Source organism: Paralichthys olivaceus, chromosome 17, assembly GCF_024713975.1.
Source record: "Paralichthys olivaceus isolate ysfri-2021 chromosome 17, ASM2471397v2, whole genome shotgun sequence".
NCBI lineage: Eukaryota > Metazoa > Chordata > Actinopteri > Pleuronectiformes > Paralichthyidae > Paralichthys > Paralichthys olivaceus.
Window position 1 is genome coordinate 12,255,323 of NC_091109.1, and position 240,796 is coordinate 12,496,118.

The 240,796-nt window shown below is 42.3% G+C and overlaps 5 protein-coding genes and 1 long non-coding RNA gene across 22 annotated transcripts; 2 read left to right on the forward strand and 4 right to left on the reverse strand.

The window, feature by feature from the left end:
- Positions 1-2,674: 2,674 nt before the first annotated feature.
- zeb1b (zinc finger E-box binding homeobox 1b) lies at positions 2,675-51,634 on the forward strand. Of its 4 annotated transcripts, none has more exons than XM_069511982.1 (8): positions 2,675-2,801; positions 36,518-36,673; positions 41,908-42,069; positions 43,206-43,408; positions 44,006-44,111; positions 44,560-46,247; positions 47,644-47,824; positions 48,561-51,634. In XM_069511982.1, the coding sequence occupies exons 3-8, from the start codon at positions 41,970-41,972 to the stop codon at positions 49,307-49,309; spliced, it is 3,027 nt and encodes a 1,008-aa protein (XP_069368083.1). In that variant the 5' UTR covers positions 2,675-2,801; positions 36,518-36,673; positions 41,908-41,969; the 3' UTR covers positions 49,310-51,634. The 4 variants fall into 4 exon arrangements, with proteins under 4 accessions (XP_069368083.1, XP_069368081.1, XP_069368082.1 ...); XM_069511980.1 differs by lacking the exon at positions 2,675-2,801 and adding an exon at positions 2,839-2,978; XM_069511983.1 differs by lacking the exon at positions 2,675-2,801 and adding an exon at positions 3,020-4,011.
- Positions 51,635-69,532: 17,898 nt separating this feature from the next.
- Positions 69,533-121,611, reverse strand: arhgap12b (Rho GTPase activating protein 12b). 7 transcript variants are annotated; one of them, XM_069512776.1, is made up of 19 exons: positions 121,447-121,611; positions 116,638-117,407; positions 81,508-81,780; positions 80,138-80,278; positions 79,943-80,023; positions 79,390-79,512; positions 78,212-78,286; positions 77,551-77,612; positions 77,378-77,459; positions 77,011-77,133; positions 75,376-75,477; positions 75,199-75,297; positions 74,932-75,034; positions 74,330-74,449; positions 74,128-74,226; positions 73,150-73,227; positions 72,910-73,044; positions 72,631-72,736; positions 69,533-71,163 (listed from the first exon to the last, which is right to left on the reverse strand). In XM_069512776.1, exons 2-19 carry the CDS (start codon positions 117,313-117,315, stop codon positions 70,989-70,991), a joined length of 2,655 nt encoding a protein of 884 aa, XP_069368877.1. In that variant the 5' UTR covers positions 117,316-117,407; positions 121,447-121,611; the 3' UTR covers positions 69,533-70,988. The 7 variants fall into 7 exon arrangements, with proteins under 7 accessions (XP_069368877.1, XP_069368876.1, XP_069368878.1 ...); XM_069512775.1 differs by having other exon boundaries at positions 75,376-75,480; XM_069512777.1 differs by lacking the exon at positions 78,212-78,286 and having other exon boundaries at positions 75,376-75,480.
- Positions 121,612-124,128: 2,517 nt separating this feature from the next.
- Positions 124,129-143,514, reverse strand: LOC109629457 (kinesin-1 heavy chain). 2 transcript variants are annotated; one of them, XM_020087177.2, is made up of 26 exons: positions 143,224-143,514; positions 138,389-138,476; positions 137,662-137,735; positions 137,467-137,571; positions 137,333-137,381; positions 137,183-137,238; positions 136,663-136,750; positions 136,261-136,385; positions 135,956-136,060; positions 135,556-135,701; positions 134,599-134,747; positions 133,158-133,357; positions 131,595-131,663; positions 131,069-131,275; positions 130,841-130,984; positions 129,655-129,843; positions 129,301-129,418; positions 128,577-128,632; positions 128,289-128,398; positions 128,105-128,206; positions 127,948-128,008; positions 127,669-127,740; positions 126,469-126,573; positions 126,154-126,361; positions 125,206-125,317; positions 124,129-125,097 (listed from the first exon to the last, which is right to left on the reverse strand). In XM_020087177.2, exons 1-26 carry the CDS (start codon positions 143,347-143,349, stop codon positions 125,091-125,093), a joined length of 2,871 nt encoding a protein of 956 aa, XP_019942736.1. In that variant the 5' UTR covers positions 143,350-143,514; the 3' UTR covers positions 124,129-125,090. The 2 variants fall into 2 exon arrangements, with proteins under 2 accessions (XP_019942736.1, XP_019942735.1); XM_020087176.2 differs by having other exon boundaries at positions 128,577-128,647.
- Positions 143,515-151,704: 8,190 nt separating this feature from the next.
- Positions 151,705-180,114, reverse strand: gfod1 (glucose-fructose oxidoreductase domain containing 1). Its single transcript, XM_020087196.2, has 3 exons — positions 179,862-180,114; positions 152,987-153,180; positions 151,705-152,734 (listed from the first exon to the last, which is right to left on the reverse strand). Exons 1-3 carry the CDS (start codon positions 180,112-180,114, stop codon positions 151,994-151,996), a joined length of 1,188 nt encoding a protein of 395 aa, XP_019942755.1. The 3' UTR covers positions 151,705-151,993.
- Positions 180,115-180,646: 532 nt separating this feature from the next.
- Positions 180,647-183,527, forward strand: LOC138405222 (uncharacterized). The gene is made up of 2 exons (XR_011238890.1): positions 180,647-181,981; positions 182,194-183,527. It is a non-coding gene; the product is annotated as an uncharacterized lncRNA (long non-coding RNA).
- A 372-nt stretch (positions 183,528-183,899) lies between these two features.
- Positions 183,900-240,512, reverse strand: slc12a7b (solute carrier family 12 member 7b). 7 transcript variants are annotated; one of them, XM_069512039.1, is made up of 26 exons: positions 240,161-240,512; positions 207,320-207,414; positions 206,464-206,595; positions 205,053-205,199; positions 201,277-201,331; positions 200,865-200,995; positions 200,500-200,741; positions 200,070-200,281; positions 198,884-199,051; positions 198,612-198,710; positions 198,260-198,317; positions 197,664-197,838; positions 197,445-197,563; positions 197,202-197,300; positions 196,784-196,903; positions 196,285-196,389; positions 195,609-195,777; positions 194,760-194,955; positions 193,883-194,052; positions 193,671-193,802; positions 193,434-193,541; positions 192,925-193,041; positions 190,356-190,531; positions 188,631-188,645; positions 187,364-187,497; positions 183,900-186,910 (listed from the first exon to the last, which is right to left on the reverse strand). In XM_069512039.1, exons 1-26 carry the CDS (start codon positions 240,390-240,392, stop codon positions 186,819-186,821), a joined length of 3,498 nt encoding a protein of 1,165 aa, XP_069368140.1. In that variant the 5' UTR covers positions 240,393-240,512; the 3' UTR covers positions 183,900-186,818. The 7 variants fall into 7 exon arrangements, with proteins under 7 accessions (XP_069368140.1, XP_069368142.1, XP_069368145.1 ...); XM_069512041.1 differs by lacking the exon at positions 240,161-240,512 and adding an exon at positions 224,770-225,207; XM_069512044.1 differs by lacking the exon at positions 240,161-240,512 and adding an exon at positions 215,851-216,013.
- Between the last annotated feature and the right edge of the window lie 284 nt (positions 240,513-240,796).

Genomic DNA, 240,796 nt, shown 5'->3' on the forward strand with positions numbered 1-240,796 from the left:
CAATACTCATTTTCAGGGAGCAGCATGATCCCTTAATGTAGTGCAGGATGGCTGCTTATCCCTCACTCTCCCCCCCGCCGCCAATCCTCTGTTTCAACTCCCCATAGGAAGAGCAGGAGTCAGCCTTTCATTTTATGGCCCACTTTAGTTAAGACAATATCTCAGTTTTATCGCTGAGATCATTATTCAGGTGAATAGCACCTGTATGTTGTCTTCGGGGGGCCTTTATGATAAAACCTCTTTATTAGCTGAGGTATAAGCTTTAGGGTGAGGTGGGTGTTTTTATCAAATCAGATTAATGCCTTGTAATGGACCTCTGACCCAGCTTTCATCCAAATTATGGAGAGGTCACTGAGAAGTGTGCATGTATCAAACAACTTAAGCCGCCCTGTGTATTTCACATTTACCAGTGCATGAATTTCCTTCAGTACAAAATACACATTCATTTGCCAGAGAAAATAAATCACAATTTTAAACTCAGTTGCTTTAAAACACATCAGAGATGTTTTCAGACTATTTCGTATAAGCCGTGCTCGTGTAATTGTTCTTCTTTTTCTTCCGCAGACCCTGAAAAATGACTTCATGCTAATGGTGGCGTGATCCAAGGAAAATGGGAAAGATTGGACTTTTCCATTGGATAACAAGCATCCCGTTTTTCCAGGCTCGGTGTGCAGGGAACGTTGCTATAACCGCATGGTTAGCTGAGCGTCTCATCATTGATCTCTGCTGATGCAGACTGTTTCTGGGGCCTTTTTCATCAGGGAAGGCAAAGAGAAGCTGTGGAGCCCTCCTCTAATGGCAGAAGAGGCCACCTGGAGCAAGTTTGGAGGTGGTGTTTATGCTAAAGCTATTACTCTCTGTCTGGGCAGCCTGCCCTGAGACTGGACTGCTCTGCTGCTACTGAATTATTCACCACACAGATCTGCCACTCTACGTATACAAGCTGTCACATGTAGCTGAATGATAAGCTGATCGTCCCGCAATGAGGAGCTTGTTACCTGGAGTGTGAAAATGCTTTACAGGCAGATTGATATCAAAGTAACATGCTTGTGACATAGAAAAATGTTTGTGGTTAAATTATGAAATCTTGGAGGTGCATTCCAAATATATCATAGAAAGACAGAAGTCAAAGTGGTAACTTCTGCTTGCTCCTTAAATCACTTTCAGTGATTACACAATGTCCCGGCCCCATAAAACAGTCTTTCTTGACAATACAGGACACCCTACTTGAGGAAAAACTGGGTTACAGTCTGGCTGCCACAATAGATCGAACGATGACAACATCTCACATACCAGAGGTCCAGGCAACAGAAACCTTATAGTCATCTGCTTCAAGAATAGCCACAGCCTTGCAGCAACTGCTGCTCCTCTGACCTATAATTGCAAGTCATGGGACCTGAAGCATTATTTCATTCTGCGCTGAGTTTATAAACTTCTTCATCTCTCTTGTCACCACATCTTTCCAGAAGAATTCACCTCAAACTTGTGATCGCACATTTTCTCTTTCCGATTCACACAGAGCTCTCTGTGATAAGTAGAGTAGGTGTGTGTGTGTGTGTGTGTGTGTGTGTGTGTGTGTGTGTGTGTGTGTGTGTGTAGCTGAGGTTGAGGTCTGATTGGACACAGTCTGAACCTGCTGATTGTGCTGGCATGTCTGCGTCCTCTTCATCACGGCTGCAGTGAGCTCGGCTCAGGAGAACAGCAGGGTCTTTCTTTAGGTGGAGGATTGAATCAGTGATGACAGTCCCATGACCTCTTCCTCTGTGTAACACACACACACACTGTCTGCTGTGCTGCTGTCCTACTGTGCTACACACACCCACACACAGGAGCACACACACACACACACACACACACACACAACATGTAAACAACAGGTCTGTAGGTCAAAGTTGCAAAATATCATATTTGAAGGGGTTTATCATATTGTGATGTGCACTGACCACGTTGAAGAAGAAGAATTTCCAACCAATTGTGTTTAAGAGGGAAAGAATATTTTAACCATCCCTAAAAACATACTTTCACTAATCGACTTACTTTATTGTTTTGTTTTGGTATTACTTATGTTTCTTTCATCCTTTCCTTTTTCCAATAGTTTTAATAAAGTTCTATTGCTTCACCTTCTGTCTGATTTAATAATTTGTATTGTATCATTTAGTGTCTTTTGATTTTAAATGACACCGATTGATTTGCTTCTTGCTTTTAGTATTTTGTTTTCTTGTTTTTACGTCGTCTTTGTGACGCACTAGTGCTATTTTTATTTATTTATATAAATCTATACAAACCCGGTTTTTATTTCTACATATGTTTATCTTTTATTTCATTTTAGTCTTACTTGATTTTTATATTACTATGTTTATACCTGCTTTTGCTATTTCACCTCTTTCTCGGGAGCTCTGTGACATTTGAATTTCCCTACGGGGATTAATAAAGTACTTCTTCTGATTATCATCATCATTATTATAATTATTAGTATTGTGGTGATTATTATTAATATTTTCAAAATGACATTCCCCACATTGTGATCAGGTAAATAAACAGAATCAAGTGAAGCTGGTAGTTTGATGTGTTGTTAACAATAACCAGCTAAAACATATGCACCTTTAATTATTACATGGAGAATAAAACATGTTCTGGTGGAACAAACACAGGACACGTTGCTAACAGGCTGATCAGGTACAGCAGCAACACGCAGCCATCATCCCTCTCACTTCCAGGATCCAGGATGAGCGCTGCTGGCAGCCGCGTGGGTCGGGGAGGTGCGGGAAGGTGATGTCGTAAAGCGGAGTGTCGTAAACCAGGTGCGGAGAAGGGGAGGTGAAGGGGGAGGGAGGCAGGGAGGTAGAGAGAAGAGGGGGGGGGGGAGAGGGGTGAGAGAGGAGGTGACTCTCCGGCAGCATTTAGACACAACGAAAGGATCATGGCGGATGGCCCCAGGTGTAAGCGCAGAAAGCAGGCGAACCCGAGGAGGAACAGCGGTGAGTACCAAAAAAAAAAAAAAAAAAAAAAAACTACTTCCACGAAGGAGCCGCTGTCCCCGGGACGCGGTCCCTGGGACCACCGGTGAATTTCAGCGAAAAGTTTGGCCGCGGGAGAGTCGAGTTTCCAGTCGCAGAAAGTGCTGTGGAAGTAGTGAGCGCCTGTGCGGTGCACCGTTATACCTGCTGTCGCGTCTCTCCCTCCGCCTAGCGGTCCTCTGCACCGGGGACCGTTATACGCACCTCACCCCTCTATCCCCGGACCTGCTTCTGCCTCCACTTCATCTTTATTCACCCTCACACACTTTAAACCTCTTTATCCAGCCCGCTTCCATTGATTTACTCACATTATGTCCACTTTTTGTGGTTTCAAGCCCACCACCGAACTCGGACCTGTTTCGTGGGGGAAACGAGGCTCCCTGGTTGTTGTTGCGGACCTCGACGGACTGGTTGTTTGGAACACTTTGACTCGGACCAACATTAGATGTTATTGTGCTTTAGTCAGACGAGGTGGTGGGGATCATCGGTGTGGTTTTTGGAGGAGATGTTAAACTATTGTTCGGCTTCTTGCTTGTGCTCAGTGGCAGCAGGTAGCGACGGGACACTGTTGCTGAGCGCCGTCTAAACCTGTTTTCCTGTTTTAATTCTCGGCTTCGTGTTCGTTTCACGCGGACGACGACATTGTCACGGTGTTTTGAGGCGGAGGGCAGATACGAGTTGTTGTGTTGATCGCGTCCGGCGCGACTCCCCTCGTCGTCGCCCTCGTAAACTTATTGTGACAGTGTTCCGGCTCCGTGTCGCTGCACGGTGTCCGGGGTTGAGCGGCTGAACCTCGGGGTGTGTGTGTGTGTGTGTCGGTGAGGTGTCGGTGGGGAGCTCAGCAGAAACATGGATGTGCTCGCGGAGGTTCCGGGGGAACGAGGGGCATCTCACGCGCTGTTTGTGTGAGCAGGGCGAGCGCGTGCAGCCCATATAAGGACAGCGGATCCTCTCCTGTCGCGCGCTGGGAATCCTGATTTCTCGCTGGACCGAGGTCGCGATCGAACCTCAAACACTCACCTTTTCTTTTCTTTTTTTTTTTTCTTATTATTTGTATTTCATTGTACCATCCATCTTAACTTAAGCAGTAGAATTGTTTTTACATTGTCTTTGAAGCGTTTTAATTATTTGTTATATTCGGGGTTTCACGCACCTTATTTTGCCGTGAAAATATTGTTTACGTGGTTCCAAAGCCAGTAAGATTATATCTTCTGCTCCGGATACTTTTTTTTCCACATTCCTCTTGTTTGAAAACGCTCACTTGGCTTGAGGACTTTGATGTTCAAATGACTTTTAAGAGTTGTTGGTACCGCATTTTCTTGAATTTAACCTATTTTTTAAATTAATTATAGGCGAATTTATTATTTATTATTATATCGAAGAACTGAGCCTGCCCTGACAAAATGCGCTGTCCATCAAACTCAGCCACGCACGTGTGTTTGTGCCTCCCCGTGTTGCTTTAAGGAACTGGGGCAATGCTGGGAATTCGTTGTTATTCTGTTGAAAAAAACTATACTGTAGAATTAAAAAAGGGAAGGAGCGGATCGTTTCCCTAGTGCTAAAAACAGTAAGATCCGTGGGAGGCACAATGCGACCAAATGTGTCTTCTGGTTGAGATTTAAGTGTCATGTGAATTTTCTGTGAGTGATTTGAAGAGTGACATGTTATTTTCCTTTCTTTTTTTGATGGGTTGCAATCAATGATTTCGTTTCTGTCATTCTGTGCGTTTTCGTCCCTGGAGTGCGTGTGCGCTGCTTCACATGCACAAGGTGTGGACACACCTCAGCTAACGGTCCTGCTGTCAAGGTGTGACTGTTTCTCTGCCTTGTTGGAAAAAAAGAAGTCTTGTTTACTAATCTGGAAGCTCATCAGGATGTCTACTTTAAAAATGTAGATTTTTTTTCCCCTCTTCAACTTAACAGACTTTTACTAAACTTTTGTCACAAATGACTCGCCCCTATTGATATTCAAAGTCACATCTGTAACTAAACAGATGTTTTCCCTTTTCACTTAAGCTCCATTTGCTTCTAAGGGCAGTGAAGTTGTGCTTTGAAGTCCTGAGTCTGACAAAGCAGCTGATCTTTCATGTAAATCAACTTCTGCATGTTTTGAGAGCTCCTCTCTAACATTAAATTGAAGGGCTGGTGTTGCATGTCCTCACAGCCTTGGTTTTTGTCACAAATCACTCACTACTTGTAAATGGTGAAAAAAAACTTTACCTAGCCAGGGTTAGGGCTCTGTATAATTTATGGAGCCCTCAGGTTGTGTCCAGCCTGTTATGGCCAGTGGCTTCGCCATGTCCCGGGCTCGCAGGGGGAGCTGACATCAAGGTGAGCTCCATTCCCCGCTGTAAACAGAGAGGTGCTAACAGCCCGCAGGATGACAGGTGTTTGCAATCGGTGTGATACTAAGGCTTCCTTTGACGCTTCTACCCAGTCAGCTCCCCTTAGGAATAGCAGCCGTTCCTTGCAACGGTAATTTAACACAGCAATTTGGGAATAGAGGAATGCACCCGGTATTAACATTCTTTGCAAAAATAAACAAGACTGTCCTGGGACAGCTTTGTACCCGAGCTCTGGAGCTGGAGTCAGTGTTTTCCGGTCAGTGTTAGGAGACACTTTTGAAACAAGCGCTCATACAGGCAGCAAGGATTTCACAAAATGTCATTTTTCTCATCAACATAATCTGACTTTTCTCTTTTCTTTCTCCCTCCATACCCCCCTTCTCTGTCTCTATTTCATATTCACAGCTGCAGCTTAATGAATCATGCATCAAATAAGGAAAATTAGGTTGTGGGCTTGGCACTTGGCAACAACTCATGTAATGTTAAAGGGCATGTTTATTGGCCTGGTAAAACTATACTATTCTAAACTTAGTGCCCCTGGTCTCACTCACCCTGTCTAGAAACTACAAAATATGACCACATGTGGTAAGAGTAAACTAATAATGTTGGGATAGCTACAGTTTGTTTGGTGGAACAAGCCATGTTTTTAGTTACAGGAGGAGGTGGGAATTGTCTCGGCTGGTCCACATGCCACTTCAGTTCTTTAAAAGACATCTGTTTACATTTAAAAGGTCCTCCCCCTGTTGTGTGAAGAGTTTAGCAGAGGAGGAAATTTTTCATTTATCTCACTGCTTTTCACAAACTTCCTCAGCAGCTTCATTTGAAAGTGCCAAGTAAGAAGAAAATCCCCCCGCCTCCGCTCTCTCTCTCTTTCTCTCTCTCTCTCTTTCCTCCATCAGTCTCTTCTCTCTCACTCCTCCTTCCAGAGCCAGCCCTTTATTTCGGGGGGTTAAGACACAGTAGCCAGGGGTGCCTTTGATTGCCCCCTGACCTAGGCACCCATGCGTGCTGAGAGTATGACTTCACTTTCCCCCCCTGTGCCATTGTGAGGCTTCCAGCATGTCCAATTGTGTTTGTGTTTAAGCCTGTTCAATAAAAGGGGAAGAGAGGAGCTGGGGAGAGGGGGGTGTAGCTTTTTCTCCGCTCCCTTCTTCTCTCCACCCATTCCTCTCTGACCCCTGAAATGTTCCTCCATGTTCCCTGTGGAGTCGGAAAGGGGGAGGGATGGAGGGAGTTGGTGCGAAGTGGCTGAGGTGACTGAAGAATTTTACAACAGGTGACAACTGTGGGACTGGTGCTGGTGGATGAAAGCCTGACACACATGGCAGCTATCTCACAGACCTGTATGGACCTAAGGGTCAGAGAAGGTGTATGGTATGCTGCAGACATACATCAGCCAAAATAGCCCATAAAGAATTTTAGACGCTGTACAGGTGAAGTTTACAACCTTTGTTTTTATCACTCGCGTGGAAAAAAGTTCTGCACTCGGCTGAGCCTCATCCCACCACATGTCCATGGGGGTGGGAAACAACCTGTCCTCATCTGACCATCAAAATTATGTGATGTACACCCACACTCCCACCTCTGTTAAGGCAGCTTAATGATTAGCTGCTCCCATGGAGGCTGAGAGCATTAGCCTATAAAAAGGTAAAGAAGGGGTTTTAAACCCAGAGTCAGTTTCAGTAACCCCCTTAACTGCGCTTGGATGTGCTTTATTGGGGTTTGTGTGGCTGAATGCTTAAATGAACCATTGTGTGTTCAGGCTTTAGTGAGAAAGCCTGAGGAGAAAGAGCCTAGTTACCTTTGCAGTTTGCCTGCTCTACCTCATACACTTTCAGTGGCAGAAGAAAAGGCCCATTCAGCGGGCCCGGCATGGGGAGGGAGAGCCCTTTTCACACTCGGCTTGTGGGAAACTTCTCCTCCATACTGTGCATGCCATTTGCATATGACCCATTCTTTTCCCAAAGGTCCTTGCGAGGGAGGAATCCGTGGAACGTTCGCAGAATTCATCAAATCCCTCTCTCACGCGGCCCTCGGGCTCTCAAGAGCCTGCGTCGCAGCACTCTGTGTGACATTTTTGTCTTAGAAATGTAGCTTACATCTGCGTCACGCTCGCTCGCCACAACGTTAATACTGATGCATCCCCGTGGCATTTCTGTCCCGTGTATTTTAAAGTGGCAATGTGCGCTATACCCAGCGTGCTGTTTTTAATGTCAGGCTGAGGGCTTAATTTGGCACAGCAGGCAGGAGTTTCCCTGAATCCCCAGCTTGGGCCATGAGGGGTCCATCTGCATGACAGGACAATGTGATTGGGTGTGCGTGCCTGGAGGCTTCCCCAGCCAATGATGACGCAGCCATCCATAGATCGCCGACACTGTCTCTGAATGGACAGACATATCTGGAGTGGCTGGGTTTGTGGGGTGAATAAAAGGGTGTGGGGGGGGGGGGGGGGGGGGGGGGGGGGGGGGGTGACCCGGGGATGAGGCGGTGGGAGCTTGTAGCGATGTGTCAGCTCAGTGAACTGAACAAAAACCAAACCGTTGCTCTGCAGCAAAACGTGGCCCCCCCGGAGTAGCAGCCCGCGCCGCTTCTTGTCTGCACGAGAGATCGTTTTGCTACTGAAGTAACTAGAGCCGCTGGCGTCATGTGACACAACGCGCTTGTTTTTCCTGAGTGAGTTGTGTTTGTATGACGGCCTTGAACTTAAACACTGATACTGAAACAGACAATGGTGTAGGCAGGTATCTGTTGAGGAGAGTGTAGGGAGGAGAGCTCAGTTGAGTGTGTCGTGTAAACTAACTGAGCAGAAAAGCCTCCTCTGCCCTCCACTACTGACTCCAAAGCACTGAGTCATGGGCAGACAGGTGCTTTTGCAAGATGACATCAACCTTATGAACTCGCCTCCTTTTCTTTTCTTTTCTTTTCTTCTCTTCTTGCTCTCCCTACAGGTGTGGGGGTGAGATATAATATTCTCTAGTAGTGTGTATACTAGAGGGAGAAATTACCTCTAAATTGCCGCCCTGGTGCAGGTAAATGTTGTGTTCACTGTGCCCAGCGCTGTCTGTTGATGTGTGTTTTTAATCATGTATTTGGTGGCTGCTCTTCAGGCCCACAGTGAGTCCCTTTGGGTCTGTCTCCCCCCTCCTTACTCCCCCATCATCACCACTGCCTCCTCTTCTCTCCCTTCCCGCCCATCTATCCCCTCCCCTCCTCTTCTCAGTGGAGCAGTTAATGAAAAAGACTGGACTGACAGAATAAGCAGAAGGCGGGCCCAGTGAGGGGCTTGTGTTTGTGGCAAAAACTCAGACTACTGCTGTAGCGTCTCCTCAGACCACCTGACTGTCAGTTAGTCATCCTTTTATTTTGTCGTCTTCTTATTTGACATGCTGTAAATGTTGTAGGTCTAGTACCTTTTCAACGTGCTTGAACTTATTATAGTCCCACAGTGTTTCTGTCTACAGGGATGAAATTAGATGACATCAGATGAGGAGTAATCCGCTGCCATGTATTGTGCTTTGAACACAGCCGAGTGGCTGGCTTTTTGCCAGACCGTTATGATGATCATATTGATTTTCCTCTCCATAGCACACAGAACTGATAATGGCCCTCCTGAGGGGGCATGCATTCATATTCACACACTGATTCCAGCCGTCCCGAGGGCCACGGTGACTAACAAATCGAGTGGCCCTCCGTCCCCAAAGCATGTGGGTTGAGCTAGCTAAGCTAGGCTAGCCCTGTGACAGCTCCTGCAAAAAAAAAAAAAAACCTTAGTCACCCTGTTTGTTAGTCCAAAAGAAGGCCGGCCGCTATGCTGAATGTCATCATGGATAAACATCCACACTGGATTAATGAGAGGAGAATGGCCAGGCTGAAAACAGAGGGAGGGCAGAAGAGGGGGGGGCATGGAGCATCCACATCGCCCCATTTAACCCATAGACATTATTTTAACCCAAGGGGGAAACCAAGCTCAGACACATTCATTGTATGTTACAGAAGAAGGTGCTACATTATGTCCTTTGGACAGAAAATTACAAACATTTATGTGTAACCTGGATTGAACTGATCATGCATCTTTACAACAGTACACAGATCAAAATATAGGGATAAGGTGTTTTTCTTTCTGTTCTGAGGGTAATTTTAGTATAGGAATGTGCTGTGTTTCCTAACCATGTTAGTGTTTTGTTTTATTCTGTTAAGTCTGAAATCATGTGGTTTGATCAAGTTCCTCCCTAAAGAGACTCAACATGCCTGGCCACTGTTTGAGAAATACCTGTCAGTGAATGAACACTTTATTACACATAGTTAGTGTCACATTAAACCTTTTAGATTTGATGGTCTTTACAATAGAGTTATGGGTTGGGATTGTATTCTTGCTCTTTGTGACCAACCTATAGATTTATGCCCTGTCCACATTAATACAGATATTTTGTAAAACAAATGATTTTCTCTACATCTGGGCCTGTCATCGCTGAAACAAAGATTTTACGAAAGCTTTTTTCGAACGCTTCAGTTTCGGTGTATCTATGTGTAAATGTAAAACAGAGCATTTGGGAAACAGTGACATCACAGCTATACTTCACCCATGCTTACTGAAGCTTAGAGTTTATCACAGCGCTTTGAGCCGTGTGCCAGAAAAGTCTTGGATAAGTTGACAAAACAGAGACAAAAGTAAAGATATAAAGATAAAAATATATATGTAAAAAAAAACTGAGCTGCTATTGTTTTGTTTTTGAACCACCAAAGAAGAATAAGCTCACTGAGCATGCTCACAACTTTATTATTATTTGGTATTTGAAGGATAATTGATGGAAACTTTATCGCAACGTACTGGCCCGGCATGCTTGTTTGAGCATTTGTAGTAATTTTTTCATTCTTTTAAGGACGGAGATATTTTGTAAAACAAAGGTCTTGTTTTTATATAAAAAATATATACCCCAAACTATATAGCCCTAAACCACCACAGGAAAAGAGCCTCTAGAACAAAGTACATTGTGCAGTTTTTTTTCACTCGTGGTCTCTGTCACTCTGAGAACTGGAATCAAGCCAATGACTTTTGACCGGTCTCAGCCCACCTGTCCTGGCTCAGCTCCACTGCAGCCAATGTTCAGGTGTTTACAGTTAAAACATACAGGGCCTCCCCAAGCATGTTCCGTTAATTAGTGTGTGTGTGTGTGTGTGTGTGTGTGTGTGTGTGTGTGTGTGTGTGTGTGTGTGTGTGTGTGTGTGTGTGTGTTTGTGTGTGTGTGTGTGAAATGTGTGTGTAATGTGCGTGGTGTGTAGCGAAGAGAAAGGAGTAGATACCCTCGGATCTCCATAACCAGGCGATCATACATCTGTCTTCTTACTCATGCTGACAGGATCCCCTACCCCCCTCTCTTGTAACACTGGTGCCTGGAGCTTTGGCCCCGCAACTCAATGAAGCGTGCCCTTTAATTGATCATGTTCGAATTGAACAACATCATTAATTAGCACTTGCTCATCACTTGTTTGTTTGTTTGTTTTGTCCTACTGCTCCCATCAAAACGCCCATCATTAGCTATGTGACGTGTCAGCTCGCATGCCAGTGCTCTTACACCATCGACGATCTTTCTCATAAAGCGCCTCGCTCTTCGGCCCCTTCCAGAGTCCCATGTATTCTTTCCTCTCTGCTCTTGTCTTTCTCTCTCTCATTCCTCTCTCTGGCAGCTGCTTTGGCTCTGATTCTCCAACACCAGCAGGTGCTGTAGGCATGCAGAAACTCGGCTATACAGCACTCATAAATAACACCTGACAAAAGTATGAGAGAGCCAGAAGTACAGGCAGAGTGAGCCAGGGAGGCAGAGATTGAACGTTTCCTCTGGCAGAAGAACAGGGTGTGGCTCACGGTCAAAGGCTGGCCTTCTCAAGAAGGACATGTTCAGAATAGAAAGAGAAAATGTGAGTGCTGAGAAAAGAGGGGGAATTTCAGTTTCTTCTTTTTTGAAGGTGAATGTCTCTTTTTCTTCTAAAGTCGGCGTGCTTTCCTCAATGCCAACTTTCAATAAACCCCTTTCATGCAAATTTCTGGTAAATGGATCTTTTTAAACACAAGGCCAGCACTAAGTGACTGGTTAAGGAGGAACTTGAAGTTGAAGGAAGGGAGTGTTATCTTCTTTGTAATTAGGATGTAAGAGCTTGGAACAATGTTAATCGAGCTCTAAAAGCAAATGAAGAGGTCAGGAGAGAATTTATATGCACACTTTTATAATCATCATCAGTAATGAACCAGCACTCGGAATAAATGAACCCATAAATCAAGGATTATTAATGAACACAGCTCAAAATAAAACCCATGCTGTCTCTTTGTCATTTTATGGTTGTCAAATCCACTAGTGGCAGGCGCACATCCTGTCTCATCAGAAGCTATCGATCAGCTACTCTGGGCGAAGGTTAGTTTGTCATTTTCTCTTGCCTCACCGGGAACAAAACCAGGAAGTGTGTGAGAGATTACGGCCCAGGATGCAACCTGAAAGCCCCTTTATCTCTGTGAAAACAAGAGGCTTCCTGCGGCCCTGCTCCCATCCAGGCCACCCCCACCTCCTCGTTCACCCGCCCCGGCCCCCCAGCACCTGTGGCAGCCTATTTAAGGCTCCTCATCAGGGGCTACAGAGACCACAAACCGGGGAAGAAAACATGAAAGCCTGGAGAAAAAATCGTTGCAAAGATGCAGTCCCAACTGTTTCACACAGCACAAAGTGCAAAGAAATATAGCGTTCCTTTTCAGACACATTCAGAAAGCGTTTGCCCAGGTTGAGCCCAAGAATGAATGGTCCCTTTTTTGTGCTATGCACCTCACTATCCAGCACAGAATTGGAAATAGGGTCAAGGAACACTGTTTAGCTGCTTTCAGACATGCAATCAACACTGAAAGGGACTGCATGTGAGAACACAAATGTAGGGGGAGAGGCTCTGGACACATTCTGAGTTTCTCCTGCAGTAGGAGATCTTCCGGCGTATTAACTTTAAGTGATTGGGCATGTTGAGTACATTTTCTAACACGTGACGCACAAAAAACTGAAAAAAAAAAAAAGAATAAAAAGTGGTGCCACACACATAGAGGACAAAGAGAAAGATGTCAAGAAAGCTGTGGGTGTCAATGTGCTTTAAACAAAAGTTTGTGGTATCAGCAGAAGTTATATGTTATATCCAGCCTCTGCCTGCTGCGCCACCCCTCACATGAATGCTAAGGAGAGTTGTTGTGAATGCATCTGAGGAGAATCTCCTGCTGGAAAAGGAGGCGAAAGGCAAAGCAATTCTGCGTACTTTCTCTAGAGTGCCTTCTTAGTGGCTATCAATGTTTCCAGTCCCCTCTGCCTTGCCCTTAAAGTGCCCAGAGCATAGAGTGCCTGGGCACAGTATGACACACAGGCCCTTAGACAAGGCCCTGTTTGTCTTTGTTACTCATCTGAGGAACTTTTTGACTTAAATTTGACACATTTGTGTGTCTCTTTTGTTCAGCTTTAGTGAAGCAGTTATATCCTCTGAAAGATAACTCCTGTTAGTCATTTTACCTCATCTATTTCTGATGTATAATTGTATATTAAAGCTTGTTGGTCACAGAATGCTGCATTGTTAATCAAAACCTCCGTCTTAGAAACCCCTCGATGCTCTTTTGAGTTGCTGCTACAGCTGGCAAGGGTGGTTTGTCTTGACAGTGGTCTGCGTTGAATTTCAATGACCCCCACCCCCCACCCTATCCACCCGGTCTTATTATGCCATCACTGCTAACTGGCCCCTATTCACTGCAGTGTCCTGACTTCCCAGAGGGACCTAGATAAACAAGGGCTATTCAGTCACTGAAAAGCTCGCCCCACCTCCACCCCTGCCAGCCCTGGGCTGTCCTTGTTTTGGTGCCAGGCTGCAGCGCGTCTCGCGCGCCACCAATGCCAGCAGCAGCGGGCACCGTGCCATCAATTCTTCAGCGACACACAGCACACTTTTAGAGGGATTAAACTCAGACTTAACTCTGATAACTGATAAATGGCCTCTGTGAACGCAAAGCATGAATGAGGAGGAAGGCTGATTTGGTGCAAGGAAGCAGTGGATACGTGTCTTTCTGTGTGGGTGTGAATGTTTTCTGCTTTACTTTACTTTTTACTTTAAATGTACTGTGTGTTTGAGAGAGAGGGAGCAGTTATCTGTAGGTGTGGTGTGGTGTGATGTTGTAGGCCGAGCTGACTTCCTGTTGTTACAGTCCATCAGGGAGATCAGGGGTGGGGGATGCTCCCATGAGATTACCGCATGAGAGTCACATGGCCTGGCTGCAATGCATTGAAAGACCATGTTATTTGTGTTTCTGTGTGGCTCAGTGTGTTAAGTGTAGTTAGTGAGTGCATTCCTGACCTCCACCTGAAATCTGACCTGACTATGAACTGTCTCTGAAATTTTTTTTCTGTTTTTTAATTTTCTGTGCCTCCCTCCATCCTTCCTTCCTTCTAATCAACCTCAGAAAAAAAAACCACCTCTCCACAGGGTGCCTCTCATTCTCTCCTTCTCTCCTGACCAGATGTTTAAAAGCTGTTTGTTTGTTTACCCAATGGAAGTCACGTTGATTGATGGCTACCATAAAACTGCCTGCACACTGATGACACATGCCTCAGTATTAGAGTAAAATAATTTGCAAGTGAGAATTCTACAAATGGACCAGTTTAATTCCATCACTAGTTGACCACAGCTGGTATAGTTAAAAGGATTTCAGTTGTCACTGTGCTCCTTGAGACTGAGGACCATTGATAGGCAGAAGGGACATAGTCCTGTAGGATGTTATAGCCCTCCTGTCCTGGATAGCTCCATCACTACCCGGCCGGCCAGCTAATTTAAAGCAGTGCCCTTCTAATCGAATGGCTGTCTGATAAATCTATTGAATCAGGACAGATGTCCGCCGGGGTGTGGAAGTGACACAGCGTCTAGACGGGCTGAGAGGTGAGGAGACGACTCCAACGTGAGTCAGATCCAAAGGAATCTCACCTTCTTAGCTCTCCTTCACTCCGGCCAGTCCAGTCCGCTGACATGGAGCAGCATTTTTAACCAAATCTGTTCCTCCAGAGTGTCCTGCAAGCACACTCCAGGAGGATAGGGAGGATTTCTCAGGGCATTGTAGATTATTACAGACACACGCAGACAATGATTCTGAGGTACACTCAGAAACAACATTAGAGTTGATTGAAAAATGCATTATGGTAACAAGCAAGCAGGTTTACATTTGGGTCACCTTTCATCTTGCAATCCTCTTTGGAATGAACAGAAGCCTAGGCTGGAATCCCATATAATAATTGTATTGCCCTTTGACAGATAACATTGATGTAAAGCTGTTTATTGTTTATGATGAGTCGTTTGAATCCCAGCATGCTCTTCCCCTTGTCCTTGGGGAGCTTATCCCTCAGGCAGGGCTGACTGTGTTTTTATTAAAACCCAGGTTTAAATGGACCAGGTCCTCTGATCGACAAGCAGATTAACCAACTAATAAAACATACATCATGATATATAGAGAGGCCCCCTCTGAGACTCTGGCTATTAATATACAAAAATGGAGGATTACTGTCTGCTTGCCTCCATGGTCATGGAGAGGGGATTAGGGTGCTGGTCCAGACAGATTGGATTTAATGTGTGTGTAAAACTAAATTACAAAGCCCCTGTGTATGTAGACCGATCTCTGTTCTTTGGCTGGGACGTCATCACATACTGTTGTGTAAGTGGATCTGTCATGTCCATTAAAGTTGTGGGTCAGGTCCAACTTGTTAAGAGACAGAAACATTTTGTTTTTTATATTTATTATTTTATCCTCAGTTATTTACGCATCAAATCATCTCATTACTCATCTGTAATTCTACATTATACACCTTATTTTCTGTATCATGTGTCGCTCGATCAAATTCATTTAATTGCCTCTTTTTCACAGTTGTGTCCTTCCCTGATATTTTGTATGTTTTGATGACTCAACAAAATAGAGAGTTACTCTTTAGCCCCTGTTCCACTGATCAAAGGTAGTACCTGAACCTGTACCAGAACTGTACCTGTCCTTGTATGTGGCAAGACTTGTTTGTCCTAAAACGTTGCACATTAATGTCCCTGTACCTGTGTGTCCCTTCATGGTTAAAGGTGCCATTAACTCTTGTAAATCAGTGAGAGTGGTTATGGGTAAAGATTCAGTGACATTAAAGGCTGAAAGAGATCATTCATGACTAAAATAAAACAGGAGAAGTCCGGCAAAGATTTTCACAAACTAACACACACACACACACACACACACACACACACACACCTAACTCTCTTAACTTGCAATCAACAATTTCATAGTTTACAGCATGGTCGACACTGAAAAATTAGTCCCAGTCTGGCATACATATTGTTCACTCCAGTAAGTAATATGACTCCATTTCAGTTTGACACACTGTTGAATTGACAAATTACAAGATAAAGCACGAAAATATTGTTCCTTCAAAAGCATGGTATATTCATATTTTGACATGGACCATCAGATTATCTCATTTTGCAGTAATAAGTCTTTACCTCAGAACTGGGGAGCTGAGGAGTCAAAACCTACGTGTGTTGTAAAAGTAAAGATAAACTTTATGAGACTTGAAAACATTTGTTTAAAGTCTCATCTTCGTTTCCCTGAATCCCTAGTCCATTTCACAAATGTAGCTCTAAGGGAATCCATGATGAACACAGGGAAAGAGCATAGGTACTATTGAAAATGGGATACAAGTGATTATTGACTGTGACTATAATCATTAAAAAGTAAAAACATGTAGCACCCTATCCCACAGATGTCCTCGAGATAGCAGTGGGTGTATGTCCTTTACCTGTTTTAACATGCGGCCCACACAAGAAACACACGTACACACACACCCTAGGCTGTTTATCCCCAAGGGCGCCAAGCTAAAGGAGAGAGAGCCCCTTAATCATGTTCCTGTCCCACATCCTCGTTATCAGCCACGATTAATGAGCTCTCCATTAATGAAAAAAAAAAACAGGAGGTGCCAGCCCCTCCTGTAGGAGAGAGAGGGGGTGAGGATGTGTGTGTGAGAGACAGAGAGAGAGAGAGAGGGCCTGATAGTAAATGCTCCCCAGGTGCAATGACATCACCCTCTAAGGTAGATATGATGGCTGTCACAGCTTGCTTTTGTTAGGGGTGACAGGGTTTGTGTGTTTGTTTAAAGTGTGTGAACGTGCTCTTCTGTGTGTTTGTGTGTGTATGCGGCCTCACATTCAATATTATGTTTTGATTGTTGAAACTCAACCTCTTGGGTCTAATCCATTTTGCCTTTGTATATCTGTCTTCGCTTTTTGTCTACGGCGTGAGGAGGGCAGGAGTAAGGGAGGGAGGCAAGGGATAAGGAGCGCTTGATGAGACAGTAAAGGAGGAGAAGAAGGAGGAGGGGGGAGAGGGCGGCAGGTGCAACGGACACCCGGCACAATCACCGGCGCTCGGCAAAAACAGCGACAGGAAATCAAGGTTGTCTTGGCAACCTGGCACTATCGATTAAGCTTGGCTGTCTCCGGGCTCACATCAGAGTCCCAGTGGAGATGGTGCTGCGTTGGGTTTCAGGATAGAAAGAGGGGGAGGAGTTGATGGTGGACAAAGAGGGGAGGAAAAGAAGTAGCAGGTGAGGAGAGGAGGGTTGGACGATGATGAGTACAGGTGATTGCATCTCGCTCAGAAGCGTCTCGCTCACATTGTGGCTCCGCTCTGTTTTTCCTGACCTGGCCTTACGCCTCGATGTTGCTCTGAATCTCATCTAGATTAACAAATCCAGAATACCTCTCATCACTAAGTCATTTCCATTGTTGAGGCCTTCTCAGAAACATTTAACACGCCTGTGTCCCTTCATCTCCTCCTGCCTCGTTTGTACACTCTCCCGTGTCTGCCTCTATATATGGGTCTATGCGAGCTCAGTTCTCTCTGTGTTTCCAGGCCATTAGTTCACATTGTGCAGTTTGATTTAAGGACCCTGTGGCACACATGAGGAGTTTACTTTTCCATCTCCACAGGGCAAGCATGTTACTGTGCAAACCCTCCACTTGCTCACAGTGATTTCACCAGCATCGTATACTGAGGTGGTGATGTTGCATAAGCCCTGTGCAGAGGTGATCGATACACAGTATAGACTTGTACAGAAGAGTATTTTTGGACGATACCGCACTCAGTTGTTGTATTTTAGTGAAGCTGTTTCCTTCGCTGTCTTTCTTTCGCGCTCCTGACAGAAGGTGAAATCACCCAAATCCCAAGCAGATGTGTCCTCTCTCTGTCTCTCTCCCACTCTTTCTGTGTCTCCCCCCTGTCTCTCTCCAGACCCTTTCACACTGGACGAAAACACCCACTCACATCTGGCTTTTGTCTTCAGTGTGAAAGGGTACAATTGGCTTTCATTCCCGGGTCATGACTGTAGTAGGCAGTAGGTATTTATCAGCCCCAGTTGGCAGTGATAAACGTGACACCCAGGTGGACATGCTCACTTTCATCCCTTCTCCGCACTATTGCGTCTTTCACACAAACATTCTAAACCTTAGCTGCCCATTTACCGACAGACTCCCACACTTACAGGTGCACCAAACTTTGGATTTAAACATGAAGGATCCATTTTACTAGTCTGCACAACAGCTAGCAGCTCACTATAAAATAAAAACTACCAATCCTCTATTTATCATTATTTACCTTTTTTCTTTTATTTTACTTTTCATGTCAAAACTGTCCCGTCATCCAAAAGAATTGTATTTTTCCACCTTCTGTACTTGTTAGATTGCTGATTTACCGCCATCTTCTCTATGGAGAGACAACAGTACAGAACTTGTCCTGTTTCCATCCCTCCCTCTCACTTCCTCCTGCCCCCCATGGTCAGTTAAATACAGAGCAGTCCTCTGTCCTGCCATCATGTGAGTTTTACAGCCTATTTAACCCATGGTCTTCTGGTGAGCCAGGCTCGACATTGTTCCGCACAGTGTGTCATTTGGTGTGCTCAGCATCTCATTTGTGCTCTGCTCTGTCCCTTAAATTAATAGTTTTGGTGAATAAATGCTTTTTTGGCTTCTTCTTCTTCTGGCTGACTGTGTGATGAGAATATCAACACCATCATGTCTGTCTGCAAAATCTGAGGCTACAATCTACTGGCTGCAGGTTTCTAGTCCTCAAACTAAGCTAAGCTAACTGCCTGCTGGCTGTAACTTCATATGTACTGTACACACATAAGAGTAATATCAATATTCTCATCTAATTTTTGGCACAAAAGTGAAATAAACATATAGCCCAAAATGTCAAACTATACAGTCAGTATCATAACTTATCAAAGGTTGTTATTCTATATAGACTGAAAATTATTGTGACTTGTGAATTTTGGTATAATGACTAAACTCCTCAGATCTTGAATATTTAAATCATATCAACAAGGTAAACAACTCTACTGTCAATTGACACTTATTCAAATCGTAAAATTATCCCTGTCCTTGTCCTGGTTCACTAACACACAAACAAATTGTTTGACAATTGCTCCCAAAACAAATCTTTCATTATATGCAAACTTGAATACTTAAGCCCTGTAGTAACCCGTAGTATCAAAGCAATTATACATGCAGGTGAGTTAGACACTAAAGTTAGTAAAATTGAGTCTGAGTTTATACTTAAATGAATTACATCAGATGCAATGAGTGCAACACACAGTGGTTTAGAATAGAGCTGAACACAACACAACTGTATGTAGTCTAGAGTAATGCCTTACAAGACTGTACGGGCGCCCAACATCCCCCCTTCCCTCTCATCTCTCTTTATTTGGGGCTATTCTGGGCTGGACTAATGTGGCGGCGATGCTGCGTGCTGAGTGAGTCAGCGGTCATTAGGGCGTGCAGACAGCACTCCGCCGGAGGCCACAGGAGCCAGTCAGTCTAATGATGAGGCCAGTGAAGTGCCGGGGACCTGAGCGCTCAGGACGTCCTATAGCTCCATCCAATTAGCCTTTTCTGGCCCCGCCCATTGTCACCGTTACTTAGCCCGAGCAGGACAACTGAGGGCGCACACCCCATTTATCTGTGTTTCCATCTGCTAAGGCAGAGCGACAGAGTTTCTGATTGATGCAGTACTGGTGATATGATAAGTTTTTCATCTTGCATGCTTGCACTTTATTCAAACTATTTTATTTCACATTTATATGTGCATTAGCTTTTGTAAGCCAGAGCAAAGAGCCCAAAGTCTTGACCGTACGCCTGTATGTGTCAGTCACTACTATCTGTAGTAGCTGTCGTATAACTGACAGAGCGAGAGACAGGGAGAGAGAGAGAGAGGCTCAGTCACAGTACTCAGATCCAGTCATCCTCCCCTGGGAGAGGCTGACTGAACAGGAATGTAAACATGGCAGCTAAATAAACTGCTGCGTGGGGCACAGAGAGAGAGAGAGAAGACAGGGAGGACAGAGAGAGAGAGAGAGAGAGAGAGAGAGAGCTTTTTAGAGGTGACGGGATCACTCAGACAGAAGGGCAGACATTACAGGGTAGATCTTTGCAGTTTGATATGAAATACATCTGAGGGTAAATGGTCTGGATCAGGACAAATGCCATAAAGCACATTTTCTTTGACCATTAGTTGGCAGCCGCTGTAATCAAAGAATTTAACCTGGGAGGGGAGATTACATGGAGGCTCACAAGGACAGCTCAGCATTCCTCTCCCTCCCCTCCTTTTAACACCTTATCTCAACCTCTCACTCTAAAATAAGATGCACTCACACCATGTCACATGGCACCAGCCATCACCCACAGCTCCTCAAATACTCCCTGGACTTTGAAAGCTTAAAAGTGTTCACAGTGCTCTGCAGGTTTTTTGGTGTGGAAAAAGAGTAAAATGATTGTACTGCAGTGTATCTCCATCGTCTTTATGTGTTTGGTTAGCTCTTGAAAAGCTGTCTATGCTGATGGTACACAGCAAAAGATTAGTGTTGTTGTTGTTGGCCTACTGAACATATAGTCTTCTTTCCACTGGTCCCAGTTCATGCATCTTGAAAAGCACCTCTACATCTGTGGCTTGTTCAGGCGCCCTTCTGCTCCACCCCAAGTAGACATGTAATCCTTCAAGCTTGTTTTGATGTGGTGACGTGACTGTTGAGCACAGGTGCTGCCGGCTGCTGCCATGAGGTCTTTCTGGTTGCTATAACCCAGGGCAGGTGGCAGCCATTACGGCTCTGTCTGAGGTAGCAGCCTGGCACCATTGCCGTTCCCACAGTGGGTTCTGCTTTCTCATTCTACAGTGGCTACCAATGGTTTCGACAGAGTAGTTGATTAAGATGAGCTGGCCTGGCGCAGTGTCACAATCATCTATCCCTTCTCAACCTTCCCTCCAAAGTTACCAGGACTTTCACAACGGCACTGCTTTTCATCCCTCCTTCTAGGTCCCTGCTCTTCCCTGCTTTGCTTTTTTTCTTTTTTCAAGTGCCTTTCATTTTTTTCTAAGGTCGATCAAAGAGAAGAGGTCTACAGAGGTGTTTGGAACCCGACTCAGTGTCAACAAGTAGCTTTCACTGCTTTCTCAGAGTCCATACCTAGTTTGCTTGAATTTTCTGTGTAGAAAATCCCCCCAACAGCTTCTGAATTCTTTATGTTTGGTTACAGGTCATCCTCTTAGAAGTTTCAGATTTTTTATGCTACAATGAGAATTGTGAAAAAAGTTGAATCATTATCAATCTATGGCAGAGCAGATTAGATGATGCCAGGCTTCCTAATAGGAACCATTGACATTATACTTCAGAATACAAATCTATTCTAACACTTGCTAGCTCAACAGCCCATCCTGCTATTCTACCTGATGTCTTCATTATCCTCTCTCTACCATCACTACCCTCCCTTCCATCCCTGCCTTGAACGCTGGGCGCTGGGCCAGAGGTGCTAAACAGCATCTTAACCTGGTGTCTGAGCTTCGACTCATCCTTTATTCATTCCCATTAAAGGAGCATGAGAGTTGTTCTCTCCCTGTAGCTGCTGCTGTTTCCCCCTCCATTAGAAAGACAAACGGCTGCAGCGCAAGTGTACCTACCTAGTCCCCCATACATAACTAATGGGTGGGTGTGAATGAAATATGCATGCAGGGTCTCTCCTGATACACGTAAGACAGACAATATGGCGATGCAATATGAAGACACAACAGTGCAGATGTATAGGATTTGTGTTACAAAAACTCTAACAGTGAGCCCTCAACCCACTCTGTATTGAATTCAGAATCATGTCATCTGATTAGTCTACATTTGTAATTGTTTTCATGTTTATTAAATTCGTTCCCATGCTGGTTTTCAAAGTGAAAAAAACAAATCCTCATTTGAGAGAACTGGCATTCATATTGGCATATAAAAAACTGAGGAACAAAAACATAAAAGCAATACTACACACAGTCACATAGAGCACACACATACCTACAGGAGTGCCATTTAGCAGGCAATGTGCCAGAAATACTCTCCAGGATGTAAGCCTTTAGGTAGAGTACACATACACACACACAAAAACACACACAGGCCAAACAATATCAGCATCTCCCACCTTCACAACGTGGTTTCACTGTGAGGAGTCTGGTCGTGTAAAAGGAAAATAAAGGAGAGATAAAGAGCGGACAACAGACGATCGGAGGAGAGGAGTGAGATAAAGGTTAAGAATGGAGATGAAAATTGAGAAAAGTGCTACGCCAGCGACTCTGGCAGAGAGATGGACAGGAGTGAGATTTTCTGCCGGCTGGTGGGATTTTGAGGGAGTAGGGAGGGGTTGTGGTGCTGGTGTTGTGCTGGGCAGGTTGGAATATCAGCATTTCCAGTGGACTGTCTACCGCACCCTTTCTCTTTCTCTCCTAACCCTCTCAGCATTGCATAGGCTACATCTCAATCAATTAATGTAAATTGTACAATTGGTCAGAGACCTCTGGAACAATGATCATTGACATCCTATAGGAATTGGAGTTGGGCGGGGTGCTGGGTGAGCACCTGAGTAGTAATCCTGCCAATTAGCTTGGAAGGATCCATTTAAAGTGAGCAGAGGCATTACAGACGGGTGGAGAAGGTCAGGATTTTCCCTTTAATCCTCACACTTCTGATGGCTGAAGAGAGTGACGGGCCCAAGAGGCTGCAAACTGTACAACTATCACAGCACGTTTGGAAGAGGGGGGAAGGTTGGGGTATTTCATTAATTTCATTAACAAAGCAGTTGCCTATCCATTGCAGCAGTGCATGGACTGATTTGATGGTAATCTATAATCTGTAGGCTTTGGTGCCACTGCTGTGCTTATCAGCCAGGTTTGTTTGGCCAGGCTCAGAACGTTGGTTTTAACAGGATGACAACGTTGCACGATTAACCTTCGGTGGTGTTCAGTGCTGCGCTTTTTATCATTGCTGTTGTTTTTGTTTATGCATGAATGGGTTGATAGTGTTGGGGGGGTGCCTGTTCTCTGGCATTTCAGTGCGAGTATGTGTTTTTCTTAGTAGAATAGAAAATGCTGTTATACAACAGAAAATTGTTCATTGTAATGACTCATTTAGGTGTGATCTGTTCCCATATTTTCCTTTAGTGCAGGATATCCAGTCTGTGCTGGCAATTCAGTGTTAAACACTAAGCGATCAGCCTTCTATACATTGTACATGAGAATGCATTGTTGATTTCATTTGCCTTTTAAATATTCTAACCCCATCTCTCTTTATCTACCCTGTAATCTGGTCTGTGCTAGAGCTGTTGTGTATTCTCTTTAATGGTATTATTAATCCATATTTGTTGGTGCTTCCACCATGTCACTGTGTGCTTGCTGGAAATGCAGCAGACAGTGGAGCTGTTGGTGGTGACATGTACAGCTCACATGGCGCCAGCTGCTTTTATTGGACAATAATGGGAGGCTGCCATGGATGACTTACAGGGACGCAGCCGCAACCCTCCATATGGAGGGGGTTTTATTTGAAGACAAGACGCTTGGTGCACATGTGGAAAGTTTTGCTATAGCACAAGTGAACCATCGTATGATGTATTTTCTGGCCTCAGAGGCTTCACACAGCAACACCTATAGCTGTGTGGGTGCGGTTTTTGGGTGGATGAATGATTGCCACATGATTTCTACAACATGCATCATAGGTGATGTGAGCCACTGTGGAACATTAGTAGTAATACATTTGTTGTACTTTATGTGGTCATGTACTGTTGTTTTGTAGTATACATCTTGTGTTATGAGGAGCTGATGCTAATGATGTTTGCTTCTCCGTATCGGAACAGGAAGTCAGGTTACTGCTTGTTTCGAATGGACAATAAGGCAGCTTGTATATAAGTCAGCCCTCATTAGTTCATTATGTGGTTGTGGGATGTGTGAGCTAATGAAGTAACAATGTTATCAGATTGACCAAGTTCAGTGTTGAGGGGTAGTAAGGGAGTACTAGGGAAATTCTTGAAAATTGAAAGATTGCATAAAGGGATTACTTCACTCTGAAATGTAGTTGTCGTTTACTTATCAAATTTTCATCTAGTTAGAAAATACTTGCTTTGCAAGGGTCTACCTATCAAAAAAACCACAGAGCAGAGTCCATGTAATTCAACATTAATAATGTCTCATATATTTTTGGAAATTTGTTTCTGTCCAATGTTTATGCCCACTTAAATGTCTGAGACTTTTGGTATGCCAGCTAGCCTTCTAGCTTTGTGCAGCCCTGCAGATTAACATCATTGTTTTTTATATCCTTTTCAACCATTTGATGCTGTAGGAAAAAAGAGAAGCTAAAAACTGCATTGTATGATGATATTTTTATTTGAAGAGAATTAGTTGCAAAGTGAAAAGGAAAATGTTCTATTTAACAATGAATCCAGATATTTTTATTTATGCTGTTAAAAAATGTCAAGGATAAATTGGGTCTTCATCCTTTTTGTAAGACTAAACATTACCATTAGAGAGACCTGTGGATTTTGGCTATATGAGGTGGCAGTATTGTGTGAATGCCATATTCATTCACCATTGTAAAAACAATCAATGTAAAAAATACATAATCTAATAAAAAAAAGGATGTAAAAATAGTGTACTGTAGAATTAATATGCTATACTTTTACTCGGTAAAATGTTGGTCTGTGATGTACTCCACATACACATTCATTTATTTTCAGAAAAATACATAGAAAGAGTAAATGATTAACGTGTGGACCAGGTGACCACATAGATCAATCTCTGCTGGTCATATGGTCTCACCTGTTGGTCATCTGCTGTTTTTGCTTGGGTCACATGCTGTCTGGCATGACACACAGCCAGTCTAGCTTCCTCTAAAGGAGTCACCATCCTGTCTCCTCTGGCAGGTACTGGAAGTGTTGTGTCAGCTCTATGATGGCCTCCTCAACTTCCTCCTTCTCATAAGTTAAAACTTCCCCTTGTGTGCAAGAAAACACATGAGCAGGTTGGTTGCTGTGGAAAAACATATCAACGATTGTGGTTTAGTAATAAGGTGACAAATGGAAATTCTGGCTTAATTTTAAACAGGACAAATGCTAGTACCTCGACAACATGAGTATTTCATGTTGATGTGCAGAGCCAGTTTCTCTCTCTGTTCTCGCTCTCTACTTTCTCCCTCCCTCTCTCTGTTCATGTCCAGTTGGGGCACCTGGGAGGAAGCAGCTGTAGGTGGTGATTACAGTTTAGAGACTCCAAAATAACCTCTCCTCCTCCCTGCTCACTCTCTCCCTCAGTTCTCTCCTCCTCAGCCACCCTCTCCCGACCTTTTCTCTGAATCACCCCACCGTCCTAAAAACAAATATGAGAAGTGCAGAATACAAAAAGGAACGCAAAAGAAAAACAGCCCAAATGCTCTAAATTACCTCAATTCTGAGCTGCTAGTCTCACAGGGGCTTCATTAATGTCTGTCCCTATGTGTGTTTGTTGCCATGTAAATAAAGTGACTAGTACACGCCACCCGGCTCATCAATATGAGCAACGGTGGGCTCAGCTCATACAGATGAACACGGCATGAATAATATTAACTGAGCATTGCTGCATATGACCACCCCTCTCTCCACCCACATCAAATGTGTGTGTGCATGTGTTTACTGTGCTAAAGCTCCCATCAATCACACGCCCAGGACCTTTCAACAAGCCACACACACACACACACACACACTCTAAGGTACAAACACATACTCCTGCTGAGTTTATTAAAAGCCAGTGTGTTATCACTGATCTGTCTGACAACAGCTGTACACCAGAGCACAGACACACAGACAGACAGACACACATGCACAAACAGGCAGCTCTAACACAACCCATCAGCACAAGCCACACTCATGTCAGTGGTGTGACAAGAAGAGCTAGTCCTTGGACAGAACTGTCTTTCTTTCCTCTTCCTCTCGGCTACAGAGAACATCTCCACAGTTGAACAGGAAGGTCAGTGTGCAGGGTCACGCGCTGCCCAGTGGAATTCCCCCTGAACTGCAGGGAGCTTACAAGAGCAAAACATATCTCTGTTTGACCCAGTTCAGATACTGTCAGTGTCAGAAAAAACTAAGCACAAGCTCCTCTTCTATCCACGCTGATTTTCCCTCAGACAATCTTTGCTCGAGCAGAATCCTAACCTGACATCTGCACTGCTCTGGTGAGTAATGCAATGGACAGGTCACAAACTGCAAATGGTGATATCAGCCCTGATGTTTGCTGCCCTTAAGCAGGGGTTAGATCTATTGGGTGTCCTTGGTAAAACTCTGCCTGTGTGTTATTTAGCAAATCGCTGAATCCCCATGAATGTGGCCTTCCTGGAGGAAGTCATTGCTCCATGGAACTCCCATAGGGAGTGGTGTTATGTAATAAAACTCATAAAAAAAACTGAGGTCACAAGGACAGGTCACTTCAACAGAAAGTGATTGTTAGGCTCCTCTGATAGACAGCCATTATCATTATAGTTGTAGGTTTTGCTTCGATCAGACAGAGGTCTGTGTTTCTGCAACATGGGTGTAGGTGACTCTATCCCAGAAAACATCTGGCTCTTCCCTGTTGAATGACTTCACATCATGGCTGACATCACATGGGATAGTCCCAAGAGTCCAGTCCAATGATTGCAGTGTGCTTGGGTAATATAGGTCCCCACCCTTTTGCGTACAAGAAAAACCCTGGACTTAGTTGCTACCCCCTGAGGCTTAAGGATGAAGCTAGCATCTGACCAGAGTGGGAAAGATCATGAAGAAGCTGAATGAAGAACAAGACAGCTGTATGGAGCTTGCATGCCATCAGAAAGAAACAGCGTTGTTTGGCTGGCAGTTGCAGTAGTCCCACAATTCAAATGCACTCAGTCTCAGAGTCTGGTTGACCTACTTTTGTTCCGTTTCCACGCTCAAAAGCAACAGCTCATTTTTCTTCTGTTTATGGTTTAATTTGTTTTGTCTCTTTATTTACACATATAAAGATGCAGTATGTAATTGGCAAGTGAAGGAGAAATGCCTAAAAACCCTCCAGGGGACTTGAAAAGTGACATTCTCAAGGCAGAAAACTGAAGTAATGTAATACAAATTGTGAATACATGTGTGAATAAGTTTTGACAGTGAAAAAAACAGAGACAGAGATTAGCTTAGCATCTGGCTACATACAAGTACCACAAACAATATCATTCACAGGCCCAGAAAGAAATAAGAACATACACAAAGAATGACAAGAAAAAACCCTAAGTGAGTCTAGTCCAACGCTGGAATATACTATGTGAGGTGATATAACAGAGTACATAAGAGTCCCACAGCAGCACAGTTTGACTCACTGTAGGCCCATTACTGTAGATGGCAGAGGGGAGTGAGAGATCTGAACACATCGATTCCCCCGGCTGGCCTGTCGATATGCCCCTTCGAATTCTGACACAGCGAACTAATGGTCTCTGGGGTTAGTGGCAACCAGACACACGCCCACGCACCGTTCCAGCACCTCTGGGTGTAATGGACAAAAAAGGGCCCGTCAATATATCAATACATGATGACCTGCATTTACCTGCTGCCTCAGCCGTTTCACCAATCAGCTCCATGGTTGAGAGGGTACATTAACAATGGTGCTTACTCAATCTGCGATTTTTCATTTGTCCGCCCCTGCTCCACAAACCAAAGTTTACATGTAGATATATTAAGTACAGTCACAGTATTGAGCTGGGAGGCAGTGGACTACTTTGACCCCCTCAAACACAGTGAGGCCTTGCAACACATACCGATCCGCCACCAGAATAAAACAAAGATAACTGGTTTTAATGTTATGATTGGTCTATACAAACGCACACGGGTCGTTCTCGCCTGGTTTAGCATGACAGATGTCCGTAACTGTCCATGTGACACACCGTCTGTAGTCCACCCTCATGGTCATTTAACAGCAGGGTAATGGTGTGAGCAGTGCTGGTTGACTGCTCCTCGGCTCTGGCCGCCCTGGAGGCTCATGTAGTGGGGAGCAGGGGGCTAAACCCTTCCTGATCACAAGGGGGAAAGGCCACTCTGCCCTGGGGAGAGAGGAAAGGACGATAAGGTGAGGAGTGGGGGTTATGACAAAAGAGCTTTTTGTAGATGTACGTTTACGGCATTAACCCCTTTCTCCTCCCCGTTTCACATGAATAACAAGAAACCACTGTGACATCTGAGCAATAGCCTAAGGCGGTGTGTTTGATTGTGTGTGTGTGTGTGTGAGAGACAGGCGCTGTTCAGGACATTTGGCCTCAGGAGTCTTGTGACAGAGCTGACATTCTGGAGAATGAGAGTGTGGTCAGCTGTTGTCAAAATGCCACAAAGAGCAGGATTTTTGACAAAAAAGACCTCTCGCTGCACTTTTTCATGTTAGTGTCAGAATAAGTGAAGCCACAGTAGGTTGTCAACATGGATCTCGGGCCACGGCTTCACTGAGGTGTGCTGACCTGCTGATTACGATACTGTAAACGCAACTGTTGTACAAATTTGATGTAACCAAAAAAAGGGCCACTTCTTCTGGACTTTGTACTGTCTGTGTATCTGTATACAAGTGTGTGCAAACTGTGTCTGTATGTGTATGGGTGTGTTTGATTTGTACAGCCTGTCCCCAATGGCCTGTCCCCTCAATGAGACATCTGTCAAGAAGAGCCACAGATTCAACACCTGACCTTTACTGAAATGCAGGCAACCACAGAATGCACACACACTAACATAAATGTTGTCCATTGCCCTCTCTTTTTAGTTCGTCTTTCTTCCCTCATCTCACCCCCTTTCCCTTTTTGTCTCTTCATTTTTTATTATTCACTCAATTTTCCACCCTTGCTTCAACCTTTTATGACTCCCTTTCCCAGCCTCCACTTCTCCTCTGTGCTCTCTCTGACTTTTTCTCTCTCAGTCAGTCTGACACTTTGTGACACTCCCTCCCTGGGGCAGCCATCATTTCAGATGAGCATCGTATGTGACAGGCCAGCTTTGTCTTTTTAAGCCATTAGCGGTTCCTCTCCTCCCACCCTGCCATCCTTCCTCTCTGTTTACCTTTCCTGCAACATTTTGTGATTGTGCGCACACATCCCTTGTTGCTGACTGGCAATCTTTGTTTTAATCTACATAACAAACACAGTCTCGACTAGAGGGAGGAACTGATGAGTAAAATGTTTCACTCTTCTTAATAACCTGATGTTAGATTTACTGATTCTAGTCTGTGCTAAGGTACACTTACAGGTACATAAGATCTAATAAGATTTTCCAGTTGGAGAATTGTTTTGCAGTATGTGTCCCTCCCTCTTCATAGGCCAGTGTAATTCTCCCTGCTCTGTACTCCCCCACAGTAAACTGTCAAGCCTAATACAGGCAGGAATGTCCAGTCACCTGCTCCTAAAATGCAACAGCCCTGTGCTACACTAACCTAATATAGACCTGCACTACTCAAGCAGGTTGGATAACACCGTTATTGCTCATTGCATATATTTAAACACACACCTCAGTGTGCCCCAGCTCAGCTGTTAGGCCACAGTCCTTCTGTGTGGAAACTAAAAACTAAAAGCCAGGCCATTCTATGATATTATTAAATTGTAGACATTGATTGAATTATATCAGATTGAAAATATGCTCAGATAACAAAAAAATGTGGATTAGGTGTTTATTGCATTTACTATATATTTGTGTAATAGTTAATGTACAAAAAACACAATATATTTATGATCCCAACATTGAATTTTAAATGATCCCTTACAGATAAAACCATGCGGTACTAACTGGAACAAATGGTAGCATTTCAGGCGTGTTAAGCATAACTTGGAAGTACTCAGCCATCTGACCCATGTGTATCTATGACAGCGTTTGGATCAAGCTGTGAAATTGGACTCTGTTGTCTGACAACACATAGAACAGGCTCAACTGTTTGGCCTGCCTCTTGTTGATCATAAATGATTAGAACACCTCTGGATGCATTCGCCTGTTGTGCGGCCTTAATGCATGAGCGGATGATTTTCACGGGGCTCAGACAGTATCTGCTGACCCAGTCGTGTTCCCGTCATTAGCGTTGAAGCAGCTGGATAAAAAGTAACCAAGGCATGTAATGAAGTTTGATGCTGCTGATGTAACCGGCTACATTTACACAGGCTGAATACCTTTAGTCAGTTGCTCTAATAATATCCTCAAAGAGTCTCCTCTAAAAATGTCAGTCCTAGACACAAACTGGCAAAATCAAAGGGAAGAAGACCATTATTCCACTGTGCAGCTTTCACAACCCATCAGTCTGTAACTGCAGCCTGAATGGAGTCTGACAGCAGAGGTGGCAGGGACATTTCATTTTGCCTGAAACACTCCAACGAGTCTTGACGGAGGCTAATGTAACATTAGCCAGTTTGCGTTTGTTTGGCTGCCTGGTGATACAGAGGTGATGCTCTTCACTTTACCCAGGTGTGATGCTAATGCTTTTCTGCAAGGCATAAATATTTGTGTTGCTGTTTCGGTGTTGTGTCTGTGTTCGAGGTCATTTTTATTGCAGTCACCAGTGAATGTGTGGCATTGTGTGGTATCACTTGAGTTGCTTTCATACATGTACACTTTAATAAAGCTCACTCGTAGGAACTGTATGTTTCAAAACAAATGTAAAATCCCTTGAACCGGACATTAAACAGACCATTATCATGTCTAATGTTTGAATTGGAGAGCGTGCTCTACCGAAGTGCCACACCTTGCCAAAATCGATTAGAATACCTCCAGTAGGTGACGACAACTCTCCAGACCTCATTCTCTGGACATTGTCTGGACTTAGTATGTGAACACGGTTTGGGTTTAAAGGTCTAATGGCTGATAGTCCACTGACAGGAACAAGGCGGAAAACACACTGTGACGGATGAACCGTAAAAAGCATAAAAATGGAGCAGAGAGGTAAACGAGAGAGCAGAAGGAAGGTGTTGCCATAAGCGTGACTGCAGGTTTTCTGGGCTTTACAGAATCAACAGCAGATGTTTCCTCTCCTCACCTCTCTTGTTTTTTTCTTACCCTGTGCACCCACCTCTTCCCCACCTTCTCTTGCCTGCCTATATTGTGCATGGCCAGATCAGTGTGCTGGGTGGGCATTCTCTCACTAGAGACCTGCTGAGTGTTTGAGAGCTGGAGCAGGCCTCCTCACTGATGGAGGGAGACTGATGGTACAGAGATACTCTAAGTAGGTAGCATGTGTCGGTGGGAGCTTTGTTGGGTAGCCTCCATTATTTGGAATGTTTTTTCTTAGGTGAATGTTTTACTCATCTAATAGTTCATCACAAACTTCTGTGATGGATACGCAGCCAGGGTCACGCCCCCTCTCATAATGATTGAAAGCCTTCTAAATACTAAGCATGCGTTTTTACGACATACAGGACACACATACAAACTCTTCACTCTCACTTAGGTGTACCACTACCAGAGTTATTATCTTGCTGTCTCACCTCCAACATAAACATGGGTGACTAGTGTAAACCTGGTGGCCAAGGCATTGCTCTGTGCGTGTGTGTGTGTGTGTGTGTGTGAGTGAGTGTGTGGTGTGATCACACCCTCCGGTCCCTACCAGCCCACCCTGCCTTATTTAGAAGAGCTGAGAGGAGCCAGAAGCAGCAACACTCAGAGGACACCCGGTGTAACAGAATGTGTGTGGCTCATCACCATCCTCATTACCCCTGGAGAGAAATACTATTGCCTGCTACTACCATTTGTACCTGGAACAACCTGTGACTAGAAATGCAGTCTATTATCAGGCTGTCATTTTGGCACAGCAGCACTATTAGGTCTAACTAAGAGTAATACAAATAATGTTCTTTTTGGAAAAGGAGCATTCCACAATCTCTAAGGTGCAGTTAAATCTTTTTTTGTGTGTTGCTTTTCCTAACACTCATTAACACCCACGACTTCCTTTACACTTCCAAGTGTCATCATGCAGATTAAGAGAACAAAAGTCCTTATTAGCAATACTGTTATCATGGAAAGTGCTCATCAGATGGGAGATGAGTGACCCGCAGAGGCCTATTAGCTCACATGCTAAAACCTTGATCAGCATCATTAGGAAGACAAGAGCCCATTGTCTCCGAGCTCACCTCTGAAATGGTTCCTGTGAAGAGCTGTGCTCCACAGGTTGTTGAAGTGCTTTGCTTTTGATGGAATAATCTAACCAATTGTCTGCATTATCCCTGTATTGTTATTTTACAGTTGAATTTCCTGCTCTAATCAATTAATGAAACATTTTACATTAACTGCACATAAAGGAATAATTCTCAGCACTGCCGGGTGCTATTTTTTATTTTTTTTGTCAAGTCCACAGTATGTGCAGTGGGTCTGCTTTTTTGGCCTCCCAGCCTAATGACTAAGAGTCACTTGATGTTGTTTGGGGAGCTAAATGTTGTGCTGTGTATCTGTGGAGGATATGACGTATTCCTAAATGCGACTGGCCTGCTATGGTATTGTTTGCAGACAATTCTAATGGAGAGACTGTGCATTAGCCACTAAGCAAGGATAGGAAACAGACTCTCTGGACCCCTTGTGCCCTCAACAGTTAACTGAGCGTGTGATCCCTTACTGTTGTGTCCACATTTATATGTCTTAACTGCTAGAACCAAACAGTCTTTGTCTGTTCTAAATGGTTTCGCAAGTTGGAGGCAGCCTGCGAACAGGCAAACCATGAAAAATCCCCAATTCTTTTGTTTTGTTATTGGCACTTGAGTTGACCTTCCTGACTCTGTGGGAGGAAGGCTGTTGTTTTAACAAAACCAGCAGCGTTTACCTCAGAGCTGAATGAGGCGCCTCACCTTGAGACGGCATACTTGAGGTTTTGAATGGCACAGCTTTGTTTTACTTTGGTTCAAGCTGGGTTTTTTTTGTAGTGGTTGGCTTCCCTGAGAAAATGGCATTGCAGAGCCGCAAGGGCAGACTCTGTGACGGCAGGGTCTGTACTCTTTGAGGATGCCTGTGGTAGTTTCACCAGGGCCTGCCTGGCTCCAAGCTCCGAATGAGATAAGTGGCGTACCTCAACGAGGGAGCCTTGTACCAAGGCTAAATATAGAGACACAAGAGAGGTAGAAGGGCAGACAAAGAGTTGCTGCTGCTCATGGTGAGTCAATCTGTCTAATCACAAGCAGAACAACAGCAGACCTGGAATATGTGTTAGTCAGTTGACTAAAATTAGTAGCAGGGAGAGAGCACATCCTTTTGATCTGTCTCTTTAAGAGACAAACTCAGAGAAAAAGTGTTTTGGTTGTACATTCCACACATACCACCTACATGTTTTGGTATGGTGCGGAAGTTCTGCACCCAAGATGTATAGGTCCTGAGTCCCATACAGATGTCCTTATAGTTTATGAATCAAGATAAAAGCTTACTTAAGATGGTTATATGTTTTTTTCAAAACATATAGCCTTTACATATCAAACTTTACATATGTGACCGTGTCCCCATCCAAAGTAACTCCAAGCACAGAGATATAGCTCCCTCCCACAGAGGTTGAAATGCTGCCATTCCTGGCTGGCATGTCTCAGTGTAGGAGAGGACAAACTAGGCAATCTGGTGTTTGTTAAAGTTGATTTTAAATTCCTGAAAAGTCTCTTATTTAATCAGATCAATCAGGCCAAGATCAAACTGCAAGTGTCTAAAATAAGTGTCAACACGTTTACACAATAACAGGACGGAGTCTACAAAATGATCCCCTTCCAACAGGATAATGTTGGGTCTGTTTTGGGAGTAACCCACCCAGTCACCCATTCCTTTGCTTGTAATTGATACAACATGGCAGGTGTCACAACAACACAACCCTGTCTGCAGCAGGCATTTTTAAGTGCTTGCTTGCCAGCTTGTGTGCAGGCATCAATAATTCTGTCAGGATTAGAAATGTGGGTAATTTAAATCAAGACATGATACAATATTTTGAGATTATTGAGTTTGCATTTATTGCAAGAATCTTCCAGATGCACTGGATGTTAACTGTTGTTAACTGTGTGTGAACATGCGATCTATGACCAGAGGTAAAACTAAGTTAAAGCCATAGCCATGGTTACAAGCTATTATTTTTTCTCAGGTGCTCAGCTCCCTGTAACCTATGTAGGAAAGCAAACTTTTAGAAGTAAGCACTTCACCTCATCCACCTAGCAATGCTTTCTCTCTCAGATGCGTAGGAGTCATCCTCCTGTTGTGTGCTAACATGCTAGCGCTAATGAGGCCAGCTGTCCAAACGCTCAGCCGGTCAGCCAGAAGGGACTGCAGCCTTTGTTGATGCTAGGTGTTACATCTCCTGTTGGAACACACACTTTTGTTTCAACACCGCCAACCATTTGGCACAGGAAGACCATCTCTGTTCGCTCCCCACACCACGCTCCATCCTTTTACTCTTTCTCTCACCCTATTTGCTGTACTTTGCAGCTCCCGTTTATATTATCCCGCTCGCCGTTACCACCTCCTGTCTGTGCACACCACGCATTGATTTTCTCTCCACAGCTTTATGGTTGATCATTTTCTCTTGACACCATCCGTGGAGAGTGTTGCCTTTGTAATCGCTGACCTCAGCTCCACACCTGAGTAGCTGTGGCCCTAAACAGCCTCTCAGACCTGTCCTGAAGTACCTTCTGTGTGAGAATGAAGAGTTGCACCCTGTTTGGGCAGCTGAATGGACAATATATCACCTGGCACAGTTGCTCTGACAGAAAAGAAAGGTGGGAATAGGGAAAAAGAGGTAATGTAAGGGAGACAGGCAAGAAGGGAGAAGCATGAAATGTATACAGCCTTGAATTGTGATTTAATTTAATTAATAACCTGCTTAACTGAATCCCATCTTTGTGACTCTCAGGGCTTCACTCCTACTAGCTTGCCGGTTTGAATTTATATACTATAGCATGTAGCGTGGAGATAATCCAGGTACAAGGGATGTGTGTCATCTTAAAAACTACAATGCTGTGGCACCAGCACATCATGGTTAAGAGAAAGAAAATGTGGAGTGAGAAATAGTGTGGAGAGAGGAAAGAGGATGTGAATGAAAAAGCTCTCCCGACGAACACCGATAGGATTTTGCAGCTGCAGCACAGCGGCGTTGACCCTGCGAACGACTCGCCAAATAAGAAAGCTTCTCCCTCCTCCACCACCTTTCATCCATCCACCCCCACACCTCCTTCCTCCTGCCTCCCCCTCAGCCTGAACCCTGCTTGTCTTCGGGGTCTGTGTGAATTCCAACCGGTTGTAGTGACCCGCACTATGCAGAGAGAAAGGGAGCGACCTCAGCAAAACAATTCTCATTGATTGAAACAGAGGATCATGATTCTCCCGAGAAGAATATTAGCAGCCACTTCAGAAAGAGGTGGGCGAGTGGGGTTGGGGTGAGGAGAAGATAGAGAGATTGAGAAAATGTTCAGGTGCTTTGTACTGGCACGGTATATTCAGCGAGTGAATGCAGTTGGTGTGTGCATATGTGTGAGTGCTGTGTGTGTGATGTGAGATGAAGTAGCCGGAGAGGTAGTTTCAGTGCTGCAGTCCGGGCCCTCTGCTGACTGGGCTGCTCTCACAGGAGAATTGATTTGGCCTCCGAGAGGATCTGTATCTCTCTCAGCGGAACAGAGGGATGGATGGTAGAGAGAGAAATGGAAGAAGAGTGGGTGGAAGTAACACAGGTGGAATTGAGAGACAGAGGAACAGGGTGGAAATGAGAACACACACACACACACACACACACACACACACACACACACACACACACACACACACACACACACACACACACACATCTGAAGAACACAGTTGGTCAGGAAAATTTACTCCCCATAATAACCCTCTCTGTTGGGGTGGCTGTCTCTGATTCTCCTGGCTCCTCCAGCCCATAACACAACCGACCAGGTCACACCGACTCCCACACAGCACACACACCACTTCTGCTTGCAATCTAATGATCTCACACTGGTACTGTCTGTGTGTCCGCAAGTGTTTCAAGTGTGAATTTTCTCTGTTTCTCTGCAACACAGAGCGTGTTGTTCAAGAGCTTGTTATCCCCCTGGTATGGGGACATAGTGATCAGTGTGTCTGTGTGTCAGTCCATCTGTAATCATTTCGTAGGTGGAGCTGAAAAGTTTTTATAAAATTTTTATTTACTTTATCAGGTGGTGAAGTTGATGCTTTAGGTTTCATGAAAATGTGTGTTTTCATTGGAACGAGTTTGACTTGTTTACAGAGTATGGATTAAAAGGCATAAACTTGTTATCGCAGGCATTACTCAATATTTACATCTGGGTGGGTGCTCTGGGCATTTGTCCTCTCTTTATGACTCTTGTTTTTACTTTAGTTTCCAGTCTTTCTTTGGTTTACATTTGCATAATTTTATCTACATTAAGGCGTCAATAATCACCATTTGCATTATTCTTTAATAGCCCCTATTAACACCCTGAGTCCCCACTTTAACAACCCACTTTCCCCACAGGGATCATTTAAGTTTCATCTAATCAACTGAAGTTGGGCCATGATCTATTTAATTGGTGTTTCCAGCTAACTACACCCTCTTCCTTCAACCATTCCCTCTAATAGTTTTGACATTTACTGTATATTTAACCTTTACAACTCTCGGCCTTTCACATTCAGTACTCATAATCAAGGAGCTCACACAGTACCCCTACCATTATCTTTATTAAGGATAGAAATACTAAAAGTGTAGCCTGTTCACTCTCCCTTTAAGACTAATTAAAGAGTTGACACAATCAGACAAGTCATTCTAACCTCTGTCCCCCGTGTTCCCTTTGCGCAGTGACTAACTACAGTAATGTGGTGGAGGCCGGCTCAGAGTCGGACGATGAGGACAAGCTGCACATTGTGGAGGAGGAAAGTAGCCTGGCGGATGGGGCCGACTGCGACAGCACCCTGCCAGATGATGAGCTCCCCAGGGACCACTGCTGGGACCGAGGTGAGACTCATAGGGTGCATTATAATTATCGCACATCCATGCTTAAGCATGCAAACACACATCACCAACTTCACACTCACCACTTCAGATGTACTGCTGTGAAATTGTAGGACAACAGCGCTTAATACACTGTAGCTGCCTTCAGACATGCACTGAACTCCAGATTCCTGATATTATCCAGAAGGGCTTTTTGTGCCGAGTCAGTTGCTGCAGACATTCTCTCGAGTTTCTCCCACCAGCCCCCTAGTAAAAACGCTGGATAATGCCCACAGTGAGCCCATATGAGAAAACAGCAGAAGATTCTCCACAGGATTCACTGAGAGCAAGTTAGTGTGTTGATGACGTTTCTAACACACGGCAGAGGCAAGTGAAAAAAATAAAAAGAATACAAATATCTCAGAATGACTCAAATGTGAAGACATTTGAGTCACATACAGCTAGCATCTGAAAATGACTTATTTGTGAGAATTTTCTTTTACTGAGAGTTGGTCAATTCAGAAAGGCAGAATGACTAGTATCCACTAACCCTAACCCACTAGTATCATCAAAACTACACTTGTAGATTTAAATCATTAAGTCTCGTTCCTGGGTCAGTCCTGTCATCACGAGGCCGACAAAGGTTTGTTGAAAATGATAGCTACTCCTACTTTCTCAGAATAAGAACAGTAGTTACAGATGCATCCAGCACATAAAAGCATATTTTATCTTTTTGTTACGACATCAATTGTCTGATCTCATTTTGGTCTCAGATGACGTGATGTGGGGCTAAGTTAAAAAATGTCTCAATGACATCTGTGCGCCGTTAAGTACCAGGCTTTGTCTCATTGTGAAGCGCGGAGTGTGAGGAAGCAGGTACTACATGTGGTGGATTTCTAACCAAGGCAGGAAGCGTGATATTAAACAAAGACAATGCCAACAGAGGGAGAGACCTTCAAGCACAGAAAACAGCCTTGCGAGCACAGAACAAGTGGAGAGGTTTACAGCACTGGTGGGCATTGGAGGGGCCTCAGTGAACTTCTTTTTACCTCAAACCATGAGGAAGTGACATCACAGGCAGCTGACGTCCACAGGAAGGGCTGACACACACACATGCACACATACACAAACTCCTCCAAACAACAATTACAGGTGCTGAAGGATGTTGCTGTTTCAAGCTGGGCTCAAGGCTTCCATGCTGTGCTCCTGACCTGATACTGCATGTGTGTATATAAATATGCGTCAGTGGACTTGTGAGGCTGTGCCAAGTACAGTATGTGCAACAATGTGACAAGCCCATATGTAATTAAACACGTTGATGTGATATTCAATCACAAGAATATTTATTGTAGAGTGTTGCATCTTGCAGTTTTTGGCTGAATTTCTCACGGGTGAGACTGAGGGGGAGCGTTGATTTAGCAATCGGCCAACTTAGCCTTAGCAACCTATCAATGTAATTTAGGGAGGGACTTTTTAGAAATTCTTCTTCCATGAGTTTACCTCAGTTTCAGCTCAGTTGGTTTTAGTTGCATGGTTTCTGACCTGTACACGGTGTAGCCACCTATTCCCCTGACTATTCCGTCATTTTCATCACTGCTCTCAAGCCGCACCTCTGTGCTTAAAGGGAAAGTTGTAGGAAGAATAATGTCATTGGTTTTGGCCGGGGTTCGTGAACATTAAACACTTCAAAAACATAAGTTACACTGTAACAGCTCAGCAAGCTGGCTCTGCTCCACAGTTCTGCCTGATCAGGCATATTTTCTTTTGCCTTCACTCACATACACACGCAAACACATGCGAGTACACACACACACAGACACACACACACACACACACACACGCCTCTCTTCATCCTCTCTAGCCCTCATCTCATACATCAAGCAACATCTATGCTGTCACTCTAGATGGGTCTGATGAAACAAGCCGAAAGCCACAGTCCTTTAAACAAACACACTTCTCTCATCTCTCATCCCTTCATCCCTCCCTTTGCTGGTTTCACTCCTGAGAACAGAGAATTCTCTGGTTCAGCCTTGAAAAATGACCACCACCCACTAATCTTCTCCTCAGCGTAGCCCAGTTTGCTTCAAATTAAAGCCTTGACACCCCGTCTCCTGAGACTGCTGCACTCCAAAACCAAACAGCGTTTTTTTCCAGCCCTTTGCCATCTCTATTTTCCTGCAATCCTTTTCTTTTTTTGCATTCCCATTCTCTCTCTCTCTCTCTCTCACTGTGTCTCTTGTTCTGAATCATCCCTCTTGATTATAAGGTATCATGGGCCCCCTGCTAGCTGTCATTACTCATTCACTCTTAAATGATTATGTAGCAGTGGAGCAGCACAGTGCTGGTGCGGTACACTGCAGCCTGCTCTCCTCTAAGAACAGGCCGACTAACTCCAGGGAGGAGAAGGTAAAGAGAGAGAGTTAACTTGGGAGGGCCTCTGCTCTACATTTGATAAGTTGTAGAGCATGATTACATCTCAGAGAATAGGCAGGGTGAAGTTGGAGAGCTTGGATATCATGATGCACTTAGTGACAAAGACCAGGTTTAACTGCATGGAACTATAGCCTAAAGCTGCAAGAAGATGAATTCTGAGAGTGTTTGTTGGGCACTCATGCTGCTATGCATAATTCCCACTAGCAGTGATGTTACAAGGCTTTCAGGCGCGATGACACTCTTTCGCAGTTGGCCTGACACTATGTCCCCTAGAACACACAGGAACACCTACATTCCTATGTGCTATATGTCATTATGTGATGTTAAAACAGAGACACCCTTCTCAGAGAGCTATTAAGAAACACAAGTGGAGACTGAGCAGAAATGTGTCATAGCACTAAGCCAAGGTGGAGCAAATCATCCAACATTTGGAAATACCGCTTGTCTTTCCATTAACTTATCTCCTCAGTTTAACGTCTTAAACTTAACTAGCAATGGTGGAATTTTTCCAGCGGTTTGTGAAAATCCTTATCAGTCATATGTCTCTCCCTGTGCAAGATAGAATCACTTGGGTCTGGTCTGGATGCACGACCACAGGAAGCAGTGGGGGCAGAGGTGAGCCAGGCCAGGAAATGCATCATGGGATAGCGCTGTATCATGTTGCAGAGATGTGGGCAGAGAATGATGAGAAAGGAGTGTGGGAAAGAGGAGAGAGTAGGTGGTCTGCTTATTTTGTTCTAAGACATACTGTAGTCAGGTTATGCTAGGTTTTTTTGGATTTTCAGAACTGCAACAGAATGTCCCGCTACAGCCTCATGGGGCCGGAGTTCTGTGGCTGCTTTCCACTTGTGCAGTGGTGCATTCACATCCCTGCGTCAGCACATAAATGGCCTGTGTGATGTTTCATGTCAGGGGAGCAGACTGATAACACAGAGCCGCCCCAGAGAGGCTGTGAACCCCTCTGGCCTCGCTCTGCACTAAACAAAAGGACGAGAGAGCCAAACACACACAGACACACACACACACACACACACACACAGGCTGAGAGAAAACAACAGCTTGTCATACCTTTGCACCACAGGCCCTCAACTGGGACTCCACTTCACACACTTGGTCAACATTTAGTTGCCTGGAGGTGTGATTGTGTGTTTGATGCTGCCTTTTAGCAGCAGATGGGAGCTTAACACAGCTGGATCAGCACTTTCCTGCCTACTACACATATTTTACAATTTTTCTAAATTTCTAAAGTATCACCCTCATATCTGTCCGTTAAATTCAGTGGGTGGTTAACGTTGCTTAGCATTAGGACTGGAAACAAGGGGAGCTACATAGCGTGTAGGTGTATGTTTTAATTTACAGTCACAATGTTGGGTTATTTATTTCCAGTTAATAAAAATGTGGCAAACATGTCCAGGGGTGTTTAATTTATGCGGTTGAGGTCGTGGGAGAAAAGCTGTGTGATATGTCGGGGTTAGCAGCACTTAATGTGTTCCTGACCCTCCACTGTGGGATGAGAATTCCTCATTTTGACTTTCTCAGCACCTGCTGTTGGGTCCTGCTCGACACACACATGCACACACATGCACACACACACATACACATTCTCCAGCAGACAACCTCCTCCTGGATTATCTCTTATGTGTTTGTGTCAGGGTGGGAGGTTTCTATGAATGGTCTTCAATAACCATAGCAACAAATGACTCTCCTATTGTTTTCTGGCGTTATTAAGGTGCACCAGAGGAAGCCAGAGCAGGGCTGTACGTAACACTACTGGCATTCCCTGTGCGTCCGTGAGTCATGAGGCGCTACACCTGTTCCCATCTCCGCGGAAAACGCAGCTGGCCCTTTGGTCTTTCAAAGCACACAATTCACAAAACACAATCCTCAAATCTCCACTTGCAGTGGGAGCGCTTAAATCAATCCATAAAACATCTGCCTTATAAACACCTCCACAGTATCCTCAGTAGCCCATCTTTGCTTTTAGCTGATAGCTCACCCTTGTAATTATTCTCTGTAATGATACACGCAGGCACACTAACATATCCATAGAGGCATAATGCTCGGTTTAATCGCAGACACACTATACCTGGTTTCCGGCCTCCACATCAGGAAACGATGGGTGAGCAGAGACGGAGAGAGGGAAGGAAGCATTCGTTTCATCCTCTACGTTGTCCTCAGGTTACACATCCTACAAGCCACTGCCTGGTAATTAGTGCTCGTTAGACGTTAGCTAGCCGTGCTTATGTGATGTGGAGGAGGAACGCGCTGAGCTCCCACATGCAGGTTTTTATTTGCTTGGATTTGAAGCACAGTCTGAAGGCCAGTGTGTGTGTGTGTTTGTGAACATGTGTATGCATCCTTTCCTGTGCGATTCTATCTGCCACAATACATCAGGACAAGATTCATCACCTAATTATCAGCCCCAGTGTCAACAAGTACCTTACCTAACACTGTGAATAGCGGTTTGCCATTCAGTTCTTACAAAGAGCTTGACGCTCATGCAGTAGCCTGTGGCCTTTGATGCTAATTAGTTTTCTCATCCTATTATGAACAACAGCGTACACTTTTTTTCTCCCCGTGCCACATGCCTCATTCCATGCTGGTGAACATGTCATGATCAAGGGCTTGGACTGGAAGATCCAGTTCAGCTATAATGACACTCACTGTGACATTATTAGATTATTGCATTTCATACATAAAGGTTAAAGTTTCATATGCATAGCCTGCAACAATGCGGAGAGCATGTCAGCCATGAAATAACAGGGTAATCAATAATACCTTTTTGCAGGCCTGACTCTTATCAGTGTGTGTTTTTTGTCTCGCAGTGAAGGAGGATTGTGTGTCAGACGGTGAAGACAATGTGAGCACGGATGCCCTGGTGGAGGAGATGCTCCAGCAAGGAGACACAGCCGTCATCTACCCAGAAGCCCCGGAAGATGAGCCGCAACGACAGGGCACGCCTGATGCCAGTGTCCACGATGAGAATGGTAAAAGACAAAAGAGATTTTTCTCATCAACATAATTTTGGACCCCAGAATTACTTGTATTTGTTGTTTTTATTAATTGGTTTGTTAGCGTACACAGCATTGTTTTGTCCCTAAATCACACTAAATTACACACCAGTACTTCTTCTTCTTCTTGTTTGGTTTATTGGCGAGTGGCAACCAACATCAAGGTGTATTACCGCCATGCACTCTGTGTTTCAATATTCTACTTCATACAAACCAGCACTTCCACCCGTGATCTCATAGTCAATGAGCTGTCACACGATTACTGCACCTACCCAGTAATTACGCCCCCTGGAGATGGCTCTACCTGCTCCCTGTCTCACCTCAGGTGTTAACTCCATCCCATTAACGCCACTTTCCAACTTCATTACACACTCTGCAATTTGTTAAGTGCAGCACACTGGGCTCTTTTATGGCTCCCGGGCTTTTGCCTTTTACCTGCGAACACAGACTAGGGAAAAAAGAGAGGGAGGGGAGGAAGGAAAGGGGGGGGGAAGAGGAACAGCAACACCTGAGTAAATTTGTCACGTCTGTGCGAGCTCTGACTCACGGCTACCTGGCCAGTAATGTGTGTGCATTCCCATCCCTGGGCCCTCACCTGTCCCACAGGAGAACTTAATACATCACCTGTTAACACAGTAATGCTTTACCTGTGTGGGAGCCAGGCTACTGAGACCCTCTGTTCACCAGTATGGATCCAGACAGGTGGAAGTTGTTTACCAAGCTCACTTTTTCCAACATGCATGGGTGTTTTAAAAAAAAAAAAAAACTTCAATTGCACAATAGGTGTTCAGATGGTGGAATTTCAGGTGTGAAAGCTGTAGCTGCTAAGCAAATAATAAAAAAATTTAAAAAATAAAACAGTCCTTTAAAAGTGGAAGGTGTTACAATGGATCAGTAATCAGCCTCTTCCCGTTTGGTTACCTGGGTGCTGTTTACCTGAGAGGGAGGAACTTTCAGTGATTGGTGAAATCACACAGGAGTGTTATTGCAGCAGCCCATATGGAACATCAAAGAGTCCTGGCTGTTGACCATGTGTCTGTAACCCTTTCCTGTCCTCCCCACTTCCTTCTCTCACATGTCGTGACAATCGCTCCTCTTTTTTTTCCATCCAGGAACTCCTGATTCCTTCTCTCAGCTGCTCACCTGCCCTTACTGCACTCGCGGCTACAAGCGTTACAGCTCCCTGAAGGAGCACATCAAATATCGACACGAGAAGACAGAGGAGAGCTTCAACTGCCCCGAGTGCAGCTACAGCTTCGCTTATCGTGCGCAACTGGAGAGGCATATGACAGTCCACAAGGGCGGACGGGATCAGGTAAAAACTTTACACTTTACTCATGTCTGGATACTGATGATGCAATCACTGGTTAGACAGAAAAATCTCCCATCATGTTATCATGTAATCTTAAATGATGTAATTTTTATTCTGCTCTCAGTGTTTAACGTTGTAAGGGAACATTTGATTTAAATACTTAATGCAGCCAGATGAATCCTCTTTTAAGAACAATCAACTACTCTGGTACTATTACTACTTCTACTAATAAAGTGTACACATGAACATAAATATTTTAAAAGATTGACTGAAACCAAGCTGTAGTTTAATGTTTGTGCGTTATTATTAATTTGCTACAGTCTACACTTTACATTTACCTTTTCAGATTAGATGACTTGTGATTCATTTCAGTAGCACTCTACTTTTGCGTACTACACTAATCATGACAAAGTGATTCTAAATTACACAACCTGACATGGAAGCCTAGTCCTTCTTCTTTAGCCGCCCGCTTCCAAACATGATAAATAAACATGAACTTTTGCCCTCGATTGATTAATGACATTGTGACATGAATTAGTGGCAGTTCAAAGGTTGTGTTTTCATTGTGTATCTCACTGAGTGACCCCTCTCGTCTGACAGAGACACATCACGCAGTCGGGCGGCAATCGTAAATTCAAGTGCACTGAATGTGGCAAAGCATTTAAATACAAGCATCATCTGAAGGAGCACCTACGCATCCACAGCGGTGAGTGGACAACCCATGCTGTTACGATGGCAGCAGTGTGTGTGTGTTAAAGGGCGTGTCCGTGCACTTGAGCAGGTCTAGTGTACATGTCTTTGCCATGAGTCTCTCATGGCCACAGATGTTTCTGTTTCCATTGAAATCGTATTTATGTTTTATTTATGTTTGAGCCAATTCCATGTATTACATATCCATTGTGTTTCGGTCCATTGTGTGCTCTTCCTTAATGTGCCATAATTGTGTTTCTTTTTGCATTATGGGACAGCAATTAGAGAAGGGTTCCCAATGGTGCCATTACATCAGCGTTTGAGCATCGTTGAAACGCATTAGAGCTTTTTCCTGCCATAGTGCTCATAGCCTAGCTTGCTCATTTAGGTTCATTCACTAATGGAAACATGCCTCCCCTCCCCCTCTTTCTCTCTCTGTTCTACACATTGTGGTTTTTATTCAGGAGAAAAACCCTATGAGTGCTCCAACTGCAAGAAGAGGTTCTCCCACTCAGGTTCATACAGCTCCCACATCAGCAGTAAGAAGTGCATCAGCGTCATCTCAGTTAACGGCAGACCACGCTTGGGGAACACCAAAACCCAGACCCAAGGTCCATCACCAGTGCTGCCCACATCGCCCTCAGTCCTTCGCACGCAGATCAGGGAGAAGCTGGAGCACAGCAAGCCCCTGCAGGAGCAGCTGCCCCTCAACCAGATCAAGACTGAACCTGTGGACTACGAGTACAAGCCGACAATGATCACGTCCCCGACTGCCATGAATGGTGGGGTTTTCAACGGAGGTGCTGCTGCTCCTCTGGGCACAGTGCAGGCCGTAGTCCTGCCGACTGTGGGGCTGGTGTCGCCCATCAGCATCAACCTGGCAGACCTGCAGAATGCTCTCAAAGTGGCAGTGGACAGCAATGTCATTCGTCAGGTGCTGGAAAACAATGCCAAAAGCCAGGGGCAGTTGAACTCGGGGTTAACCACTGGAATACTCCACCCTCAGCAGCAGCAACTCATCTCAGCCATTAGTCTGCCTATTGTGGGTCAGGATGGAAATACAAAAATCATCATCAACTACAGCTTGGACCAGGGCCAGCTCACAGCCCAAAACCTGAAGAAAGAGCCTGGGCCAGACTCACCAGCTCACACCACAACTGACACTTTCAAGTCCCAGAAACTCCCAGAAGATCTTACGATCAGAGGCACCAGGTCCATTGAGACAAAAGAAAAAGAGGAAAAGACCACTAAAACCTGTCTCCTGTGTGATAACTGTCCCGGTGGGCTGGAAGCCCTCCATGCCCTCAAGCACTGCAAGAAGGATTGTCTCAGGCTGAATGGAGCAGGCCTGGGAAAGTCTGAGTCTGCTGTTGCTGCCCTGCTGTCAGAGGGAGGACTCTGCAACCAGCCCAAGAACCTCTTGTCCCTGCTCAAGGCCTACTTTGCTTTAAATGCAGAGCCCACCAAGGATGAGCTGGCCAAGATCTCTGACTCAGTGAGCCTTCCAGTCCATGTGGTTAAGAAGTGGTTTGACAAAATGCAGGAGGGTCAAATATCACTGGGTGCCCCGACACCTCCCTCAGAGGAAGAGGATACCTGTGAAGCCAATGGTGTGGTGTCTCTGGTCCCAGGCAAGGACAAATCCACTATGAGTCCTGCTGTGGGCCAGGACAGCCCTACAGAAGCCACCCCAGCAGAAATAAATGGTGATCACAGCTTGCCAGCATCATCACTAAACGTGAGAGCTGGCGGTCCAGTACCAGCCCAGACCCCTCAGAGCACAGATGGACCCCTAGACCTATCGCTGCCAAAGCCCTCCAGAGAGGAAGCAGAGAGAGTGGTGGCTAAAGCCAGCATGTACCCTTCTCCCTCCTCTTGCTTGACAAATGAGGAAGAACCCCTAAACTTAACTTGCACAAAGAAAGAGGCATCACCACTCTCAACCATGGGTACCAGTCCCATCGCACTGTACGCCAGCCAGCCAAGTGCCAAACCCCTCGACATTGTGACCACCATGCAATGCCTCAGGGCTCTAGCCACCAATAACAAACAGACTATCCTGATCCCCCAGCTGGCTTACACCTATACCACTACAGCAAACAGCCCTGCAGGAACAGAGATGCACGAAACCATCCACCTCAACGGAGTGAAGGTGTGCAACCGTTTATATTTCAATCTAGCAACAATTAAGCTTCCCTGTTCTGTTAAAATCATAGTTTGATATTTTGGAAAGCAATAGTTTTGTCTTTCAAGCAAACATATAAGATGATATGTAGTACCACTCTCACATATGCTTATAAAGCTACTGTCGGACACTTCGCACAGACTGGAGAAAACTTAGCCAGGCCACTGATTTAATTAACTTGTGACAAAGACAGTAGAAACAAACCGACAGAGAATACATAGGAGAACAGGGAAGAGGTAAAGTGGCAAAGTACTGACTCAAAAACAAAGATTCACAGGTAGTTAGTCTGAGTCAGGCAAACAAACACAGGCAAGGAGCAGGCAAAAATCCAAAGATCAAAAAGTCTTGTGGGGTTCATGAGATAAGAGAAGGCTACACTGGGGAAAACATGAGAGAACTAGTGTGCAATGAGGCTACAATGACAATGTGGCAACTAGGATTAAAGAATCCAGAGTATATAAGGGGTTTCTTGGAAACAACAGGAAGCGTTAGTGTCCTGACAAAATAAAGAATGACTTGAAAAACCGAGATGACATTACCTGACATTTGTCTTCTTTTGGAAAAAAGACACAGAATAAAAGCAACATATTTTAATATAACAAATCACATTAGCTTCAGTGTCTAATCCAGTAGCCGCTTTGAGAAGCCAGTGGATTGGAATCCCACTCTGTAGTCCAGATTATTACCTCTCATTGTTCAAAACCACTACAACATTATGAATAGTGTGAAAGCCTTCAAAATTCTCAATCAATAACTCATATACAGAAATGTCAGAATTCAGCTCTTTGTAAAAATAATAGCCCTTAATAGTTCTTCATTGTGCGGACACCTAATGGGCCCCTAAAGATGGATGTAGATCTCACTGTGTGTGAGTGATCTTCCTGGGCTGTCGCCCAGAGGACATGAGGCTGCACTTTACTGCAGCGCCCCTATTGATCTGCTGGAATCTGTTTAAACGCCACACCTCCGCCTGCCCCATTGATTTATTGTTGTTGTATTATACTTTTGTGTTAAGTGGATTGGCATAGACCTGCCTTGTAAAAAAGAGCCTTGTGTATATATATCTGCTTCTTAATAATGCCTCACATCCTCGTTCACTGTATCAGTGCATGTGTTTTAGCAGCCAGGGACAGGAGAGAGCTGCAGGTACACTCATAAGTGAACAGTGTGGTTGTTTCAGGCAAAAGAAAAGATTGGTTAAGTGTCCACAGAGACTGATGAGTAGGGTATGACACGGCATCAAGCACACGAACACTGCTCACTGGTATTCTCTGTTTTGAGTCATTCATTGTTTTTTTGCTGCGAAACAAACCTCCCTTTGAATTCCAACCAATGTATTAACACGATTTCTCATATTCTCTAGGAGGAGAGACAGGACACATGCTCGGAGGGCGTATCTACTGTGGAGGAGCAGAATGACTCAGACTCAGGTCCTCAGAGGAAGAAGATGAAGAAGACGGAGAGCGGCATGTACGCCTGCGACCTGTGCGACAAGATCTTCCAGAAGAGCAGCTCGCTGCTGAGACACAAATATGAACACACAGGTGAATACAGATTCTTCACACAAAAAACACACAAAACACAAGCACCAGTCACAGATGGAGCATGAATAATAATAAAAATAACAAAAAATAAATAAAAGGAAAGGGAACTTGTCTCACCATCACTCACTTTTTTGGATCCTGGGAAAGATGAGTCAGAGTGCGAGCAAAGGGGGATTTTGCGCTGCAGCATAAAGAGGGGTGGACAGCTCCATTCCAGCAGGTATTACTCAACATGCGTAGAAGAGGTCTGAGAATTTCTTTCAGCCAAGTCCCCACCTCTGCACTGCCAGCTCCTCATGTGAAGCACCAAATGTTGTAAGAGGCGAGCTCTGGTAGTGATTTGGATTGCTCTAAGATGATGATGCCGTGGCCAAGCTCAGGTCAATGCTCTCAGAGGCATTGTAGCTTTTTTTCTTTATTACTCTGATACCTGGCTTGAAAGCATTGTTCTCAGCTCCAAATGACCTCAGCCTAGGTGTAAGTGGCCTGGATAAAGTTTCCTTGAAGGTTTTTAAGCACAATTGTTGTGATTTAGTTGTATTGTTTTGATATGTTTTCCTTGGATACATTAACGTTATGGCAGCTTTGGCATTGTTCATGCGACAGTGTGGGGGTTTTTAGTGATTGTTCTGTTTATTGTTTCCCTCCAAAGTCTTTTTTTTTTTTTTTTTACTCGAGGGAATTGTCATTTATCGTAAATATGTTGACTCATATTATTTTTGGTCTTTCTGTGCAGGGAAGCGACCTCACGAGTGCGGCATCTGCAGCAAGGCTTTCAAACACAAACACCACTTGATTGAACACATGCGGCTACACTCGGGGGAGAAGCCGTACCAGTGCGACAAATGCGGCAAGCGCTTCTCCCACTCGGGCTCCTACTCCCAGCACATGAACCACCGCTACTCCTACTGCAAGAAGGAGACGCAGAGCCAAGGAGGAGACAGGGAGAGCCCCGAGGAGGATGGCGAGGCCCCGGCCGAGATGGAGGCCCTGAACCACGTGCAGATGCAGCACATGGCCCCTCTCCAGCTGGATTTGGATGAGCGAGGAAGCAGCACAAGAGAAGACGAGGAGAGCGAGGAAGAGGAGGAGGAGGAGGAGGAAGGTGTGGTAGACATGGATGACATCCAGGTAGTGCAGATAGGAGAGGAGGAGGAAGAGGAAGAGCAAGGGCAAGGGAATGAGGAGGAGATGGAGAGAGTAATGGTGGGAGAAGAAGGAGAAGAAGAAGAAGAAGAGAAATCAGAGATAGAAATGAAACCTGAGGAAGTGGAGGCTGACACGAGGCAGGAGGAGCTCACAGGCACTCAGGAAGAGGAGGAAGTCAAGATGGAGGAAGAGGAGGTGATGGATACAGAAGGAGGGGTGATGGAGGAGGGGAATGCAGAGGAAGAGGTCAGAGAGGAGAGCGGAGTCGAAACAAACAGGAACACGGGTTCTGAAGACGAGAACCAGACGCCGCAGGAGGAAGGAGATACTGACTAAAAGAGGAACCAGACTCCTCCATGAAACACAATCAGATTCCTCCTCTCCTCGTGCAGAGGAAGAACGCAGGAGATGATGTCTGGTCACTCTGACAGTTTGTTTCAGTTCACTACTGTGTAGAAATCCAGGTGTGCCTGAAAAAAATACTAGTGACTTTTCCACAGGAGAGCAATTTCTCACTGTTAGAAAAATCCATTTGTAAAGAAAAAGATGAAGACGAACACAAATTTTAACAAAGGAAATGCATTATACAGACTTTGGAAGCTAGAGCCGACATGTTTTAGATAATGTTTTATTACTAAAACACCTTGGGTCATTTCTTTTTATCAGTGTTACTAATTTTATCACTCATATTTTAACCTTTAAAAGCTGTACAGTTGGGAGATATTTCTATACCTTTTTATTGCCAATGAACAAAAAAAAGTCAGTATTTTATTAAGTTGGAAGGAAAATGAGAAAAATCCTGTGCACTACAAGTGGCTTGGTTTACCTTTGGATTAAGCAGTTGAGTTGTGTTGTCTACCCTTCAGTATTACCGCACTAGATATACCACATCATCCCGCTAGCAGATGTTAGCATTATTTTTCTTCTTTTCTTTTTTTGTGTTATTTAGATCAGATTGTGAGCCTTAAGAAGAAAAACAATGGAAGATGGACGGGTCTTTTCACTTTAGTTCCTTTTAGGACGTTTAGACACATTGTTGTCAAAATATCTATCAGTGTTTTGCAGGAATAGTTTGACATATTGGGAAATATGCTTATCTGCTTTGTTCGTGAGAGTGAGATGTGAAGATTGATACCAATCTCATGCCTGTTCGGTAAATGACCTGTCAAGAAACTTAGCATACTGTAGCATGAAGACCAGAACATGCAGGAAATATGATATTTCCTGCCTGATTAGGAAAAGTAGCTAGTGATGGAATCTAGTTAGTTTGTTTCCTGCTGTTTACAGCATTTATTCTAACTTAAACAAGCCACCCCCTGGCTGTACCTTGGTATTTACCGAGCAGATATGGCCGTGGTATCTTGTTGTCTCAGGTCTTAACATGAAAGCAAATGAGCGTAACATCCGTCATGTCAAGCTATTTTTTTAAATGTTCAGAGTGAGCAGAAAGGAGATGTAGAAAACTGTCTGACCCTTTCTTTACCCCTCCCTATAACCCCCTACCCAACACCCACCTGAGGCTTATGCAAAAAAGAATCAAACTAAAACAAGAGAAACATGCAAATCAGAAGTGCCACAGAATATCGCTGTCGAAGCTTCGCAGGTATGATCAGACCTGAGCCAGCAGAATCTAGCCGACCACAGAATCATGTACCATAGACTCTAGATGACTCGTTTTTACTTCTACGCAGAGCGACTACATGAATTACGATGCACATGTTTTCAAACGGATGATGATGATGAAGTATGATTTCCACTTGTTAACTGTGTCCTGCCTTTTTCAAAGCTTATTCAGTGCACTTGTTTAACACACCACGAAACGCTCAAATGTCTCTTCAGGTAACAAAATGTAGGCAAATCCCAGGAGTTTAATTCAACAAAGTTTTTACCTGTCAGTATTATTTTTGTCTCTTATGTTGTTTTATGTTCTGTTCTGTTCAGTGTGTGTACTGTATGTTTCCAGCAATGGCAGTATTATCCCCACCCCCCAATGAGATGGGTATTTCTGTTTAGTCCTAGAGAACTTTTATATTTATGTGTCTTATTTTTTATATTTCTTTATGGTTATTTATTACACTATGTAGTGTACAATACTGTAGTTTGTATTAATACGATAATATATTTTAGTATGGAAAAAAAATGATTCAAAGGCAACTACAGCTACACGCCTGGAAAACGAGACTCCGGCATACTGAAGTATGTTTTACGAACAAACAAAATTATGTTTTTCCTCGGGAAAAAGAAACCCGCACCCTGCAAGCCTGAAAATTGGAACCTGTGACCTCTCTGCATCCATTCTCATGTTAGTTTAGTTTTCTTTCCCCCTCTCTAATATAATGCTACTGAACTTTTGAGAAAAAAAACTAATTGTATGTCTAATAGCATGAGTGTGTGCTGTTGTATTGAAGGATGATGCTTAACCACACAAACTGTCCTTTTGCCAAGCCAAAATAATAATGACGTATGTTCTTATGTTTTTATTTGTGCCAATTTGTTACTTTATATGTCAGTGTCAAGACCACACCCACTTTTATATGCCCCCGCGCCCCTTTTAACACCCTCATCTTTTTTTATAATGATTGTTTTTTTTGTTTTTGTTTTCATTTTAGTTCATTTTTTATGACTCCCCATCTCACAATAAAATACATCAATTACAAGCTGCTCAGTTTGTGATGCTATTTTTATTAAGAGATTTTAAAGTCATATAATATTAGGTTGTTCACATTGTAACATTCAAGTAAATATTATAGTAAAACATTTTAGCCAGGGGCCATTTATAAAAAACAGAACGGGACGAGATTGGGATCAAACTGCCGACCTTCTGATAAGTGAACAACCCTCTCTTCCTCATGAGGTACAGCTATAAGTGTGTAACAGGTACACAGACACTACAGGGTCCGAACTGGGCTCTAAACAAAAGCAGTGTCACCGTTATACTGTAAATGCCTTTGGCTGCAAAGGACCAACTAAAGGTATAAATATTTGTTCATGAATGGTCCTTAAAACAAATACATTCAGTTCCTGTACAGTCTAATACAATCCAGTTCAACTGCTCTGCCATGATACTTAATTACATTTATCATGTATTTGTTCTGTACTTGAGTACATTTGTTTTCAGGTACTTGTACTCCACCACATATATCTGCAATTATCTGCACTTTCTGCTCCACTGCATTTTCACAATGCACCGTGTTACATGTTTACATTGTTTTTTTTTTAAATAAATAGTTCTACATCTAATAAATAACAAGAAGGAAATTGGTTCCCTGATCCAATCAGAGTGGGCCTGTAACTTTAGACCCCGCCTCCTGCAGCAGCAGCATCACTGGTGAAGAAACACCACAGAGTCTCAGCCATAATGATAATAATGATAAAGAGTTTGATTAGGGAGTGGGCTACTTTTACTTGTAATACTTTTATTTAAAAGCAAGTACTTAGTTTTACTCAAGCAGAGAAGTTAATATTGTACTTGTACTTTTACCTGAGTTAATTTTGTCTGTGTATTTGTACTTTTACTTAAGTAAAATATTTGAGTACTTCATCCACCACTGATTTCAATGATTCTAGCTCTCAGGACATAGAGGAGTGTATTTCATGTATTTAGATCGTTTGATCATTTACAGCGACCCTTCAGAAAGATGTGCTAAGCTAACTAGTTGCTGGCTGTGCGTCTCTGCCCACGTGTGAGCGCTCTCACCTGTTTCTAACCTTCTGTCGAAAAGCATATAAACATTTTTATGACCCCAAACTGTCGAGCTGCTCTTTAGAATTAAACTGTGTTACATGATGAATATAATGAATAAAGCAGCAGTTATCAGTTAGTCCAGTGTGCCGGGTAGCAGCCCAGCCCAAGGTCAGCCCTATTGATCCAGATTAGGTTTCAAGAAGGGTCGACCCGCCTCCTGCCTCCGCAGCCACGGCCCCTCCAGCGCCATGAATTAGTAATGGAATGGACTAAAAATCCATAGTGTGTTGAGCAGTTGAAAATGATACAATATTTGATAGTTCTCTCTCTCTCTCTCTCTCTCTCTTTTCTTTGTTTAGTCTTTCTTCAAACTCTGCGTCCTGAGGGCGGAGGTAAGACGTGGCGGGGGTGGAGCTGGATTGATGCTTTATAGGACAGCTCACACTGTAACATTACTGTGTCAAACCGTCCAGCAGCATCTTGTAATTGTGCCTATTATAAATGTCGTTAACAGTGGTCACAGCAGCTCACTCTGAGACTCTGGAAAGGTCAGGACGGTGAGTGTAGCCCGTGGCTGCGCGTTCAGGATGCACGGCCGTTTTACAGGCTTTCAGTCCAATCCTGGACCTACAGCCAAGATATTGCCATATGTTCTGCTGGGCTCAGCATTTCAAAGGAAAATTGAAAAGCTATAACTGCTAAGAGGATATGGAGTGCTCTTGCCAATAATGGTGCAAAAGCCTGATGAAGTATCGTGGCTGCCGGGACTCTGACACCAAGCCAAGCCCAGGGGGCTGCAGCTCCCCGGGGAAATTTAGAGAAAAGCCTGGAGGAGGAGGAAAGAAAAGCCAGCGCTCAGGAAATAGCAGTCACTTAAATATCATGTTCATTTACTCAACCACTAAATAGCAGAACGTACACTGAGACAGCGTGAGTGTGTGTGAGTGTGTGTGTGTGTGTGTGTGTGTGTGTGTATGTGTGTGTGTGAAGGGGGCAGGTTAATGTGCCACTTCATGTGACAAATTGCTGTTTCAGAGCCCCATTTTTAACACACTGGTCAACATAAGCTCATACATAAGTGAAAATCTATTCATGCACTGAAAACCATTGTGAACGTGTTTGTGGTCTGTGCACACTCACAGATCTGTCAACCCAACACTCAACATTCAAACCACAACACAACGAGACACAACAACGTTTTTCTAACCCTAACTTGCAGCATCTGTTATTCTCTATGGAGATTTAAATGTGGTGCATCATGGGACATGGTCTACACTTATCAGCAAATAATCCACTTGTTGGTCAAATAATTGAAGCAATGTATTCGGCTCTTGTTTGTACAAGAATCAACATGTATGTAACACAATGTAAGATTAAAATAACAAAGCATGACACAACAATATAACAGCAAAGCAACAAGTTATGTAGCAGATTATAACAACAGCTGATGCATTGTGAATACACATTCAATGACAGAGCATGAACACATCTTATTAATAATAATAATAATAAATAAAACATATTTGAACCTGATTCTATATCACAGACTTTTTCATAGCTTTGGTTCAGTTTCACTCATAAATGTTTATGGTTATTTGTGACCTCAAAAAATCGATGGGTTATTGTCACTGTTGCATTTTAAGATGTTTTATCTAGAAGATAAAAATGTGCACCTAGGTCTGTATTTGAAATAATTTATTAGACGATTACGATAAAATCATGATTGAGTGTATTTCATAGTTTCCTTTGTCTGTATCAACCACAATGTTGCTGTTTTTTATTCCGGACACAAAAACTTAAGCTGGAATGCAACATACAACAGTAATGTCAATACATTGCATCATTTGCGCAGTGATGAAAAGACAGGAAGTTGCAATCAATTTTCCAATTGGCCACATCTTTGAGCTGTGAGATCAGAGCGAAAGCCAACATAAAATACTGGACACACATATGTTAAATACTATATTCTACCATAAGTATATAATACATGGAATGTGTGTGTCAACCTCAGGAAGCATTGGACTGCAGCCAGTAAAACCTTCCCAGGCCTCTGTCACCTATGAACAGTGACTCTTTGCCTTTTGTCATCTTGGTTTTTGTTTTAAATGACAATCAGCAACACACAAACACAAGTGTGCGTCCGATAGCACCGATCAAAGACTATGAGGTCACCGATAGAGGGGGGCAGTGGGAGCATCTGTGTGTGTGTGTGTGTGTGTGTGTGTGTGTGTGTGTGTGTGTGTGTGTGTGTGTGTGTGTGTGTGTGTGTGTGTGTGTGTGTGTGTGTGTGTGTGTGGAGATGAAAGGGTTGATTGGATTGTCATTGTGCTGTATTTAGCTCATACCTGAAACATCTCCCTGGAGAATTACCCTTCAGCTACAGTAATATGAAACCAATCGTTAACCATGTCGAGATTCACCGAGGTTTTAGGTGTCCTTGTTGAGCAGCGAGTCATTACCATGAATCCTGGTCACCTTTTTACCAATCAGCCTAATCACAATCCAACATTTGACACACACACACAGACACACACGCACGCAGAAACACACACACACACACACACACCTTTCCTTCCAGCTGAATCCTATTACAGTGTTTCTCAGAGATAAGCCCTGGTGAAATCTATCTATAAATGAAATTTATGCATCATCGTTTAAGCTTGTAATTGCTTAGAGACTCTATTCATTTTATTAGACAGCATATCTTCTCTGTGGCTCAGCTGGCTGTGTGTTGGGAACTGTGTTATTTTGTGCTCTTTTGTGCAGTTTGGGTCGCTTTGTAACGAGGACAATGAGTTGATAGGTTTACACGCACTCATTCTCAAATCTCCTATGTTCTCTCCCTTTTTTACTCTCTCTCTCTCTCTCTCTCTCACACACACATTTAGTATTAATGTTGTAGCAGTTTCGTGCTTTCTTTTCAGGGTGAGGTTCAGGGCTGACTTTCACCACTTCCCCTCCTCGTTACCACATCAGGACTCGAGTTGCGCAAGAAAAACACCAGCACAACCACAATCACTTCACAACCCCTGCCTCTACACACACACACACGCACACACACACACACACACACACACACAAAAGTCCCAACCAGTCAGTTGCAGGTATGGCCGGCCCTCCCACACTGCTGGGACAATATGGAGCGGCTCTCAGTCATGACTAGAATAACAAGGAGCTGCACAGAATTCAATTAAATGGTTTGCTCTTTGGAAAGCTACCGCCCACCTGCCTGCACACACACACACACACACACACGCGCTGCACTATGCTGTAAGTAACACACCTCTACCCAACTACCCACTCTTGTGTGCTTTGGTCCTCCCACACACACAGGAAAGCATGCATGAAACACACACTCACGCAAATATCCATTTCTCCACTCCCCTGAGTCTCCGCTGTTGTGTGTGTGTGTGTGTGTGTGTGTGTGTGTGTGTGTGTGTGTGTGTGTGTGTGTACTGTGTAATCCCATTGTCCCGTCCTCCTCAGAGAAGCCTGGACCTTCAAGTGTCGCCTTCAAAAGTAGCCGTCTGATTGGCTGCTGGAGGTCAGCGGATAAGCCCATAAAAAGGCGTGACATCTCTTTACACTCCTCTAAATGTTCACCTCTTCGTCCTTACAGAGCCCGGACGCTACAAGGACTCCATCTCTCCGCCTTTGTGTCACACACACTCACTGATGTCTGAGGAAGCAAATGATACGAATACTCTCTTTAATGCAACGGAATAAATGATCACTTCAGAGAAGGTGATTCCTCTTTATGGTTTTCAGACAGATGATGAGATGATTCCTCATCTGTTCAGAAACTGAAGAATGTAGATTCACCTCTTTTCTCTCCTGTCTTTTTTCGTTTTCAAAAATCCTCCTCCTGTTAAAAAAAAAATCCATCCATCATCTATACCCTTGATCCTTTGACGGTCGAGGGGGCTGGAGCCAATCCCAGCTGACATTGGGTGAGAGGCGGGTACATTCTGGACAGGTCTGAGACAAAAAAATAATTCACAGCCATATTCACACCAGTCTCCAATCAACCTTACCCAAATCTGCATGTCTTTGGCCTGTGGGAGGAAGCATGGGAGAAAGCTCTGCATAGAAAGCCTCCTGCAAGCCGGGATTCAAACCAAGAACCTTCTTGCTGTGAGGCACCGAAACCATCCAGTCAGTTTCCAGAAGCTTTTATATTTGCCACTTTAACAGCTGGGGTCAGAGAGGTGCTTCTTTTTGTTGAGTGTTTCCTGCAGCTGTGGTTTGATTGAAAGAGGCAAATGCTTGTGTTGCAGAAGCAATGGTCGCCATGGCTGAACAGACACAACCTGTCAAAACCAAGGGTCACCAAAATTAGTACCGTGATAACTGTTTATTGAAATGCTCTCCTCAAAGCCCGAACGTGAGAGTCCTGACGTGCATTGGTTCCCTTCAGGGACAGGTGGCTCTTTTCATTTACACTCGTAGTTCGAAGCATTTCAAGTACAACGGTAAATATTCAGACTGTGTTAAAGCTGCCGCCCAAACAGAGGTTGGATTAGCCAATTAGCTCGATGAGCAGGGCTGAGCCATGTGTGGTTGAGATTTGGGACATCAACCATGACGCTGTTTGCTACAGAGATCTGCAGAGACGTTCTCCCTTGTCTTATTGCAGCTTCATAATTCCTGCATTAGAAAAACATGAACTCGTGTCAGTGACATCGGCTTCAAATCATTTTCAAGCTCTCAGTGTCGGTCATAAGTCCAAACTGAAATATCTATTTAATGGCAAACCATGAATTATAAACACAGAATTAGTGAGTACAATTAACTATTTTCTCCACCAGACTTTTCCCCTCCAGAGAGAAATCAGCTTTTAGACCATCAGATAGAAAACTCAAGGACACACTCATGTTGAATAATAAATGAAAAATTGATTTTAAAAAAACTGTTAATACAAATGAATGAATAAATCATGGATAATATAAAAATCAAAGGAGACTTTCACCGCGCCGTGTCTGCAGACATACTGTTGTCATAGCAGGAGAAAAGAAAAGTCCCTGAGCAAACATCCAGACGAGGTACAGAGCTGTGAATCACTCAGCACACGACAGCTGAACTCAGACGGGTCGGCTCTGAGCCCTCTCACATCCAGGTCGTCTAGATGCAGACTCTGCCCGTCTCTTTTCTCCATCGCTTTGTTCATCTCCGTCCTCAACCATCGCTCTTACTGAGAATGTGTCCAGTATCTCCGTCCCGCCACGCTCAACCTTTGCCAGGTGTACATGCCTCGCTAGAGATGACCTTTAACCTTGGCCTTTGTCTGACTCCGCTGGGAGTCGGCGTGTGTGCGTGTGTGCGTGTTTCATGGAGGGCGTGAAAAGGGGTTAAAAGACGTGTTCTGTGCTTAACAACCTCCATCATCACACCTCCTTCCCACCGGTACCTGAGCGTCTTTATCCCATTTATGTGTCACACGCTAGGATCACTCACACACCTCACAGCCTTTCCTCATTCTCTCCTCCTCACGCTCATGTCAGCCTCACATGTGCTGTCTCTGTTTCTCCTCCAGTTAATTGGGCTGAGCAGCTCGGGCAGCACCTGTTGTTTTAAATTCAACAGATTATCTACAGGTTTAGTCTTCCTCGGCTGTTGTGTCTGAGACATGAGCTCCAGAGATTTTAACGCTGTGGACTTAAAGGGGCAAAATAATCTGATGTGGTAGTAGATTTACTTAGTTACAGTACATATTTCATGTATCTGTGATTAGATAGATTTATTTCCAGGTACTTTTCCCTTTTATTCCCATTCGTATAACTGCAAATATGTATACTTTCTTCTTCACTACACCTCACAGTGCAGAGAGTTACATGTTCACATTGTTATTTATATTTTTTAAAGAAAATCAATAATGAGAGGGGAATTTTTACAGTGAGCCAATCAGGCAGGTAATATTAGATCTTAATATTTGTGTGTGTGTGTGTGTGTGTGTGTTTGGTACCTCAGAGCAGCTGATGTCTCCACTCACTGGGCAGCAGATGATTACTCACCCAAGACACATGGTCTCCTTACTTTATCCAAACACGGTCCCACGCATGCAAGAGAAGAAACACATGTTAGTCCTAAAAACGTCTGCACTGGATTAAATGCGGTGTTAGTTGTTTGTGAGAGATGGACATACATCGACAAGTTCAAACTAAAAGCCAATAATTACAGCTTGGCAACTCATGCACCAAAATACGGGCGAACTTTCCGAATTGTTGTTCCAACTTGAGGTGAAGTTCACATGAATTTTCCCAGCCAGCAACTCATTTCCACGATTGTTCCACCCGATGAACACACTATTACTCCAGTGACATTAAACCCAGACTTCCTGTGAGTAATTTCTTTTAGCAGGATTCAAACTCATGCTCAATGTTCCTGAGCCACATCGTGTTGACCCTGCACCATATTAGATGAAAGTGACGTTCACAGAGACTATTTGAACTCATCACTTCTAGCAGTAGCAAAAAAATTGAGATTTTTGAAAAAGATGTGAGAGCGACGCCGTCTCGCAGCATCACATTAACACTCCTGTGCCGGCAAAGCAGCTTTTAGTCTAAACCTGTGACTTATTTAAGACAAACATGAGCTTGGTTCACCCACTATCAACTAACTCTGTCTTTGTGCTGTTTGGATGGTGGGCAGGTTTGCAATATTTCCAGCAGCACAGAGATGAGAGCTGAAAGTGAAACTGAACCATATATATATATGTATATATATTTATATATATATATATATATATATACACACACATATCACAAAACAGGGATGGATATAAACAATATCATATATAAACAATAAGTACATAGTTGTGTATTTCTATGAACAGTATATTGCATTGAGACCAAGACTTTGCACAGTATATTTGATTTCTTTTTGAATATGAAGATGTCCAGAGAGTTTGTTGATGATAAAAGAGCCGACCACAGTGTTGATGTGCTGTAAATAAAATCACATGATCCCTGCAGCGGAATATAATACGTAACTTCCTGACTCTATCTGCTGCTCCACCCCTCACTTGAATAACGTGCAGAACCTCTCGCTGCGTTGTGCAATTGTGAAAGACAAACTAAACATTAAACTGTGGATAAAGTCCAGACCCAGACTTCATCCACAGGTCATGTCTGGAAATGGCATGTGATCCATGCACATTAAATATCATTTGACCCAGTGTTCTCTGAAAATATAGATTAATGTGCATATGAACCTTTTTTAATCTGCATTTACAAGTTTTCAGGGCCTGTTCTCGGAGCTTGGGCTGCACCCCCCTCCTTTTCTTCTTAGGCAACTTGAGTCACTTGTATTTTTAAAGTGTTTATTTTCGAAATAATCGGAAGATTTCCAGTGATGCACAACATCCTGAAATACACGTTCACATCTCACTTGGAGCCATCATCACTTTGCTGCAGGGATGCCAGGGTGGCTCATCTCACTGTTTTCCTTTAAGCTGAAGTCAAAAGCGCCAGTGATGATGTTTAGTGTGTAAACGAGCAGATTGTGACAGTGACTGTTGTGATTCAAATACAGAAGCAACACTAATTCCTGACATTATTAATCACACGCACACACTTTCATTTGCTTTCCTTATCGTAACCTTTAAAATGACCCTAGAAATGAGGCTCGCAGTCGGAGGAAGAGCGATAGAGGGAAATGAGGAGAAGAAGGGGGGGGTGAATAAAATGAGATGATGAGGAGGGGTCCTAATCAGTGCGGGCAGCTTCCATTCCCTCCTTCTGTCTCTGTCTGTTGCCATTTCCTCAAGCTCTTTTCATTAAGACACCGGAGGCCTCGCTTTTCTGTGCCGGCGTCCGTCACCACCTCTGACCTTTTGGACCATGAGACTTGTGTGTGTGTGTGTGTGTGTGTGTGTGTGTGTGTGTGTGTGTGTGTGTGTGTGTGTGTGTGTGTTTCCAGTTTGGATGGAAGTCCACAACCCCCCCCTTCACCAACCCACCCTCCCATGCCCCGTCCAGCCTTCTGTCCCCGTCATCATTCATGGGGTGAGTGCTGGGGGGAGATGGCGGCACTGTGGGCCCCAGGGAACCGTTTGGGAGTAAGTGAGTGAGTGAGGGGGTGTGTGTGTGTGTGTGTGCGTGCGTGCGTGGGAGCAATGAAGGGTGGGAGGGGGTGAGTGAGTGAGGAAATAAAGATATAAAATCCCTGTGTCTCTGTGTGTGTGTGTGAGATGAGTCTGTAATCCAACCTGTCTCTCCTGATGCCCTCCTCCTCCCTCCTAAAGAAGGAGAACAGGTTGGAGGGCCCGTCTCTCTGTGCCAGATGGCTCCACATTGACAAATCAATTAGGCTCCACCTCATCACCAGGGGAACTGGGGCTACAGACCCGGACGCCTCCACCCCCCCACCACCCTGGGGTCCTCCTCGGTCGACCACTCCTCCGTCTCCCCTCGCCTTAATCACCCCTGTGATCCCCAGAAAGCTTAGCCTGGGTAAAAGAGGGCAAGAGCAAAACAGATAAAACAAAGAGGCTGGCAGCACATGAATCACCTAGCATCAATATGGATGACTTCCATGCTAATGCAGGGGGGACCGGAGAGGAGCAGTGGCAAAAGCTTGATTCTGTGTGTATATATGTGTGTGTGTGTGTGTGTGTGTGTGTGTGTGTGTGTGTGTGTGTGTTTACAAGCTCAGTCAGAGCAGATTTGCCATGTGCTGAAGAGCCAAGTGTCTCAAGTTGTTTTTCTTTCCCCGTGTGGAGGTGGGAGAGGAGGGGGAGGAAGATGAGGAGGAGGGAGGGATGGAGGGAGGGTGGACGTTTTAGGGGAATCTAATCCAAAGAGAATAAACAGCGCAGCCTGGAGCAGGTATATGCATCTGGGTCGCACACACACACACACACAGGAGGGGCAATCCATGTTCTTCACTACACCCTAGTGGGAGAGGAGGGACACTGCAGGGGGAAGGATGGACAGAGGGGGTGGGGGGGTCCCTCAAGGTTCTGCTTTAAGGTGCATTTCACGAACAGATCTGAAACAAAAATCCATTAAAATGTCAAAGATTTATATAAATGCAAAGAGAGGCAAAGGTCAAGGACCATCCTTCACCCCTGTCATTAATGTGAGATGCTCTTAAAAGCCATAAAAGAGTCTGCAGTTGGACATTGACTTTGCGATACTTGTCAAAAATACTTATTGGGTTTAAAGTACAATTTTTTTTACTATTATAAGCAATCTAAATTATAAAAACATTATATTATTATTTTGAAATTCCAACTAGAAAGAATACATTATTTGTGAGTAAAGCACTTGAGGAAAAAGGCCCATTAATAAGATTTCATTTACAAGTGTCAACAGATGTAGAGTTGTGTAAATCTACAGTCATTTCCATGTTGAATAAATCTGGCAAGTATTTTAATGCGACGCACATTTTGTTTTTATGCACAAAGTGATGACTCAGCTTCCTGATTATGAAAATTTAGTAAGAAAGTACTTCCTTAAGTTTAGCCGAGCAGCTTTTCCGAGGCTGCAGGATATCTGGTATTGTCTCCTAGAACAGAAAAGTCCATTATTTCATAATGTGGATTACTGACACTAAATCTTAACATGGAAGGAGGAGACTTCATTAAAACCTTTGGTAATGATTGATAACCTGCATTTACTCAGGCAACTTGGGGGCTGATTGTCAGTGTATTTGGTGAACATAGTAACAAACGGTTGCCTGTTTAACTCTGCATCTAACCAGAGCAACACAAATGTTCATTTGGAGTCAGGACTTAATGCCACATCGTGAATATTAGTCCTCTTATTTTACTGAGCAGAATATCTGGTTCTTTGGCTGCTGACTGTTGCATTTTATCATCAGTTGTACATTTTTGTGTCTGCTGTCCAGGTGTTCAGCAGGTACAATACAGATGCTTTAACAAAAGTGTTTTTGTTGAAAATATTTGCAGACTGTAAAAGAGAAAATAAGAAAAGAGCCACAGACCTGAGGGGGAAACATCGAATAGTGCAGCTTTTAAAGTTTGTTCAATTTTCCATCCTGCTTGTGCACGAGGTAGTGAAGAGGAGGACGGTGAGTCTGGGAGGTCAAAGGTCACAAGAGCAACAAGAAATAGATGTGATTCTGAGAGCGCTGGCAAATTTGACCAATTTTCTCCTCTCCAAACGCTCTGAGTCGAGGCCCCTGAGCTTGCTGATGTAGGAGAGGAAGGTGGGAGGCAGGTTTTCACGTGTTGGGAGGGGCGGCGGCGTGATTGAGAGGTGTGTGGGTGCCCTCCTGGCTCGACTCAATCCCTGCGTCCCTTTACTCATCCGATCCGGGGGCAGCGACAAGAGAGAAAGTGAGAGCTGATGCCGAGACCCCTGGGGAGAGATTAGCGCTGACAGCACAACAAAGAAGAATTATGCCAGGGGGCCCTCGGCTCTTCGACAAATTCAAATGTAATGTATGGCTTTAACTGCGCCAAGGAGGATCAACATAATATATGATCGACCCACTTTGCGGTGCGCTCCGCTGGCAGTGATGTAAAAGCGATTTATGCCCGTAAAAATGTGCAGGCTAATTAAGTAAGACGTTGGCACAGGAGCAAATCAAATGAGCTTATGAGAGAGCTGGCAAAGACGAGCGTCCCTCCCTCTGAAAGGTTTACCTGCGCTAACAGAAAGAAAACTTCCACTGGTTCGCTCACTGCAACTTTTCTCTCTCCATCAGAAGCAGAAACGCTCACGATGGAGAGTCCTCCGATCAGACGTGGACGTCCACGCTGTGAGGCCTGTTGATCCTTTAATTAAATTCTTGTTTGTGATTTGTTTAGTGGCAGTGCAAGGGGGGGGGGGGGGCCCGGGGGCTTCTGTAATTACGCAGGGGCCTCTCCTCCAATCAGACAGCGGTGAAAAGGCTGTGGATGAAATGTCCTAATTACAGCCTCGACGGAGAGAAGGGCTCCACCGGGGGAATACGTTCTGCTGTCAGTGAACAGATTCTGGAGCCAACGGTGTTAATGAGAGAGAGGAAAAAACAGACAACCCCCCCCCCCCTTTTCAAATTAATCAGAGCACCTAGTTCTTCCTGTCTCACTGTCAGCTCTTATCATGGTCGACCTCATCCTCACATCTTCATCCAGGACGGAGGAACATAGTATCCTCTCTTCTTTTTCACGTGTCCATTTTCTGAGTGTAATCATCACTTAATGGCCCCCAAACCCCCCCCCCCCCCCCCTCCTGTACAAGCCACTAACACATAATCTCTGCGTCTCCGAGGGGGGAAGAGTGTGTCGGAGCAAGGTTTTAAGGAGGAGCAGTCATCCAGCTAGGCCCATTTCTCTAATGAGCTGCTGAACAGGCCATGTCAGAGACCTACAGAGGGTAACTGCTCTACTACCTCAGGCCCACGGTGGGTTACAACCCCCCCACCACCACCATGGAGGAGGCAGACAGCCAAGGGGAAGATTTTAGAACCACCAGTTAACCAAAGAACGTGTTTTTGTCTGCAATGTATTTTTTTTCTTTTTCTCCCTGCAGCAACAGTAGGAGTTTCCCGTTGATTGAAACCCCCGCTGCATGCATACAACATGCCACTGTTGTCTCGCCTGTGCTCGCTCTCTATCTGCGGTTAATTTCCCCAGACCCCCATATCAGCTGCTGCAGGTAGACCTCGGAGAGGTGTAACGCAGGGCCTCATCTCAATCCTCCCTCCCCCCACGGCCGGCTCGCTTCAACACTCAATCACAGCAGGAGGAAACGCTCATAGGTGTGCAAGGTTGTCGAGTCTTTTGTAGCAGGTGAAGCCGACTCTGACTGTAGAGGTGAGTGTGTGTGTGTGTGTCCGTGGGTAAAGTAAATAACTATTCTGGAGAGAGGCCTCTACCTGTCATGGGGCACTGATACTGTCTTGCCTTGTATTTATTGCCTACTTAATGGACTTGATTGTATTACTGAAGGTAAGAAGGGGGGAGAGGGAAAAAAATCCATTGCCAGCTCGAAGGTGCTTTCAGCATCCTGCAATTACCTTATGTAAATCCTGGCCTGGAATGTTGATCCACCGCTATTTAAAATGCATTGAATTTCCATGGAAAATGATCCACTCCTGCTGCCTGAAGCTCATTAATAACAACGACGAGCCGCGCTGACATTTGGAATACTTACACGCTTACTTAGCATCGCCACGCGTGTGAGAACACAGCCGCGCGCTTCAGCTATGACAGCACGTTGGGAAAAAAAAAAAAAAGGATAGCTTTGAATTAGAGTGCACGGGCAAATAAGTTATTTCTGCAACAGTAGACATTTCTTCTTCTTCGTGCACATGACGTGCTTGTAAGTGCTCACTCGTCTTTGATCGTGCAGACAGAGCTGAGCAGCAGGTGTACATGCTCCATGTGTTTGCCCTGGATTCTAACATTTACAGTGACATGCTTGTTCCATATTGTTACAGTCAGATCTAATGACAAAAATAGGTATTCCCATTTAAGTGTAGTGGTGTGAAAAGTTGCAGTTAGTTTAGTTTTTGGCCTGTAAGATGCTGGAGACTGAGGGGGCTGCAGCGCCCCTACTGGTAAAAGGCTGTAACTAAAAAAAAGTTGACTAAACAAATCAATTAAATGTGTAGAGTAGCATATATAGCAGTCACTGTAATATTTCTTTAATTCAACATTATCTTTAATATTTGATTTTATTTCTGTGTAGCCTTTCTCATGCACACCGAAATGCTTAGATACTGTTTGTTTCAAAAACTGATGCATTTAATTGCAGTAAACCCGCGTGTGCTGCCTGTTGCAGTGTAAAATGTCTTACAGCTGGTATAAATTCATGAATGCTAATATAGAGACATTCTCTGCACCCGACTCACGGACTTCCATCGTCCCGTGTATTTGTCCACACAATATGCATTAGAGACGCCTGTTCCCTAAAATACAGACTCTGTCCTTACGTTGTATTTGTAGCTCTGTGTTAAACCTGTGGTCTAAAGGCCTATAGCGCTCTGACATCACTCTGGTATGTGACTGATGTTCGGCAGGACCCAGGGGAACATGGGTCCTCCTGTCAGTCCAGCTGTTCAGGTTGGACGTTGGGTGGGTGGGGGTTGCAGGCAGGGGGCTGCTGCTGCTGTATATTACACTGTAAAATGTGGTTAATGTGTCAAATTAAAAGTCACACACATCTCCCTATTATAATTGATTTAATAGCATCTCTCACACAGCAGAGAATTTTTGATAGTAGAGCTTCTCATCTACTGATTCCACAAATGTCTGTCATGGACAGTTCATCCTATCCACTTCATACTTGATGTGTGTGTTATTACTCTCCTGAGGAATTACAGTGTTAAATTGTGTTACCTTCAATATAAATAAAAACTATATGAACAGACCAGCACTGTGCACCAGTCAGTGGGGGCGGGGCAGTGTCCCTTCAGACTGTGGACCGAGTCTTCTTCCAAGTCCTTGAATGAACTAAAGCAGGTCGGCAACTGTGTCAAACCATCGATGCCAGATCATTTCGATAATCAGATTATTTCATTTTGGAACATCAGACTGAGACGGACATTCACAGGCGTCGTGGGATATGATGTCATGAATCACTTTGTTTGAAAATTTGTCTCTAAATTAAAAGCACAATGTTCGTTTTGCTTTGATCGAGCTGAGTTACAGAGCTTTTATTTTGAAAAGTTGTTAACTTGCTGAAGAGCTTGTCTAGACTTCTGAAATAGCCGACATGCAATGCATGAAAAAATCACAGTGTTTCAGTGAATCATTCAAACTTACATATGAACCGCACACGTGAACATTTAAAAATGCAAATTCTGTTTCATTTAATGGAAAATATTCGAATCTTCACCGCAGATAAACTAGGTAGGATGAACACAAAGTGTTTTAACTTCACTCTGTATAACAGACAGTTTGTAAAAAGATGCACACAAACAAAAAGCAGTGACAGTATATTGTAGAACTGTTTGAGGATGAAAAGGAATAATTCTGAAGTAGCTGCAGAGCATCGACACAGGACAAGAGACCAAAACATTTAAAACGGGCACGGCACTTTTTCAAACTAAATAATCACAAAAAATTGTTCTCTGTTTAAAACGGCTCTAACAACCATGATGAAACATAAATGTCCACGTGTGCGGTTTCTCTCGGCGTCCTGATGCTTTTTCAGCATCTTTACGCTCAGTGTTTTTTAATTTTACAGCCCACAAATTTTAATATTTCCCTCAGACTCACCACCATCATCCTCGTTCCCAGCAGCACAAAGCAGCTGCTTTCAGTGAGAAGACACTGTGCGCTACCTGACCAGCAAAGTTACAGCAACTCGCCAGTGAACGTATAGTGAAGCATTTAATAGCTAAAGAAGATGCTCATGTTGCTGTGGAACTGCTGGATGTGCAAAGTGTCAATTATGTGCTATAACTTTTACCATCACGGTTTTATAATCTCAAACTAATAGCAGCGTCCTTGGGTTCAGCAGCCATTTGCTCGCTGAGCTATGAGTAAAAAGCAGCGGGTAAAGTACAGAGGTCTTTACCACAGAGTGGCAAAAACCTCCCAACCATTTTGTTCCTCAACCAGCCACTTTGCCGACAGCCCACCTGCAAATGAAGCGAGGTTGGGGTGGAGGGGAGAAGCACTGAAGATCCATTAATCTTTCATGCTCCATAATGGCTTGTTCACATTACCTGCCCACACCTCAGCCTCCACGGAGCAGCCAGGGCCAGCGCCGAGCAGATCAGGCCCTGAAAAACCACAGCGAGCATATGGAGCACTTCAAACACTCAGAGCCTCCCCGGCCCTGAGCTGTGGTCGCACCTATGAATTATAGAAATGATCTAATTGTTTTCTCATTTGGAAATTCTGGGGGCCCACCCCTCCGCGTCTCACTTTTAACGGCCTGCGGTTTCCAGCGGGGCACATGATTCACTGCTGCCCACCTCCAGCACATTTGTTGAATCCACGGTGGTCCGTCCAATGAAAACAGAGGCATGGCAGAGGTGTAAGTCAAACCTGTTGCAATGAAATAATACGCAGGCGAGAGAGGAAGGGGGTACACCGGACTTCAAAGGGCAGTGGCTGTGATCAGAGGAAGGTCACGTGTGGCGATAAACACACTCCACTGAGAAGCTACTTTTTTTTAGACGGCTAAAGATCGTACACACCTATCAGAGACGTGTTTATATGTGTAGGATCGAAATGAAACTGAGGAATCCTGCACACTTTGTAAATCACAGTACCCACTTTATTAAAGAGTTACTGCACACGCATGTATTTTTAAGCTGTAAACTAAATTAAATGACTGTTTCTTGATGGAATGCATTAATGCTGGTTTTAAAAATCACATTTATTATGAAATTTATAGTTTAAAAAGGGACAATGCTCATTCAGGACATCTCTACGTCCTTACATGACATCACATCTGCACACTTCAGTCAGGCAACAAAAAACAAGTCTTAAAAAGTGGAAATTCTACTCACCACTATGCTGTTGGAGGGGGGGGCTGACGTGTTTGAGTCCACAGATATGTGTCCTCTGTTATCTTTCTCCGGAGCCACGTTCGAGGACATTCAGGCTAAAAACATGGTGGAAATTACGCAGTTTCGAGTAAAACATGACTTTGGACCGTGGGAGGAAGATGGAGTATCCACAGAAAACCACGCAGACACAAGTAGAACATGCAAACACAAAAAGTCCCTGGTCGCCAGGCAGGTTCAAACCCACAACCCTCCTGCTGTGAGGCGATGGTTCTTACAAACTGAAGTACTGACAATGTGTTTTGTGCATTTTCCAGAGGGACATTGTTGCAAGGAAGACGAGCTGAGAGCAGATTAAACTGCAGATTCTAAAATCATCTATCAGTAGTTTTTCTGAGGAGGTGCAGGGGGGTGTGGCCATGATACACTTATGTCACATTATTCCTTTGTTCCATTTGTTTTAATTCACACAATTTGAAGTCTTTCATAAAAAACTGGACTGACTATGAAAAGTAAAATACTCATCAGATACAATCATTCATGACTTCTGAGGTTCAACCTAAAAATCAAAAGTAAAAAAGACAAAATGAGGCAGAATTCTGAGAAACCAGAAAATCGAAATTATGACAAAAAAGCAACACAACTTTTCAAAATGTTTAAGATGATATTAATTTCAAAAGACTTTAAATATACACTTATATTTCATCAACTCATTCTTTTAAACGTTATCAATCTTAGAATTGTGTGAACTGACTGTTTTATACATATGATATAATATAGTTATTTTAATCATTTGTCTTTCATACATATATATCCAGATTCAGAGGAAACCTAAAGTAGAGGACATATAAGACACGACAAAACACACACACACACACACACACTCTGCAGGAACATAAAGAGGAAGCTGAATGTAATCTTCCTCTCAGCGTGGCCCAGTGAGCAGCCTTGCTCAGCACTCGCTCCACCTCGTGCTTCTTAATCAAAACTGGCACTGTGGCAATTACCTAATTAGACATCAATTAATCCACACCCTTCAGGTCCGCAGCCGCGTCTGACCTGCGGAGCGACGACAGAAACGCCTTCGAAGAACAGAGGAGTCCCATTAATGGAGGCCGAGCAGCAGAGGTGGTGCCGCATTCGAGAAAAAAATCTCCAGAAATATACTGCAATTCATTTCATAATTAACAGGTAGAGATATAATTGATTGAGATGTGAAAGCTTAATCACTCAATTCAATAAGCAGGATATCAGTGTTGAGTAGATTAATTCAATTATGTAATTAAAGCCGAGGGAGAGGTGAAGCTTTAGAGTAGATTGAAGGTTAAATCGCAGACTCGCTGTTCCTTCTGTCGTCTCGGCCCAACATTCAAGTACACACACACACACACACACACACACACACACACACACACACACACACACACACACACACACAGAACATACTGACGAGTCCCACATTTAGTTTGTCTTTTTTATTAGACATAGCAATTTCACAAACAGCAGTTAGCCTGATAATTACATTCAAAATGTGCAGCTGACCATGCGCAAACACTCCAGATACGCCTCCAAACAAAAGTAACAGTCGATCATCGTGTGTTTGTTTTCTCATGTTTTCATTCCAAAATCTAAAGAAAATCATCGTTCACTGGTTCACCATCAAGGCATACACACTTCAGTCACTAGAACACATTTTAACAACTATTTTCTGTCACTGTACATAAGCTCTGAAAGCTTCTTAAAGGCTCTTCTCATTCTAACACACTCGCGTACGTCGACCTTTAGAACATGTTCTCGTCCCCGGTTCCCTTCTCTGAATACTCTTTAATATTAGCAACGGTGAGGAGAGGGGTCGTACGAGTCGGACACACTTCACGTGAAATGGTAAACGCAGCAGAAATCTGCGTTATCGTTTCCCAGTAATGACTTCGGTTGTTTCCCATCAGCACAGGACACCAACACTGAGGTTTCATTAAAAGAGCACGCACGACGACCCCCGGGCAGTTAAACGGAAACTTGACCAAAAGCACGTTAAGACTACACGACACACAGTTTGTACAAAGTGGCAAAGACGAGGATGCTTCTGCTCAGGTTTTATTCCATTTAGGTTAATTCACTCACACACACACACACACACACATACACACACAAACGGAGGCTCTGTTCTCCGTCATTCAAGTCATGGGACGCTTGTGTCACAGGGTCAATGGTTAACACTGGTTGAAAAGGGGAAGTGGAGGTGAGAGGAGGAGGGGTCAATGGTGTTAAGGTTGTGGGGGACACGATCTGTAACTCCAGTTCATCCAAGTGCCAAAACACAGTCCGTTTACATAACACTGATTTATTTTTTCCCACCTGCTCCAAAACCATGGAGGGGTTTTTACACATCACAGATAAAAAGCTCCACGACACACGAGACGCATCCAGCTCAGATCCATCTCCACAGGCGTGAGGGGGGGGTCAGCGCGTTACCGCAGTGACCCGCTAAAGTCCGGTTGAAGGAGCGCCACTGGCTCCAGTTTGAAGTTCTGAATTACTGGCCTCAGGGATCCAGTGTACGCCAAAAAACACCTGAATACTCAAATCCACCAAATCACACGGACGTGTCACACATCACCACGGCATCGCTACAAAACACTGTCCGTCGTCCAAACCGCCCGCTCGCAGCGGCTGCAGGAATCGGGTGATATTTGTTCACCTTTATTTTTTTTCTTTAAATTCATCTCTAGAACTCCAGTAAGTGCAACACCTCTGTAAACTGTCCCGTCAGTGAGTGTAAATTGATTATTTTCTCCCGACTTGCTTGGTCCACATCGTTGTTCAGTTCAGCCACAGAAAAGAGGGAATAAAGGAAAAGAAGTCACTGTTTGAAAAAAAAAAAAAAAAGCCCAGCATCCTCTCCTGAGCGGGACGCCTCTACCTCCCGAAGATGCTCTCGTACTCGAGCAGTATGAGCTCCACTATCTGGTTCTGGTAGACCATGTGGACCGCGATGTTGCCCGTCTCGGTCTCGGGCCGGAGCAGCGTGGGTCCGAACACGATGGCCACGCTCGGGGTGGTCATGCGGTTGGCCTCTCCGTGGTCAATCACCCTGAGGAGGGGGGGTAGGAACACAAGAGGAGATTTAACGATGGAACACGTCATGATTGGTTTTAGGCGAGAGCAGCGAGCAGCTGCGGGGTTTCATTTTGAAATATTAAAAAAAGAAAAGCAACATTTGGGTGTTTACACACATCTGTAGGGCTTTCGATGGAGCGCTGAGGCGAGCCACACGACACAAGCTGTAACTGCACCCAACGCTCCAGGCAAGAGCATAATAGCCTTTTTAAATAGAATCTACATCCCTGCATGCAGACGCACAAAACAATAACATATTCATAGAGGGGAGGGGGAAAAAAGCAGATTAAATCCGCCCGCTGATATATGTACACTTCCATACACTGAACATCATGCTATAAATTTCCTCAAGAAACACCACTTCATAGGTGCTGAATTACAGCAAACACGGTGCCATATAAATGCAAATTGGAAAACCCAGGCAAATGTCATTGTGAACATATGATATTGCCGCTGGCTGGAGTGGGCTAAGAATGCACGTTAAACCTGGCTGAGGTCTGTGTTTGTGAGGTCTGTGTTTGCCCACAGGCTGATCAGGGTGAGGAAAGGTAAACACGCAGAGGAGAAACTCAGCACGGGAGTCAAACAGGAGTCTGAAGGAATACAGTCGTCCGCAGTGCCATTTGAGATCCGTGCACATGAAACTCATTTAAGTCAGTGTAAGGAGAGAGTTGATGCCAGCAGGCAGGCATGTTGTTGAGGAGGAGCAGACACAGGTAGAGCAAGAGGAGCAGTTAAAGAAAGTGTCGGAGAATCAAAACGTGAGCTGATCACACGCTCGTGAGCTTGTGGTTACAGCACATCTACACCAGTGTTGTTTCTTGTTTCAGCATCACGTCGTCTTTCCGAGTCTTCTCCAGCTTCTTTTACGGGTATGACAACTCGTTTTCATGCCCAGATATTCGTATTATTTTTGGTTTGTCCGTCATGTGTTGGATACGTCATCAGCAGACTCTGGATAATCTCCTGCGGGATTGTCACATGGGCTCATTCCAACATTCCTGCCAGCAGCCAAGTAAAAACTGAGGCGATTGTCCGTTCAGCCCCTTTGAATAATGTGTTTGTGTTTTGCCTGAAATATTTTATTCTTTATTATATTGATATTACTTTATTTTACATTTTCTTTGGTGATGATTTTACTGATTAATAGTTTGGTTATCTGTTCTTCTTTAGTGATTAGATGGATGTGTTGACTGATCAGCCAATATTATTAAATCATATCATTGTACACTTTAAAGTCACATATTTGACATTGGTCTCAGATGTTTGGACCCCACTCTATATACATTAAACCTTTTGAATGTTATATCTGTATAAATACATATTCTAATAATTTTAATAACTAGAAGATTATAGAGAAGAATAATAATTTATTATTAATTTATGTAAATAATATCTACATGATTCTATAAACTGAAGAAATGAGTGTTGGTGTTCTTACCTGCGCAGGTGCTTGAAGAGGTTTTGCATTGTGTCGTGGTTTGGTTTTGGCAAGTTCTTGATCAAGTCTTTTATTGAATTCACTCTCTGTTTGTAGTCGGAACATTCTGAGGCAGAAACACAGCAGGTCAGTGAGAGCGTGTGGACAGAGCGCCATCTAGTGGCCAAATCAAGAACTAAAATCATGCATCTGTGAGCTGAAAAGTTATTTTAATGTGTATCTTTATCAGCGAATGTCTTGTCACAGTGAAAATGAACAGCAGTGAATGTCGTTACTCACTGATGGCATCCACAAAGTCATCGAAGGATCCATATGTGAAGAGCGGCTCGGGAAGCTCCCTGAAGAACATCTTGAGAGCTCCGGTGGTGACGTGGATGTCTTCCCACTTACTGTCGTCCAGATCCACCTTCTCATCTGATGGACGGAGGGAGAGAAGGAGAGACGACAAGGTTTCAGTAAAACAAACCTCCTGACAGGTGACACGTGGAGGTGGGGCTGGGATTGAAAGTGGAATCGTACCGTGATTCACAGCAAAGCGAAGCTTCTGTATCACTGCCAGGTTCCCACTGACTCTGTATAAGCCGTCAACATTGAGACCTGCAGGACGAGAACGATTGGAAAGATGGAACAGTGAGTTTGAATGAGAGGAAATGAGGAAACAAACAGTTCCAACAATGACTGACTGATCAAACTCTTTACATTCTGCTGTTACACATGAACACACTAACAGTTCTGCACCAGTGCTCTCTACTCAAAGTTTTATGGAACATGTGGAAAGACAAAATTCATTAACCTGCGACACTATATAAATATTTAAGGCCATATTTAAGATATGTATGTCTAATAGAAACAGCAAAGAACTCTGTAAAAACCCAGGATTTCATTCATTGTGCAGAATCAGCTAACTGAACGTTAAGATCATCATACATGTTTCAGGGGTTGGACTTGATTTATACCTTTGATATGAACTGGTTCACATTCAGCTGAAAATGGTGCGAGGTAGAATGAGCTGAAAGGTTTTATATATATATATATATATGTATTATTGCCATTATTGTTTGCATTTGTATTTATTTTCTTTTACACTTATATTTATTTGATAGTTTCTATCAGCATGAATGCATCTTTGCGATTGTGCCTGAATATCCTTGTTTTTAAAGTTGTGATATAAATTAAGTTATTCTCATTATTGTTATCATCATGCTCTAAAACAAACATCTACACAGTAAAGTTACGACAGAAGCTTAATTACTGAATTTAGTCTGAATCACTGCTGTAATGTGATTGGTTAGATTATTGTACTAAATGAAACTTTGTAAAATATAAATACATACATATATATAATATAAATTCAGCTCTTTCGAACAGACGAATGTTCAGCTGTATATTCATTTTGAAACCCGGTGCCCATGACTTTTCCCTAATCATTACAAGCACAGTTTTGAATGACAATCAATGAAATGGTTATGGATGTAGTCAGACAGCTGCTGCTCATACCTGTGTTCTCCACATGGTCGATGCACATTTTAACAAAGTTGGGCACTGATGTGTTCTCCCGCTGGCACAGGCTGGTCAGACTGCAGCCAAACACCTGATCTGTGAATTGGCAAAAACACCTTGTTGGTCTAAAATGACATTTTTCAAACAGTGCACATGTGTCAAGAATTGAGCTGCAGAGTTTGTGCTGAATCCTGAATACCTTTAATGTATCCTTTGTCTCTGACGGCCTGATATGTGGGTCGACGCGTGAGGAACTTCTTGAGCTTCAACCTGGTTTTCTTCTGGTCTGATGAGTCCATGCTCAAAGACGTCTTCATCACTGAGGGAGCACACAGAGGATATGAGGGGAATTCTTTCAGACCCTGACAGCAAACAGAGTTATGTTGGAGAGACATTCAGGCCACATCCACATAACTACGACTTCATTCTAAAACTAAATGATTTAGCGGCTACATTAAACAATTGTGAAAAGTAAAATCAGGGATTTCTTTTATTGAACTGAAGATGACATTGTTAATTTTCATTATCATTGCTTGATTAGTACCAATCAGGAAAAGGATGCGGGTGATAGCATGATCATTTCAAAACATCTTAGCTTTTGTCGATCCCAAATAAAAAGGCAACCCTGGAGTTTAAACATGCAGCGTCAGAGTTGTCAAAGTAAAAAGGGGTCTACAGCATATGTATCTGTTTTAAGGGCAAGAAAACAGTGGACGGCTGTGTAAACGTAGCACCAGTGATGCGTTTTAAAAGCAAAACGTGGAAGTGGCCTCGTGTCGAAGCAGTGTCAGGGACTCGCACCTCTGTTCTTCTTAGAGTCCCGATGGTCTTTCTCCTTGTCCTGTTTCTCAGTTCCAGGAGACTCAGGCATGTCCTCCTCAATGGCTTCATCTGACTCCCAGGCCTGGACAGGATGAGACACACGAATGTACTGTTTCAGAGACTTCACAGAGACTGAGCTCTGGTAGGAACACAACATCTGTATTAAATCATGGGGACATCGTAGACTGTAGCTGAGTGTTTTCAGGTGTTTCTCCAATCAATGAAAATAAAGAAGTGTCCCCTCACATGTGTGTTGATGGTCTCTGTTAGGGCCCGGAACCAGTCATTGATCACGCTGTCGATCTCGGACTGGATCAGCAGCTCTGTCCCCTGACGGGTCTTCAGCTGGGAGAGGACAAGTCAGCATTACCCCAGATGGTCACTCTAAACAGTAAAGGTTGATCTAAACGTGACAGCAAGTACCTCAATGACATGTTTCTTGCTGGACTTGTCTTTGGACGCCCAGTCCACAGACCCTCCTCGCAAATCCACGGTAAACTCCGGCTTGGATTGGTTGCTGCCAAACTTCTGGAATCAAGGCAAAACAGTATGAGGGACCATGTGTAACACAGATATCATTTAACAAAGGCACGTTTTCAGGCAGACTTTCAGGAATCTAGACAACATGTTCACGTTAAACACAAGTAATCAGTTTAATTTCAAAATGTTTCAGTCCTTTTAAAAGCACAGACTCTGAATCTACTGCAACAAACTCATGTTTACTTATCTAAAAAGTTAGAAGTTGTTATTGTCACACACATAAATCAACAGGTTAGATTATTATAAGACTTTTAAACATAAAATTGAAGCCATTCAATGACTAAAATTCTGTGTTTTTGCCAGAATAATATCATGTGATGCAAATCGGTTAAAAAAATATGAATGGTCAGCATTTGTTTGTTATTATGCAGGTTTACACAAAAAGTACAGAACCTGGTGGAAGGATGCAGTATGGATCAGGAGAGAACCCAGAAAATGTTGGTACGGATCACAGGATGGATTCAGGACTTTTCTTTTTTCATTTTATTTAAATTTGCAAGATAAGGGTGTTAGACAAGTGGAGATGTTCACTGTCTGAGTACCCTGCTAGTTGCTTAATGTCATCAAAAGTGCAACTGACTGCAGGAGTGAACTCTGACCTCAGATCAGCCTCAAAACTGAATTTTAGAAAAATCTAAATTGGCATGTTTTGCAACACACAACACAGAGAGAAGTGTGCCGGTGGCCTGGGTGATGAAAATACTGACCATGGAGCACACTGTTCACAGTTTGAGTTTGGATCTTGCTAAATGTCATTTCCCATCTTTCTCACCGTGATATCCCTCTCATACCATCTCTCTAATAAAGGCATTAAACACAGAGACCTCGTTATTTATTTCATTATCAAATTCTCCCTAACAAGCCTCTGGGGGCTGGACTGTTGTCTGTGTTGTTTCACAGACTTTAGAAACACTCAGCTGGTTGTTGGGTCTGTGAGTAGTGAGAGAACGTGTCTGTAAGATTGTCTAGCTTCTGTCTGAGTCTAATAATAAACTAGTTCATTAACAAACGGAACTCCTCGTCTATGAATCACAACATCATCATCAGTTGGCTGTTTCTACATCCTGCAGATAGATTGAGTTCACCTCAATGTCCTACTTTCACTCTGCTATGGTTTCTACCAAATCAAGAGGATAATATCTGGCCCTTTAGCTGCTAAAGGCTTTACTGTGTTCACCAGCTAGGGTCTAATCGTGTCTCTTTGCTATTTGGTGCTGGGGGGGGGAGTGAACAGTGGGTTTATCACATCGGCTTTGAAACTGCAAGTAGCTGCGTGGTGTGGAAACATTGAGCTGAAAGACGCTGGGGTGGAGGGATAGAGCTGAGGGGAACAGCGGAGCCCAGAGATGAATCAGAACCTTTTTTTAGATTACACAGTCATTTTAAATATTGATTAGTGCAGCTAAATCAAGCTTCACACACAAACATCAGTGTTTCAGTCAGTCAGAGCAGGCTTGAGTGAAAGAATGAGAAACAGGCAGGAGCAGCAACACATGCAGAGAGACAGAGAGGACATACAGCGGCAGCCTGCACAGGCCTACAGTTCACATAGGAGACAGCAGGACGGGGCTTGACTGAGCGCTTCCAGTTGCTAAGGAGAGTGAGGAGCAGCTCTGGGATGGAGCCACTGCGGTAGTAAGACTTCAGAGAGGAGGAGAGGAGAGGGAGACGGTGGAAGAGGAGGAAGATAAGGGAGAGGACGAGAGGACAGCACGAAAAGAGAGGAGAGGAGAGTAAAGGAGAAGGAGGAGATATGAGAGAAAAAAATCAGAGGATGACAAACTTGACAGCACAGTGGGCAATGACAACAGGTGACCATGTAGAAATAAGGAAGAGAGAAATAACAGAGATGAAACTTTCTCTCGGGGGCTGATGGGATACCTACCCAGCTCGTGCTGCCCCCCTGACCCTTGGCAAAGAGCAGAGAGTGACCCTGCAGCACTGTCCATGATGACGTCCAGTTTTTCCTGTTGGTCACAATAAAAAAAAAAAAAGTCAATATGTTATTTTAGAAAAGACTAAAGTTTATCAGGTCTTTTAAAAAGATTAAATCTCTACCTGACTTTCTTTCCATTTTCTGTGATTTTGGTGACATTGAGGACGCCACACTTCTCTGAGGGCTGAGGAGGAAGACACATGTGGATAAGAACCTGCTGGAACACATGCACTAAAACACACAACACACACGCTGAAGCTTGAGAAGCAAATGGGCAGGTTGGACGCTGCGCAGCTTGAAGTTATGTCCTAATATCCCCAGCAGAGGGCACTGTACAACTGCAGCATGTGAGCCGGTTCAAATATCACGGTGCACCTAAAGTCCAGTGACAGGTGATATAGTTTTATCTCGAACGGACAGATAAATAACTGCAGCACACAATTTACTAAATATTAATATGCGTCTATAACGTCTCCAAGATGGAGAGAACTCAGCTAATCACATTGTATTTTCACCTTGAAATGTCATATATTATATTATTTATCATGTGGGAACAAGTCATCCTGCTCGCACAAGATAAATATCACCTCTCGAGACTTTTAAGTGTAGATTTTTCCGTTGTCTTGGATGTGATGCAGTTAGCTGTGGAATGTAGCATGCAGTCAATGACAGAAACCAAATGAAAAGGTGAAGAAGACGAGGGATGAGAGCTGCTGTATTTGGATGCAGGTGGAAGCCGGGTGATGAAGATGGGTGCAGTGCAGTGCAAGCTGGGATACTAACGGTTGAGGGGTGTTTAGGAGATGAGGGGCAGGAGTCAGAATCTGGAGAGCTCTGCTTGGGCACCGGAGCACACTCCTACCGATAAGAGGCACAACATGATGAGTTCCTAATAGCAGCTGACTACAGGTAACATGGAGACGGTCAGTGTGATGGTGATGAGGAGAGAGGATCAAGAGTCTACAGTGGAATCACAGGGTTGAGCTCGGTGTTAGTTCAGGTAAGTAAAACATTAAGATTGAGGTTAAGGCAGGTTAAGATTTCAGATGTCAACAACATGCTTTAGAGCTTCTGAGGAAAACGTGTTGATTCAGAGAAGGAGCTTCACTCCAAGATGCTGAATTCTCTCTGTTTATCTGCAGCTTTAAGTACGATCGTTACATGGATTTGATCCTTTCCTGATGATTTCGCTTACAAAGCATATCTAACGCAGAGTTTTACTGGACATGCTGACATTGAATCAAAATCATCTGCTGATTGGAGGAGAGAGGGCAGATGCGACTTTGATACCAACTTTATCTCTGTAAAGAGAGAGACGGAATCTCCTCTTCTCAGAAGAGAAATGCCAGAGTTTGAATGAGAGCTGCAACAAAACCACCACAGAGTCAACCTCCGATACCTCTTAATACCTTTGTTTGAGTCATTTCTACCGTTCTATTACTCTAACATAGTGCTGTTCAGTATCGTGCTGTGATGGATAACTTACAAAAACAATCAAAACAATTGCACAATTTATTAATTAGCTTGTGTCAAAGGCACAGAAGCAGAAAGACAAGTTTGCAAAAAGTGTTTTTGACCTGACACACTGCGTATTCTTTTTCTGATAATGTCTTTTTTTGACCCCGTCAGCATAATAAGATAATCACAATAAGGGCGGAGCACTTTGTGGATGTTGTAAATGGTTTACCTTACGATGAACTGACAGGAAGTAGAGAACTTAAATTACAGTTACAAAATGTATTTTCACCAAATAACACACAAAACAACCTGATTGTCTTTTGTCAAGACATTTAAAGATTTTCCTTTGATGAGCTTGAAATGTAATTAGACCTCAGGGATTAAACTCACTGTAAATACGACAGGTAACATAAATAAAACCCAGAAAGCTTGTCAGACCAATGATTAAAAAGTCTGTGTGACCACGTGATTATTTGATAATCGGGGTCTTCACAGTGTCCTACCTTGTCGTTGAGGTCTAACACATAGGTGCTGTGTCTCCACTTGGTGAGGACGATGGGCTCCTGCTGCTTCCTCTCCAGACTGCGACTCTTGGGAACCTCGCTGGACTGAGGGGAGACGTTGTACTGCAGAGACAGAGAGGAGAGTCTAAAGCTGAGCGGTCATTCTAACAGACTCCAAAATGTCCGTTCTCTCCTCATACCTCTCCTTTTACCCTCCACAGCACCATCGGGCACAAACTTCTCTCACAAACCCTGCATAGTCCTCTCAAGTCACCAGTGAGGTTCAATGGACGTATCCATGTTCATGCCACTGTCTGTTCACTCTGAGAACGGAGCGATCTATTCTCATCGGATCTAAAGCCTCCAGATTACAGAGGGAGTGAGCCGGTAATAGTTTGTCACCCAGAGTTCAGCACATACTTGGCTCCTGTGTGAGCTCCTCAGACTCTCATCCATTTACATTAACAGGACTACATTAACAGGTTTGGAGGGGGAGGGGGTAGTGGCGGCGTTGGGTGAAGCCCTGACAGGTAGAATTCATATGATCTCTTACCTTGGGCAGCTCCCACTCTGACCTGGATCCATCAGCGCTGTAGTAGTAAGGTCGGCCTTGTTCATCCACATGTTTTATCCACTGTCAACATAAACACCAGTCAGCAAACAAAAGCAAAAAAAGAAATCATATTTGACGTGATGTCTGAAGAAGTAGAGGACAACTCTCTGAGGTACAATCAGAAACATGCTGCACCTTCTCCTGCGTGTATTCGGACACGTAGAGTGTGTGTCCGTGTTCGTCCAGCTCCTCAGACCAGCCTCTAGGGGGCGACCCGTACTGGCTGTCGGACTGACTGGAGTGGGTGCTGTGACAGTTTTCTTCTGAGGACAGCAGCTGCGGAGGACGAACAGAGACAGAGGGCTTAGTGGTAACAGTTTTAAATGAAACATTACAAAACCAAAACTGCACAAGAAGAAATAAACCAGAGAGATGAGATTCATCCACATTACACCTTCATTTGTAGTAAGTAAAGTGATAAATACTGTACTATTCCAAATTTTATCCAACTTCTTCTATGCATTGTGTTATAATGTATTTTATAGTCTAACCTATAATATTTTCTGTTTCTATTCATTGATATTTTCGTGGTCAGTACATATTTCTATTCTTGGCCCTGGCGACTGTAACAAAACCACATTTCCCCATAACCCTGACCCTAAACTCAACCTAATTCTAACACTAACAGTAAATCTTAACATTCAAACAGCCTGTTGATAGTGGGTCAGCCAAAATGTCCTCACACACATGCTATCTACATTAGGCTTTGCATTGACTTCCATTCAGTGTGGACAGTTTAACCATTATCCTGAACCTTAACTGGGACCTCAGAAACAACATTCTGCCTCATTAGGACCGGGCCACGGTCCCTGTGAGGCCTACTGGTGTGATGTAACACAATGAGTATACGCACGCACACACAGAAAAAAACTGCCATTGCACATCAATACAAGAAATACAAGCCGGATTAAAATACTGCTGATGTTACAGTGCCAATACTAGTAAAATGGGGTATTGCACTTTTTTAATAGCAGGGTATTGCAATGATTTTCCAGTATGGTTATGTGGTGCAATATTAACACACAGATTAAATGATTGTAAAACTGTTCTGTGTCTGTCTGGTTTCATTTAATTACAAATTCAAATTTAATTATATTCACATTGATGTGACGATTCATTTTCTTTTGACCGACTCGTAAATTCAGCAGTGATTATAATCCAATAATACCAGAGAGATATAATTAGCCGTCCTTAATCTCTCTCCCATGATACTGCAACAAACAAATCACCACACGGAGGCAGTGTTATATAGTGAGACAGGAGCTATCAGGAAACCATGACTTCCTATGAAATCAGCTATTGTTGTCCTTCCTTCAGTAGCAACAACACTCTGAGATCCACCACAGCCTGTTTATTGAACCCACACTGCCACACAGTCCATTTACTGACTGTTTCTGTCCGTTTGAACACAGGATTCAACTCAGCTTTTCCTCCCATTCAATTGAAATACCTGAATCCAGGGTTCCAGCAGGTGATCACACCTACTTGGTTTAAACATCCCTCACCTCATTCTCCACCATGCCCTGGCTGTCCCCTCGGATACTGCTGGTGCTGCCGCTGGTGTCCCTGGTGCGCGGGGGCTTCCAGGTCCGCTCCCCAGTGGCTCGGTTGTAGTAGAAATGCCTGCCGCTCAGATCCTTGTGGGTCTCCCAGTCGCCCAGGATGTGGAGGGGTGAGCCAGAGGGGATGGGCGGCAGGCTGGACTGCGAGATCTTCAGCTCCTGGAGGTTGGTGTAGACCGGAGAGTCAGACCGGCCCTGACCTGTAGGTGAAGTTGTCTGGAGGAGGAAGAGAAGAAGGAAGAGGTGGTCAGATGTGATTGACAACTCTACTCTGGATTACATTTTTTTTCCTGAACATTTTACTGTTTCCCGCTTTTCAGTTGTCACTCCTGACTTCTCCAGAAACTAAATGAATGATAATTTATAGATATTCCAGGAATTCCATAATAATGAGCCCTGAAAACATTCCTGACTCCGCTGAGACGCCCAGTTCGGCACATCCTGGATTGAACCATGGAATGTAGCAGGCTGAGCTGTTTGTTGCAGCAAAGTTAAAATAACACACATTCAGCTAGAAAGACCCAGATCTGATGCACATTATCCCAACATCTACTGGGTATGAAGGTGATGCAGTGAGTTATGAGCATCTCTGACAGTTTGCATGGAGAGAATGAAGTTTCTGATCCAACCAGATGTGGTTAGCAGACACCTCTAAACTGCAGCAGTTTAATTTTATTGAGGTGCTTAAACCAGATGGAACATAGTTGCATAATCTGCTATGAACAGAAAGGGTGTTTATTTATACAAGACATGAAAACTTGATTTAGCAAGGGCTAAACAAGAAGAGGAAATGGAAAGATACCATAGTGATCGTTTGTATTACTGTATGTACAGTATACAACTTATTTTTAGTTTGAATTATTTTCCATGGCTCCGTGGGTCGATAAGAAATACACCCTTAAGACACATTCCATTGGTTTTTCATATGACCCTATCAGCCACATTTCATTAATATCTGTGGTGAGCAGCCAAAAAGTGTGATCATTTGACACAGAATGACCCCGATGTGTTGAACTGGTTTCTATGAACACAGCAAGACATCCTGGAGATGAGCACACTTGGTGATTAAGATCTTACAACAGTTGTAAATAAGGTTAAATTCATCCTCAGATTTTTTTGTTGAAAGGTCAGATTCCTAAAAATGTTCTTACTTCAAGGTAAGGTTGGGATCGAAACTGTGCATCCACAAATTATGTGTAGTAAAGCTATTTCTGATAATGCTTCTGAGCTGGGACCTGGTCTTTTCTAACATTTGGGTAGAGACAAACAGTGACAAGACAGATTCAACATTTGTTCAAGAACATTTTGAAAGGAAATAATGACTGATGTTATCACTTTTTTCTGAGAACAAGAGATTGACTGGTTAAATAAGATATAAATGCAGGAAAAACTGCACATGATGTACAGCAAATGCAAGTTACACATTTCTGATTTTCATGAGTTCCACTGACATTGTCAGTGATTCTTATTATGTTCTTTTCAAAGCCTTATGAAAAAGAAATGCATTTGAGGTTTGAGTATAAACGTCATCGTAGATAACTATAAATAAAAAGCAAATACAACACAGAACCTGAATTGAGAAAATTGACACAAACATAAATGCACATGTTTTCTGCAATGTATATTATGCAAAACTCAAGTTTGCATTTCAGCAAACATAAACATGGATACCAGTATGACTGATATATTGGTCAGACTCCATTTCTAATATAATTGATTTACTGCAATTACTACTATTATTGACAGCAACCGCAGTCAATAACCAGACACTGCTTGAGTTAATTAAGCTGTTAGACTCAGCACCATCTTTTACAACACGTTTCTACCAGAGAGCATGTCCTGGTTTTCTCTGAGACATAAGATTATTTCATGTTTTGAATTATTTAACTGTTCATTTCATCAATTTGTTGTTTTGCTAATTATGAATGACTTTGTAACAATGTATAGACAAGTGTTAAATAAAAAGTATCGTGATTAATCATCTTTAATGACAAATGTGGTCCCACGGTGCTGACGCACACATGGTTCAATCAGTCTTTTTAAGTCTTTGAAAACTTGGCAGCATCTGAAGGTCACTGCACAAAAGCCAGAAGGCTATGTTTCCATGGCTACAGCTCAGAGCGTTTAAGGCAGCCCTGAATGCTTCTGTAAAATATTTTGGGTTTTGGAACAGTGCTGCGTCTCTGAGCCTGATGCCAGCTTTGTCTCTCTCTAGAAAAAGATCCAGCAGCAAAACGTTCTGTAAGAGACAGAGCGGATAAAAGTCCAAACAGAAAAGAATTAGACATCAGAGACCGTGCCGGCACCAGACCCCTCCCTCTGTTTGTTACAGGTGAGGAATGCGGGGGGAGGCGTGCTTCAGTCAGAGGGTTTGGACCATGTTCAGGACACAGATGGGACTTCCTGCCGCTCTTGGAATAACAAGAGTATTTTTCACATAAATTATTATTTAATATCCTGCGCACAGAGAAAAGGTTTCAGAGGCGTCCTGCTGTTTTCAGTTAGATTTACCCGCTGCTTCTCTGTTTCAGTCCAACACATATAATGCTCGAGCATGGAGGCAAACCACTGAGAGATGATGGTTTGGCTGAACTCAGGTTCAGGTTTATCAGTTCCAACCAGGATGGAGGCAGCATGCTGCAGTTTTAATTGGGTTTTTAGGGAATAACGTGGTGATAATGAAGATGAGTGAGAGTGGTCTGAGAGTGAGACTGGGGTCAAACAGATTCAAAACCAAACTGCATCCGGTGAAAAGATAATTAACAAGCTTTAATGTCCTCTCTGACAGAGACGGAACCAAAACATTCTCCTGCTGTCTCCACTTTCCTTCAGTCATTTAACACTGATTTTAGACAGAGACGAGTGTGTACACTGACTGTTACTGTGCACAAGAACAGGTCCACAATCATTTCACTGCTTATTGTTACTGCTGCCTGTGTAACATGATTATGAATCTATTTGTACTTTGATGGTGCTGCACAGGGGACTGCACGAGACAGATTTAAGAAAGATTAGTCAAAACTGAAGCAGCAGAGGTTGATGCATCTTCAATTTTTTGAGCCCAGAAAGACACAGTTTCTATATTAACACACATTATCAAACTGAAAAATATGCCAGTGTCAGTGACCGACCAAGTATATTGCACCAATTTACAAACTCAGATAGCAATCTGTAGTGTGAATCCCTCAACCAAGGCCCAACAGCACCATTTCAATTCACTAGATCAAGATCCAAACCAAACTGCACACACTCAGTCCCATAAACATGTCATTTTTTCATCAAGATCCCCAAATTGCTCTCTCTCAAAAATAATGCATCCCTCCACCAAGTTTCGTTGTAATCGGTCCAGTTGTTTTTTTTATAAGCAAGATTACGCAAAATCTAACTAACAAATGAACAGGGCTGAGAACATAAAGTATCCTGCTTGGAAAATGAAATGAGTTGGGCTCTTCCCCCGTGCAGTATCTTTACAATATAAAGAAAATAAAGAATAAAATGCTATTTAAAAACACGCAAAAACTCTCAGAATAGAAGTGATGCAAAAATGAACTGCCTTGTACAATGTGTGAAGTCTAAACACATGCCTGGAATAGCAAAGCCACTTTTCTAAATGTGTCACTGAACCCTACATCAAGTGTTTTACTGGCACACTGCAGACACATTGTACCTGCAGCTTTCAGAGCAGGCAAAGTTTAGTTAGGACCTCAACAATGCTACCTGGATTCCAATTTAACAGTTTTAAGGGAACAAACCTGGCTCGAACAGTTACAGGACATGAAATCCATCTGTGTTGGCAAAGCAGACACCCTGTTCTATAACAATCTAAGCGTGGACACAGTGCAAAGATACCTGACACGGTAAAAATAACACTTTCATCACTTCTTTTGTAGAAAAACAAAGTAAAATCCACCTATTTTCACGTCCATTCTAACAATCTAATTTCAGCTCGCTATCTGTCGTGTCACCTTCTTTCCGTGGCTGCACACAAACACCTCGTCGTCATCCTCTCTGGCTCTCTGGTGACCTCTGAATATACTGAATGCACGATGCATGGCGATGCACCGTGGCAATCAAGTGTGATGGGATGCACACAGGCTTTACCTCCAAAACACAAACGCACACACTCAAACAGACACACTCCGTTTTTCCTCTCTGCTCGTCTATGTGTCCAGTTGAAGGCAGGAGGTAATTTGAGACCGAGGCAAAGGGGAACAGGATCTTTCTGCCTCACAAACACACAAACACGTCTGACACAACAGGAAGCAGTAGAGAAAAAGTCACAGCTTCCTCTATCGGAGGATGTTTGAGTCAAACTGTGCACTGACAGACGGACAGTGGCAGTTCACACTTTTTCACCACAGGCCAGGCTCTATATTTAACCTGATTGGGACAATGTGACTGTGTGTGTCGGGGAAAGATAATATCCCTGACCAGTGCTGTGTGACGGCCTCGTCCTGCACTCCTCTTTCACCTGAACAAATGAGGAGACGACCAACAGAGTGATAGCAAGGATGCTCATTTTTAAGGGCAAGGGAAGACATCGAGACAGAGCATCATGAAGAAAAAGCAAGGAGACGAGGAAGGGATGTAGAACAAAATAAAGAAGAACTAAAAAGTAAAAGTTGCATACCGGCAGTTATATATTTGAGATTGTCTACTTCAGTTTTCACTCAGGCTTTGTTGATGTTGTAATGCAGTCAAGATCCTTCCTCATACTTGGAATGGACTATTTTTTTTGGTTATGTGGTTTATCACTATGAAGTGTTATTGTCATTTGTAAACATTGGTGTTTTTTTCTAGGCCAATTTAAAAAATAATGTAATCTTTTATTTTTGCACAGAATTGTATTTCAGTAAGTGAAGGCTTTCAGGAGTCAGATGAGGGGGTGTGGAGAACAACAAAGTCTGAATAAAAGCAGGTTGTGCTGGATGAATTAGTCCAACACATGACTTGTGCTCAAGAGACACGGATATCACCAGATGTGTTGTGGGGTCTCTCTACCTCTGGTCTTCAGCGAGTTTTAGATCGACGGGCTGCTTTTACATTTAGGCTCGTTGTCCTGTAGAACAACTACATGTTTTATCATGACTGATGCATTTGGCTGAATCTGAGCACAGACTCCTGTATCTCTCTGCTTTCATCCTTCTGCTTCTGTCAAATCATCAACAACCATAACAGAACCTCCAGCATGTTTGACAGATAACGGCTTTGTGTCATGAGCTCTTCCTTTTTCTTTCCATTTCAATGACTTGACACGATGTTGATTTTTCTTTCATAAGTTCAAATAACTTGTTTCCAGAACTGCTCCTGTTTCTGTTGTTGTGAGCTGCAGCCTGTCATTCTGTTTTTGAGGTTTACCAGTGGTTTGCATCCTGTGGTGAATCCTCTGAGAATGAAATTTGTCCGCCTACGTCCTGGAGAGCATCCTTGCCTTACTGTGCAGTCACACAAAAGCTCGGTTAGAGCAGCTAAAAGAAAAAGATCTATACAGAACAGAAATAAACATGAATCTAAGTAGTGTGTGACAGTCAAGACTTAATCCTGGTGCTTGTGTTTGTGTTATGAAGCCATATGACATGCATAACATTTAACTAATTGACCTCAAATAATAAAACAATCTGTTATTCCATTAATTGGGAATTGCAACTAGCAGTGCAGGTGTATATAATAATTCATATTTAGTAAATAATCAATATTCCTGGCCCATGCACTCAAATAATAAGTAGCATCATTAAAAATCTCCAATGACAAATTCGACATTTACATCTGTTCCCACAATGCACTTGTAATCTCAACGAGTGCCTGATTGTAAATCTCTCCTCACTGTATCTCCATGGGCGGTTTGCTGACCAGTTAGAAGTCAATGAGATGTGACAGAGAGCTGAGAGGCAGGGGATCGAGACCCCGGGTCTCTGAAAGGTAATTAAAAATAGAAAGAACCTGGGGGGCAGGAGGGATCGCTCACAGAGTCTGGGGGGAGGGAGGTATAAATGAAGGATGGATGGAGAGAGTGAGAGAGAGAGGGAAGGAGTGAGGCGAGATCTGTTGAATAAAGAACAGTCACAACAGCAACAGTTGTCATCTCTATGCACAGCCATGATAAATGAGTTTCAGACTGCAGGCCACTACAGCACAGAATCCCCACTAACTGCATTATGCATTCTGGAGAGTGTGGGCTCGCCCTGCATGGAAATGTGAGATTAATTCAAGTCAGTGGTCTAATGGAGAATGTGACGGCAGAGCAGAACAGACGCTCACAGTAAACAGAAAAGAACCAATGAGAATTGGTTTGCTAATGGGGCCCAATGAGATTATGCTCAGCAACATGGAACACATGTTAATGCGGCCTGTATATTTATCACCATGTTGGGAATACCACTATGTTTCATACACCCCCTCCTCTTGTTCAGTCTAACCACCCTCCTATCCCACTGTGGTTGTACCTGTGCCTCACAGCGCGCCGTAAATTAAACCATAAATTATTCTGCCTGTAAAGAAGTGCAGGTCAGAGTGAGGGCAGCCGGGAGGTGGGTCTGTAATTTGGCCTTACTTCCACTAGGTGTCTCCCTTGGGTTGGGAGGGAGCAGGGGGGAGCTGGTGAGTGGGTGGGAGTCTCCATCAAATGTATCTGGCCATGAGGAAAGTAGCGTGAGGGGGAGGGGTTTCACTTGGTGCACACATGGCAACCCACTCTGCAGCATCTCCATGCTGCATTTTAAAGCACTGTCAGTGTCTGTGCAGCAGAATTTACAAAGCCATGCTGCATACACTCTACACAGAGGCAGGTCAGATGCTTTATTATCATTTCTTTCAATGTTGGTCAGAGCTGTGATTCAGTCACCTTGCTGCAGCGGCTTCACAAACTGCAGATTCTCATACTGCTGCTGCTGCTGGTGCCAGGATAAAGAGAGAAAGTAGACAAAGAAAGTGGAGCACATTACATCAGGTCTCTAGACCTCACACTGGCAGCCGGTGTATCACGTATTACTGCGAGTACATAAATCATGAAAAAGCATTAGAACAAAGATTTATGGCTGGCCTGGATATGAAACTGCCACACCTGAAAGTCAGTGTGTTCGAAACATCAGGTCATAGATGTATCGTGCTCTGTAACGTGTTTAAATAGGGACATAGGTGCACACACTGGAGAGTCTCTTCTTGAAGGAATTCATATGTGGTGCACAAATGAAAAGTGACAGGGCATGAGAGAGAAGCTCACACCCACCCGACTATCAAACCTTCACACACTCGACACTCGCTGCACAGCAAGGCTTTGATTGAAAGGGGTCTCAGAAGCCATTAGGTCCTGTTTAGACCAGCACTACTGGTGTAATGTAAACATTCAACCCACACATTCATCAGAATTGATCTACTTGCAGCAATGATCCAGTAAAATGTTTTGGTCACAATGCTGTGATGTGATTTCTCCGTTTATTCCGGCTTCATTCTGTTAATATGTATCTTCCTTGTGGAACAAGTTAACAGAGTACTGATACCTTTAATCAAACATTTGTGGGGTTTTTCTGTATCAGATGACCTCTGTATCTGCACATTGCCAAAACTACAACAATCTAGTATAACAACCATCTATCCGTCCCTCCCTCACTCCCTTTATTCATCCATCTATCATTATGCTATAAAGCGGGGTTGTACAGGCACAGGTCAGTCCATCACAGGGCCGACATACAGGGACAAACATCTAATAGAACCATCCTGCTCAGTGTTTTCTATACGTGTTCAATACGTTGCTTTTAAATTGCAATGCATTATATAGATGGGTGGTTATCCACACAACTTAATCAATTACAGTGTCTCTACATTTTTTTCATGACTTTGACAACTTCCCTTTAATTCATTTCCCTTAGCATCTTTGTAATTCCTTTCAAAGTTTAGATGCTTGTTTTGTTTGTGAAATACACCTGATTTTATCTATGTACCTAATTTAAAGCAGAATTAAACCAGGAGAAATGTATGATTTCCTCTAACATCACAACAGCTTGATTGCAAGAGTAATTACTCAATGTTTAGTGTAAAAGGTCTTTCTATCTTCCACTTCACACCGTGTCTTCATCAATGTCACACCTCAGAGTGTGTGTGCATTACCCTGACAACTTCATTACATAATGTGATTGTGTAATTGAATTAGAAAAGGAAGTGTGGTGGGGCGGAGGCTAGGTGGTGGCATAGTGATAGAAGGAGCTGCATCCGTGACCATGGTGACACCAAGCCAATCAGGCGGACACGCAGAGGAGTGTTTGAGGATAGGTTGCGGGGTGAGAGAGGTAAGGGTGATAAGGGTGAGCACACCGCCTCCACGCCAATGCATCAGTCCACTGCCGCTCCCTCTGTTCTTTTTGTCCTCGGTCCTCTCATCTTTCCCCACCTCCTTCATCTCTCACATCTGATCCCCCAATCTCTGACCCTCTGCTCTCTGTGCGCATGCACACACGCATGTGCACACGCACACTAAGACACACCCCTTTTCCTCCACTGCATCTGATAACCATGCACCATACCTCCTCTGTCTCTCTGCCCCCTTCTAGGCTCAGCCAACGCCCCACTGCCCCCTTCCATCACCCACTCCCTCGATCCTCCTGGAGGTATGATGCTGATGATGATGGTTGTGTCCATATGACCAGATTAACCTACATTTCCACCTCACTGGGCGTCAGTCAGACCATATTCGCCCACTCCCCCATCATCACATTTGTGGCATTTCACAAACCAAAGCCCCCCGCTCCCTGTTCACGAGCAGACACTTTCACAGAGCAGAAAACATGGCACATACACACATAACAAGAAAAGATGCTTAGAAACACACAGCCACAGATCCTCACTTCTCTTAGCAACCACTTCCAGCTGCAGCCTTGCACTGCAGTTCAGAGAGACATTCTGGTAAAAAAGACCAGATATGCTGCTTGAAAAATAAAAACACTGAATAGCAAGAGTGGGTGAAAAAAAAAATGTTAATGGAATTCAAATATTGACTTCAGCCGACGATGCGACTGCACACATCCACAAGTCAGCAGAACATGGCCAGGGGTTTGTGAGGGAAGGCATAAATCTGAGAAACCTTGGGATGAAAGTGAGTCAGCATCTTTTTCGCTTGTCGGGATGACGACAGCTACTTTCATTTCATGGATCAGAGGACTCGACGAGGCTCGCAACCTAAACGAGACGCGAGCAATTAACCTTTCGGTCCTGAGCTGATGGTGATCGGCTAAAATGTCAGCTCGTGTCTGTGGAAATACACCCTGTTTCTGATAAAGCTCTCGTAGGCTTGGTGGAGAATAACTGGTCTAGTATAGAAATTGCTGCTGACAAAGAAAATTGCATTTTACCAGATTAAAGCCCACTAATGTGTAATTGTAAAACAAGCTGCAATCGACAGATGATTGAGTTCTTGTGTCAATGCACATCATCTAATGCTTTTACAAGCTCAGAGGACCGCTCATTCAATATCTCTGTTTTCATATCTTCTGTGTGAGTAATAGAAGAGATTTGCCACACACTGCTTTCCCAAATCAGATTTCCCTCTTGAAATGTTAATGAGCGAGAGGAAGAGGGCGGATTTTGAGGACGGAGGAAGCCTGCAGCCATGTTCGGTCTCGTGTGCATATGGGGAGAGACGCTGTCAAGTACCAGTCTGCAGCACTAGACCGCACATTCTGCAGTACAAGTGTTTTAGTAAGTGAGCATAACTAGAGCAAGGGGATCAAACAATTCATATCTGGGACAACACGCCCATGGTTATTTTATAGGCACCCAATAGATCACAGGGTTTAGCTTCTATTTGGGGCCAAACTGGAGTTGGACCGTGAAAGCAAACACTGACGGGCCAGACTAGACATCTCCTTTTTCGTTCTGTTCATCTCTCCAAAGCCTATGGACACATTCCTGGAGTGTGTGTGTGTGTCTCAAATATCACCAGGTTAGTGAAGCACAGGAGCATGCAGCTGCTGGAGTGTGTACGTGAGGATACACACTTGCATGAAACAGAATTGAAGATAGTGTTTCTGCATATGCTGTTTACTAGTGTCAGCGTGCGTGATATGATTTGTAGATCAAGCTGCTCGAGGCCGACACCACCTGCGTCCCTGCAGCACCTGGGCCTGCTTTGTCCCTGGTGCGCGCTCCATAGTTTTTACATTTTTCCCCATCAGATCTGTTCAGCCTGGTCACACCACAAAGTGAGACAGGGAAATTAATAACAGGGCTAGCTGGTGAACTGCTGTGGCTGCTATAGTTCTGCCTTGATTCATTATATTATTACATTTACAGTATTTTAACAGTGATTTCTTCAACTTCATTACAAAAGTACCTCATTTAACTAACAGTAGACTCAGCCTTTAACCTACTGACCTCTTAAGTGTTAATCCTCATGGCAGAGTTTTCCTAGAAGATGACCAAACCAAGGGGCCAATAAACTGACTGAAGTGTATTGGACATTATTTTTGGAAGAATGACATGTCCAATGTCAAATAAGAAATACAAGTTTATAATACAGTTTCCCATTAGGACCTGTATTGTAACAGTGGAACCTAAAATAATAATAAATAATATATAATAAATGATAACCCCAATATTCATTGATTGCAATAGTATTGAACCTGTAAAGACTGCTGGCTATTGGTAAATCTCAAGACTAGAAGAACTTGTCCAAAGTTGACCTTGATGCAAAATCTCATTCAAGCAAATCCACTGATCACAATTATTCCATTTGAATAAACTAAATGTGTCATCGAAGGTCACCATTTTAAAAGGCTGTGTAGTCAGAGTAGTCTGGGAAAGAGAGAACATGAGGAGGTAGGTGAAATACAAAGAGAATGCATGGTGGGGACATATGTATGCAATGCAGTGGCTCCTATATCTCCCTCTTCTGGGCTGGGTCAAAGGCCACAGATCCACACAGCAGGAGTGACTCCCAGACCCCTAGCAGTCTGTCCAGCCTGGATGCTGTTTTCTCACCCATTCTCCTCCTTCTATTCATCCTGGGCCAAAATTTGACTCAGATACACTACTTTCTCTAAAGGCTGTGCTACACAGCGTCTGTGTTCTACGATCACAGTGCGAGACTAACAGTCAGACTTGTGGGACAGCATGTCAGAGCTGCACTGCAATCTGTTACCCACACAACCATCCAATAAAAAAGGAAAAACAGGATGTGATGGATTCTGCGTGCGCTCCGAAGAGAGGAGACAGAACGGGAAGGGGCCCAATAAATGAATTCTGGCTGCAAAAGTCAAATGACCTGCCAGCTCCCTGACAGCATCAATTTGTTCTGTTTAGTCGCAGACAGGTTTTGGGGGGAAAAAATATTGATGACGCGTCATAAGAAAATTCAATTTCTTTCATGGAACCAGCAGTGCCAGATTACTCTCTTATTACTTATTTCAAGTGCCTGTACAAAGAGTCTTTATGTTCAAACTCGCTGCCATCGGGTTTTCTCCCGCTGCACGTCCAGAACAAACACGGGGTCTGTTCTGTACTCACACCATTAAACATTACATTCTGATGCTTCGGACAATTAAAACGTGGTGCCAGTGCAGACTGTTTTCATGTCGAGACTATATGAATGCTCACAAACTGCATAATTCCAATAACATCTCTGAAGAGGAACACCAACACTATGGACTCTATGCAACATTTATGGGGACCGATACATCCAATCATCCTCTACACTTTGAAATAACAGAGCAGCAGAACATGTCACTGTATTTGAGGGAGTGCTCTGTATCCAGAGTTTGTATTTCTCTATATTTCTTGGCAGCAGGGTGCACATGGCTGAAATACAGACTTAGCAGCATTCTTCTGTGTCCGACAGCTGACAGCTAAACCCCCAGTTAATGACTAATCCTGTAATATCTTCAGCGTGATTGGTTCAAGCTAATTACACAAGCTCACTTTCCTGGCTGCTGAATGGCTGGTCGGACAGGGTGGGGCACAGATAAAGGCAGTGTGAACCTGTAGAGAGGAGGTCATGATGGTATGAAGCTGAAATTATTAGTCAGTTAAATTACTTTTATTTTATTTTTTAATTCAATACTTCAGTCTGGGAACTTGTGATCACATTTTTTGGATTTGGTATAGAAATCAAAACTCAAAATAATAATAATGACTAAATTAATCAACAGTGGAAATTCCTGTGATTGCAACCCTAAAGATGGATAAAATAAATAATTATTTGACTTATATTGATCTGATTGCATTTCAAGACAGAACAGGAAAAAAAAGTCTTTTTAAAACTGGCATAACTTTGGTAACTCAAAGGGCACCCTATATCGCCATTTTAAAGAGAGTAAAAAAAATGTGATGTCATGGAAATCGGTTGAGTAACTTTAAAGTAATCCTGCTAAAAAACAGACAGATGGACAAACAGATGACGATGAAAACATTGCAGAGGGAACAAAGTTATCATTTCTTAATTCGGGCAACACAGCACAGGCACCTTAAATCAGAACAGCAATGTTTAGGTCCTCACACTAATGATTCCAGAAAACTCTGTCTGTCAGTGGAAGGCATATCGTTCATCTTATCAGCTTGTCACGTGTATTGTTAATGGCCAGAAGAAGTGCATTGTCAAATTTGATGCAACTTGGAAAGGTGACACATATGCCAGCAACACCTACTGATTCTCCATAGGGTTCTGCGCACTGAGCTGAGCTGAGTGTCAGGTCTGTCCTTACTGCAGCTCAATTACTGTAGTTCATTAACAGTTTCAGAAAGAAAGCTGCACCCATTATTACAACAGCCCATTCCAAACCGGCAGGTTTAGAACAGGCACTGCAAATTGGCCTCATCGTGCCTGATATGATGAATATCCAACGAAGAAGAGGTTGGTTCTCTCTGCTTCTGAGAAGCAACACTGGAAAAGCAACAGAGAAAACTAGTCTATTGGTTTCAACACAACTGTGTGTTTTTGGTGTAATGTTACCACACTGGATACAATACAGCTTATATGATGCTTTACCCATTACGAGCCAACACAAACTTCATCATAAAAACAAATTTGGAACCAGCTAATTAAAGCAAAAACCCAGTGGTGCACTCTGTCTGTAGCATGGCTTGGGAGAGAGCTGGCTGTGGTTTATAGCAGGTTATTAATATTCCTTCAAATCTTCCTGCTAATCTGCTCTGTTTATGTGGAAACACACAGAGACACAGAGGGTTTCTGAGAGCTGGAGCAGGCAGGAGGAGGAGGAGGAGGAGAGGGGAGCCCTGATTCCCTCAGCTCCAACAGACACTCCCCTCATTTTAAATAGGGTGATAACATCTAAAATAATGATGGGAGCAAAACATTTAAAACAGGTGAAATTACAGAGCATTCAAAACTTCTGAATAGGGGATTGTTCTATTTTCAAGTAAAAATACACAGGAACATAAAACAATGAACTATTTCAAGTGCTAATCAGACTTCACAGAGCTCCCTCAGGAGACACAAACAACCTTATACAACTATTCTTTACAGTATTCAGTATAGTGCTCCCCCATCATCATAAACATGAGGTCCCCTGTCCTCCCCAGGCTGAGCCCAGAGCTCTGTGTACAAACTTAAACCAGTTAATTTGATTAAACAAGCCAGCGTACATGTTTTAATTGCAGTAGCATCTGCTTGTCTAACTGTACATGTCTCCATGCATGTCAACAAGCATGTTTTCATTTCTGATTGAGTTGAGCGGAGCATGAATCAGGAGGCACTTCCACTGGCAGCACACCCCTGCACACTTTCTCTTCCGGCTGCCCTGTGAGCCCAGTCTTTGTTGTTCTGAAACATCAATGAGATTTCTCATGAGCCTTTGCGGTTGTGAGACACGGGGAGAGATTATGAGCATCCACACAGCCCTTTGTGCCACATATTTGTAACACACTCTAACACATTCTGCACATGTTTAAAGAAACCACCATAAGTACATAAGCCTCATGTAAAGGAAAAAAATCACAGTGGACAAAGTCCCTCAGGACGTCCTGTTTAGGTGGATTAGGTTTCAGAAGAAGCAGATTACAGGCAAACATAAGAGTTTCTCTGATGAATGAATGGCTGCTGTAAACAATCTGCTATTATCATTTCATCCCATGCTTTACTTTCAGCATAGGGACGGGTGTTTTATCATCAGTGGCTGAATAAACTCAAATTCATCAAGCTCCTGCCTACATATCCTGAGCAGTTGAGAAGAAGAAAACAGGATGTTCCCAACGTGATTACACTGTTCAGACGTGGTAACATCCATCATAAGAGTTTAGTCAGTTTGAGTTTACACATGTGTCTGATGACAATGTTTGTGTGTGTCTGCGTCAGCATGAGAGAGAAAAAGAGCAGAGTAAGGACAGACTAAATTAATTAATGTGTGTTGCTTTGTAGAAAACGTTAACCAATTTAAGAAGAAACAAAGTTAAAGTGGATTGAGTCTAAGATAAAACATCCATTCCCCTCTTCCTTCCTTATCACAGGACTCAGAAACCTTCCCACTGCCCACACACATCAGCACGTCAAGCTGTGACAAAAACAGATCAAGTTACTGCCTTCACAGTACAAATGCCAAAATAGAGCTGACTGCAGCAGAGCTGAGATATATACATGTTAGATAATAGGGACAAACTCCCAACATATCAAAGTTATATTACAGATCCCTAAAGCCTTCACCTCCACTGCTACGTCATAATACGGACAACACAGACTCTGTCAAACAACTTAGTGACACTAAAGGATTACCATGAGAGTATTGCTGCAATATAGAGTGAATGGTTTATGATGTAGGTCTAAATATAAGTAGATAAACAATGATTCACTTCAGTAGCATCATCCTAACAATAATACATGGGCCTTAAATCATGACAGAGAGACACTTTGTTTAAAGGCAACAATAAGAAACTTACTTCCATTCCTCCAATAAAGCATTTACAATGTCACCCCACAATGCAATCATACTGCATTATAAATGCAAAAAATGGCCATTGGCAAACTCTACAGCTCACAGTGATGATATTAAATAACCATGTCGGAAATCTCAGCCAACTGGTCTTATAGAGTTAGGTCAAGGTCACACACACACAAATGTAGCAGTGCCCATTAACAGCTCCCCTTGCACTTCCAGAATTTGATGGGGCAAATAAAACATTGGCTTCCTGTGGCGAACCAAATCCGCAGCACGGCTTTACATGGAGTTCAACTTTAATGAACGTAAATCAGTAACGTCACCACCTCAACCAATAGCAACAATGTTTGTGTGGTCGACCCCACATGGCTGCCATTGGCGTTGAACCCTGCTCTATATTAGAGCTGAGCAATAAAATTATATATATCGTGTGATGATGGACAATATCTTTTGTTTATATGTCACTTCCTGTCTGTCTGCTGCACACGGCTGCTCCACCTCTCCCCTGAATAACGCAGAGGATTTGCTGCTGTTGTAAACATGTCTGTGCAGAAAAGATCTCCTGCTGCATTGTGATGTATGAAAGGCAAACTCTGGGTAATATCCGACTCAATTCTCTGGACATTCTGAGTATAAAGAAACAATATGTATCATTATGTGGATATGAAATGATCTCAATCGGGATATGAGATTTTAGATATCTCAGTATGACTCATATAATATTGCCATATTGACTGTATAAGATATGACAACCCTGGTATAACAATAGTTTGTTTAGTTTGTCCCAAAGTCATAGCACTTATAGTTGAAATACCATTAAAAAAAGAGGACAGTATACAAATTGATACCATAGCAGTCCAGGGAAGAAGGTGTCTAATTTAATTGTTTTTAAAGTGATTCTGGGCCTTGGTCGATTTTAGTCTGATGACTCCACAGATTGAGGCTGGTTGATGGGCATGACGAGGCAGACCAGGGGGCCCGGTGGCCGTTGGCTTAAGGTCTATTGATGTTGCGCCCTATGAAGTGGAGAGACAGCGCGGGACACTAGAGCTCTTGGTACAGAGGAAAACAATGGTCAGTAAGTCTTCAGTCACTACAGCTGAGCAGCTGACTTGGACAAGAGAGGTGGAGGAGAAAGAAAGGGAGGGCTGGGGATGGAGGGGGGCTACGAGAGGTGTGAAGTGTCACACGGTTGACCCCTTTAAAAGGGAGTGGGTAGAAACAATGCGACACAGAAAGAAAGACAGGAGGGACCATGCAGAACAACAGAAAATAATGAAACCATAGTACTTAGACTGAAAGCTGAGGTTACCGTGGAGACTCGGGTGTAGAGGGGAGTTAAGCCTTATTGGAGAATAAGGGAAATGGCTGAACATTTTCTCTCTCTCCAGTGTCCTTACAGAGGGACATGTGTGTTGGTGACAGGGCTGAGAAAAGAGATTTAACCTGTTCTATGTTGAAGAAAAACTTTAGTGGTGAACAGATATGAGTGCACGTGTGCTTTGTGCAACATGAAAACACCACCTCATCTCTGTTCACAGACAGAACCTATTCTTGTCAGCGGACCATTCAGGTTGAGATGAATCTGCCCTGCAGTTAAGCGAAGGTCGGAGCCTCTTTGTATTCTCTCTCTGAAGCAGCTAGACTCCTTTTGATGCTGTAAGAGGAGACTGACAACAACCATCAACCTCTCCGCTCTTATGTAACCCTCAAACTTTCACAACAGAGAGCGAAGGTTTGTCATTAGTCCTGAGGGAAATCTACTCTTACAACAGAGTTGAGTGAAATATATTCTACTGGATCTTATCAAAGAGTTTCTACAAATCGAGGGCCCTAGTGTTAAAGCATAGTTTAAGCACCTGAACATGGGAAGCATTTGAAACCTTTACTTTAGAGTACCCTACCGATTTCACATTGCACTTATACATAATGCTTCTGCAGGATTCTCTATGGATAGTTCAAAAACACAATCAAAATTCATGCAGCTGACCCTGAGAATCCTAATTTGTATATAAATGGAAATCAATATCCAATCGAGTTATCGGTTGACGATAAAAAATAAAAATCAGCCAAAATTTCACAGACAAACCTATTATCATTTATATCTGCCTTATGATTTAAATATTTATAACCTCTTGCTGACCTAATTTAATTAATGCTAATGCTTTTCCCTTTGTATGCATTCAAACTCTTGGGTTTCCTCTATGTGCTGTATTACCCTGCCTCATCTCCTTATTAACTCCCCCACTGACCTACGCTCACATTACACTTAACACAATAAACACCAATCAGAAGAGTTTATCAGACAAATATTTAAACACGTAGAGAAAAAAAGTCCAAAAATAATTGTTCATTAAGCTTAATCAAGAACAATCAAGCCTTAATTACATTTCTTATAATTACATATCATTGGGGTTTGAAAATGTACCAGCAGAGAATCAGAACATTTTTACTGTGTAATAGTTTTATTGGCCCAAATCCCTGTCTAATGGAAACACATCTCTATACATTTAAAGAATTTGATCAGTCTAGTAGAGTAAAAACTACAATATTGCATGAGATTAAAGTACTCAAGCAAAAGATGGAAGTACTTTCAAAGTACTGAAAGAAAGAGAAATTTGAAAGCAGCTAACCTTCTGCACAAATAATAATCACATTGACAACACACAGTCGTGCTGCTCTGCAGTCACTACCATGACACCTGCTCTACTTTTCCCTCAGCCAAGTAGCCTAAGCCTGAACACTTCCACTCACATTCACTTTAAGTCGTCAGCTACTCACAATGTAATGTGGGGTCCTCAGGTATGAAAACATGGTCCAAAAACAAGAGTTGAGTCCAGTCGGGGCTGAGGGGGGTGGGGGTCCCAGGAGTTTTGCGGATGTGGTAACAGTTGGAGCTGTGGTAACAGTTGGAGCTACAGTAACAGCCTCACTGTGTCCAGACTGTCGTCACACAGAACAAGAGGCCTCCGCTGCCTCAGATTAAAGGATCTTAAGAGATCTATTTAGAGCTCTGGTGCTCTCCTTAAATAGGAGCACTCATTAGCTGTATGACCTGAGCCACTCAGAAACACAGGGAATGAGAGAGAGAGAGAGAGATGAAAGGAGGAAGCATGACAGAAAATATAGATGCAGATGAAGGAAGGGGAAGGCATGCAAAAGGGAGAGAGACAGAGTGGATTGCTTGACGGGTGGCCACGCTCAAAGGTCACCCTTCAGGCCATAAAAGGTCAGAGTTTGCGATCCCGGGGTCATTAACTCTCTGGTTCACACGCTCCAGTTACACAGACAGACGCTGCGGTGAAACTCAAACTGTTCTGAATGAGGCCGAGAAGAAAGCAAAAAAACAACGATGGCTTGATCCCAGCAGCGTCTGAGCAACATGGAAACAGCTCAACAAAAGCCATTTGAAACCCAATTTTACTCAGCAGATAACACCCAACAACATGCGATCATCAAACTGGCAAAACCCACTGTGTTTGCTCTGCTTTGTCGAGCGTTGGAAGAAGATTATCGAGATTAGATTTTGGAGTTGGGGCAAATCTGGGTCCCAGCTGTGTGGGAAAACATGGTGATCGCAGATGATTCTGGTGCCCCCAGTCAATTCTCCACCACAGTCTGTCAATAGAAAGGTCAGCCAACCTAGATGAGGATGATGACAGATTAGAGCCATTATCTACCTCGTTAGTCAGGCAGCAGATTGGTGGGAGGAGCTTCCCGTCCAGTGAAAATTGCTATTTTGTTGTGACAAGCCAGGTGAGAGAAGAGCTCAGTGAGAGTGTGTGTCAGCGGTGTTTAATGTTGTTAGAACCATAAAATGGTGTGAAGCTGACATAGACACTGATACAACAAATGCACACACAAACATTATCACCGCGCTGATTAAGGCGTAGTAGATGAGGGCTTTGGGTTGAACATCAATATCGTTATGCACCATCATATTTTTGTGATAAAATTATGTATTATACATGTCTTAGGCAGATGTGTTGAGAAAAAATTAAACACTGTTGCACTTGAGAAATAAAGGTTATTGGTATTATGTATTGTTTGTTCAGGTGCCAGCTGCTAAAACCAGCACTGAAATACAGAACGATTAATGCCATACCAACTTTCACTATCAACTAATATATCAGCTATTATTTTGGATTTAATACAGAGATGACAAGAGATTGCCAACATGCAAATCATTTAAATTTCCATAGTCTAGAGTGACATCAAATTGTTTTGACCAGCAAAGTCCAAAACTCAAAGGTGCTTAATTTTTACTGCCATGAAACCTGCAAAATAAGTAACTATTTTTTAGATTAATTAATAGCATAGGTTAGTTGTAGCCCTGCAGGGAGGTAGGCAGAATTCAAATAGCTGGTGTGTAGTTTAGTGCACTGCTGTGATAAAGGCAAGTTACTCTTTAACCACTTAACTTTTCAACATGACACTGTTCAAACATGGCAGATGCACTTATCTTAATCAAGTCAATGTTCAAAATACTGTTTGTTTAGTTCTAAAGGGAAGAAGTAAACAAGCCACGAGAAAAAAAGGAGGAATTCATTTTTCTCTCCAGAGTCTGATCCATGCTGGCCTTTTAAAGCCAAAACACAGATTTAGTGTAAGTGTAAAAATCTGACAAAAATATCCATGATGACATATTTTTTTCCATTTGTGCAGTAATTTATATTTTTTCAGGTAACGCATATGCTGATTATAGCTTGGTGTCTGCGTCATGCAAATTAATTATCACTTGATGGATAAGAACCTTCACATCTACAGTGCCTCAAACTTCTGCACAGTACTATATCTGCCATGGCCGATATTGGCCAACATTTGACCATTTTGATTTGTCATTGTAGTTCACCTAGTTTCTATTTAAAATTATGTCATTTTAAACGTGAGCGTGTTTTAGGGAATGGCATGGAAATTAAAAAATTAAGATTAAGTTAAGACTTAACTTTAAAAAAACAAAACATTAGATAACCTGAGATTCTCAGAGGACTTGCTCAGATCAAAATATCACAGAAAGGCTTAATCGACAAAAGTTTAAATAGAATTCCAAATGGTTTTCAAATTCTGCTCCGGAAAAGAAATGATTACAGACGCACAAAGGCACTGTCAGACTGATGGACACACTGATCACTGTATCTCTTCTATTATTACAAACAAAGGCTTACACAAGCATGCTGATGCCTCCGTGCACCTCTTCAAATCAATAACAAAACCTTGATTACACCATCAGGCTGTTTACAAGAGCTGTTGATTAATCAAGTGATACAGTGTAACAGTTGCAGATGACTCAGCCTATTAACTTAAAATCTCCACAGATAAAGTTCTACTGTTTAGCCGTCATTAACAGGACAAACCTGTAACCATCACCTGACCTGGACAAACAGATCAACTGGTTTTCATTTAGTTCCAGAATAAACCTGGAAAAAAAACTTGGAGATGAGTTTTTATTATCTTCTTAACTGTACATACATCTCCATTTTATTTCTGCACAGTCGGCCCATGGCAGAGACAAGGACAAGTGTGTCGTGCTTAAACAGATGATGACTTATTACCGGTAAGAACAGAGCGGGTGCACCTTGGAGCCGCTGAGCGCGCCGGTTACGGCACATCAGGGTATTAACCCCGGTGAATCAGGTTAATTGAAAATCAAACACTCAGCGAGGAGTGCTTTTTATCTCACAATGCTGTTTCAGATTTGGTGTGGCAGCAAAAGGAGGATTGAGGTGTGAGTCAGTGTGTAGCCTGCTTTTTGTGTCGCTGTGTGTCTAACATTTGCACCATGCTGCATAAAAATTTGTGTTTACAATCATGAACCTGATTTCTAATGCTCTAAATTTAATGATCCTTCACTCCAGGATGTGACCCAGATAAGTGCAACCCTGACGCCTCGCAGGTTCAAGCAGCATAATTCCACACATCTCCTCCTCTGCCACAACATCACCTTTTACCCTTCTGTGGAATGCTACAGGGTGCTTCTGCAAGAGGTGTGAGTGAGTGTGTGAGTGTGTGTGTGAGTGAGTGAGTGTGTGAGTGTGTGTGTGTGTGTGTGGGCATGCATATTAGCTTGTGATCACTGGCTGAATTATTCAGGCCACCGGTTGGTATCACACTCTCCAGAAGGTGCGGTGGAGCTGAGTGGAGGGGTGGTGTGTGGCACTTGAACACACGACAGCCACCCACAACGGAAATGGAAACTTCCTCCCAAATGAAACCCTCAAACCAGCTGGCTGTGGTGAATACACACACACACACACACAGACACACACAGACACACACAGACAGACACAGACAGACACACACAGACACACACACTCAGAGAGCGTGAGAGGAAGTGTTTGATGTGCTTCAGCTTAGGGTGAGAGACAGGTTTCTAGGAAACTGGGTGATCTGATGAATTTGTGCATCAACATGTGGGTTCAAATTCAATTGTTATTGAAATGCCTCAAGAGGATTAAAAGTAAAGCACCTTTGTTTTACTGATCACAATACTTTCAGAGAGGAGGCAATAAATGTATTTTTTAAATTAGCTCCGATTATGACACATAAAAGTGGGCTGTCTGCTGGGGGGGGCAGACAGCGACAGCACATCTAGGCTGGGAGAGACTGACAGCGGGAACACCACACAGCGGGGGTTGGCTGCATTCACAGCTCATCTACAATAAGGAAATGGAATTATCTGAGTGAGAGAAACCCAGTGGACAGCAGGTGGTAAAGACAACTCATTCAGTTCCTCTGCCTCGGGGCACAGCACAGGAGGAGACTTCCACAAGGAAATTGACAACAACAAACAGATTTCTATTTTCTTGTCATGATTTTTTTTTTTATTATTAACAAATCAGCATGTGACGTTTTTAGAAATCATTGCAAACTGAAGCCTAAGCCAGGACAAATTATGTAGATAGGATGCAATTAGTGTTGGAACAGGGAATAATTAAATAATGACTACAGTGGCTGTTCTGTCATGGCAAGAGGGGACTTATATTTAAGATAATAGTGTAACTCAGATTAAGATATTCTGGCAAAGCCGCATCTGGGTGAGTTTTAAAAGGCTGGTCGATAAAACAAGTAATTAAAAAAAAACAGGTCTTCCTGGGCTCTGGGACATTGTAATCAGCATGTTTTAGTATCTTCTGACATTTTAATCAACTAGTCTAAAAAATCATTAATGTTACACCTAATGACCAATCAATTATTTCCTCTATAGTTTGTTTTGTCCAAAAACTGTGAAGATGGCTGATATAATTCCCTAGAGCCGGAGCAAAAATATTTGGTTTACTGGTCAAAGATGACAAAAGAAAAGCAGCATGATTCCCATAGTGTCAACTTGTCGTGAGAAACAACCCGACCCTTTTGGCAATACATTTCACCCTGTATTAAAAGTCTGAACTTAAAGGTATCCAGTAAAGTACTTTTCAACACTAGCAGCAAACCTTTGGAGCTATGTTTTCACAAGTGGGTCTTCTGGGTAAGGAGAGTGTATTTTTTCAAGTCCACCACCTCCTCAACAGTGTGTTTTTTTGCTGCTCTCAGAGGGGCAGTCACGAGATATGATACAAATTCCTGAGGCAGATTTGACACTGCTCTACTAATCCGCAGTTGATTTCAGAGTAAATAGGAACGCTTTAAATAGAAAACTCTTGTATGTTATGGAAAATATTATAAACTCTATTTATACAGCATATAGACTCTTGTCATTGTAGATCAATGAATAATGATTACTTCATATGTTGACGTGGAACAGAAACATAGGAAAGTGGGCTACTAGGATACACAGAATTTAAAGGGCATATTTAAATCTCCAGCCAATGTACCCATTGGCCCACTTACCATGACTCAGGGTGTTCGACTGGGTGTGTGCATGTTGGGGGTGGAGATACCGTGACAGAAAGATGCATTGTGTCTTGTTCGTGCGGGTCATGGGTCACTCAGCCCACTACCCAGAGACTGCCAAGCCAGCCCGCCCTTCTCTGTGCCCCTTTCCCTCTCTTTATGCCTGCAGAGAAAAGTTCCAGCAGCAGACCAGCCACTGTAAAGCCATTGTCGTGTACAGTCCCTGTCAGAGAGAGGGGCTGCCTTGTCATCTATACTGCCCAGTCACATGCTTGGGGTCTTTAGAAAAATGAACTGCATCATCAGCTGGCCACTGGTCAGTAGGTCACATTCAAAACATGACCACATACTGAACCCTGGACTGCCAGCCACCTCCTGATTTACATGTCAAAATATTCCTGGGAAAAACCGGCTGCTGTCATGCTCAACCGTTTCTAGAAGCAACTTTTAATTTCAGATTTGACAGAATCCTACTCCACATAATTGGATTCAGAAAAAGGAACTTATTGGCTTAAAAAATAGAAGGTAAAAACATTGTATGCATTGATTTTTTTCATGGGAAACACACTTAAGATCCAGGTGAGTCCCCTCACAAACCCAACTGTGACATTCAGCCACTCGTTCCCAGCCTGTAATATCACCAAATGGACAGCCTTGTTCTCTTCCGTCCTCTGGGTGACTCATAAAAGATTTGGTTGGGTAATTGATCGTCACAGAGCTGCTTCTGTAGAAAGCAATTCAATTTCGACTGGGCATGTCTTGCCACATTAGTGAGAATGGTTCTATTGTTTTGTCAAGCCAGCAATGGCACGTAAAGGCAACTCTGTCCGCCAAATCGTCCGTGTTCCATTCACAGAATGTATACCGGGTAGGGCAGTGACAACCGCACTTGGTAACCTTGAGCCACGAGGTGGTCCTCTCCTGCTAAGTGGAGCTGACAGGGATCTAGAGCAACGGTGCCAATTGGTTGGGTGGGAGTAGCAAACAGGGTCAGTGAGTTTGATTTAGGGTAACACAAAGGGACATTGGATCATGGCCCAGGTGGGCACAAAGAAGTTCAGAGGAGCTAGGATGAAAAACCATTTCATGTTCGAGATAGGAATCTAGAAGTGCAGCCTTTTAATGAGCACATGATTTGAAAATGTTTGCTGGTGGTAAAAAAAAAAAACTGCAAATGTGTGACAACTCCTTTACATCATAATGTTAATGACTGACAGACAACTGAAGTGAGATTTGTTGCATCATTAGATGCACACGCCTGTCTATAACAAAATGCTCATTTTTGTGTTTTAAAGTTTTTAATTCAGTTACATGCACTGTAAATAAGCATAAGCTTTACCCCTTTATAAAATCAGTCCAATGAAAATGTATTAGTCCCACAGCTATACTGATTTTGATTAAATTCTGAATAAGAATTTAAGGATTTTTGTGCTAAGTGGCTTTCTTCAAACACAGGCAGCTAAACCAATCAGAAACAACACAACCCACAAGGCACTGGAGTGATTGCAGCCTGATTTGAAAATGTCGCCATGGTTGCAAACACCCACTTATTTCAGCGCAAAAGTGGTTCAAGAGGCTGGGGACAGGCTGACAGATCAATAACAAATCTGTCTGCTGGCCACTGGGAGGGGGTCCTGCCCAAGGCCACAGAGCAGCCACACCACCCCCAACTCTAAGAAAGACTGATTAGTCTCCTTTCAGTTATCACTGTGGGCTTTGAGTGAGAGACACAAGAAAGAAGAGGGATTTTGTGAATTAGGTAACAATGAAGACATGGATCTAAATAGCAAATAACCTCTCGATCACCCTTAATTGTGTTAGGAAATCAAGAGCATAGCACAAGTGATGGACAGAGCAGATTTAATCCCCCCCAGCAACAATCAGGGTCAATACCCATATCACAGTACTATTGTACTATCATTGTTCAATAAGATAAGACTTTTTGGGACATGATGGTGCTGGATGAGCATGATTTTTGGTGTATGTGTTTGTGCGCAGTTGGGGGGTTGGGGTGGAGGGGGTTTAACCCAGGAATGTACTGTTCACAACCCCTTAATCCAGATATGTAAGAAGATTGCATTCTAGTAGTGTCGAGGCGGAGGTGGCCTGTCCAGGCTTGGACTGACCTGTAAGCCCCTCTGTCCCACAGTTGCCTGTGCATGAAGCTTATCCAGTGGAGCCCGTAACACTTTTTAGATGATTATGGCACTCTAGCTTTGTCTGTGTCTGTGGTAAATCCGCACGCTGTTCTAGAAGCAGTCATCTCACCAGAAAAAAAACAAGATACATTGTACATGTCGATGTATTGGACCCTGGCTTATTCGCTAATGCACACAAACAATAGACTCTCATACAAAACAGTAGGAATTAAGATCTCACCACTAAGACAACTGGTAACTGGTCGCAACCAAACCAAACCACTGGTCGCTTTTGAAAATCAAAGCAAAATAACAGCATTTCTTTCATTATGTTATGTTTTCACCTGACTCTCACATACTGAATGAATCTACATGTTCACAATGGGAATGAGGTCAATGGCCACTCAGGATAGACACACTACACTGACTGAGAGCCGGATCTGTGCACTTGTAACAAGGAAATAAAGTGGAAAACTGTATACAGACATTAATGAGGTATGCTTGTCCAGGCAGATGGTTTGTCAGACTAGGGTCAATCATGTGAGAATTTAGCTGTAATTAAATGAATTGAAATTATACACTTCAATTCAATATGAGTGTGTGTGTGTGTGTGTGTGTGTGTGTGTGTATAAGAGTGGAGGACAACATCAGCACTCATTTTACCAACAGCACATTTGTTTTACTTTTGTGCACTTAAGATAATGCTGACCTGAACAAGGTCAATTTCGAATTTCACGAAGCAATATGTTCAAAAGGCAATGGTGGAAAAAGATATAGAAAGTAGTCTCCTGAAGAATGGTTCCCTAGTTACAGTGCCACTTTTTTTAATACTCCAGGAGTTTACTTTTCCCTCAAGCTCCTAATTGCTCCTCTGCTTTAGCCAGTGTACATTATTGAAACTATGTAATCCCTCCTTGTCAATTAACTATACAAAAAGATGATCAAAACAGCCAATTGTGTTGCTGGGCCACCAGAGCATGAACACTGAGACATTTGTTACTGCTGGCATATCCATTTCATTAAAAGACACGGGGAGTGTCTCACTGCCAATCACACACGAGGGCACTGAAAGGCTGCTGGCCTTGGACGACTCTTCAGAGAACACAGATCAGCCTCCTGGTGTCTGTTATATTGGTGAGCTATTTCTGCCTCGCTATGAGGATATGTAAAGGAGCAGGTATTGTATCGTCAAAAGACAAGTAGCCCCTCTGATTAAAATTACAGGGTGTCAGTTAATACTGTGTTAACATAGGATTTGTTGTTTCAAATGACTGTTTGGGTGCAGAGCAGTAACGCTTGCAGAAGGATCCAGACTGATCCACAGTGGAACAGTGTGTACTCTCTTTGTATTCCCCTTTGTTTGTCAGTAGCATCTCTGTTCAGCGACAGCTGTTGGTGGAAAGTTCTGAGCACAAAAACACAGTTTCTGGAAGTCAAGTGAAAAAACATTATGAAAAAGATCATGGAGCTGTTTTAAGACTACAGAGGCAGGAACAATCTACAACCTCTTACTGATATGTCATCACGATGATACAGAAATTGGTTCGACAAATGTCTGTTACTGCACTGATAAAAAACTGAGTTGCACAATCAGACCACATCTCAGAAACTGTGTTCACCTTTAGCAGGAACCAGCATGATGGTGACAGACCAATTCCAATCTTCCTTTCACATTAAATCACCTCTGGCGTAAACAGCCACAAGCAGAGCCATTTCAGCTCTGACTGATGTGCAGCTCATCCTCAGTCTCCTTGGCAGCCACGCCATGTAATTAACGATAGAAATGGCATGTGACAGAGACAATACATGCTCCCTGATGCTCAAAGACACCTACGCTCTGATGCTTCCACCAGTCCACCCACACACTGGCAACCAGCAGCAGCTGTACCTCTCCTGAGGAAAGTGGTGAACAGCAGCAAAACACTGGCTGGCTCACAAATGTTGGATTTGATCTGGAATAATGTGCTGGATTGGTTTACTAAATCAAAGAGACACACAAGCTGTTGGACTAAAAGACAAAGCACGAGTCAAAGAGCAGCAAAAAACACATGTATGAGGGCAAGAGGGCGACAAGAAGGTGGAGGACTACACAAGATACAGTTTTATCATCAACCAGATCAGATTTGTCCCCATTATGAACTCAGTTACATTAATTATCCTTCCCAAGGTGGACTGGTTTCTCTGATTTTTAATGCAAAGTCTTTTATCAAATCATTTGTGTTCAGTTCTGTATTCTGGATAGAAAATAGGTATATAACAGAAGACACACAGCATGGGAAGTATTTTGAGACGAATCCTGATCTTTGAAATCACGAGTTGCTGTAATTTTCAAGTCGCCGAGCAGGCAAAGCAGTGGGGAAATAAAACACTCTGACATGCCAAAGTGGATTCAGAGGTAGTAGGAGAAATCGCTAACAGGTCCCATTATATGCAGAAAAAGCACTGTATGGTGCAGCTGGGCCAAAAAACACTTTTATGCCCAAGAAAGTGATATCTGAATGACTTCAGTGTCATCTTGCTAATAGCCACATACTGTACATCTGACATAGCTTTGTAAATGATACCAAGGAAAGTGGTTCCCCAGACCATATTACTTTTCCTCTGAGGGTTGAGTGTAATGCATAGCTGCTTGACCTGTCCGCTTCCCCAAAGCAGGAGCCCGCTGTAAGGAAAATGACTAGCAGCTGTTTCAAAGGCTCCAGACACAGCCAGCATCAGTTATGTAACCGTGCACAGAGCACAGTGCCCTGAACATCATCACTTGTATGCAAACATGGACCTCTGTGGATAACACAGCGAGGGGCGGTCAAGTTACTTGCTAAATAAATCCCAAACAAGAACACCCACACGTGCCCGACACCATATCAAATACATAATAGTGCACACAACAGTTGGAGCTGTCAGTCTAAATTTTTCAAGGCAAAATGTCCCAGGCAGAAGGGGCCTCTCTAGTAGTCAGAGAAACAACACTGGAAGCAAAAAATGTTCCAGGCAGCCAGGGCAGGGAAAGAGCCAGAGCTGGAGAGGAAAGCGAAGAGAGGAAACGCAATAAAATAAATCAAAAGCAGCGAGGCGTTCTTACCTTCTCTGGGTACATGCTGTCTCAGTGCACAGAGCTACAGTAGAGAGCCAGGCCCAGAGAGAGGGACCGTGAGCGACAGGGGAGGGACTGAATAAACCTTAGTGAGCAGCGAGTGGAGAGAAGAAGAGGGAGACCAAATTAAATAGGTGATGTAGCCCTGTCATCCACTCTGATAATAAACGCTGTTACACAGGCTGACAGGCAGAGCCGCTTCACGGAGGCTGGAGCGGAGCGAACTACAACCAATGGGGTAAGAACAGACAGGAAGCCTTGAATGACAAAATCTCTTCTGCATTCTTAACTTTCAGAAATGTTGCTGCAGTTTAGACTTTTGCAGACCAGTTACGTTCACGCAAAATCACAATATATTGCAAAATTGGTGAGACATGGTGATGTAATGACTACTTGTAGGCCCAGGACACTCACCAGGACATTTACCAACCAATTAAAGCGGATATCATCTGATGACAAATTAGCCTCTGCCAATATTTAGGGGCTTCCCGTGCAGACAGTGGATATACAGGCAAAGACTGCGGGTCAAACATATCTCCACACAAAATATAAACAGCAATAGTTTTTGTCTGTGTTTTAGGTCCAGACAACATTTCTCCATCAACAGCAATCTGCATATGGGTGCAGATAAATAAATTAGAAAAACGATAGCCTATGCATTTCAGTGAATGTGTTATGCCGCATTTGCTCTCCACATGGACCATTTAACTGCGGACAGCCAAAACCTGCTCAAATGTCACTGGTCAAACTAGAAACGGATACCAGCTGGCTTCCTGCCCCAAACTCCTGTCCCTCGCCTACAGATTCTGCATCTACTGTTTATAGAGATTACTCACCAACCTGCATATCCGCACTGATCACCTCCATACTTGTTGCCATTTTTCTCAAGCATTTTTTTAGTCCCTTTTATTCATGAATCAAACTATTTGCACAGAATGATTGATGCTACTTTTCCCTCATGCAAAGCTCTGATTTGTTGGAAACATACATAACTGAGTACAGACCTATATAAATCACTGAACAAATAGGAGATATGTGGGCAGTGATTCATTGGTCTGGAGACATGCTTTAGCACAGCATTTCTTTTGGCTGGTTTTGTTTATTGTAAAATGAATAGAAGGAGGAAAGAACTACGCAGCAAAGTTATATCAAACTGGACAGAGCAACAGTTCATTGTATCTCCTTTTTTTTTGCTCTTGGAATCTCTCCATTCTCTCAAAGGTCATCATGCAAACTTGACTGTCACTGGCTGCTTCCATTTTAAATTACTCGGATTAGAAAAACCATTCAATCTGTCTCACCCTTAGCCTGTACTTCATGGAAAGATTTACAAAAGGTGAAATCCTGCACCTTACACAACAGACACGACTCCCCTCAACTCTGAGCCTAAGCTCTTGTGGTCTTCTTGAACGCTCAGCCCCTAAGGGCTTGTGGGCTTAATCCTCTTGTTGTATCACAGAGGCAAGGATCATGCTGGATGTGGGGGAGAACAGAAATGGTGGTCACGGGCTGAAGTGCAGACCAGGAGCTCTTGGTTTCCTCGCTGTTGTCCTGCCCTTCACTGAGACCACATCTGACAGCCTGAGTCAATTGAAAGGCTGAAGAGAAAGCAAGGTGTTCAAGAGAGGAATGCGAGACTGACAGCAGAAAAGGAAGCAACAGAGACAGTGCGAGCGCAAAAAAGTAGAAGAGAAACTAAAAGGCCCAGACAGAGGAAGGAGAGAAGTAGAAAGAACGCAGACAGGCAGTCAAGCAAAGACGCAGCCTCTCACATGAACACAGCGCATGCACTACTTGCTCAAGCTTAATATTAGATTACTGAAAAGTCCAATGCTTCACTTTTGAGGGTTAGGCAGACCTTCAATGACTTAGCTTGCTTGTATGAGAGTGTGTAGGCACTGAGGCAGGAATGTCAAGTATGCACTGGAAAACAAGCAGGGGCCTCCTTTTCAGCTGGTCCGGGAGTAAGTCTCTCGGCACAGCTCCATATTATGGGCCGGCGCAAGTGGGAGATGGCTACACTTTGCAGCACTGCTCGCACTCTTATTTGGTGGTATTTACGATGTCATTATGTAATAAGACCACGTCCTTTCTTGTTCTCAACTAAGTGGATTTGAGTTTATTTGGAAAATGGCTGTAGAGAATACTCTGCAGCCAATGTTAGACTCTGCAGGCAAAGAATCCATTTAGCGCAACATATAATTAGCAGGTTACTGTGGCATGGGGGTGTTTAGGAACAGGTCGTTTCTGTACAGTAAACAGAAAAGCTTCCCAGGACCCTCAAGAGGGACAGAAGGCTTTAAAACCAGTCACCACACATGCCCTATACACCAAACACAAATTGCTACATGTGAGACAAATTCACTGGATAGAAAATGATCCGATGCAAAGCCCCAAAATTGTAGATACTAAAGAAGTAAATTGATCAAACCTTTCTGGTTGTGGATACATTTCGCAAGGGCACTTGGGAGAACCAACCACCCCCACAGAGCTGCCTATTTAAATACTCTGCTAAGCCACTGATACACATTCTCAGCCTTTGCTCTGTTGCACAAGTCGGCAAACAGACAAGCACAACGGAGCCAAAGACTGCGTATGTAATTCGCAAAGGGAAAAGAAAAACACAATGCACAGTCCGTCTACATCTCAACAGATGTTCACACATTCGTGACATCCAGTTTTAATGCCCTCCTCCATCTTTAATGGTGACCTTGTAATGTTCCTCTTTCAAGTCATTCATCTTGATGTGGCAGTCATTGGGAGGTTTACGGCTCACTGGCTAAGAATAATCTCCAGATTCACCCAAACATGAAAACATATCTGTCTGGCCTCCTGTCCCTGGGTCTTTGCCATTGCATAGGGGGCTGTAGTGACTCTGTCAGGGCCCAGGACCCAAGCACTTTGTCCCTGTCTCCCTATATGTAAAACCCCCTCCTTCTCTCCCTCCTCCACCTCCGGGCACTGACAGCTTAAGACCACACAACAGGCTGGAGGCAGACAGACTCAGCCGCTTCCTTTTGTTTTTAAACCTTCTAAGCATCCAGATACATGTCCAGATACATTTACAAGCCAGTTATGTCACTGTGGCTATATGAATCCTTGAAGTGGAACTCAGAGGAGATTTCTGTCAAACAAGACGCTAGAAGACGGCTTATTTCAGCGGAGTGACTGATCCAGCTTGAAATCTCAGGGAATCAGTGGTTTTATTATTGACACAGAGCACTGTATGATACAGACTACCAGGAGTTACTCAACAACTGAATGTGTCAGAGCTTCGTAAGAAAGAAGAGGGTCCTGCAGTAGTTGATACCTTGTTTTTGCAGTGAGATTGTGTGAGATAGTGTAAAGATTGGAGCGTAGGAGGGGCCTCTATTCGTCTTTCTAATCAGACAGTGAGTGAGAACTGGGCATCCCACGGTGGAAACCCACAGACACAAACACTTCATGCCGTCACATCTCCCCCTCAGTGACGGTGACACAACTCGCAGAGAAGGAAAACAACAATCTGGCCTCTCACACAATCCCACAGGGCAGCCGTCATCCGCTCTTTGGACTTTAGAAAAAAAAGGAGCCCATCAAAAGCCTTTAAACCAATTCTGAAGAAGATATGAGTAAAAGTATTCCAGAATAAACCAACTCAAAATAACCTCCTATGTGGTGATAGAGACTGTGTGGTCATGTTTTTCTGTTGTGTTTTTAAACAGGCAACGCAGCCTGGGATAAACCCAATATGTTTATATGAAAAACAGGCTTTAAATCATATGTTGTGCCACATTCTTTTAACAAAAACAAACATCCTATCGCCTGCTTCTTGAAAAGTGAGGAAAACAATCCTTTGAGAGCATAGGAGCTGTGCCTTTATAAGACCAGGGATGGGGGAGAGCAAGTGGTGACTACACAGGGTTCAGGACAGGAGGACAGCTGTGTGCCCGCAAACGCCGCCAACCCCTCATGGTGCTGAGGAGGTGAGGTGTGGACCCTCAGTCTCTGTCAGAGCCCCAGAGATAAGCAAATTACAAATAGAAAGCAAGGCGAGACAAGGAACCACTACTGACCTTATTAATATTCCCTATTGAGATCCAGATGAAGATTCTTCATTAATGTCATTACAAAAATAATACACGTTTTGGTAAATGGTTATGGAAGGAGGTATTTATGTAGAGCTTTAACACATACTAAAAGCACTTAACAGTACAAGTCAAATTTACACACATTCATGTAGCACTTTTCACCTTTCCATCACACATCAGTCACAGCTGTCACGGCAATTCAGGGTTCAGTGCTTTACGCTGAACCCTGAATCTAATACCCTTTTTCACATTTCTGATACTGATTCCCATAAGGACTTTGTGTATAACATATACAGAGTGCTGATCCGATACCATTGCATTAAAAAGAAAAATGTATATAATTTATTTTAACTATTCTATACTGACCCTGTATGGAAAGTGATTACTGCCATCATTGTTTAATAGCCTGGCTAAGGTTAACTCCACGTGTGATGGTTCTTCAAAAGCTTTGAGATTGCTTTTGTTGTAATAGGTAAAACTACAGCTACCCCTCCAAATTTTATTTTTGCATTCGGTTCACGTCACCTTTTAAACTTTCCAGCGTGAAATATTGCTAAATTGCTGACATTTAACTAGCTCTGGCAAACGCTACACTACTGGAAAATACTTATTTTTCACAGCTCTAAAAACAGTATGTGCCAGTGGCAGTGCAGCGCAACTGCTGCTTTGGAGAGCGGAGAAGAAGCAAAGAAGTGATTTACAGGAAAATATTGTTTTATCTACTTAATATACTTTAAAGACGTCGTATTGGATCAGTACATAGATTTGCATGCTCGCTGATGCCCGACTCGCCATTTTTTGGCAGTATCAGAGGCATTTCCAGTGCTGGTATCAGAACATCTCTACTTCAGTGTCTTTATGATAAGAAACTAGATTTGTATAACACTTTAGCCTGTTCTGATGTTTTCCTGTAGAATATAACCATCATCAATATTTCATTTCCAGTGAAGACTGCTGTTTAAATTTGTACTGTTTCATTTTCTCATTTTTAGTTTAGCAAATTTTTCTGACTGTAAAATGTCTTGGTTAGAACATATCTGGGTCACAATTATTTCATTACCAAACTGATCAAACAAATCTCAGCTGTTATGCTGTCATCCATTTGTCAAACTCTTACTTTTGAAGCAGCCTCAAAAACATGCATCAGTCGGGCTAACTCATAACAATACCGCCTTGTCACAGAATGATCCTCCCTCTTTCTCTCTAAGGCCCAGTTTGCCTGCGCACAAGCAATGACAGGAAGTGGTGGAAGTAGGGGAGTTGAAAGAATTGGGTTTTCTGCGGGGTCATTCACTTGCCTGGCAACAAGCCAAACAGGACAAACTAACAGAGCACCACAAAGGAGCAAAAAGAGCGAGGGAGAGGGTTCCACCTGCCGCAGCGACCACAGCCAGCGCTGAGCTTCACGGGGAGTTTTGGCTGAATCCTGTCTGCTGTCTGAGTCTTATCCGCCCTGCCAGCACTACTGTAGGCTCACAAAAAAACACTCCACAGAGCTTCCCATACAAATGCAAATGGCTGAGAGTGAAATGTGTGTTTATTTTGGCTTATGTGATTTGACAAGCATGAAATTATTTCAAAAAGGTTGGAGAAGGCAAGCAGCAACACAGAAAACAACCCTTCTCTTGCCTTGATAGGGCCTTTAGGGATATGTCAGTTCTGACCCACAAACCATTTAGAGGTCGCACATGTGGGGCCTCTGAAGTTAGCTTCTATTTTCACCCTCTTTTCCTTCACATGGCGCATTGCACATGGCATTCACACACGCTCACGCAGTGGTCCCCACTGCAGGGCAACTGGGGGGCTTCAGACTGATCCTCAGCAGATATGACCTAGTTTCTATTCAAGCCTGTGTCTCTTTGTTCACTCCATGGTGGAGGAGGCTGTTGCAGCCTGTGGAACAAAGAACACAAGCAGCACTTGGAGCCTTCAAACAAGTCGACCCTGCCTAGATACAGCACATCCTCCCAAAAATTGCTCATGAGCGCGATCCTGCTTGGACTCCCACTGTCTGGAAATCTCCTTTTTCTACTTTGATCTACCTCCTCTGCAGACGAGGAAGGATGAGACCCAGTTCCTGCAGTTTTCACCCATTCTCTCTCTCTTTCAGGGTGATGGGACATACCACGGAAGTGAGGGGGGGCTTGAGTTGTCAGTGTGAGGGCTGGAGGGACGAGGCGAAGAAGGAAGAATCAGGATGTTTGGGTGTCTGAATCAGGAAGGGGCCCCACATAGAGCATTGTCACTTTATACAAATAGCAGAAATAAAATCCTTCTCAAAGCTTTATTTTTGGTGTTATACATTTGCACACATTCCTGGACAACATCAGCAAGTTTAAAAAATAAAGTGACAGCTACAAACCCACACAACCTGGTAGCTGTGTTTGGCATTTCCTTGTATTAAATGTACCTGAAGACTCCCATTTACAGAGCCCTTCATTTACCAGTGGAGCTGTGAACGCACCATTTAGTCTTTAATAACCCGACTGCAACAGCCGTTCTCCCCAAAAATGCACATCTGTACAAGCCAGACAAATTGTGCTTCAAGGGCAACAGTAGAAGATTTTAATAAGCACCTGCAACTGTTGCAGCTTTTTTCATCAAACGTGGCAAATGAGGCACAAAATGGTTTTAGGCAGACTTGTGTTGGAGCTGATGGATGGATGTAGGTCTGCAAAGAAATTGTGAGAGAAGACAAATGTGATTTCTGAACAGCCCATATGGCAAAAACTGATTGGGACAAGGGCAGTTATCTGCAGCTGGCCCCAGAGAAAAGAGTGAAATAAGCAGAGGGTGGGAAATAAAGCAGGAGCGAATGGAAGAAAGGGAAAGGAACCAAGGTCATGACTGAGAACACAAAGGCAGACAAAACTAGTGGTGCTCAAGGGAGTAAGTAGTCTACAGAAAGTAAAGGAGCTACTTGCATTGTGTTTGCTGCCCTTACTAACTTTGGCACAGACTGATTTCTGCGTAGATTATTTCCTCAAACTACCAAAGAACGCAAATAACAAATATAAATGCGTCAAATGAAGCAGATCTGAAGGGAAGCCATTTTAAAAAAGACTTACCTGCATGTGTTCTGTTGAGCTGCTGCTCAGCTCATCCCCAGACTCGGAGTCGTTACGGAACTTGCTCAGCCCCTCTCCCGGCAGGTCGCTTGGTGGGGAGGTCTTTTCACCGTCTGGACTTCTGTTGTGGTTGTTCCCCACTTTGAGCGGAGGCGAGTCAGCCCGTGTCCGTGGCAACGTGGCATTGTTGCCGTGGTGATGGTTATTGTTGTTGTGAAGAAGTACTAGTTCAGCTACCACCTTGCAATGAAGGGGACTCCCCAGGTTCTGGTTAGCATCCTTGGGCAGAGCTGGTGGCGTGACGCGATCAGAGGATGGCGACGGGGTGGATGAAGGTGACGGACGTCCAAAGCTGGACATTTCCGGTTGGGGTCTGTTGAGATTTTCATTGGACGCCCGGCAAATATCCAAAACTGTGGGCTTGGCCCTCAAGCTGGGCTTCTGAGGGGGCATGAGCGCCCGACGCACCTCCCGGACGTACTGCGCCGGCACATAAAAGGTCTTTGTGCCTTCCTCTTTCTTCACCTGCCACCAGTCCTCATTGGTCTTCTTCACCAGCATGTAGCACTCCCCCTGGCGGATAGCCACCATCTTGTCTTTGGCCTTGTACTCGTAGTCATACTCCACCTCGATGTAGACCTGGCCTGGGGGAATAGGCAGTCCCTCTCTGTCAGCCATGACTGCCGGAACAAGCGCTTGAACTCTGACCTCAACTGCTCAGCGACCCAGGCCTGGAGGGCTCCTCATGTCTGACTGGGGGAACTGCTAGGCTGCAGGAGAGAAGACAGGTAAGAACAGAGGGTGTTAGAATTTCTCATTGTTTGTCAGACTGAAGTCAGGTTCACAAACTAATGTTGAAATGTTTAATTTGCATCTCTTTTAATGTGCCACATGCTTGTTAATTGCATTTTAATTTAAAAAAACAACTTGATCAAAATAATAAACAGAGGAACCACACAGATTATACATTTATCAGGACCTGCAGAGAGAAGAGGGACAGAGACAGAATCTGCAGTCACCAATGTCAACGCCGCTCAAAGCAAGTAAAATAATTGTTTCTTTGCAGTGACAGTGAAGTGCACTAAAACAAGTGAACAAACAAACAAACATGTATAAGAAGTTACACTGATTCTAATTTGTTTTTAATGAAGGCTGAACCAGCTGCCACACTAGTGACTACAATTACAACTGCCACTTCAGAACAGAAAGGTCTACATGTGGTTACTGACAGTCTCCTAAATATGCCAGATTTTTTCCCCTCATCAAAATCCATGAATTTTTCCAAGAAAATGTCAAATACATCTCTCATCCACTCATTATTGAGCGTTCTTGCATACAAAAAAAACAAACCAACTAAGAAACAGACAGGGTGAAAACATAACCTTGCATGGCGGTGGTTAAAACCCTACTAATGACAGAACATATTCAAAGAACACAACCCCTGGATGAGACCGCAAGCTATATTTTAAAGCTCTATAACATGCTCAGACACATGAACCTACGCCCACCAAACCACAGAAACATGCTCCCAGCTCACCTTATTACTCATCTGATCACCTCAACCACAAAAGGGCTTCCGCCGTTATACCCCCACATTATGGACATGAATCCACTTCCAGACAGACATACTCTATTGGTGAGTAGTCAGTTGAAGAACACCACAGGGCGACTCCTCCCTCCGATCAACCACAACCCACAGTCAACTCTGATTGTTCTGGGAACCTACACCACTGCTAAGGATATCCAGCCTGGTAACCTGATCACCCTCTGCGGCGCTAGGGGTGATGACAACATGACCCCCACACACTGATCCTGCGTGCGATCCAGTCACCACAATGACTCCCTTGAGCTTACATTCCCTCAGACGCTGCGACCAAAAATAAAGCGCGTCGCTTCATAGAGTCCAGTTCTGCCGTTTGACCCCACTACTCATTAATGCAGTTACGAGACACAGTCAGAGGGCTTTTTAAAGATCGGGGGTGATCTTCTCGATATTTCATACACAGTGTGTGTGAGACAGAAGACAGCTGGGCCCCTCTCCATTCCTGCAGAGTTTGTTTTGGGATGAGGCCTGTCATTGATCCGTCTGTCAGAGAGTATCCCTTCATCAGTTAACCTAAATAAATACCAGGGTGCTCCCACTGCAGAGGGGCTGCCACTGAGCGGCGTCTCCCTTCAGATCAAATTCTCCGTCTTCCCCCCTGAAATAGCAGCCGCCGTGGACTTGCATCCTGGAAGAGCAGGTGCTTTTAGTGAAGCATGAGAACGCGGTACTGAATCTATAAGGGGTCCATCCTTATGTAAAGGAATACGTACACACTCTCAGACTGGCAGCTACACACCCAGAATAAGTTTACGGTGGCGAGAGCCGTCTGAGCCAGGGTGGGAGCCCATGTGAGAAGCAGCGTGTTCATAATGGGCTTGAATAGTTTGTGTTTAATCTGTTTTTAACTCCATGAATCACACACATGCAGTGTTACATCGTGCCTGAGGTTTTAATGTGTGTGGCGGATGGCAGCCCCGTCTGGGCCTGTCCCAGTACGAGCTTCAGCCATGATGTCAACAAACGCACACAGGCCTTTATGAATGACTGTCTGTTTTCGTGAGCGTACGAGGAATCGCTATCATCAGAGGTGCCAGGGATGTAGTCAGGACTCTGTCAGGGCTTCAAGTCACGCACATGATAACAGCGCTATCAATGATGCTGCACGACAGCAGCAGTCGTGACCTCCCCCCAGCAAGTTCACAGTGTCACTGCCTGTTGAACACATAAATAAAGACTGTGCTTCTGTGATTTCAGCTGTGAACCGTTGTCTCTGTAAAAGCATAAAACCTGTGATAAATGACATCGTGTGAGACAGTCACATTGTTTATCTGTGCAAATCTGTTGAGATTACCAGACTCGCCAATCCTCTTCATACCATTAGCGTCTTTTTTAAGATTAAGGCTCCCAGACAGATACCAGGACAGCCAGAGACAGTTCATAGACAGCTTCACAAAGTGTTGACAAAAGAAAAAGTAAGCATGAAACAAGAAAATGTGGATTTAGTTTAAATGTCTTTTTAGAGGTGCATTACAGCCAAGAGAAACATCAGTGACCAGGCAGTAGCTGGGAATCAAGCAAGACATCAGTCACCTTGGCAGCGGCCCCACGACTGAGTCACAAAGACAAAACTGCTGTTTCTCTTATTAAAAGTGACTCCTCAGACACATTACGACTCCGCTGTCCCCACTCTCTGATTCATCTGCTGCAGAGTTTCTGCCACACTTCTGACCAGAGAGAGTAAATCTTACCGCAAAGGAGTCCTCGTCAACCGAAGTGAGGTCTCAGAGGAGAGCGGCAGCTGACTTGTTGCTCCTTTGAGACTCTAAGGGTGTCGCTCATGTGTAGAAACAAGTTGTCTCAGCTCAGCAGTGAACAGCTACTGCATGTCTGTCTGTGTGGACCAAAGCTATGATGTCATACTTTTATATTTGGGAATGGATTGGTGGTGTGGGGCCCAAGGGCTCCTTGAGATATTTAATATCATGAACTCACAACGCGTGTTAATGCTGTAACACTCCAGATTTCATAATAATTCCCACCCTATAATTAACCTTTAATTAATTTGCTAACTATTTAAATGTCACTGCTTCATGCCAATGATTATCTTCTGACTATATATGTTTCTGTTGCTATATCAATACTGTTACATTGAATGCAAAGCAACTGGATTCAGTTTGATCTGTAGGCAGATATGCGGCTCTATAGAAAACACCAGCCAGTGAGAAAAATGGATTCCAGATGTGATTGCCTGCCACAGAAATCTGGTAAAACTATTCCACTAAATATGTGTGATGCCACAGTGGAATACCTGCAACGTGTTGAAATCAGACCCGTTAAGTTATCATGTGGATATATTTGCAATACTGGATGGATGGCAACGCACTCATCAATCTGGTCAGTAGCTTGAAGAAAAGCAAAGCACACATCAACACAGAGATCACGACCCCAGCTTTTGTCTGCGTACATCTGCAGAGCAGCCTGAGACTCGGACTGCCTTTGTCCCTGTGCTCCATTCAAAACAGATGTGGCCGAGCAGCATCCACTCCAACATGTGCTTCTGCTGCATTTCAATCCATCTGCGCCTCGCACACGCTGCTGCTGCATCTGTGCACCCGCACTGCATGCACACACTGCCCCCCTCATTGCGCACCGTGCCCCTGGAAACAAACCGTGCACAGAACGTGGGGGTCTGTGCGGACACAGCGCGGCATGCCTGGGGCGGATGGCGGCGGTGGAGGAGAGGGGAGAGGGGAGGGCATAGGTGGGGGGCAGGGTCCCTTCCAGCCCCACACACTAGACTGCTGCAGGAATACAACACAAAGGACTTTAACCCATCTGCGACAAAGGGTTCACCGCCGAGGATCTCCAGAAGGAGCGAGGGGAGGGTAGAGACCTGCCGGGCCAGCCCGGAGGAAGACCCCCTCTGGGCGGCGACACACAGCCGAACACACCGCGAGGGGAAATAAAAGCTCCGCGAAACTGAGCCACACACACACACTGATGCTTATCACGTGGAGTGTTTGTCCACACGACACGCCAGATAATAAACACACGAGGGAAACAACAACAACAACACACTCCTGTTGAAATGTTGGTTATTTCCCCGGAGGAGGAAGAAAAAGCAGCAGGTTCACTCGGAGACAAACCGTCCGACCTGCGGCAGCGTGCATAGCAACAAAGTAAGTCCGACACAAGCCAGCAGCCTCCCGCCGAGCAGGGGAGGGAGAGAGGCGCCAGCAGAAAACACACGGGACGGTACCGACCTTTAAAAAGACTCCAGCGGCGAGCGGCTGGTTCCTGTGACCACCGGACACACGGACAGCGCTAACTTTTACTGCCCGCTTCAGTGCGTGCAGCTCGGGCTTCAGTCCTCAGCAGACCCGCTCCTCCTCCCTGGGCTGTCAAGTTCCTGTGTGGCGACACCACACACATCCGGTCATTACTTTCAAAGTAAAGCGTGTGACCATGCCATTAAATCATCTAAAAAAAAAAGGAGTCATTTTATTTGGGCTGATCGTAAAATTTAATTGAGCAGAAAAAATCATTATCACATTTTCTTATGCTTTCGACTTTGATTATTGTCTTTAAGCACAGATGGTTGAATGGACGTCTTTGGGTCAAAATGTGTTTGTGGGCTATTACATGTTTTAATTAAAATAAAAGCATGCAAAGTGTATCATTAGTATTATTTTATAATTATTATTATCATTATTATTCATTGTAGTAGCATTGTTGTTATTATTATCATTATTTTTATTGCAGTGTGAAGAGTCTGCAGCCGATATCTGAGCCAAATGCAAAATCTTGTTTCTGGAATCCTGTTATATATTTGCTTGTTGTGTGTTGTTGGAATGACCCACTCCTCTACAAGGATTTCGGCTATGGCAAATAAAGATAGATATATAGTTAGAGAGATAGAGAGAGAGATTTGGAAATTATCGTGATACAGCAGCAAGCCAAGCGCATTGCACATATAAAGAATTAAAATAGCTCAAAATAGAACATAATTAATATCAAAAATGTACTTAAAACTGCAAATACTCCCTATGTAAATGATACACAATAAAGTACTAGAATACACAGTAAAGTACTTAATATAATAGAACAACATATAAGCCTAAAAACAAGAGACTAAATACAAGAAACTATGAACAAGAAACGTGTTCAAAGTTGCATACACAACTTTGATTGAATATATTCAAACATATCATTAATGCGAGCAACATCTTCATAAACTGTTGCTTCATTGTCAAGAATTTCAATTCATGCACTCACAATATTTCCACATTTTGCCCTCATATATCCAATATGTTTGTTATTGTGAAGGAGTGGCCCGACCTATTTCCGGCTGTAGTCCGTGTATTTCTATTCCGGCTGTCGCAGTAGTGCTCTGCAGACTGTCGCTCTCAGCCCCGCATCTACTGTCTGTCACTGCTGATAGACGGCGCCCAGTGCCGCGTGCACGTCGCTCCCGCACACATCCTCACTGTGCGGTGCGTTTCTATCCCCTGTCCGCTAACACCCATGGTCCTTTGATCCCACAGTCCTTTCAAAGACATCACCTGGAATAGTTTAAATTATTCCACTTGTTTTGTCTAAGCCCCCTTTATTATGCAAATACTATTATTTGTCACGATTGTTATGTTCGTCTGGTCAAAGCCACACAACATAATTGGGCTCTGTAGGATAAACATGCAAAGGTAGCCCCCCCACCCTCACTTCCACCCCTTAGCCGAGCTCCTCTTTAGGCAATTACAGCATCCAGCATGCAGCATCATGAATGATTTAGTGCTCGGATGTTCCAGGAACACAGCGGCGCGTCTTCAGCGGCGCAGACTCCGAGGACTACACAGGAGCACATTAAATGAAGCCTATGGCAATAAGATAGTGAGTTTACATTATTTCAGAATAATGCATGAACAGCAACACAACACAAGAATCTGATCACATCACTTCTTTATTCTGCATTAGCAGAGGGTGTGTGCGTAAAAGCGCGTCCTGCTGGTGCGAGGAGGGAAGTGACAAACAGGAGAGTGGGTTTCATTAAGTCTGGACACGTCATGTGCATGTTTTGACATATGTTAAAAAGATAAGAAAGATGAAACAACCTGCACAGATTATTATCTACATTAATTCATCCATTTATTACTCATTGGCAGCTTTAAATTGAGAGTGTTAGGCTTTTTGTATCTATTTTCTAAAACATCTAAAAATGTCCACCAACATTTAAACTAGAATGTCACTTTGTAGAGCACATACCTCTGCCATGGCCCAACAGTCTCCTTATGAAACCACATTTAAATTCACTAGACCCAGATTTTTTATTTGGATCTGCACCACATTGCACAGACTCATAAAGATCAGTCCTTTAAATATGACTGTTTCCATCCAGATCCATGCATTAATCTCAAGGGAAGTCAACAAAAACAGCTTAATATGTCACAGAAAGTGATTCCTGGATCCACCTCCTGATCTGCATCAGCACCAGTTAATGGGTTCTTCCCTGACCAATACCACATCCTTCCACCAAGTTGCATGGTAATCCGTTGTGTTGTTTTTGTGTTAACTTCCTCATAATCTCTTCCTTGGAAGAGGTGAAAATATGTATTTACTATGTACAGTATCCGCCATCTATTTACTGTTTGTTTGTATATTGATGGAGACTCCTCCCAGTCTCTGAACTCCTTTATCTGCAAGCCACCTGGGAACATGCGAGTCCTCACCAGACACAATGGGCCTTTTTCACGAAGGACATTTTCATTGTTCTGGTACTGCCATGGTTTACTGGGACACTTGGACAGAATAAAGTCATTGTTAGGGCAGTATATGGTGTTTCTACCACTAAAAGTTGAACTGCCTGCTGTAAAAAAGGTCTCTCATGTTCACAAGAGCTCTCTGATTGGACTGCAACTTCACACATGACAAAAGAGATACCCATGTCACAATCAGCTTTCAAGTTTCAATTTATTGTGTCTAGAATAAAAAAAATTGACAACCTAAGTTTTCCATAGGTCTGCTGGGAGTATGTGGAACACACAGCATCATAAGCATGAAAAAGTTTGATTTCAGCAAAACATCAACTGCCTTTTGAAGTTTAAAGAACAAAAACAGCTGATCCGAGACCTTTGCACTTGGTTACAGTTATTTAGACAGAGCTGTGAGTTTTACATGTGAAAATGAATCATCCTCTTCTTCTAAATCATAATTCATGCTTTACCAAACAAACTAAACATATAACCCTTTGCCTGCAGTCTTATAAATAACACTTGTATATAACTACACCCTGTGCCTCTCTCACCCTGAGCCAAAGACGTGAGTGTTGTTCCAGTGATGAATAATAATTGGGAAGCTGATGAGTTAGTGGCTTTTTTAAACGGTTGCAAACACAGGAAAACAGTCAAGTACAAAGAAGGGAGAAGGCAGAGAATACTGAAACAGTTGTCAGGTGTACAGTCTCTCTCAGCTCCTTTTGATCTGACAGAAACCAGGACGTGGTAAATACATCAGTGGCTGAAACCGATCATTTTAGTTATCCGCACAAAACAACAATTTATATGCAGAACGGTGTCACTAAGAGAGATGGGTTCTTTTTAATCTGCAACTATTTTTGGCCCAGTCAACCCGTTCACAATCTAAAGTGGAAGGAACCCCAGAGAAAAGAAAGGAAAGAGAATAGGACCAGTCCTCTCTCTCCCTCTCTCTCTCTACTGTACAGTATGATAGCATCTTCTTTAAGTAAAGTGTTTGTACAGTTGAAGGCTTTGATTAGAGGACAGGTCATATGTAGATCAGTGTACACTATATACACGCACTTTTAATTTGGAAGAATTGTGCAGTGATTCCAGGTGGAAGATCAGTGTTGTGGTCCTTGGCTTCATGTTGTTGGAGAGGGGGTCCATCAGCGTCCTCAGCAGCTGTAGAGGAAAACACAAGGAAAAAAGGTTGGAAGTCTTATCTGTCTATATCAGCTGCTATAAACGTGGAACTGAGTAATCATGGATAATGATGCATTCTTCTCTCGCCTGTTGTTACTGCCTCCTTTGATGCCGGTGGGCTGGTTGTTCTGGATGAGGTTGGCCCTGTTGACGCTGGGGATCAGGGGAGCACTCAGCTGACCTGGTCTGATGGGCTTGGCTGGGTTGGACACAGAGAAGGAAATGTGGGTCACATGCGGAGCAAAGGTTGAGCTGTGGCCATCTGGTTGAAGGCTGTTCAGAGTTTTTATTAGATTTTCTCATATTCAGGTTTGTCTAAAGATATAGATCAGAATTTCAGGGGGGAAAACTTTTATATTTGTCGTCTTCCTGAAAGCAAAATGAAACACTTGGACCACTCTCAGAGCTGTGTCAGGTGGGGGTTAATCTAGTTTAGTCTGGAAACAAAGGGACTCAGAGATAAAAGTGTGTAGAATTTAGTGACATCTAGTGTTGAAGTTGCATGTTGCAGCTGAATAGCCCTCACCTCACCCTCCCCTTCCAAACATGAGAGAATCTGTGGTAACATGGCAACCTCCATTGAGAGGACCCTCTCCCAACGTAAATATATATTATTTAAATATAAAGGGCACTTTATAGGGTACAGAAAACAACAATTGGTACAACGTAGATGATCACACACTAATGAAAACATCCCTGTTATTATTTATATCCAATTTATGCCACTAAATCTGACACACTGGACCTTTGAGTGGTGAAGGGTCATGACCTGTCAATAGCTGTTTTGACTGTGACAAGCGAGCATATAAGTATAATTGCCAAAATGTCAAAAAATGTAACAAAAAATTGGCTTTAATGTAAGATTTAAAACTTGTCTGTGGGCTTAGAATATAATCCACCTTTAACTCTTTAAATTTACTTTAGAGTTTTATTTACAATAATCGACTTGCACGTGATTGCTGAACTCATTTCGGGTGTTTTTAGTCTTTAGTCTAAAAAATCGAGTGTCTTCTTTGTGTATGTGTGTCCACCAACCGATTGAAGCTCTCCTGCCCATGTTTTTGGGCTTGACAGTGTCCTTGATGCGCTCCATTTCCTGCTCGTAGCGCTTTCGGTCGCGGGCTGCATTCTCTTTGGCCTCTTTCAGGGCAGTCTCCAGGGCTTTGACCCGCTCAGCTGTGGCTCGCAGGCGCTTCTCCATCTTGGGGATCTCACAGCGAAGGTCGGCATTGTCCCGCACCAGCTACAGAGACACGAACAGACGACAGAAGGAGTGAGACCAGAGGATGAACACACAGAAAATCGAGACTCAGAAGCTGGTGAAAGTCTTTCTAGGATGACTTTTCTTACCTGCTTGTGAACTTTGGTTAGCTGCTCAAGGTTGTTCTCCAGGAAAGAGATCTTCTGTTTCTGGGCAGTGCTGACTTCTGCCTCATCTGAGTCATTGTGAGCATTCTGCCCAAGCACAACAAATAATAAAAATATAGAAAATATTTCATTCAACATAGAATACGACATCAGATAAAATAAAATGTGCACATTTTCTAAGATAAATAAATGTGAGTTTAGAAGTTTGCAGCTGCTAAATGTTCAGATATTAAATATTAAAAACCCTAAAGTCAACACTTGCCCTCCCTTGATTTATTTATAATCTACTTGGTTTCTGAAATTATTTTCAAACTATTTCCTTTGCTAAGCAAAACCATACAAAGCTGCTTACATTATCATTATCACCCTCCAGATAAAACGTGACAAATAAATCAACACATGTAAAAGATACAAAATTACACTTGTGTGTGTAGAAACAAACAAACAGTAGAAGAATGCATTAATTGGAAATTCAAAATCCATAGTAAATATTTGCAAATGTTTGGCATACCTCATATAGAGTGTATACATGTCAAGACCACACTCCTGCTAATGGGTTTAGATTTTCTTGAACAAATCAGATTTTGTTATGATGGCACTGATTCATTATTCCACATATTTTTGTTTCCCCTGCACTGGCAATTTGTTGGAGTTAAAATATTGCTGAATATTTACAGTTTTTCATCCGGTGTCTAAAAAGCATGAGGCCAGAAAGCTCTGATCCAAAGAACCTCTTGAATGTCTAATGTGATGGTAGGTATCAGATGAATCCATTTCCACAGAATGGAACAGGAACAGGAATCCTCCACGACTTCCAGGAAACTCTGCTCTGCCTTTGTTTATCTCGTCGAGCCCCGGCCTGAGGTGTGGATTCGAGCGCTGCACCGACGACCTGGGTCCCTAATTTATCGCTGCTACCTTTGAAGAATCAGATGGCCTACTTATCGCAGTCACGTTCTGTTGTGTTCCCCGGGTACATTAAAATTTCATCATGGTGCAAATTAAATGGAGTGCAGTCAGTGCATGAGCAAAATGTGGGGCTGTGTGTTTCATTCCAGGTAAAGTCGTGTTCTCGGGAACCACAGCTCCTGTGATATTATTATACCAGATTAAATCTCACACAGAAGCAGATCACAGGAGAATGAGTGATAATGTGTCGTGGAAACTTTGAGGACATTTTACCTTTTTGACTCTAGTGGACAAGTCTTGGACAAAAAGCCTCCTCAGGTTGTGAAGTGTCTGCAGCTCCCGAGCCTGTGAAAAATGGCAATATCCAGAGAAAAATGGGACACTGGTTTTGGATCAAGAAGTTGCAATTGAATTTTGAAAATGTCACATTATCAATTCTGAAATTTAAAAAAATGACATTTTGATTAATTTAAACTCACCTCCATTGTCTCTCCCATAAAATCAAAATCTTAGATAATAATATAGATCTGAATGAACATGCCAGTAACTGACCACAGTCTCCTCTAGTCCCTTCAGGTCCTGTCTGGCCTGCTCCTGTCTGTCCTGCAACGCCCTGCAGGATGTAACATGCATGTTATTTAATGCATACAGTGTATACAGTAATCGGAAACATATTGCGAAGCAAATAGAATGAACGTAGAGCCGTTACGTGAGTTCTTGCAGTTGGCGGCTCTTCTCCTGGTCGACACCTTTGAGCTTCTCGTGCTCCACTCTCAGCCTCTCCTGCTCCAGCATGATCTTCTGGTTCAGACTGCACAGAGGGCAGGGACACTATCAGCACTGAGCCATTGGTCACATTTAGGAAGCACACATATTGTGATGGGGTGTCTTACTCCTGCAGCTCTGTGATGACCTTCTCCTTGGTGTCCAGCTCATCTCTCAGGTTGCTGATCTGCCTCTGGTGGGTCTCTCTGTGGGACTGGATCTGCTTCTCCACAGCTTCCTGAAGAAAAGCAACCGGACAACTTGTATCAATCTCAACTTGGCAAAATACTTCACAATCATCTTCTTCTCATTAATTTATTTTCCTCTAAGGAAAACTGGTATTCCATACAGCCTCAGCAATGGTTTTTAGCTTATGACCATAGATGAGGGTCGGAACAGCGACAGCTCAGACATACCTTGACTTCATTAGCAGACTGAACCTCGTTCTCCTTCTCCATGGTGTTGACTTTCTCTGGAGGGAGAAATTCTGTGAAAGTTAATGTTAATGATGGGTTACAGGTCTTTGGTGAAAGAGCGAATGGCAAATCAAGCTACTGATTCACTGCTACACATTGACCCCATGGATCTCACCTACTGGAGTCAATTGCATTTTCACAAAATAAACCCCCACAAGCCTGGATAACACACCATGGCTCTGCCCAGGTGGTGTTTTAATAACACTTGTGTATTCAAGTACCCAGACACACATGAGGATGTTTAATACTAATTCACACAAAACCATATCTATATTTATACAAGTGTACAAGTAATAGTGTAAATAGTGGCTGCAGCATATGCATCGTCTGTCTGATGCTTTTCATTTCTCAACAGTTACAAACAGTGTTTTTTATTATTATATTATTACCAGGTTGACACCAAAGAGATCAGGTCGGGGAAACATAGCCGTGATGGCACTACTCTGTGGTGGCTGTGATAAGGGAAGTCAGAGAGGGTGGGGCAGGAGCTTGTGCAGAATCAGAAGTCAGAGGCCAAAGGGTTGGTGCTCGAGCAACACCTGGGGTGTATCTGTGCATGTGCCTTATCCACCATATCATTTTAATATGGCATATTTTTAGCATGTAAACAAATCTAGTAAATCCCAGTAATAATCAGGTACAGACCACAGTGAGCTGTTCTCACCTTGAGCTTTGATCCTGACTATTTCCTCATTGAGAGAGTCCACAGTTTCCTCCAGCTGTCTTTTCTTCTGCTCCACATTCAGGAGGCAGTCTGTCAGGGACTTGATTTTCGCCTCATACTGGACACCAGCAGGGGAAAGACAGAGATGAGAGAACGTGTGTTTAAAATCACAAACTCTGTGTCAGCTCTTTTTAAACCCAGAACAAACACGGTTGGAACTGCAGAGACCCATCATCTTGTTAAGCTGCTGTTGCATTGATAACCAATGGTCTGGCACTTTAGTGAGCTGCCACGCTTGTCTCCATGGTGACAGTATCCGTGATGGCAGAGGCAGCAGCGAGCAGCAGCAGTTACCTGGGAGATGCGGAGCTGGCAGGCAGTCAGCTCCTGCTCCGTCTGGTCCATCTTCTGGGTGCTCTCGGCCTGGGAGCTCTCCAGGAGTTTCCTGCGTTTCACCATCATCTTCACCTCTGACTTCATCTTGCTGATGTAGAGACGCACCATAGTGAACTCTTCATCAATGTGGCCGCTGCTCTCTTGTTGCTGAGGGGTCAGAAAACACACTTGCTAGAGCCCGAGAAGTTCTACACCATGTATCTGCTCCGTGTGTGTTTCTGTTCAGTGTCACATTTTGGAAATCAGCTCTTATAAAGGCAGAATTAAATTTGTATAACAGTTGCATTTATAAAAGCTGGACCATATGTTTATACAATAGGTACTTGACCCTTTAAGGTATGGAATCTAAAATAGACTGGGTTCTATTGAAAGCCAGAGAAAAACTACAACCTCTACAACATTAACCTGCTTTCAAACTCTTTTCTCCAGCTAATGGGTTTACTCACTTATACTAGATATTGGCATGACCATAGATCAAGTGCTGTAGTTGTTATACGAGATAATTGAGAGAAAGATATTTCAATAAATGTATGTTTGTCATTCATCAAATAAAAACACTGAACTTTTCTGATTTTTCTGCTTTTCCTGATTTCACATCTTTGTAAATTCAATATATTTGGGTTTTGGCCTTTTGGTCGCACAATAACAATAATCTGAAAACTTTGAGCTCTGGGGAATATCATGAGAGCCGTTCTTAAAAATGCACTGATATTTTATAGACTCAGAATTGTCTGTGACATAAAAAGTTACTGGACAAAGCAAATGATTAATCCTGGAGCTAAAACCAAGCAATCAATTGATCAACAATTCAATAATTGATGGCTATTTCTTTTCTTTATTTAATTTATTAATCCTTTTTGTTATTTGAGGCAAAAATGTAAAAGATCACCTGGTCTCAGCTTCCTTATTGTGAGAACCTGATGTAACATCCCTCCCTTTGCTTCAGTTCAGATTGCAAACAGACTTAGGGGGATGTTAAATAAACAATAAACTGGACTCTAATAGAGGCAGCAGACGACTGAACTACTCTGGCAAACACGCTGGCATCTGTCAGTGGGATTAATGTGTAACTTTGGTTTAAAACAGGCCACCGAGCCTCTGGCAAAGTACAACAGGACTGTGGGTCGGGGCAAAGACTGGAAACCTTAATGTCGTTGCTTCCCACAGCGATGCCGATCTCCGCCAGGTCTTTGAGTAACGACGACATCATCTCAGTGACCCTCTTCTTCTGGTGGTTGGTCATCTCCTTCAGCTTCTGCAGCTCAGAGTCGATGGAGGTCAAGGAGCTCTGGAGGAGGGTGATAACACAAGCTTACAAAGTGACGACGCGTGGAATTATCATTTTCGTGGTGTCAGATGAGTTCGAAAGTACCGATTTCTGGTTCAGCTCCTCACTGAGGGCCTCAAACTCTTTCGCTTTGTCCTCGACTTCCTGACTCTTCTGGTCATAGTTGACGGCCAGCTCCTCCAGGGCCTGCAGCACCTCCTTCACCTCCTCCTTCGAGGCTTCGTTCTCTGCCAGAAGCCGGTTTAGCTCAGTCTGCAGGGTGTCGTGGTCGCGTTGGGAGGAATTTAAGAGCTGCAGGGGCGGACATGGAGAGAAAACAATATTCAGTTACATTTGGTTTAGTGTCTTTGAGTCTAAAATTCATGATAACAGAATCTACTGAATATATTTCTGTCCAGCTAAAGAACCTCATGTGCTCAATCTGCATGAGGTTGCTGTGCTCGCTAAGCGGGAGTTACAGTGTGACCTCTCCTGCAGGGCGACTAATGGCCTGCTAGGAGATTTTAGACTGGGTTCATCACAACAGGAACGTCTGCAGAGCTGAGGCACAGTGGGAGAGGCGGGAGGGGATGGGATGGGACAGGAAGGGGGAAAGGGGGTGTAGTGTCACCTCCTCCTGCTCCAACATCTGCTCCTTCAGTGTCTCCACCAACTGAGACTGCTGGTTAATCTCATCGTCCTGCGGGGAGAGAGGGGGAGAGAGAAACATATTACACTATATATACACTATTCAAACATTTTTCCTTTTTCGCCTGGACTACTGCAACACACTTTATTCAGGATTGCCGAAAGAGAAATAGGTTTTAGCGTCTTTACACAGGATTCCACTTTCACTGACGATTGATTTGAAAATGATTTCACTTGTTTTTAAATCTCTTACTGGTACAGCACCCTAATACATCTCTGATTGTTTATCCGAGTATGTTCCTTACTGTTCCCTAAGGTCTTCTACTGCTGGGATAGTAAATATCCCCGAAAAAAAGAAGTAAAAAAAGTTTAGTGAAGCAGTTTTCTGTTGCTAGGCACCAAAGATCTGGAACAAACTCCCACCACACATCACATAAGCTACTTCTGTTGATAGTTTTAAGAAACAACTCAAGACCTCATATCTATTTCTATGATCTTGCTTATAATTATTTTTGATCCTTTGTTTTAACACCATATTCTTTATTTTTCATTTCTGTTTTTACCTTTTTTTTACTGCTAACATGTTCTTATTGATTTATCTTATTTATGTCTTTGATTTTAATGTAAAGCATCCTGAGCTGAATGTTATGTATAAAAGGTGCTGTATAAATAAAATGTCTAATTTAATATTATTATTATTTCACCCATTTCTTTTCACTGCAACCAATCTTTAACAGCAGAAATCTATGCCACCTGCTGGTCAAAAGAAATACTACAAGTGAGAAGAACCCGATGGAAGGACAATACACACTTGAAGCTCAGAGTGAAAGTATGAGCTGAATCCTTAAAAATACAGCTAATAATATAAGAGACAATATTCAAAAGATAATAATACATTTGAATTTGTTGCCAGTATTTTTTTGTGCTCACATTTTTTATTTAATTGGATTTCTAAAAAATCAGAACCAATTATAATATATATTGATGAATAATTATTGGTTCCTATTTGCACATTTTTAATAGATAACATACACAGAAAATAAATCATTTCTAATTATTTATAGCAATAGTATGGCATACATTTGGGATCATCTTTTCTTGCTTTTTTGGACTGTTCATTTTTCATATTTTAAAGCAGGTTGTAGTATAAAACTCACTAAGTATTAGAAAAAAACACACATACCAGATGTTTGGTATGAACCTAAATAACAAACATATCCTTAAAAACAACAGAATAAAGGCTAAAACCTCTGTGTGTGTACAACAGCATGTCACAATTGTACCATTTAAATCAGTGTTAAAGTACAATTTCTTTTCAAATTGTTTTTAGACGCTGTCACGAGATTCATGACTCAAGTAGGACGGGATGTGGACTGATGTGTTGGGCAGTTCTAGAAACATTACTCTTACCTGAGATTAATGACAATTATCTGCTCTGACCAATCAAACAACACAACAGGCATGAACACTGCAGTGGAAGCTTTTTGTGCACGTACCAGTGTGCACCAAAGGTTTTCTGTTGACAGACACTTTGATCCTTCCTCACCTTGTCGTCCAGCTCTTTGTAGAGTTTGGCCATTTCTGCCTCGCACTTCTCTTTCTCTGGGCCGGAGAGTGTGACCCCGGGCAGTGTGCTGAGGGCAGGAGTGGGTGCTGTCTTATCATTGTTGAGGGCAGTGTCTATGGCCAGGACCTCTGCTTTGGCCTTCTCTTTATCAAACTGTTCATCCATTGGCACACTCTCTCCTGCAATGGGAGACAGAAAACAGAGACCATCAGCTCCCGTCCTCTCTGCTCGTCCTTTTGTTATTTTTACAAACTCGTGTGACAACTTCTTCACCTGTTTGCTGAAGCTGTTGATAGTGATAAAAATAAAATGTTTAAAAGTGCAGCACAGGCATGACCACGCATATTTTCTAAAACACAATTCCTATTACACTGTCAATATGCAAACAAAGAATTCTTTCATCAAGTCTTTTTCAGTCAAGACAACAGTGAGTGATTCAGCTCTAACAAACAAGAGATTGAGTTTAATTTTTTTGACTGAGTTTGTGTTGTTTAAGCTTTTTCATCTCAAAGGCTTTTGAAATCTTGAGACTGTGGAATCCCCTCTCCCATTCTTGATAAAAGATGCCCCCTCACCCAGCTTTATTTAGTTTCCCTCAGTTTCTCTAGGCCTGTGAAATAGCAATTGTTATTTCTTCCGGCAGACAATTGGACAAAGATAGCCTCATATTGCTGTTTGACACCAAACACACAAAGAAGGTCTGTGCTGATGTATTTATTCCTTTCTGACTCTGTGGAAGTGTGAAAAGCTGTAAATCTCTGCACCGTCTCTTGGACGTCCCACTCCAGCTGCTTATCGCTCCCCCTACCACTCGTCTCTGTTCTTCCAAATAACATATTCACAAGGGTTGTCCCCTTACAGCCTGAAAATGGCTTAAATGTAACTCTACACATTCCTCACAGCGCAACTGCAATTGGCATTTGATCACTTCAGTTTTAAGGTGGAAATGCTGCTATACTACTTGATATGAAAACTTGAATGCTTATTTAACTAAAAATATGTCTTTCTATCATCTCATAATAAACCTGATTTTCACTGGAGAGGCACACACATTTAGGGTATTCTATGTGACCTCCTTTTAAAAAGTATTTACTAAGTTAATATTGTTTAAATTTCATAGTTTTGAAACTGTCTGGTCAAATCCAAACCATTACAAACCAAAGTTCTGATCATTTGTCTTACTCATTTCATTTAGACTCCTGCACTATATGAAATTTAAAAACCTGTATCTCAGGACACACGTTTCTTTGCCTTTGGTTGGAACGTTGCACTGCAGGGGAAAAGCTCGACCAAGGACAAAATATGGGCTGCTGTATGAATAAATAGGCCACATTGAAGACATATTATGCTATGGCTACAAATGTGTGTCACACAAATAACAGAGATTACGTTCCCACGTGTGTTGGAGAGTTGATGTCACCTTTCCTCCAGCGGTTGAGCTCGTTCTCCAGCCAGTTGACTGTGTTTTTCAGCGTCTTGTTCTTCTCCTTCTCTTTCTCCCACTTGCTCTTCCACTGCTCTGCGGTCAGCTCCACGTTCAGAGTCACTGTGTTCTTTATGGTCTTTGCCCTGGTGAGGGAGAGGTGAGAAAAACACAGCGACGAGCCACATTTATGTTGGTTTCACTGCAGGCCAGAGTGACAGGCTGAGGTGGCACAGTATTTGTTTGTCCTCACAATGCCATCTTTATCATTCGATAATAGAATATACTGCCGAAGATGTAAATCATTTCTTATTTAGAGGCACTCTGACTAGTACTAAACACTCTGACATTTCAGGAAATATATGTTTTGGCTCAGTACCACTTTCATATCTGTGCACTAAATATGAAGCTGCAGTGAGCAGCTGGTTAGCTTAACAAAAAAAGAGGAGAAGCTGGGGCTGGCTAGCCTTTATAAGAGCTTAGTGGCCCATCTTTCTTTATAGAGACTTTATAGAGACCTATCCCCAGGACTCACTGTTGCAGCAACACAAACATGATCCCTCACTGGCTTCCTATGCATGAACATGTGGAAACCTCTGCAGTGGTGGACAGGTTTTTTTTTGTCCGAGTGCGTTATTTATTATTTCAAGAAAATGCTCCTGCGATTGGTAAAATGTTTTTAATTTTGTCTTTTATAATTTCCCTAACTGCTACAATTCCCATCTTCTCCATTCTATTTTAAATTATAGTATTATTTGTTTTTGCCTTTATTGAAAGAAGATACTTTAAGGGAAAGAAAGCCACACAACAAAGGGCTGCAAGACAGAATAATGCTCTATATATCCTACGAGGAGCAATATTGTGGCAGCTTCAAATCATATATATATATATATATATATATATATATATTAATTTTGAGTGTCCTCTCTAAGAGAGATGTACAAACATGTGTACCTTTGTCCAAACTGCAGTGTAGACTTGGTCTCTGCATCATTGAAGGAGGAGGGCGAGCAGCAGATGACCATGGTGGTCCGACAGTTCCCTCCTAAAGAGTCCTGCAGGATTCTGGTCATCTTACTGTCTCTATACGGTACATAGGCCTGACAGAAGACATAGATTGAAATACACAGGGTCCACATTGTGTTTCTGAGATAGTAATTAACAACTTTTAGTTCTTCATAGTTTCATTTTAGTAACAGTGGTTTGTCACAGCATGGCAGCATTTCCGAAGCCATATTTTTTAGATCATACTTTACTATACGATTGAAAAATACATACGTATGTATAAATACACATAAGACACTTGAAGACACTAAAAACCAAAACACCCCCTAGTCAGTGTTGATTGTCTCACCGAGCCCTCTGCCAGAGCTGAGATGACAATCCCCAGTGAAGACAGAGACTTGTTGATCATCTTGGCTTCATCCAGCACGGTGCCCTCTGCCCCGGTTTTACCCACCTTTGAAACACACAAACACGGGAGAGCTCTCATCGCAATGCTCGAACCAGGAAATCACAAAGAGCCATAACTCTCCATGCAGCCAAGTTACTGTATATAGTGAAGATGATGGAGAGGTGTAAATGAAAGAAAGTAAACTATGAAGGGGTGATTAAACGTGTGTTTGTGAGAGAGAGAGAGAGAGAGAGAGGAGGTCATACTTTTTCACTCCCAGCCAAATCGACGAGGTAGAGTTTTCCGGTCATCTTCTGTTCAGTCGCAGAGTTTTCCTGCTTGATGTTGATGAGGAAGATGCTGTGACTTCTGGAACTGTGCTCATTCATGTCTGAGACACACACACACACACACAACAATTAGTCAAGAATAATTAGGCTCAGTTTATCTTGGGACCTAGCTTCCAGGATTAGAGAGAGAAAATCTATCGGCATGACGTAGTGTGTATTATAAACTATGCCTAATTTCACCTCTGGGGTTCCTTTTAGTGGTTGTGTGGAGTACAGATATTTCTTTGGCTGATGGGAGTCTGGCTGCAGTCAGGAGACTCGGTGGGATCGAACACATGAGAGGCCGCAGCACTGAAGGCGCTTAGTGTATGAACTCACTTGTGACAGCCACGTGTCTGTTGTTTTTGCCTTCATCTATGGCGTCCATGACCTCGTCAGGACTGCACACAAAACGCTCAGTACACCCCTGGGGACACACGCACATCACAAGGAAATGCTGTGTTTAACTGCCCAACAGCAGCACGGCCTTACAGAGAGACAGTTATTAGCAGAGGAGGAGACCATGACATACTCTATCAGATGGAAACTTTTCTTAATTCTTTTACATCTCTTCATTCCTCCATCTAACTATGCACACAAATATCGTTGAATAAAACAATGTTACATTCCATTAAACAATCATTTGTAATGAGAAGACTCAGTACAGTACAGACTGTGCACCCTCATCTTCCTGCAGATCACAGTCGTGTCATTGTTCTCATCTGAGCTGCTTTATGCCAATCGTATCTAATGCATTACAACAGGCTGGGACTAACTTTGTGACTGTGGCATTATGGAACAAACACTATTTTGCACTTAAAAATAAAACTGCTAAAAATGAAATCTCCACGTGTCTCACCTTGACATAGGGCACCCTGTTTTTATCCTCATGCACAGAAAGGTTGATCTTTGACACTGTGGAGGAAAAGGAAAGGAAAGAATATGTCTGAATGAATTATGTTTATTTCAGGATCCCAATGATGAAAGACCACAAGGATGGATTACATACCGTCCAACAGGTCTTTGATTTTATCAAGATAAACTTCAAAATATGAAACCTGTGAAGCAAAGGTCCCTAATGAGACTTAACCACATTATGACATGTGCTCGCTGTCATTTAAGAGCATCTAAAGTAAAACATACTTTGATATGAAACTCCAGGTTCTCATCCATGGAATAAATGTGGTTGAAAATGTCCTGAACAATTCTGGGTATGATTCCCATCATTTCTGGGTCATGGAGTTTTCCCTTTAGGAGACATTTTGTAAAAAGGAGTATTAATGAAACAGTAAAGAATCTCACACACACTATAATCTAAATTTGATAGTTTTATATTACCTCCATTGTGTGTGTTTTGCCAGACGATGTCTGCCCATAGGCAAATATTGTCCCGTTGTATCCTTCCAGAACATCTGCGCACACAAGACAAAGAAATATCACATTTAGTGTATTTCAGGGGATTTAGTGACTTCAGGCTCTATTTTTAAGATGTAAGGGTAGGAACCATGTTGTATGTGCATTTAAGGCATCCACTGTTGTTATTCTAGAAACAAAGTTGTAGCTCTAGTTTCCATGTGGTTCAAAAGGGTTGTAGTTTCTTTATTATTGATTGATTATAGATGGTGTCTGACGTCAGCGTGTTTAAGCATCTACTTCCCTTTAAATGGAAACAATGAACGAACCATTTCACTGTGTTGATTTTGATGTCACTGTAATATTATGGTATGACTATCAGCATCCCCAACTACAGGCCCACCACTCTGTAACAGTTCAAATGCACCCAATCAACGTCATCAGAGTCAAAGACTACAAGCAATCCTGTGAGCCACTAGGATGTTTCTTCTTCTACTGTACTTCCTGCAATTGGTCCAAAAGTCCAAACTATTCTTAAAAGTGTTTTCACAGTGCAAATGAATTGAACCAGGCTTCAGTTTGATCCAGACTGAGACCACTTCAGTTGGTCTGGACATTGATCGGGGGCACCTTTCACACCTAATTTGGACTAAACTGAAAAGTCTGACCGTCTGGACCACACGAGGCCCCTTAGTCTACCGTGTATTCTTACCTTTGACAATCTTCTGAGCCCAAGCATTGTAGAACTGCTCCTGAGATGTGGTGGACTGGAATACACGATCAAAGTAGAACGGTTTACCCTGTGGAGAAAAGGGGGCAGCAATAAGCACCAGTTCACAACATCAACAATTTCCCATTGCAATGCGGCAAAAGGCAAAAATATGTAGATATTCAGCTTTTGTTTACTTGACAGTTGTCAGCACGTGACAGTTCAGTTATCCACTAAAAGTGAAAAGTAATTAAGATGTCAGTTTGGTAATCCATGCATACAGATTAATAAACTGCAAGGGTTTGGTTTGGACCCTGGGCACAGAAAGACGTGTTCCAGACGACCTGAGAGGTCTGGGTGGTTCAAAACGAAACAGGGGATCAGAAATATGTTTTGGCCCTAAACTTCTCTGTGCTTTATAAAATAACAGCAGGATTTTGAAGTCAATTATTTGACAGACAGAGAGCCAGTGTAAAGATTTCAGAACTGACCCTCTGACTTTCATAATAAAAGATGTGGGGGATTAGACAGCGTTATGTAAAAGATTTGGTTAAACAGTGTGTGGCCACAAAATGAAAGCAGTGAAGAAATACGACACAATACAAGAAACACAGCTCTCATTCTGTGAAAATAACATTTTATTAATAACTGCAAAACTAAAACACAAACTCAGCTGACTGATACTGATACAACACTAGTCACGACACACTTGAGCGGAGTTTGCACATGTTAGTGAAGATTTCCAAACAGAGCGAACACATAAAAATCAAAATGGAAACACACAAGAGTCAAATCAGCTAGCTTCCAATCTACATATGAAAGTCACATTCAGATAAAGCATGCAAATCAATGAAGTCAGCTGACCTGATAACATACACAGCCAATGGTTTGTCTGCTGCTGGAACAAACAAGTCAATGTGTTCACTTTAATAGAACAACAGTTCATTTCCTCAGTGTCTCTAAGTAGCTTTGATCTTGGTAGAGTAGACAATCCATCCGATTTGGATTTCTTAACTCCTATATATAGGAGTTTAGGAATTTCCTATTTGACCCAAACCAAGAGGGCAATAGCTAAAGGTCAAGCAGTGGCCATAATAAAGACAGTACAACTAAGACTGAGACAACCAATCTCTATCAGTGAGACCAAAGAGTCACCTGACTGCTCACTACCGACACACAACAGCTCAAGGTACTACTCTTTCATTATGGATGATATTTCCCTCTCCTGTTACTCACTGACACTGAACACAAGCACAGGAATGAGGAGGACCCTGTGATTCTCAGAGAAGCTCAGAACTCACTCGTTGGCTCTGTTGACTTTGAGGAAAGTGGTGCTAATTTCGAAGCTTCATAAAAACTTTAATCGCAATAGTCCATATTCACGGGCTCCTCTAGGAGCGACCTAAAAATGGTACACATAAGAGAGGAGAATGCCAAAGCTTGCAGGTTTACTTAAGCTGCTTTCAGATGCTGAACTCCGACTGAGAGCCTCTGGAGATTCATAAAAACTGAGCAAACCTTATAGAAAGCTCCGGACAAAGATGGCAGTCAGGCCTCGAGTTAGTTGATTTATGGGGAAACCTAATTAAATGAATACATAATACTACATAGACTAAATAAAGTTATCTGTCAAGAGAGAGGTGTTTGTATTGGATACATGATCCGCATATTAATATGGGAGAACCAGAAATTGCAGATTGAAAGTGAATATATGCAAGTTTACCTATCTCTAAAATGTTGTAATTACTCATTCCAATTGGAAATGAGTCCTTGTGTAATCCTTTTATTATTTTAATTATTAACTCTTATTAATATTATCGTTTGATCTTTTTCATCATTGTTTGGATGACATCTTTATCTTTCTTGCTAGATTTTAGTTTTGAGGGAAAACATTACAAAATCTGAACATGGCATGAGAAATGAAAGCTCCTGCTCTATAATAGGATATTTTCTGCGCAAATGTGAACATTATTGCTTTTGTTGAAGGTAGAAACATATACAGGACAGCTGATCTAATGCCGTCTCAGATACAAGCTGCACTCACAGAACAGAGCACCGCCACATCCACATTACTCCTCGTGAAGCAACTGATTATCAGTAGGCCTATGACTTGGAGTCAGTCGCTTCAAACAAAGCAGCCATTCATCCTTTCCATTATCGACGGTCACAAACATCAGGGGTTATAATTTGCCAGGAGTGATATTTTTCATCTACAGCCATAATAATTACCAGGAAAAAGGCCTGTGAACACTTTCCATTATGTTCTTTGAATAAACAGACCTGGCACCACAGAAACTTCTCAGAGAAAAAAGGGTGAGAATTAAAAATCTTGAAGCACATATCTTATAATTGAAAACTTGCATTGGGTTAAAGTGTGAGAGGGGGGATGTAGGAGGGTTAAGAGGGGAGAGAGGGTGTTTCTCCTCTTTCCTGTTCACCTTCCCTCTCTCTCTGCCTCTTGTCTCTTCTTTTTCTTTCCTCTTTTTCTCCCACTCCCATTCTTCCCTCATGGTCTTTCTCCTCCCTCTCCTCCTTGTCCTCTTTTTTGCCTCTTTCTTCTTCTTCTTTTGCCGTCTTTTTCATCTTCACCTCCTCTTTGTCCTGTAATGCGTGAGATCCTGGAGACAGAGAGACCATATTTATACAAAATTAAATCTGAAACAAAACAAGCTCTCCTCCTTTCCTGTCAGCTCACACCTCCACTGATCTTGCAGGGCTTTGAGTTTTGTTTTCCTCCTCTGCCTCACTCTGGATGATCCCTCTTTCCCCTCATCAGATGACTGGTTGATTCACATAGGTGTTTACATTTCTTGAAAGTAGCTGACCTCTTGCTCCTCTAGGTCCTTCATCAGTGTCTTCCTCCCCCTCTTATTTTTTTCCTGCTCCGAACTCAACTATTCGCTGCCACTCCTTCATGAAATTTCATTTCATATTTTGTATTTTAAGAGTGCAGGACTCCAGCTGGACTGTCCTGGTTCAGACCATGTTCACCAGCCTCTTGTCCAGATGACTAAAAGACATACATTTACATAAATTAGTTAGAAACACAGTCTGATTCAAACTTTGGATATATATACACCTTTTATACTTATTCACATAGTTAATCTGTTCTTGTTGCATGATGTGATACATAGTCAAAAGTACTGCTACATATGTGAACATATATGTACGCAGTCTGTAGTGATGATGTTAACGGGACCTACTCATATGACTTAGCAGCCTGTGGATTGATTTCTTTGTAAAGTACTGGGGATGAATTTTCCAGGAAAATCCAAAGGATGAGATGTTCACGCTGACTCCCGCGTGCCTCGGCTAAATGGCTGTCTTCAGGGCCAACTGTGTTTCAGCATTAGTACAGTTAGTTTAGGATTATCGTCTGTTCAGTACTCATCTATTATGCTGAAACATAAATAACCCCAGTTACTTCATTCGGCAAAATGGTTCTAACTGCACTTCACTTAACGGCCACTGGAGTAATTAGTAACTTTCTGGCTAGAATCGTTACGAATGTTACGGAAACACAGCACAATTAAAAAAGTCTACTCCTGGTTACTGTATGTGTCCGACACACAATAAGCACACGACAGCAGCAGAAATGAAAACCATAAAAACAAACCTGGCCAATCATTAAAACGTAAAACAGGAAAAGAAAATCTTATATCAATCTCATGTTTAGGCCGTTTATGACATGCAGTTTTTTTTAAACTCACCCACTCTCAAGAAAATATTGAGAAGTTGTGTGAGGAACATTTTCATAAGGGAAGTAGCCTATTCTAGATAAGAGAAAAGCTGAAAAAGGTTGTGTGTGGTGCTGAGGAAAGCTTACCTGTTTAATGGAGAGGCTGCAGCGTCGTCCTTGTTGAAAGCCTGCTGAAGATTTGGCTGCAACTAGCCTCAGAAGTCGTTGCTCTGTTTCCAGCAAGAGATGTTTCTCTGTGGTGCTACACAGAGCCCCAAAATGAGAGGGGCCCCTTGAAAAGACTGGATAAACCAAGCTGGATAAAACAAATGTCTAAGGTCCTATTCGTCTACCCCAGTGTTTTCATTTGTTTTTCATATCTCTGTATTAGCAACAGTCAATATGTTTAAGGGTGGTATAAGAGTTTTAATCCTCCATACAAAGTGGCACCCCCCACTTTGTATGTCATTGGTGATGTATCATACATGGGTGTTTTGTTTTTGATACGAAAATGAGCTGAAATATGCTGAGATTATGCAAACATTCTGACGCAACAGTACAGATGCACAAGTTTCGGCGTTGATCCAATTGCAAGTGAGGTGCAACAGGCTCTGCTTTTCAGTCTCCTTTACAATTTTAACAAGATTGCAATATTGTAACATCATGCAAATATAAATAATAACAGCTTCAGAAATAGAATCAGGTCTGACAATATAAAGCTGGTGATCTTATATGAGCACGGTACTGCTGATAACACCCAGAAGTCTGTGCGTAAAAGCGCAAAAGAAACCCAGGTGAGCATCTTTACGCACGGCTTAAACAAGCACAATGAAAATCTCATGAGCATGAGCTACATCTCAATGAAGGAACAGAAGTCTGTCTAAAACACGTTGTATTATGGATGAATATTATAGCGATTTAAAAAGATCACAGAAGAGGAACTGATTGTGTCATCAGTCGCCACTTTTGCATGCAGATTTCTATCTTTAAGTGATTCCAGGTGGTAAGAAAACGTGTTAAATCTTATTCCTCTCGGTTATTGTTGATTTGTAACGTATTGATAACATTCGGTGAGAGTGAGTTACACTAAAAAAGTGGAACAAGTACAGGCCCGTGTGTCCAGTCCATCCTCTGCCGGTGAAAGGTGCCACACACTCACCGCGATCTGCACGCAGTCGTCGCCCACAAACTTCGGGATGTACTTGTCTCCCCGGGCCACCTCCGAGCTGTTGAGCGGCCTGAAGCGACACACCACCTTGATAGTACACTGCGCAGGGTCCGCCATCTCCGCCGCTGCGTGTGGATGGATGCAGCGCTGCGCGCTCCGGCTGCAGTCACACTGAGAGAAGCGGCTGCAGCCACAGGGAGGCCGCGCCCCTCACATTCACACTGACTGAACCTCGGTCTCTGGACTGATCACAGCTGCTGGATCTCGTGGGTTCAGTTGACTCTGGGAAAAAGTTTTTTAATTGAATTAATTTAAAATAATTTTTTTTCACAGGGCAACACATAAGCTATAATAATAGATAACTTCTAGAGACTATATGTTATATTTAGATAACATGCGCCTTATATTTCCATTATATTTATATGTGAAACCATGCTATGCCATGTCTTGTTATGCCATTTAATGATGTGTTATCTTGTTATGCTATGGTATGCCATGCCATGGAATGCATGGATAAGAAAACACAACAGTGAGTGTTATATGGCATGTAGGTTATAGTCATCTTATAATGTTTAGATATACATCTGCTGCAGTCAGACAAACGCAGCTATAAATAGAAATGATTTAGTTCTGTGGCTGCTCTCTCTGGAGCAGGTCACTCAGACCCAATGCAGAATGATCAGTGAAGACAAAATCCACCCCAGAGTGAGAACTTCAGGCTTTTAAAAGGAATCAGAGCTGGTTATGTGAACTTCATGCAGTCTTATTCTCAAGACTCGACCACTCCTTTCCTTTCTCTCTGGGAAAAATCAAAAGTCTTTCTCTCTCCTCCAACTTGTTCAGAACGTAGCAGTTAGGGTTCTTTCTGTTTTTAATAGCCAGCATCACATCACCCCAATCCTGGACTCTCTCTGTTGGCCTCCTCCTTTGGTTTTGAATGAGTGAATGTTCATCTTTGGGTGAACTATCCCTTTAACATCTGAAGTTTGTCAAAGAGCACCTTGACACTGCACATCATTGTTGGGAAAGACCACACAGCACTAAAAAGCTGAAGCTCAGCAGAAATGGAGGGAGATGCAGGAGGAAGCTGCTAAGACCATATACGTTATTGTAAAGCTGTTACTAAAATCCACCTCTGGTCCAGTCAGAGACCAGATTTCAGCCAAAGATGCAGAGGAAAGACCTTAAGAAAGGCGGTAAGTTCAGATGAAGGTCAGGTCACATTTTATGAGCAGTTAATGCAGAGATGCAGATAAGTCCGCATTCCTTTTCTTACCCTTGTACAAGGACGTAAAATTCTGATTAGTATTTTTAAGGTTTTTGACGTCAGGTCCAGGAGAAAGATTATTCAATATGAAAAGGGACAAAACATGTGACCACCACAACCAAAAATGGACCAAATATAACTGACCTTAAAGAGAGGAAAATAATTAATTTTCTAATTGTCTCATTTTTTTCCATTTGACCCAGCTCCTCCAGTTTGGGAAAGATACTGAATCCCAAAGTGCCCCTGAAACAAAGGTTTAAAATGATACAATGGCTTATTGGGCTGTGACACATACAATAACAAAAATCACAAATCTGGAACACTTGACACTTCCCTGTGGAGATTGACGTCACACAGCCTCACTGTGTGTGTCTTTCATTTTCTCTTTTTATTCTCAGAAATGATTTGCTCCACATCTGAAATGAACATGGAAATATTTGGGATTACACAAGAAAAAGAAGTGATAATCTTTCGTTACAATTAGTAGAATAATAACCAACAAACAGGAAAACAGGAATTTTTTGCAGGATCCCAAAGTATCTGTAGCAAATGGAAGAGGAGGAACCATCAAGGACAAGCCAACACACGACATGTACCACCAACAGATAGAAGACGTGGATGATTGGCTGGAAAAGGCTACTCACAAACCAAGTGAGCTTTGCTTCATCACTGAAATGCTTCATCACGTCAGATATGTTCCATCCTGTCTGTTGGATTTAAATCATTGTGAGATTTTTGTGGGTAAACCTCCAGTTAAGTCCACCAAAGTTTCATGCTGGGACTTTTCTACAGGGTTCTTCTCTGCAGATGCTGAAATCTGGAAAGTTATGGATCTTGGAATGATTCAAGCCAAAATGCTGTGGTCCAAAACTTGTAGCAAACTGCTGGTATTGCAGGAATTTTGAAGTTTTACATGGGCGATTGGGCTTTCTTGTGTTCCATGAGGAGGTTTGGACCCTCTGGTGTGTTGGAACATAGGTGTGGGACCCCCTGCTGGTCAGTTGGAGCTGGGGAGGCCTCTTGCATGGGAGGTGGGGCATCTTTAGGGGCCACAGTTCCCTATGGGGACCTGTAAAGGTCCTGACGATTGGTGAGACAGGGTTTCCTCAGTTTTTGTTTTCTGTGTTTTTTTTATTTGTTCTTCTTAGTTCTGTATGCGTGTGTGTGTATGTGTGTGTGTGTGTCTACACAGAGATGTGATGCACTGTGTGCTACATTTTGTCATTGACAGTTTTTACATAAACAAAGTCTGATTGATTGACTGATGAATTGAAAAGTGATGAATTGACAATGATGTATGCAATGGAGGGTTAACTGTATTTTACAGCATTTACAGCGGCCAGCAGGGGGCAGCAAATGTTCTGAGTATGCTCTGCAGCTTTGGTGGAGATGATGGGACTTTGCATGATTTTCCAGTTTGCCACAATATTACTTTTATAACAGTAAACACAAAGTCTGAGCAATAATTATAGATTCAATTAAATCTTAAATCCTTCAGTTGAGATGTAAATTCTGCAAAAGATACAACATAAACAAAGAAATGAGAGTTGTTATGGATATGTCTGTATTTTTATTCTTAAGAAACTGCAGCATTAGACAAGTTCTGAAGCAGTAAACCATGTTGTTACACACACACACACACACACACACACAGAGAGACACACACACACATGCACCATCATCCACACACATTCAGTCAATGAGACATGAGTCACACAGTCAATCAGAAAAAGGAGTTGGAATGGAGGGCTCATTGAACGGATGTGCACCATCACACTGTACAGCACGCCGGAAACTTGAGGGCCCTCCTAAAAATGGCATATCATCCTGAACGGATAGAAAATATAAATTATTCCTACAGTTAAGTACATTCTCTAGATTAAGAGCCATAAATATGCGTTTGAGAGCTCAACTTACAGTATGTACAGAGGTCCATGCTTCCACAGTATACACACATAACAATTAATATTAGGTATAGTCACATTACAGCATCAAGATGGATTTTTCTTTTCTCTAAACAAGCAGAGGGTTCAGGAAGACAGGGCAGAGTCAGCATTTACAAACCAGCTCACGAAAGGCATCTGAATCTGTCCGTTACTCTTTTTGATTAAAAAGAGGAGAGGAATCAAGGGAGGAGAGGAATTGAAAGGAAAGGAACGCAAAGGAAAGAGAAAAGAGGAGAGATGAAAAGATGTATTGTGGTGGGGGGGCCCCAGGCTTCAACCTGACTCCCGATAGAGAGAGAGAGAAAGAGACTGAAGGACTGAAATCAAGAGTCACAATGTGAAAAATGTGAAATGACAAATCATGAAAAAAGACATCAACAACTGCCAGCCCCCCCAACCCCAACTCACTTTGAGCAGTCAGTCAGAGAAAGAGGGGGGGAGAGATGGAGGGAGGGTGTGAAAGAAAATGTGTGGGGGGGGTAATGTTTTACTGTGTGAGGGGGAAAAAAAAAGAAACTAAGTCAGGTCCTATAGCTCTGGCAATGTGGCTTGCGGTTGCTAAGTAACGGTCTCTGAGGGCAGAGGAAGCGACTCTTTGAGGTCGCTCGGCTCTGAAAATGAAGGACCCCCCCCCCCGAGCCCACCTCCACCCTCCTCCTCTCCCTCAGCGAGCGAAGGCCTGAGTGTTGGCGAATGACAGAGATTGGTGACTGTAGCAAAGATGGAACTTTTTCTGACACACGTCCTCAACAGGCCACAGACACTGAGCTGAAATGTAAACTGAACAGTTCTCGGCAACATGATTCCAAACAAAGGATCAATTCCTCTTTCCCAGGCCTTTACGTCAGTGGTGAAACATCCAACATCATGTTCAACACATCAGCTTTGACCTGTGATAACGTTTTCATTGAGCGTAAAAGAATATCCAACGATTCAATATTTAAAAAGAAGACATGAGACAATCAGTCAGGAAATAATTATCAAAAACAAATATTTGATAATTTAAAATGCATCAGATCCTCATATACTGTACAGTAACAGCTCGATAGATAGTTTCTATATTTAGTGCTTCAGATTTCTCCTCATCGGTTATTAGAGCGCTGCCCTTTGCGCTTCCATTAGTGTGAATCTGGGTAGATGGTTCAGGCATGAGCAGCAAATGGTTGTAAGTATGTCCGATGTGTGACGTGGGAACAATTCCCTCCTGCATCACTATAATCATCAGCATCACAGTGACTCCAGGATCCATTAGATTCCTGCACTTCTGAGTTTCAATATTTTTCTGGTTCCATATTTTTGCTGACCACCTGCACTGACTGAAGTGAAGAGCTTGGTGTTGATGATACAGTGACCACAGAGGGGCAGCTGGGTGACGATGAGTCTGCTGAGCTGTTAAACCGAGTCTCCATGGAGGACGATGAGTTTGTGGATAAACCTCCAGTTACCACAAACTGAAAGTAAATCAGAAGTGATTTAGTCAGTGATATGAGCAGCTGCAGGTTCTTTACTTCTTCTTAACCCCGCGACTCTGAATAAAGTTAATTTAATGTCAGCACGAGACCCGAGCTGAAACATAATGGTTCTTTTGTGTGTGGAATCTCACACTCATGCGCTGAAAGCTGTGCAGTCCTGGGTAATAAAGGGGTTTAAGCTGCTAAGATGCTGTGGTCTAAAAACAGATGATCAATTAAGACACAAATGGGAAAAAACTTTTAGCAGGTACTGAAAACGAACTGTAATTAACCCTCTATTGCATAGTGTTGGCAAAAACGTTCTGTCTTTAAATTTTACTGATAGGCAGCAATATGAAAAAAATGTAATTTGTTTTTGCTGAAGAAAATCATGTCCTGTGTCATACAATCTAAATAACAATTAACAATGAATTATAAAGAAATATTGGGTACTGCATTTGGCTAAACATAAATTGGATTTATCATATTGCTACTTGGTATTATGGTACTTTCCACAACAGTGCATTATTGCAGAATAGCAACGTATTTTTTAAATTATTTTATTTCCATTAGTTAAACATTTTTAAGAAATAAAAAAATATAGTGGGTTAGTAAGTAAAAATCCATGCAATAGAGGGTTATGGTATGACCCTTTAGTCCCAACATTTATAATAAAACCAGTTTCTGAATGAGATTTTCTTCAACCGCCTGTCTAACGTCCCATATAATCTGTTGTCTCTGGGTAAAGGAAATCATTCACCTCCAAATCAGACACAGACGACAGGACGATAAACCAGAAAGTTATAAAGTGTTAACAGGTTTCACGGGGCAAAGAAAACGTATGATGCCTAAATATTAGAACCGTAGTGTTAAATACTTTTTTCTGTATATTTCCTACACAGTGCCTGGCTATCCAGAGTCTGCTCTGAGCTGCAAGTTTAAATCATGACAAAAATTTTTACCTTCTCACTCACATGTCTCCAATCTGATTACGACAGAATGGAGTCATGAAAATAATAAAAATGATGATGATGAAGTAAACCCACGAATTCCACGAGACAGTTCTTAATTGAAATCAGGTGTTTGTATTTTGAGCCTCGTTATCTGACAAAGGGGGAAAGTCTATATGCAGATTTGATAAGGTGCTCAGTTCACAAGGGTCAATAAAATAACTTGAGCAATCTTAAAGAGAGATAGCTTATCAGTTGGACTCAGAGCTTTTCCAGGCAGACTGGTTGTGGACGCTCTTTTTTCCCCCCTGAACACACCAGTGTTGTGTGTAGCTCACCCCACCACAGCGTGAACTGTAATGAGCCCTGACCTTAAAGTACAGCGTGACGCATCGAATCAAATCACAGAGAAAAAAATGGGTCAAACGCTGCTGTTAGATACTCTGACCTCTGAACAGCTACAACCACCAGCTTTATTTCACAGAGAGAGCACTGGAGGACAGTGTAGTGAGGCTGGATTGGTATAAAGTACGACACGTCGCTGATCTTGAATTCAAACATAAAGCTTCCCGTGTGTGGAAAACATCAGGATTTGGATAAATAATTCATAAATGGGGGAAACTATGAAGCCCAATGCTCCGAGGGCCTCAGTCTGCAAAAAACACAGCAGCAAAAACAAAGAATAAATACCTTAACACTCATCGAAAACATCTTCCAGTTCCTTGTTTTTTACAAAATAAAATACATACAGTACTTGTTTTATTTCTTAAGACAAACACAGATCGTTTCATAATATTTTCACATGGTCATGTTCAGTAGTCGTTACATAGATAGTATCTCAGCACAGCTTAAGAGCTTGAAACCGCACATAGGGACAGAGATGCATAAAAAAAAATTCAAAAAAATCAATCTTTTGGCTTTTGTAGGTCAGTGTTGCTCGTTCGCCTGTATGGAGTGAGGCCAAACCTCAAGTCAAAATAAATACTTTCTGACAGTTAACACAATGAGAAGTTGGATTTTCGGCAAATGATAAATTATCACAATATTCATTTTACACAATATCCTGATATATGATATAATACACACGTTTTGTTCTAAACTTTGCTTTGCCTCTGAGGGGTGGAAGGATAAATCTGGTGTTATTCCTTGTATATATATTTACTTATTGTCAAGAAATCCCATGAAAAGACAAAAAACAACAATACTATACTCATGATGTAGGCAAAACCTGATGTTTATCATCTGTGCCATAGAGCTACGATATTTGAGTCAATCATATGTATATATCTGATACCTCTTTAACACTATAATTAGCAGGAGTACGTGGTTTTATTTTAAATGTAGGTAAACCTGCTACAAAAAGGCAATGGACTCCTCTCCCATTTGCCACTAAAGGAGTTTCCCTTTCTGTTTTTTTGAATGTGCAATGTCACAAATGCACCGAAATGCCACATTATGACGTTCACCCAGGTGTTTCCATCACTTCGGACCAGAGCTGATAAAAACCTTTGTCTACTGCAGAGTCATGTGACCTATGACTCAACACTGATTGTATCCATTCCCACTGCAGACAAAAGCCAGGTGCTGGTCGGTGTTAGTGGGTTTTTTGAACTGTACACTGGCCTAAAACTGCGAGTGTGTGTATTAAACAAATGAGGCTGGAAATGAGGCTCTTAAGTTAAAGATAATATCAGTCAATGATGTTAAAATGCTACTTTAAGCTCAGGGTAACTGCATAGTCAAGTGATAACCTCCAGTTCTCTAGCAACACCTTTCACATAACATAAGTCATTTGAGCCATTGTTCTTTAAAAAATACTGATTAGTGTAGCTTTATAGATCATCTTCATAAACCAATGGTCTTAAATTGTGAAGTCAGAAAGTACTAAGAAACAAATTCACTTTTTTTTCATGGGATCGTCTGACATTTAAACTCCAACTCTCCACTATCTACCACTGCTCAATGACATTCCACTGCACACTGACAAATCTGTGTAACTGTGCATGTTGAAGAGGCTTAATAAAGCATGTCACATAATGACATTAGCTTCCAGCAACAGTGACCCACTGTATTGCAATATGCAGATAAAACCCCCTACGTATTTACTTGCAACTTACTGCAAGACTTTATCATTACCCACATTTAGAGACTATTATGAACTAACAGGTCTCACAGATGTCAGTGTATTTTATGGCTATGCTTTATGAGGACAGAAAAAGCACGGTATAAACCTTTGGCCACCCATACAGGACTCGCAAACTGATGCACAGGCTACTGTAACTGCATAAAGCGTTTAGTGCATCCTAACCCCTGACTCCAGGCTGGAAGATAAAAGTATGTCTGCTGCCGACTTCAGCCTGAATATATTGCATACATGAACCAGAGGGTCAAACCCTCTGAAATCCCACCAGCCAAACTATTGATTTTTTTCCTCTGTTGTTTCACACATACGGAGGAAGCACACAGAGCAGACAGAGACCGCAGCTATCAAGCACACAGTTGTTTTTTTTTTTTTTTTAAAACATCCACTTGGTAAAACTAGCAAGTTTTTCAGATTTATAGCAACAATAAAGCGGTACAGTTTCAACAGTGAGGACTGTCGTTCTTCCTCGGCTGTCCTCATTCGGACCCACAGTGAAAGGTGTTGACTTCCAGACACATACACGTAGAGGAGGAGCATAGACGAGAGGTGCAATACCCTCACGTCCAAGCAGAACACAGAAGCTTTAGTTCCACTCCCACATCAGCCTCCGCTGTGGGACTGTATCTCGTCTTTCTGTTGAATGAATCAGTTTGATTTACAGGTGCATCCCCCTCTGAAAGGGCACAAGTCATCCGTCAAAAGAAACAGGAAAGACTTCCTCATAAATAAAGGTTTAATTACTAATCACATTGCTTTTCCTCTCCTGTAGAGGCAAAGTGACAGGAAGCCATAACTCTCTGGGTAATAGTGGGGAAAACCTCTGGGTCTGTAACAGCAACAATACAGACATGACATCTTAAAAAAAAAAAAACATACTCCGGGAGCTGTATGAAAAAAGTTCCAACAATATCAAGACCCTTCTAGCACCACCTCCAGATTTAAAGATAACACAGGATAACACAGGCAGTCAGCCACCTTTACTATATTAGCACATCAGCTGGATGCTAACAGTAGAGGGACATCCTGCTCCGCCGCATGGCCTCACTAATTAAATATGCCGGGCTGACCTCTGGTTCTTCCGTCATCACCACAATGTTCTGCCACTCTCCACACTGGTTGGATTTCTTGATGGTGTCCACCACACAAAGAGCGTACAGGCAGTCCTCAAAGGTGGCGGCCATTGTCAGAGGCCTCCCGTCCCACGTCCGCCGGTCATCCTGGTCCTCAAAGGCCTGCCGCACGGCCTGGATCATGCGGATCGTCCCGGTGAGATACGGTGAGGGAATGTCACTGAAGGCCTTCTCTGGCAAAGAAGCCTTCTCAAGAGGTGTGGTGTCTTTGAGCAGCAGCTCAGGGCCACCACCGAACCCTTCACCCCCACTGTTCTTCTGTCCGTACAGGTCCGTCCCTGTGACTGTTAACCGCCCGACTGTACCCACAACGATCACCTCCTGGCGAAACTCCCCAGGTACATTGAAGTTGAGCGTGACCGTGCAGCAGGCACCTCCTTCCAGCACCATCTGGAATGTGCAGAAGTCATCACTGGTGATCTGACGGATGCCCTGGATGTGGTCTGTCTGTTTGACGAAGGTCTTTAGGAAGCCGTGGACTTTGGCTGCACGCTGGCCCGTCAGAAATGTAAGCAGGTCGATGATGTAACTGCCCACCGAGTGCAAGCCGCCACCTCCCATCAGATCATCGCAGCTCCAGTTGTATTTCTTCCCCAGGAGACTGCCACTGTGGACCTTTAGGGCAAAAATAAGAAATTAGAAAGTTATTTTGCTAACAAAGTAGGTATTTTTGTTAGGACAACAAAAACACAACAATTTGGGTGGTGTCAGAAAGTGCCTTTAAGCAAGATGCAGACTCCTTGTCATTTGTATAGCGCCTGTTGTAACTCAGACTAACCTCTAAATAATGTATCCAATTCTTGTTGTCATTATAAATTGCAAGAAATCAACTGAAAATCTAAAAACAAGAATTCATTTTCGTCTCACCTGGGCCTCACAGACCAGAAGCTCCCCAATGTACCCTTCTTCCAAGAGTTCCTTCATTCGAACAAAGGCTGGCAAGAAACGCAGAACATTTCCCATGATGCTCAGTAACTTGGGATAGTACTGGGCAGCTGACATCATTCTGAAGGCATCCAGAGGCGTGGCGGTCCTGTCGCAGATGACGTTCTTTCCAATACCTTGAAAAGAGAGTAGAGAAAATTGGGAGTGAGTCACGTTTTTTGGCTCATTTGCTGTAGAATTTCATTGTTCCAGCAGCAGTTTCCCTTCATACTGGCGATGGTAAGATGAAGGGCAAATTTGAGGAACATGAGAGGAAGAGGAAGAAGGAGAAGTAATGTGGTCAGCTTTAGCAACACACAGACATAATATCCTCTGGAGCTTGAAAACATCCCCTGAAGAAACAATGCAGCACTTCAAAATGTGGCAACTCCCATAATAGCTGAGTCAAGAATCCTGAATTCTTGCCACTGGGTCATGGGCACTAAATGACAAAAGGATTCACAACATATGTTCACTGTATATAAAGCATTGCCCACAGACTAACAGGGAAGATACTTTCCTATAAGAGGGAAATGTGTAGAATTTAGTGGTGAAGTTGCATGTGGCAGCTGAATACCCCTAACCTCACCCTCCCCACCCAAACATGAGAGAGAACCCGCGGTGAACTTCAGTTGTCATCAAAACTCAAAAGGTTTTTAGTTGGACTACTGTAAAAAACATGGCGGCCTCCGTAGAGAGGACCCTCTCCCGATGTAAATATTAAGTATTTAACTGTAAATGTCCCATTGTAGGGTAAAGAACTCAATTCATACAATTTAGATGAAACACACTACTGAAAACATCACTAGCATTCATTTTATATTCAAAATCATATCAGAGTGCGAGCGCAGGGTTGTTAGGGAAAGTGACACAAAGTTCTGCTCTCCAACAGAAAGACCAGGAAGGGTTAGGGAAAAAAAATATATATACTGATGTTGCTGCTTCTCTTCTGAAGTTTCATGATACCAACACTCCCACTAGTCTCCAAATTAAAAATACAGACACATAAAACAATAACCACAATACAAGATCTTGAGAAAACCTGAATCCCTGAGTGCAGCTTTAATGTTGGCAGGCGTGCAAGCTGTTGCAGTCATAACTGTGCGGTGTGTGTGGTGTAAGACTGCACAGCTCAGGGAGCTTTAGACAGGCTTCACTGGTATTACCACCGGCCTGATGAAAGGCTGATAAACAGACGGGCGCAGAAGGCGCAGGAGAGATAGGGAAGGGAAGGAGAGGAAAAGTCTGCAGACGCTGTACGAAACCTAATTAAATTCACTTCTCGCACATCAAAAGGGCCACTGATGTCAGCAGCACCCAAAGAGAGAAGAGGCTGGACTGAAGAGACAGTTGGTTTCACCATTCCTCTTTTTTTACAGGACACTCCACTGGAGAACATGCAAAACAGATCATTAACTCAGTTTAAACTTGACCTTTTATTGTTAGAGTATTTTATTGTTCTTTTCAATTAGTGGTTGTTTTCAATGGTTATAAATCTGTCGATGATAAGTCATTCCAGCTCTAGATTGTGAGAATATACAGCGATTTGTCCATTCGCATGTCTTCCAGAGGCCAAAGGGAGCTCTTCATCTCACACATTCAGTTTATTATGAAATGAAACAGAAGAAACGCAGCAAATCTTCACAGTTAAGAAGCTGATATCAACAAGGGACATGTTTGGGCTGGATTCCACAAAATGAAAAGAAGTATCTATCTACTAATTCCAGACAAGCCTGTCTGTGGAAGTCGTGTCTCGAGAACCATCCATCTTATCGGCTTCACACTTGACATGTGTATTGTTAAGGACCCGGTTTCGAATTTGCTGCGAATGGGACATGTGATACGTTCACTAGTAATAAACTTTGAATAAACAGGCGACCAACACTCTATTGTAGCGGCAACTGGGACTCAATGTATGTGACGTTGACGACAACAGCAACAACAAGTGATTCTGAGTACTGAGTTAAACTTTACAGGTCAACAGCTATTTGTGCAGCAGTGGTGGTGCAGCTTCAGGCTTCTGTGGACTCCAGCAGGTCGTTACTTGCTACAGCTCAATTACTGCAGGTCACTCTCAGAAAGAAAGCTGCACCCAGCATCACCACAGGACAAGCAAACTGCCCATTCCAACCAGGCAGGTCTAGAACAGCCACTGCACTAGTATTATGCAATAAGCAAAGGGTCAGAGGGATTCAAGAGAGAGCATCAGATTTTTTTCCGACTTGTTCTCAATATAATGCTCGTATGACATGTGTACATATAAAGTGTTACCGTAAATAATCCTCCTTTCCATACTGGCCATGAAGCGGTTCCTTTGTTGTGCAAATACACTGTAGGAAATAAGGGACATGAGTGGACACCAGCACCCTCCGGTACTTTCCCAATGAACATGTGGGCCTGTCAATGATGCATGAATGGAAAATCAGATCCCATCTATGAAATGACAACCGACTTTCAGTCTTCTTGCACATGCCTCCTCGGTCTACTTCCAACCGTCATCCAGAAGCTCCTCATAGACGTCCCAACCCAACAGCCTCATCATCACCACCACATCTATAAGCCCCAGTCGTCTTCATATCAGAAGCTCCTAATTCATATGACTTTGTCCATGGTGATCTACTTCCTGCTGGGGTCTTAGCATTAAAGACCATTTCTGTGTTCACACTAAATTCTGTTTTCGTTCTACTTTACTTTTTCCCATTAGTGTTTCTCTAAGTCACTCCTGATTGAAATAAAATTGAGAGAATTGCTTAAATCTGGAAAAAAATGGACAATAATCTGCATAAATATTGTCTATTTCGGCCATTGTGACATTTAGATGTTCTTGTGGTATCTTCCACCGCTGTGGGTCAGCAGTGAGAAATTATATGTGCACACGCAGAGTAGGGGCATCCCTCTACAAACACATTCCTGGAGCCCCCAGAGTGTGAAAAGCAGCATGCGGCCTGTCCACCAGTCTTGTGGGTGGAGGGGCTGTTTTGGAAGTGAAACTTACCATGCTAATCTGCCATTAGCTCCAATCGGTCAGGCCAGGAAATTAATCCCTCTGACCCAGTTCTGAGTGCCGTGGGAGCCCCCACCCACAACCCGGCCACTGCAGATACACAAAGCCAAGCAACGAGAGTGCACCCCCGACCCCTTTCTTTTTGGCATCAACACACACAAACAGAAACTGGGAAGATGCATAGCTCTTGGTAAACAGCCTTGTGGGTAAACGCTAAATGCTCTTGAGTGACTTTTTTGGCACTCACGTTGAGCTCAGTGTCTGAACAATAGCATGGCCAAAATCCCCAAATCCCCAAAGGCAGATTTCACTCCCCCGTTTCTCTTCATGCCAATAACCATACAAGTCTCTTTTATAAGTTCCTAGATTGGAATTATTTTAAATGTACCACACTAAAGCCAGAGATATACTCATGACTGATTTCTGCACATGCCTGCACTGATGTGTCAACTCAAGCCCAGCACGACCTTTTCAGAGACAAAACAGCTCCTCCTCAGGTCAGCGATGACCTTTCGCTCCTCGTGCACAAAGCTCTGAGGGGTCGAGTCTGGCTTACACAGGTCACAGTGTTGAGTCATCATGAGCTACTCAGCCACAGCCAAGCCCAGAGAGTGACAGGATGTATTGTGTGTGTCCATGTGACTGGCAGATCATGGATGAACCTGAGCACAAGGTAAAATCACAACAGCTCCTGCAGTTAAATCAGTTGAGGGAGAAAATGACATTGCACCAAAGTGACCTTTGGTAGGACAGAGGAGATGTAGAGAATATGAGCCTGTCAATTTGGAATTCATGTGGAAAATACTTAAACGTGTCTATTGTCTAAAACAATAGACATGGAGCCATATTGAAGTACAGCAGTTTCTTAGATGATGACTTAGAAGATTTAGACACAGACTTTGAACTTGGTGCTGAGCCACGAGCCAAGAAGGTGAGAGACATGTTTGAGGAGCAGGAGGAGTGCTCGTCTGATCTGATACAATGAAGTTGCAGCTTAAAGTCTTCATTTTTAGGCCTCTGAAGCAGAAAGAAACATGAAACATACCATGTGAGAGCCAATACCTTTAAAGTTTGTTGTTTCTTTCTTTCCAGTAATGTTCATCAAGTTTTAGCAAACAAGACACTGTATCAAACCATGCTTTGGTTTAATGATTATTTTGTTCGAGGGAGCATTAATGGGTTAACTGCTCAATCAATATATATGGCAGTTATCAGCTGTTTGACAACACATGTACTGTGAACAAGTCAATGGATGTAATGTAAATAGAATAAAAAACTTGTAAACATCCTAATAAAAATATGTCTAATTCAGAATAAGGTCCAGTTTGTAGATATAATCAATATAACAAGATGAAAGCATAAATTTGCAATATCTACAATGATAGCATAGCTCATTATATTTAGCCCAGTGTTAATGGAAAGTTTCACTGTAGGAGCCGGACAACCGGGACTCAGAGAGAGGGAAATAGCTACAGTGATAGTCAGGGTGCAGTGGAGCTCCGCTCACAGGTAAAGCTGTGGACCCAGTGGGAGAGCAGTAATGGAGCAGAAAAAAACTCCAGCACTGCAGCTCAGTCCCTGAACATTAATAATTCATGTACAGGACATATCTAACCAAGAGACTCAAGAGACAGAGCAGCAGAGAGAGGGAGACCCTGCAGCATACAGCAACAGCATCAACACTATACTGCAGGTTACAAAGGGGAATTCATGGTGATTCAAATAAATTCAGATATGAAATTTGCTTATCCATACTATGGGGGGTCACAAACTGCCAATTTGAATTATAGTTTGAATATTATGCCTCAAAGTAAAGAGCTCCTTCACTCAACAGCAGTGAACACACACACACACACACACACACACACACACACACACACACACACACACACACACACACTGAAATTTGTCCAGGGGCTTTAAATTGTTAAAAATGTCCTCATTACCAAGGCCTTTTGTTCTGAGATCTAGAAGTAGTAACACACAAGGATTAAAGTCAAAATAGCCTACTGATAACATAAATTAATTACACACACAAACACAGCCTATCTATATCCTAATGCTTGGGGTTTTGAGACTTTAGTGTTCATAATAGACTCACGTCTATTTTTATGTGTTTACTAGACAAGCAGCAGGAAGAACAGGTTAAACATCTTTCTGGAGAAAGACACAGTTATAAAGAACAGAGACAGTGAGACACACACAGAGACAAAGAGACAAAGCAGCTGAATCATTACAAGCGTGGGCCAGCTCTCTCCAGCCCAGAGCTCCTCTCGGCTCGCTGCCACGCTCATCATCTGCGCCTCTCTGCATGGTGCCAGTGTATCCTACTGGATAAGATCCTAATATTCACAGCAACACACACAAACACAGGGCACCGAAAGGAGCAGGATAAGGCTTGTCGTGTGTTGTGTGTGGCAGAGGTGTAACAATCGGCGCGTGAGATTTTATGCATTCACACCTCCAGTGGTAATGGTGAGCAAGGAAAGGCTGCACGTGGTGACTGTGCCGGATGGTCGGGTTGGGTCTAAGTGAGGGCGGGGCTGGTAGATTTGTACGTGACAGCAAAGCTAAGTCAGGTATTGTGTAATTACTCTTCATGGAGGGATGGAAACGTGCCATGGCAACTGTGATACATTTCACTTGACTTCATCTATAGATTGAGGAAATAACACAAGTTATGGCCTAAAAGAATAGAAATAAAAAAATTTTTTAGTATAAAAATACATGCACACATCTCCCCAACTCTTTCTGTCATTGGAAGCTAAATTATAAATATTCACAGCAGCATGCACGTCCATAAAATGATGTGGAATCAGTCATTAATGTGACCCAGTGGCAACAGCTGGAAGACCCCACAGAGGGAAACCAGGTGGATTAAGAAGGAGGCTGAACGTTTTTATGGTGACAGCCGAGACAATAGGCCCTCCGCTCGAGGATGCCAGATATAGAAAAGAGTGGGAAGCCAGGCGGAAGTGATAGCCATCTGCCACGCTGCACTGTGCACGTGCTCCTGCAGGGCGGAGGTCAGGAGGAGGAGACAAGGCGGTAAAGCTTTAAAGATTCCTACACACTGATGAACATGAATGATTGCACCTTTAGAATCATGTTGCCATTATGACGAGAGAGACGCAGCATTAATAATTCACTGTATTGATTAGTTGAATGTTTACATACACTTACTAAAACCAAACATTTTGTCAAAACGCCAAATCCCCGTCTCGTGAAAGTGATATCTGAAGAATGCCGAGAGGGAATTTCTTGAAACTGTGTTAAACTTTGGAGGTCAAAGGTCAACGGGTGAGATCACTGTGACTTAACAAATCATATTTTAGCCATGACTAATGAATGTAAATATCAGTTTTGACAGAATTTAACACAAATATCAAAGAGAATAAAATGATCAGGGAATGACATTATATATTCAAGGTCAAAGCTCAACTTCACTGCAATGTCACAACTTGCACCCAAAAATGTACAGAGGAGGAGATTGTAGCCACATTTTGTGTTACCTAAGTGGTGGGTAGAGGTGTATAGCCACAAGGTGGTAATTCTAACTTTCCCTGATTTACTTATGTTTTGCTTCTGATTTGCTTGTGTTTCATCAGGTCACCGTAGACAAATGTAAAACTATGCATCTGTGCATAGTATCATAAGCCTCACAGTGTTACGGACATACTACTTAATGCAAATAAAGTGCAAAAACAACGCCATGCTCCTGGCTTTGAAAACTGTCTGTGGCTCTCTGTTCAAAGTCCATGATTATGCCGGGACGTGTGCATGATTAGTGAATAATATCTGTGTGTGACAGTGTTGTGACCAGACAAAGGGAAGTGAGAGGACCTGAAAGATGATAAAGATCCCTCCATCCATCACTGAAGCATTGGAAAAGTAATTATCTTTGTCTGTGAAGCCTATGGAGACTGAAAAAGCTCAGAAAACACACACGCACACTTACATTAAAATTTATATGCAGGTTTTTTTTTAAATGGGTAAACCTGCTACAAAAAGACGATTGACTCCTTTCAAACCTTCCAATTGAGGAGTTTGCCTCTTTGTTTTCTTCCATCCCATATGAAGAATGCAAAAAGAGGAGGAGCTCTAGGAACTACATGATGCCAGACCCCCCCTGGCCTTTTTTATGGTCATGTCTGGCCCGTGTACATTGTTCGACATTACAAACTCACTGAAAACTGAAAATTCTTGCCAAATTTGCACCTTCGCCCGAGTGTCATGTTTTCACCACTGCCAGAGGAGGCTAAGAGAGACCACTACTGAGAGGATGGGGCTCCTCTGTGTATTCTCCTTGATAACACAACCAATGGAGCGTCAAGGGATTTGTTCCAAATCAAATTTATGATGTAGTGTACATATTAATTACAGTAGATAACATGGGTTTCAAAGAGGTACAATAAAGCCATGTTTGCACTGGCTGAAGAGAGTGGACCCTCAGAGAGAGGGGCTAGGCTCAGCTTTCTGCTGATTATCGCAAATTAAATTTAGCTTAAAGCAATTACAAAGCAGTGTGGAATGGAGACACAGAGAGCCATAGATTTTCATCAGCGCATTGCTCTCTTGCCTCATGTAAATCAGAGAAAACAAGCCTCCTGCTGACTCATTTGCTCGTATTGTGTGACAGGCATTTGCTCCCCAGTCTGAAATTAGCATGTAAACAGGCACCTTGATAACCCGTGATGTATGAGCGCAGTGATGTTTGCTTTTCTCGGGCAGCAGATGCAAAAGCAGAGGCACAGCCCACTGCTGTTACGCAGGAACACACAGTCATTGTGTAAGAGTGGAGTTATGAAGAGGACAGTGAGTTTGAGAACAACCTCTGATCGAAAGACAAGCCGGTGACCGCGCAGAGGCCGTGAGCGGGGTATCAATAATTTACTCACATCTTTTTTTAGACAACTGCCTGTGACATAAATCCATACTGAAGCCTTCGAATGAAATATTTAGTCAAATAAAAGGAATGGAAGTGTGTGATTTTCTAATCAAAGGATAGTGTTTTTAATCATAATCAACAGTATCTAAGGCAAGGTTAGGCAAGCTATAGCCTGTCCCTAAATGGCTTAGACTAATTCATGTAAATTCAGTGAGAAGACTATTAATAATATAGGTATAGGTAGTAATAGGAAGGGCAGACAATTAGGAAAGCATTGTAAGATTTCACTTTATTTGACAGCAACCTTGTGAACTCTGGGACATTTTTTATTTGTGCTTGGAACTAATGTAATATAATGCAAACCACACATTTAACAGCAATAATCCAACTAAGTATTAAATAAAGACATCGGATGGCTTCTGCTAACTGTGTTTCCTCCTGTTCAGAAATAGCTTTAATGATCCAAATCAGTCTTCAGAGTCTGGCACAAAAAGCGACCAGCTGGACTACATCTAACGCACTGATAGGAATGATAAATCAGCAGCAGGGTGCTTCTGGGGTGTGTGTTGTCTGTATCAGAGATTGGAGCTGCTCCATTAGTGCACAGCAGAAGTATGAATGATCGAGCATTAGTCTCACTCAGCCGGCTTTGCCCTTCAGCTAATGCCCTCGAGTTGTGAGGAATTTAGCATTCCTAAATGTGTTTAAGTGCTGCCATTAACCCTTGAAACAGAATGGCTCGCTGGCCACTATCGATGAACAGTAACCAAAGGAGTGGCTTCTGGCCACGAGGTTCCTAATGCATGCGCTAAAAGCACATGTTAATGGTGGCCATGCACTTACCAGGCTACTACGCTATGGCGCAGCCACACGGAAAATTACAGTCAGCTGCCTATGACTTTTCCAAAATCCACTTTCTGTGGTGTCCCCAAAACATGTGGAAAAATGTGTAATGTTCGTAATACACAGCTCCAGAGGCTCCATCCCACTACACGATTTTCAGGCCGATTTGTCAATTGCAGACCAAAGCCCTCACTTGGAATTTGCCAAACGATGTGTGAACTCTTCCATGACTCGATGATAGAGAATCAGACTCTTATCAGATTTCCAACCTGTTGGAAATCAAGTCAGTATCTGCACTAACTTAAACCAATCAGAGCGCTGGACAGGGTGAAGGTGGTGAAGATGGAGCAGTGAGATGCCCCCTGATTTGTTTTACACTGCAAATGTCTTACAATGAGGGAAATCAAACAATATGTGCAAAACAATGTGCAGTTATATTAACTGCATTAAGCTCAGGTTGGGTTCAGACAGAAAAAGTAGAATGTCTGTCAGGTTTAGGTCGAGCTCAGGTTGGATTCTCCATGTCTCTTGTGTTTTCATGATCAAACATGGTTTCATACCAGCCTGCTTCTACACCTCACACTGCAAATGTGCACATGCATGTATGTCCACCTGCACCCCCGTGGTCCTCCAGGGTCTAATTAACTGCTGGGTTGAGCCACAACCCCTCCTCTTATCACTCACTCACACACACACACACACACACACATACACACACACAGAATACTAATCAGCCCACTTCCCCTCACAGCTCGTACGATAACAAACACAACAGAGACAAATGAAACATGGCTGCCAAGAACGGAGCTGCCCGTTTCCTCACAAAGGCTCATCTCAGTCCTCTTACTGCATTTGCATTTTACTGCCAGAAGAGCCTCCATTTGCCTTTGTCACGTATAGGTCAAGCAGAAAACACTGTCCAGACACATTTCGAGTATTTGTTCCTGTAATTACCAAATCAAAGTGATTCAAAAAGCAGCTCAGCTCGTTTACATACTAATGAACGGTTGGGATGGGCGTGTATTGCTTTGCAAAAAAAAAAATTACCCAGGCTCCCTCCTGTGTATGTGTCTCAGTTCATTAATTACAGTTGCACAAGGATAAATGTCAGACCATTATAAGCTGCTTTAGAGAGGGAGAATATTAATAGAGACATGCAATGACTGAGCAATTCACCACAAGACTGCTCCAGTCTAACAAGACCTGCAGTGAACAACACCTTCTGCTAGTTGTCATCAATTATATATGGCTGAATAGAAATGTTGATGTGACTGCTCCTCATGTTGTGGTGACAGATATTAGACACAGTATGTTTTATAAAAGCGTCAGTGGCAGAGGTCAATAACACAGAGATAGAACACTGTGAGTGAAAAGCATCAGTGTTTCCAAATCTGATGATCACAACAAGGAATATAAAAGAGAAGGAAATGTACAAGGATAAGACTCAGGCCGTCCATATGATCAGTGGTACAACTGCTCCAAGCTGACTCTGCCATTGTTTTCCTATGAGGAGAGCAGTGGTGCCCAACAAGGTGGAAATGCTACAACTTGTGACTTTATAGCTGTTTCCAGATATGACTTGTGGGTAAAGTCCAGAGAATTGGCTTAGTTTACCCTGAGTTTGGTTTTTACAACAAAGCGGGAGGTTCACAAGAGCAACAAATCCTGTGCATCGTTCAGACGAGAGGTGCAGCAGCTGGGTGCAGGAGGCAGAGGCAGGAAGTGACGCCATGGTTCATCACAACAAACTCCCTTCACGTCTTTGTCTGTGTCTTCTACGTGTATGTCAGCACTTTTTCACACATTGGTTTTCTTTCAGTTTTTTTTTTGTTAGAAGCATCATCAACCCCCCACTTGCTTGCGGTGAATCCAGCGGGGGATCCCCTGCTGTGCTCACACGTCGGATTCTCCTGGAATTCTACGAACATTACAACAGGAAGCCAGGCGGAGAAAGTCCGCAGAGACTGCAGAGCGTCTCACTTGGAAATTTGCATTCTCATATGCACCTCCTCAGGAGAAAGTTAGAATGTCTGAAAGCAGCTTATTACTGCTTAACTAGTCCACCTGCACATTTATTTCATTCCATTGTGTCCACATTCTCCTCTGAATGAGAAGCAATAAAGGACAACTGTTGTGTTTAATCTCTTTCGGGGAAAGTCTGGCGTAGACAAACATGAGGTGGATCCTTCTTTTCTGGCTGCTTCTGGTCGGAGCCATGAAGGGCATCTTTGTGTCGAATGAGGCTGCTAAAGAGTGAGGGAGGTGAAGGGAGGAGGCTCCGAATGTTAATGAGAAACATAGAGCCAACAGTTACTGGTCACTCAGAGTAAACACACTTTTTCCATATATACAGCCATGTGCACAAAGACCCATCCACACACTGCTCTAGTAAGGAGCACATGACTCACAGCGTGTGATCATAATTAACTGGGCTCCGAAGCTTATTACTTCAATACTATGTGCTGACACAGGACACATGAAGAAAAATAAAGACAGAGTCTTCCTTCTGGATTTAATTTAACACTTTCAAGAGGAAATGTAACAGCAATCATCCGGGAAATTATATAAATGAATGTTGAGAAGATCCACAAGAAACAACCGTGACAGGGGGAAAAAAGACACTTGTACCATGAGCAGACACGCTCATTAATAACCATTAATGTCCTGAGGCGCACGGGCAGAGACTTTAGGCACAGGCTAATGGATGGAGACATCTTACACTGAATCACATTCACCACAGGGTGGAGATGCTCCTCCTGAACAGCTGTGTGCCAGCGACACTCTGAGATTACATCCGCCTCATTTTCAGGGCCCTTCTGGGTAGAGACGGCAACAGATGAATTTACTAACAGTGAACTAATGCCTATCAGGCTTCATGAACCGAAGTCAACACTAAGCCTTGTTTTTATTTAACATATTTCAAAACGCTACAGTCGACAGAGCTAGGAGAAAATTACTAAAGGGCATGAAGAATTAAGACTGTTCTTCATGGGACGATTTCCCTTAATGTTTTTGCTTTCACACTTGTGTGTGCTTTGTTTTTGGGGGACCACATGTAAACGATAACTGAGCGCTCTCACGTACATGTTGCAGTGAGCGTGCCTGGCACTTGGTGCTGGTGGGATCGTCATAACAACAACCACCAATCCCAGTTTCCTGCTCAGGACAAACAATAACGCTGGATTTCGTGCTGATGCGCCGTGTTAGCTGTCCACGCAATGCTAGAGAGAGAAGTTCACGGGGAATAAGCTCCACAACCAGATGAACACACACCAGGATTCACCAGCTGCCTCTTTCTCCTGCAGCCTCATTGTCACTTTGTTTCATGATATGATCGGTAGGTGCCATGAGCTGCTCTCAACTTCTGCACAACGCAGGCAAAGCAAAACAATGGAACCACAATGCAGTTCAGACGATCCATTCATTTCTACGTAAGAACTGTCTACTTAATAAACACTAATATTTTGTAAATATATTTATTAGTGCAGGTTTACTAGGTTTTACACACACAATTTACTGTAATCAAAATCCCTAGTACTCCCTACAATGTAAAACTGGGAATATCTAATGATGGTACTTTGCTAGTTATTTGTTAATATAGCATTAGAATGCGATGATGTTTATTGATTTTAGGTATTTATTACTTTTACTCAACAGTTAAAACCATCCATCACTTAACATCAGGTCACATATTTTGAGAATATTTCATATCATTATTTATATAAGCACGCTAACATTAGTGTCGTTGGTTGGTTGAGTTAAATATGTAACAGTTACTTTAGTTTTTTTGTGGTGCAACCCATTTTACCCTTCTGCCACTGTTTACTCCAGTCAGTAAACAATGGCAGCATAACTAAGCTACAAACTGAGACCATGTGCAAGTGGATCCGGTCATTTTACAAAAGACTTGATTACACACACATCACTCTGACATGAACACGACATAAAATTTAAAATGTGTTCTTTGGGGTCGCGGATATTGTAGCTTAAAGGAAATGGCGTTTCCTGCCTCTATAAACAGTCTTGTCAAACATCATTGACCATGTGACTGCTGAGATATGACACATAACAGACTGAGGGGCCGGCATGATCTCAATCACTAACATGTGACCAAGAGCAATGTGACATAAATAAACTGAGACGACTTCCACCAGCACTGATACATTCCTGCACTTTGAGACGGGGCGACAGGTTGAAATAATGCCTTCCATATCTTTTCCATTGGCTGTTTGTTTCTGACACAGCTGTTTCCTTGCTGCTTTGTCTTGGTAACAGTAGACAGGGCACCGATACAAGGATTCTTATAAATGAGGCTCTTCTGAGGTGTGAGATAAACAAGGTGAAAAATGCAATGTACTTGTGCAATGACTGCAACCAGGAAACAACCACATGCAGCAGGAAAGCAACCTGAGCTCTGGGTCAACAGTTCACTGTCACTGTCATGGTTTCCTCAGCAGAGATCTGTCACATTATACAGTTGGTAGAAATAAATATAAGACTGTGAGGGAGAGTCTGACCTGCTTCATTATGAGATGAAGCATAAACAAAACATCCACCGTGGATGAGCCCTGCCAGGATTAGAGCCATGCTGGCAGGCTTACTGACCGACTGTTTATTAAAAACAGTTCATCATTCCGAGAAATATCCCTTTCCTCCTGCATGTGTGAGGAGAAGACCTGTCTCATGACGGCTGTGAGTTAACTACAGAGCTGGAGTCAGAACGTGGTAGACTATAGGGCAACATCATTACTGATACTATCAAACATGCTACGGATACACCTGGCGTCCACATTACTCTGGAGTTTTAGAGCCGCTAAAAAAGGAGAGGGTTGGAAATGAAGATGTATTCTACCAGTGTACAAGACGACATGGATAATCAATTACAAGTGTTGCTGAGGTGTTTACATGGACAAGCTATCATTCAAACAATCTGCAAGTCTGCAAGTTACAACCAAATGCTTCCTGTTTACAAAGGCACGCACATGCCCAGTGTGTGTGAGTGGCACTTGCGTTTGAAGGCGTTCGCGTAGGGATACAGAGGCAAAACGCTCCTGTGGTCAGACATCGAGAAAATGCTTTGAAACTAAAACTTAGTGGTGAGGATGTAGCCCTGCTCAGCATTAAGGCAAGAAACAGGCTTTTGAAATGAACACTACACCTATGAACACGTCTAACCACTGACATGCTGTATTTTCTATGTCATATTTTAATTTGTACTCACACATACATAATAATGATATAAGAAATACAAATAAAAATGGTTTTAACATTTGCTGGTAACCCTGTGTTGTCTCAAGCTGTAGCAGGCCACATATAATTAAAGATAACATGCTTTTATAGATCTCTGCTGAGGGACAATGGTACCAGAATTGGCAACCTCTCTATAAGTATTGAAGAAGATGAGCACAGTTACTGCGTTTGGCTGATGTCTGCCAATAAAATAGTTGGAGCACATATTTCCCCTGATCATATCCCTGTGGCTGGTTGAGTCAGTGGAGGACTATAGTCGACCCTGTTCTGTGACTGAGTCATGCATGAAAATAAGCATACTGTATAGTATACTGTTGAGAAAGGTGCATTTATATTTCTTTCTGAACAAAACTTGCTCAGCATTCATCATATTTCCATACTTGATAGGACATGGTGTGGCATTTCTTGATAAGCTCAGAGAGACAGGTGATGGTGAAAGATTATACATGACAAGAGTCGTCACTGTCCCGCAGTACAGTAACAGGAAACGAGAGACGCTTCAATGCGGTATACTCCAAAACATCACTTCCTGTTGCAGCTGTACTCTGCAGTTTGAGCATTTGCAGAGAAAGCTGCATTTTTAGGTCTGACCTGAAAAAGCACCTTAAAATCGAGTCTGAAAAAACCACGCTGTAGTAAGAGCATCGGCCCCAGAGGAACAGGGCCACTCCATCAGAGGCCCTGACTGACAGTGGCACCACCTCAGGGCTAAATATCTGCAGCTGCCTCTTGTCCTCAGTCCCCGATGACCAATTAAGAAAACACAGACAGGCCTATTCCTGAACACTGGCACATAAAGGAAATCTGAGCAAAGCTATAATGGAACAGCTTCACCTTGGGAATACACAGAATGAACTGAGGACAGAAAATAAAGAGATAAAGTTCCCCGCACAGTGCGACGGGCAGCAACACATCATAGAGAACGATCCAGAGGAAAACACAGCACGCGTCTGTGGGCTCGAATTAATTGTGCAAGATGCAAACTTTTCACAAGTGATTTCCCAATACTGATTATACAGGTACCTTGTTATAGCTTGCCTCAGTTAGACCAGTCAGCTACACACACACACACACACACACACACACACACACACACACAGTGAGACAGGCAATGGGTGTGTTTTAAAAGTCTCATCAGTCAGGTATTTTAGGCTGGAAAAGCAATAATAACTTCATATTATAACATGTCATTACATGCACATCCACTTTTTGTTTTATCATGACATGATGAACTTGTTTTCCTCACCTCATTCGATTTATACACTTCTGCTTCACACATACCAAAAGTTCAATCTCACATAATACATAAATATCAGTTTGAAAAATTCATGTGAGATTATTCCATATGATGACAATCAGAGCAGGGGAGAGAAATAAAATGGAAAATCTGAATAAAGAGCGTAAAAACATTAAATTCCCTAATGGACATGCACATAAGTGGGATTCATTTGGTACTTCTGACCCTAAGGCTAAAAAGAAACCATCACAGAACGTGTGGTTTAACACAACGTTTTGTGATTGTCTCTCATTATTAGGTGCTGCTATCATTGCTGTTGTTGTTATTATGGACACACACCACCAGGTTTCTTCCTATTAAATGGAAGTGTCTGTTCAAAGTGGGGACTACTGAGTTTCTGTCCCAATGATATTGTCAGCTCTCAGCCTCGCTCTCCTTGAGAGAATATTTCTTATGATTTGGCATTTTACAAATTTAATATAATCTAATTTATTTATTATACTTTGTTGGCTTTGTTTTCCTTAAACACTATTTCATTCATATGTTTATGTGTATGAGTGCATATACACACACACCACTCACATTATATTATTAAAAACACAGTATATTCATTGGGTTAAAAATGTCTCTAATCTAAAAATGCTGAATTATTCATTATTGAAATCCTGCCTCCAATCCCATCCTTTAAATTTATTGGAAATAATTCCATTTCAAAAGCTTGCCTTCGCTCTTGCCCCTGGATTTAATAACACAATGTGATTCCTCATCCAAAGCCTTCACCCTCATACAACAGTTCCTCATGGCTCCCTGCAGAAGAAAGAGGACTTTTAGGGGGCGGGGACGAGGAGGACTTCTTACTCGATTTCTGAAGGAATGCTCACTTGTCAGCGCAGCATGGCGGCGGGCTGAGAGAGCCCGGCCCTCCCGCCATTCATCACTCACAAAGGCAATTTCACAGGAAGACAAGCTTTCTCTCTACTATTCTTCGCTCAGTGCTCTTCGCCATCTCTCCGTCTGTTCCAGTCTCCTGCACGCTCATTCACACACACGCTCATTAGCATGTTAATGGACGTCCAGGAGAACATGAACGTGAACCGGTGAGAAAACAAACAAGGCGCTATGAGAGAGAAGGCCTGGGAATGGCAGCACACCTCTCTATGGGCATTCTCCTGGCTGACTCCGTCTGAAGGCTGTTGAACTGTTTTCAGACCCACTCTGACACACAGTTGAACCCAAAGGCTCTACTCCACCACAGAGGTACACAAACCAGTGGATGTGACCATTCTTCCAAAGTGATTCAAGCCTGGTGATATCAAGTTGCGTATATCATATTCATTTCGATCATATTTAAGGTATTCAGTTAACATAACTGAGGAAAGTTCCCCTAATGCACTAGATTTTAGAAACAGAAAAGATTTTAGGGAGTTAAAGCAGACAAAAAAGTTAAGTTAACTATAAGTTAAAATAATTAAAATAACAGTTTTCTGTCCAGTGTTTAACCCACTCCCACCCAGTGTCGACTGGGATGTACAGGAGCAGACCCCGCCCCACTGCGACCCTCAAAGGATAGATAATGAAGCTCATCAGTCATATTTAGTTCAGTCCTTTAGTTCAGGCTTATCATTCGAGAACCCCCTTCACTAATCTGCACCTCCTGTTCCGGCCCCGTGTGATTCAAATCACTGAGTAATGTACATTAATGTGGTCAAACCAGGAAGAAAAAACATCTCATCTCCTGTGGGTGACTGCTGCTAACAAGGAAAAAACCCCCGAGGGGCTAAAGGCTTGAGCTGTGGTTATGCTTGACGGACTTGTCATTGCACATGTCAAAATGATGCCTCTCCCTTTCACACTTTCCATTGAGGCGCAGTGACACGATGCAGTCTTCTGCTAAATCATCACTGCTGAGAAAGAAGAAGAGGAAACCAACAGTGCTTTCTAGGCACCAGCTTGTTTCCTCCAGGGGCACCGCTTCTGGCTTGCGCCTTGTGTGCCCAGTCAAGTAAGTTGGGAGATGTGCGACCAGCCTCAACAGTGCTGTGCAGCAGCGGAAAAAAACATAATTGTGCACACTACTTCACCAAATATGTCCCAAACAGTTCAATCCTGTTTAGTTTATATTGTAATTTTAATTTATTAAGTATTTACAACTGACAATAACTTCTTAGTCATTAGTGGTTTTGTAGGACTATCATCAAACAGGTCTCATGTACCTCATGTTGGGTCCACTAGCCCTAAATAAAAGTTGAGTGTGCTGCCAGAGAGCTCATCACTGGGCAGAACTGTTGTTGCATAACACCGTGAGTGGTGGGAGCATGTATCTATAATTCTGCTTTCCCTTTGCAGGCAGGTTATAAATAGCGCTTTAGCTTTGGGTGGCCCTTCAGAGCAGGTGTCTGATCCGAGTGCTCGCGTACCACTGCCAGAATCCTATTCATGTCAATAATAATAAAATCTGACGTCATGTGCTGTTTACTCTCACTGTGATACGCTCTAGGTAGAGGATGAAAACCCTTAATACATCACTTATACCTGATATACACCCCTATCTCTGAGATTACTAACCCATGCTGCTCACTGGTATTACATTCTGCATGGTGTGTCCTTCCTACCATGGATATACATTACTTTTTGCATTTTGAACATATAAATGAATCTAAATAAACCTAACCTGGAGCAGTTTGTTAAAAAATATCTACTCAGCAGTTGTGTCTGGTCTTTATGCCAGAGATGTTCCACCCCATCGGAACATGTACAGTTCATCATGGGAGGTTTTCATTAGGATGCAGTAAGTTATTGGTTCTCATGACCTAATTTAATGTTTCCATGATGGCTGAGCTGTGATGATAAACTCACAGAGGAAGCCAGCCATTAATCAACCTCACAGCATTTGACATCTTAATCCATTTCCTCTGCCTTGTCTAATTAATTCTGCCACTATTTTTCATTTCATGCTCCGTTGTCTTTGGTGCAAAAAGACCAAGATAATAACAAGGAGGGCTGCGTGGGCTACAGTCAGTAGGCACAAACTCCCCGATGGTGTTGAAGCACTCAGCAGTGAATGAGATCAGTATAAAACTCCAATAACAAGCAGAACAACACATTTTAAGCCAATGTAACAAAACCAGGTAGTGTGGATTTAAACTTGCCTTAACTGGTTTGTTTTGTTGTCATTAGCAGTAACAAAACTAAAAACACAATATATCACACATCACCAATACCTGGACTTTGTGCATCAGCCAATACCAGGAACCTGTCACAGTTCATCTCTGCCTCACCACTCTGCACCAGCCTGCTTCAATCTGCCAATCAGACACACCCCTCTCATCAAGCCAACTCCACTCACCTGCGCTCTCTGCTCTGCTCTGGCCGCATTTCAGCCCCAGCTCCACTCTCACTCATTGCCAGATTGTTCTCGATGCTTGCGCCAGACTCTCCAGCGTTTCTCTGCCTGATCTCCCGGGTTTCGACCCTGCTTATCTCCGACCATCCTGCCTGACCGATCTCCTGGTAATCACCTCAGCCTTCCGTCCCCGACCACGATCCTCGCCTGTCCCTTTCAGGATTCTGCCTGTCTGCTCCCGTGGCTATCCGGTGATTACCTGATTCTGCTCTGCATAGAGAGTGTCCCTCTCGTCTCCTCTGTGGCATCCTGCAGTTCTGTGGCTCTGACAATAAAGTTTGTTACCAACGATACCCGCCTGTCTTTGTGCTGCTATTGGGTCCAAACCACACCCTTTACATAACCAATCCGATACCAGTGCATTTACAAAAACAACTAACACAAATTATACAAACAGCGGGATGATTGCTTATATTGATGTATGCTTGTGTTAAACAATAATAGCACCCCCCCTCAAATATTTAATCTTGCATAAAGTACACATGTGGGAATTCCCAGCATGAAATTTTGCCCATTTCTTATATAAATGACCTGGCTCTTGCCAGCGCTACACTATCTGAAATTTTAGTTATTGGTAAGTAGTGCCAAGCCACAATCTTGCAGTTGAGGCATTTCCTATTATGGTAATAACATTGTCAGCAAATAATTGCTTATTTACATATTCTGGAGATACTAATCTTTCATTTGAGTGTCCTTTATTCACGTTTAATTATGTTTTGCTTTACCAACTCCTGAGAAAAATATCCTCTCCACTATTTTCACCAGCAGCTAACTTTGTCCTTGTGTCTTCTTGTTTTTGGGCAGGTTCGTTCAGATGGTTTTTCAGAGCCTCCTGTCTGAAAGTGGCTGGAAACAAGACTGAAGACCAAACAAATGCGCTGAAAGATGCAAAACTAATGAGAGCACTGAAGAGTGGAGACACCATTTTCTGTGGGTTCCTTACTGCAAAGAGCATGTTGCACGTTATACAGTCATATATCTTCAACTTGTGAAGATGTAGAAAGTTGGTGAAACCTCACTTTATACAGACACAATAAATGAATATCCTACATACACAGTATAATATATTTATATATAATATGTACAATATATTTCAGTCTCTCCCATTTAATGTTCAATAAAACAAAATCTTGTTTTGGATAAAATGATATCTAGATTAATTTGAAATGACAAAAAGCCAAAGAATAAAACTGTAACTACCTAAAATTAAGGGGGATTGGCTTTACCTCTCTATTTCACGTTGTTCAAAGAGGAAAAAGAAAAGAAAAGCAAAAGTTAATTGAGTGCAGACAAACAATTTTGAGCACAAGCACATTTCACATGAGCAGCGGCTGTTTGAAAGAGCGGGTATTTGAAAGAACACTTTACGAAGCCTGAAAGTGAAATGAGGAAATAATGCTGTCAAAATGAAAGAACATTCTATTCAGTACAGCTGGAAGAGAAACTCCACAGAAGTGAGAATCAAAGAGAAGAAAGTAGAAGTCGGAGAGCGTATCCCTCTGCCAAGGCTGACGCCATATCTCGCAATGTTAAAGAAAGTGAAAATAAATCCTGGATGTGCCCGTTGATCTAGATTCACTAATGATTCTTTCTTGGTTTATGCTCCACCTTGGCACAGAATTTCATGGAAATCGATTCTCTAGTTTTTGAGTAACCCCGCAAACACAATGGACACTGACCACTGCGACATGACGCTGACCAAATTAAAACATACATATATATGTATTATCTTTGTTGTTGGTTGTGTAAACCTGGGGAGCAATGGAAGATACGTAGTAATTACCCACACTCCCCCTCTAGTCTGCTTTATAATATTACTGGAGTGTGATGAGCATGAGTTGCTATTATTAGACAGTCTGCGGGGATGAGGCAGAGTCTGGCTATGCAGCTGAGAACTGATCCTCTGTCAGTGACACCAGAGACAGATCAGATTCATGTCAGATTTACTTTGAAAAGGTTTGAAGAAGCTCTGTTGATTTCCATGTGTGTAGTAATCACATTAGGTCATAACGAGTAACAGTGTTGATGCAGGAAACACATTAAATGTATCAGTTTCCTCATGTGGGATCAGACAGTGTGTTGCGCCGCTCGACCTTTTCAACTCCCCTGTGATGAGTGTTCAACAGAGTTTGTTTCATTTCTCAGTTTCATGAGTTATGGAACAAAGTGTCAATGGGGATTTTACCCAAACGTCACCAAGTTCTGTAAAAAAAGATCCCACTTCCATGCTTGTTGCTCATAACTGAGCTCTGCAGGTCGCACAAGGCTCCTACCACCACCCCCTCCAACCGTCTCTCTTCACACACACACACACACACACACACACACACACACACACACACACGCACACACACACAAACACACACACACACACGTACAACTGCACAAAGGGACACAAGGTGCACCTGAAAGTCTCGTGTTACATTTTAGTCCAGCACTCACATTCCCTCTCAGCATCTGGCAGCCACAAAACACACACACACACACACACACACACACACACACACACACACACACACACACACACACACACACAAACCTGTACAAACTTAAAATGTGTGAAGTTGTGTGACATTAAGTTCCTGGATATTTGGATATTTGGTTCGACAAAACAAAGACCTCAAATTCAATTATTGTCTGACACTTAATAGATCAAATGTCCAATTCATTAGTTTTAGATTGATTAATAAGATCAATTAATTGACTAATTGATAGAACTGTGAGGGGTTGACATCCATCTTAAATTTTCTAACATCTTTTCTGATTTTCTGATGAAAACAAGAAAAGACGCCAACAAATAAAGTCACTTGCTGACTTCTTCCTCAGCAAATGAAATTAAACATATCAACTATCTCCATGAAAATGAAGACCAATACTCACGCAATGAAAACTTCCTACCTCCTTGACAACACAGTAAACTGCTGAGGAAGACTATGAGGTGTGATTTATGGTAGTTTTATGCTAAAGCTACAATTCAGTGTCACAAGTAATCTTTCCCCCCTTTTCTTTAAGTCCACTGACTTGCACACCGAACCTGAATACTTCTTTATCTTTATCTGCTGACACTTGAGACACCTTTCCACCGCCGTTTGAAGGATTGCCAAAAACTGGAACAATGCAGTAAACCTACAGGATGAAAACAAACTAGGTCACCTGCCATCTTATTCAGATACAGTTTTCTTTTTTCCACAGGCCTTTACTACAAGAAGAAACTAAAAACATAACAAAACAACAAGACACAGTGAAAATATAGATCATAATTCTCCTGCTACATGTAAAACTAACAATCTAATAAACTGGAATGTACTGTATCTTATCTAAAACTCACTCTACTATAGACTATAGGACACGAACAGCAGCCAGTCAGGATTCCTCAGGCTGCAGTATATTGAAAATGCAAATGTATTTAAATGTATCTGATAGAAAGACAAAAGAAGCTGCAGCCTGCTCCAGTTTATAAACCGCACTTTCACAGGCCGACGGCCAAGAAACGCCTCAACGAGTCGGTCTTTGACAGCAGAACGATGCGTTTGTGTGTTTTTTCTGTGGGAAGTTGCTACAGCCTCACAACACCCTGAGAAAGCCTGAGTGACATCAGATGCCTCAGGAACGCCACAGTAGTAAGGAAGTGAAAGGAGGAAAAAGAGTGAATGACATCTTTCTGGAAGGAGAGAGGCTGCTCAACAAGACCGACTGGTTTGCTGTAATGAGACTATGTGTGATGGAATGAGGGGACAAGGTTACTCGGGTAAAACCTGAAGAACACGTGCAGCGTTTTATTGACTTGTACCAGTGTTTTTTCAGTTTCCTCATAGTACTGGATCTACAGTCATCCCACCAGGGGCAGGTTTGGGTTGATTGGAAGAAGTGGAGGCATGTTTTGTAAAATAAATACAACACATATCCTACATTTGGTAACTACATTTTGTTTATAATAGCATATCAATAAACAGCTGCCATCTATACACAGTCATATGAGACAACGGGACCCTGGACACAAATGTCTACAAGGCTCCGAAGTCAAGGCAAAATCATAAAAGGGAAATATTTATCCAGAACTAAAATAACACGTGTAAAAGTTGCATCAAACCACAGTTCGGACCAAAACACTGACTACAAGAGGAGGTCTCGGTCTGGATCAAACTGAATCATGGTCTGGATTGTTTGCAGAGTGAAAACACTTTTTTGGAGAGAGGCGACCACATCAGACAACAGAGGAAGAAAACGATTTGGAAGCTTTACTGGTGTCTCCAGAAACTGAGTTGATATGATGACGATATAATGTTTGAATGATGACGACGTTCATTTTGCTTTTTCGAAACTTTTGTCGAGGACCGTGCCTGAACTTGTTGATTTTGGTAGGAAGATAATGATATTACACTGATAAAGACCATTATAACATTACAGAACATTATATTTAACATTATAAATCTAAACATCCATTAGCTGAGTTTGTTCCATGCGACTCCAAGTCAATCAATGTATAAAGTCTAACCCTGCAGGGAGCACTATGTAGGATGAATGTGGGCTAACAACACAAAGGAAGACAGAAAACAGAAGAAACAACATCTCCAATAGCAAAGTTCACATTGAGGAGGTCTGACCACACTCATCAGCTCAGTTCATGAGTTAAGCAGCCACAGGCACATTACTATCAGCATCCACACCCTGACACAAGAGGAAGTTAAAGCTCCACAGTCTCACACAGGCCGGCTGCTCCTGTCAGTGACTAGTTACCGAGTGTGTAACACTTTCCATCCATTACAGTGATGCAAGATGCTGAAATATGGCTGGCGGATGATGGGGATCATTTCAACGGTTAGTTGCAGATGTATTTTACGTCTTAAACAACAAAACAATTGTGTGTCCACTATGAGTTTTAGTGTGTGCTCCATCACACTGTAACTAGGAGGAGTGGTGGAGATATTTCTTGGGAGTGTTTCTCCAAAGGATTCACTTTTGGAGCTAATAGGTCAAAGGTCAAGATTAAAACAAATATTCTGCAGAACACATTTTCCAAGATGTGTCCGAGTGGCGAAACAGACAATCTACAGCTTATTATACTAGGCCAGAAAATGACATCATCAGACTACAGACAGTGGTAAGAACAGTGGTGACATCACCATGAAGCGCAGAGTGCAGCACATGTTATTATTCAGGTGCCATAACTGACTGAAGCTGGTAGTTTATCACCTCTGTCAAGGAGGCTACTGTTTTGTGCCTGTTTGTTAGTTACTGCAACATGGATTCCTATGAAACCTGGTGAAATGATGTGGTATGGATCTATGAGTGTGTAATTTGGTGTGGTTGTATTGAATTAAAGGGGAGTGTAAGGCCTGGCTGGAGGTACGGTATGTGCTCTACTGAGTACTCTGATACTTTGACAGTACGTGCACTTAAACTCAGCATGGCACCAATTGTGTGCATTTATTTAATTCATCTACTCTCATATGTGGATATATTCTTTTTTTTTATACTCAAGCTATTTTTCATTTTTTTGCCTCGGGCTGCTCTACAGTTTGATGTCAACATGCGAATCCTTATAAAGCTGAGTTAGTTGATTTATCATTAAATTATTTTGTCCAATAAAAAGCCAAATATTCCCTGCTGTCCCAGGCTCTCTGTTTTCTCTCTTGGCCATTTGAGTTTTTGGCTGTTTGTCAGATAAGGAAAGCTTTTTAAAGACATCATCTCGAGCTCTTGAAAATTTGTGACAAATATTTCTTTACAGTTTTCTGACTCTTTACTAGCTCAACTATTATTGATTAATTGGAGAATAATCCCCATGCAAAGTTGTACATCATTAGAATATTGACAGTACCCACAACAATCTGTCTAAATGATTGACAGCCAAATTGTAGGCCCAAGCTCAACTGTATTTGCAAACAGTGTTTTCTGTTCTTCACCCAACAGAATGCAAAGAAGACTGGACGGCGACTTGGCGGAGGAAGAGAGGTGGGTGGGAAGGAACAGGCGGCACTCACACAATGAGGCAGTGAGGAAATGAGCCCAGAGGAAAAGAAAGGAAGAAAAGTCTGCAGCCGCCGGCGTGAAGAACCAAGTTCACTGGGACATGATCGCCAGCGAATCAGACTCGTTTCAGCCAGGTTCTAGTCAGCAGTTGATTTTGTGGATCCAAAACATTTTTAAAAGCATCACATGCTCCGTGTCATGCGGCCACATGCCCAGACAGCCAGCCACAGTCAAATTGAAATTCACGTTCACGTCAATATAATGTCCCTCACCCTCACACAGCTCTTCTTTTAACAAACACTCATGGCTGGTGGCATTAAAGCCACACACTCACTTATCCATTCACTTGTTCGGACCATTGTCTCTGGAGAAAGCATGTCGATGATGAATCAATCACCTCAAACTCCATGGTCCACAGCTTTAGAACATCTACTAAATCATGTATTAGTGTTGTAACATCAGGAAATGGTTTTACCTGAGGTGATAAGAAGCAGAGAAGGAATTTCCCGCTCAACGTCACCCACTTTCCAAAGTGCATGGACTAGAGAAGGGTCCAAACCCCAGGTGCTCATTTAAAGAACTCCTGGTGAAGGTTACTCACATTCATCAAACCTCAGGTGGTGTAGGAACGTATTGGTGTCCGAATAAAGTCATTCTACATACCTCAGGTGTTGCTGGACTTTGAATCCATCTTATAGCGATTGCAGATCTACTTAAATCTCTTAAATTAGATATCAGCCAGATCATTAGATTATTCTAAGGGTTAATGTTTTACTATTTCATGTCTGGCCATGTTATTATAGCTGTATGAAAGCAGCTGGACTTACTGGAGGTTGTTGAAGACGTGTCAACTCTCATCCTGCATCCTGTCAGTCTGACTGACTGACAGCTGGAGAGTCCCGGGAATCTAACGCTAGGGTTTGTTTCTTTCTCTTATTTGTTTAAATCCTGGCATCAATGAATATAGTCATTTTCATATATATGTATTCATTTGTTTGCCCTTGTGGCCCACGTTGGTTACGTCACTGACCATGATGCATTGCAACATCTCAGGTTCAGGTCCACACAGGAATATTTGGCTTTCTCTCCTCTCTTTTCTCTTCTCTATACTCCGTACTCTCAAAAGAAAGTGTAAAACATGCATTCTACTCGTTACGGATACTGTTGGGGGATTTCTAGTATTCAGTATATATTTGGTGCAATGTAAATCTAATAGTTCTGTATTCCTGTGCTGGAATGATCATATCATAATTAGAATATAACAATAAATGCTGATCACATGTGATGATTTGTCACTTCTTTTATGTTGTAAATAATTGTAAAATTGAATATCATCACAACTGAAATTGGAACTGTTGTCCAACTTTGCATGGTAATTTGTTCCACTTCTGTAATGCAGCCAAATAGTTTTGCGGCGAAGATGAAATACACGTTTCAATGATAAAATATTTATAATATCTATTTCCTCCCTGGATGTTTGCTTTGACCTGTTACAGCTCACTTCCAGCCGAGCCCTGTGGTGTAAATAAAGCCAGTGTGGAGTGGAGCTCAGCCACCGCTCTCTCACAGCAGCTCCACGGCTCCCAAATGTGATCTCCAAAATAAGCTGCGTCGCTCCAGATTTAAACGGGAACAAGCTCTTTGTGCGTCTCCCTGTTGCTGCATCCAGGCCTCTCTCACTCACACAGGTTCAGCTCATACTTTGTTTTTAGGGGAGTCCCCCGCAACTCATTCAACCCAGTATCACGGTGCATCACTTCCACCATCACACGGGTCGGACGTGTTGAACTGAGCTGAAACATGACTTCGTATGAGTTTGTATTTTATGAGTCATGTGGCACATGACTCATGCATCCTGTCAATAAAGGTCAAAAGGTCAAACTTGGAATTCTGTCAATCATACACCTTGTTTCTCACTGCACAGTCCTACACCTGTAAGTCCTTAATGCACAAGAGGACCTGACTTCCTGTTGAGGCCAGAAACAGCCTCACATAAAGAACAAGATGGAAGCTGCATCATTAGAACAAGGATGCTGAAAGGACAGCTATAGATGACATAAGTCAGCCGTTATCACTGCTTCCCTCCAGGACAATAACCTCACAGGGTTGACCTGGGACCAGTGTGCTGCCTCCTCCCCAGCATCCACCCTCTCTCCACAGGGCCGCAGCATCCCTCCTCCCTGCAGCAGCAGCAGCAGCAGCAGCAGAGGAGCCACTCACCCAGTGTTTTAACCGCGATCTGCCTGGTCAGCGGCGGCGGCAGGTTGATGCAGACCAGGTCCACGTCCTGGTGCAGCAGCACGTCGTCGATCCGGTTGGTGTAGAAGGGCACGTTCATCTCCTTGGCCAGCTCCTCCGCCTCCTCCTGCGTCCGGCCCCACAGCGCTTTGACGGCGAAGCCCTCGTTCTTCAGCAGCGGGATGATCACTCTGGCGGTCAGGCTGGTGCCGAACACCCCGACCCCGGGCAGCATGGCTCGGCTTTACTCGTGTGGTTCTGCCGGTGTGGTGGGTTTCAGCTGGAGCTCAGAGCTGGAGCCGGACCTGAGGCGGCGGCAGCAGCAGCAGCAGCTGGGAACCATCCACCTGCAGCCAGGCAGCCGCTCTGCTGCATTCTCCCGACGCTCCGGCTCGACGAGCGGGCATTTACTGCCGTTGTCCCCGCGCTGAATATCCCCCAGAACCAGATGTGGAGCCGCTGAAGCGTTAGAATCTGGAACGTAAATGCGGCATACCTCCTCTGACAGCGGTCAGCGCACCGACTGCGCCAGGCAGTGACGGAGCGCGTCACCTCCTCCACGGTCACTTATCCCTTCTGCACCCGGAGCTTCCGTCCAGACAGAACCGCACGTCCGGAGATGAGCTTCATGAGGCGGCGAGAGGACACAAGCTCCGCCGGGTCGTGCTGCCTGCTCCCCGGAGGATCAGCTGCAGCGGCCGCGGTGAAATTCTGCTGAAGCCCGATACTGAGACTGCCCGAGCCGCTGTCAAGCTGCACACCGACACAGGAAGTGCGACCGCCGTAGGAGCTCCAAAATAAGAGCGGACACTACATAAAGTGAAGGATAGCAAATCTATATTTAGGTTACATTTATATATGATATCTTCTATATAGATAGGAAACAGATGAAATACAGTCACATGTAGCATACAGATTTTAAATATATACCGAATTGAATTTAAATTGTTATTATTTTGATTATTATTATTAATAATATTAATAATAACTGGTTTTTATATAGATATACTTTACACAAGAAAATCAAAAGCATGTTGTATTTGGCATTTGCATGATCAGATATTTTTGGTATATGGGCACAATGGTTTTTCTTTGTGTGTTATTAGTGTTACCAGGAGTGATGAACTGATAATCATTAGAAGTAATTTTAGGATGGGAAGGGACTTCATTATTCTTTATAACTTCCTGTTACTGATATTATTAATAGTCCCTCTCATGTGTCAGCACCATGTGGTTATTAATAATAGATAATAAAGATCCATCTATCTATCCATCCAATTACTAGTATTAGTAGTAGTAGTGGTTGCAGTACATGTAGTAGTAGTAGGTCAACATGTTATGTACTTTTAATGTGGACCTTGTAGTATTTCCGGTGCTGTTGTGTTTCTCCCTCTCTCTGAGCTCTCCTCCCACTTTAACCCTTCAGCTCCTGGACACAGTGAAGCAGTGGGACCAGAGGAAGCTGCACTGATGGAGCATCTTCTGAAGATGTGATGCTGTGAGTTATCTCATCATCCATCCACTACAAACATTCGAGCCACTCTAACTGGTTTATTTCAGACAAACACATGCCCCAGAAGTTAAAAACAACAGAGAAGCTACACTATTCTCAGTCAGGACACATTCTGTTGTTACTGTATTGGAATAATGGTGGTTTTGTTGCTGTTGAATGTTTTTGTCACATCTACTTCATCAATTCACCCGTTTACCCTCCAGAACCATGTAACACACACTGACAGGACGCTACACAACAGGTGGAGGAGACGTGATAGTTCAGGTTGAAGCTCAGACAGCTTCTTTTCACTCTGCAGCAGGATCATATACAATGAAGAGATGGCTGCACCCGGCAGACTGAGAATATTAATAACATCATGTCCCATCACTGTACTTTAATTTCCTGCCCTATAATTGAACAGCCAACACAATTAAACATTATTTTAAAATGTAGAGCACACACACTTTTAGTTTTTAGTCATAATAGGACTGAATCCTCCTGAATCTTGTGACGCCCTGATCTTTCCTCCAAGAGTTAACATTAAGGTTTCATATGAAGCTACAGCATGACCCTGGACTGCACCACTGCCCTGCCCTTTATTTTACAGGTATGTTTACGAGTTCATCTTGTTGGTCTTGGCAAACTGTCAGTGTAGTTTTTTATTTGCTGTTATCATATATTACTACTGATTATTACTGCTTACTACTTTATTACTTTATTATTTTTACTTATTAACAGTGTATTTTGGTCAATTGTTCAGTATTCACATTTGCTTTGAATTTTCTAATTCTCTCCAGTAAATAAAAACCTTTTTATTAGATCATTCCTGCGTCCTTGAGTCCACATGTTCGGTCCCTAATGCAGCCCAGCAGGACCTCAGCTGACCTACAGCTAATGGGATTAATCAACATTTCAACGGATGGATAAAGCTGAGCGTCGTAGCCTGAATCAATACGAGCACTCGCATACGATTGAAAGGTTATTTATGTCCACGGAGTGAGAGCAGAGCGACATCAGTGATATTTCTTTGTGTCTCTCATCACATTTCTACAGTTTGGACACAGCTGTCACATCCTGCTGTCGACATCACGTCTGCTATCGATTCAGTCAACAATGTACAGGGCAAACAGAGGAGACACACGACTTTGCACTGCAAAGGTTGTGCGGGGAAAGTAGAGAAAAGCAACCGCTGTAGGAGGTCAAAGGTCATTCAAGGCCAAAGCTCATGGGGAGTTCCTTTCAAAGCGTTGAGGACGGGAACATTGAATATTAATAAAAAACTGCTCTTTCCTGCTGAAATTGAAGAGAGCAGCAGCTCAGGTCTTTTTAAACACAGACAGGGTTCATGTTGCAATCAGCTATGCATAATTTCCTCCTCATGTTACAGCGACACCAGCTCTGAGGAAACTTTTATCTTTACGACAAAGTCAATACTTGTCTCTGCACTATGCATGTGCATGTATGTAAGAGAATGAAGACAGCAGCGTATCTGGAATGAACGTATGAAAGATAAATGTATGATTCTGTAAACATCATGTTCAGCCTCTGCTCTGCTGTCCCACTTCTCCTGTGCCATGGTCACGCTCTAATTGAATCAGATGTTGGTATGGGTTGTTTGTGTGGGGCAGGGGCCATGTGACCGGTCGGGGTCAGGGCTGCCGGTGCGGGATGGCTGATTGTCCGGTTAGATAGCAGGGGTGCAGACGGGGCAGCAGGAGGAGGCCGACACCTCCCGCAGCAGAGGGGCAGGATGATAATCTGACAGGCCGGCTGCAATGTGAGCTACGATGTGGGCGGACCAGTGTGGGCCGTCATTATCATGCACTTAACTCAGAAAGTTATCTGATACAGAAAAATAGACATGTCTCATCTGGATCAGAGATTATATCTAAAAACATTTCCACTGTGGTAAAGGTGCAGCACCAAGACATGGTGAGGCTGCCCTCTAGTGGATGACTGCTGTCTCTTTATCTGTACATTCACCTCTGTCTATAATAGCATCTGAAAACCTGTTTACAGATTTGTTGTCTGTTCAAATCTCTTAAAATGCAAATCCACACATCATGGAATATAAATTGAAATTTGTTCTTGTTGTTGTGTTTAAGCACAATGTGAACTTTAAAGCTTAGAAAATAAAAGATCTTAACAGACTGTGATCATTTTTGTTAGTGAATTTGTTTTTTGAAAACACGACAGGGATGCCTCTGGGGCACCTCAGCTGGGGTCAGTGGCCCCCTTGCCCTGCTCTTGATCCGCCCCTGAATGGAATCAGTTATCACAGCTTTTTCCAAAACCTTCCTAAAATGCCAAACGATTATTTATGGACAAATGACATCATATATAACACTTTCCCCACAAAGGGAAATAATATACACTGAAATGTCCTTGTTGATATAATGCGTCTTTTTAAAAAACAAAATAAACCCCACTTTATGAATAATTATGAAATCATGTTGCTTCTTTAATCCCGAGGCGTCAACTAGTGTTTCTCCATCGAGCGAAAAAAATCAGGACAAAGATGCGTGTTTTGTTTATTTCAGCACTTTTAATAATTACTCAGAGAGGCACAAATACAATTAACAGGGCTACCTTCATCTATATGTGTGCCCACATGTGACTTCCTGCTCCAGCCTGTGAGGCCCGCCAGCGTAACCAGACAACAGCAGAAATACACGCACACACACAAACAGCTTCACCTCACAATGGTATTCACAGGAACACTCACACACACACACAGAATCACACGTACACACACAGAAACACACACACACACACTCTGCTGACCCTCTCACATAGCAGAGGCCTTATTTTTCCTTTCATGAATCCATATACGAGATGGGACTGAACAAGTTTCTGTCTTGAGCCGAGGCTCAGCGACAACTTGAGGTAGATAACATTCTCCAGTCACCTCAACCATTAGAGCTGCGAAACACACGCACGCACGCACACACACACACACAGCCGACAATCCTATTTTCCTTCAGATCGTTTTTTATTTAGCATCTTCTGTATAAGGTTTTATGTAGCTTGTGTCTTGTTTATGTACAGCTACCGCTATGTAGCTCAGTAACCAAATTAAAAACAAAGAAGTTAGTTTAATAATTTATCTTTACAACTTTTCAAATAGAATAAAACAACAATTTTTGATTTATTTATGCACAACTATGTTTGTGCATTTTGTGGTTAAAATGGAAGGAAACTAAACTTCAGATTGTGAGTGATAATTATCGAAACCACTCCTTTGACCTGGTTGCCTCCCTCATGTTTTTTAATACTTTCACAGTATCACGAGTAGTCTTTAGTCGCGTGTGTGTGTGTGTGTCGTGCACGATGTGTTTCTGGCGATTTGGAACAACAACACACAAACTGCTGCCGTCTTCACACATGCCTCCCTCTCTCTCTGCCTCTGTCCAGAAAAACCACACTGAAGAAAAATTAACACTTAAAGTAACAGAAGATCAGTTATAATGTAACAAACACTACAGAGACCATGGCTATATAGTTACATAGGCATACATCGAACAACTGGATAAAACACAACAAAACACAGATGCATAACTGACGTGTCAGAAGTTCACACCTCCCCCACAAAGAGCTGCAGGGAAATATGAGTTTCTGCTTTACAAAATACTGCACAGCTAGTTTTTGAAAAGAAACTGTGGAGGTACATTTTGTTAAAAGGGTTGATTCTGTTTTTCTTTGTTTTCTCCCGGACTACAAGTGAACCTTTATGCAGCAGGTTGCACAGTTTGCTGCGTTTACTCATTTATTAGTGGATTTGTACTGGTAGAAATTATGAGCTCTATTATAAATGACTGTGCTCTAATGTCAGAGGTTCCAAATATGAACGTTTGTTAGTGTAAGAAGCAGTAGCTACCGTTTGTCCAAACTAGATGAAGCATTTGTAATACTTCCACAGTTTCCTTCATTTTGGCACTTTTTCTCCTACATGCGCTCGTAACATTTCATCTGCTCAGTCTGAGACTCTAAACCTAAAGATTTCTGTTTGGTAAAACATTATAAAAACATTGAGCATTAAATAGTTCCGACTTGCTCGACACTACCCTCCCTAAATATAGCGCTGCGTCGACCAATAGAAAGTGTCACTGTTAGCAACAAGTGAAGAGGACAAGTGCTGAAAGGTTGGTAGTGCAAAGTCAACAGTGCTGTAACTACGTCGCTCTTAGTTTAATATGGGATGTAACCACGTTAAAAGAAAATATGAATTACGCTAATTCACATGTGTCACTTTGTGCTTTTACACTTTTTAAAAAGTATGCTTTTAATTAAATGCCAACATTTCAGGAGGCAATTTTGAGATTGAATCTGTGAGTCTACCAATTTACTGAGCTACTGCTGTCAAACAGCCTTCAGATTAAAAAAATATATATAGTCACTCCCAACTGAGCCCTACTTCAGACACCATAAATATACATGTGCATTATAAAGCTCACAGACTCCTTGAATATGAACTATGGCTATTTTTCCTATTGAAATAACAGCATCCCTTGAGGGTGGGGAATGATGACCAACGATCAAGTATCAGTACCTGATATCTAAAAGGCTCCCACCATCCTGACAGATCGAGATCAATGTTCAGCGTCATTCTTTCTGGTCCTTCACTAAATCATCCACAAGGCAAACAACACTACCGCTTTAGAGAAGCCGCCCTGCGTCTGCAAACGTTACACAGCTACAACCTAATCAGCAGCTTCTGTGGTTCAGACCGAAGGAGAGTTTCTGAGAAGCTATGAGAGAATGAAAACATTTAAGTACAAATGGTGACGCCGACCGCGCAGATCAGCAAACTGTATCTGATATAAAAAATGTGCTGTAATGAGGGAGCTCTCTGCAGCAGGGAGCTGGAGGATTGTTTTCTACGTTTCCGTGCGTATTTACTTATTCGGAGCCGAGTTCAAAGATCCACTGTACAACTTTTCTCATGTTTTGTTTTCTCCCAGGTTCAGCACACGTCTCCGAACCTCCCACGGTCAAGTACACCAGACAACACGAAAGACTACGAGGTTCATATCAACAGCACACGTTCACTTCTTCGCCTATCTTTTACACGGTGAGTGCCAGTAACTCGACAACACAAGAGGGAAAGAAAATGTAACAGAAAAGAACGTTTTCAGATTTAAAAGTGTCTCTATGCTTTATCTCCCATGTGCAGGGGGGGTCTGTGGCCCAGCGTGGACTCACACTATGCTCGCTGTCTCTCAGCCAATCAGCTGATTCCCAGCTAATTGTTTCCTTCATCCCTCAGGTCCTGCAGACCATCTGCCAATAGCAAGTGGTCCAGCCTTCCAACGACCCCCCCCCCCCTGCCCTTCAAAAAAAAAAACCCAATTTGGATTCTTCCCCCAAGAATGCCCGGTGACAGGTATCCATGGCAACAGCCCATGTGTGCAGTGTGGGGCTTAAGAGTGTTTTTGATTTTATTATTAGGAGTAGATAGTGATGACTTCACGGCCACCGCCTCGCACCAGGAGGACCCGGTTCAGACCCTCCAGGAGAACTTCCAGGAACTCCATGTCTGAGAGGACGACAGTCAAGGTACAACACACCCAGAGAGAATCACAGTATCACACCTCAGTACATCACATTAGTGGATAACCCACATTATCCACCTCTTAGCCCTCGTACAGACAGATAGATAGAAAGATAGATAGATAGACAGATATACAGATATACAGATATACAGACAGATAGATAGATAGACAGATATACAGATAGATAGATAGATAGACAGATATACAGATATACAGATAGATAGATATACAGATATACAGACAGATAGATAGATAGATAGATAGACAGATATACAGATAGATAGATATACAGATATACAGATATACAGACAGATAGATAGATAGATAGATAGATAGACAGACAGACAGATATATTTTATTGATACATTAAATATGTAAATGTCCTGAGTTATACCCCACCACTGTACAGTGGAATGCATGTTAATAATTCAGGATACAGTTTTCGTCTCCTCCTCTGTTCCTGGGTGGTCCAGGCATGTTGAGCAGAACCAGGTGAGCTCCCTGCGACTTGTTTACCACCACCCCGTTCAGCTTGACCGCCGTGTGCATCCGACGGACATTAGACTGGTTCCTAAGTTGACAGGAGGTTCACAGTGAGATAGCACTGAAGAAAAAGCTGTTTACCACACAACTCTAACCTCTACTTGTAATTAGTAATGAAAAGCAGAATAATCAGAGCTTATAAAAAACTACACTTTGACCTTACTTGTGCTGGGCAATTAAGATATCTGTACACTGGGGGTCTGAAGACATTTTGATTAACGTAATCCAAGATTCGTCATGACTACAACACTGAACACTTGGGTTTTGGCTCTTCCAGCTGTCAAGTGTCAAAGTGTTTTGTTTTTTTTAAACTGTTGTGTTAATAGTAGGACTCCTTTCTCTTTAAATGAATAAATCCTTTTTTTACAGTGCAAATGGAAACTCAGAGAGAACAAGCTCCCTTTCAGTCTCTTGTGTACGACAAGAAAACTAATAGGATATTTTTCTGAATTTTTCTTGATGATGAAATTAAACATCACTAATACAGTTTGTCAGTCTATTGATTCTCATATGAATCAATATGTAGAAGAAAAGTTGTATTTTCATTAAAGCACAGTTGATGTTAGTCTCAAACACAAGTAAATAAACAAATGCAAGGTTAGGGGACTGAGGCGTTATGGTTCAAATAAAGAGGCAGCATTTAAAGACAAAAGGGACATTCAGGTTCAACAATGAAACATTTGTTTTGGTTATGTATTTCTACTGTAGTTTATCATAGAAAGTTGTACACAGCTTTTTAATAGTTACCACTTATCTAGCTCTAAAAATGTTGCCTCTTTATCATCACCTTCACAAATGTTAGATCATAATGTTAAAAGCACATGACACAAACTGCCAGAAGCTAAATTATATTCAGGAGAAACACGAGGCAACACAAAATTCTGCTTTTTTGATTTTACAATGTAACATTTTAACGGTGGAGGAGAAGCACAAATTTGCTTTCATACATAATTACATGCAAACTAAATGGAAGCTTTTCCAACAATGCAGAGTGTGATGTTGAATCGGTAAGTCCATGCACATTAGGACACACAAACGAGGACACACATACGCACAAGAGGTACGAGCACATGAGCTGGAGGACACTGAATGAAGCTACAGTCGCTGCAGCAGCAGTATACACACACATACACGGCCTAGGGCAAAGAGAATGCGACTTACAGACTCTCCCACTCTCTAGAAGGAGAAAAATGGGACAGAACAACAGAAACAGGCTTAGATGCTTCTACGTCAGCTCTCCGCACCACACTGCATGCAACTGTCCCAAAGTGTTCATAGTGTCACCCGCAGGGGACAGAAGTACAGACAATATAGTGACATGTAGCTGTTTGATGTTCTTCCTTTCCTGCCTTACAATGTGCTGATTAGAATTATAAACTGTGTCAGCCAGGTGCATCTCAGAAAACGAGAATATTGTGATTTTTTTCACCACCGAATATTGTGATATTTTTCGTTGCATGTGAATTGCAAGGGAAGTCTTTTTTGTTTTAGTTTTAATGATTACAGCTTAGCTAATTAAAAAATCCAGTACCTCAAAATATTCTACTATTTGCTAAGATCAATCAAAAAAAGATTTACACTACAGAAATGTCCAACTTCCCAAAAGTGTATAAATGTATGCACTCAATACTTGGTCAGGGCTGCTTTTGCACAGGTTTCTGCATCAGTGCGGTGCAGCCTGTGGAACTGCTTAGACATTATCTAAGCCCAGGTTGCTTTGATAGCGGCCTTCAGCTTGTCTTTATTGTTGGGTCGGCTGTTTTCATCTTCCTCTTCACCCCATAATATCATGGTTAGTGGTGGACAGGAATAAAGTCCTGCTAGAAAAGGAAATCTGCATTCCAATAGATGTTGTCAGCAGACTGCTTTGACACTGTGGACCAACCCCAGCAGATGACATGGCACCCAGAATCATCACTCTCGTGCACCTTTTACGTCCACACTTCCAGTCAACTTTCCATGAATGAGCTCCAACAGTCAGGAGGACCCTCTTTGGCTCCCTCTGCTTGTCAGAGTGTCAATCATCTTCTTCAGCTAAGTGTGAATCAGCAGTCTTCCAAATGATCGTTGTTGTGAAATGAACTAGACTGAGAGACACTATATTTGTACTGTAGGAATAGTAATTTAATCAAATTCATAATTAAATATTAATACTTGAATATTTTCATAAATATTTTTTAGCTGCAAGCCATAATTATTTAAATTAAATAGAATAGAAATAGGTGTGACGAGTGTAAGATATATTATAGGATATATTTCTTTATGACAAACTTTTTCACGATACTGTCATTTTTTCAGATGCACCTGTAAATGGACTGGGACACACGTGATGAAGTCCACACACATATGGTATGATCGGTCTGGGATGGAAAAGTGCTGCTGTCCATGTGTGCGTCTGTGTGGTGTGGCCATGCACGAAGACTGAAATGGCTGAAAGTGTACACACACATGCGCACATGTACCAAATGCAGCCTGAATGCACGCGCCATGCACACGACTGTCCCATTTCACCATGTCTGACTTGTTTCTACTAAATCTACGACACACGCTGTCCTCCTGCACCGAGGCCTTGGCACCATCCTGAAGTAATGTCAGTTCTCTCTGTGCTGGAGTTTGAACTTCACATCCTCTGACTTCTTTATGTACTTTCACCATTAACATTAAATCAATTCAAAATGGTGCAAACGTCTCTTACAAGGCACATGCATCATGTTGTAAATTAGCACCTTTACAGTGTATAATACTTGACACTCCAGCAATATGGGAATGTATTAGAATGTATTAGTGTTAGTTAAACATCTACAGAACAAAACTTTCCCTTCTTTTTAGATCTAAACGTACAGTCGTGTTTTTCATCTTGTTCAGGTTAAACGAGTGGATACTTACGGTTTCATGTTGAACAGGTCACGCACAGCCACATTGGCGTTGCACTCGCGATTGCGATTACGCTCTGCGAACAGCTTGTCCTTGGTCCAAGTCATGTGAACCCGATCGGGCCCTGTCTCGGCCTTGTCGTTAATCGTGGCGTGAGATGCCGTGTTTCTGTCATGGATTAGCTGGGCCTGGTGAGGAGGGAGAGAAGAGGGTTAGTAAATCAGTGGAGGTGGTGGTGGAGGTGAGACAACAGAAGGGAAGAGAAAATAGGAGAAGGAATAAAAAGTGGTGGAACTGGTCCAAGATGATGTGATAATGAGTCAAAAGAGAGGGATTCATGGAGATAAAAAGGAAAACACTGGGGGAGCTGGTAGAAGAATAAGAAATCACAAATGGAGATGAATAAACGGTGTAGGAGACTGTGCAAGACAGACTGGCCACAGAAAAAAACAAAGATGGACAATTAGAAACTGGGATACAAAAAACTGGGATCCAACATTTTTCCTTCTACAAGTTGGAGCCACAACATTCTAGAGAAACAATACAAACCTGTTTGACAATCACAACAACTCACATGGGCCACAAGAACACATGTACATCACAAGACAATATATATATATATATATATATGTGGGCAGGCTGAAGGCCCCAGCAGGGGTCCACATGACATTTATGGTGCAACTGACAGAAAGGGAGCTGGTGAAGGTGCAGTGTGATGTCAACCAAAAATTGTTTTAAACAAATATGAAGCAGGACTATAGTGCAGGGACAGTGCAGGAATAATACTGTACAGCAGAGCACAGAGTAGGACTTTCATATCAATATTAAAATGATTTAAAGGAAACAAATAAACAACTTTGTTCACCCCTCTGTGCAGAAATGTCCACAATTATTTTCCCAATGCCCATGACAAAGGATTAAAATAAATGATATTATCATCTCTCATAGTATATACATAAAGATCTACATCTTTATGAACTGGTTCACATTTCATAAAGCAAAATAGCTTTTGATAACAGAAAACAGGAGGCTCACTTTGTACCATATTTATTGCTTCCTGGTCAAAATATCTGAGTCCCCTTCGCCTTAAACATTTGAAGATGTGAGACTGTGAGTTAAACAGAATGCAGATGAATTTTAAAGGATCTGTGTTTGAGGATGGCATTTTTCTGTTTCTTGTTCTGTTTCTTAATATAAGTATGCAACAATAACATGTTAGAACTATGTACATAAAGAGAAATGTTGGTGGGAACAAAATCTAAACTAAACAAAAGGCTGTGATAGTCATGCCTGGTCACAGTTTTTCTTTGTGTGTGCTTTCTGTTTGTAACTAGCTGAGGGCATCAACACAGGTTGGATGAAGGCTTCTGTTAAGTGATGGTACTCTCAGGCAGAGGGAAACAATGATCTCGCTTGGGTTGGCTGGCGACTAGTCGATTTCAAGGCTGAAGCGTCATCACTCAGCAGTAAAGCTGTCAAGTCCACTAGTCTGTGCAAGCCCTGGTATTGAAATGAACAAGTGGCTGGAGGGAGGGGGGTGTCAATGTGGTAGTGAATGGATTAGGTGACTATGCTTGAGGTAAAATGAAAAACAAGAGAAGACAGTATTGTCATGTCACATTTGATGGATGAAAATATAGATGCAAATAATTATGAAGATCACTAAATCTAAAAAGAGAAAACAATTTTCTACATCATCTGATGATTTTGTCACATGTCTCAGTCTTGTGAGAGAATACTGTCCACTCTTTCTGGTTTCATTTTTTTTTTAGGGGACTGGTAAGGGATTGGGATGATGAATGTGATGGGAGTTCGGACTGCAGGCTCAGGGTGCAACAGGCTGATATTCACAAAGCAGATGTCAATCGCTACACAGCAAGGAGCCCTACTAGGCTAATCAGATTTACAAATGGATGCTATCTGTAATTCCAGAGTCACCTTTGCTTTGTGGGCAATTCAAAAGGTTTTATAACAAAACTGGCAATGGCACTGTTCAAACTTTATAATGCTACAATCACTGGTGCATCAAGGTTACCCATCATCCTCTTACTCTGGACTAGTCCTATCAACATGGCAAATAGACCATGAGCTGATGCTATGGAGACGTTCACAGTGAAAAGGTACAAACAGCTGATAATTCAAAGACCATAATATTTTTCTGCATTTCTAGTTGTACACTGACTTCAGGGAGGGTAAGCCATTAATGTGATGTTAAAAACATGTTTTGTGATCATAAAACAAGACTGATTAGCAGCCGTCCTCTCTGGGTATAGTTTTAATTTCAAAGGTTAATCTTTGTATGATTCAATCAAAATACATTCCCTGTGACAGTACTAATGTTAAACCATAGCTGTCTTTCTACTCCTCCGTCTCTCAGTCCCATCTGTGTATTCACTGTATCAGCATCACAGTCTAATTTCTGACACCTCCTAAGAACGACAATGCATTTTTTCCCCTATTTTAAACCAAGATGATAATGAACCATGAAACAGTCACATGACTAACGACAGCTGTGGCTTTGTGAAGATGGGCCGGTGAGGTCTAACAGTGAGGGACAGTTGGGTTGACAAAAATCGGCTACCTCGTCCTCCTGATTGTCCTCCACCGTTGAGGAGTGCCGGCTGAGGCTGGCGCTCTCTGCAGCGCCTTGGTTCTTCCTCCGGATTGAATTACGCGATTCATCAGTGATACTCTGAATCTGAGCAGTGTGGCGTGGCCCAGAAAGGCGATGGCAGTTGAACAGGAAAAGGGGCCATTTGTCATATATTGCAGCAGTTGGCCAGATTTGAATAGAATACTGTTGTCATTGAACTATGCAGTCTGGTAGTTACTTAAACAAACTAATGATCAGTTTTACATATTGGACAGAGTTATATGTAAGGTATACTAGTCATGATTTTGTTTGCACGTGCACTAACAACATTCGGCATCAATAAATGCCATCGTCTTGAAGATGGTAAATGAGCTTATCTTTTTTTTATCTAATCAAAGTCAAAAGCATAAAAAACAGCCACTGTCATTTGAATGCAAAATCAGACAGACGACAGACTGAGTGTTGGGTGGTGTTCAGCTGGAGCAAGTGTGCATTACCTCTCTCTCCCTCTCAGTCCTGGACAGCTGCATCTGTTTCAGCATCTGAGATCTCTGCTCCATCATCAGCGTCTTCTCATACGTAAAAGCTGAGATGTCATTGTCATGCTGCAAAGATTGGAACAGAGGCATCAATCAATCAATACAATTCTCACTCAAATAAAATCACACGCAGTCCAAAGGAAGTTCCCTATTTGCACATTTCTGTCTGCAACCAGTGCAGTTGTTGAGTCTCACCATCTCCACCACTTCCACCTCTGCATCCAATCGCAGGTGGTAAAGGAACATCTGGAGATCTTTCTTCATTTGGATGCTGTTGTCATCCATCTGGGCCACAGTGAAGATGCGCATCTTACATTTCCTCCACACCTAGAGGGAGGACAGAGAGTTATTACAAACGAAAGTGAAATGGAAACATAAGAGTCAGTCAGTGACACACAGTGACCAACCTTGTGTTGTCGCAGCAGGAAGGGCAGCAGCATCAGCATGCCTCCGTCATGGACCACCCACCACACATCAATGGTGCCCTCCCCCAGACGGTCCTGGTTGGTGGGGAAACTGTCCACATTCTTTGCCACAAGTAAGGCATGATGGGCGGCTGTGGACTCCCGCACTGTCTCTGGATGGATAAAAGGAGAGTGAGTGTGCATGAGACATTGTCTGTGTTTCTGTTTGGACCTGGTTTAAACATCCCTCCAACCAGAAGTGGACAGCTCTTAATACAGGTGTGAATGTATTGAAGAGGAATTGAGGACACACTTGAGATCTGAACACTCAGGCTACATTCATTTAGCAGTGTGAAGACATACGCGTCCTGGGCCACATTAGAGGATTGTCTCCTTTTTTTCAGGATGGGTAAAATCCTTTTTCATAGTCGAGCTGTCCGAATCACATTGATTCACTCAGCCCCTCCCGGCGCCGCTATGTCTCCCTCTCCCTCAGTCTCACACCAACACACAGATACTGAGACACACACACATTGACATCATGTGTTGGTTTAGGCTTAACAAACAGAAATGATGTGTGTGTTTATGTGCAAATAGGACATAGAAATGAGTTCTAATACTGAGTGGTAACTGGAGACACATTCTAATGTCAGGTGTGGACCGACATACAGAGCTGTCCACTTGTGATAAGATCACATGAGATGGAAGTTAATACCAGGTCTGAACAGGGCCTATGGGACATTATGAGACAAGCAGGTGTGCATACATGCACTATCATGACTTCAACTGCATTATTAGATCAACCATAATGTGTTAATCTTCCACAGTGTTCTCCTGATTTTTCTTTTCTGTACTGCAATTTATTCCTTTCTGTGTCTACCTATGAAATTCTTCCATGACTGGGGGTCATTAGACTGCCTCCAGGTCCCGGGCCAGGCCATCAGGACCGTATTGTGCTTCATGCCCCCCAGACCTGCAGACTGGATGAGGTGGGACATGCCATCTCTGAGGTTTGAAGACACCACAACATGACAGAAACCCTTGGTCCGCTCTGCTGACATAGAGGACTTGATGTTCTAGATAAAACATGGGAGAAAATCATAGTAGTCAATATGATGGAACAGAAAACGCATTCATGATTGGACTTTTAAAAATATGTCTTTGTGGAGACACGTCAACTCAGTAATTGTAATCACTGATTGATTAAAATCAAATCAAACCTGTGGCTGACTTCACCCAAAAATTACCATACAGCAATCTCACCATTAATTCATACTGATGGGTCTTCTCAAATGAATACAGCTCTCTGTATAATCTGGAATTCAGCTTCTGCACATGATTGCTTTTGTGGAAAAAATAATCCACTGATTTAAAATGCTTCTGAGGACAAATCAGGTTGCCAAAATAAAAAAAAAGAAGAAGAAGAAGAATATTAAATTCGGCCAGTAGGTGGCAGAGTTAATCTGCAGTGTGGATGTAAAATGATTATCCTGACTATTAATCTTGTTTGACACAATAGATTATCTTGTGCGACCAGAGGTGAACTTCAAACACTGCCATTAAAACAATGTATTATTTCACCAATTTGAGAGGGACAGTAACTGCCGCCGTCAATTTCTACTTTTAGTTGAACACGATTGTGAAATCAATGACAATCCATTGTTTGAATTTTTTCATGTTCCACATCGACATATTTTTACTTGGCGGTGTGTATGAGTTATAATTATACCTGCTCAGCCCTCTTGGCCTCTGCGTCCTTAGTGAGATACGTTCCCTCTAAAACATTTCCCACAATCGTCAGGCCTTTTCCTGCCTTCAGCTGAGTGGTGAGGGAGAGCAGGCGAGGGTGTTTGACTCCTTGATCGGAGTCCACGTTCAGCAGCACCAGTACCTGAGGCCTGGACACATCAACAGGAAAAAAAGGAGGGGGGTGGGGGGGGTATGGTCAGGTTTCATTCCTTTGAAAGGTGGTGAGTGACAGGAGTGGAGGTTTAATCCTCAAGTCCCACACGAAAACAAAATTATCATCTCAAAACCAATAGTGTTAGAACAAGCAGTTTTCACACATAAGAGGAGCAGAAACTGTTATTTTAAATCAGGAACATTTGTATTCATGGGAATATCACACACCTTAAGACCCTATTTGCATTAAAAATGAAAAGTAAATGATTGTGACCTGGCTATTGCACGGGCAGCCTCCAAGGTCAGTGCAGGCCTCTGCACAAAGTGAAGGCTTAGCAACCTTTTTTGTTAGATTAGGTAGAGGACCAAGAGATTAATCTAATTCACCCTCTGTGTCTATTCCTGTCTCTCTTTTGTCCACCCCAACAGTGACAGGTGGCACTGTGTCAACTGTAACCACACACACACACACACACACACACACACACACACACACACAGTACCTCCAGTTCTTTGTGTGCGGTGGAGCCTCCTCCAGTCGAATGAGGGCGTAGCGCGCTGCGTTAAGAGACAGACCACGGATGCCATCACCCCATTCTTTCTCTGCCCTAAAACAAACAAATGATTCACAATGCAATAAACAAGAGAGTGATTCAAAACAATGACAGAATGGATTTTAACAGCCCAGTATTAGGTTGTGTTCACCACTGAATTTTTTGGGGTGAAGTTACAACATACAACACACCACGCAGTCTTGTCATGTTCTGCAATAAAGTTCTGCAGCATAGCATCTTTTTGGGACTCAAAGTGAAGTAAGAAATACCAGTGGCTTATTTTAAATCTACATTTTCCCTTATCAGAAGCTCAGATATTAAAACTATGCACTTTGTACATTTAAGCAAGATGTCCTTGCTTTCAGAAGTTTATTCTATTCAGGTACAACCATTCTCTATTTGAACACTGTTGAACCAAAGAAAATAATGTGTAGAAAGTTATTCTTACCCTCTGTATTCAATGTATTTGTAGATGCACCCAGCGATGGCCATGGCAACGATAGCATAATACCAGGAGCAGATGAACATGAGAGCAAGGCACAAGCTCATTCCCAGGAAGGACAGAGCCCTGTAGCAGAAAACAAGTGTTTGCTTTAGGTACAATTAGGAAATCTACTGTACTACAACATTATTTTCCTCAGCCTCTGTTGGGGAAAGTAATCCCAGTAAAGGTTATCATGTCATTAAACACATTGAACATTTTGTGAGTTTGTGAATGGTTGTGAAGGTGTTTCTTTGATTCTTAGCTACTGCACTGTACTGAAATCCTCGGCCATTTCAGTAGTTAAACTGATGAGTCTGATATTTTTTCACTGAACATATTAAAGAGGGAACATTTATTTGAATTACTGTAATTTGTCACCCACCAGTGGTAGTATTTGAAGCGTGGTCTCCAGTTGGGCGTTCGCAGTAGCGTCTGAACAGCGCAGGCCAGGTTGACAAACAGGTAGCACATGAGGAAAAACCTGTGCGAGGAGGAGAAGAGTAAGCCAAAAGAAATACTACTAACCTCTCATCTAAATCTCCTGTAGGTTCAAAATACATGGGGGATGAAAGATTTCATCTGGTAAAAGAAAGCAGGTGATAGAAATATGCAGACAGGTACTGACATGGAGAGGATAGGAGCCACGGCGTCCAGTGAGGCGATGAGGATGCCTATCTCGCAGATCCCAGCAGTCAGGAGCAGAGCCCAGGTGGGTTCTCCATTAGCTTTACCATGACCAAACACCTAACACACAAACACACACACACACAGTCCAGTGTGAAAACGGAAGCGGAGCGTATGACGATGAAGACTGCTTCGACAGTATTTGAGGTGTTCATCTGACCTGTAAGAAAGGTACGATGCCATCTCGTGCGATGGCCTGCAGCAGTCGTGGGGCACCAGTCAAACTCTGTAAACCTGCCCCACAGCAGGAGAAGAACGAGCCAATCACAATAACCCAAGGTGAGGGCCATGATAACGTGCCTATCACAAGGTTTCCTTTCACCGAGTCACCAAATCTGCAATAGAAAAACAATAATACATGTTAAAGCAGTACTTCCTACTAGTCTGATATACTGTATTTAATCCTCTGTATCACAGAGTGCCACTGTTGTCCAACAACTCCCAGCTAATCATGTTGCTATAAATACTAAATACTAAAATGTGGATTAATGGACAGTTGAAACTAGTTTCTCAAATAAATGCAATACTTATTCCACTTTGGTGAGAACTAGTCTTTTAAAAACAGTGATGAAATGCAGTGATCCAAAAGATTTGAGTCTAAAACAGAATCTGAGGCTCTTATGATGGAAATGAGGGAACATAAAGGCCAAACCTACACATTGCACACAGTTTTTCTGTTTTATTAAAAAACCAAAGACTCTATAAAACATAGTGAGATCAGTATTCTACAGTATGTGCTGGGTGTGAAACTCGTACTTGTCTCGAAGCAGAACGCCTTCAATACAGGCACCGAAGAGAACCACACAGGTGACGTCTGTGAAGCACTGTTCAGGAACGTGAACTCAAGTCTGTTTCTTTTACATTAGGGTGAAGCTTTAAACACACTGAGCACGCTACTGACAAAATAACAGGTGGTACCCTTACTGCCCTACTGTGCTCTACTCCAAGATAACATATATCTGTACTAACTATAGAATAGAATAAAATAGAAAGACAGGTTTAAAACTATACTGCTATATATTTTATTTGCTACACTAACTTTGAAATCAGTCTGAGCCATTTCACTTGATTTTCTGGTATCAAAGTCACTTCAAAGTTTTAAGGATACAGATGACGGAGGTGGTAGCAATAGCCAGGATGGTGCCGACGGGTATGGACTTCTGGGCATCCCTCAAGTCGCCTGAGCGGTTTGAACCGGCCATGATACCTGGAAGAGGTGGTCCCGACAAAGAATCAGACATAAACAACACAGAAATGAAACACAGCTCTGCACTGAGCAGTTCTATTCGTTATAGTAGCCAAACAAGTAAAAACTAAATAGCTCCCACATCATCGTGTGTGTGTGTGGGGGGGGGGGTTTGTCACTTTTATCAGCCTCACCAGTGACAGAGGGGAAGTAGATGCCGACCAGCAGTGTGAAGAAGGTGGTAATGTCATTGACTACATATGGCATGTAGATGTCTTGGGCAGAGTCACTTCCCCCAAGAGACGACAGCTTTTTGTTTTCTACCATCATGCCCAGAGGACCATACTCTGACCACATGTTTTCTATAACAGAGACACAAACAGATTTGTTAGTTTCCAAACAGCATAAACCAAACACTGTGCTAATTCACCAACTTGACAATGAAATGTGTTTTCTTTAGACAGCCGGACATTTCAAGATGTAAAACTTTAGCTTATTAGTTAAAGGTGTTAACAATACTGTCAAAAATGGTTTAATTTACTCCGTCCACAGCTTAGTAGAGGAAAAAATAAATTGCCAACACTGGAGCAAAAGATACAAACATTTACAAAATCTATTACGGTATATTGTTAAAACAAGCACGATTAAAGTCCATCAGTTCTATAAGTTAAACATTTTTTTAACTGCTCCAGACATGTTAACATTATAAAGTCCAGAGCACTGGTGCTGAGAGAACATTGGTAATTGAAAACAGGCAAGACAATATAGAATATATTACAGCTGATGTAATGTGTCCAGAGACTTATACACAAAATGTAAAAAATCTGAATCAGATGAGGAGGAGATGTTTCTGAGAGTTATGTGAGGGAGAGGAGCTAAAGAAAATAAAATTAAAAGCAAAAAGAGATGTGAGAGAGCAGATAGAGTTAAAAAGATCGCATATGAAATCACTTAGCACCTGCGGACACTCTGCTTCACTAGAAATATGACAGGAATGCATTCATGTAGACGGAGGAGAAATAGTTTGTCATGGCCAAGAGTTACATAACAGCAGGAATGTTCTGGGTTTGCACTGTATTTCATAAAACATACTGGCATTGTTTAACTTAAAATTGGAAGGTTAATAATGAACAAATATGTTTCAAGTCTGTCCCATGATCTTTTGACGTAATTTCAAAGTTCATTCTGGCAAGTCTGTAGCAGGATACGTTTCAGAAAAACAGAGAATTCCGGATGATTATGGTGGATAAGCTCAGTTGAACTGAACTGGAATCCACCTGCATACCTGCATATTACAGCTGTAACTGTGATAATGTGATAAAGTATAGATAACAGGTCAGGGACGTTGTTTTTCTTGCAGAGGAAACATTGTGTTCCAACCTGAAATGACTCTGCTGGTGAGCCCAGGGATGCCCTGTATCATAGTGACATTATTGTTGACGAAGTAGTCATTGCAGGTGGCGTTGAGCTCAGGTCCTTCACAGAACAGCATCCACAGTTTGGTAGTGACCGTCATGTTGTCTATAAAATCTGTCTTAAGACACTTGTCAAAGTTGAGGTTCTGCAGAGTGCGATTTCCCAACATGCAAACACTGTATGGAGGGAAAAAAAATAAATAGTTAGAGCTGTTGAAGTGTTGCAATCGCTATTTAGTCCATTTTAAACATAACTATGCATAAATATGAATATACAGATGGGTATCATGCTATCTTCAGGAGTCACTATGGCGGCCTGACAAAATTCATCTGATTCCATTATGGCACAATATGATGCCATATAAAACTGGAGGATATGTTAACAGGAAACTCACGGAAAGTCAGGCGGCTCAAAGATGGTCTTGATGACTCCAGCGTAGATAGCAAGGATAGAAAGAATGACACAGGCCAGGAAGACTAAGGCTAGTTTGTTCACATATTTCACTCCAACAAAGACGACCACAGCCATCAGTGCGAGGCAGCACGTGCCGTACACGCGCATGTTATTCAGCAGGGCATCCAACTGGTCCTCCTTCTTCTCTGCCACAAAGATGGCTGCTTTAGGCACGATGTAAGTCTGAAATGACGCGGGACAGATAGAAGATTCAAATACGAGAAAAAGGGAAAAGATATACACATTTTACAATGTAAGTTTGAGTAAATAGCATGAACTCGGCTAGGTCGGACAGGGTTCACCTACCAGAAGAATCTCTATAGTACCCAGAATGTACATGGAGCCAGCAAAAGTTGTCCCCAGGTAGAAACAAAGACCTACAGCTCCTCCAAACTCTGGACCAAGAGATCTAGAGATCATATAATAGGAACCTCCGGCTGTGGAGAAAAAACAGCAGGAATGACTCTAATCAGAAAGAGGATCTGGATACATAATTAATTGAAATCCTGAAATAACGATTCTATGTCATACAAATATTCGAGGCTTCAGGTTAAATTCCATCTGATTGTTGGAGCACAGACAAATCTCATGATCTCATTTTATCCTCAAAAAAACAAAAATGCGAAGACAAACCAACAAATCTTATTACATTATGATTTAATCCCTGTTCATTCTTCTTGTGGAAGTTTGTTTATTTCGAAGCACCAAAGAATCCTACCTGGCACAACGCCATTAGTAGCGATCGCACTCATGGATATGGCCGTCAGCATGGTCTGTGGAGAGAGCACAGGAAGGCACAATTGTCAAAACTCCCACAAGAACTTTACATAGAGCTCTCCTCTGTGATCAATAGATATTGTCTATGAGAATCAATGATTTGAAATATTTGTTTTTTTATTGGTGAGTATTCACTGTAAGGGGATTTGTGATAATCAGTATCAACCATTCAAAAGCAAGAATCACAGAAATGATTTCCTCTTGTGAGACATGAGTGCCACTTAAAAATGAAAAAAATATGGTATTGTTACTTAAAGTTATATAACGAGAAGTCTCTGAGATAAATTGAAGAAAAAAAAACCTTTCTGAGAAAATGAGCTGCAGGGGAAACATGTGGTCGCCTTCTTGCCTTCTGGATGCAACATCTTGAACCAGTCTCTTCATTAGTCATCGTTATTAGAAACCATGAAATCCCTTTGAATAGACCGCAGATGTAAACAACAATTGCAGTCGATCGCTACCAAACATTTCTCCCTCCACAAAAGAGGCAAATGCTTTCAAGTCTGAGCGGTTCTTTCATCAGAATAGACATTATTTCTTGCACAATCTTTTCCGGTCCTTTTACTTATGACAATGTAATTATGACTTTAATGATTTTAATCTTGTAAATGTTAAACTTTTTTCATGTAATATAATGAGAAATTATAGCTTTTTATAAAAATATATAATGACTATCCTTTAAATTAAATACTTTTTTTTCCTAATACAAGGACTTTATAAGTCTTGCTATATAATATAATGTGACCTTAATACTTCTAATATCAAAACTAAACTAATAAGTCACACAAACCACTTGCTCACCCAACAATTATTGTTTCCATGAATTTTTCAGGTTTTGGTTGTAGAGGTCAATCTTGCATTTGACCTATAACATTGTTCTTGTGGGCTTATGCTCTAAATGGTGGATTGGTAATGGATCCCAGCTTTTCCATGAAATCAGTCATTGTGGCTGAGGATTTTTACATCCTGTTACCTCACAGTGCCTCCAGATGAGAGAGAGAACAGAGCAGAAAGAAGGACAGGGTGTCACAAGATAAGAAATACAAAGAAATGAAAAAAGGGAAAGACACAAAAACATGAAACTGAAGGGGTGAAAGAAAAAGGGAGAGAAAAAAGCATGAAGGTGAAAGAACAGAGGACAAAGGAAAGAGGAGGAAGACGAAGAAGGGAGCAAGGAGCAAGGACAAGGACACAACAAATATAAATCTTGTGCTCTTTGCTGTGCGTCCGGTTTAAAGTGGCAGACAAGCTGGAGTAAAGCCAATTACCTGACAGTTTTACCTCCTGCTTCCAACGAATCCCTAAGCAGCTACGGTGAATGAAGCTGGGACCTGACTATACATTTATAAAAGCAGTAGGTTGTCACCGATGAAACCTCCATTAAGACTCATCTGTTTTTATACAGCCACATGTCATGATTTGGAAATTCTTTGGGAGTGAACAGGTAGGCACCACCAAAATCCGATGATCTTGTCCTTCTCCCCCTCAATCGACATGAATTGAGTTCTCATTTCACAAAGTATAGTAAGAGAAGTTCCACTGAATCATACAGGAGATGAAATTCAACAATGGCCTTGGTTCGGGATGTTGTGAGACAGTTTGAAATATCTGAGTATCTGAGGTGTCAGGGGACCACAGGAATCCTACTGACAGAGCAGTGTGTGGTGCTAAATTGTTGTATGTTGTAATATTAATGAATTAGTCTCCATTTCTAGTTCTTCAGGTTGCAAAACATGTATTTACTATATAATGCATTATATTCACTATTGAGTGCATCTACACCTCAATAATTTGTACATCAAGTGATGATCGAAAAATGTCTAATGTTTCATATTATGCTCTATTGTTTATGTGTGTTGTTGTCTCTCAAATAACTTTGACAATACTTGTTCACACAGAGAGAACTTGAAACAGGGTAATTCTGAAGGAGAAAATGAGGAGCTCATAACTAAAAGAGGAGAAACGTCTGCTGCACAGAACGGTTAGGAAATAAAAAATTATAATAATAAATAATAAAAAATGGGTTAGGGTGAGATAAAATAAAAGAGCTTAATTTTTGAAAAATTTAATAAAAAGTGTAGCTTCAGTTTTCACCATTTAACTGTAAAACAATATCATAATAAACAAGCTCAACACATCTAAACAGTTAAAAAGTGTTAATCTTCTTTACTCTTTCTTTCCTTAGGCTTAAACCCACCGCCCACCCCTCCCCTTCCCCACTTATTTCTCAGACTGCTGTCTCTAGTCTCGCCTCTCCCGTCTGTACATCTCACGCACTGACTCAAGTCACAATGATTGGCTGAGAGGCATCATGTCAGATGGATTACGACACATGCAACTGGTCTGTGAGTTTCCCCCCGGCCACTAAACCAGTGTGGTTAAGGCTAAAAAAGCTGCGCTGCTAGAAAACACCTCGTCGATTACAGGAAAAGGGTTGAGCCGTAGTTGATAAAGGAAGTAGTGAATGAGTGAACAAGAGATTACAGCCAGAAAGTCTTTGCAACAGCTTTCTTTGTGTAAACATGAAGTGAATAAGAAGAGAATACAAAGTAGAGACAACACAGTTCACTGTTTTGAAATGAACTGAATAAACAGCAACTGTTTGAGAAGGTGAATGAACTGCCTTTAGGTTATTTTTAGACATTTCTGTTGTTGGGTCTGGATCACACAAAATGTGACCCATAAGCAGATGGCTGAAGTCAGATGTGGTCTAAGCAGTGAAAATGAACATTAATCTGTTTGATAAACCCTGGCTCTCTTATTATGTAACAGCAGTGGAGGGTAAACCCTGCTAATGCATTTTTACTAGACTGGAATGAAATGGAGTTTCCATCTTTCAAACTGCTAACGTAGTCATGAAATCCGATATGAATTCATTATTACATCACAAACATTATTATTATTATTACAGTTCTAATAAATACAAATATAAATACTCGCTTCCTGCAATTATTTTTTAGTAAAAAATCTTTTTAGTCAGATTCTTGACTTTGCAGAGTCTGAAATGTTTCTGACCATTTTTTGCCCTTGCAGCAACATTCCATTATGAGGTAAAAAGCATTCATCTGAGATAGTTTGTACTTTCCCTGATTAAACTGAGATAATCCATTGTCTGCCTGGTCCTGTCCCCTTGTGGGTGTGCTTGTCGCTATGTTTCTGACACTTTGCAGATGGAGGGATTACACGTCAAGCTGCCAGGTGCCATTAGAAGCTAGGAGTGTATGGGAAATAGAGAGTCACAGCAGCTAAATATAGGACGGATCAGTGGCCCCTGAGTCAACTTGCCGATCACTCACTACTGCTGTCGATTCAACATTTGCATCCCTCTGCCATTAAAAGTTCAAGTTGCTTCTGACCCCAGTGTCAGTAAAAACACTCAGGCAAAGAGATATATACCCTCTTATATGCTGATGTACTCATAATATCCTAAAGAGCAGGGTATGTACATGAAGTTCACTCTTATATAACCTTGCACGTCATTGCTCTAATGACTTAAACTCTAAATCCCTTAATAAAGAGGAAATAATATCCACGTCAGGAGTCAGACCAGCTCCTTTCACTTTGACCTTTTCTTTAACTTAACAAAACCAGGTCTGGAAAAGTAAAGGACATGCAAACATGATTCATTCATTAAATTTCCACTGTAAAGCTGTCGTGAATAAAATACAGTCAAAGTAAAGAGGCGAGTCACATGGGTCACAATGAATGAGTACTCACACAAGAACAGCACAAGCAGACGATAGCCAGGGACTCCAAGATGCCGGCGGTGCCGACAATCCAGGTAAGGCGCAGAAATAGGATGACCCCCAGAATGTTCTGGAGGCAGGGGAGGTAGACACCCATGAATGTCCCCATCTGTGGGCTCTGTAGAAGTGGGACAGGGGGTGAAATAGAGGAGAAAAGACTATTTAAAAAAGCGTGCATGTGGGGAAACGAAAGGGGAAACAAAAATGCTCGTTCACTATACCCATAGTTTATTTTGTGATGTTATTTAGGATTATATTTGAAAAATCAGTAAGTATAAAATTTGCATATTGATTATAACTGATCTACATGAAAACACAACATTAGCATATTGAGGTAAGACAGTGGAAATTTTGATTATTTTAATACTGGCTTAAAAGCTGTGGTTTTACTTGGATAAAATCTCGTCAATGGGGCGCCATGATAAATGCACGAGAAGTTCTCCGTTACCAAAGAGAGAGCTGTTACTAACAAGTTCAAGATCATGCTTGAAAACTTAAAAACGGTTGTAAGACTTACATCTCAGTGACCCAGGCATCATTATTTATTAAACCACTCTATACTATCCAGCAACCAGTGACAAAAATAGTTGAAAATCCTTCATCCCAAAAGATAGCATTCCATACAAGACTCTGTAGTTTCACGACAGCATGTAAAGTGGAGCAAGCAACAGGAATATATTAAGCTTTTCAGACAGAAAACAAAAGAAAGACGTAAAATCGATCACCTCAATGTTGACAAGCAGCTACCTTTTTATCCATTTATCTCCAAATGCACAACACTAGCCCCACTGGTCCAGACAAAGAGGGGCGACAGTGGTGTCAGCTTCATCCACTTATTTCTTTAACATGATGTTCCCGCGAGCCAATGGGAGGTACCCCAGAGTCTTATTTCCATTCAGTCAACAGGATGGCGCAACTGGCATGGGACTGAAGCTGTGGTTACAGAAGCATCTATATGCCTGCATGGCAGCACTGTGGCTACTTTTAATTTTTCCTTTTCTAAGAAAAATGAAACATGAGTACCCGAAGATCCTCGAGGAGAAACAGCTCAAATAGTCTGTGGGACACGGACAACACAAAAACTTGATGGATACCCGTGTTACATTTCTCTCTTCATCTCTCATCATCCAACCCAAGCAACAAGGTCAATGGGTCATCCAGTTAAAAGGTATACGTCAGAGTGCTCTTTATTAATGGCTGCCTTTAAGATAAGACTGTTCGCAGGCGACTTGTTGTTTTAGAGGCACAGATTATATTTAGAGATAAAACTTCAGCTATTCAGTTTCATTGCTCAAAGACCCTGTTAAATAATGTTGTGTAAAATAGCAACTGTTAAAGCAGCATCTGTGATACAATATACAATATAAGGCTCTCTCGTTTACCTTAACAGCTTTCTTCTTGGACCCCTCGTCATCATCAGCTTCCTCGTGCTCCTGGGCCCCCTGGGTGAGATTAGTGTAGTTGGCCAGTTTGTTGAGGAGAGACGATACCATGGGGTTGCTGTCCATTTCCTCCTGCAATACAGAAATTATTTTTGAACAAGCTGGACCATGGCAGCATCTGATACTTAATTTAAACTTATCATTTGGATTTTACTGTATGTTTCATCAGTATTCCAAATTATATTCCATGACTTTTTCATCTTTAATGTGGCCTCTAAGTAGTTAGTACTCCTGTGTTTACGACTGTTCAAAGCATCTTAGAAAGGCATTGGCATGCCTGGATCAGCTTCCGGCTCTCAGGGCGATGAAAACAGAAGCTGCAGTGTCTAATTGATTCCTTTCAGGGGTCAGTGACCGCAGAGTAGCAAGGTCAGACAAATGGAGCCAAGTACCTGGCAAAGGGTCAGCTGAATAAGCTCAACACTGCGTCAATCTGATTTGCTTATATTAGTCAGTGCATTCCTCCAAGTTCAGAGTAGAGTGATACCTTCACCTCCTTGTATACTATTGATTTAGTTCACCACAACTGACCCTGATGCTGTAGCATATTGTGAATTAATGAATAACCTTCGTAGGTTATAGTCTAGGTTTAATACTGTAATACTAGCAGTGAAAATGAGTTAAAGAGTAGATATGTGTTTGCAGATTCTTCGCTAAGGGGGCTTCTTCTGGGGGGGCTCTCCTTCATGGTTTATAACATCCTGTCAAAACAAAGCTACATTCCAAAGTTTAGTAAAACATTCCCCCACCATGTGCATATGGACCATGTCAAGTAGAAGATGAAGACAACTTTTACCTCAAATAGAGCCATGTTGGTGCCATCGTAGCTGTTGCCTTTATCGTTTTCTGTGTTGTTAATGAAGGGGCTGTTTTCCTTTGGAACGCCATCACCTGTGGAGCCACAACACAGTCGAATTTTTGAATGAATACAGTTTGAGTTCAGCCAGTTCAGGTTCATTTCTGTAACAAAGGCAAAATACGGTTGGTTGTGGGCAAATCAATGAACTCCACTGTTTTCACTATCAACTACATTTCCACAGGTGCTTATTTATAGAATAATATAATTTTGATTAAGGTTTGCAGGATGTAAAAGGTTTGTATTATGTCACAACGGTTTTTGCACCTGATCCATGAATTTTGATGATAAATATCACAATACTTATTTTTCATCTTCCTTTAATGAATCTTATTTTACTGCTCCTTTTAGCTGCACGGTGTCACATTATGACTAAAATAGTAAAATGTGTCAAGTGTCCAAAGAATATCAATAAGCTAATATCTGGACAATTTAAGTCCATGTTAACAAACCACTACACATGTATGTAACTGCTCATAAACTATTTTATTTGCTTTTAACAATGTAATTAAATTGATTTGTGCAGTTGCACTTTTTGTGCGTGATTATTCCTAAACAAACTCCTTGAGTATAAATCAAGCTTTGACTTGAATCGAGTTTCCTACATTGGTTCCTACAGTCATATCTCTGCTGAGTAAAATGTCGGAAAACTATCATGACTGGAAGGTTTGGACTAAAAGCAATGCAAGGCTTGTTTGTAAAAGCAATTCCTTTTAGGAATTATCATTATAGGTAGACAGCAAATGCACACGCACATGCAAAAGACACACACACACACAAAATTAGTTTTATAGGAAATTAACAAAAACTTTGTATCTAAATAAATTATCAAACATAACAAACTTGATAAATAAATTAAACAACACAATTCATTTTTTCACTTGCAGCACCGTGGAGGACAATAAAAGAAGACATGTCCATGTTCTATCCTCTGTCCGGATTAATAATGTATACAAGGCACATTCAAGCAGAAAGACGAGAACAACCACCTCTATAATTAAACTTGTACAATATCCAGCAAATGAAGCAGCAGATTATTAAACAAAATGTGACACTGAGAAGTTAATGGGCTATAACAACAATATCAAACCGATGAGACTGGCAGAGCAGAATAGGTATTGTGTGTTGGTAGAACACCACACAATGTCTTCAAGATCCCTAATCTACATCCATCACAATCACACGCAGTGTTGACCAAAAAAAATAGAAAAGGGAGGGCACGGAATTTAACAACTAGGAACTGGGCCCTGCAGTAGCCTTGCCAGTAGTCTGACTCCATTTGACGATTGTTAAAAAATCTTTTTTGAAGAACACAACTTGCTTGAACAAGGAACAATCATCTATACTATATTAAATGATGTGTGGCTTTGCTCGAATAAAATTGTACAGAGCATGTTGGACACCTTTACGGCCCCTGATATAGAAAAATCCTCCAAATGCCACTTGTAATAACAAATTACACATGATTTTAAATACTAGTTTGACTAATATGCATACAAAACATACAAATTATCATAGTGCACAATAAAAAGTGATTTCAATTAACTTTTTGGGCCGAGCAAAAACTTGGATGATCGCTTAAACACAAAAAGCTTGTTTTAACTGGAGGCTCCTGCCACATGAGATAAAGAACAACAGATGCTGCATCTCTCAGGCACTAACATCTCAATCAAAAAAGTTCTGTTATGATCTTCTCTGCAACTTTAAATTGTCAACCACAAGAGAACTCACAGAGTCTATATGTGACACACAGCAAGTGAGCCGTCTTCAGACAGGACATTCTAGAACCAAACTGTGAACTAGGTTGTGTCTTTTCCTCTGGGGACGACAACCCATACACAACAAAGAAATGAGCGAGTGTTTTGAATGAACCGACAAGTCAGAGTGCAGAGGCTATGATACCCAACATGCTGCAGTCATGTCCAAGTGTCAGTAAGGTATATCGTTTCAGTGATGCTAAAAAAGTCAAGTGATTCCTCACGGGATCTACTTAGTCATCTGACAGACTTGCAGTGGATGTTCTTGGTACTAGTCTGGACAAAGTCTGTTGTGGAGCTAGAATTTGAATCTCTGGAGGTCTTTGGCAAATTTTAGTCAATCAAATGATAACTGATATAATCACTCATTGTGATAGCATATTGTTTAGATAAACATGGAGCAGCTTTAAAAGCATTCATAGAATCAAGTTATCTTCATTTATTAAGATTCAGTTCTATAGGTTTCTCATGTGAACAAATCAGCAAGCCAAATTTCTTTAAAGCACTTTAAGGGTGGGGCCCAAACGTTTTTCGAGTCATTATGTGTTAAATCATCAAACTTAAGGGGTGGGGCCCCAAAGTTTGATGATTTAACACGTAATCACTCAAAATGTGTTCAGTCATCCTGACGGAGACTATCTTCACTTCATGTGCACTCATGAATTCATCCTGACTGATGTCCTGGCAGAGCAGTTAGAGTTCACTGTGAATGAAGTAAATATCTTGAGAAAACTGTGCTACCTTGCTGGTGAGTGACCAGCTGAAGCTGGTTAAACAGTTACCACATGTAAGGGATGCTGTCTGAATTAAGACAAATGACAAAAAGTCATGCTCTGCCCTTTTGAGCAGGAGCAGCACAAATCTGCACTTGACCAGGAGTTATTTGAGGGAGAGGGCAGGGTTTTCTGGGAAAGCATTTCAAAGTGTTGACGTGAGAGTAAGAAATACTGCTCTAAACATTAAAGACCAAGCTCCCAAGACAAAAAGATACTCTGTTTACTACTGCCATGCTTCAGAGGTAATAATAAAACTCTCAGCCTTTGTAAAAAAAAAAAGAAAAACTGATAAAAATGTCACTTACTTTCCCTTTTGACTGGAAATACTGTTCGGTTTATGCAATTATTATCTCCTGAGCAGAGTTTGCAGGATAGAAATATCAACACTCCCACTAGATTGCTGTGAATTCTCCAGATAATAACCTGCTCTATTCTCATGTAGCTTGAATCTGACATAACATCATGTTTATATTACTGCCCCCCCCCCCCCCCCCCCGGCAAAAAGGCATTTTACGTCTCAACCGCCATTAGTTTACCATGTGTTGTTTTAGCAGTGTTGTTTTAAGCTACCTGTTCCCAACAATTTTACAATGCAGTGCCTCGTGAACTTAAATGAATGAAGAATGGCAGGGAGCAAACCTACGGCAGATAAAAACATAACCTCCCTGGTGGAACTAAATATGCACAACCACACACCGATATTTCTTTGGTCATCGTCCGCCCTCTTACATTATCCTTTACAACCACGGCTCTCTGCCTGGACCTCTACATCTATCAGTGGAGCTGATGAGTGTGAACTCTGACTGCAGAGGGGATTTCATGGGTAACTTTTACTGCTTGATCCAGCTGCAGGGGGAATAAGAGGCTTGCAGAAAGGCTTAGCCCACTGGTAATCACAGGGAAAGTCATTACGTCCTTGTACTATGTGGCTCGGAGCGAACACAGTCTGAGTGGGATAGCAGAACATACTGTATTAGGTCAGGGCACAGTGTTTCAATAAGCTGTGATAACAGGGAATGAATTGAAGATAATGACCCTTCTGCACACTGGTACTGTCGGGATGTACCGAGTGAGTCAACCTGTCAGTCACTGCTGAGCTCTGGAGATGCTGCACACCGCAGATAATCATTGTCTTAAATGACACTAGCTAAATCCTCTTTGAGGTCCGTCGGCAGGCTAAAACTGTCGATGCTGTTTCCAAATCCAGTAGATTTCCGCTTTTAGAGTGTGACCATGTGTAAGGTGCTTTAGACGTCGAACAGGAAGTGATCACAAATGTTTAAAAAAAAACTACAGGTGTGTCGGTACATTAAAGCAGCTACAAACGTCCGACGATACAGTCAAGAACATTTTTAGAGACAGTGATCAAATTATATATTTTTCCAAATATTTATAACAATAAGATGCAGATAAGTTAAAAAAGACAGCGTGAGAAATTTGAACTATAAGAGAGAATGATTATCAACACAAATGTCCCGGTCAGTTGCTGTATAGAGTGATGGAAGCAAACAAAACAAAAGAAACAGAATATAAATATCTCAGGATGGGAAAAAAGGAGAGGACAAATATGTCAATGTGGAAAAACAACGACATTCAAGAGCTTTTGGTGATGAGAGCCAACTCAGGTGTTGATGTGCTATAGAGCTGAATTTATGTGTTCTGTCCTGCCTCCTCCACACTCTACCCAGATGCCTCTCTTCACCTGAATGCTCTGCAGGTATTTGTGTTATTGTGAATAAGTCTGACTAGAGAATCTCCTGCTGCATTCTTCATATGTGAAAGGCAAACTCTGGAAAATGTCTGGACCCAGTTGTGCAGACGCTCTGCGGATCTCATGTCTGAAAACGGCTTCAGTCATCTGAGTGATCACTGCTTTGTAACTAGTCAGTTGCTCAACAGAACAAGATATTTGGTAACCAGGGTGTGAAATTGTCAGATGGTTATGGGAGGATGAGAGGATGCATCATTAGCCCTGTTTTACCGATGTTATTTTATTTTTGGCTAATGCAAAAAATAACACAATGTTAACACACTCAATGTGAGCTGTGATCTTGCCACTTAATCTTAAAATACCGAAAAAGGCTGATGTGTGGAAACAAATTTTATCCCACCTCCATATCATTAAATGCTCCACTGCCCTCAAGCCACATTTGCAAACTAGGCAAAGGTGCCAGCTGCTGCAAATCCTTCCACAATACCCAAATGCAGCACTTACTGCAGGAAATCTTGTTATTAATTGCACTTTAGAAAAAGCACAGGGGCAAATAAGACAGGGCAATGTGATGGAAGGTGTAGATTATCTGTCAGTCTGTCTACATATAATCCTGACTGTTGGTGTGTAGATCTCAACGTGTGCATGTGTGAGTGTCCTTCGGTGTGCTGCAGTGAACAGTCCTGTGGGACATGGTCCAGATTTATATACAGTAGCAGTGCTAAGACCCTGGCCTAGTTAACAGATGTTAGCCTCTGTGCACATTACACATGTTGCCAGTTACCTTACACTAATTCACTGAGCTTCCTAGAAATTAATGCCTACGTCCAAACATAATCAGCTCGAGTTGAACTGAACTGCAGTTAAAACATCTGAGCATTTCACAACACATAAGTGTAGGACGATAATATTACTAGTCAGCACCAGAAATACTAGACAGCCTTGCTTCTTATTAATATTGTGTGTTGTTGTTTAACATTCAAGATATTATTCTTCCGTCTTCCAGTGGCTGCAGCACCCCTCTCCCAGCACTTTTGCCTGGATGTTGCAAACCAGCAAGGGGGGGAAATGAGGCAGGTGGGCGGGTAGAGTCACATAACACTACAAACTAGCTTGACAGGGTTTTGAACTAGACAATATAAATAAGCTTGTATGTAAGCTGTGACAGGATAAACCAATACATAACAAATCAAATGGAGCAAAGCTTGACGTCAATCTGCACAGGCATGTAGACATCAACAGCGAGGAAAGAAGGCTGCTGATGATTCTAACCTTCATTTTTGTTTAACTGACAGGGAAAGTAGTCAGTAGGAACATTCGTAATTACACTGAATAATTAGGCTGGTTTAAGTTGTGAAAAGCAACGACTTATACGTCTGTTAGCCTTGTCATTTGGCCAAAATCAATTGTACAACCCCCTTCCAACTGGCCCCAACCCCCCACCCCCTGAGAAACCCAGCTCAGTTATGATGACTGACCAGGTACATACTGCAACAATGGCAGCCTGCTCTTTGACGTTATTACCCATCCTGCATTGCCTGAAGCCCTAACATCAGCAGTTCTCGTGTCAGTTCAGGAATGCTGAAGGTGCACATTCAGACATGTTTGTAGCGAGCAAATGAATGTACGATATATTAGCGAATATGCACCTGGTCCGCATGAGGAAATGAAAGATGAGCGCAAGCTGCGAAGAGGATGTGCATGCGTGTGATCTAATGAAAAATGATTGAATGTAAAACATGTATGGCTGTAAAATCCCAAAGTCTCCAGTTAAATTAATCTTTTTACTTTTTTATATTGTGTGATTCAGATGTGTACCATAACATATGCAGTCCTATATGGAATCCAAGAGGCATGTGAACGCTTGTTTAATTCAATAAAACTTCAAGCAAAGCTGATTTTCAGTGAACAGAATTTGAGTGGAGTGAACTTCAGTGAACTTAAAGAGTTCAGACCAAGCTGGGTCACCTCATCAAAACCACAAAACTGCACCTGCACTGAAAAGAGTTTTTTTCTCTTCGACTTGGTACAGGGAAAGGTGTTTATGGGCTGTATTTAACTGTTTGGCAGTAAGAGAGTGCATGCAGGGTTACACTGCATCTAATAGAGACTGTATGTTTGCCCTCCTCAACATTTTTTCTTTGCATGTGCTGTATGTTAACATACTAGTGTCTGAATTAAAAACAGCACCAAGGCCCAGCTGTCAAAGCCTTTCATCTTAATGTCTAGTTTAGAAGTTTTTTAATGTGGTCATGACAGGAGCCAGGAGTGGAAACACTGTGCAAAATATTATCTTCAGCTGTAGCCTAACGGTGGTTTGACATGCTTGCACTTAATCGGAGCATTCAAGTTGAAAACCACCCAAAGGAAAATGGTGCCAACCAAACATATCATACCAAATCAAAAAGAATATATATATTATAAACCTAGAAATGCCCCTAAATTAATTTATCTTATTCACAAGAAATATCTAACTGAACAGTGTAACTAATTTGTAATTATATTATAATAATTTAAGTGTCTTACCTATCTAATCAAACCCATGTCTAGCTGCATCAATCTTTTTTCAGCAAACAAGATTAATCAAACGTACACAACATATCCAGCACCAACAATGAACCTGTAGTAGCTGCTTGATACCAAATGAGACTATAAAGTAAAATCATATTCATGTCATTCAATGACACAATACAGGATGAAAACAGAATCTGTGGGTAGGGTAAAAAAAGGGAGAAAGATAAATTTGTGTATTTTTTGACGAATGAATGCAGGTGCTTTTGATGGTGATGGTGTGTGTGTGTGTGTGTGTGTGTGTGTGTGTGTGTGTGTGTGTGTGTGTGTGTGTGTGTGTGTGTGAGTGTGTGAGTGTGTGTGTGTGTGTGTATGTGTGTGCCGATGGCGAGGAGAGAGTTTTACTGCGCTATAGTACATTAGGTGACCCTGAAAAATGTGACATTGCTAAAAGGTAAAATCATGCAAGAGACCATGACCATATTCAAACTAACACTACTCAGATCAACCCTCTCAGGTTAAAACAGAGACATCCTGTTACTTCCCCAAGTTAGCTGAGATAAAACACCTTGTATGATGAATACCACCATGCAATGTTCCCTTGAATTTAAGTTGATTTTAGATTTCTAATTCTGATGTTTGGACACTTAGCAAATGCTAATTAATAAAACTGGCATGCTGCCAAAGGCAAATTCATTATATATTTTTTCTTTTTCAGTAGTAAAAAGCATGAATTAATATTCTGACTTCTACATTATGCTACTCTGCTTCACTGTCTGAGTTTTACGGAGCACTCTTTTACATTACAGTCAGAGATGTTATATAAGGGAGAGGGATTCCCTAATTCTGTCACAGCGTACTGCACAGACAGGACACTAGTTATTCATTTTTCATTAGTGAAAGATGAATGCCATCCTCTTCTGCAAACAATTCTGCTCAGTGTTCAGTGCTTGTGATCGCATTCTTGGCTAAAGAGTCTGTGGAGAAAGTCGGGCTGCAATCAGACTTCATCAGCCTCAACACCAGGTTGACTGGTGGGTACAGGTAAATTCAGGATGTGCTGATGGTTAGGCTCAGCCTCTTTGGTCACGGTGGTAATAAATGACCATGCATCCTATTTATAACCACTAAGCAGCACACTGTGACGACAGTGTAAGCTGCCTAACACTGCTAGAGTTAGCCCATGGCTCACTGTACCAGGCAAACAAAAAAAAAAGGTGTATAAATAAGATAGAGCTGGAGGAGAGTTATCTTGAGTCTAGACAATGAAAACAAATTTCTTTGTTCAAAAGCAATGTCAAAAAAGAAATATACACAACTACCAAATAAAATTTTCAAGAAGCAGCAGAAGAAAAGGGGAAACATTTACTCATATCTAGACTTTTGTTAAGCACTCGGTCGAACTGCTGTCACCATCAGTGCGATGGCTCTGTCCCTTGGTTCATACGCGACCTCTGACTGTGCACATCTCTTACAGCAGAAGCTCCATCACTTAAACAAGTCACTCTTGATCTAGTACAGCCAGCTTTTTCTTTGGTGTAACAATTTATCAATCATAATACCAAAGATTGCTCTTGTGCAGGTGCATTACAGAAATTGATAAAACTACCAGCCAACAAAATATTACTGAACCAAATACCCTTAATAAAGTAACACTTGGTAACACCTGATAGTAAAGGGCAACTACAAGGTTTACTTTGGTTAAAAAAAACTTACCCTTTCGCCGCGAACCTCCCCTTTGCTCCATTCTGAGGAGCGGGGCTGAAAAGGGGGGTCAAGGGGAGGGGGTCCTACTTGTGGTCCCTGGGGAACTCCAGTAATAAGGGTCCAAAGTACTGAGATACCACTAGTGAAGTGCAGAAGTCAGGAACGCTGCCTGTGTTGTGTGGATAATGTGAGGATCAGCTATTTCTGTGACAGAGTGTGTGTGTGAGTGTTTGTGTATGTGTGAATGTGAAAAGTGGCCCGTGATGACGCTGTCAGCGACATCAGCCATGCATCACAGAGCACCCCCACCCTCCCACTGATAGACCTGCGCGCACACATACACACAAACACCTCCCTTCCCTCAACCTCCCAGAGCTTCTGATCCCTACGACACACACACACACACACACACACACACACACACACACACAGTTTCCATGTGCATGTTTAAACGTACAAACTAAGGGGGTGGAGCAAAGAAGGAGGGAAGCAAAAAGCAGTAGTAAATCAGATCCATGAGTTAAAGAGAGTGGAACAGGAGACTGAGGGATGGATGGATATGCACACACTATATCTATGAGCTTGTGTTGCTGAGAAAAGCACAGACAGCATTTGCCACCCAAAGCAAAAGCTGCAGATCATTTTGAATCAATAATGGTTTACTATTTTAGGCCGCGGGTGCAGCCTGAGTAAGCAGCTTCATTAACTATCTGATATCCTGACTGACCTCCAGGTGGAGATGGTCCGCTCATCAGCAAAGCATATGGAGCATGCAGGAAAACAGACCTGGGAGCTATGACAACATAACTTAATAGGTTGCTTGCAGGCAGCCATGCAGCCAGAGCATTTGCAGTGCATGCACCCCTAAGCCAAACGGAGCTGGGTGTTGTCTTGAATTGAAGACGTGCCACAGGCCCACACAAAGTGAAGACAATAGAGCAATCTCTGCCCCAGGCTTCTCTCCAAAGCTTTTCTGGATCCAGTGCTCTGCTGTCTACCTTTGTCTTGGCTGCCGCTTAATCTGTCCGTCTAAGAGCATGTGAAGTGGGCACTAATCACTTAACAAGATTAAGCTAATTCTGAACATTTATAAAACACAGAAGCCATGTAGGGGACGATATCACTTTAAAGCCACGGACAAATTGTGGCTCAATCTCTGCTGCAGCCTTCTTGCCACTGGCTGTCGGTTAGTCAAGTGATACACTGTCCGTCAGTGATACAGGTAACGAGTCATTATACAATAGACTATATACAGACAGAGTTTTCACTGTGACAGTATATTAGAATAAAATCATTTTAAAGAATGTGCTTTCTCAATCTGCAAAATGTTACAAACAGGTTCCACCCAGCTGCCACTTGCTATATGAAGCCAAAACTGAACATCCGCTGCCAGCATCACTAAATTGACAGATGTGTCAAGCCAGAGCTTAAGAGAGGCTATCAAATTACATCGTAAGAAGGATTTAGTCGTATCAAGCTTCACTTGGTTTGATGTCAGATGGCTGCTGTATAGTTATTTTGTGTGTGTGTGTGTGTGTGTGTGCACATAAGTGTTTGTGTGTTGCATCTAATGATGTCCTAAGCCTTTAAACCCTTCAGGTTAACAACACTGGCTGTTATGCAACACGCAGCATGGTCAGGGGAGAAAGGACAGAGAGAGGTAGGGGGTTACAAATGTGCACAAGTGTCTATAGAGCTGGATATTTGATCATTTAAAACATCCCTGCTGTGAGGGAGGGGCTGTGGGGTCATTTAACTTGTCTCTCCGACATAAGTTAAATGACTTCTTAGTGAGAGGAACCTATCAGGACTACACCCAATTAATGATGTGTGGGTTTGCAAGCTCAGTACATGCAAATGATTGATAAGGTGACTTCAACTATAACAAGCCAAATCAAATTTTCACTGAGGATGTGGTGAAAGTGTGGGAGTATGTCAGAGAGGTGAAAGGCAGAATAGGGGTCAGCCAAGGCTAGTGGGATCAATGGTACTTAGAGCCACTTGCACACGAGGGCTGTTAACACCAAGCATGAGACAGGTGAAAAAAGAGATGTTAGCAATGATAGCTCAGGTTACCTGCTTTTAAAAAGAGTCACTACTAGACTACAGCCCTAATAGATGGCACATTTTTATTACAATGTATTGGCCGGTGCACAAGAGTAACTTTGATACAGACATAAAACTGTACTTTACATTGTAAAATGAAATGCCACCACAACAGAAGCAGTATTTGGGTAATGACTAAAAGTGTCAATGAATCATTGTCATGTGAGAATAACAATTAAACCACCCGACTTCTCTGACGCTTCCCAACCTCCACTCAGAGCAAGCCAGAAAGACTTGACTTAAATCATACAAACACAGAGAGAGAGCGAGAGAGAGAGAGAGAGAGAGAGAGAGAGACCACTTCGCCAGATGGTGTCACTAAGGCACAATTTAAAGGGGGTTGTGCACATAAATATAACCCCGGCCCGTTTTTTTACTATGACTTGTAGCTGTATTAGCCACCAGACCCATCTCTAAACCCTATAAACCCTCTCTATTATCTCCCAATGTCAACTTTAATTGCAGCCACGACAATCTAGAAAGGTCTGACGGGCTCCAGGAATCAGATGTCGTTTAAACTGTGTAACCACATTAGGTCAAAATTCATTTGTTAAATAAGCCATAGCAGTCAGAGAACTGCAGCATCGCGTGCAGGATCAATGCCAAAGCTCAGCTGGGTGATGGCGTTGGATCATTAATGCACAGCACAGGAAAATGACTTTCAGATCAGGTCAGTTTTAGGAACTCACTAGTTGGCAGAGCTATTGTCAATTAGAGATCACATCTGGGAAATATATGGCTTTTTCGGCTTCATGAGATAATAGTGGCCTAGTCTTGGGTTCTCTGCACTAATGGAGCTGATAAACAAGTATAAAAGAAGCACATTTTAATCAACGTATTTTCCTCAAATCGAAGTTAAAATGAAGAATACCCAGCTACACTTTTAAACTGCTGTTTCATTTCCAAAACCACTGCTCTGTATTTGTTTGGTGCATGGGCTTATGGTGCCTTTTACAATCAGTAGCATTGATCCAAGCAGTGACAGTAAGACACGACTGCTAATAGCTATTATTGGTGACCACATGCGGCAGTGGGAACATTTCATTTCTATTAAATTGTTGGTTCTAACCATACATTTAGCAAAGAGCTACTTTAACCATATTAATTGGTTTGATTGAGTCAGCAAACGGTCTCATTAAAACAGTACTCACAGCCACAATGTGCATCATTCAGTCAGAGGAAAAATGGTTTACCAGCTAAGACATAATGCTTAACACCAGGGAATATTTGAACTGAATCATTATGTAAAGATGATAAACTTTGTGAGACATCTGAATTATTACTTTTGTAAACATGGTGAAAAGAAGAGAAACTAGATGTGTTCACTGTATTTGCATTGTCAATGAACCAATGAAAATAAAAGTCACATGAACCCAGAGGGCCTCCGTCAAACAACAGCAGATAGAGTGAGGACAGATTGGAGAGGACAGACAACAGAAAAAGCCACAAAAGTGTAGTGTACGGTTACTGACTTATCAGAAACACCATATATGGCAACCTGTGGAAAGGAGATTGCTCGAGGAAACGGCAGTCAGAACAGGTAAGAGCTGTTTGTCTAAACCAGAGGTTCCCAAACAAGGGGTCGGAACCCTCCAGGGTAGTCATGAAACAACTGGATTTCCAAAAATCAATTAAAACTTTACAAATAGTGTATTTGACAAAAATAATACTTAAATGTAAAATAAAAAGTGTCATCTCACCTTGAGTACTTTAAGCTATTATGTCCTGATCTTGGCCAGCTTTTAAGTTGTGTGTACATGGGACATGTTTTGTTGGTTTGGTTGGTCAAATCATCAGTGATGTTTACATTTCATTTCATGCCTTCAGCAAATGATAGAGGATTAAAAGTGGATGCACTTAATGCTCTCATATCTTTTTAAAACGTGAGTATCATTTTCAGTGGAGGTCTTGATAAACCAAATATTATTCTTGTATCATTTTAAGTCATGTCCCGTTCCTTCGCTCACTCCCTACATTCCTAAAGTAACACAATTTCCTTCCTGTCATCCTTCTCTTTTCTGTGCATCCCTTTCTTCCATGCAGACAACAACCACCCTTCAGCATATTACACAGAGACAAGGAAAGTTGAAAGTTGACAATGTATAATAAATCTATATATTTTTAATTAATCTGTATTTGTCCATCTATTGAGTGTGTTATGATAAAGCTGTCTCACAAAGCATTAGGGAATGATAGACACAGCAAAATGTAAATGATACCATTTCCAAGAATTATCGAAAGAGTCTGTTATAATGTGCAAGTCCTGATGCTGAACAAAAGTGTCTGATTGGAACAAGCAGAACTAAGTCATGTGGCCAATGCAAACACACAGTTGAGTAACACTGCAGGGTCAGAAAGGACAAATGCTGCAATATCAAAAAAAAAAACTTAAAGCAAAAAAAAAAAAAAAAAAGAGAGTTTCCAAACCTAATCCTAAGGGACAGGGAGGGAACTGAGGCCAGAACAAGGTCTGTACCCGTGTCTTCCAGACCTCTTCCAAATGAAGCAGAATCATACTACAATACTAGAATGGCACTCAGTACTGTGCATACCTCCACCAAGACCAAACAGTCCCTTTAAATTCAATCATATTGCACCAGATAAATGTATCAGTGAAAATGTTGAAATCTCCCAATGTTAAAGAAATCCACCCACTGATCCAGAGTCCTTCCTTAGGTCATAGCCCATCCCTCCAAAAATTGTCATGGGATTCGGTTGAGTGTGTTTTGAGTAATCCTGATAACAAACATACACAGATGAAAAACATAACCTCCTTGGCGGACGTAAATGCAAGACCTGACTAACCTTAAAGTTTAGATATGCCTTATTCATAACAGGAAAAGATAAAGTATTTTGGCTTTGGACACATAAAGAAGCAGAAAGGCCCTATCACACCATAAAACAATGAGGGAACAACATTAATAAATGCACAATGAAGCACAAAGAAGTAATAGTATAAACTAAGCCCAACTGTCATAACCCAGAACAGAATTATGCAGAGGCATAGTCACAGGTTGTTATGTTCCCACACTGAATAATCCCTCCCTGAATCATTGGGGCTTTTGAGAAGCTTCTCTTTGGCAACTTTTTTTTATTTTATTTAATTTATTACTGATGGTAGCTAGGCAGCTAATGAATAGTACCAGTATGTGCCAAAGGATATATGGTAATTAATGACAGAGAAAGACATGCTGTTTTAGCAATCCACAGAAAATCAGTGATGTCAGATTATTTCATGGATCAGAATGTTAAGTGTCCTCACTGGGGTAACTACTCTTTACAGGTTCTGGCTTCTCCATGAAGTCGTGACTGAATATGTGATTCTTCAACATTGTGAGAAACAAGTTTCCAAAAAATGTATAGCCATTATGCTTGTACGACAGTTTGCTGAAAGTATATTACATGTGCTGCTTTCTTAACACTAGGCAAAACATGATGGCATGGGAGGTTACATACAGAGTTAACAACATTGGGAGAAAAGAGTGAGCACAAATACAGAGAGGCTCACACAGAAAACAGCTTTAAACAGAACCAGACCTGCCTGGGAAATAAACAGGAAACACATGTCCAGGACAGATGGGCACACAGACCAACGGACAGAGACAGGAGCTCCCCAGTCTCTGGTCACCTGCTTAGTCTGAGCTCAACACTGAAATAAGGCTGTATTTTACTATATACGATGGGATTGTAAACATGGCGACTTATTAGGTCAACAATTCAAATCACTAGCAACTTTTCTATTACTGCTGAGGCCATAACATCCACATCATACTGTACAAACTCTACAAAGGTCTGTGCAGCACTGCTTTTCCAATTCCACACTGGTCTACTCCCACATAATTTCATACTATTATGTACACTTTTACTCACCCACCATCCCACTCCATTCACTCCCACAGAGATTCTGATTCTGCAACACTGATCTATTCAATTCTGTACAATCTAGTCAGCATAAGCAGAAAATAAGACACATATATCCCTCATATATTGTATTCATCAAAATAACTTTAAATACAGTTGTTGATGAGATGAACTGAAAATGAGCTTCAAAAAAACACACCACAATCTTGATCTTCCAACTGAAACTAAGATTGGTTACAGAATTCAACAGTCAAATAGAAACCTTCAGTCCAGCAACATGCATTAACACATGTGGTGCATTGCCACATTTCTGTATCTACAGTGAAATTGGTTTCAAATGTTTTAAAAGTGTTGCTCAGGCCAAAACACGCTGCTCACTGTGAGTGTGTCATTTGGCAAAAGACAAATCAAGCTCTCATAATGTGCTGACTATGTTTTCATCTGGATTGCAGCACAGAGCGATACAAATCCCACTCATTAGGCCACAAAATGTCTTTTACGATGGACTGTGTTGTTCTAAAGAAGACTAATAGGATATGTTGGCCGCAGGTCTTCGACATCTTAACACCCAACGGTTTTCTAAAGATCTTGTGAATTGTAAAGCAAATTAAAGTATAAGTGACAACAGACAAAACAGCCGAAATTTAAACCAGGAAGTTAGTGGGTGACATTTGGTTAAGTATGTATTCGTGTGGCTGATACGAGAGGAATAAAAACAGCCCCTCTGTTTATCATGCAGAAGACCTTAAAAGATTTTACACATTTCTTGAAGGAAAAGGAAAAACTAAGAGATGGAAAACAGTGATTCTAAAACACCCAAAAGACAATGAGAGGTTTGAGATCATCTGCTTCATGTTTTCACTGATGTGATGCTGCACCCCTGGGATATTACATAAATGTGCCAGAAGTTAAAGTGGACCTCCAAATTGTGGGTTCGTGACATGCAGAGGGAGCTGGGACACCGTCAACAGTTTCAGGAAGGATTAAGCAATGGACAGAACCGCAAAGGGAGAGCAGTACAAAGAGGAAATTCAGTGTGAATGAGGAGAACTGGACTCCATTACATTACTGCATGGGGGTGGGGTCTCTCCTCCCTCCACTCAGCCAACGGGAAGCACGCCAGCAAGATAATCAATAAGAGTTAATGCTGTTTGACTCAGGCCTGCACAACATGCTCATGAGCCATCAACATTCATGCAATCAATGACCCTGTTGTACTTCTGGGGTAAACTGGACACAACTGACAGCTTTAGCTCGTCTCCTTTCCCAAGCCATCCAGCATGTCTCGTACGTTAAGCTGTACCCATCAAGTTATCACCAAACCGGACAGGTAGGACAAAAACAGAAGAATACAACAATCAGCCACAACATTAAAACAAGTTACCTGTTTTGATGCAAATAATGTGTGTATGATAACATTGTGCGTCCTCTTAGTGAATCCACTCTAGACTACCTGTGTTTGTTTATAAATAAAGTTGTCTCCATTAATACAGTACCGATGCGCTAACGTGTGTGGGCCTGATGCTTGTACATGCCAAGTCGCAGCACAACATTTTGTGGCTGTATTTCCAGTGCGTGGCCTCATACCACCGCTCGCCCACTATTGTTTTACTACTACAGCTTTTGTCAGGGAGAGATGGTTGCATGTGCACAAACATGCGCAGGGGGGAAACCAAAGCACACCACAGTATGATGTCCTGCAAAACCATGAACGTAAACTGCCCTTCTCTTTCCCACAGTCTGTAAAAATCCTACCCAGCATGCAACTCCACAGCAGAAATTAAATACCGCGACCTGATTCGCTCAGCTCCGTATGAGGTGCTGTAAAAGCAGCAACTTCACACACAGCAGTCTGGCAAAACATGTGTATGAGAGAGGAGTTAGTTAAATATGCACTCAATGACCTCTCCTCTCTGAATAATAACCTGCTTCCAGACAGGTTGACATCAGGTTGGCAGAAGCCAGATTGATGGGTGGACTTTTAGTTCAAACTCTAAATCTGCAATGCAACGTTCATGCAGAAGTCCAATGAGGAAGAAAAAATGCAAGATGGAAAGCTGGATAGAATTTCCTGATTGGCAGGGAAAAGGTATTCAGATAGTAGGGCAAAGTTTAGCCAACTGTCCAACTATCAGAAGGATAAATACAGGCTAGGTATCAGGCTACACAGAGTAGACTGTGCTTCTCTAATTTGGCCAGATTGGTTTCATAATACCCGTACAATGCCATTTAATTATATTTATATATTTTGTCTGGAAATGGAAATGCCCTTTTTGTCTTGTCCTTAGTTCTGTTATCCTTTGTTAAAGTTCAGTGTTGGTTCTTCAGAAGGTTGAGTCATGTTGCGTGCAACACAGGGAGATGGGCAATGCTTGTCCCAATTAGAGTGTGTGTGTGTGTGTGTGTGTGTGTGTGTTGTTTCAGTGTTTTTTGAAACAACATGTGGGAGTTAGAATTAAAGTGGTGACTCGAGAAAAAAGACGGAGAAAACTACATTGAAACACAAGATAAAAGAGAATAAACCGGTGGTGTGGAGGCAGACAATGGGAAACACTGGAATGGAACAGTTCATGTCATACTCAGTAGTAGCAGCGTGTATAGGAAACTCTCATCTCGTGCAGTTGCTGCAAAATGATCAAGGCTCCCCAAAAATTCTCCATCCTCCCTACACATTATCCACCCACACACAACCCATAAGCAGGTTTTCTGAGAAAATATAGCCGGCAGTAAAATGTGGAAAAAGCCAAATGATCAGCTTGCCCTGAACACTGTAAGCAATGTCTGGAGCTTTCCAGAAATATTTCTCTACCTAAGATGTGTTCCACCTTTAAAAAGCCACACAATTGCGAGAGTTTCATTTGAGAATAGAAATGTGTTAAATTGTAAAGTTAAAAAGTGTTAAATGTCCCATTTTTGTTTAATCACCCACCTGATGGAGCTGAATAAAACATCTGATCTCACCTGTGGTTTCCTCATCTTCCTCTTTTAGCACGTTGTTGTCATCCACATCATCCTCCTCACTCCTTTCTTTCTTTCCCCCTCTTGTGTTGTCCTTCACCGGGACCACAGTAAAGCTGGTGGGCATTTTTACACCATGTGCTTCCTCTCAATGTCTCCTGTTTGTCACACTCTTATCTCTCGCTCTTTTCTCCTCCCTCTCTGTGCTGCTGCCCCTCTCTCTCTTCCTCTGTCCAATAGCTGTCACTGTTCTCCTCTTTCTTGCTCTTGTTCGTTGGTAGCTGGTTGCTTTTTTTTCCCCTCCCGACTTACTGCCCTGATGTACCTAACTCTCTTGGACAGACGTCTGGTCTTTCTTCTGAGTTTTTGTTCCTATCGCTGGGATTCTACTGTACACCCATGTGACCCCAGCCCCCTCCCCGCACCGACTCTCCAAATAAGGAAGAGAAGAACTGCCCCGCCCAATGGGGGTAGCACACACAAACACACACTGGCAGAAAACATGACATGCATTTGTGCTCATGTGTGAGCTCATACATACAGCAATTTCTGTGCCTGAGGCCAGATCCTCTGTCCAGGAATGTCGCTCTGTCTGACACACAACAAAAGCCAGCAGTGCCAGTCTTTGTTCATAGAGAGGAGGAAGCCCAGAGCTGCTCCACTGAGGAAAAGTTTTCCACACACAAATACACACATCTTGCGGTGTTATTTGACCCCGTGTGCATAGTTTAAAGTGGGCAGGGCTGATTTAAAGACGTATACTGGCCCTCGAAGCACACACCCCTGTAGAGGACTAGCACAAGTGCATGCACATGCTAAAACACATGTCCAACTTCTGCCTTATCCGCCTTATTAAAAATGCACTGCACAGTATGGAACTGTGAAAACACAGTGGAAAACAGTGTGCCTTTGTATCTTCATCTCTTCAGACCAACCTTGAAAATAAGACATACATTGATGACAGAAGAGGCAAATAATTGCAAATATGAATGAGACAATTGTTGTTAGATTCAAAGCCTCAGTACATTTTCACAATGGAGTGTGTAGGAGCTAAAAGAGAATAAAAAATGTCACTTTCTTTTAATACAATATCTCCCCAAAGAAACAAAAACCACATGGCATGATCAAATGTCATTTATTTAATTAATTTCCTTTATTTCAATCTCATTTATTATTTAATCACCTTTCTCACCTATCTTATCTCCATTCTCCTAACACGCAATGTATCACAATCACTTTGCAGCAGCAGTCTATTGCTGCTTCCATCCACATCCATCAGCTGACCTTCTCTCTCGTCCAAAAACAATGAGTCATTTCCTCAGGGTATGAGCACAGTGAAAGTGATACAAGGTATTAGATCTCAAGTAACCAACCCCCCTATATGATGGGAAATGCAGTGACAAACTCAGCTGGAGGGAAAAACCCACCTCATACGAGGAAGATGTCCGGCTTTTTCATAACTCTGCAGCTTTACCAGTCGATGTGTGCCAAATATCTAGAGTCTCAATCCAGAACAAGTGAACCTTTCCCCAATATGACGACATACAAGATCAATACAGTCAACGGAAGGGTGGAGGCTGCAGGAAAGAGGAAAGGGAGGAGGTTGAGCTGAGGAGAGGCAAAGAGACAGAGTCAGTGATCAAGTTTCACTGACAAATATTTATTTTAGCATTGTAATATGTTTCTGATGACCTAAGAAAGAATAAGAATAATTTACCTGGCACTAATGAGGTTTCTAAACTCAGCTATTATCATCTGCCTATAAAAAAGAGGCTAATTTATTTTAGAGATATGCTGTCTCTTAAATCTGTACTTTGCTACATAAGAGAAATGAATTTGCCACAACACTCGTCAAGTCCTAAATCTTTTGTTTGTCGGCCATCAATTCAGAAATCCTTTGAAGCAAAACGATATGGATATCATTGATCAATAAATTGATCTGACAACTGTGCATTCAAAAACATGTTTTGGTCTTGCTAAGGATACAAAGTGAGCACTTATCAGATAAGCATGATGTAACTGACATCCACTGATTACATGGCCAGACAGTCTGACTGCTTCTCAAGAACAGCCAATGCTTCCAGGCCACGAGGACAATGTCCCATTCATGGGGGCATTTACAACAATGCTCACCGGAGTGAAAACTAGAACTGCTCAAAATTTTCCATAAATATCTCTCTGGCAATCTCTCAGCATGTTATGTTTGAATTTGTTTTTTTGTGGACAGAAGCATAATATGAAAACACAGATGCATGAGGGTATTTGACACAGATGTCTAGATGCAGCTGTTGCTTCAGAGGAATCATGGGAAAAGAAGACAATCAAGTTATAAACTCGGATACCATTCGTTAGAGAGCATACTGCCACGGCCCAACAGCCCCCTTTAATTCAATCAAGTCTTACCAAATAGTATAGATATATCAGGGCCCAAAACATGCCTGTGTTTTTTCACCAATATCCACAAATGATTCCCACTGTGAAATTAAAACTGCATACTTCCACCAGGTTCTGTAATGTATCCAGTACTTTTTGCATGATCCTGCTGACTACCAAACAAAGAAACAAAGATTGAAACATAACCTCCTTAGCAGATGTATAACTATCTGCAACAGAAAAACCTAAGTCTTAATAGGGACAACACTTTCTGCACTGCAGACACTTTGATAATAGATTAACTACACCAGAAAGCACCAAACCTATAGGAGAACTGTTTCTTTCTATATATCGGAAAGTTTTAGACACCATCCTAAAATGTTCAGTAATTTTCCCCTGCATTCATTTGGCTCGACTCACTGGAATTATAAAATGCTGGGGATTTTCCTGTGCTTCTTGGTTGGGGATATAAATCACTGAAGACTTTCCATTAATACATGGAATGGTATGACTTAAAGGTACAGTGTGTAGAATTTAGTGTTGCAATTGCATGTTGCAGCTGAACCCCCTCACCTCACCCTCTCCTTCCAAACATGAAAAATAACCTGTGGTAGCTTCAGTTGTCTTAAAAACTCAAAAGGTGTTTAGTTTTTCATTCTGGGCTACTATAAAAAACATGGCGGCCTCCGTAGAGAAGAACCCTCCATGTAAATATAAAGTAATTAAATATAAAGGGCCTTTTCTAGGGAAAAGAAAACAACAATTCATACAATTTAGATGAAACGAACTAGTGAAAACATCATGAGGATTATTCTACATTAAAATTCTGCCAATAGATCCCTTCTCCTTAATCTTACACAGTGGACCTTTAATGCACATTATGGATTTAATTTAAATGGGTAAATCACCTTTAATACTCTTGTCGCTCCAGGTTTTGCCCACTAGGATTCAGGCTGTTTATTGGATTCAGCCACATCCTGTCAGATCCTCTCAATTGTCTGTGAACAGCCATTTTTACGTCTGCTATAAATTCAGTTTGGCACTAAAAGGGAGTCGAGTGGGGTATCATGTGTCACTCACTAAAAAGTGACTTCGATCTAGCCACTCTACCATTAAGGCCTGATTGATGGAAGCTAACTGAGCCCTTCTGGTCCAGTTATTCAGTGGACAACAAACTCTAGGAGCCCTGGTTGTTCCAGACTTTTAATTTTGAAACTACTGAATGTAGATTGATGGTAAAACAAATTCCAATTTTATCCTTTTAAAATTAAATCTACAACAATAAAGTGCAAAAAGCGGATGGCTTTAGTCTATTACACAGCGATGCATTCATCTGCCCTAAAAAAAAAACTAAACTGACCTTTATCTCTACAGGCTCAGATTTCCAACACCAAAATAGGTATATTGATTGAGTCTACAAGGCAAAATGGGAGGAGACTGGACATGCATCAGAGACACTAAGTACAGTCCAAGGACAAGAACAGGAGGGTGGAAGGTTCAGTTTCTCTTTTCCAGCGGAAGAGTACTGAGCTGAAAAGCACAGTAATCAATAAGTACCCATCATGGGTGGGACACTCAAAATAACTTTGATTGAAAGTTTGTTTACATCTGTAATTATACAGTAAGTAAGCTAATACAATATTGCTTTATTTGTTCTAAAAACAAAGTTCGATTTATTTCAATTTGTTGATATATATGATTATTCCGACATAAATAATAATAAATCAATAATATTAATTAATAATACACGTATTAATAGTATATATATTGTGACAAAGCAAAAGTTAAAATTTAAAAACATAATAATGGCAGGACTAATGTAGACAATTCAGAAAACATCACTTCAAATGACTGTGACATTAGGCCTGCTCAAGAGCATTTAATCTTCACTAGTGACTGATAGCGCCCTCTGGAGGTGTAGGAGAAAGGACAACCTCCCTGTGGGTGTGCACACTGTAAAACGTTTCAATAGAAACACAACTGCAGGAATCTAAGAAAAGCATGGTGGTTAACAGACGAGAACATGATCCGTTCATCACGCCGTGTGAGTTTGGGTCATGGCCTTCGTCACGTGGCTTCTTTCCTTCTCTCTACACTTCCTCTTCAAACTGCACTGCTTAGTTGCTTTGGATGAAGAGATGTCAGAGGGCGAAGAAAAGAAAACAAGGAATTATATTGTACCATACAATGACGTGCTATAGCTCAGGTGGGAGCAAAGGTTACTCCAACATCATCAAGTTTTATTTGTTGAATGTAAAACCAACCTCTTAGTATTTTAGCTGTTCTGTTCTCTATCATTTTTTTTTCTTCTCAACAATGACCCTGTGTTGCCCCCATGAGATCAAAACTGGAAGTTCACCATCACCATCGGGAGAAATTATGAAAGAACCATGTGTTTTATATATTAATCAAATGTAGAGCAACAGGATGAACAGAAGCAGGCAGGGTCCGCTAATCCAAAACAACAAGCATCATTAACAGCACACCATGTAGGCTAATGAGGGGTAAACTAGGAAATGCCCCCTTTCCTTTAAAAAGCACTGATGCAACTGAAGCGAAAGAGGAACAATACCAGTGAACATACCCAGTCAGACTTTCCTAATGGTGACTGAAGATTTTCCTTTCAGACTCTACAACCAGCGCTGCTCCCATAGGAGACCACATGCACCTGAATTCTGACAATATACGACAATACTATAATTCCCTTGGGGGTCATTTCATTGTAACATTGGTCTGAGCAATTTCAATGCCTTTGTATGTACAACCCTGTTAACATTGTGAAATAATGACAATAATGACTATTCTTATATCACTCTCATTTTCATATTGTCCCCATCTTTCTAATTCTACTTGTTTAGGTTGCTCTTGTTTTCATATTTTATGTATAACTTTTTTGTTCCAATTTATTTGTATCGCATGTTTATTTCTTACTTTTTTACAGATTGTCTTGAACCCCTTAGTTGCTGTCATGGGGCAGTTTTTTTTTCCATTGTGGGACTGATGAAAGGATTATCTTATCTTACACATTTCCATCACTGTTGTTTAATGAGAACCTTAGCCGGGCGAGGTCAGGACAGCAGCTAGACTTAAACAAAAATTATGAATTAAGAAGAGTTTAGGAAATGTAATGATAATTCCATTAGTCACAATCAGCTATCAAGGTCAAGGGAAAAAAACACATTGGTATGGTATAAGTATGTGTAAATGCTACTCTGCATGATTTCAGGCAACATGAAGTCTGTCGTGACTTCCCTGCACACATGGACGGCGACGCCTCAGATGTATCAGGTAACAGCGCACTTGTCAGTCATCCATTAAACACTATTTGACACAACAGGCTCAGGTGACACTTTCCTCTCTTTCGAAGTTGTTTACACTAAATACAGCATTTCCTTCAACCTTTTTTTTTCTGTAAATCCAGCGTTTTCATTAAATGGAGAGACAACACAATGTAAAATGATCAATGAAGTGGGGCCTGTATTTCAACGATAGAAAGCAATGCTTGTGATAAAAATCTTTGGAAAAATGTAATCAGGCGTGTGAAACTCCCGTCTTTTATCTTTCTTGACATCCCAGGTATCGCTGGACATTCACATCACCCGACGGGTACATTCAGGACTCAGGAGAGACAGAAGCTGACTCAAGTGTTTAGTCAGCTCTCGTTCTGTTATTTTTGGGCAGACAGCTCAGTACAAGTCATGAGAGATACAGCAAATGACTGAAGATTCCACTGTATCAGTTCCATCGGTGGCACCTGACTGTATTTCAGTCATTTCGGCTGCTTGTGACAGCCGTGGGGTTAAGGTTATCCTGAGGCTCCTCATTCAAAAGACACACAGAACATGATACTCACGCGATGTGTCTCCCTACACATTTCTGACACCTGATATGCACCAACACCACCGCCAAGGAAGCCCTACTGTACCAAGATGTCTTATCTCCGTGTATATAGCTGGGGAAGACACAATAATGTGTACACCTGAACTGGGTAATGCAGGAAATTAACACAATATACTTACATAAAAGTATATTTTACTTTGTGTATGTTATTCCCTTAATAGAAAAAAACAATATCCCATAAAATCTTTTGACATCAACAAGAACTGATCATAAAATTCACAGTGGCAGCATTTATTGTAGGGCTTTTGAAAGGAGGAAATCCATCAACTATTCCAGTGTGCCCGCTCCCTGTATGTACTGTACTTATTGATTTACACAAGTATTCTTTGCCAGGTCATTTCAAATTTAGATTTTCAGAACTCGTTTGGCTTTATTTTGTTTTAAATCAGTATTTACTTGGTGTATTTAGACAGTATGACCCAAATAACTCACAGCAAATTCCTTACTTACAAAATGCTGGACAACCCCTGAACAGCTGGAAAACCCCATGACCATCTGCATGCAGAGAACCTCTCATAAGTTTTTCCCACGTCTGTTCACTGACTTTTCAGTGGCAATGGCTCTAAGCTGCTACTGTTATTTGTTATCTGGCCACTTGTATTATGTGTCTGGAATAAAAAAAAATAGGTGCACTCTATTTACAGAGCATTAGAAGAGATAAGAACCGGATTCCAGGTTGGTTAGATATTGTGCACAATTATATTACTTAGGGATGTCTACATCAGATGCTTTTGGCCATAATCCCAGTTTGAGGCTTTTAATATTCGCAACCTGTTGCCTAATCTAAATCTAATCTTATACTAATATTTCCCAAAATGTTTATTAAATATGCACCTGGCACATTGAAGCTGTGGTCTACACTGACACTAATTCTTTTCACAAGGTCCTGAAGTTAAAATTGAAAAAAGTTCTAATTATTCATATGGTATAAATAAGATGATGCTCTTATGTTGTGTAAACTACAGAAAATCCCAGTCCCCCCCTTAAGGGGACTGTTGTGTCATTCTAGTTTTTATGAGAAAACATTATTGGCACCTCATTTATTGTGACTGTGGCTCAGGAGGTAGAGCGTGTCATTCTGTGGTTTAATCTGCATCATCACCAGTCTGCAGTGTCCTTGGGCAAATTGCCAAAGTGTGTGAATGATGTCCGATAGAGGAGCACGATATATAGGAGCATGGTGTGCATGCGACTCGTGATGTAGAGTGGGGATTGACGATCACCTTTGTTGACTGAAATTACACTAGTACAGATAAGATCAGCTGCGGCTTCTTTCGTCACTTCTTAAACTGCTTTACTGAAACTTTAGTCTGTTGTTTAATTTGCTTGCTCCAAGCTGTTGACTGGGCTGTGCCAAAGACTATGTTGTGAGTGAAAAGACACATCTCTCTATGAACACCAGCGAACACCAAAGAAATGATCAGCTGCCTGCAGCACACCAAATACAGGAGATTCCCAGTTAAACTTTTGCTGCATATTAAATCAAATTTTGAGCTCATTCACCTGATAACTTTGGACCTGGACCTTCATCATTTGGATCAAATAGATTGTGTGAAAATCAGGTGTCAAAATGTGTCTGCTGCTCATCTCATTAGGCGTTAGTTTAATTAAGGTTAGCCGATTATCAGCCATCACGAAAAACTGTAGTGTTTCTGGATTTTCGACAGCTGATTATCACCTTAACTAAGTTTTTTCATTTTTCTTCATTACTTTATGAGTAATGAGAGAGGATTCATGTGTCAAAGGGTGAAACGCAGATTTGGTATGAAATGTTATCAAACCCCGACCATTTTCATCTTAACACGAACACCAGATGCAGAGAGCACAGACAAACACAAGGTTTGGCCTGTCATCTAGCGACCCATGAAATTAACATAAGTGACTTTGCTGTAAAAACATGATCAGCACCTAGAGAGCATTGACAAGTATTTTTACACCATAAGAAGTTTCATTTAAAATATCAATCTTGTTTAAATAACAAATCTAAGAGCTCATTATCTATTTTTCCTCACACATATAAGTAACAGCAGGATCCACTTGAAGCTTGCTATTCATCATCAACACTCCCACAACACAAAACCTTTGAACAGCACATACCAGTCATGTCGTGTTGACAACTGCTGCATAGTGTCAAACCTGATGGTCCATTTCTGTCACGATTAAGAAAAAGAAACAGCACACACACACACGCAAACACACACACAAACAAACACACACAAATCCGTTTTATAACCACAAATTCTTCACTCAGTCATGATGTCAAATCGGGCATTTATTATGAAACCCAACGAAGTTTGGTGAAGACATGAAAGATGTGTCTGTCTGCATGGTTAGAATGACAAAAATTAATTTCCAGCAGTTTATGATTTTCTTCAGGTTAAATGACAAACAACAGAAAGGCTAAACTATCATTATGATCACAAGTGTACCATAAACCTATTATAATGAAAGGCAAGATGTCACTGTTGACATTTGAAAACAAATGACAAAGGGAAGAAATTCAGAAGATTAAAAAACCATCTTGAAAATTGAGTTAAACTTTAACTATATTAGTTCCCTAAAAGAGATGGAAAAAAAAACCCTGCTGTCTGACCAGCGAGGGAAACCCCCCCCCCCCTCCTGAGTGTTGCATGTAAATAGCAGGCTACTGGAACAAACATCCCCTGCAGGACGGGCAGGGGAGGCCCCACACTGGGAGGCCACAGGAGCAGATATGGTGGACGTCAGGGCCCAGTTGGTGCTCATGCTGACTGCTGGACTCCAAATAAAGCAGAGGGCAGCACATGATACCCAAGGTGCATGCCTTTTTAAACATGAATGTACACACGCATGCCAACAAAATGCTGTGTAGTGAGAACATTCTGAAGGCTCAAAACTAATTTAGAAGCTGTGTCACTCTGCTCTTATACCAATTATGAGTTAATTAACGTATCGCTTTCTCTGATCGTCTAAAAATAATCTCCCCACCAAGACAATGACCAACAAAAACAGAACACACAAGCTATTACTGAAGCAAATATGTTTATGAGAGTGAATGTTTTTGAGTGCACAGACTGAAGGTTTCACAATATTATTGCCAAAGTGCCTCAGCTGAAACAGGTTGTGTTCAAGCAGTGTTGCACAGTAAATAAATACTAAAAACATACTGCAATATCCTGTAGTTAAAATAGTGCTGTACTACATTTTATACCTTGCAGATACTTAGAGGGGCATTTCCTGAGTTAGGTTGATGTGCTGGGCAGAGTGTGTGACCCTGTTCTGCTGGTGTTAAAATGCGTCTCCAGAGATCTGATCACAAGTGGTCACCTCCGAGTACGTCGGTTCACAGGGGAGGGGCAGAAGCAGCTGAGCGAATACATTTTCGCCTCATTATGAAACTGCAGCTCAACAACATTGAGTAGGCTGTCCTTCAAACGTGGCCCAGGACACATTTGTGTTCGCACCTTTAAAAGAATGTGAACACATACGTCACAGACCATCTCTGTCAGAGTGATTGGATCTCAGATTGTGTCCTAAATTTGTCTTGGGTGTGTTCACACTCAGAAAAAACACTTAAAAGCACATAAGCTACAATTTTAACCAGCATGAAAGGTCTTCCTCATGCTGATGGAGCTCAAACCCTCAAAAAGACTAAACCTCCAGACAATAAATGAGAAATGGCTTCTGGCATTGTCATTGAGATATCTGAGCAGCTGTCTTATCAGTCATGATGTTGGTATTGTGAAAAAACCTAATGCTCAAGAACCAGCCTACACAGTTTTTCCCAACCCCACCCCAAAGTGTGTGAACTGTCACAGCCTGCGTCTGCATACTGTCTCATCTACTTTAAATCCGACACCTTCTGGAGACCCTTATCCCTGCAGAACCTCATTTAACTTTCACTGCTTCCTTAATCCCCCCCCATAAATCCAAATGTAATCTTAGTGATCCTCTGCATCTCAGGCAAGCACCATGGGGACATCCCCCGTTATGCCATGACGGCTACTCGTGTGATTTCATCTACTATTAATATATTTGTTGCATCTCTTGTGTATGTTTTCAGAGCAAATACTTTATACCTGGGGTTCTAAAACTTTTCACATTATTACAAAAGATATTGATTTGAGCTAGTTCGCAAAAAATAAAAAAATACTGTATGTAATCTATATGGTGCTTTAAATGAACCTGATGAAGACTAGACTGTCCTAATCACCTCAGGGAGAAGAAAAGACAATCACACAGTTGATGAATATTTTATTGGCATTGTGCTATTATTTTTTCATCTTTGTAGCAATTATAGCTAAACCATTTTATTTTTAACTAGTTTTCCATTGCTTTAGATTCATGAAAATCATTTCACCCCCTCGCTGTGCCTCGTGGTTTGAGAAAGACTGCTTTAAACTATAAACACTGTCTTAATGCATTTTATACATTGTCAGCTTCAGGGGTCAACTGAGAGGCGGGACCAGGGGGCAGTGCCCCCCAGCTGAAATCCGATTGGCCACTGAGGTAAATGGTTTGTATTTATATATTTTCGAGTCTTGATGACCAATCAAAACACTTTAAAGTACAGTACTTTACAGTTTGCCATTCACCCATTCACACACACCACCGACCTTCTGGTTGGAGGGCGACCACTCCGCTGCTCGGCCTCAGCCCTCCTTATTTTTTTTAAGTACATATATTAAATGTTATGGGGCTTTGATTAAGAGTTAACAGGAAACAAGAAATAGGCCCTTATTGACAGAGATCCTAGATCCACCACTGGTTTGCTTACAATAATAATGCTCATATTCACTTTGCTTAACTTCACTCACAGTTTGGCTTTTGCCTCACTCAAGGAAAAAGAAACAGGTCTGCTCTTTTGCAGGTTTTTTATGGTCTGGGCGAGTTAGAGAAACAAACAGCCAGTATCACTCACACAGTGTCCACTTGTCTACATTTTCCACTTCTTCATAACTGCCACTGCCAATTTACAATACATGTTACTCATTGCCCACGAAAAATTTGCAAACCTGATGACACAGATAAATAAAAAATATAACAACAATGTGTTTGTGTTTAACCTCATAAGCAGCTACGTCATGCACAGTGTTGAGGTGATTTAACCCACTACAGAGCTCAAGTGGAAGAAAAATCTAACTTTAAACTCATATAACAAAGCCTTAAAAAGAATTTGTTATTAATGATGTAAAAATATAAAGACAAGCAACTTGTCAAAAACTGCCATGATCAGTAAATACAAAAATGAAAGAAGAACCTTTTCCAACAGCCTGCTGCTTCACACAAGTTGCTCTGTGTTACTGAAAATACCAATAGATGTGGCTCTGCGGGGTAAGATGCCTGCCCATCCATTATCTAAACTCATTATCTGCTACAGTAATCAACTTTATCATTGAGGAATTTCATTTAGCAGAAGTAACCAACGTGCTATCAGCCATATATTGATTACTATATATGCAATTTCTGCAGTAGAGGAAGGAAATAAAACGAATAACTCACAGAACAAAAGGTCAAAGTTTAATAATAAAATACTAATTACACACAATGACCAGTTTTCATTATCCTGTGATAATATACAGTCCTGGGTTGTTTTTTTTAATACCGCACTTCACATGACTGCAAGAATCACTGGTACAGGCTTAAAGTGTCAAATCCACCGTCCAAAAGCCAAATTGTTACAGTCTCCATACAAGTTAGCACTTTAAGATGTTGAAATTAATTCTAGTGGAAAAGACGATTTTCTTTTTAAGATTCAAAATTACTTTTCCAGGGTTTTTTTTTTCAATCAAGTGTTTGGTCTCACAAGTAACATTAAATATCCATCTCAACTTCCCAGAGCCCAAAATTAAATATTTTACAGCCCAAAATGTTTATTTTACAGGGAAATAAAACTGCAAAAATAGTAAAGTCTCATCCTTTTTCGTGGGACATGGACAAAGCTTTCCATAAACACCGACTGCCAGCCAAAACCAAGTCCAGACTATTTCATTATCTCATTTCCTCAAATAGTGACCAAGTATTAGTTTCTTTCCCATCTTTATTCAACAGCGTGGTCTTTATTTCATTTCGCCCACAGGGAAGCAGCGACAATTTCATTGGTCAACGTCATACCTGGCATTCTATTGGTTGGGGATCGAGTATGAGGAGAAAGATTCAAACAGGAGAACAGGATGTTTGTGCAGAAACAGTACATCTGTAAAGATCTCAGCAGAACAGAGCAAAGATGCGGGGAAAAGTGTTATATGTGTTGTAAAGCAGTTGGAAGGCTTGTACTGGAGAAAGGCCTTTATAACCATTTTCCTGTTTGATAAGCATAAGCGGTTATATTCTGATATGAAGCCTTGTTTACCTTCTGGTCTCTCTCAAAAACACACACACACGGAGGAACAGGCAGATCAGGATGGCCGTTGTGAACACTTGTTAAGTGCAGTGAAAAGTAAAAGGCCAATTAACTATACTTCATCAGAGCGACTGTAGAAAAGTGATGTTTTCAAGCGTTCGGTCAGAAGAATTGTCACAAATCTAGCAAACTCTTGGAACTTAGCTGCTTGCAGAGGCAGTGCAGACAGAGTGAGTCAGAGCAGCAGAGGACAGGAGGACTGATACTGACTCATGTCTATGTTCTCCTTTCTTTCACTCAGGAACATATTTACATTTCAGATTAAATTCCACTGACGCATTACTGATGTTTTAGTGACAGTAATAAACGTTACTGATTCTGTTCTGGAAACAGTGTTATAGCTGTAATGTCAGATTCTCAGAACCATGTTTTGTAATGAAAACATGATGTTATGGAGCCTCCTTTATCCATTGTTTACAGATTTATTTTATTACCAAGGAATTTGCTCTTGATTTGTGTGAAACAAAGTCAATGTTAATTTTCGAACTTCTGATTCTTCTTCACAATAATTCACTACATGTTATCAGTCAGGAGGGTAAACTCATTAATATATGCAATTAAGGTAAAAACATTGATATCAGAAAACCAGAGGCACCAAAGTCGGGCCTTAACATCCAAACGTTTTCTCTTATTTTTCTCTTAATGCTCCTTCATAGATCTTGTCTGTTTGCAAATGAGGCCAAATGAAGAGGAAATATTTCCAGACAGGGTTGAATGACTTAATCAAGTAAACTCTGTCTATAGAAACACCATGATTCAAAGCTGATTTCTGTAATGGTGCCACAACATGAGCTGTGTTTGTGTCCACACTCTTCTTTGGAGTCATGTAACAAATACTCAGGAGATTAAAATGTTTTCTGATTAAAGATCACACAATGTGCTGAGAGAAATACAAAACACAGGACCTTTGGTGTCGGGGGCCCAACCCTCTGGAATAGTTCTCCTGAGGAGGTCAGATTAGAAACTTCAGTGTCTGCTTTTAAATCGTCTCAAAACTCAGTTTTACTGAATTGTTCTTAAGACTATCGAAAATGTTTTCTGTGTTATCACACACACAATAATGCTGTTTTTATTCTAAGGACGAACACAAGAACAACACCCATACACAATCAAATGTGAACACCCACCTTTTTCTTGGCTTAATCTGACTGAAACTCAATCTATGCATTAAAACTGAACACACAAGTGCCGACCTGTTGTTGTATAATAGAAGAGGAAATCATGTGGAACACATTGTCGTGGCCCTGCAGCTCTGTGTTGGCTACGCTACCAGTTACACTCACTTTACTCTCACAGATTGAGGTAGTGGTTTATCCAGTTTAAAATATAACTTCTGATTTATTTTATTATACCCATGCTGCATTATATGTATACAAGCAGTGTCTGAATCATTTCCTTTGTCCGGAAATCCACAATCTCGAGCCATGAAAGACAAAAATCAAGATACACGCATTTCAAGTAAACAGAAGCATCAAATTATTATAATCTTTATTTCTTCTAATGTCGTCAGACTAAAAGACAATCCTGTCAGTTCTCTGTTGGATTTAACATAACTAGTGGATCTAACACACTATGTCAATAACAGCAAAACTATATGTGATCTGTATCATTTTTTCATCTGTATTTTTAGTTTTAAATGACTCAAAATCTCTGATTTATATGAAATAGCCTGAACCAAAACACAAGCTCAGTCACTGAAGCTGCGAGCTGCATCTGTCTCAAGCTAAAAATCTTCCAACCTGAACTCGCTGTGAGACTCTGGTACACCGCAACATAATACATTTAAAAAAGAACGGCCAACGACACATTTTTGCAGCTCAGCAGATTTGAACAAAAACACTTCATGCTCTAACGATCACCGATCAATACACACAACAGATTTGTCTGTGCACACAGTGAGCCATCATCGGCACACAAAATTGTGCATGCTTGCCTGGCCAGCGTGCCAGGCAATACTCTGGCCCCTTCCGACCCTCAGACCTGTTGCTATAGAAGCATCTTGTTTGTGAGCAACTGGTCGAGCAAGTAAAGGCTGCAGACAAGTTATGGCTCTGAGACATGCAAAGTGTGATGATCGCAAACATAGTTCAGTGGATTTCAAGAGAATCTCCTTGAATTATCACATCTCCTTTTTGAAATGGTGGCCTTTGTTTTCTGCAGGATCAATATTCAAACTCTACAGTGAGTTTAAATCACAGGATATTCACCAGCAAGAAGTTTTAAACCAACTTCAAGTTGATTTTCTTATTGTTTCATCTGATTTACAGTATTTTAATTGCCAGATCTCCATTATTTAAAAGGGTGCAAGTGTTAAAACCAAACAGAACTGAATCTAGCTCTGCTGTTGTGATATAATGAGTAAACTGTGCTTCTTCAAACTCAGAGGAGAGGAAATCAAGTTCAGAAGAGTCACTAAGTCCCAGTGAGCCAGGTTACATTTTGATTAGCGTGGATGGTAAATTTGAACTGTGTTTCAGCTTGGAGAGCATTTGTTTGTCAAACTTGAAAAGAAAGGAAAACTTCTCCTGTTCTCAAGTTGACTGTTTGACAACAGTTGCTCCCAACAGGTGTTTGTGGGACTTTTCTGAGACTGTGCATCGCTCCGTGTTGTGCTGCATGTCTGGAGCTGCAGCTTTATTAAAATGTCTGCAGAGGCACAAGCAGCCCAAGTCAAATTCGACGTCTAATCCTCGGATAGACAGAGGAGATAAGAAGTGGGACGCGGCCGGGGCGTCTTACCGTACTTGTTGGGCTCCCGGTTGTACTCCAGGATAGGCACCACAGTGTTGGGGTCCTGCGGCTCGAACACGGAGTCCTCCCCCTCCTCTATCTCCTCCGCTCCCGCACCACCACCACCGGCGCTGCCACCGGTGTCCGGCGCCGGGTCAGAGACAACCGCGTCCGAGCGCTCCCTCTCCCCGGCGATCGCACCTCCTCCGTCCACCGGGACCACCACGAACCTCTCCCCCATGTCCCCTCTGTGCTTTCACCGTGTGTAGACGCGCTTTCCGCGGAGGGAAGGAGCCGCAGACACCGGTTCGACTCCGCTGTGCACCAGCGTACAGCGGGACTCGGACTCACGCGGTTTATCAGAGGGCTGATTACTGTACACATGTGCCCGCCCTCGCCCTTCGCCCATTAGTCGAAAGGGCCGAGGAGCGCTGTCAGTCACACGCGGAAGCCAATCAGCGTGGTTGACATTTGTTAATTGTGGACTGTGGGAGTTCCTTAAAATTTAAATCAACTCATACACACCCTCACAATGATGTTATTCTGTCATTCATGAAAATTCAGTTTATAAAGTATAAAAACTTAATTCAGTTACCACACCTAAATACATGTTCAATTAGTATAAACTGAATTTAAGATTATATA

Excerpts from the sequence above, each read along its gene's own strand:
- zeb1b (XM_069511980.1), top strand. The coding sequence starts at position 2,921 with ATGGCGGATGGCCCCAGGTGTAAGCGCAGAAAGCAGGCGAACCCGAGG. Across the intron at positions 46,248-47,643 it reads TCCACCTCAACGGAGTGAAG|GAGGAGAGACAGGACACATG; the intron begins GTGTGCAACCGT and ends CATATTCTCTAG. Across the intron at positions 47,825-48,560 it reads ACACAAATATGAACACACAG|GGAAGCGACCTCACGAGTGC; the intron begins GTGAATACAGAT and ends CTTTCTGTGCAG.
- arhgap12b (XM_069512775.1), bottom strand. The coding sequence starts at position 117,315 with ATGGCTGACAGAGAGGGACTGCCTATTCCCCCAGGCCAGGTCTACATC. Across the intron at positions 77,460-77,550 it reads GAAAATGGAAAGAAAGTCAG|GAAAAACTGGACGTCATCAT; the intron begins GTAGAGATTTAA and ends TGTGACCAACAG. Across the intron at positions 75,298-75,375 it reads GCAAGAAACATGTCATTGAG|CTGAAGACCCGTCAGGGGAC; the intron begins GTACTTGCTGTC and ends GTCCTCTCCCAG.
- LOC109629457 (XM_020087176.2), bottom strand. The coding sequence starts at position 143,349 with ATGGCGGACCCTGCGCAGTGTACTATCAAGGTGGTGTGTCGCTTCAGG. Across the intron at positions 136,751-137,182 it reads ACAGGGTGCCCTATGTCAAG|GGGTGTACTGAGCGTTTTGT; the intron begins GTGAGACACGTG and ends GTGTGTCCCCAG. Across the intron at positions 130,985-131,068 it reads AGGAGCTGAACCAGAAATCG|AGCTCCTTGACCTCCATCGA; the intron begins GTACTTTCGAAC and ends ACCCTCCTCCAG.
- gfod1 (XM_020087196.2), bottom strand. The coding sequence starts at position 180,114 with ATGCTGCCCGGGGTCGGGGTGTTCGGCACCAGCCTGACCGCCAGAGTG. Across the intron at positions 153,181-179,861 it reads GATCGCGGTTAAAACACTGG|GTATTGGAAAGAACGTCATC; the intron begins GTGAGTGGCTCC and ends TCTCTTTTCAAG. Across the intron at positions 152,735-152,986 it reads TTCTGGTCTGTGAGGCCCAG|GTCCACAGTGGCAGTCTCCT; the intron begins GTGAGACGAAAA and ends TTTGCCCTAAAG.
- slc12a7b (XM_069512039.1), bottom strand. The coding sequence starts at position 240,392 with ATGGGGGAGAGGTTCGTGGTGGTCCCGGTGGACGGAGGAGGTGCGATC. Across the intron at positions 205,200-206,463 it reads CCAAGAAGAAAGCTGTTAAG|AGCCCACAGATGGGGACATT; the intron begins GTAAACGAGAGA and ends CCACTTCTACAG. Across the intron at positions 199,052-200,069 it reads CACCAGCAGAGTCATTTCAG|AAAACATGTGGTCAGAGTAT; the intron begins GTTGGAACACAA and ends TCTCTGTTATAG.